At 54.7% G+C, this 247,677-nt stretch overlaps 9 protein-coding genes across 23 annotated transcripts; 6 read left to right on the forward strand and 3 right to left on the reverse strand.

Annotated features, from left to right (window-relative positions):
- Nucleotides 1-1,348: 1,348 nt before the first annotated feature.
- ELL (elongation factor for RNA polymerase II) lies at nucleotides 1,349-75,737 on the forward strand. The gene is made up of 12 exons (XM_080809896.1): nucleotides 1,349-1,504; nucleotides 48,254-48,301; nucleotides 54,749-54,870; nucleotides 55,339-55,502; nucleotides 57,582-57,856; nucleotides 61,300-61,424; nucleotides 65,726-65,822; nucleotides 66,984-67,458; nucleotides 70,995-71,061; nucleotides 71,334-71,505; nucleotides 72,693-72,737; nucleotides 73,364-75,737. Exons 1-12 carry the CDS (start codon nucleotides 1,370-1,372, stop codon nucleotides 73,478-73,480), a joined length of 1,842 nt encoding a protein of 613 aa, XP_080666022.1. The 5' UTR covers nucleotides 1,349-1,369; the 3' UTR covers nucleotides 73,481-75,737.
- A 300-nt stretch (nucleotides 75,738-76,037) lies between these two features.
- ISYNA1 (inositol-3-phosphate synthase 1) lies at nucleotides 76,038-82,435 on the forward strand. 6 transcript variants are annotated; one of them, XM_080824010.1, is made up of 13 exons: nucleotides 76,038-76,330; nucleotides 77,310-77,422; nucleotides 78,363-78,410; nucleotides 79,094-79,222; nucleotides 79,371-79,532; nucleotides 79,844-79,976; nucleotides 80,081-80,274; nucleotides 80,514-80,663; nucleotides 80,747-80,962; nucleotides 81,095-81,259; nucleotides 81,353-81,466; nucleotides 81,540-81,757; nucleotides 81,895-82,435. In XM_080824010.1, the coding sequence occupies exons 1-13, from the start codon at nucleotides 76,156-76,158 to the stop codon at nucleotides 82,094-82,096; spliced, it is 2,019 nt and encodes a 672-aa protein (XP_080680136.1). In that variant the 5' UTR covers nucleotides 76,038-76,155; the 3' UTR covers nucleotides 82,097-82,435. The 6 variants fall into 6 exon arrangements, with proteins under 6 accessions (XP_080680136.1, XP_080680135.1, XP_080680137.1 ...); XM_080824009.1 differs by having other exon boundaries at nucleotides 80,747-81,259; XM_080824011.1 differs by lacking the exon at nucleotides 77,310-77,422 and having other exon boundaries at nucleotides 76,281-76,330; nucleotides 80,747-81,259.
- On the reverse strand, nucleotides 82,415-96,980 carry SSBP4 (single stranded DNA binding protein 4; the record flags this gene model as incomplete). 4 transcript variants are annotated; one of them, XM_080824080.1, is made up of 18 exons in its annotated part: nucleotides 96,602-96,980; nucleotides 90,430-90,502; nucleotides 90,025-90,086; nucleotides 89,850-89,934; nucleotides 86,190-86,279; nucleotides 85,626-85,691; nucleotides 85,341-85,400; nucleotides 85,186-85,255; nucleotides 84,966-85,033; nucleotides 84,812-84,879; nucleotides 84,465-84,510; nucleotides 84,326-84,361; nucleotides 84,162-84,216; nucleotides 84,000-84,070; nucleotides 83,828-83,906; nucleotides 83,381-83,409; nucleotides 83,163-83,270; nucleotides 82,415-82,791 (listed from the first exon to the last, which is right to left on the reverse strand). In XM_080824080.1, exons 1-18 carry the CDS (start codon nucleotides 96,658-96,660, stop codon nucleotides 82,762-82,764), a joined length of 1,155 nt encoding a protein of 384 aa, XP_080680206.1. In that variant the 5' UTR covers nucleotides 96,661-96,980. The 4 variants fall into 4 exon arrangements, with proteins under 4 accessions (XP_080680206.1, XP_080680207.1, XP_080680204.1 ...); XM_080824081.1 differs by lacking the exon at nucleotides 85,626-85,691 and having other exon boundaries at nucleotides 96,602-96,955; XM_080824078.1 differs by lacking the exon at nucleotides 82,415-82,791 and having other exon boundaries at nucleotides 83,061-83,270; nucleotides 96,602-96,918.
- Nucleotides 96,981-108,847: 11,867 nt separating this feature from the next.
- Nucleotides 108,848-112,488, forward strand: LRRC25 (leucine rich repeat containing 25). Its single transcript, XM_080821416.1, has 3 exons — nucleotides 108,848-108,933; nucleotides 109,549-110,345; nucleotides 112,062-112,488. Exons 2-3 carry the CDS (start codon nucleotides 109,561-109,563, stop codon nucleotides 112,195-112,197), a joined length of 921 nt encoding a protein of 306 aa, XP_080677542.1. The 5' UTR covers nucleotides 108,848-108,933; nucleotides 109,549-109,560; the 3' UTR covers nucleotides 112,198-112,488.
- A 3,485-nt stretch (nucleotides 112,489-115,973) lies between these two features.
- GDF15 (growth differentiation factor 15) lies at nucleotides 115,974-118,628 on the reverse strand. Its single transcript, XM_080813324.1, has 2 exons — nucleotides 118,373-118,628; nucleotides 115,974-116,880 (listed from the first exon to the last, which is right to left on the reverse strand). Exons 1-2 carry the CDS (start codon nucleotides 118,614-118,616, stop codon nucleotides 116,237-116,239), a joined length of 888 nt encoding a protein of 295 aa, XP_080669450.1. The 5' UTR covers nucleotides 118,617-118,628; the 3' UTR covers nucleotides 115,974-116,236.
- A 28,207-nt stretch (nucleotides 118,629-146,835) lies between these two features.
- On the reverse strand, nucleotides 146,836-176,022 carry PGPEP1 (pyroglutamyl-peptidase I). 5 transcript variants are annotated; one of them, XR_013966908.1, is made up of 6 exons: nucleotides 175,779-176,022; nucleotides 172,602-172,654; nucleotides 156,977-157,093; nucleotides 153,050-153,282; nucleotides 148,915-149,389; nucleotides 146,836-147,023 (listed from the first exon to the last, which is right to left on the reverse strand). XR_013966908.1 is itself a non-coding variant. In XM_080805044.1 (5 exons), exons 1-5 carry the CDS (start codon nucleotides 174,944-174,946, stop codon nucleotides 149,197-149,199), a joined length of 630 nt encoding a protein of 209 aa, XP_080661170.1. In that variant the 5' UTR covers nucleotides 174,947-175,024; the 3' UTR covers nucleotides 147,072-149,196. The 5 variants fall into 5 exon arrangements, 2 of the variants coding, with proteins under 2 accessions (XP_080661170.1, XP_080661169.1); XR_013966909.1 differs by having other exon boundaries at nucleotides 175,774-176,017; XR_013966910.1 differs by lacking the exon at nucleotides 175,779-176,022 and adding an exon at nucleotides 174,913-175,024.
- Nucleotides 176,023-186,804: 10,782 nt separating this feature from the next.
- On the forward strand, nucleotides 186,805-199,578 carry LSM4 (LSM4 homolog, U6 small nuclear RNA and mRNA degradation associated). Of its 3 annotated transcripts, none has more exons than XM_080812749.1 (6): nucleotides 186,805-186,913; nucleotides 189,583-189,837; nucleotides 191,442-191,483; nucleotides 193,815-193,913; nucleotides 196,902-197,085; nucleotides 198,925-199,578. In XM_080812749.1, the coding sequence occupies exons 2-6, from the start codon at nucleotides 189,766-189,768 to the stop codon at nucleotides 199,014-199,016; spliced, it is 489 nt and encodes a 162-aa protein (XP_080668875.1). In that variant the 5' UTR covers nucleotides 186,805-186,913; nucleotides 189,583-189,765; the 3' UTR covers nucleotides 199,017-199,578. The 3 variants fall into 3 exon arrangements, with proteins under 3 accessions (XP_080668875.1, XP_080668876.1, XP_080668877.1); XM_080812751.1 differs by having other exon boundaries at nucleotides 186,830-186,913; nucleotides 189,583-189,791; XM_080812750.1 differs by lacking the exon at nucleotides 189,583-189,837 and having other exon boundaries at nucleotides 186,814-186,913.
- A 15,934-nt stretch (nucleotides 199,579-215,512) lies between these two features.
- On the forward strand, nucleotides 215,513-217,470 carry JUND (JunD proto-oncogene, AP-1 transcription factor subunit). The gene has a single exon (XM_080820656.1). The coding sequence runs from the start codon at nucleotides 215,716-215,718 to the stop codon at nucleotides 216,757-216,759; it is 1,044 nt and encodes a 347-aa protein (XP_080676782.1). The 5' UTR covers nucleotides 215,513-215,715; the 3' UTR covers nucleotides 216,760-217,470.
- A 7,520-nt stretch (nucleotides 217,471-224,990) lies between these two features.
- Nucleotides 224,991-236,841, forward strand: IQCN (IQ motif containing N; the record flags this gene model as incomplete). Its single annotated transcript, XM_080815471.1, is given in 5 exon segments — nucleotides 224,991-225,091; nucleotides 225,093-229,884; nucleotides 232,092-232,231; nucleotides 232,950-233,043; nucleotides 234,610-236,841. Coding segments are annotated over 5 exon segments (7,359 nt in total).
- Nucleotides 236,842-247,677: the final 10,836 nt, after the last annotated feature.

The following is a 247,677-nucleotide window of genomic DNA, read 5'->3' on the forward strand; positions in this document are numbered from 1 at the left end:
GGAACATAAGCAGGGGGAGTGGGAGAGGGGGAAGCACACTCTCCACAAGCCGGGCTTTATCTCAGGACCCCAGGATCATGACCCCAGCAGAAGGCAGATGCTCGACGACTGAGCTACCCAGGCTTCCCTGAATAATATATTTTATTTATTTTTTGAAAATATTTTTATTTATGGGGCACCTGGGTGGCTCAGTGGGTTAAAGCCTCTGCCTTTGGCTCAGGTCGTGATCCCGGGGTCCTGGAATAGAGCCCTGGGACCGGCTCTCTGCTCGGCAGGGAGCCTGCTTCCCTTCCTCTCTCTCTCTCTCTCTCTCTCTGCGTGCCTCTCTACCTACTTGTGATCTCTGTCTGTCAAATGAATAAATAAAATCTTAAAAAAAAAAAGATTTTTATTTATTTGACAGACAGAGATCACAAGTAGGCAGAGAGGCAGGCAGAGAGAGAGGGGGAAGCAGGCTCCCTGCTGAGCAGAGAGCCTGATGCAGGGCTCCATCCCAGGACCCTGAGATCATGACCTGAGTCGAAGGCAGAGGCTTAACCCACTAAGCCACCCAGGGGTCCCCTGAATAGTATATTTTAAATGGATTTTTGGTATCTTATGGTACCTATGGGAAAGCTGGACAAACACCATGTCTCAGGAACCTTGAGGATATAGAATTTTATTCTATTAAAACTGTACTTTTATCACTAGCAAAATTTACCTCCTCCCCAACATCCTTAATGCCCCAGCAGCCCCGGGTAGGGAATCCCATCTGCTTACCTTAAGGGAAGCTCCGCCAGCCCCACCCAGCGTCCAACGCGCACTAGGTTTGCATAGTCACGCCCATTCACCCAGCCAGTAGCCGGCCCCGCCCCCCACGTGTTTTGCACTGGCTCTGCCCCCTTCGTGTGCTGGCTCTCAACAGAAACCGAGGACGAAAGGCTTGGAGCGATCTCATAAATAATGCATCAGGTCAGCAGGCAGTGGGGCGTGGCTTCGAGCGGTGTCTGGTGGTGCCAGGTTCATGAATTATGCATGATGAGGCGGGGCCTGAAGGTGTGCGCGTGTCGGGGCGGAGTCCGGGCACGGAAGTGGCTCCCTCTGGGGCCTTGAAAGGTGGGGCCGTCCACGCCTCATGAATATACAGCACCTCGGGGCGGTGAATGTGAACTTCGCCAGGCCCATAGGGGGCGCGACCAACTGCATTCATGAATAATGCAACAATCGGCGGGCCGTGCAGAGGTGACCGTGGGCTTCACTAGAGCCACAGGGGGCGTGGTCAGCCGCGTCTCATGAATAATGCAGCGCGTCAGCGGGCGGCGGGGCGGGGCGGGGCTGGCGCGCCGGCGCTGGAACCGGGAAGGGGGGGCGGGGGAGCGATGGTCGCAAGATGGCGGCGCTAAAGGAGGCTCGGAGCTACGGGCTGTCGTGCGGGCGGGTCAGCGACGGCAGCAAGGTGTCCGTGTTCCACGTGAAGCTCACCGACAGTGCCCTGAGGGCCTTCGAGAGCTACCGCTCCAGCCAGGTGAGCGGGGCGGGGCCCGGAGCGACCGTCGGGGACGTCGAGGTGCAGGCCGGCCTCATGCGCCCCTCGCGGAGGCGTCCTGTCCTGGGGGCGCGGGGTCCGGCGTCCGGGGTGCTGCTCGCGGGTCCGTGGACCGACAGGTCGCGGGGTGAGCACCTGTCCGGCTTGGAGCGCGGGGAACCGCGTTCCCTCACGGCTCTGGGAGGTGACACCGGCAGGCGGCCCGGGGCGGCCAAGGGGCCCCGAGCTAGCGCATCTGGTCCGCGGGGGGGGGGGGGCGGCGGTGTTTGCGATTGAGTCGGCACCTGGAGGCGTCCGGAGCCTTCCCGGCTCACCCAGCCTCTGAGCAGGAACTGAGCTATTCACCTGGCTGGCGGGCGGGGGAGGGGGTTGGGGAGGGTTGAGGTTTTTCCGTCCGGGTCCCAGGCAGGGTGGGTCAGTGGGGCCCCGCTGTTGGGACACCTGTGGAGAACCTGTTCCATCTGTGTGGAGAGGCTGAGTCTGCACTTGAGGGGGCTTTAACACCAATGAAGCCCTTGGAATTGGGCTCACTCTTGGTTCGTGGGAAGGGGAGTTTGGGCAGAAACTGACAGCTTGTTTGCAACTCCCCTGCTCCTCGCAGGTGACTCTGTCTCACTGGACATTTTTGGAGAATGGGAGTGTTTTGGTTTGGGGGAGAAGCTGTGCATGTTGGGGTGCTCGCTGGCATGGTCCCTTTCCCAGGCTGGGAGCTCTTAGTGGGCACCTGGGAGGGAGCTCTGGCCACCGCACCTGGCCGCTGACTCTCAAACTTCTCAGGGGCCGATTTGGGTCCATCTGGGGGAAGTTAGAGGCGTTTCACTTCTGCCACCTGGCCCAGGGTGCGTGGGTTGGGGGGAGGCTGCTGTGTACCTTCTTTCAGGCTTGATTTGCGGACACATCTGGGGCCCTGGTCAGAAACCTGCTTCTTCCCGTTTCTGTTTGTCATGGTGCCCTCTTTGTCGGGACAGAAGTTGCAGGTGCCCAGAGTGGTCAGGGCTTGAGGGGAAGTGGTTTGGGAGCCCTTTTCCTTGTTGTTTTAAAGTGGGAACTTTATAGTCATGAAATGGCTGGGGAAGGGTCTGGTGTCCGGCTCAGGGAGGCCATGCTCCCTGTGTGTGTGTATGTGTTTGTGTATACTGGGAATGGGGGGGCTGAGGGCGGGTGAGGAGAGAGACTAACTAGGAAGGAATGTGGCTTTCTTCCTGCCCCAGACTTGTTCAGCACCATTAGCTAAGCCGGGAATTTCTTCTGTTACGTTCCCACCACTTTCCTGGTGCCCACCCTTCCCGAGCTTCTTCCCACTTTTTTGGGGCAGTTTCCTTCCTGTCCTAATATCTTGTATCATAGTTTCCCATTGGTAGAAGAGGTCTTCTTCTTCTTCTTCTTCTTCTTCTTTTTTTTTTTTTTTTTAGAAGAGCGAGTTCTCCCCTTGTCAAAAGGATTCCTCAGGATGAGGCTAAGGTGCCCTTGCAGGTGAGAAGTTGGGGTGGGGGAACAACACACACTGTGTTCAGCTTAAGTCGCCCTTCCTTGTGGAATTCCAGTGTGGAGTCTTTTCCCTAGGCAATTCTGACTTGTCCTGCAGGAAGGCAGGCTTTCCTAGAAACAGCTGGGGGAGAGCTCATGAGTCATGTAAATAAGGTGAACTTGGTACCTGGTCACTTATGAGCCCCACCCTCCCTACCATGCTGCCCTTGCTTGATCTAGTCGTCAGGAAGGCCCGCCTATGTGTCCACCTCATGCTGTCACACGGCTATTTTTAATTTAGGGTGTTGGTTACATCCCCTAACTAAGCTGGATCTTCCTCATGTGAGGGTGAAGGTAACTGCAGACTCTAGCTCATCCCACTGGGAGCCCAGCTGTGGATGTCAGCCAGGAGGGGCTCCCTTGAAGAACTTCTCCAGGCCAGTTGGGGCATCTTGGCCAGCTGGGCTAAACTTTGAGGGTGACCCAATTTGCATTTTTCTCCGAAGCTGATAGGTCATTTAAGTTACTCGGCAGTTTCATATTTAACATTACTTGTTTGGGCATTGTGGTGGACTGAGCTAAAGTCAGGGCAGCTTGGGTGCTTTTGGGTGGTGGGGATGGGAAAAGTGACTTGAAGAACTGGTTTGTGTGACCAGAGAAGTGTATGGGTTAGTAACAAAACCTCTTCCACACAGCCGTCAATAGAGTCTGGAGTTTTCTATCCTGTAGCACTGTGGTTATATGGTTTGCCAATGGCAACTTGTGGAGAGGGTTTTTATTTTTACTTTTAATTGCAAAGAGGCTTTTGCAGATTCAGATGTGGCAGGGGACTGGAGAGGAAGTTCCTGTGAAACTTTCTCTGTGGCCCAAGAGAGCCTGTAATCCTAGCTCTTGGAGGAGCCTGAGTAAAAGTCCTCCATGGTTTCTCTCTCCAGAGTGGTGTGGTGTCTGAGCTGCCTTTGTGCAGACCTGGTGGCCAGCCTGGGATTTGGCAGAAGGTAACATATGCTGCCACCATAGACTTGGACTTCATGCAGTTTCTCTTTGAATTTAAAAAACTCGAGTGAGTCCTGATGTGGCTCTTCCTGTAGATCTCCCTTTTCACTATGATGGGCTACTTTGGGGAGAGAAGAGAGAGGAAGTGTAGACCCATCCTTCCAAGATAGTGTCATGTGCCTGCTCAGAGAAGTGTTCCCTGGCCACTCTGAGGAAGTGTCCCTTTTTGGGGCACCTGCCTCAACCACCTGGGTATTTCATTTTTGGATTTGGTGGGCTCTGTTGCTTAGTGACCTTTTCCTCTCCTGGTTTATAAGCTCCTTGGTGGAGAGGAGCATATTGTTGTTCAGTAAAAACTGAGGGCCCAGGGGAGGGGCTTAAGAAGCCTGAGGATTGTAGCCTAGCAGGGTTTAAATCTTGGTTCTATCTGCTTGAGGCCTCCGGCCACTCCATGGCCCCCTCCCAGTCCCGATCTTCCCCTTTGGAGGGGAGGATCCCAGTGTCCAACCCTCTCCCAGCTCTGGATCCTTCCTGTCCTCAGGATTGTGCACATCACAGTAGCTGACCCCTCTCAGCCCTGAGAGTCCTTCTCTCAGGGCTACAACGTCCCAGTGCCCTATCCTCTTTGAGCTCTGGATTCTTCTCAGGTCTGGGAGGGTCCTACTGCCTGGCCATTTCTGAGCTCTAGATCCTTCTCCTCAAGCCTGTGAGGGTCCCAGTACCCAACCCCTCCCAGCTCCAGATCCTTCTCTCAGGGCTGTGAGGGTGCCAGTGCCTGGCTTCTTTCTGATCTCTGGATCCTTCTCAGGACTATTGAGGGTCCCAGTGCCCTGCCCTGTCTAAGCTCTGGCTCCTTCTTCTCTCAGGGCTGTGGGGATTCTTTTGACACATGTGTGGCCATCAGTGCAGCCCTGACACCTTCCCCTCCCCCTGTGTTCTCAGCATTTGGTGCCTGTACCCAGAGCTGGTTCCCACCTGGAGGTTTGAATAGAGACTGTGACAGACAGGGAGACTGGGCTCCTGCATCTGCCTCGGTTTGATTGAGCACCTGGTTTGTATAGGGCTCCTGCTCAAGTTCAGGACATTCAGTAGTGACCAGGATGGGCCCCTAGCATCATGAGCTGGTATTCTGGAGGCAGGAGACATATTGTGAACAGGGCAGCACAGAAATCGGTACAAAGAACTTGTCAGCAGTCAGCATCAGGAAGGAAATAAAATGGGGTGATGTGATGGTGCGGGGCGGTGTGAAAGGATACTGACTGAGAGAGCTGCTTCTAGGATATGGCCAGAGCTGAGGTCTCCCTGGCGAGGGGTCCTTTGCAGGGGGGGTGGGGGTTCCAGGCATGCTGCCTTCAAGCCTAAAGACCCAAGAGGCTGGGGAGGGTGTTGGGCCATAGAGGGCAGCTGCTGGGGCTCTGTCCTGGGGAGAGGAGATGGAAGAGGCCTGGAGCAACTAGCCCATGACTCTTGCAGAGCTGTGCTAGGGGCTGCTCGCATGCTGCTAAGGGGGCGGCTGTGTGGATGTCATCTCGGGCACTGGTGGCAGGAGGAGCCTTAATTTAGCCTCTGTTCCCCTCCCACAGCGAGGCTCCAGGAGTTAGGCTTGTCTCCCCTTTCTGAGGTGGGGGGTGCACACTGGGTCCTAAGCAGGGCAGCTTCTCACCAGCGCTGCCTGCTTTTCAGACTGGCCATCTTCAGGAATAGCCGGAGCTGCTCCTCTCGGCTGTGGGCCAGGCCCCTCTAAGCCCTTTGTCCAGGCCTCTGTCATCTTGTTAGTGACCTTGGCAAGAAGGCTAGCTTATTGTTTCCCCTATGCACTGGGGGCAGTTGGAGCTCAGAGGGTCCTCATCTACCTGCCCAAGATCACTCAGACTGCCTTCGGTGGCCTGGGCTGCTTCTTGAGTTGGGGGAGATCTTGGGCCACTGGGGTGCAGCTAGGAAAGGGGGTCCCACCATGGTCTCAGGTTCTTGTTAAACAGCAGCGTTCTGGACTCCTGCAAGCACCGGTGACTTGAGTGCAAATTCCTGAGGTTGCTGTAGTTCCTGTACAGTGCCCCCTGCCCCCGAGAAAGCCTAAAGATGGTGATAGCCAACACCTGTGGATCACACCCCACATGCCAGCATGGGCCCGAGCTGCTGCACACACTCACTTATCTTACCCCTGTCTGTCAGCCCTGTGGTGGGGAATGGTTCCCATCTCTCAGGTGAGGAAAGGGGAAGAGACTCTAGGAGGGCATGTCACTGGAAGGAAATTCCCAGCTGGGATGGGACTGAGAACCAGGCATCAGGCTTGAATGCCACATGTGGCTCCAAGCGCTGCCCCCTCTGAAGGGAGGTGGTCCGGTGGGGTGGGCCAGCCGCAGCAGCCAGGCCCACTCATGTTAGGGGCATGGCTTCCTGTCTCCTGCGCCCTGGCTGTAGGGGTTCAGTTTCCGTGTGTGTTTCAGAGTGGGCTCATGGTAGTTCTGGGTGGGGTGAGTCCTTCCTCGAAGGTACCTGTCTTATAGGCGCTATGGGAAGATGTTTGAGTGACCCGGCGTATGGGGAAAGTGATGGACGTTTTTGCAAGGCAGCGAGTGACGCTGTGTGTGATGGGCCAGACCCCGCCTCAACCACTGTGACCCTTGACTAGGCTTCCGGCTTGTGCCACGGTGACTGTGGTGATTGTGTGTAAACAGCAGGCTGCTTGGCGGAAACCCACCCTCTGTTGACTCATCGTCAAGGCCAGAGTTCATCACCCTTGAAGCAGTTTTGACATCATACCCGGATTGTGACATCTCTGGGGAGTCTTTGAAAATAACACTGCTTCTCCTGTTCCGAGTAACTGTGGTTGCAGAGCAGATGTGGGAGATCTGCTTCTGGGGCAGCAGACCTGCTTGATGCAGCCTGGCCAGGCCCACGCCGGCCCTCCCTGCTGTGCCTTGGGGGTTTGGCCTCCTCTGGGTCCTTCATTTTTAGGGCCTTGCTCCCCTGCTCCCTGGCCTGGTGATTTTCCCTTTGGTCTGTGGCGACCATGGCCTGGAGTTGTCTGAGATCTTACTCCTGTGATGTGTGGCCGCTGAACAGTCACCAAGTGCCCAAAGGGACGCCTTTGAGACCAAGTGACCTCTGACCTGTAGGCGCAGTGAGTGATAGACAACTACAATGTGTAGTTTTTTCACTTTACTCTTCAGTAAAAAAGCTGGTGTCCACATGAACCATCTAGAGAGAGACCTCCTGTGCCCACACCAAGTGGCCGCGCCGGAGTCTGATGCTAATTATATTCTCTGGGTCGGTCCCTCCCTGGCCACGTTGTGACGCGGATCTCAGCTGAGTCACCAGGTCAGCGGGGCACATTGGTGACTCCCCGCAGCCATTCTGGGAGGAGTGGACCTCACATGTTTGTGAAGTTCTTGGGGCAACCTAGCTGTTATTTAAAAGTAACACATGTTGAGAAGTTTACTATAAAGGGAGTATAGCTCAGCGTAGAAAACTTGCAAAATACCTGAAAGGAGCCACTTCCTATTCCTATGGGCATGGCCGAGGGGCTGTTGTTGACACCTGGGCGCCTTCCTCTGTCTTGTGTCCGGGCACCTCATCATCACAGTGGTATCCTTGTATTGTGTTAGATCTTACTTCTTCCATGACACCATTTTAACTGTTATTCCATATAATCGTAAGCTTTACGTTTTAGTGACTGCATCTCCTTTGCAGCGTGCACCCTAACGGGTCAGTATTCCTCAAGTCTATGTTCTGGGCACCACACGGCTGCTGGGGATTCCCGTGTGCTTGGAGCCTTGTCTGCTGTCCCGTGCCGAGGGCTGTGCGGAGGCGCCAAAGGGCAGTGAGGGGGATCCCTGCTGTGCCTGTGCATCTGAGCGTACCATGAGGGTGCGTGTGGCTGAGTGGGTACAACTGTATGATGAATTTGAGGCTTGGGAGACATGTGGTCTGGCCCGTGGTGGTGGATGGTCTGGGAGGGGCAGGGCTAGAGGTAGGCGGCCAGGGAAGGAGGCTCTGAGGGCCCGAGCTGGGGTGGCACTGGGGAATGGGCCAGGGAACAGGTGTGAGAAGTGTTTGGGCAGCCACCTGTGGGTAGTTGGGGAGGTGGACATTTCTAACCTTTCCTGATTCTGGCCATGTGGCAGAAACATCTTCATACTCAGCTTCATTGTTGTGCCTGAGCTGGGTTTGTGAGAGTCATGTTATGTGTAGCTTGAGAAGATGTTGACAGTTGCCCCTGGAGTGACCTGGGCTGGAGGAAAGATGAGGGCAGCTGATGGGAGAGCTGCTGCAGGTCTGTGGCAGGTGCCCGTCATTGTCCCCATCGATGTCAAGGAGCCGAGCGGTGGATGTGTATACGCTGCCTCATTGATGCCAGCTCTGGAGCCCACACCTTTCTGGGTTGCTGCTTTTGTGCCCAGACATGAATGTCATGTGGTTCTTTCAAGTGTCCTGAGTGTAATTGGAAGGTGTTTTGAACTGATGTGGCAGCTCTGGAAGCCAGCAGCCTTTTTTTCCCCAGTTCTTAGATTGTGTTCTTTGCTCGGGGGTAGTTGGATGCCAGCTTTCCCTTATTGTGCTGGTGTGACCAGTTTCTGCATAGTGGGTTCTCAGGATACTGGGGGAGCCAAGGCTGGACGGAGGGCAGGTGATATGGTCCAAAGCATTGAGAAAGTTGGGTTGAGGGCCTTGTGACCACTCATCACTTCCCAGCTTTCTCAGATGTGCTGTGGCACAGGTGGCCTTGGATCACCCCATCCTTGAGAAGCTCATGAGCTGCCTTGGATTGAGGACTGGGTTAGTCCTCCACGCCTTCGTGCCGTTGTGGGTGTTCTCACTGTTCTTCGGATGGGGAGACTGATGCTTGACTCAGGACACCCTTCCTGAATGTGTGCCCTTCAAGCGACCCCCCCACTCCTATCGTGGACCATCAGTGGGTGTCAGCTCCTCAGTGTTTGCCTTGCTGTCCCCGTGTCCGTCTTAGACATCTTAGGGAAGGTGTCCTAATAAGGAGGTGCCTCCCTCAAAGGATGCTGAGGACCATGAGTTGGGGTCAGGTAGACTAGCTCTAGCTAGCTCCAGCTGACAGCCTGGAGACCCAGGCTTCCTCCTGAGCTTCAGTTTCCCTGGGTTGAAGCAACACCTAAGATGGTAGTAGGCACCCCAGATCAGAGGGTCCTGCCATCCCATCCCGTCTGGTCGGTCCCTCCCCCCCCACCTCCCCCCTTGTATACATGTGTTACTGTACCATAAGTTTAAAATATCCACTCATTTGTCTCTGTTGTTAAGGGTTTCTTTCTTTATTTATTTTTAAAAAGATTTTATTTATTTATTTGACAGAGATCACAAGTAGGCAGAGAGGCAGGCAGAGAGAGGAAGGAAGCAGGCTCCCCGCCGAGCAGAGAGCCCGATGCGGGGCTCGATCCCAGGACCCTGGGATCATGACCTGAGCCCAAGGCAGAGACTTTAACCCACTGAGCCACCCAGGAGCCCCGGGTTTCTTTTTTAAATAAAGAAATTACTTTCCCCAGATTCTTTTTTTTTTTTTTTGAGATTTTATTTATTTATTTGACAGAGAGATAGAGAAAGAGCATAAGTAGGCAGAGCAGCAGGCAGAGAGAGAGAGAGAAGGCGGCTCCCCACCGAGCAGGGAGCCTGACGTGGGGCTTGATCCCAGGACCCTGGGATCGTGACCTGAGCCGAAGGTAGCCACTTAACTGACTGAGCCACCTGAGTGCCCTGGCTTTCCCCAGATTCTTTAGCAGCTTTTCTGCTAGGAAGCCCAACCCCCCTCTCTGCATGTCCCCCTTCTCTATCCCTCGAGCAGCCTCACTAGGTGGTGGTGATGGAGTGGGCAGTGGGCAGGGGCTATACAGAGCAGAGGAGGAGCAAGGAAGTGCTGGCTGAGTTTCTGACGAGACTTCTGACTTGGCGGCCACTGCTGATGGAGTATGAGGAGTCAGGCCCAGAGCTGTGGATGCCATGGCTCCGTCTTTGCCTTCAGGTTGCATGTGAACTCAGGGCTGTTGGGGAGTCACATAAGGGCAGTCTTGAGGGGCCAAGGCCCCTCTCCACTGGAGAATGCTATTCCTTAGGGACGGGAGGTGGGGGTCTGTTTCCTCCATCGTCTACCCTGGGCAAGTGGAGCCCCAGTGTGTAACGGCTGACTAACAGGGGGCACCCCTTACATTTCCCCATGCTCCTTGGTCTCTTTCTGATACGGGGACAGGTCCACCACAGACCTTGTGTGGACATGTGCATGTGGCATGTGGCCTCGTTCTGTTTATCAGAGTGACTTTGGATTTGGTGGTGGGTTGAGGCAGGCCAGGTGCTGTTCTGGGCCTGGGGGCTTCATGATGGGCAGGCTAAGCAGGCTCCATCCCAAGGTCCTCACATCTCTGGGCGAGGCCCATTAAGAGCATGGTGTTGGTGGTGACCATGGGTGATGACTTCTGGGAGGGAGAAACACAGCCGGCTGTGGGCAGGAGTGGTGCCATGGGAAGTGGGGCAGGCGGAACCATCTGGGAAGAGGCTGAGATTGCCGAAGTCTGCATGAGATTTGAGAGCGTGGCCACAGGAGGGAGGCTGGGGTAGTAGGACAGCTGAAGGGCGTGGGGGTAAGGGGTGCCCAGGCAGGAACTTGGGGTTAATTTCATCATGTAGCTGACTAAGGAGTTGTGACTGCAAGGACCTAAGCGGATATAGACAAGCTCCATCCCCTGTCTAGGCTCACTATGGGGGTACTGACGCAGTGCTGATTTTATTCCACTGCATGGGCAAACATTTTTTCTGGGGGGTTTCATCCTGTGACTGGCCATGGTCAGGAAGGCCTGGGGAATGCTAAGACCAATCAGTAAGTCTTTATTGGAACCTCTTAGAGTCTTTCTTAAACTATTTATTTATTTATTTATTTATTTATTCATTCATTCATTCATGCTCCTTTCCTTCATTTTGTCCCCTTGTAAAGGGAGATTCACGTTTCTTGGAGCCTTTTAAAAAAAAAAACGGTGGTTAGAGGCGCCTGGGTGGTTCAGTGGTTAAGCCTCTGCCTTCTGCTCGGTTATGATCCCAGGGTCTTGGGATGGAGCCCAGCATCTGGCTCTCTGCTCAGCAGGGAGCCTGCTTCCCCCTCTCTCTGCCTGTCTCTCTGCCTACTTTTAATCTTTCTCTCTCTCTCCAAATAAATAAATAAAATCTTAAAAAAAAAAAAACTAGTGAGATACACATAACTTAAAATTACCATCTTAACCGTTTCTTTTTCCTTCTTAACCGGTTTTTTTTTTTTTTTAAGATTTTTATTTATTTCTTTGACAGACAGAGATCACAAGTAGGCAGAGAGGCAGGCAGAGAGAGAGGAGGAAGCAGGCTCCCTGCCGAGCAGAGAGCCCGATGCGGGGCTCGATCCCAGGACCCTGAGATCATGACCTGAGCCGAAGGCAGAGGCTTTAACCCACCGAGCCACCCAGGCACCCCTCTTAACCGTTTTTGAGTGTACCGCTCAGTGGTATGAAGTGTGTGCACAGCCGTCACCGCCATCCCTCCCCAGAGCTTTTCTGTCTTCCCAAACTGAAACTCGGTCCGCATTGAGCCATAACTCCCCCTTCCCTTCCTCAGCCCCTGCTGTCTGCCACTCTGGTTTCTGTCTTTATGAACTTGATAACTTTTGGGATCTCATATAGCTGAGATCATATGGTATTTGTACTTTTAAATTTTTTAAAAGTTTGTTTGTTTGTTTATTTAAGTAATCTTTATACCCGACATGGCGCTTGAACCCATGACCCCAAGATCAAGAGTTGCATGCTCTGAGCCAGACAGGCGCCCTGGTATTTATCTTTTTATGACTGGTTTCTTTCACTGATCATAATGTGTCCAAGGTTCATCTGTGTTGTAGCATGTGTCAGTTTCCTTCTGTTGTAAGGCTGAAGAGTGTTCCATCATATGGGGTATACCACATTTTGTTTATCTGTTTGTCTGTTGATAGGCACTGGATTGTTTCTACCTCTTGGCTGCTGTGAATAATGCTGCTGTGAACCTGGGCATTGAAACATCTGGTCAAGTCCCTGCCTTTTTTTTTCCTCCTAGTTTTATTAAGATATATTTGAGATCTAGCACTGTATAAGGTTAAGGTGTATAGCAAAATAATATGACTGACATATATCATGAGATCATGACCATAACAAGTTTAGTTAACATTTAGAATCTCATGTTGATACAAAAACAGAAAAAAAAAAGTTTGTTTTGTTTTTTTTTTAGAACTCTTAAGATCTGTTTTCTTTCTTTCTTTCTTTCTTTCTCTCCCTTTCTCTTCCTTCCTTTCTTTCTTCTCTCTCTCTTTCTTTCTTTCTAACATTTTATCTATTTATTTGAAAGAGGGAGTGAGCGAGCAGCGAGAGAGAGCATGACCGAGGGGGCTGGGCTGGGTAGGAGCAGAGGGAGAGAGAGAAGCAGATTCCCTGCTGAGCAGGGAGCCCTACACAGGGCTTGATCCCAGGACCGGTGGTCTTGACCTGAGCTGAAGGCAGACACTTAACTGACTGAGCTACCCAGGTGCCCCTAAGATCTACTTTCTCAAGATCTACTCTTCACAGGGCGCCTGGGTGGCTCAGTGGGTTAAGCCTCTGCCTTTGGCTACGGTCATGATCTCGGGGTCCTGGGATTGAGCCCCATATCTGGCTCTCTGCTCAGCAGGGAGCCTGCTCCCCGCTCCCCCTGCCTGCCTCTCTGTCTACTTGTGATCTCTCTCTGTCAAATAAATAAATAAAATCTTAAAAAAAAAAAAGATCTACTCTTCACAACTTTCCTATATATTATATAGCCGTGTTAACTGTAGTCATCATGTTTTGTATTACATCTCTGGTGCTTATTTATCTTATAACTGGAAGTTTGTAGCTTTTGATCCCCTTCCTCCAATTTCCCCTCTCTGCACCCCCTATCTTGGTGACCACAAGTCTGATCTCTTTTTCTGTGGTTTATCTTTTTCTTTTCTTTTTTCGGATTCTTCATATAAGTGAGATCTTACAGTATTTGTCTTTCTCGGTCTGAGAGAGAGAAACTTGAGTCCTTGAGTCCTTGTTTTCAGTTCTTTTGAGTATATATCCAGAAGTTGAGTTGCTAGATCATATGGTAATTCTGTTTACCTTTGAAAAACTGCTAAGCTGTTTTGCACAGTGGATGTCCCATTTCCCATTTTACATTCCCACCAGCAGTGCATGAGGGCTTCCGTTTCTCCAGCCAGCCATCCTCACCAACACTTTTTCTTTTCTGCTTTTTTGTTTTTGTTTTTGTAATAGCGGTACTGATGGGTGTGAAGTGGTCTCCGAGCCTTTAAAGGTACGTGACTCTTCAGTGAGAGTTAAGGTCTGTTAGGGTGCTGACACCTACTGGATCATTGCTGGGCTCAGGAGTCTCGTCTTAGGTGACAGAGAGCTGGACCCCAGTGGGAATCAGGCCATGTCAGCTCTCACACTTGAGATGGGCTTGGGCTAGTTTTAGGTCCTGCCTGAAGGAGGATCTTGATCAGGGTCACCTGGGTGCAGATGCTAGGAAGGGCAAGGAGAGCTGTTACCATGCCCCAGCTCTCCCAGGGGCAGGACTTCTGTGTCCCTTCCTGTCCTCAAACAGGGGCCCTGAGGGTGATGGGCAAGGCTAGGTTCTGCCCTTTAGCACCTGAGGCTGCTGAGCCCTTCCCTGGCCGTAAGTTCAGATGGGGCAGAATTTGTGCTTTGGTGAATTTACCTCTTTGTGTCCTATGTTGAATCACAAGGTGACTGGTGGAAAATGGGCTTTCTTCCAGATAGGAAGTGGCCTGGAGGCCCCTCAGGTTGGGTGCTGCCTTTTGGGGGCGTATTAGACAGGTAGGGAGCTATACCGTTGGCTTGGCCTTGGGCCTGGGGTCTGTGCCGGTGCCCAAGATGGATGGGAAGGAGGAGTGGTTTTTTCCTGACCCTGTGGGCAGATGCAGTCCACTTGTCTCAGGGCCTTTGACTCTGGAGGCCGTGCTCCTTGCCTCTGTCCTGCTTCTGTCTCCCCTTCTCCTGCAGGATGCGCCTGTGTGCCTGGGGCTGCACACTTGCTTTTAGGCCCCATAGGTAAGCATAGGCTGATTAGAGCCCAGCTGAGGGACTGGGCTAAGGCAGCCGTCCCTTCATGCTACTTTTCCTGGTGGTGGTGGTACTGCTGGGACCCAGGGGCCTTTTGGAGCAGCATTGTCTCCTGCCCATTGGCCGGAGGAGGATAAGTGGGCTCAGAGGTTCCCTTTTTTATTTTCCTCTTTTTCTGCACAATGACTTTTTGGAGGAAATTCAGCTTCCTGATATGGCCCTTGTGGTTCTCCCCACATCTGGAGGGGATGATTTAAGGGTCCTATAGCAACACTTACAGTAAGGGGAACGCCCACTGAATGAAGTCAGGACAGCTAGGTTTGTAGTAGCTGGGGTAGAACATGAGCTTAGCATGGCTTTCCCTTTGACAGTGGGTGCCTCCTGCCTGTGACCTCCCTACCATGTTGTTCTCAAGGTCCTGACAGGGATCGTGCACCTTGTCCCCATCCTGGCTGCTCTGTTTCCTCCCTCCCTTCCTTCCTTCCTTCCTAGATTTTATTTATTTGAGAGAATGAACACATGCATGAACAGGGGGGAGGGGCAGAGGGAGAGGGAGGAGAAGTAGATTCCCTGCTGAGCAGGACCCTGGAATCTTGACCTGAGCCAAAGGCAGGGGCTTAACTGACTGAGCCACCCAGGCACTTCTCTTTCTTTTTTTTTTTTTTTTCTCTTCTCTCTTCTCTTTTCTCTTTCCCTCCCTCCCTCCCTCTCTTCTTCTCTCTCTCTTTCTTTCTTTTATTTTTCAACATTCATTTATTTATTTTAGAGAGCGTACATGCACGTGAGTGGAGTTGAGGGGATGGGGGGCAGAGGGGAAGAATCTCCAAGCTGAGCGCGGAGCCTGATGCAGGGCTCTATGCATGGACCCTGAGATCATGACTTGGGCCAAAATCAAGAGTCATCCAACTGAGCCACCCAGGTGCTCAGTTTTCTGGCTACTCTGTTTTCTGTACCGTTAGTGGTAGAGCTTTCTCCATACCATAAGTGGTAGTGTGCCTCCTTCTGTCCTCAAGGAGGCTGAGGTCTGCTGTGCCTGGTGTTGCTGCCGAAGCTGCAAGCCCCTAAAACAAGGGCCTCTGGCATGTTTGCTGCCATGTTAGGGGAGCAGAATTGGATAAGAATGCCTATGAAGTAGACTGTTAGAGCATTCTCTTCTTTCAGTGCCAACCTTAGAATCTAAAACAGGTTGGTAAACCATGACCCAGGAGGCAAATCCAGCCAAGTGTGTTTATATTTTATTGGGACAAAAGCATCGTTTATGGCTGCTTTTGCTGTATGACAGCATCTGAGTCTTTGTGACAGAGATTGTCTAATTCTCAAAACCTGTGGTTGATTCTCTAGCCCTTTACAGACAAAGTTCAAGAGCTGCTGGTGTGGAGTGTTGGGATGGGTGTGTGATATGAGGACTCTTTGTGTTAGTGGAATGTGTTGTCCAGGCCTCACACCCTGGGCTCCTGTGCTGTGACCTGCCACCCTGTGGGTCTTGGCTTCCTGTCACATCTTGGCTGGACTGAGATCTTGGAGCATCCTTTTGGTCTGGCCCCTTCATTTCACTGGTGGGATACCTAGAGTATGCTGGCTGACTTGAGGGCATGTGGTCAGTGTAGATTAAATTGCCTCAAACCCGAGGGTGTCTGCTCTGGGACTGCCTCCCCCCCCCATCCCCCACTCTTGATGCCATGCAGACTCGCAATGCTTCCCATGTGCGAGTCCCTGGGGTTCCCAGGAGCTTTTCTCAGGCACAGCGTCAAGACTGACCGAGCCTTTGGTGGGCCTGACTTTTTATTCTTGATCTGCTAGTGAGCTCTGGAAACACATTCACACATAGCCTGGCAGGAAGAGCCAAGCATGGGTGTCCCTGGTGGAGCTGGAAGGGGAGGCATCTGCCTCTCATTAGAGTCAGGCTCTGGTGGCAGCATCCCCCTCCCTTCCTCTTCTCAGCCTCAGTTCCCTGGGGATACAGTGGGACCAGTGTCATCTTCCAAGGGAGGATTGTGCTCAGTTAGGGGTTCGTTGTTTGTATGGGTGTCTGTCAGATGTGTGCTCCATGGCAGGAGAAACAACCAGATGACAGTGGCTTCAGATGGGTCCCTTGTGTGGAGACTGGGCAGCAGGTGTTTCCTGTTCCCTAGGAGTGAGCTTTCCATGGGCTGCGGGCCTTGGTGAATCTTCCAGAACTTTCTCAGCTCAGGATGAGTATCATCTATAAATGGCTTCTGAATTAGATACCAGTAGCCTGAAAAGCCTGGAGAAGGCCTTCTCAGACAGGCCTCTCTGCCAAGGGGCTGAGGTTTCTGCGTTCTGTCAGCAGAAATGGCATGATTTTGGTGTTCTTTTTCTTTTTTTTCTTTCTTTTTAAAGATTTATTTACTTATTTATTTATTTGAGAGAGAGAGCGAGTGCACATGGTGGGGGCAGAGGGAGAGAGAATCCTGAAGCAGACTTCCCACTGAATGCAGAGCCCATGGGCAGCTTGATCCCGGGTCCCCGAGATCGTGATCTGAGCCAAGATCGAGAGTCGGGCACATAACCTACTGAACCCCTCAGGTGCCCCTGCTGTTCTTATCTTTTGACTTTGTTTCTCTCTTTTCAGAATCAGGTGTGTGTTGAGCTGGTATGGGCTGGGTGGGTGGGGGGGTTACAGTATGGTGGGGAGGATCTGGCGGGGATGTCCCTGTGTGCAGGGAGATGTCTGAGGCAGAGACAGGTTACAGCTAGAAGAGTGTGTTCCTTCCTCCCCTGGTCATACTATTTTTGGTGTTGGACGCTCACAGATGTCTGCTTGTTCCAGCGAAATGTGCTCAGCTCGCAGTGGATCTGGCAAGTGGGATGAGGACAACCAGCACTGTGTTCAGCTTGTCTCTAGCTCGCTTTGGCACTGGGGTGAGGCCTTGCTGGCTCCCTTACCTGTGCACAGGGTCCTGCTGGTTGGGGGCCTTGTGCACAGAGCCTCATGACCCAGTGATCTGTGCCAGTTCCTCCTGACAGGAAGTGGAGCTGTGTCAAGGATTCTGAGACAGGCTTTGGCCTAGAGTGTAGGATTGACGATACTGGCCCTCCCTTCCTTTAGCTCTGCCAGCTAGTGTCTCTGTGAGGAGGGTCCTGTCTTGTCTCTGAATAGATGAAGTTAATGCCGCTACCCCATCCCCCGGGTGAGCCCGGGCTGGGAAAATGTGGCCAGTGGACCAGGTTCGCTGGTGCCCAGGTATGCAGGGCGAGGCTCGCAGGCTGTCAGCAGAAGTTGGGCTGGGCTGATGCTGTTCCAAAAAGATCCGAGGCTTTGGACCCCTTTCTCCTCAGGGGTGGATGCCAACTCCCAGGAGTCTGTACCCCAGAGCAGTGGCTCTAATTAACATTCATTCTCGGATCTTCACATGGCTTCTGCCAATTGCCTCTCCTCTCCTCTTGTCTTGGTCTCTCATGTGTAAATTCACTGAGGCCCGATGCTCTCGGATGATAGGAATCCGTGAGCATGTGATCTGCTAGGCACAGCTCAGCTTTGGGGAGTGGCTGGTCTGAGTGCACGTGGTATTACCTCTGTGCTCCCTCCTTGGGGCTCCTGGTGCTGTTCCTGGGGTTCAGCCAGTCAAGAGCAAGCACCCAGCGTGTTGCATGTGTGGGCGTCCCTCTGCTGCTGTGAAGCTCAGGGGGCGGACAGACTTGTGGGGGGACGTTGCAGGCAGGTCACTGGGGGTTGCAGGATGCAGGGCTCAGGCCGGGGGTGGTGGGACAGGATGCCTCACCTTGGCTGAGCTGGGGCCGGTTCTGAAGCAGCCTGAAGACCCAGGAGGTTGCCACTGCCTGGAGTTCACGTGGGTGTCTGGTGTGCCTAGGCCCAGGTTCCAGCTGTCTGAGCTGCTGTCCCTTGGACAGCTGAGGACCAGGGTAGGGGACAGACTATATTGTTTCCAAACCTTCACAGGTATTGACATGGCTAGGTGGCTGTGAAGTTCAGAGCAGGACACAGGACAGGGAGGAGGAGGGGAGAAGGGGCTGGCTATACAGCAACACCACCCTTTGGGGCTCAGATTACCACCCTGCGGGGTGGGGGTCATTATTATATCGTGTGTCTGTGTCTTCCTTACATGGCATAGCCCCAGCTGTCTAGGAGAATAATTAAGGCCTGCGGTGTCTCAGAAAGTCAGGACTTTGCTCTTGGTTGAAACACTGGATGAAGGGTCTCCTGAGCACAGATGCCGTAGACCCCAGGCCAGCTGGTTCCATGGGTGCTCAAGGCTGCAGGGTCTGTGTGAGTCCCCGGAACCTGTTGATTGGACAGGTTGGTGGCAGGCCTCAGTGGTGGCTATGGAGGGCTTCCCACTGCGGGCACTGTCTCAGGATAGCCCGCAGGGCATGTTAGAGGAGGAGCGGGGACACAGCTCCTGGGCAGACACTGTTGGGCTTTACCCGGGATGTAGCCTGGGTAGCTCTGTTTGTGTCAAGTTGGGCCTAATGTTTTTTGTTACTTTTTAACCTATTGATTAAAGCTGTGGGTGGTGCTGAGCTCACCTTAGGCTTGACACATGGGGTTGGGAGGCCCAGAGGCTGAGCTCTGCAAGCTGGCCAGTTCTGGGGAGAGGAGCATCGCTGTTCTGAAAACCAGGTTCCAGGCTTGAGGGTTGGCTTTTCTTTCTTTCTTTTTTTAAAAGATTTCATTTATCTGTTTGTTGGGGGTGGGGGAGCAAGTGAGCACAAGCAGGGGGAGCTGCAGGCAGAGGAAGAAGCAGGCTTCCTGCTGAGCGAAGAGCCCGATGTAGGACTGGATCCTAGGACCCCAGGACCATGACCTGAGGTGAAGGCAGACACTTAAGCAGCTGAGCCACCCAGGCGTCCCAGGTTTGAGGGTTCTGAAGCCTCTAGCTGCTTCCCCTTGTCTCTGCCCAGTCATAGATGAACATGACAGAAATCAGATGTGCACAGCAGTTTTCTGTAGGAGTCCGGGAGGAATCCTGAAGTCTGCGGAAAATTTAGGGGAAATTCAGAAAAGCAAGCCCCGTGTCATCGTTTTTACTCAGGATGTGTGTTGAGATTTGGGTAACCCAGAGAGTCACAAGATTGAGCTTAAGAAACAGAACAGGAGTGGCATCAGTCCGCCCACACAGGCAGATCGCTTAACAGAGTAGCCGGCCTCCCTGTCCTGTGGCCACTTACGGGGCCGGCCTTCCTTAACCCCTCTGCCACCCTGGCCCACCTGCACGGTGGATGAACATCCCCCTACCCAGGGCCTGAGATGAAGCCATGTGTGCCCATCTTCACACACTGGCCACCTGGTGAGTCATCCCAGACTCTCCAGCCCAGGTGAGGCTGTGGGTGATGAGTGAGTGGGATGTGTACATGTGGGGTCCCACTCAGGCCTGGGCATCTGGCCTCCAATGTATGTCCTTAACCTTGGCGAGACTGCAGCCAGACCCCGGGTACGATCACGAAGCAAGCAAACAGCCCTCTAGCACCTGGCCTTGTGCTGGGCAGTGAGGGTCCCAAGTGAAGAGTGACAGTCTCATGGGCTCTAATCCTGCCTGTGGGCCAGGAGAGCTCCCCGGAGAGAAGATATTTGTCAGGACCTGCAGGAAAAGTGGCGTTCCTGGGCCCTGAGCAGGTGGTGGGGAAGAGCCTATACCCTGAGGAGGCCTGGCCCTCTCCCTTGGGTACCAAGGTCAGGGTGGGAGGGTGGCCAGGACATGCTGCACCACAGGGCACCACATGCTTCTGGGCTTCAAGACATAGTGCACCATGTCCACACCTGGAATGCTCTTCCTCCAGGTCTTCCTGGCCCTCCCCCCGGCCCTTCTATTTCATCTCTGGTCAGAGGGCCTCTCCTCCATGTGCCTTCCAGCACTCAGTGTGTCCCCAGAGATCAGCTTCTGTCATAGCACTCGGGGGTACGGTGAATCATTTGTTACCGCATGAAGGTGTGGGAGGGCCACGTCAGGGGAGGGACACAGGTCCTGTGTGATCTCCTGGCCCAGCTCCCCTCGCACAGTTTGTTCTATTGTTCCAAAGGTGAACATCTTGGTTGGGGTCTGGATACAAGCAGCTCAGCTCCCATGGTGGACCCCTGGCCTGGCGGCTTCTGGTAACTCCTTGGTAGAAGCCTCTCCATGTTCATATGTTTGGTTTTGTTGCTGTTCTCCAGCTCTGCCAGATTGCTTTTCCCAAAAGAAAGCCCTGCCACCTCCTTTTCACTTGCATTATCACGGTTCTCAGCCCAGACTGATGGTGGTCTCTCACAGAGAGCATGTGGGCACCTCTGAAAAGGCCTATGGCAGCTTGGGCCCACAGGGCGGACAGGGTAGTTGGACATGCCCTGAAACGGCTGTTCACAGCATCTTCCTGGTCGTAGGCCTGTGCCTTGGGTGCTACATGTATTTTTACACTTTTCTTTTTGAGCTGAGTTTCCTTTTTACCAAGTAAACCCAGGTGTAAAGTGCTGCTTTATGAAGAAGGAGACAGGAGTTGGGGCAGGGAGTCCCACACTGTGGCCTGGCTCTGTCCAGGAGCTGGTGGCCTGTGGCAAGTTCTTGGCCTTGTGTGGTTGCGGGCAGTGCCTTCCCCTGTGGGGTGCTCTCAGTAGGGAGTGCTCCCTCTTCCTTCCCGTGGAGGTGCCCTGGCCCGCAGCATCAGGGCTGTTTGCTTGGGGTTCCGGCCTGTATGTTCCCAGCAGCCAGGCTCGTGCCTGGCATTGGCAAACCTGGTGAGGCTGCTGAGTGGTTTCCCCAGGCAGGGGCTTTGGATTCTGCATTTATGGTCTCCAAACTTCTTCCCTAACTTAGTTCAGAAGCAGAAAGACAGAGGTCATTGGTTTTCCTCACAGAACACTGACCATGCTGTATTCCCCATATGCTGGCACTTTGAGATGTAACAAGTGGCAAATGTCATCACTGACGTTTGTCTTCCTTCAGAGATCTGGTTTGGGGACCTCCCATGTTTAGGGTACTAGAGCATCCTTGGTGGGGGACATTTACCTTTTCAACTCTAAACATTTGCTCCTAATTTAGCTGGTTGCAGGATTTTCTGTGGTGGTGGGGTTGGTGGTCCTTGTTTGCAGGATTGACTGAAGCCAGCTCTCTCTGCATTCTGGCGGCCCTGCCTGGGGCACTGCCATCACGGTACGACTCAAGGTGAGTGCCTGCTGCTCACCAGAGCTTCCGCCTGGAGCAGAGGCGGCAGTCAGTGCAGACCTGCGCCTCTCTCTCCTCAGGGGCCTGTGCTCCTCGACCCTCTCACCTGAGATGCCTTCCATTCTCTCCTGACTCACTCCTGTCATGCCCATGCCCCATAGAAAGTGCCCTGTCAGCAAAGATAGCTCTGTGGTCACGGCTCCCGGAAGCTTCTCTCTACCCACAGCCACAGGGCCTGTCCTGTGTTCTTGTGGCTCATCACCCCAGGGTGGCTGTGCATGTTCCCTCAGTCCCCTGCTGTCCTGGAGCCCTTGTTCATCTCCAGCTAGACTGAGAGTGTGGGTTCTTTTTGTTTTACTTATAGCAGGGCCCGAACCCACAACCCTGAGATGAAGACCTGAGCCGAAATCAAGAGTCTCACACTTCTTCTTCTTCTTCTTCTTCTTCTTCTTCTTTTTTTTTTAAGATTTTATTTATTTATTTGACAGACAGAGATCACAAGTAGGCAGAGAGAGAGGGAGAAGCAGGCTCCCCGCTGAGTAGAGAGCCCGATACAGGGCTCCATCCCAGGACCCTGAGATCATGACCTGAGCTGAAGGCAGAGGCTTTAACCCACTGAGCCACCCAGGCGCCCCAAGAGTCTGACACTTCTGACTGAGCCACCCAGCTGCCCCGAGAGTGTGGGTTCTTAATGGAGGATATTGAGCCGCAGTGACAGGGGCCACTTCTGGGGCATTCCTATCCCACAGCTCTGGGACATTTGGTGGCCTAACACAGGGCTTCTTCCACCGGTTATAAACCCGTTGTCTCAGCCAGCTGGGTAGCGGTGCCATTCAGTGCCACTGGGGGATGCTTACAGTGGCAGTGAGTGAGTGAATGCAGATCACGTGTCTCCCATGCCCAGAGTACCCTCCCAGGGTGCCTGAGGGCTCTGCTGCTCAGACCCCGCTGTGCTCTCCTTGGCTGCCAGGGGCCTCTCTTTGCCAGTCTCCTCTACAGTGCCTGTGCCCTCTCTGCCTCCCCACCCTCCTACCCATTGAGAGGCACATTCCCAGAGCCCAGGACTCTCCTCAGGACAGAGTGTGCGTGGGAGGGCAGCACACACCAGGCCTTTGCCCATGGATTGGATTGGATTGGACCTTTCTTTTCTGGATCAGTGGCTTCTGACTTCATATTGCTTTTACATGTCCTAACCTGCTCTTGGGCACCAGCCAGGTGTGCCAGCTGTACCTGCGGGAAGTGCTTGGGATTATGTTCCTCACACACATCCTGCCGAGGCCCGTGGGTTCCACCCCGTGACTCCTGTCCATCCTCGTCTGAGCAAGTGGCCCCTGGCCTGAGACGCTAGCCCAGTCTGCTCACACAGACCCAAGGGAGGGCCCTGCTCTGAGCTGTTGACCTGTGGGTTGTGCCTTCTCCGCCCCCTAGCTCCACCATACCTTTCCCACTTCCTCTTGCACACCAGATTATCTGATTCTTCCTAATTTTGTGGTAGTGCTGGGCAAAAATGACTTCTCATGTGTTTTCGACAACTTGCAGCTATCTTTTCAGTCTGTGCTGTGTTCATTGCCATTTCCAGTTGGTTGGTCTGTCTTTTAATGGGGCTTTCTCCAGCACGGGTTGACCCTGGTTCTCTCTGAGTGCTGCCTGCTGCCTGAGAGGGTGAGTTTGGCAGCGTGGCATGTTCCTTCTCCCTGGTGTGACCCACCACGCTCCTCATGGAGCAAGATCCCCTCTCGCTGTGAGCTTTGGCCTCAGGTGGTGGCTGGAAGTGGCAGTTACTTCAAGGCTCTGCTCTGGTGAATTAAATGTGCGCAGTTGGCACCCAGCGGCCTTTTATCATTTCCTTGATCTTGACAGTGGACCCAGCTGGCTGGTGACTTTGAAGCACTCAGGCCATGTTGTCAGGCTCTTTTCCAGGGTCTCAGGTTTGCTTCACCTTATCTCAGTGACATATTAGTGAAAAAACTAAAGTGGCATTTGTGAATTGGAAAATACTAAATTCTGTTTGACTCCTAATGGTTCCCAAAGTCTGTTCATACACATGTCACGTTCAAACTCACAACTGCTGAATCTTGGAAGCAGGGACAGTCAGGGCCACTGTGCTGGGCCATGTGAAGTGCTTCCTGTCCCTGGGGCAGAACAAAGGCTCTGGAGGTCTGGGCACCTGTGCCGTGCTGACGTCTGCAGGGACAAGGGTGCACTGTCAGCTCTGACCACACAGCCACTTCCCTGAAGTTCATGGTCCCTTCTCTGTCCTTTCATCCCTTCCTCCTGCAAGGACATTTCCCATTTCCACCTTTGTCAGAGGAGGTAGTTGGAGGAGGAAGGTGCCAGCAGTCCCTCCTGAGAAGACCACAGTTGGTGTGCAGGATTTCAGATGTCATGATTGGAAGGTTGGCAGGGCTGCTGTTAAATCCATGGCGCCTCCATGGTGAGTTCTTGGCATCACCTAAGGGGGTTTGCTCAGATGTCGAGTGCATGCCAGACTCCTTGTGATGATAACCTACCACATACGTGGTAGACCTGGGGACATGAGCATGGCCGCTAGCCATGTTTTCCTTAAATGAGCGCCTATTATTATTAATTGCTTGTTATTACTTTGCTGAATATTGTTTGAAGTCATTGATGCAGTTTTGGGAAAGGTTATCTGGTTCTTCTGATGGTTCTCTTGGTTTGGGGGCAGGGGCACTCCCTTTGTCAGGGCTTGTCCCATCAACTATCCCTGATGGGGCCTCCTGGGGCACCCGAGAGAAATGATGCAGTGAGGTCACGTGCCTGTTACCTCTTTATTGCGTCTCGGGGTTGAGGGTGTAAACTTGCCAGGTCCTGACTGCAGCCATTGCAAGTCAAGAATGGGACCATTCCCGTTTCACAGATGAGGAAACTGATTAGTGCTGGATGATGACATCCATCATCACCCAAGGTGATGGGTGGCCAGTTAAGGGGTGGTCTCCCTGACTCTGGTGGCCTTGCCCCCTTGCTTGCGTTTCCTGTTTGTTTGTTTTCTCTTCCCCGAAGAACGTTGCAGTGCTTTACTTTGCCGTGCACAGAAACTTGGAAGTGGAAGCTGGAGGTCATGTGTGTGGCGGAGCTGGTGTGTGTTTTTCATCCTTGTTCAGCAGCCTGGTGAGTTCCATCACCAGCCCTGTGAGACCAAGCCAGAGGGATTCAGTTACCTTACTTAGCTCACACAGCTCTTTGTAATTTTACTTTATTTTGTTGTTTAAGATTTTACTGTGTAAGATTTTATTTACTTTTGAGAGAGAGAATGAGCGCACGCTGGGGGAGGGGCAAAGGGAGAGGGGGAAGCAGACTCTCCGCTGAGCAGGGAACCTATTGTGGGCCTTGATCCCAGGATCTGGAATCACAGCTTGAGCCAAAGGCAGACGCTTAACGGACTGAGCCACCCAGGCGCCCCTGTCACACAGCTTTTAAATGGCCCATCCTGAAGCGGAAGTGAATCTTCTGATCTCAGCTTCTGGGCACTGAGACAGAAGTTTTGCTTTCAATTCCCAGTAGCTGTCAGTGGCCTAGTGTGTCATTCCTGTTCTTGAGCCCTTGGTTCCCTGTCCCTACTAGGACTGGTTGATTGATGTGGAAGCTGGGCAGGGGTGCTGCTTGGGTCTAGATCTACTGTAAGGAAGGTATATGACACCTTCAGGCACTGCCTTAGCTTTCAAGGGAGGTCGGGCCCTTTCCCTCCAGCCCTGGGTTGGATTTGAGTGTCCAGGGATGGTGTAGAGGGGGTAGCCTAGGACCAGGATGGTTTTAGTGCCTTTAACTTTGTCATTCCTGCCTGCGTCTGTGAGTTTCATGTTGAGTTCTTTGTAACCCAGGCCCCTGGCTGTGTGACATTTGCTCACTGGCTGGTGTGGTGGGCAGCATGGTGATGGTGTGAAGCCAGACCAGCCTCAGGCCATAAGGGAGGGCCTTAAAAGGCCTCTGGAGTTATCCAGACCTCTGGTCTTGGTCAGTTACAGGTTCCTAGCCTAGAAGTCCAGAAAGGGGTTCGATCGTACTCTGCATCTCACTGCTGATACACGCAGCTGCCAGCGCCAGCGAGACAGTTCCGTTTTCCCTTCCTAAATAGACCTTCCGGCCTCCTCCAGTAGACTCGGCTGGCCTGGAGTCCTGCCAGGTTTTGCTCTCGTGATGGCGCACATCATGAGCTACTCCCAAAATTTAATTTCAGGCCTGAAGTAAAATGATTATCATGACCTTGGGTTGTCTGGGAGGGAGGCAGGAGACCTGATCTTTCCTTCTAGATGTTTCTTGTTATTGATGTGATGTTTGTGTCCTTGGAAGACTTGATACTATAGCCACAGTGAGCCACTGTGCTCCTCCAGTCACTGGGTCTTGCCTCACTGTTCTTATACCCAAACTACGCTTCTAGTAATGTTTTTATTTATTTTTATTTTTTTAAAGATTTTGTTTATTTATTTGAGAGAGAGAATGAGAGAGAGCGAGCATGAGAGGGGGAAGGTCAGGGAGAGAAGCAGACTCCCTGCCGAGCAGGAAGCCAGGTGTGGGGTGCGGGGCTTGATCCCAGGATCGTGGGATCATGACCTGAGCTGAAGGCAGTGACTCAACCAACTGAGCCACCCAGGCGTCCTCTAGTAGTGTGTTTAAAAAGTTGTTCCTTGCATCTGACTTGGTTTTATTTATCTTTGAGAACAGGAAACACTCTGGTGTGGCGTGTAGTCAGGTCTGGTCTGGTGTGGTCCTGTGACAGCTGAGTGGTTGCAGTGGCACCTTACCAAGGCACCCTTGGGGAGGGTCGCTGGTTCTGGAGAGCCGCGTGTGCTCCATTGTACACCTGGGTTGCATAAATGCTCCAGGAACTCCTGCCTCATTTAGAGTTTTGGCCAGCATTGTCTCAGTCAGCACTTGAGCCCTTCCTTCATATTGAGGAGGTTTCTGGATGAAGCAAGGACCCACTCTGCCCACAGGGGCTGGTATGTAGCTCTCCTTCCCTTAGACCACATATCGCATGCTCAGGCATGGCAGTCTCAGCTCTTTGCTGTCACATTCTGTTGTTTGGCATAGGGGTGCCTTTAGGTGTCCGTGTGGGAACCCAGACCTTGTGAGTTGAGTCCTCCTTTCCTTGTTATGGGACACCTCTGTGGCTGTTTTGCCTGCCCTGCTCATTGGGTCACAGGGGTAGGTTAGAGAGGGAAAAATAGGCCACCTTCATGTCATTCTATCCTCCTGAGTGAGCTGTCACGCTCCCATTTAATTGCCTCTGTTTTCCACCCAAAATGAAAGGCCGCAGGCTCTGTGTTTGGGAGAGCCCAGAGTAGACAAAAGTGTCATGCTGCCTGAAGTCCAAGGCAAGCTCCGTGGAGGCGTGGTTTAGGGAGTGTCTTTTCTGGAAGGTGCAAGGCAGAACTCTCCGGCCTGGCCTGGTAGGCAGTTCTGGTGACAGTGGCCCCGTTTTCACACTGGTCTCTCAGTCTCACCGTCTTCTGCCTCTTTCCTCTTTTTTTTTTCCTTAAAGATTTATTTGTGTATTTATTTATTTGACAGAGAGAGATACAGCACGAGAGGGAACACAAGCAGGGGAATGGGAGAGGGAGAAGTGGACTCCCCGCTGAGCAGGGAGCTGGGTGTGGGGTGTGGGGCTTGATCTGGGGACCCTGGGATCATGACCTGAGCTGAAGACAAGTGCTTAAGCGACTGAGCCACCCAGGCGCCCCTGCCTTTTTCCTTTTTAATTTTTCAGACGAATCCCTGGGCTTGTAGAAAAGGTTTGTCTTAATTGGTTTAAGCCCTCATTTTCCTTCTTGGTTGCCCTAGTGGTCTGGTCTCAATGCAGTAGACGGAGGCAGCCGGTGCTTGCTTGCCTCTGCTTGTCCTTTTTGGCTTTAGAAAGCACACTGGATCAGAAGCAGCAGCACGGTGAGATCACTGTGTGGCCTGGCCTGCTCACAGACGTGCTCAGAGTTGTACTTTTCATTTTGGGGGTTGGAGGGGTCTTAGCAGGAGGACTCATGAGGGTGGGGCTGGGGCGCATACTTGTCCTAGCCTTTCCTGGAGTCATCTCAGCCTGGCCAGTGTGTCTTCATGATCCTGTTTTCCAGAAGAGGAAACTAAGGCTTAAGGAAGTTTACCCATTTGCCCAAGGCCCTGAGGATAGGAAGGCAGAGGCCTGGGTGTGTGGCCTGGCCCCTGGACTCAGAGCTCTGCTTTCTGCCCTGAGCTGCCTTCCCCAGCTTCAGCCTGCCTGTTGTCACCTCCGTCCGTTGGTCATTGAAGGGTCTGGAAACACCTTGGGCAGAGAGGGCAAGGGGGCACTCATGCGCTTTAGGCCCTGGAGGCCATGCATAGTTACACTTCATTTGGGTCAGAATGCTGGAGGTTGGTGTCAGAAGCCACCATGCTCACTGCTGAAGGATTGCTGAATTTTTTTTTTAATATTTTATTTATTTATTTGACAGACAGAGATCACAAGTAGGTGGAGAGGCAGGCAGAGAGAGGGGGAAGCAGGCTCCCTGCTGAGCAGAGAGCCCGATGTGGGGCTCGATCCCAGGACCCTGAGATCATGACCTGAGCCAAAGGCAGAGGCTTAACCCACGGAGCCACCCAGGCGCCCCGTGATTGCTAAATTTGTAAGTAGGTCACTGAATTTACAAGATCCCTGGGTTCCCTCTGGTCAGGCCTAGGTGGGGCCCAGAGGTGAAGAGAATGATGTGCTTTCACACTGCAGAGTGCTTGAGTTCGAGCAGGGCGTCCCAGGGCCTGCGTGCTGCTGGAGGTTGAGCTGTGGGCAGTGCACAGGTGCTCTCTGCTGGGGCTGTGTGGAGTTGGAGCAGAAGGGGTAGCCACTCCAGGGAGCACCATCTGTGCCCACCTGGAAACCTGTGGGAGGCTCCCAAGAAGGAAAGGCACAAAAGAGGCCAGGCAAGGGATAGGCAGGGGCTCCCATAGGGCCTGGGGTGGGGGGGTAGGGGGTGGGCGTTCATGTCTAGATGTCCTCTCAGTCATGTGAAGTCTTGCTTGTGTTCATGGTGTAGTTATGGCATTTCTAGTAACTAGAACCAAATCCTCGTGCATTAGTCTATGTGTTTCCTGCTGCACGGAGACTGCTCACCCCACCCCTGTAGGTCCCAGGCAGCACTGGGGATGTCAGTACCCAACAATCCTGGTGTGGATTGGGCTCTTGATGTTTCATGCCTGAGCTAGCGCTTTATGTGGCTCATCTGGTAGGGCCTCACTCGGGCTTTCTGTGGCCAGGAATAAATACTGGTTCAGAAAAAGCAGATTGGTGAGGCTGATTTTTTATTTTTATTTTTTATTTTTTAGTTCCAGTTGACTTTATAAGTACCTTCCTAATGCAGCCCTCCATGGCTGAACCTCAGTTAAGGCAGGTTGTGTCAAGACAGCGAGTCACGGGCAGGGGCCTTGGGCTTTTCTGGACACGGATCCCTCTCAGAGACCCAAAATATGTAGAATTACCAAAGCAATGCGCTATGCAGACAGCAAGTAATGCATTAAGTAGAAATGTGTGACCTAGTAACACATTTACTGTTAATGTGTTAAATGGTGAGATTTAATTGCTGCTACACATATTGTAATTTAGAAATAGCGGTGAGTGAAATGACATTTGAAGGCATCGACACAGCTGTCGTCTGATGTGCTAGAGCATAGCAGAGTTGATGTTCCTCATCCTACTGCACAGTCGACCCCTGACCCATGTGGGGACTAGGGGTGCTGACCCCGCCACACAGTTGCAAATCTGTGTATGACTCTTGACTCCCCCAAAACTTAATAGCCTACTGTTGACAAAAAGCTTTACTGACAACACAGTCAGTTAGCATATGCTTTGTATGTCATATGTATTCTTACAAAGTCAGCTAGAGAAAAGGAAATGTTATCAAGAAAATCACAAGGATGAGGGGTGCCTGCTTGGCTCAGTCGGTTAAGGGTCAGACTCTTTGATTTTGGCTTGGGTCATGATCTCAAGGTGGCAAGATCGAACCCTGTGTCAGGCTGGGTGTGCAGCCTGCTTGAGATTCTCCCTCTCCCCCATTCCTCTCTCCTTCTTTCTTAAAAAAAAAAAAAAAGTCATAAGGAGGAGAAAATATATTTAAGTACTGTTACTATATTTCTCAAAAAACAAACAAACACACACCTGTGTGTAAGTGGACTCTTGTAGTTTAAGCCAGGGTTGTTCAAGGTCAGCTGTGTTTGTAACTAAAAAAAAATTTCAGTTAAATTTCAGTTAGTGGAAATATGTTTTTTTTCTTCCCACTCAAATTCAAGAACACCCCAAGTTCAAGCCATGTCCTGTGGACTTCCTCTGATGCAGTGCCCTTAGAAGCTATCCTGGTGGGGGCCTCTGTAAGCTGCTCTGACAGATGAAGCTTCTAGGTTTCAGTCTTGGAACCAGGGCTCCTTAGAGAGGTAGGAGATGCTACTGCTGTGCTGCCGCAGGCCAGGTGGGGCCCCGAGCTTCTTGTGGTGCCAGGACTTCAGGGAGGACTCAGAGGAGGGCAGAGGTAGGGCCAGAGCCAACACCAAGTGCTCCAGAGCCAGCCTGGGGCAATCTGAGCATCAAGATAATTAAGGACTGTAATGCGCCGGAGGCCTTTACAAAAGGCACTCCTCGAATCTGTCTGTATTAGGGTTCTCCAGAGAAACAGAACCAGTAGAGAGCAAGAGGGGGAGAGACTTATTTTTAAGGAATCAGCTCATGCAGTCGTGGGAGCTGGTAAGTCCAGATTTGCAGGGCAGACTGGCAGGCTGGAGACCCAGGGAAGAGTTAATGGTATATCTTGAGTCTAAAGGCAGTCTGGAGGCAGAATTCTTTCTTTCTCCAGGATATCATGGTCTTTTGGGTCATAAGGCCTTCGACTTATTAGAAGAGGTCTACCCACATTGTGAAGGATAATTTATTCAAAGTCTATTGATTTGAATGTTTTTCCCATCTAAAAAATGTCTTTGCTGTAGCATCTAGACTGGTGTTTGACCAAACAGCTGGATTCTGTGACCTAGCCAGGCTGACACATAAAATGAAGCATCACACTGCCGATGGCAAGCATGGAAATAAATGATCAAGAAGGGAAGGCTCCTGCTTACTGTGGGATGCCGAGGCTGCTAGAGACGGGAACTCGGTTTTCTGGCCGCAGCCCTGAAGCAGTGGATGGCAGGGTGGAACCCAGACTGTGAGTTGGGAGGAGGTATCCTCTCTGAGCTGCGCAGGGAGAAGGTGGACCGAGCAGGGCGGCCCTGCCTGGGCGATCAGTGTTCGCGGCCCCATGAGAGCTGATGGACTCTGTATGCTGAAGGTGGGGTGCCATGGAGGGCCACTGTCACCTCGAGGCCTGCGGCTGGAACACACAGTGAGTTCCACCATGGGTTGCATGAGGCAGACCTGAAATGTACCACACTCTAGTCAAGAAAGGGGGTGCTGTCCCGAATTATCCCCAAACGGCAGTGCCTAAATGTCAAAGAACTGCTAAGAAACTTCCAGATTAAAGCTGGCTTTCAGGGTGGGGTGGCTCAGTGTGGTACTCCCCCTAGAATGATGTGAGGACACCACTGCGCCAGGTGGCAACATGGGAGCTGGACTGTGGTGCGGAATGTCCCGTTAACAGGGAACATAGTGCGGCTGGCAGCTGCCGTGTGGTTGTGGAAGAGTGCCGCCATTTTTGGAAGCATGCCACATGTTCAGGGGTTGTGGTGTGGTGGTGTGACGTGTGGTGGTGTGTGAAGCTTGCTCTCAGGTGATCCAGGAAAGCAAGCATGTGTCCCTGGGTTGGTAGGCATGTTGGGAGGGTGCAGGGAGAAAACCCACATGCTCGTGAGCACAGGGGGGGATACTTAACAGCAGGCCAGCATGGGGTTTAAATGCTTTTGGGTTGCACCCTTGCAGCTTTTCTGTGAGCTTGGTGTTGTTTCTAGATCATGTCTAGGAGAGAGAACTGAACAGTGGAACTTACTCCCTGCCTTGGGAAGCAGCGTGTCTCACCAGACACATGGTGTAGCTGGGGCTGCCTTGGGCCTCTGTCGGCCTGGTGCCAGGCTCTAGGCCCTGGGGCTCTGATGGGACATACTCTCCTCCTAGGCTTCACCTTTGGGTCGGGAGAGACCACGAAAGCACGTCGGTCAGGGAGAAGTCCTCAGCTAGGGTCTGAGTGAGTGTGCCTGGTGGGAAGTCTGAGGAGCCCTCTGTTGAGAAGGCCGGGGGGTGGATCCCAGAACCAGTGCTGTAGATGGGGGTTCCCGTGAGTGCAGGGTTTGGGAACCATAAAGGGGGCCAGTGTGGGCGCTCAGGGCTGCTGGGCAAGATTTGACGGTTGCTTGTACAAGATTGGAGTCCCCATCTTGGGGGTCTGGGAGGAGCGGGGGGAGCTGGCTGGGAGAGAGGTATAGTGCCTCGGGATAAGTGGGTAAGGAGGTCCACTCAGGATGGAGCATGGTGGGGGTGAACCATGTGAGAGGGAGGTGGCCAGCCTGAAGTCCATCGAGGTTTGGACTGCTGTCCCCAGACCTCTCCGTGACAGTGACATTGTCTGATTTTACATACTTTACGAACTCTTCCTCTGAAGCTCCAAGGGCTGTGCTGCAGCTGCTGGAGGAGCTCTGCGTTCGCATCTGTGTGGTTCTTACCTGGATCTGCAGTTTGCTCAGCAGAACTTGAGCTGCCTCCTGGTTTCTGGGCCACATCAGCTTTTGGCAACTACGTGATGCTCATCTTGTCACTCTGATCTGAGATCAGGCACTTTTGTTTTTAGGCAGGTGACAAAACGTTCTGTAAAAAGCCCGTTGACAGTTTCAGACTTCTGGCTCATTCGTCTTGTCAGGGCAAGGCTGTTCCCCAGCAGATGGGTTAAGGAAAGCAGAGCTGCAGAAATGGGGAGCGCCCCGCATAGCTCCAGCTGATGAAGCTGGTTAGCTGGTGTGGGAGGGTAGCAGGCTTGTCCAAAGCAGTGTGACCCCATGAATGTGGAAGGAAGGGCAGTCAGGAGAAAAGACATATCCGAAGTAGCAGCGGGCCTGCTCCCTCCTTATTATTATTTTTAAGAATTTTCTGTTTCTTGGGGCGCCCAGGTGGCTCAGTTGGTTGAGCGTCTGCCTTCGGCTTAGGTCATGGTCTCAGGGTCCTGGATCGAGACCCGCATGGGGCTCTCTGCTCAGCAGGGAGCCTGCTTCCCCCCCACCCCCACCATCTGCCTCTCTGCCTACCTGTGATCTCTGTCTGTCAAATAAATAAAATCTTTAAAAAAAGAAAAGAATTTTCTGTTTCTTTATCTGAGAGAGAGACAAAGTGAGCACAAGCAGGGGGAGGGGCGGAAGGAGAGGGACAAGCAGACTCCCTGCAGAACAGGGAGCCCAACGGGGGATTCAGTCCCAGGACCTTGAGGTCACGACCTGAGCCAAAGTCAGATGCTTAACCAACTGAGCTACCCAGGTGGGCCTGCTCCCTCCTTCCTTGAGGAAGGTCCTGGGTCCAAGTGTGTGCTTGGCTGCTTACTGAGCAGGTGACCTTGAATCAGTTGCCTGGCTTCCCTGAGCCTGTTTCCTTATCTGCCTGAAGCTGACCCTGGAAATGCATGGCCTTGTACACAGGAGGTCCCATGGCCAGGCTCTTGAGGGCCAGGGGGCCCTGGGCACTTGACAGAGCCCATGCTGCTCTCTGGCCTCACCACACAGAAGGCGGGTACCACTGCCCCATGTGCTTTGCAGGATAAGCCCAGTTTGGTGGCACTTTTCACTGGGCAGTGTGCTTCTAGGGATGGCCATCCTTTTGCAGAGTAGCCTGTCGGTGGACCTTGGTGGATGCTTACGTGTGACTTACCCTGAGAATGGGACTGATCCTTTTGTGTTGTGGGAGCCAGGTGGTGGGAGTGGGGCAGTGGCCGCCATGCATAAAGCAGCAGTGTGGGACGAACTTCCCTTAGCTGCTCACCTGCCAGGCGCCCTAAGGGGGAGTGTGGTTGAGGATGCTCACCCCTCAGACGCCCTTCAGCCTGTCTGTCTGCGCTTAGAGGGGCCACACTCCACTCCAGGTGGGTATAGCAGGCAGAGCGCCTTTCTCGGGATAGGTCTGGAGCCCATGCCTGAGATGACAGCTGGATGGGTGGATAGGCTCTGTCCCCCTGGGCTCCACAGCTCCTGAGCCTCCAGAGGCTGAAAGTCCAGGTTATTCCAGAATGGTCCGTTCTGTTTGTCCAGATGACAGCGGATCTTGTTGTCCCAAAGACAACAGTTAGGCCCCCTAGAAGCCAAGCCAGGATCTGAAGGGATCGATCTGTTCTTGGCTCTACTGGTGATGAAAGCTTAGCACCTGGCAGCCGCAGGGGACCTCGTTGAGGAGACAGGGTGACGCTCTGTGGGTATAGGATGCAGGGTGTTGTTTGGTCCTGGAGCCTCCCTGCGGGACCTAACCCAGCCTGGCTTGGGCCAAGTAAGGTTCTGGTTGTTTTTTTTTTTTTTTTTAAAGATTTTTATTTATTTATTTGATAGAGAGATCACAAGTAGGTGGAGAGGCAGGCAGAGAGGCAGGCGGAGAGAGAGGGGGAAGCAGGCTCCCCGCTGAGCAGAGAGCCTGATGCGGGGCTCGATCCCAGGACCCTGGGATCATGACCTGAGCCGAAGGCAGAGGCTTTAACCCACTGAGCCACCCAGGCGCCCCAGGTTCTGGTTCTTAAAAGTAAAAATGCTAAAAAAAAAAAAAATAAATAAATACTGTTTATGGGGCACCTGGGTGGCTCAGTGGGTTAAAGCCCCTGCCTTCGGCTCAGGTCATGATCCCAGAGTTCTGGGATCGAGCCCCGCATCAGGCTCTCTGCTCAGCGGGGGAGCCTGCTTCCTCCTCTCTCTCTGCCTGCCTCTCTGCCTACTTGCGATCTCTATCTGTCAAATAAATAAATTAAATCTTAAAAGTAAAAATGCACGGGGCGCCTGGGTGGCTCAGTGGGTTAAGCCTCTGTCTTCGGCTCAGGTCATGGTCTCAGGGTCCTGGGATCGAGCCCCGCATCGGGCTCTCTGCTCGGCAGGGAGCCTGCTTCCCCAACCCCCCCCCCCCGCCCCCGCCGCCCTCTCTCTGCCTACCTCTCTGCCTACTTGTGATCTCTGTCTGTCAAGTGAATAAATAAAATCTTTTAAAAAAAAGAAAGTAATAATGTATGGATTTCATGCAGCCTGCTTTGTGTCAGACCCAGTGAGGGTGAGAGCTTTCCTGAGACGTGCTGCTGGTAACTAGGGGCCCACATCTAAGCCAGCTGGCTGCTCTGAGCCTGACCCCTGAGCCCTGAGTCTGGCTCCCTGCACAGTACCTGTGTGCTCCTCCAGGAGAAGGAACACTACGGGCCGACGGCAGCCAGGTCTGCTTTCTGAGGCTTCACTGCACCCACCTCATGTGTGTTGGTCACATCTGCTCGCTCTTGTTAGAGAGTAGGTCCAGTTGAACCCTGGGCCCAGTGCCCTCCCTCTGGTGTCAGCAAGAGTGTGTTGCCAGTGACTGAGGGACTCAGAACTGGCATGTGGGTGGGCCCAGAGCCCCAGACAATTTTGACACCTCTTTGAGATGTTTGGAGTGTTCTGGCTTAAAATATTAGAGCTTCTAGAAAAGGAGAGGGTGACCCAGCTCCCTGGGGAGGTTGGCTTCTCCAGACAGTCCCCTAAAGCCTGAGGGATGTCTTTGGAGGTCTTAGAAGGGATTTCCCAGGTGAACCTCGCCCTGCGTTCCAATGTCGAGTCTCTGAACCGGACTTCTGGCAGAAGCAGCCTCCTTGGCGCAGAGGCAGTCCCTGTTCCCAGGGCCCTGGCCGGCGAGTGGCAGGGTCTGCCTGCTCTGCGTTCCTGAGCAGTTGGGATTTACTGCAGTGCGCTGAGAAAGCTGGCGCCCGGTGTTGAGCACGGCCTGGAGCTGACACCCAGGCTTGGAGGCTGGTGTTACCTGGAGGCTTCGCTAGGGCTGGAGGGGTGGAGAGGCTGTGGAATCCCAGCGCGTGCCCAGGAGACAGGGCTGGACCAACATGAGTGCTGAGGCTAGGGAAGGAACCTGCACAGCTCCCTACTTGCAGGTCCTGTTCTGTGACAGGGATGTCGGAGAATGACCTTTCACTAGGCACTGACCAGAGGCCCTGGGGTACCGCTGTGCCCCGAGGGGAAGAGAAGGCTCTGTTTGCAGCCAGGGCTTTTCCTTGTGATTTGGGCCCGCATCTCCAGGGACAAGTTCGTGGTGCTTGGCAGGGGGTGGGCTGTGAGACAGGACACGTGCAGGCTGTGCCTGCTGTGAGATGCAGAGCATCCGGTAGCCCAAATCCCAGGCGGTACCCCCCGGGACTCGGGGACCTAGTCAGGCCCCCAGCTTGCTCCACTATTACTCGATCCTCTCTCAGTTGTCTGGGGAGCGGGGCTGTCATGCCCCCGACCCCTGCCCACGGGGCTCTGGGCAGAGTGAAGGTTGACATTGAGTTCAGTGCCTGGTGTGATGAGTTTCAGTCAAGTTAGGAAAGCCGAAGCAGCCCACCCAGCACTCAGGCTCCTCATGGGGCTGTGTCAGAAGAGCCGTGGTGCCAAGTGCTCCATGTGCTTTCTTGCTCGTTGATCCGGGTTTCCCATGGGTTTTCGTTGGGCTGCTCAGGGACTCTGTGAGAGAAACTAGGGGCCAAGGACACATCTTCCTGAGGTTGGCTCCTGCCTAGACAGAGGAGTCTCAGATCCCAGGAACAGAGCGATGGGCCAGGGACTAGGGCTTCTGTACCTGAGCTTGCTCTGTCCTGGAAGGTGAATGGTAACACAGACAAGACGAGATTTGAGATTTGGCGGTTTGGCCATTCGCCACCGTGGGGACAGAGGGGCCAAGTCTGACGTGCGGACCCGGCCCCTGCGTGGGCTGTACTCAGCTCTGAGGGCTGTGTGCACGGAGGGTGTGCAGCAAGCATCGAGGGAGGGATCGGCTTGATTCCTCTCTTTGAGGAAAGACAGAGGGGAAAGATGAAATAGTAATGAGACATAAGTGTTGAAAAGAGGGCCTGGACCAGGCACGGGTCACACGACTCAGAGAGGTGGCCCTGGCTGGCAGCTCACGATAGCCACACTCCCCCGGGAACGGGCCTGTGACTGTGGGAGCACCTTGTCGTGGGCTGTGTTTTCTGCCCATGGAGCAGGGCCCGGTGGCATAGAAGCACTTCGGTGTGAGGTTTTGTTTAGCGAATGTTTGTCTCATCCCATTACCGTGGCATCATGCAGCTTTCATAAGGAATTTGGATAAATTGTGAAATTGGATTAAGATCAGGTGGGCTGGTGACAGCGTGAGGCAGGCGGGGGCCCCAGGACTGGTCTTCTGTGAGGCTGAGATAAGCTCTGCTTGCGGAGTGGGGACCCCAGCCCTTCCCCCCTGCCCCGTGACCTCCAGCGGCCTTGTCTTCTCCTTGTGCCTCATTTTCCTCACTTGTAACAATGGTTATGGGCTACCTGAGTAGTTGAAGAGGGGTTTTTACGATGGAGGCTGGTCATTATCACAAGTTGTTATGTTCAGTTTGGCTGCAGATTCTGCACTGAGCCTGTGACTAGCAAGTCCATGGAGCACCTGCTCTGGTCAGGGCTCAGATGCAGCCCACCCTCATCTGAGGGGAACATGCGCCAGACCCTGTCTTAAGGGTCCTTCTGCACTTCCTGTGTCCCCGTGTACCCTGTTTTCTGATTCACTTGGTGTCCCCGCTGTAGGGTCACTGCTTTGGGCACTGAGGGGTAATCGTGTTGGCTGACACACAAAGGGACACGGAACCCAGTGGGGGAATGGTCTTGGGTCTTGGCCCTTGTGGCTCCAACCCAACTTGTTGGCAGTACCAGTGTGTAAGCTTGAAGCAGTGAGGGCTGTAGTTCATAGTGAGCAGCAGGTGTGGTGGGAAGACAGCACCCGGCGCACCCACCAGGGTCAGGAGGCTAAGTCCAGATGGTGCCTGAGCAGTCAGCATACAGGGAGCATCCGTGGTCCTGATCCGAGTGCACCAGACATGGGAATCTGAAAGAAATGCTTCCGTGGGGACTCGGGGTTGGAGGGGGCTGGACTCGGAAGTTCCCAGGAGCTTCTTTTCTGGGAAAGAAAGGGAGAGTTGGTAAGAATGGCAATTTAGAGGATTTTCTTAAAATAGAACTATTTGAAGAAAGGAAGGGGGTAGTTGTAACACCAAAGAGCAAGGCCCATAAAAGAAAAAACGGTAAGTGCCACTTCATCAGAATTAAGAACGTCTTCTTGAAGGACACTGTTTTCGGTTATAAGAAAGAAAAGACAAGCTGTGGACTGGGAGAGACTTGCCAAAACTTAACGTGATGAAGCTCTTGTATCCAGAACATATAAAGAATTCTCAAAATGCAATACTAAGAAAATGACCCATTTTTGTTTTTATTTTAATTATTTATTTTAAAGATTTCATTTATTTGAGAGAGGGAGTTAGAGAGAGAGAGCACAAGATGGGGGCAGGTCAGAGGGAGAAGCAGACTCCCCGCTGAGCAGAGAGCCTGATATGGGGCTCAATCCTGGGAGCCTGGGAGCATGACTTGAGCTGAAGGCAGACGTACAACCCATTGAGCCCCCAGGTGCCCTGACCGGTTTGTAAAAATGCGCTACAGCTTTGTGTAACTTTACCATGAAGGTACAAGAATGGCAGATTAGTCCAAGAAAGACGCACCACATTAGTGGTCTGTAAGGAATTGCAAACTGAAGTCCCAGTGAGCTCCCACTTCCCACCTCTGAGAATGGCTAAAATAAAACAGCAGACACTGCCCAGTGCTGGTGTGGACAGGGCGCGGCTGGACCCCCTCACTGCTGGTGGGACGCAGAGTGATGAGGCCATGCTGGGAGGTGGTTTGGCAGCTTCTTGTAAAGTTAAACAGACACTTACAAGAGGACCTTCCAGTTATGCTCTTGGGTAAAAAGAAAACTCATGTCCATACAAAATCCGTATATGAATGTTTATGGCAGCTTCATTCATTCGTCCCCAGAATAGGAGACAAGGCTTGTGTTCTTCAGGCAGCAAATGGATGAACAAACTGGTATACCACAGGAGCTTAACAACAGTGCAAAGGAAGGGACTTTGGAGACAGCAGCACAGATGAATCTTGAAGGCATTCTGCTCAGTTTGTGTGGTCAGCTGGAAAAGGGTCTGATAAATGTCCAGAACTCAACACCTAGAACTTGTGAATGGGACCTTACATGGAAAAAAGGGCTTTGTAGATGGGACTTAAGAATCTTTAGATGGGGAGATCATCCTGGATTATCTGGTTGGGCCCCAAATGTAATCACAAGTGACCCTGCAAGAAAGAGGCAGGAAGGGGCACCTGGGTGGCTCAGTTGGTTAAGCCTCTACCTTCGGCTCAGGTCATGATCCCAGGGTTCTGGGATCAAGCCCCGCATCAGGTTCCCTGCTCAGCGGAGAGCCTGCTGCTCCCCTGCTTGTGCTCTCGCTCTCTCTCTCTCTCTCTCTCTGTCAAATAAATAAATAAAATCTTAAAAAAAAAAAAAGGAAGAAATATGACAAAGAAGAGAAGGTGGTATGACCACATAGGCAGAGGTTGCAGTGATGTGGCCACAAGCTGAGAGATCCCTAGGGGTCCCAAGAGGCTGGAAGAAGTGAGGAAGGTTCACTCCCTAGAACCTCTGGGCAGAGTGCGGCCCTGCCCACACCTGGATTTCAGCCAGGGAATGCTGATTTCAGACTTCTGGCCTCCAGGACTGGGAGAGAATACACTTCTTTTGTTTCCAGCCACCAGGTTTGTGGTGATTTGTTACACTGGCCACAGGAAACTAAGACCGTGTAATTCCATTTATGTAATCGGGAAGAGGCTCAACTGTGGGGACAGAAAACAGATCTGTGATCGCCAGGGACGGGGGGTGGCAGAGGGTTGGAGTACAGGTGGGCACAGGAAATCAGTGGAAAGAAGGTGGCCTTTCTAGTCTGCCTTTCTTTGAGGACCCAAGAGGAGCAAACAGAACACACAGGGGTGGGGGGTGTCTGGGTCACAGTTTCAGGTGATTTGCATCTTTTTTTTTTCCTAGCCCTCAAACTTTTCTAAACCTCGAACAACTCTGTACCTCCATGAATTTAGATAGAAATATGTGCTGTGCTGTCCATTGTGTAGGTCCTGATTTACACCTGGCTCGTGGCCACTTGGAATCTCTTTTCTTGCCTTTTTTTTTTTTTTAAGATTTTATTTATTTATTGACAGAGACAGATGGAACACAAGCAGAGGGAGTGGGAGAAGGAGAAGCAGGCTTCCCGCCAAGCAGGGAGCTCGATCCCAGGACTCTAGGATCTTGACCTGAGCCAAAGGCAGATGCTTAACGACTGAGCCCACCCTCTTTTCTTGCTTTTATGTGCCCCTCCATGTAGGGATCAGTGTGTTGCCATTCTCCCGTCTGTACTTCATGGAAATGGCCCCTCACCGTCCCAGACACTGTCTAAAGTCTGAGTCTGCCAGGAAGTTGCAGGGAGGATTCCTTGAAAGGAGTTTCCCAATTGTTTGTGCTTTACTGGAAAGGGGGGGAACAGTTGCCAGGAGGTCGGCAGCCAGGCCTTTTCTCGGGACTTAACTGCCCCCTTTCCTGGCCACATTCTGCTTAGGAGAGGGTGATGGATTGATCACAGCCCCTGAGAAGTCCTGGTGCACTCCGCTTGTGCTTTGTCAAGACAGACAGTCTTTAAGGAGGAACAGACACGCCTTCTTTTCGGTCCATTTTCCACAGGCACCTCTGTGCCATGGGGGTCAGGCCCTGCAGATTGCCAGGAGCATGTCTCTCCAGGCAGAGCTGACACCTAGCCCAACATGCACTTGGCAGCTGGGAGGGGTGGAGTTCAGTGCTGCTCCCAGGCAGGGCCGGTGGTGGGTGTCGTGGGGCTCCAGGTCAGGCCAGTTCTCACTTGTCCTACCTTTGCCGGCTCTGTCCCCCTTCCCCAGATGATGTGCAGCCTCTGTGCTTGTCTCTCTCACTGGCTTTGCCCCATGTCCATTCTGCGTGGCATGGGAGGTCTCCTACATATGCACTTATTTTAAACCTTTCACATGGGAATGCTAACGTGTGGAGATGACAGAGATGAGAAGAACATTTGGCCCTCTGCCATCACCCAGCCTTGCCCTCTGTGAGAGCCTGGCCCTTCTGGTCACAACTCTTCCCCGCGCCCTCCCCGCCTCTGTTTGTTTAGTTTTGCTGTTGCATTTGTAAAACAATCCCAGGCATCTTTTTGTTTCACACTGTTTTTTTCCAGGACCAAGTTAAATGTTAACAGACACGGCCTGTTTTCAGACTCTGTCTTCCTGCCGCTCTTCGAGCACCTGAGCGCCGGCCCTTGGCGCCCTTGCAGGCTGTGTCCGCTGGGGCTTCACGTGGTGGGATCCACGCGGAGCCACATGTGGTATGCATGTCAAGCCTGGTATTTATAGCACTCCATCCTTCTTCCTTTTGTGCCACCCATCTGTTGAAACCAGGTCATTTGTCCCGTGGACTGTCCCACATTATTGCCCATGTTCTGCTCTGATGATTGCTTTCCCCTTTGTTTTCATCATGGCAGCCTTAGCTCAGGGCTCTGGGCTTGGCACTGCTGATGCTGGGGACTGGGCCTCGCTGGGGTGGGGCTGCTGGGGGCACAGCATCCCGGGCCCTGTTGCACCTGATTCCAGAAGTGCCCTCCTCCCCAGCCAAGGATGTCTCTGGATGTCACCTGTGTCCCCGGGGCACAATCACCCACCTGAGAACCCTGAGCGTAACTCCGTGCCTTACCCAGGGTGCTTCCTGGACTCAGAGGCGGATTTTATAAATTCTGTCCCTTGGCTCTACCCGAGAAGTGTTCTTCTCCATGGGGGACTATAGGGGGATTCTGGTCATGGTGAAGTTCTCACTCGCCCTCTCCCGGTCCTAGTGTGGTGGGGTCTTGGGCAGCACTCTGTGCCCTCTCCCACGGGGCTGTCTGTTCCCTTGCTCTGCCTGCTCCCTTTGTCTTCCTGCCCGCATCAGTACCTTTGGGATGCCTGTGGGAGCTGCTTGGGCCAAAGACCGCAGGCTGTTCTGGGGTGGTGCCTCACTGGCTGCCCCCACCAGGCCTCCTGACTCACGCTGGGCTCTTGGCTGAAGCACAGCACCAGCAGTGACACTTGTCCCACTGAGCTCCTGGTTTCAAACCCCACACATGCCCAGTCGGAGATGGGGTTCTGTTACGAAGGGTCCTGATGGGGCCAGCAGGGGCGGGGCGCGGCCCTCCATGCCTGCTGCAGTCACTGCAGTGACTGGGGTGCTCGGTCCCTGGGGTGGATGTGACCTCTGAGCCTGGGGCGAGAGTGACATAACCCCCTCAAGAAAGTCTGCAGAGACTAGAGGCATCATGTGTAACTTTGCCAGCCTGAAGCGCAGCCCACACAGGCCCCGAGCGTGACGCATGCAGACAGGTAGTACCATGTGCCAGAGACTGTTCTAGAAAGTTACATTACCTGGTGACTTGCTTGTTATAGTCTGGGCAATAACGCAAAAGCTGCCAAGGCAACAGAGAAATGGGCAACACCGTGGCTAGTCTGTTGGACTCTCCTGGCCTTGCCACGTTCACTGCCTTTTGCCTTCTGTCCTGCTGAGGAGGCAAGGTAATAGGGTGACAGGGCTCCCCTAACAAATGGTATGGCCCTGGTCCCATGAGCTGTCGTCCCCTGCAGGGAATAGCCAGCTAGGAGGCTGTGGTCAGCCATGTTAGCATGGTACACCCATGCATTGCCAGGGTATCCCAGCTGCTGGGGGCTGGGCCAGGCCCGGCGGGTCCAGAGGGTGAGCGTGGGTCCCACTGAGAAGGCATCTCTGACAAGAGCTCTGGCTGTTTGCTTCACAGACACTGTTGGTGCCACTCCTTGGGGCAAGTCCATGGGTCCGGGGGAAGGCCTACAGCTGCCACACGGCCACTGACTTCCATTTGCACCATATTACCCAGGGCCGCTGTCCCACCTTCCCTCGGCAGCCCTGCTGCTCCACACCAGCCTCTGCCCGCCCTTGGTCAGGTCTGCTCTCTGGCCGTGTGCGCCGTATCCCTCACTTGATCCTTCGTGTGCAGTCATGGCCATGTGGTGGGGTGACCTGTGTCCAGTTGTCCCGCCCTGCCTGCCATGCTCTGTGGGCCTGGCCTGGGACCTGAGGAACTCAGGAAGTGCCCCTCGAGTGCATAAAGGGCTAGAGGTGCACGGACAGTGTGTCCAGCAGGCAAATGTGCAGAGCCTGGCTGCTCTACTCCCCTAGGGCCATGGTTCAGGGAGGTCAGGGTTAGCTTGTCACTGGGGGAACGCAGCCCTCCAGTTAACCTCGTGCCGCAGGTCATGGTAGCAGGACGCTGGGATGGTTTGTGTCCATCTCCCCACGCCGCCCACCCCGGTCCTTGTGCCCCATTGCCACCCTTTCAGGGCTGCACTTCCAAATCCTGTACTTCGTCACTGTTCATGCCCTCAGTAGCCCATGATCGTCTGTAGAAACGTAACCACGAGACAGTCTTCCATGTTCGTACGCACACTCCCCATGCCCTGGTGCTCTTAAAATAGTGTGCAGATCCACATGTCCATCTGGTGTCACTGTCCCTCCTAAAGGACTTCTGGAACCTTCCTTTGCAGTGCAGCTCTATTGCAGAGATGCTCTCAGCCTTTGTGTGCCTGAACAAGCTTTTGTTCAGCTTCTCCTTCACTGGATGAGGAACGCTGCTGGCATTGGCATTCGCTGTTCTTCCCTTGGTGTTTTACAGATGTCCTTCCCTGGTCTCCAGGCTTGTTTCTGACACTTGGCCTTGTGAGTCTTATCTTTGCTCCTTGGTTCGTAGCATGGCAGTCAGTGGTCAGACGGTTTTGCTTATGGTGTGCTGTGACATGGTTCTTTGTTTCCCTGCTGCCGCTCCTTGGATCTATGGAATTATTGTGTTCCTCACATTTGGGCCATTCTTTCCTAGGATACCACGCTCTCGGGATTCCAGTTACGCATATGTTGGAACTCTTGGTACCACATCCCACAGTTCACTGAGGCTGTGTTCATTTTCCTGTAGACTTCTTTCTGTGTATGATTCATCTTGGATAGTTTCCGGTAGTTTGTCATCAGGTTCATAAACTTTTCTTCCACACTGTCTAATATCAATCCTACCTCGTGAGTTTTTCTTTCCAGATATTTCATTTCTCGGCTCCAGAAGTTCCATGTGGCTCTCTCCTCATACCTCATATTTCTCTTCTCACCACTTCAAGTTTCTTTAAAGCCCTTGAACATTTTTCAAAGGTAGTAGTTGCTCTGAAGTGAAACCCTTGTCTTTCAGTTCCGTTGTCTCCATCCTTTGTGAGTCTGTTTTCATTCGCTGAATTTTCTCCTGGGTTAGCCACATTTTCCTACGGCTTCACACATCTGGAGGTTTTGGTTTCGGATACTGAGTGTTGTGAATTCCATGGGGTTGTGTGGGGATTTCGTTGTCTTGAAGTGCGTTGGTTCTGCTGCTGGCTGCTGGGTTAGCAGTCAGCTGATCCTGCGGAAGCTTGTTTCTGAGATTTTTTTAGTAAAGGGAACTGAGTGAAGTCCTTACTTGAGGGCCAGTTTAGCTCCCTTGCTGAGTGGGGTACAGCGAGGGCTCCCCTGGACTAGCAACACATATGGCACATCTCCTAGGCCGCATCCTCTGGCCCTGGGCCCTGCCTAGGGGGATTGCCCCCAAGCCTTCAAGGGGAGCAGCTCCAGGCTCCGAGTGCAGGCTCCGGGAGAGGCTTCTGCACTGCCCCCTCCTCCGTGGGCCTCTGCCCACACATCCGGCGCCTTCAGCCTCCCCAGCCGGTGATCTGGAAGGTTTCTTAAGGCAGTGAGCTGGGCAGGCAGAGACTGCCACAGGGGCCTACAGCATTTGGGGTTCCCCTGAGCCTGCCTGCCCCACCCTGAACCTGACTCAGAGGGAAGGTTAAGAATTGATGAATTATGCAGCCAGCTTTATTCCAGTAGGTTCTTGGAGGTGATAGGCTTGATGTGTTTGAGTCATTCAAATTAAATATATTTGCTTTATAGTAAATAGCTGAGAACCTTTGTTTAGAAAAATAAAAACCTTACTTTGATCTAAAAACAGATTTCCATTGCAAGTAGCAAACCTCCCCCCACAACAAAACAGTGTGTGCCAAAGGCCACTTGAGTGGATGTTAGAGAAACACAAGTGGCTTTAGTACATTTTAGGACTCTTTAGAGATTTCTCTTTTCTTAAACCTTTTTGTAACAATTTTAATTTTGTTACCCTTCATTGAAATGTTGCTGGGCCTCTGAGCTGGGAGTTTATGGCAGGTGGGGTGGTCACATATCGATGTGCAGGACACTCCAAATCAGATTCCTGCAGCCCCAGGAGAGGAGCCCCAGCTGGGACCTATCGTTCTTCCTGGAAATCTTAAGGTGGGGGGGGGGGAAGGGGGGTGCACAGTGGCAAGCAGGTGCCCCATGTGGAAGAGTCTGCACAAAAGGTTAAGGTAGTCTGCCCTGGGGTGGAGGAGCTGAATCAGGCAGCCTCATTAACCCCGATTACCAAGGGTGGGTCCTGCTGGGCCTGTAAATGTGGCTAGGACTGTGACCAGCTGTCCACTGCTGGGTGGCGTGGCCTGAGAGCCGTTAGAACACATCATGTCATCCAGTGAGTGTGAGGGCACTGGGGGCTGCTTCTCCCTTTGTTCTAATGTCTTAGCAGGTGGGGCCTCTATCCCCCTGCCTGCACAGGGCTGGTGGAACTTAGCTGGGTCTGGTCCTGGTGCCTGTTTTTGTTGGGGGCTATGGACTGGGCCTGTGGGGAGTCACCCAGGTATGTATGTGATAGGATAAGTGAACGGCTCTGCTGTTGACAAAAAGGGCCTGGTTCTCCTGCTGAAGGGAGGAGTCACCATGAGAACCAGGGGCCTGGTTCCGTGACGAAAGGCCGCGTGGGGACATGTACTTGGCATTGTTGGGAAAGCCTGGGCTTTTGGGCCTCTCTGCCAGCTTCTCCAATGGGTAAAGTTACGGCTGTTGGGGAATGAGTGACTGTAGGAAAGGAGTCTTCTAGATAACTTGCTTGACAGCTTCCAAACCAGTTAAATGCTTCACCACATGGCCCACGGGGAGCATGCGGTCCAGGGGGAGGGTGGCCCACCACACCAGCTGGTGGGGGTGCTGGTTGTTGGTGCCCAGGCACTGTTGGGGCTGCCCTGGTGGAGTTCCTTCTGGGGAGATGTGCCCTTTCAGGTTCCTCCCCATTATTACTCTAAATCCAGACTTGCATCATTACCATTGTCATGGCCCCTCTCCCCCAAGCCCCTGGAGCCCACAGGCCTTGCCCTGTGTTGATAGCAGACACACACGGCCCTTGAGTTAGCCCCAGGCTGGCTCACATGGGGGTCTGGGCCTGCAGACCTGGGGGGTCCAAGAAGCAAGCCCCAGGAGCTCTCTGCCACTGTGGCGTCCCGTGTGTCTGCTCTGGGCTTTGTGCCTGCTGTTCCCTCTGCCAGGAGCAGCCTGCCTTCCTGTCCTTGACAATCAGGTAAGGTAGGTAGAGAGTTCCTGAGGCCTGCTTTGCCTTAGCTGTGGTGTTCTTGTGTCTTCTGCTGTTTCCTTCCATCTGCTCTATATTCTGCACTGAAAATGGTTAACAGACTGGAATATCTCCCCCGTGTGTTCAGGAATCCTCTGGGTTCAGGTGATTGCTCAAAGCCCAGGAGTTTGCAGAGAAAGACCCTCTGTGAGCCTGAGGGCAGGTCGCAGCTGTTATGGAGGTGTGCTGAGGGCCAGTGGAACTTACCCATTTTAGGTGTAGAGTCTGTGAGTGTTAACACACTACCCTAGACCTTGCCTCCGCAACCTGCAGCCACTCCCTGCTCCTGCCCGTGGCCCAGGCACTCACTGATCTGTCTCCTTGGTTTTGCCTTTCCTGGACACGTATGTGAGCAGAGTCATACGGTGCAGGGTGTCCTGTGTGGAGGCGTGCATACTTACTAGCCAGTGGCTTTGAGGTTTGTCCATGTGTCCACCCAGAGTTTGTTCCCTTTCCTTCGGGGTAGCATTCTGTTGTTTTCTAGTCCGCCGGTTGGTGGATGCTTGGGTTGTTGCTGCCTTTTGGATCCTACGAGTAATTCTGTGCACATCTGTATATACGTTTTCGTGTAGACCTATATTTTAATTTCTCTTGGGTCTGTCCCTTTGAGTGGAAATGCGGGGTCATATGGTAACTGTGTTTTAACCTTTTTTAGAAACTACCAGACCATTTTCCACAGTGGCTTTGCTGTGTGAGCTCCCATCAGTGTGTTGGGTTTTGTCCTTATTGTTTTAGCCATCCTGATAAGTGCATGGTATCTCCTGTGAAACCTGTGGCTTCTCGTGAGCTCATCGGCCACCTGCAGGTTTTCTTTTTGGTCTCTGTCTTTAACCCAATCCCAAGCAAAGGCCTCTTAAATGTTGTGTCTCCAAGGGCCGAGCCGGGCCAGGGACCCTGCAGGTGCTGTTTCTCATTCTCTGAATGTCAGCACAGGGGGTGGTCCGTAGCTTATAGGATGGACCAGCTGGTCCTGAGCCTGCTTTGGGGAAAGCCTGGCCTCTGTCTTTGAAGCACGGCGACCCTCCGAGGCAGGGGCTGGTTTCCAGTCCTGGAGCCGGATGAGGGGCTGGAGGATGTCCCACGTCTGACAGCCTGGCAGTGAGAGGTGACGTGCTTTGGAAGTGTAGGCTGTGTAGGAAGTGTCGGCTGGTTTCTAGGGTGTCAGATAAGTGCTGGTGCTTGGTGTGGTCTCTCAGTACATTTGGAATTCTGCCCCAAGTTCACTGACAAGCTGCTGCAGATGACAAGAGTCCTTGAGATTTGGCAAAAGAGCGAGCTCTTGGTAAACAAAGTGTGGGTTGGGGGGGAACACATGTGTGGCTTGTGTGGGCCATGCCTGCCTCATACGACCACAGCCCTCAGCTGAGCCCCTAACGGACCCAAGCACGTTGAGAGGCCAACCTGCCCGTTGGTTGGTCCTTCCCGTGATTCTAGAGAGCTGCTTCACCCACCCAGGGCCCGTGGTGGGCCTGACAGTCTGGGTGGGGAGCAGACAAGTAGTCATTTAGGACACCTGGGGTCTAGGAGTGTGGGGACCGGCTGCGGCGGGGGCCTCCTCTCACTGCCAGTCAGGCTGGGATGCAGACCTGAGGGCAGGCTTGGATGGAGATGGGAGGCCCAGCCATCTGGAGGAGGCTGCGGAGGACATTGGGCACAGAAGCAAGGAGGGTTTGGGGGCAGAGGGAGGGGTTTGTGATGCCAAACGAGGGCCACGCCATGGGGTGATAATGTGTTGTACAGAAGGTGGGGCTCGGGCCCAAGATGGGTGAGAAAGAGTTAGGTGCGACCCTCCATCTGGATCCACGTTCTTTCTGAAATTCTAACAGAAGGCCGATCTCTGAATAGCTGAAGCTTAAAGTATTTTGAGTTTTTATGTATATTTTTTCTTGTGACATTTGGAAATTACGCCACCCCAGGCTCAGTGACAAACTGCTCTGAAGCTGTCATGTGGGGGTGAGCAGGCCTTGGGCCCTGTCCTGGGAGCCTTCTGGCCAGCGGTGCTCATCCATCGCGATTCCCGGGGGTGTCTCTGGGGCAGGGCGGTCTGGGCTGATGTTGATCTGGGGGGAACAGTGAGGGGCTGCCCATTGCCTGTGTCTCCATTCTGACCTCTCATCTGCCTGCCCCCGTGCCGTCCAGGAACTCCTACTGAGCCTTCAAAATCCTGCTCCAGAGACCTTTCCTGTAATTTTTAGATGCGTGTGTGTTTTCTTTTGCCTCTTCTGAAAACACTGTCCTTACCCTACTCTTTCTTTTTTTTTTTTAAGATTTTTAATTTTTTTATTTAACAGAGAGATCACAAGTATGCAGAGGCATGCAGGGGTGGGGGGAAGCAGGCTCCCTGCTGAGCAGAGAGCCCGATGCGGGCCTCGATCCCAGAACCCTGAGATCATGCCCTGAGCCAAAGGCAGAGGCTTAACCCACTAAGCCACCCAGGCACCCTACCCTACTCTTTCTATAACGGGGAAGTGAGTCTTGGATTTTGAGATATCTTTATTGACATTTTCCCATTTTGCTTTTTTGCAGGAGTCTGTTTCACTGAGACCATCAATCCGATTTCAAGGAAGTCAAGGGGTGAGTGTCCTTTGTCTTAAGCACATCTGGAATTGTGGCAGTGTGCTCTCTGGCCTGTCATGGCATGCTGGGTGCAGAAACAGGCTGGGCACAGCATTTTGGTCCCATCTCTGTGTGTCAGGGCAGGTGCTGGGCCGAGCTAAGGTCTGCCAGGTTGGTCCCATTGCCGGAGCCACACCAAGAGGCTCTCTGGGATGAATGCAGTTTTTCTGTCCGCAGTCCCTCAGTCTCCCCTTCCTTCCTGTAGCCAGTGCATAGCTGACTCCCAGACCCCCAGGTCTCTCTTTTGATCTCATCTCTGTGCTGATTCAAAACTGAGGTGTCCCAGGGGCCAAGCAGGCCTGGAGCTGTGGCCTCCCCAGGAGCTGGTTTGTTGGTGCACCTGGGACCATGGGTGTCTGATTTTAGTACTGGGCTACTGATGGGGAAGGGGGTTGTTATAGAAACTGAGCACTCCATGTTTTCTGAAACGCATTCATTTCATTCTAAATGACCATCTTACAGAAGAATTGGAGAATAAAAGAAAGGATGAGTTGTCCTCAATCCTTGCCCCCCAAGGCTTGGACATCCCCCACCCCCACCCCCGTATCCCTCACCCACCAAACATGCCTTGGAACATTTCAGGTTTTTTTCTGGTCTTTATTGCAATTCTTTTTTTTTTTTTTTTTAAATCTGAAGTGTTGCTGCAAGTGTCTGAGTCAGTTTCCACCTGACAGCTGGCCGGCTGCCTCCTTATGGAGGAGGTCTGTGGGTTTCACCCCCTGCCAGCATGCTTTAGAGAGACAGGGCCTGTAGAAGGGCCTGTAGAAGATCCGTGTGTCTTTGTGCAGATGCAAAGATACCAGAAGATACATTGTAAGGCATTGGCTCCCACAGTTGTGGGGCCGGTGAGGCTGAAGTCCATCTATGGGGCAGGGAGGAATGGACACTGTGGTATACAGGAGAGCTTCTTTGTCCCTAGGGAAACCTCAGTTTCCTTCTTAAGGCCTTCAGCTGATTGGATGAGGCCCACTCAGGCCATTGAGGGTCATTTTCTTAAAGTCAGCTGATCGTGGATGTCACCACATCTACAGAATACCTCCATCCAGATTAGCGTTCAAGGTGTCACTTGGGGCTGTGGCCTGGCCAGGTACATATGTGAACTGAACTGACCATTATGCCAAGACCTGTCAAGGTCAGCAAGACTCCCTGAAAGGCCCCAGAATCCCTGCTCCCCCCGCAGTGCCTCCTCTGGGACATCCACACCTTTGTTGGGCCCCTTCGGGAGTCTTGTGGCAGCTTTCCCTTTGTCTTCCCTGGGACATTTCCCCAAGGCATAGGTCAGTGTTGGGGGCGGGACTCCCTGGGCTTGCTGCCAGACTAGCCTTCATGGCGCCCTCTGGTGGCCAGTGATCCTGCTGTGCCCTCAGCAGTCAGGGAAAGAAGAGGAAGTGGATCTGTGGAAAGGGCCACTGAGTTCTCTGGCTTATCTAGTGAGCAGCATTTTCTGGTCAGCAAGACACCACACAACCACTCACAGAAGGCACAGAAGCACCACGAGGTACTCTTGGGCCGTGCCTTGTGTTACCGAAATTTCTGTGCAAAGCCTGAGACCACATCCGTTTAACTTGGGGGTCCTCCCCCTCAGATTTAGAATCATGTTTTACCTGCTTTTTCTTCTTTCTGGATTTTTCTCATGTGTTACACAGTTTCTAGAGGGTTCTGAGGGTACAGAGGTCCCGTGCTACAGCTCCAGGCAAGCCAGACCACGATTCTCCGCTAGGAGACTGTTCCCTGTGCAAGCCTGTGTGAGGGCTGGAGGATGCCAAATGGCGAGGAGGAATGCTATTCTTTCCCTACTTGCCATGAGGTGTCGGGCACTAGGTCTGCTATCTGTGTTCTCTTAACCTTGTCCCTCTCCTCCTGGGCATTGATGGGATGCGTCCCCTCCTCCCTGCCAGTTGTGACGGGCCTGGCTTGGTGCTAGGCACATAGCAGGCCACATCCACATAATCACCTTGCTGCGGGAGGACGTAGGGCACCCGGGCTCTCACCTCCCACTTCTGGTCGCTCAGCCGCTTGTGGATAGCTGGGGCTGGAGATGAACCAGTAAGGTAGGCTGGACAGTGGTCAGTGGGGTGGGGCTGGGCAGGCTCATTCATTTTTCATGGTACATGGGCTGAGTCCATGTTGGGCTCCTTGTATGGTGACGGGGACCCTCTTTCCCAGAGCCCCATGAAGCTGACAGACTGAAGATTGAGACCCCATCTGTGGGCTCCTGAGCTCAGGGAGCTTGGCCAATTCTTTTCACCATGCCTCAGCCTCCTTGCCCAGGAGATGGGCTCTCTGCCTCAGGGGTCGTATGTGCGCCATTAAAGAGGCCTTAGGAGAACCAGTGTCCTCCCTGCAGCCCAGAATGAGCTCGCTCAGCCTCTTATGTGCGTCCCCCTCCGTGCACACAGCCAGCATCAGGCTGTAGCATTGGGTGCCGCCTGGGTGGGGGGTGCCGCCCGGGTTGGGGGTGCCACCTGGCCTGGCCACTTCCCTGCCTATGCTTGGAAGCACCATGAGCCCAGCCTGCCCAGGGAGGTGTGCAGCTGGGTCCTGGTGTTGGCCGCTTCCTTGGAGTGACTAATGGCATTTGCCACAGCGTCCAGAGAGCCTGGCCTGCCTGTAGCATGTTGGGCCTCTAGGGTGTCATGTGCCCCAGCAAGATGTTCATCCTTGTTTCATTTGCCGAATACGTGTTTGTGTTTGAATTCTCGGCCTTCTCTTAGACACTGCACTGGCTGACGTGGGCCCCTCTGGTCTCTGGTGGTCACTTCTAAGTCGTTAACCTCTGATAGCTGTGAAAAGTCAGCTCCAGAGGGGAAGAGAAACCTCCACCTGGCCAGTCCCACCCTGAAACTCTTCAGTTGATGAAAAAAGAGAAGTAGGGTCGGCATCCAGGGCTGTGAAGGGTCTTGGCATTTCCCTGCACTGCGCCAGGAGCCTCAGCTGCACTTTCTAGAATGAGGTTTGACAGCACTGGTAAGAGGTGTTTGACCAGTTTTTGTGTGTGTGGCCAGGAGCTGTCTCTGCAGGTAAGAGCACACACAAGATTGAGCCATTAGGTGCCTGCTGCTGCGTCATTTGTAACAGGGGCAATTTGGAAACGGTCTAAAAACTTTCTAAAATGGGGAGTTTCTGGGGAGCCTGGGTGGCTCAGTGGGTTGAACCCTCTGCCTTAGGCTCAGGTCATGGTCCCGGGGTCCTGGGATCGAGCCCCGTGTCGGGCTCTCTGCTCAGCAGGGAGCCTGCTTCCTCCTCTCTCTCTGCCTGCCTCTCTGCCTACTTGTGATCTCTGTCTGTTAAATAAATTAAAAAAAAAAAATTTATAAAATGGGGGGTTTCCGAGTTGGGGGCCAACCATGTGCCAGGGTTGAACAGAGTGCAGGGGCTGTGCGCTCCTTCTCCTGAGCCTCCTGGGTCAGTGAACGCTTGAGGGTGGCTTTTGGAATGCAGGCAGGTGCTTACGGTGCACCCTGGGGCTGGGGTGAGGGACTGCCCCTGGGCAGAAGAGGGTGCTTTGCTCTTGGAAGTCCAGTTCAGCAGTGGTAGTTCTCTTTACCCGGAATATGTTTTATTCTGAAGCTTCCTCTGGAAGTGACAGTAAGTAAGAAAACAAGTGATGTCTACAAACTCCTCTGGACAGAGAGAGAGAAGCTCCTGGTTCGTTGGTGTTTGGGTTCCTGTACATGCCTGTTGCCCTCGTTCTTGCCCAGATGGAATATCAGGTGCTTTCCCCCACCAGTTTTTGCCCCCAAGACTTGCTCTGTCTTTTCACAGACCCCACCTGCACCACAGACGAGGCCCTGCAGACCAGGGCCGGTGGTGGGGGGTGGGGGACCGCAGAGGCAGGCCCTGCTTGGGACAGATTTCAAAGGCAGGAACCTGTGCCCCCTTGCAGACCTCAGAGGCACTCAGGGCCACAAAGGAAGGATAGACCCATTTGCTGCTCCAGGTCTGTGTGCACAGATGCTCGATTAGGTTAATAGTGACCTAACCCAGAGTCCGGGCTGTCGTCAGACACACCCAAACCTGCGTGCTTGGGCCAGCTGAGGGCCACATGGTGTCCCCTGTGGGGCAGCTGAGACTCGGTCTGGAAGGCACCTGGTCCAGCCAAGCAGGGCTGAGTTTTGGGCCACATCCTGGAACTTGTGCCAAGCTCTTCACTGACCCAGAGAAAGCCATGCACTCCTGGGCTGTTCATGCCCCGCTGGCTAATTTCCCTGCCTGGTTCCCGGTGACTGGTAACCAGTAACCATTGTCATTTGGGAGCTTGCAAAGCAGCCTGTTAACCAGGGGATTCCACAGGCCGTGGTAGTGCTGGGAAGGAGCTAGGACTGACAGAACGGGCCATACCAGGCCCCTGGCAAACCTCCCCTCTACTTCCCTCCCTCCCTTACTCAGGTGCTCCCCGCTTTGTCCCAAACGATACCAGAGACCTCATTGTGCATCCTCCCCTGTCATGGGCAGCATCATGTTCTCGTCCATCAGTTTCAAGCCCTGGGTTCCTTATCGTCCTGTGGCTCCAGGAGCTACACAAACCCACTTCTGGGCTCTGTGCTGGGACCCCCCACTTCCAGAATGAATTTTGAAAGTGGGCATACCCACCTGCATGGTAAAGGTTTAGGTGGGGTAAAGGAGTTGGTGTGAAGAGTCCCCCACAGGCCCTACCCAGAGAGAAGCACGGTCACTTTGAGAGTCAGACCTGACCTCCTTCCCTACTCTTAGGGGTGCAGCTCAGTCACTGTCCTGAGCAGACTGAGGTGGAAAATGCCACCTAGGGAGGCCAGATCTCCACCAGAGCCAGGATGGAATAAGGGAGAGGTTCAAGAGTGAGGTGAAGAAGGTGCCCCCCTGCCCCGCCATGGTAGCAGGTGTCTGGCTCCATTGGAAGCTGCTTTTGATTTGCTGACTTGGTGGCGCGTGAGCGTCCTATGGCATTCTGGGCCACTGCGTTGGTGTGCGTCTGGCTCTGGGTGCATCTCCAGCAGTGACCCTTAGCAGCCTGAACCTTGGCCTCTGGGCAGCGTGTTTCCTGCTACTTCTATAAAGGAAAACAGGAGTCACATCCAAGAAGGGATGAGCGGAAGCACAAGGTAGCCCCATGTGTTGGAAAGGAGATCCCATGTGCGGGCAAGACAGGCCCCCACTGCTGGGTCTGGGAGCCACTCTGAGCCAGGCTGGCTCTCACTGTGCATATCCGAACCTCTCCTTGGGGCAGGGACTGACTGTATGCTGGGCAGGTCACTCAGTATTTGGGGACCAACTCTAGGCCAGGTGCATATGCAGGTTCCCTACGGGTGCGTGGACCCTCAGGGTGGAGAGGCAGGGAGGCCATGGAGCGGGGTCAGGAGCAGCATCCCTTCTTACGGCCTGAGCCACTGTGTCCTCAGTGTCAGATAGGCTGAACTGTGACAGTGGAGCAGGGGTGGAATTCAGCTGCGCCGTGTTCAGTCTGGTGCTGATGAAGGGTGTTGGCATGTTCACCTCATTGGAGAGGAAACAGGGTTTGGACATACCGAGGTGGTTTGGCAGCCTGGGGATGAGACCAGAATGTAGCCTGCCTATCTCCTTAACCTCCATTTACCTCTCGTGCCCCCTTGTGTGTTTGCCAGCTGTGATGAGCTCTAGCACCCAAAACCCAGGGATTACTTTATGAGGGGTGACCACTGGGGACAGGGCTCTAGAGGCCCATCCTGCACCCTGAATATGGGCCAGCAACCAGAACATGGGGTCTTCCTACAAGTCGCTCCATAGCCCCTAGGACCTCAACCGAGGGAGGGTTGGTCTGGAATCCTGCAGTGGCCTCTGGGCACAAGGCTGTCCCACCTGTGCTGAGCCCTGCACCTTGGGTGGGACCATTGCTGTCTGTCTGTCTGTCTGCTAGCCAGGCTGGCCATCCCTTCTGCAGAGGCACTGCCCAAAGTGAGGTTTGCATTAACCAAGACATTCATCCTGTGTCACATCTAACCATGTTCCTGCTTTGTTGGGGTGAGTGCTGCCTATTCGTGAGCCCCTCAGGGCCTGCCGGGCTGTGATGGACACTCAGGTGGAGTCTGCATCGCACAGGGGAGCAAGGATTGGGGCATCTTGGCTGCTCCGTGTGCCCTGATGGCTCCCGATGCCCATCTTGTCTCATTTCATCTTCACGCACGTCCCAGGCCAGATCTGCCCCATATGCTGGGCGGGAAGCTGGGTCATGGCCCAGATCAAGGTGGGATCCCTGTCTCTGGGTGTATGTTAAGCACTATGCACTCCTCAGACCGAGATGCCATTGCTGCTTAGAAAGTGCTAGCACATTCTCATTGTGTCAAGTTGTGGGATGGTCTGGGGTCCAGTGGATGGGCCATTCCATGGTTCCCCACCCCCCATGCCCCTGTGTTGTGAACCTCCCAGTGATGTCTCCCGTTCTCTGCACAGCACATCTCCATCCCCCAGCCTGACTGCCCCACAGAGGCACGGACGTTCTCCTTCTACCTCTCCAACATTGGCCGGGACAGCCCCCAGGGCAGCTTCGACTGCATCCAGCAATATGTCTCCAGGTGAGGTCCCACCCGGGCCCAGTGCCCCCTTCTTTTTCTTCTTCTTCTTCTCCTCCTTATTCTTCTTCTTCTTCTTCTTTTACATAAGTTTATTTGTTTAAATAATCTCTACACACAATATGAGCCTTAAACTCAGGACCACGAGATCGAGAGCCGCATGCTCTACAGGCTGAGCCAGCCAGGCTGGCCCGGTGCCTCCTTCCTTTCTCTGACTGAGCCTTGCTGCTTATTTCAGCGTGTCTGGGGCGCGGGTGCAAGTTCTGGCCTGCTGCTGCCCCTGCCCAGGGGCCTGGGTTCCCTTGTTTCTTCCAGATCGAGATGTGCCATGTGGAAACCATGCTGCTCAAGTTAGCCCTGACCCCATTTCCCAACTGAGGGTCATGGGTGGGGGGGGCGGCACAGGCTCCTAGACCTTCTGTCCTTGTCATCCCAGGAGTTCACCTTGGCTCCTGGCCCCTTATCTTACAGCCACGGGGATATTCACCTGGACTGCCTGGGCAGCATCCAGGACAAAATCACAGTGTGTGCCACTGACGACTCCTACCAGAAAGCACGGCAGAGCATGGCACAGGCCGAAGAGGAGACACGGAGCCGTGGGGCCATTGTCATCAAGGCTGGAGGCCGATACCTGGGTGAGGATGAGGCCTGGGACTCCTACCTGTCGGGGGCTCATGCCTGCTGGGCACCTGTGGGGGTGGGGAGCAGGAGAGACTCAGGGCCTGTCCTGGCCAGGAGCTGGAGGTATGGGTTGATAGGTGTGGCCCCAAGCAGGGTGAGCCAGGTCGTTGTTGGATCAAAAATGAAGGTCCCATTACACTGGATGAGTCAGCTGGGGGCTGTGACATCTGTTGATTGCCCAGTTTGGATAAGAGCCCCAAGAATTCTAGGAATTCCAAATCCATGGGCCCCTCTCCCAGGCTCTGGCCTGAGGGATCTCTACCCATCAGAGAGAGAGTGCTCCTTGAGGGCTGCGGTTTGTCCTCCTCTGGCGGTGACCCCTGCCCTCACCTGCCTACCCAACTCCTCCCCAAGACCGACACAGCCAGTGGTAAGGTGCACATGGCGAGATGTACCCTGTGGCAAGAGGCCTGCTGCTGGGTTCGGGCCAGTGAGGGGCTGTCGGGTTGCACCTGGGAAGGAGATGTGTTGACCCCCTGCCGGATGAGAAGCCCCTGGCAGCGCATCATCTGTTTGGAAACAGTTTTGGTGAAGTTGAGACACCCCCAATGGGGAGAGTGTGTTTACTTGTAGGAAGCTTTGTGGCTGCGTTAGGCTTCCCAGCACCTAGGCCCAGACAAATTCATGAGTCATCAGGATTCAAGGCCAGGAGGAAGGGTGTTAGGCCTGAGGGAGACACGAAGTGGCTTACAGCAAATGGCTTTGGGGGCTTTTCTTTTTTAAGAAAAGGTAGGAGGATTTCAAAGACACCCCCCCGCCCCCAAAGGAGCACATGATTTCACTGGCTTGGCGGTGGGATTGACTCTGGACAAAACCCCAGACATCCTTGCAGGAGTCCGTGCCGCCAGTGAACGCTGCATCCAGGAGAATGTGGCTGTGCGTGCTGAGGGAGCCTATGGGATGTGAGCCGCTGCTGGGGACGGAGCCCACCCCCCCCACCCCCCCAGAGCCGCAGCCAGAATCCCAGCATGCTTCCCCTGCCTGCTGTCACCTCGATATGCAAACATGAACGTGCCTACACATCTCCATCAATTTCTGGTCCTTCAGCCTAAAACCGGGACAGAAATGCGGCTTCTTCAGCCACTTAGGATATAGCAAGAGTTTTGCAGTGGTTTCAGTTCTAGCGGAAGCACTTGTCCCCTGGCCTCTGGAGACAGACATGCATGTCCCACTGTGTCAGGCCTCTCCCTGACCCTAAGCCTGACCCTGAGGATTCTGATAGCACTTCTTCCTGTGTTAATTTGACAAATGAGATTTAAGGGATGAGAACAAAAACAAACAACAAAAAAAAAGTCTTCACGGAGAGCTTTCTGGCCCAAGTTCATGAGGCATGCACTGCTCGCCCTTGGCCGTGCATGTTCCTCAGGGGCGGTGCTGCTGTCCAGAGTGGAGTTCACAGTTTCAGAGCAGAGGCCCCTCCGACAGAGCAGAGCTGGAGTCTGTTTGCTCTAGAAGGGGTTGGGGGTCTGGCTGCTGCCCCTGGGACTCTGATCATAGCCATGTCTGCCCAAGAAGTGCCTGATGGGGCTGCAGCCAGGGAGCTGCTCTTACCCTGGCATCTCCAGAGAAGCTACCCAAGTGGCCCGATGTCTTTGTTCAGTCCTCCTTTTTCATAAAAGTGAATGGGGGATCCTGTGGGGCCAGCACAGTGCTGTGATGTGTAGGCTCTGGGGGCACCTGCCTCTGGCCATTCAGGAACCCCACTCTTCTTACTCTCGGCCCCCTCTCCCTGTAGTGGTTGGGCTGCCCGTGATGAAGTCCATTCTGTCTCGTGCAGCTCCCGCTTCTGACGCTAGGGGCCCTGCAAGCCCCTGCTGAGCTGTGTGCGGTCAGCAGGTGGTGCGCTCAGCTGTCCTGGGTCTCCACTGAGCCGCCCAGGCTGGGCCTGGCTCAGACTCCCTTCCCCTGGGGCTGGCGGCCATCGATGGGCATCCTCGCACTCGTTCTGAACTTGGCATCCGCTCCAGGCAGAGGGACACTGAGAGACACCCCCTCACCCCCTCACATCCCTAATGCCTTGGCTCTTGTTGCAGGCAAGAAGGTTCAGTTTCGGAAACCAGCCCCGGGGGCCACGGACGCTGTCCCCTCCCGGAAGCGGGCGACTCCCATCAACCTGGCCAGTGCCATCAAGAAGAGCAATGTTGGTGGCATTAGCGGGGGCAGTGGGGTGTCTCAGAGGCCTTTCCGCGACCGGGTGCTGCACCTCCTGGCGCTGAGGCCCTACCGGAAGGCCGAGCTGTTGCTGCGGCTGCAGAAGGACGGCCTGGCCCAGGCGGACAAGGATGCGCTGGATGGCCTCCTCCAGCAGGTTCGTGCTTGCCCGGGGCCAGGTTGAGGGTCCAGTCAGCCTTGAGTGGCTTCTGCACCGGGTCTGGACACAGGGCGGCTTGGGAAGGGCCCTTCCCGGGGTCTCTTCCAGGAGTCTCAACTTGCCTCAGAGCCTCGGCCTTCTTGGTTAGGACGTGCTTAGGGCTGTCACGGACACGTCCCTGGTCGTGGTGCTTGCTGTCCAGTGGCCCTGAGGTTGGTTAGCGTGAGGTCAGCACCCTAGTCCGCACTGTCTGCGAGCACACAGGCAGCAGGCACAGCACACAGGGTCCTGGACATCAGTTGCCCAGTGACTGTAGAGTCCAGATAAGCCTGGGTAACCGCAGAGCTCAGCCTCCTCAGTCAGGCAGCTTCCCTGCCACTCACCAGCCGTGGCCCTGGGCAAGGGGCTTCACTTGTGGACCCTCCGGCTGCTATGTGCGGCTGCAGCTTGACTGCAGCACCTCGTGCGGGGTGGGAGGCTGAGCGGGGGCGGGGATCGTGATGTCAGCAGATGGAGCCTATTACGGAAGAGTTCAGGCCTTGGAGCAAAAGCTGTAGGCCTGGCTGCTTCCCCTACACCCTTCCCTGTCTCCCAGAGCCCGTGGAGGGAGCTGGAGGACCCCCGGGAAGGTGAACAGTTTGTTCTGGCCTCGCCACGTCAGCTGGACCATGCAGCTGCCTCGGGGCCCTGCCGAGAGGTTCACTTGGCTGGCAGTGGACAGTCCCGTCCTGTGGAGGAGGCACGGCTGAACCTCGAGGGGTTCTGTCCTCCAGCTCACTTGCCTCCCTTACATCCTGCCTCAGATGCTCTGGGCGCAGTGTAAAACTCACATGCTGTGATAGTGAGTAGTTGTGTCTGAAGATGAGCTATGGGGCTCGCTGCCCCTCGTGTCACTGGGACTCTGGCCTCGGGGGTGCCGCTTGCCGGGAAACTGTGGATTTGGCCTCTTTTGTTTTGTTTAAGGGTGCGTGTGAAGGCAGGAGGGAGGTGGCCAGAGGGAGAGAGAATTCTAAGCAGGCTCCATGTCCAGCACGGAGCCCAACACGGGGCTCGATCTCACGACCCTGAGATCATGATGAAATCAGGAGTCAGCTGCCTAACCAACTGAGCCACCCAGGTGCCCCTGGATTTGGCCTCTTGAGCCACTCTCCCCCACCTGGAGGTAGTGCAGGTGAGGACCAAGCTGCGCAGTTCTCCCTCTGAGCATACGAGTTGGCTCAAGGCTTGTTTAGAAGATAGACGTGTGGCTTCGTGGCTCAGAAGTTTTCTTTGGCAGAGGGGCCTATCAAAGCATCCAGAAAGCTCCAGAACCAGGAATGATGTTCTGAGGGGGTTGGTTTCCTTGGAAGGTCACAGGTGTCAGCCTTATCCTTGGGAACTCAAAGGAGGCACAGTGGAGGCCCTTCCCCTGGGCTGGAACTCGGAGAGAATGAGGCAGGGCTGGCAAAATGCCGGGTCTTTAGACGTGAGCCAGCATTGTCCCTGGGTGTGCTGCAGCCGACGCTGCTGGCCGGTCAGGCTGCCATCAGCCCCTACTGTGGCATTCTTGGAAATGGCCCTTGCTCCCATCTTCCTCTCTCGCCCTGTTTGTGCCCAGAATAAAGAAGAAGCACATGAGCCCCTCACATGCAGAATGTGGAACTTGGCTGACCAAGCACACAGTTAACATCTGAGATTTACTCTCTGAGCAACCCTCGAGTGCAGCCAGCAGGCCAGGCTCGGTTTTCGAAGAGCTGGGGATCTGTTGGTACTGACGTCATTCTGCCCGGGGTGCCTGCTTTTCTAACCTCTGAGATGCTGCCGTTGCTCCCAGCCCTTGCCCGGGATCAGAGAGGCCCCGTGCTGGGCTCCAGCTTCTCTGGTTGATTCGGATTCAGCAGCCTTCTGTGGGGCAGCTTATCTGGTGTCTGTGGGCAGAACATCCCACCTTTTCTACTCTCTTTTCTTCTGAATGGCCCCGTCTGCTTTGTGCTTCTGTATTTACTACCCAGCGTGTCCTCCCTGGGGGCTGGGTGCAGTAGCAGGACCCCAGTAGCTTGAGGAAGGGAAAGGTCTCAGGGGATACTGTGGGCTGGTCATTTCCAGCCTCCCCACCAAGGGATCAGGGATTCCAATGAGCAGCACAGATGAAATCACACTCTTCAAAGGCACCTTCTCTCTTCCTTCTGTGAAAACATCTGTCTCCGGTGCTGGCGGGGCCTCAGAGAAGCCTGGAGGCTCATCCTCTGTGGGAGGGAGTGTGGACGGGTGGGTGGCTCTTCTGGGGAGCATTTTAGCAAACTGCATCAAGAGCTGTAAAAATGTTCAGAGCCTTTGACCCACTCATCCCACTTCTGGGAAGCTGGCCGAAGGAAGCCGTCGCCAGCGTGGGAGAACCTGCACACAATGGTGTCTGTTTAAGCTACAGAGAAACTGGAAATGGCATCCAGTGCAGATGCTTAGTGGAATATTACTCAGCCATTAAAAAACGCTCCCTGTGGAAACCCTTGTGACCTGGAGTCCCCTTAGAAGCCCGTGGTAGTGAAAACGGCTGCTGCCACGCCAGCTCCCCAACAGCCGCGCACCATGGGCCCAGCGAGGCCGGCACAGGGGCTCCTGCTTGGGAGCAGGGCCTGAACTTCTTCAAGTGCCCTTAAGGTCGACTTTCTGAGTCCATCTTTGCCATCTTGGTGACAAGCTCGGCCATTGTTAATCAGCCTGAGCAGGGCTAGCTGGCTGCGGGGAAGATGGACTTAGCCTGGCCCCTGAGGGCCCCGGCTCCCCCACCCGCCGCCGTCTCTGCCACAGGAGTGCATGTCCAAGAGGGGGTGTCCGTCTCTTCAGACTGCTCTACTGGAATAACATAAACTGGGAGGCTCATGAACAACAGACGTTTACTCCTTGTGGTTCTGGAGGCTGGGAAGTCTTAAGATCAAGGTGCCAGAAGATTGGGTGATTGCTGAGGACCCCCTTCCCAGATCACAGACTGTCTTCTCATGGTGTTACCACATGGCAGGGGTGGGGAGGGAGGTTCTAGAGTCTCTTTTACAGGGACACTGTTCCCATTCATGAGGGCTCCACCCTGATGACCTGATCACCTTCCAGAGGCTCCACCTCCTAATACCTCATTTTGGGTGCTGAGATTTAACATGAATTTTGGTAAGACGTAAACCTTCAGTCCATAACAGGGGAGGCCGGTGCTGGGGTCCTGGGAGTGTAGATGGCAGCCCCGCCTGCTTTGGAGCCGACGTGTCTTCTAGCAGCTGTAAGACCTGGGTGTCAGGACCTGGTGTTCTGATCCTTTTGCAACCCAAGGCTTGTTGCCCCAGTGTGCAGGGGATTGGGGGAGTGCTGTCCTCTTTCCCCTTGTGTGTCTCTGCCCCCCAGCCTCCATCACCTACTTTCAGTAACTTCTGCCTCTCCTAGGCTTCCGGCAAGGTGATCCTGTCTCTGTCTTACAGGTGGCCAACGTGAATGCCAAGGATGGTACGTGCACGTTGAAGGACTGTGTATATAAGGACGTGCAGAAGGACTGGCCTGGCTACTCGGAAGGGGACCAGCAGCTGTTGAAGCGGATGCTTGTCCGGTAATGCCGCCTCCTGTGCCTGGGCATGTCTCCGCACCCTGGTTCTGGGACAGATGGCATCCTGAGGGTGCTAGGGTGGCCTTGTGTGGTCCCGAAGGTCATAGGGCCCTTGAGCAGGATGGAGGGATCTGTGGAGACTCTCTGGCAGTCTTTCCCACTACTTGGGACACCTCAGGGTCGGGCCAGCACCTGCTGAGTGGAGTGAAGGGTGCAAGTCATGCACCAGAGCCCCAGAGTGCCCACACAGGACGCTTCAGTCCGCTCTGCTTGTTCCACGCTTCCTTTCCCGTCAAGCGCCCTTCCAAAACCTTCGCAGCCCCACAGGCTTGGGCTGCAGGCCGCCTCTTTCTTTAAAAGAACCTCCCAAGAACTTGAAGCAGAGAGAAACAAAGCAAAACAAAACTCCCCACAGGCGTGATTAAGTAGCATTAATTAAACACATTCCCTTTCAGATTAATTGGGACCTGAGGTCAGGAGTGGCCTTGGTGGCTCAGGGGAGGAGTGGTTAAGTAGGTCCCTGCCTGGCTCAGGCGAGCAGTTAATGATTTCCTTCTCTATGATGCCTGGCGGGAGTGCGGGCTGTGAAGCGCCGCTTGGAGCAGGCTGATACACTAATTAGTCTTTAAATGATTTCTCAGGGACTTGAGTTATTTATGTGGTTGTGGGTTTTTTTGTTTTTTTTTTTTAAGTTCAGCTGTTTAAAGCAGTAATTGCATGTAGACTTGGGGCTACTCTAGGTGAACCCAGAGTTCCTCCTCAGCCCTGCAGGGCACTCCTCCCCAAGCCAGTACCTGCTTCCGAACCAGCCTGGGGTCACCATTCCCCATTGTCCAAAGGTCGTGGGGGGCTTGAGGAGCTGTTCTCATCAGAAGACCGCTCCCACCCCCATCCTCTTTCTGGCGTTTCCTGTTGCCGCAGCTAAACACGCCTGGGGTTGGATCTGTCACCTACAGGTGTTTTGATCCATCAGACATTTTTGGACAAAGAGTCTGGTATTGAATTGGTCAAATTTACCCACCCAAGTGCTTTGAGGTGACAAGGCACACATTAGGGACACTGCAAGGCTATTCCTGCCCTCCCTTCAGAGCCTCTTGCTGGGTAGCTGCTGTTCTCAGAACCCGAGGGCCTTGGCCGCACAGAGCACTCCAGAAGGAGCATGGCGGAGAGCAAGTAGCCTTGTTGTGTGTTGGTGTGTAGGTGGGGTCAGTAGGAATCTCGGCTCTGGAGCTTTGTGTCATTCCGGGCTCCTCCCTGTTCCTCCCTGCTCCACTGAGTGAGCTGCCGGGCCTTGTGTGAACCCAGGGCCCTCAGCCTTCACCTGGACAAGCATGGCCAGCGAGGCCAGCACCGGGGCCCCGACTGGGGATCAGCCATGCCAGAAACCGCTTGTTGCCAACAGCACCTGCTGTCCTTGGAAGCTTGGGCCGGTTGGTGTGCAAAGGTCACCGTCGGCATCCTCGATGCCAGCAACCACACTGAAGGTTACCCAGCCACCCGTCTGCACACTTTTTTTCCTTCAGTTTAGGTTTTCCCTCCCTGAAGAAAACCCAATTTATAGTGGTTCTTGAAGCCTCGCAGCAAGAAGGAAAAATAAGGCCTTGGGGTATTTCTGCCGCTGAGGATTGGTATCACCCCAGAAGCTGGGCTGCCTCCTTTTCCTACAGCTTGTTCAAAATCATACCTGACCTAAGTATGTTGATGCTTCCAGGGTCAGCCTGGGCCCCTGAGGCTCGGCTCTACATGGACACCTGCTGCCACCATCATTTTTTTTTTTTTTAAAGATTTATTTAAGGAGAGAGAGTGTGTGCATCTGCCACCATCATTTTGATTCTCCCTCTGTGTTTCTCTTTCCCGTGTGTGGGGCTGCTGGGGCCTGTCCTGTCCCGGGTGTTCCAGGGCACCACGAGGCCTTGGCAGCCGTGCCCAGCCCTGTAGTCACTCTCCTTGTGTCTGTCTTTTGTGCCAAGGCCATACTGTGTTGACTGTTATGACTTTATAGTAGATCTTGAAATCTGGGATTGTGAGGCCTCCAGCCTTGTTCTTCTTTCTCACAATTCAGTGGTGTGAATTACATTCGCAGTGTTGTACAGCTTCTACCTGTACTAGTTCCAGAACACGTGCCCCAAAATAGAACCCCACATGTCAGCAGATACTCCCGTGCCCCTGCCCCTCAGCCCCTGGCAACCACGAATCTTTTGGTCTCTGCGGATTTGCCTATTCTGGATGTTTCCTATCAGTGGGATCTTTGGGACTTTTGGATCTTTGGCCTTTTGTGACTGCCTTCTGTCTGTGTACGGTTAGGGTTCACATAGGCCGTAACATGTATCAGAGCTTCGTTCCTTTACGTGTGCTGCGTGGGTATCTGGTGTGCATGGAGATCCACCACAGTTGTCCATCTGCTCGTCTGCTGATGCACCCTGGGGCCATCTCTGCCTCCCAGCATTGTGGCTGGGGTTCTATGAACATTTGTGTACGAGGATCTGTATGGACGTGGATTCTCCATTCTCTCAAGGGGGAGTGGAGTTGAGGTTTTTGCGAAACTGCCAGACTTTTTTCCACAACAGCTCCCGCTTCAGTGACACACATGGAGGTTTCTAGTTTCCCCCACTTTCTCACCAACACTTGTTCTTTTCCATTCTTGTTTTGTTTTATTCCAGCCCTCCTAGTGGGTGTGAGGTAATATCTCCTTGTGGTTCTGACTTGCATTTTCCTGATGACCAGTCACGCGTACTTGTTAGTGTGCTTACTGGCCATTTGTATATCGTCTTTGGAGAAATTCTATTCAAGTCCTTTGTCTTTCTGGGGATATTGAGGCTGGTGTTTCTATTGTGGATTTAAAGTTTTCATTTGCTTAGAGAGTCTCTCTTTGCTTTCAAATGCTTTCTCTTGTCTCTTTTGGACTCTGACATTTGTTACCTGGAGGCCTCGGTGCAGCCCTTTAAGGCTTTTCTGAGTGGCTCCGTCCCCTCAGGAGGGCTGCCGAGGTTTCTCTGAACCCGCCATGGGCCTCTCTGTTTCCTCAGTCTCCTGAGGCCACACCTCTGTCCATCCCATGGTCTAGGTGTGTCTGGAGTAGCCTGGCCTGCTAGGACACACTGTGGGTTCCTTCCCCACAGCCCCAGAGCAGACCGGGAACAGCCCTGCAGGAGCCCCTTCTGTGAGGTCTCTGAGCCTCTGATCTCCAGGCTGGGGGGGGTGGTATGGCCTAGGGCCCCATTTCCTTGGATCCTGTAAGATAGTCACCGTGTCTGCTTTCAGCGTTAGATCGTGCTGCTCTCTTTTCCCTTCCTCCTTCATGCATTTTCAGTGGGGGCTGGAAAGAGAGCAGATGGAAAGGGTTGCACTTGCTTCTGTGTGGCTGGACAGCAGATGTGAGCCGCCTCGGCCGCGGCCAGTGCTTGCATGCTGCAGGCACTTGCCCTGGGGCTGTCCTTATATTTGGGGCCACCACGGAGGGGACAGCAGCAGAGGCCTGTCACGTGGCCATCGGTCAAGGAGGTCTACTCGGCTCGTCACTACTTGGCAGTGCAGACAGGGTCCCCGTAGCCCCAGACCCCAGCTGGGCATGGAGGGCCTGCGGTCCCACGCACTGCACCGGGCTGGCTGCTGGGCTCCCATGAGACTCGCAGCCTTGGAATATGAGAGGGGATCAGAGAGTGGCCTCAAGCCAGGGTCCCTAGTGGGGCCTCCATCTGCCCTTTGAGTGTCACGGTGTCTTTTCTTGTCCTTAGCTCACTGTTGTGCTCGGGTACTGTAGGCTGGTGACTGCCCCTGTCATCCTTGAGGAGATACTGTCATGTTGGCTCCCAGGAAGGTGGGACCTGAAACCAGGAGTCCTTTCTGTCAGGCTAGGGCATCTCAGTCCCCTGCAGCATCTTCTAAGGTTTCTGCAGTAAGCATTATTAGGATGAATAATTGCTTTTTAAAGGAGGGGCTGGTGCTCGAATGTGCCCAGCTCCCGCAGGGACATAGCACAGAGCTTGAATATCCAGTCAGTTTTACTTGGGTCTCTGGTCTCCACAGTAACGGGTGTCTGGATGAGCGGGTGGCCCACTGAGCCTTCTCTGGGCACACAGGACTCCAGGTGGGCCATCCTCCGGGCTGTGGGTGAGCCTGTTGGGGGGGATGTGTTCGGGCTGCTCTCTGCCCACCATGCCCTTAGGTACCCCATGTACTCGGCCCTGCTCTGGTTCATTGGGACAGCGGGCCCACCCTGAATCACTGGTGTAGGGCACACAGTGTGGCATCAGCGGGAAGGCAGGTTGTGGGGCTGTACAGCTACCCCGCCTCTCCTCCCGTAGGAAGCTGTGTCAGCCGCAGAGTGCCGTTGGCCTGCCTGGAGACCCCGCTGCCGCCAGTCCTCCCAGGGAACATGGAAACTCAGCCTCACCCCCTCAGGTAGGAGCAGTGGGCCAGGCTGGGACAAGGCGCAGTGGTGGTGAGGGAGGAGGGGGGGCGAGGGGCCCGTGGGCCAGGCCTGAGCTGTGTTAGGGCAGCCCATGAGGCCCTTGCTTCAGAGGCAGATGTTTTCTTCGGTGAATGAGCAACTGCCTGGCCTTCCCCAGACTGGGCCCGGGCCCTCGGTGCAGTTCCATCGAATGTTCCTGGGTGTTGTGGCCAAGGGAGGGCAGGCTCCCGGATTGCCCTGAGGCCCGTGCTCTGTGTACAGCAGGCATGGCAGGTGCACTGGCCTCCCAGGGCTGTCATGAAGGTTCCGTAGAATCAAGTGGGCCAGCTGCAGGCGCAGGGCCCTGTGAGCAGTGACCACTGCTGGTTCAGTCAGTAGTCAGGATGGGTGCTCAGGTGTCCCCACCTGTGCGCTCTGGCTCGTGAGTCCCTGACCCTAAGTCCCTTATTTCCCCCCTTCTCTCCTTCGGCCTGGAAGCTCCCAGCACATGTCCAAGGCCCTGAATCCTCCTTGTGGAGAGGTCAGGTCTGTGCCTGCCCTGGCTCTGGGCCAAAGCAGAGGGCTGACAGCCTCCTTACCCTGTTCCCTCTCCCCGATGGTGGGCCTGCCACCTTGCTTTCTCTAGCCATTTCCCAGGGTCTGGGCAATCCATGGTCTGGCCTTGTCTCACATGCCTCAGTGTTCTCACTTGTGGAGTAAGGCTGCGCCCTGCACCATGTCATAGGGTGTCCCTTGGGGATGCAAGTTGTCCTGGGTCTGGTAGGGAGGTGGGGGGAGTCCCAGCCTGCGGGGCTGCTGTGTGTCCTTCAGACTTGGTCCTTTCACCATCCCCATCATCCAGGGATGACGCCGAACACTGCCAAGTTTCAGAGCAGTGTGTGGAGATGGCCCTTCTTGACTGCTCAGCTGGCTAGTTCCATGGATGCTGCCCTTCCTTGGCTCTGTCCTCAGGGTGGGCTGAGCCTAGGTTAGCAAGAGGCTGGTTCTTTTCTGGGTGTGCCCCCTTGTGGCCAGAGTGGGCCTTGCAGTTAGGCCCTAGGTTTCCTAGGGCCTCCTGAGCTCAGGGCCTATTGCTCCCCAGCTACTCCTCAGGAGACATCAGTGGCTCCAGACACAGTCTCCCTTTTAAATTTGTTTCCCTCCCATTGCAGAAACGATCACAGCCTCCTGATTTCACCGACTCCCTGGTCAGCAAGAAAACCAGGATATCACATTTTACCCAGAGAGCTCAGCCTGCCATCAATGGGAAGCTGAGTGCACCCCACGGCCGTGAGGCCCTGCTGCCCACTCCAGGCCCACTAGCTGGCTCAGACGCCCACCTGCCCCCACGGTTGGAGCCCCCGCGGGCCCATGACCCTCTAGCTGACGTCAGCAATGACCTGGGTCACAGTGGCCGGGACTGTGAGCACGGGGAAGTGGCCGCGCCGGCCCCGACTACGTGCCTCAGCTTGCCCCTGCTGACGGACTGTGCCCAGCCCAGCAGGCCCCATGGTGGCTCATCACGCAGCAAATCCAAGAAGAAGTCCAAGAAGCACAAAGACAAGGAGAGAGCAGCTGAGGATAGACACCGGGCCCGGTTGCCAGACCACATGCCCAGCCCCCTAGGAGCCCCACCAGATGCCCCGGGTATGTACCAGGAGGCAGGCCTGGGGTGGGGGACGCTGTAGGAGGACAGTGCCAGGAGCCTGAGCTCTAGCCCACCCCCACCATTGCCCAGAGAGGGACTCTACCACCGCACGAGCCCCATAGTAGCATGCCCTGCACATTCAGCTTCTTTGTGCCCTGTGTTTGGTTGGTTGTTTTTTAGGATTTTATTTATTTATTTGAAAAAAAAGTGAGTGAGAAAGAGAGCATGAGTGGGGCTGGGGGGTTAGAGAAGCAGACTCCCCGCTGAACAGGGAGCCCAATGTGGAACTCGACCCCAGGACCCTGACAGCATGACCTGAGCCGAAGGCAGACACTTAACCAACTGAGCCACCCAGGCGCCCCTGTGCCCAGTGTTCTTTTTTTTTTTTTTTTTAAGATTTTTTGTTTATTCACTAAGGAGAGAGGCAGAGAGAGCACAAGCAGGAGGAGAGGCAGAGAGAGAGGGAGAAACAGATTCCCCGTTGAGCTGGGAGCCCGATGTGGGGCGTGATCTGCAAAACTGGAGATCATGACCTGAGCTAAAGGCAGACACTTAACCACCTGAGCCACCCAGGCGCCCCTGCACCCTGTGTTCTTTTTTTTTTTTTTTAAGATTTTATTTATTTATTTGACAGAGAGAGAGCTCACAAGTAGGCAGAGAGGCAGGCAGAGAGAGGAGGAAGCAGGCTCCCTGCTGAGCAGAGAGCCCGATGCGGGGCTCGATCCCAGGACCCTGGGATCACGACCTGAGCCAAAGGCAGAGCCTTTAACCCACTGAGCCACCCAGGTGCCTGCACCCTGTGTTCTTATGCAAGGTTGTCTGTGAAGGTCCCAGCGGTCTCAGCCTTGCTGTGTTTCAGGCCAGTGGGAGCACAGAGCCTCTGATCTGGGGCCCGTGGGAGGGGACAGTCCACCCAGAGAGGAGCTAGTTCCGGGCTCAGCTCTGGTTGCTGGGAGGTCCCAGACACTGAAAGGGAGCAGGGTGGGGCGGGGGTTCAAGGAAGGCAGTGGGGTATAGGGCCTGGCTGGAGAGGGGCAGCACCTGGACTGCCACAGGCCTCATGTAGCCTGCTGACTGGCAAACATTCAGCACGTGGAGACTGGGTTTGGGAAGCTGTCCATAGAACAGCAGGCAGTAGGAGTCAGAAGGAGGTCACAGAGTGGGAAGTCGAGAGATCTGGGATCACAGCAGCAGGATGAGAGGGGTGTGGGGCCAGCTGGGGCTGTGTGCTGAGCCAGAGAACCTTTGTGGGGCCCAGAGATACTTGAGGAGGTGTATGGACAGGCCAGACTTGGGGTGGGAATAGGGATCTTCACCCTCAGAGCCTGGGCTACCTTGAGTTGCGTAGCCCAGGGCTCCTGAGCGGAACACCCCATGTGGCTGTTAACCTAATGGGCATGGCGTGGCCACAGAGCTGCGCCTGCGGACACTCCCGGCTGTGAAACTTGCTGCTGCTTTCAGATCAATTCCCCCTGAAGGATCCACACAGGAGGCATTCCTGGGGCAAGGGCAGAGCTGCTTTCTCCTGAAGGCTTTTTAATGAGTTATTCGCCTGCTCTCCAGAAAGGCCTTTGCTAGCCTCTCCCTCTGGCTGGAGGGCAGGTGTCGGCAGCAGCCGGGTGGGGAGGCAAGGCCTGGCTCCCCGGAGGTGGTCCTGTCTGGAGAGACAAACCCTGAGCAGGCCCAGCCAGGCAGCACGTCCTGTCCTAAATGGTGGAAGCAAAGCCCTGTGTTCCCCCGGCAGGGCCCGGGGAAGGAGGAGGACATGTGGCGCTCAGCCGGCTTCAGATCCTGTCCAGGGCACATGGGCCTGGGCAGCTTGTCCCCAGGTTAAGGTGGGAAAGTGAGATTTGGAATCAGGCACACCAGGGAGTAGGGGGCCCAAGGAAGAGATAAGGACAACTAAGGTACTAAAAGCAATGCTTTGTCCATCTGAATCTGCATCTCCCAGGCACCTCAAATGTAACAGGAATGGCCAAGCACAGAGGCCTACTGCCCTGTTCCCGGACTCCTTCTGGGACAGTGTGCTCTGCTGGTGGGGGCAGCCACACACGCTGGAACTACCCACCTCCCTTTAACAATGGCATTGTTCTTTGTGCACCATGCCCCTCCCTCAGATGCACTGGAGAAGGTTCCAGGGCAGCACGTGAGGAAGCTTCCTTGCATTTGTGTCTCATGTGGGAGGGACAGCATTGGTTGAACCCACTCCTCTGTAGGGCACCATCTGGGCCCTGCACCACGCTCACCTCTGCCCCAGGCAGACGCAACAGCTCGCACCTGTCCGGCAGATGGCTCTCCTCAGCCACCCCTGTGTGGATGCCAACCTGGACCTGTAGCCCCAGCTTGTGCCCCTCAGGGCTACCTGTCCCCGTGCTACCGGTCCAGCTCTGGGTCCTCTGTCCATCCTCATGCCTGCTCCCCGCTCTTGCTCGGTCCGTGGCCCCCTCCTGCTGCCTTCACATGCCTTCCTGGGCAGGCTGGTATGCTGGGTGGGGAGCCTTCTCCCAGTGGGACCCAGCCCCGGGGAGGCACAGGAGAAGCTGGTAGAAGGGGCAGGAGGCAGCTGCGGGGAGAGTTCCCTCTAGGCCCCAGCCCTGCTGTGGGAACCAGCTCAGCGGGTTTGGTGGGGGCTGAGCCCTGAGGTTTGCCTCAGGCCAGAGCTGGAAGGTGTCTTAAGTGCTAGGAGAATATGACCCTGAGCCTTGGTGTCTCCGTTTGTTCTCTCACCTGGTAAAGATTTCAGAAGGGCTAAATGAGGCTGTGTTGACTGGGCCCACAAATGGCAGAACACTCTGGAAGGCATAACTCACACAAAGCATGTGTGGCAGAAGTATGGCGTAAGCTCTCACGTGTGTGTTCATTGGGCTACAGCCCCGAGAGGTGGGAAACATGCGCTCCCTTCCTTAGTGGGAGTCCCGGGGCACAGGGATTCCTGGGGGGGCCACTGTCTTCTCTAGGGATACACACTGTGTACTGACGACATGTGGCACAGTGACAGAATCTCTTCTACGCTGGGAAGAAAGGCCATTGGAAGGAAGCCCCTGGGAAGGAGGCTACATTGTAGTTCTGGTCAGCTGTGCCCCCAAGCAGTGTGGACAGTCCCATGTCCTGCAGTCCCACCTCGTGGGTGGCCTGGGGTGCAGGCTGGAGCCGGGGCTCTCCCATGCAGCCCTCTGTCTCTGTCCCACCAGGCCAGAGGTGGGCAGGCAGGTTGCTTATCTCTAGAGTGATGGCCTTCTCCACGCAGTTCGCAGAGACAGCGGGGTTGCTGGCTAGCTCAGGCTCTGGCCCTGCGATGAACTTGTACTTGCTTGCAGCTCCTTGCTGAAAACCTGCACATGGCACCATCAGGCTCTCTGCACATCCCATGACTGGTTCGGGGACACACACTATGCTTAGCTGTGGTGCTGCTGGGTCCCGTAAGCCCCCCTAGGTGGCCCCTGATCGGCTCTCTCCCTGCCTCTGCCCACCCGACTCCCCTTCTGCTGCCCCTCTGTGTCCTTCAGAGAACAGACCTTTTGATCTTTCTTTGTAGGTTTGAACGGGACCTGCAGCAGCTCAAGTGTCCCCACATCGACCTCAGAGACGCCGGACTACTTGCTGTGAGCACTTCCCTCGCTGGCCTAGCGCCCTCTCCCCACCCTGCCCTCTGCCCTGCACTGCAGCTGGGCCTCTGGAGGACTCCTGTGCACTTCCCCGGGGGCGGGGGTCTTCCTGGGCCACACAGCCTGTTCTAGGCCCAGGCTCCTCCTGGAGCCGGGAGGTCGCCCGTGACGTTGGTGCCCGGTGGGGCCGGCCATGCAGCCAGGGGCACTCCAGCCTCTCCGCCCGCAGCCCCCTGAGCCCTGCCGGCCCCTCTTTTCCGTCTCCTCAGAAAATACGCCACCATTTCCTCCTCGGAGCAGCGCCAGAGCTACAAGAACGACTTCAACGCAGAATACAGCGAGTACCGAGACCTGCACGCACGCATCGAGCAGATCACACGGCGCTTCACGCAGCTGGACGCCCAGCTCCGGCAGCTGTCCCAGGGCTCCGAGGAGTATGAGGTAGCACCTGGGCCATGGCCCCCTGCCCCCCAGTTCCTTGCTCCCCACCCGTGGTGGGGCGTGCTAGTCCCTGCGCTGTGCACCCCGCCTGGGTAGGGCGGCAGGTTTCTCGTGGGTGCAGCCAAAGCCAAGACTTCCAACCCCACCCGTGGCTCCAGAGCCAGCCACTGCCTCTCCCAGGTCCTCAGGAGGGCCGCTGCGCTCAGCCCGTGTTTCTCCCTGTTCCAGCCTGGCAGGCAGCTGTCCCTAGCTGCTGGTGTGCTTGGTCTGTCTCCCAGGGCTCTGCCATGGGAGTCCACGGGCTCTGGGGCCCGTCTCTACCTCCTGTGCAGTGGTGACACTGGAGACTGGCTCCACAGGCAGGAGATGGCCCCCAGCCTGGGGAGTCTTGTCCAGAGCTCCTGAAACAGTCAGGACCTGTAGGGTTGGGTCCTCTCTGCAGCTCACAGCCCATCTGTGCCCAGAGCCACAGGGCTGGGGCTGGAGAGTCCCTATGGCCCCTCCCCCTCTGCTCAAAGGCACGTGGGCTCCCCAAGCTGACCCATGTTGGGAGCTCCCTGCTGGGAGGAGTGGGGGCAGCGCCGCCCTTGGTCACCAGCCTCCCCTCTTGCCACCTTTCAGAGTCAGTCTGATTAATTGGGGTGTTGGGGTCGTGGGGATCTCTTTGGTTTCCAGAGGAAACAGCTCAGAGTTGGAGAAGTGATGAGGGTTCTGAGGGTCTGGGACAGAGGAGTCCTGGGGTCTTGCTCTTCTTCCTCCTGTAGCCCCCACATGGACGTTCCTCAATATCCCCCTGCACCCCCAGGTGGTGGTGAGACTCTGCTCTTGGCCTTGAACAGTGGGCAGGCCAGCTGAGTGTGAGGGAAGGAGGCCGCCCAGCCTGTTCTTAGCCTCCTCCCTCCCACTGCGTAGGCCATTGTGTTTGTCCCTGAGGCTGGGCCCCTGCCCCTCGCCCGGCATCCTCCCCCACCTCCTGCCCTGCTCATCCTCCCCTCCCGCCCCTCCCACAACCCCAGCCTGGCTCTCTTTACTTTGTCAGCTTCTCTCAGGCCAGCATGAGCCTACTGTCTCAAGGCTGGTGGTGACTCTGCAGGTCACAGGTTATCAGACAAGAGGGGATCGATCGCTCAGTAGGGGTCTCCTGCAGGCGAGAGCATTGTTCGCTTTCTCTTTTGTTTCTCCTCCAGACTACTCGGGGCCAGATTTTGCAGGAATATCGAAAAATCAAAAAGGTAAGTTTCCACCCCTTGTAGGGGGTGGCGTGGGGTCAGATGAAGCTGGCTCAAGGTGAGCCACACTAGGGAAGGGCCTTGGGTAGGCCCGGGTCTCCAGTACTCAGAGCAACTCCTGCCTCCCCCTCCCCCACCATTAACTGCTGAGCAGCTCAGCGCATCCCTTCCCTGGCAGCAAAACACCCTCCAGCATTCCCACTCCTCCGTGGGTGCAGCCCCCAGGCTCTTTCCAGCTCCCCGCAAGGACACAGGAGGAGCTGAAGCTCCCCGCCTCCCTGCAGCAGGAATGCGCCCTCAGGGCTCTCTCAGTTCGCCATGTGTGTGCCCCTGTGCACCAGGCCCCCAGCCCAGGAAGGAGGCTTCCTGACAGTCTTGCCTCTGGCCGCCCTCATCCTGGCAGTGACCCTGTTTCCCAGGATGGGGCTTGGGGAGAGACACCAGCCCAGGGCTCTGGCCTGAGGTAGAGCAAGGGTCCTCGTCCTTGCGTGGTGGGCGCTGGCCTGCAGGCAGGGGGGTGGGAGCCCAGGGCTGCCCATAGGCTGGCACACAAGGCAACACTTGGCCCCGCTGCGCTCTGGGACGCTGGCTGGTGGGGGATGTGGCTCAGGCCTGCCTCTCTCTTGCAGACCAACACGAACTACAGCCAGGAAAAGCACCGCTGCGAGTACCTGCACAGCAAGCTGGCCCACATCAAGAGGCTCATTGCCGAGTACGACCAGCGGCAGCTGCAGGCCTGGCCCTAGCCTGACGCCAGGGCGCCGGAGGTTCTGCGCAGCCTGCTGGGCCAGCTCGCCTTGCTGGGCTGACCCTTCTGGACGGCGGGGGAGTGGGGGGGCTGGGCGGGGGTGGGGGAAGCTACAGAGCGGAAAAAGAGATTTATTTAAAAAAATAAACACAAGGAAGACATGTTCATCTGAGCCAGCAACGCCGGCTTTCAGGGGAACCCCCGCAGACTGCTGCCTTCAGCTCACCGAGGAAGGTGGGGTGGCCACTGTCTCATCCCACGCCCCCAGCCCCCCACATCTCCTGGGGAGCCCCCACCCGGGATGGGCTCTTCAGGAGGCCCACCTCCTCTCCAGCCTGCAGCCCAAGGGGCTTCAGTGTCCCCTCCTGGAAAGACTCCAAGGCCAGCCTGTCTGCCTTTTCTAGTTTTATACAAAGAAAGCCACTTTTAGCTACTACTTAGGAGACTTCCGTCTATTTTTGTATGAGAGAGAAAGCATCTTTTCTAAACCTGTGCCTCCCCTCCTTGGACACCAGGGTCCAGATGCCGCCCTGTGTCCTGCCTGCAGTATTACAGATGCCATCGGAAAGTTCAGAGCTGTTCCTGAGGGCTGGGGACCGGGGAGGGTGGGGCGCAGGGGTTGCTGCCAGCTGGGCTGGCCTCCTGGGCTGGCCTCCTGGGCTGGCCTCCTGGGCTGGTATCTGGCTGTGCTCCTGCCCTGGGCCCTCCTTTCTGCCCTGGCCTCCCCGGCCCTCACGGCGCCGAGGCGAAGACAGGGTCTCTGCTGTACCGGGGTAGAGGCCCGCCCAGGGCTATTTCGAGAACTCCAGCTGGCCCGGAGCAGCTGCCGAGAGCTGCGGGAGCAGAGCGGCTCTCAGCCCACCGGGCCTGCCCTGCTATTTCAGGCCCTCAGCTGTAGGGGGTCACTGGGGCTTTTCTGGGCTACGAGCTCACACTGCAAGAGCAGTGTCGGATTTTATCATGTTCTCAATTTCCCCCTTTGCTGCTGCTTTTCTTTTCGCGCTGAGACCGTGTGGTCTCCATGCTGTTGACCTCGCTCTGTCCCTCAATCCGCTTGTGGGTCTTGGGGTCATCTTAGCAGAGCCACTGCAGGCTTTGCACTCAGGGAGGGGCTGGGGGTCAGGGGGGTCGGGGGACCCCCCGCCGAGAGCAAGCTCAGAAAATGTGCCCTGTCCGCCCACTCTGGGAGCATGGGCTCCATGGACACCATAATTGCTGCTTAGTAGCTGTGCCTAGTCTAGTGTCCCCCAGAGTGTCGGGGGACCATGCGCACACATGCGCCTGTGTGTGCGCGTGTGTGCACGTGTGTGTGTATGTGTGTGTGGGGGGGCGGCCCTGCCAGGTTGCAGTGGGGCCTGAGGCGTGTGTTCACATTCAGGGCCACAGTCCACAGAGCCACCAGGACTAGGGAAGGCAGAGGGAGTGGCTGCAACCTGGAGCCTGGGGCTGGCAAGCTGGTGGGGGCTGGGGATGCTGCCGCCCACAGGAGTGAAGCAAGGAGAGCATGAGCTATCAGCAGGCAGGTCTGTTCTTCTAAGCCATGGGGGAGGTCTCCTGCTGGCTTCCCAAAGAGTGGCGCTGAGTGGAGGCTCCCCCACAGCATGCCCGGCCCACTGGTGCCTTCCTGGGGACCCCTGGGATGCCCAGAGCACCAAGGCAACTGATCCTTCATGTTTCAATAAGTGTTTTGTTTTTCATTTGGGATGGAGTGGGAGGGCTGAGCAGACCCCGGGGACCCCCGAGCTCCACAGATGGCTGTGTTGCGTGCGCGGACTGTACCCAGCCGGACAGGCAGACTTGGGTGAAGGATTATTTAAGGAGGCTGCAGCCGGAGGGCTGACCCAGCCCTCTGCCCTGGGAACCAGTTCAAGGGACTCTAAGTTGAATTTCCTTTTTGTTGTTGGCTTTTTGTTGTTTTTTTTTGTTGTTGTTGTTTTTCTCCTTTTAAGGAATTATGAAGCTAAGAAAAGTTTTGTGCTTTGGGGGATGATGGACAAAAGTTCTAGCTGATTAAATATGGTCTAACTTATTGATACTGTGTTTCTCCCCCCTTTTAATATTGTACTGTGGAGAAAAACTATTTTGAGCCATGGAGTTGGTGTTTACAAGAACTTTTCACTTTTGCCAAAATGTTACGATTGAAAGGCATCTGCGTCTTCAGTTTCCTAATATTTTCTTAAAAGATCTAGTGTCCTTTTTGTACACTAAGCAGGTGAATGCTGATTTTTTCAACCTACAATAAATTTCACTGAACCGAACCCCGCAGCCCCATGTGCCTGGGTGCATTTGTGTCTGTCCTAACCGGGGCCTTCTGGCCCCCTGGGGGGGGGTGGGCTGGGGTCGGGAGGAGACGGGGCACTGGAGCAGCCATGGTGTTGAGCAGGTATGAGGTGGGGGGTAGGGTGGGAGGCAGGGAGGCGGGCAGGTGGAGACTAGCCGAGACTGATGGGCCCTGCTAGTGCGAGGCATGAGGTCAAACTGCCTGGTCATAGGTAGGAAAGGATGAAGATGAGCTATGGGGATAGTGGGGAGCCATGGTGGGTATAGGAGTAGGGCTGTCTCCTCAGGTGTGTACAGGGTAGACCAGGTCCAGCAGGGGCCTTCCAAAGTGCCACAGCCCCCAGGAGCAGTAGGGACACATGGGGCCAGGGGAGTGCCCTTCCTTGGGGGGAAATGACCTGCGGCTGGGGAAAGGGCAGTGATGGCACTGTTTTATTGTTTCTTCCCACCAGGCCGGCTCGCAGGGGCTGCCCCTGTGCCCATGATGGGGATGGGGATGCCAAGGCCCAGTGGGATCCCCCAGGCCCAGAATGCCAGCAGGGATGGCTGTCCTTGTCCCATGCTCCAGGTGAGGAGATGAAAGCAGGGGTCAGGGTCCTGCTTTTGAAGGACGGGCTGGGGGTGGGTGTTTATTTTAGAAAGGAAGAACAGACAAAGAATAATAAGCCTGGGATGAAAGGGGTCCAGGGGTCAGGGGCTCTGGGCCTTAGGCTTCTGGACAGCCCCGCTGGCTCCAGCCTTGGCCCGAGTTCTAAGGTGGCCTGGGAATCCAAGGGGCGCAGGAGACAAGGTCAGGAGGGCCCGTGGGGCAGAGTGTACCCTGCTCCCTGGGCAGCCTGGCCATCCTGTCCTTTCAGGGGATAACATCTCTATCCCCGCGGTCCAGGGTCCAGGGCCAATGTCTGCTTCTTTGAACCCTGTCATGCCTTAGCTTTGCTGTGGCCACGTGCTCCCCAGGTCCTTCACTGGACTCCCCTGCAGCCCCTCAACGCTGCCCAGAGGCATCATGGCCATCACGCCCTGAGTGCGCCTCAGCTGCAGGAGGTGCCCCCAGCACTCTGATCCCATGGCCCCTTCTGTATGCTAGGCTCTGCATGGGCACTGGTACTTGGTGGAGATAGCCCTGCCCCTGCCCTCAGTAGCCTGTGTTATGGTGGGAACACGGATTCCCCAGTCCCTCCCAAGGAGCACATTACCCCCGTGTCACACACCCAAGCAGTCCCTGCAATCACTGTCCAGTGCCCAACTGACTGCTCTGTCCTCGCCCTCCTTCCAGCACCTCCCACAGGCTGCCCAGTGAGTGCTGGGGCTCCCCAGGCCTGGGTCTTGGGGCCTTTCCAGTCTCTGCACATTCCCAGGTCACCTGGCCCTTGGAGGCACAAGCGCCTTCCAGACGGCAGGCACCGACTGGATTTCAGTTCTTGGAGCTGATAGCAGAGCCTGCAGGTTAAGGGCTCAGTTCCATGAGACCGTCCCCTACTCCAGGCACCTGCCACAAGTCTCTGGCCACTGGTTATGAATCAAGTGTTCCCACGGCTCCCTCCTAGGTTTGCTCGAATGGCTCACAGCACTCAGGAGAACACTTCCAGCCGCCAAACAGGAGGCAGATGCTGAAGGCAGGGTGTGGGGAATGGCACTGGGCACCCATGCCCTTCTCCAGGTGTGCCCCCCTCCCACATTTCCTATGTTCGCTCAACCCATGTGGTGTTGGGGTTTTTATGGAGGTTCCATATATGTAGGTATGATGAAATCACCAGCCTTTGGCTGTTGCACTCCATCTCCAGCCAGAAACCAGAGACAAGACTCAAATACTTATTACACAGTATTCCCTGTCCCCAGCCTTGAGGGTGGGCCTTAGTCCCCAGACTGCTGCTCTCCCCATCCCACCTGGCCACCTTTTCACCTGCCCCTAAACCCACTCCCCGCAGGTTTTTGCATGGGCAGTTCTTCATGTATCTTTTTTTTTTTTTTTAAAGATTATTTATTTATTTATTTGACAGAGAGAGATCACAAGTAGGCAGAGAGGCAGGCAGAGAGAGGAGGAAACAGGCTCCCTGCTGAGCAGAGAGCCCGACGCGGGGCTCGATCCCAGGACCCTGGGATCATGACCCGAGCCGAAGGCAGAGGCTTTAACTCACTGAGCCACCCAGGCACCCCTCTTCATGTATCTTGATAAAAGACCTGTCGTGTCTCAAGACCCCTTCCAGCAATCACCTCTCCCAGGCAGCTTGCCCTGCCAGACCCAACTTCCAAGTTGCCTCTAGCTTGGGGTGCCCCAGTTTACTTCCGGCTCCCCCACACTGGAGTCCCTTGAGGTTGAAGCTCGGAGCCCCCAACCCCCAAGGCCAGGCCCTGACCATGTTTCCTGCGAGTGTTCCCAACTATCCACCTTTTGGGTCAGCTCCAGTGGTGGAAACTTTCCAGCCGGAGGAGGCTGCTTGTTTTGGAAAGTTCCTGGGGGAGCCGCCCCCGCCCGCCCGCCGGGTTCCCACGCTCCCTTATCACTGGGTGCTAGGGGGGCGCAGTGCTGTGCGTGCCTCGCTCCTCCCCAGCTGACCTCCTTGGTCCTGTCCCCTCCCCCCTTCCCCTCCTCTCCTCAGGGAACACTGGCCCCTCCAGCCTGGCTCCGCCAAGCCCTCCTGCTACAGGTAGGGAAACTGAGGCCTCGCAGGGCCCCCTACAACACACCGTGTGAGCTGGGTCAGGAGTGCCTGGTGGGTAGTACAGCTCAGGAAAGGGGAGGCGGAGGCGGCCTGGCTGTGGGCTCTAAGCCCCAGCTCAGCCTTTGGCCCTAGCTTCCACAGCAGCAGCTCGGACCCAGATGCCCAGCCCCACCTCCTGCCTGGTGGCTGGGCCTGCCGCTCTCTCGCAGCCCTAATGTTCTCTTTTGTAAAATGAGGAAAAGTGGCCGCGCGCCCTAATTGGCTGTGATGCTAAGCGAATCCACGCGCCCGATGCGGATGGCCGGGGTCTGTAGCCCACGTGGATGTCCCGCCGCACCCTGTGGGGCGGGAACCCAAGGGCAGGGATGGCTCGGGCCTGCGGGGCCTTGAACCCGAGACCTCCGAGTGCTAGGGCGGTCGCGCCCCTCCTCCCCGTGCGCCCCTCCTCCTTGGCGCGGGTGGGGTGAGGGGCGGGGCGTGGGCGGGGCTGCGGCTCTTTTCTCTGGAGTTCGCGCGCCCCGAGCCCTTGCCGACCGCCACTGTCCGAGTTGACTCTGCACCGGTGAGTGCGGCTCCGGGGCGTGGTGCGGGCTCTCTGGGGACCGCGGTCGACTCGGTCTGCTGGCTCTCGTGTCCCCGCTGACCTTCTGCCCACCCTGCGCCCCTAGCTCTCCGCGATGGAGGCCACAGCCGATTTCGTGGTCGAGAGCCCCGACGTGGTCTACGGTCCCGATACCATCGAGGCTCAGTACGAGTACCGGACAGCGTGCGTCAGCCGCGAGGGCAGCGTCCTCAAGGTAGGCAAGGGACCCGGGCTGGAGGGTGGGAGCTGGGGGAACCAGGGAGCCGGGAGGGGACGGGAATTACCCAACGTCGAAGACTCTGCTCCGATAGTGAGGGAGGAAGGGCCTGTGACCGCAGACTCACCGCGCCGCCCGCCCCTAGGTATACCCCACGTCCACGCGCTTCACCTTTCGGACCGCCCGGCAGGTGCCCCGGCTTGGGGTCATGCTCGTCGGCTGGGGCGGGAACAACGGCTCCACGCTCACCGCAGCCGTGCTGGCCAACCGACTGCGCCTCTCCTGGCCCACGCGCACCGGCCGCAAGGTGGGGGGTCGGGTGGGGCTCGGTCCGAAGTCCCTGCAGGAGGGGGAAGGGCCTTTAGGGGGCGGATCTCTACGAAGGAGGCGACCCTCCGGGGACAGAGCCTAAAGGGGACCGAGCCTAAAGTGCCCGCGTGCTGTCCCGGGTGTGTGTGTGGGGTGTCTTCCAAAGGGGGAGCGGCTTCTGCCTTGGCTCGGAGCCCTGAGCTGAGGCGCCCAGAAGAAAGGCGGAGCTTGAGGGTGCTGGGTGGGGCCGTGGGGGCTGGTGGCTCACGCCACGCCCCACCTCACTCCGCCCCGCCTGCCGCCCCCCAGGAGGCCAACTACTACGGCTCGCTGACGCAGGCGGGCACCGTTAGCCTGGGCTTGGACGCCGAGGGCCAGGAGGTGTTCGTGCCCTTCAGCTCACTGCTGCCCATGGTGGCACCCGACGACCTCGTGTTCGACGGTGGGCGGGGCCCTAGGCAGGGGGCTGGGGTGGGAGGCGGGGCCTGGAGGGGTCCACGTTCGGAGTTGGGCTGAGCTTGGGGGTGTGTCGTCCCCCCGCCCCAGGCTGGGACATATCGTCGCTGAATTTGGCTGAAGCTATGCGGCGCGCGCAGGTACTGGATTGGGGGCTGCAGGAGCAACTGTGGCCGCACTTGGAGGCCCTGCGCCCGCGGCCTTCTGTCTACATCCCCGAGTTCATCGCATCTAACCAGAGTGTGCGTGCTGACAACCTCATACTGGGCACGCGCGCACAGCAGGTGTGGCCCCGCCCCAAGCCCTGTATCCCTTGCCACTTGTTGCTCTTGCCTTTTGAGCTTGAGTTACCACCCACCACCCCTCCCCTTCCCACCCCTTCCACGCCCCTCACCCCTTATTGGCCTTTTGTCTCCTCGGTCCCATTCTGAGGTTCCAGACCTCACTTTGTACTTGGGGAACTGAGTAGCCCAGACCTCCCCGGGTCAAGGGGCCTGTACAATCCCTTTCCCTCCCCACCCAGCTTGAGCAGATCCGTAGGGACATCCGTGACTTCCGGTCCAGCGCTGGGCTAGATAAGGTCATCGTGCTGTGGACGGCGAACACTGAGCGCTTCTGTGAAGTTGTCCCAGGCCTCAATGACACCGCTGAGAACCTGCTGCAGACCATCCAGGTGGGTGCATCCAGGGTTGGAGAGAGGGGTCAGGACACGTCCCAAAGGATCCCTCCCTGCTGATTCCCCACCTGTGTCCACAGCTGGGCCTGGAGGTGTCGCCCTCCACTCTCTTCGCTGTGGCTAGCATCTTGGAGGGCTGCGCCTTCCTCAATGGGTCCCCACAGAACACACTGGTGCCCGGGGCGCTTGAGCTCGCCCGGCAACGACGTGTCTTCGTGGGTGGTGACGACTTCAAGTCAGGCCAGACCAAGGTCAAGTCCGTCCTCGTGGACTTTCTTATCGGCTCTGGCCTCAAGGTGCGTGGGCCTGGGGGGTGCATAGCTCAGGAGCGGGAAGGGGCTGGGCTGGACCCCAAGCACCAGGCTTGTGGCCGCGGGGCTTTTGTGCCCTGGGGCCTGCAGCTGCCGCGGGGCCCCTTGTTCCCACAGACCATGTCCATCGTGAGCTACAACCACCTGGGCAACAATGACGGGCAGAACCTGTCGGCGCCACCACAGTTCCGCTCCAAGGAGGTGTCCAAGAGCAGCGTGGTGGACGACATGGTGCAGAGCAACCCGGTGCTCTACGCGCCCGGGGAGGAGCCCGACCACTGCGTGCGTGGGCCGTAGGCCGCTGGGGGACCGGGGGCAGGGGGGAAGCCCCTGGCGAAGCAGGGCAGGGCCCCCGTGACCTGTGCTGTCCCCCAGGTGGTCATCAAGTACGTGCCGTACGTGGGCGACAGCAAGCGCGCACTGGACGAGTACACCTCGGAGCTGATGCTGGGCGGCACCAACACTCTGGTGCTGCACAACACGTGCGAGGTGCGGGGCCCGCCGGGGCGGGAGTGGGGCCGCCTGCCGGCCCCGCCCACCTCCTGACCTGCCGGCCCCGCAGGACTCCCTCTTGGCGGCGCCCATCATGCTCGACCTGGTGCTGCTGACCGAGCTGTGCCAGCGTGTGAGCTTCTGCACGGACGCCGACCCAGAGCCGCAGGGCTTCCACTCGGTGCTGTCGCTGCTCAGCTTCCTGTTCAAGGCGCCACTGGTGCCACCCGGCAGCCCGGTGGTGAACGCGCTCTTCCGCCAGCGCAGCTGCATCGAGAATATCCTCAGGTGGGCCTCGGCTTTGGGGTCCCCATCGGAGGCCCGCACGTCCGCTGGCCGCCTCGGCACGGGGACTGGAGGGCCTGGAGGCTGTGGAGCCCCCGGCCTCAGAGTCCAGCCCCACTCAGTCCTGACCTTTCCCCCAGGGCCTGTGTGGGGCTCCCGCCGCAAAACCACATGCTTCTGGAGCACAAGATGGAGCGCCCCGGCCTCAAGCGAGTGGGGCCTGCGGTAGCCACCTGCCCTGTGCCTTGCAAGAGAGGAGCAGCGCCCACTGCCCCCAATGGCTGTACGGGTGATGCCAATGGGCTCTCACAGGCTGAGGCACCCCAGATGCCCACCACTTAAGGCCATGGCCATCCTTCTCCCCCAAAACTCTTGCCCCACTGCCCCCTCAGGACCCAACCCTTCCAAGACCCCTGAAGACAATAAAGCCAGTACCACTCTCGGCCACAGCATCATCTGTGGGTTCTCAGTGCCTGCGACCTAAACCTAGCCACCCCCCAACTCCAGCCCCATCTCCCATCTTTCTCATGGTAGACTCCTACCTACCCTTCCCAAACTGACACCCCAGCTCTTGAAACTTATAGAACCCTGAGGCCTCTGCCTAACCCCTGATGGGAGGACGTGGCCACAAGCCACAGCGAAGAAATCTGAAGACCAGATACCAAAAACCAAAACCAAGTTACATTTATTGGTGGGGCCCACCCCTGCCGTCCAGGGGAAAGGAGGTCCCCAAGGAGCCCCCGGGGACAAAATAGAAATGGCGAGAAGGGCCTATACAGGAAAGAACGTCTCTGAGGTCCTTGCGTTTTGTTTTGTTTTTTATAAAATGAGAGTCCTTCGTGTGGGGCCTCCCAGGCTGTCCAATCCTTGAACTGGATGGAGTACAGTCGCCCGAGGTGTGACCTCAGACCCTCACCCAGCAGACTGCCCCAGCCCCGGACCTTGGTCCCAGGCAGGGGCACTGGGCAGAAGCCGAGGCCGGCAGTGGGCAAGGGGCTGCTGCCCCATCACACGCTCATGGTCATCCCGGGCGAGTACTGCGGAGAGACGAGGGGGTGGCGCGCGGAGGCGGGCTCAGCTCTGGCCTATGCTGGGACCCGCCCCCCGGGGAGAATGGGGGACGGGGCGGGGCGGAGGAAGGGGAGGAGAGAAGTGGCGATGCGTGGGGAGACCGCCCTGGGGTTGCGGGTCCCAGGATGGGGTGGGGACAGGGGGGAGGGCCGGTGAGATTAGGGCGGGAGTGGGGGAGGGAAAGAGAGGGGAGGGGAAGGATGCCGCGGCCGCCCCCCCACCTGGCCCGCCGCGGTCACGGTCTTGCTCTTGCCCCCCGGCCGCCCCGCCGGGGCCTGCCCGCCAGGCCCCTCCGGCCCGACGCCGCCGCGGGGGGGGAGTCGACGCAGTCGCTTACGCTTTCGCTCGGGAACGGGTGCAGGAAGGTCCCGGCAGCCGCCATCTCGCCGTCGTCCCGCGGGGTGCCCGGGGCGTTGCTCAGGCCCGCCACGGCGCCGGGGGAGCTCTGGGGGCGGCCACGGTCAGCCGGGCCCTGCCCATCGCTCTGACCCAGCCCACATCCCCGCACCCAGGGAGTCCCAGGTCCCGCCCCCACGCAGGAGCGCGGCCCCTCACCTTCGGCAACCCGTCCATATCGCCCGAGCCTGTGGACCGACAGACCGCGGACCGTGGCTCAGATGTGCCTGTGCCAGGCCAGCACCAATCTCCCGCTCTCCCCAGCCCAGGGTCAACTAACCCCTTCCTGAACTTGACGCATGGCCCTACCTCCGTCCCTGGGCCCAACCCGCTGGGACCCCGCTGGGGGTCCCGGATGGAGGGTTCGGACGGGGGCCGGTGATGGCACTCTTGGTTTAGTTGCTGGAACTCCCCACCCCCCCCCCCCCCGCACACCTTCCACCACTTCCCCCCTCGCAGCCCCTGCCAGTGGACTTGGGGCGCAACCGGGATGCCGGCAGAGAAACGAGGGAGAGGGGGCGGGAGCAACCGCCAGGGGGCGCAGAAGGCTCGCGAAGTAGAGGGGGTGGGGAGTGAGGTGTGTGTCTCGTCTCAACGCCCACTCACCCAGGGATCCGTTCACGTGGTGAGGCTCCATCGCACTCATGGCCGCCATGGGGCCCTCCGGACCAGGGCCGAGCGGGAACTGCGGGCGGGGGGCAGCGTGGGACTAGGGCCATCAAATCCCCGGCGGGGCCGCCGCCTGCCTAACACCCACCCTGGAACCCCCCCAACTCACATTAGCCCTGCCGGCGCCTGGCCCAATGGGGTTCATGATAGTGTACATGTTCTCGCTGGAGTTGGTGGAGTCTGGGGAAGATATCAGGGCGTAAGGGGAAGGGCTGCGAGGACTTCTCCAGGAACACACACCCCTCCCTGTACCCCGCCCAGGCTGCAGTACCTCCAGGGCTGGGCATGATGGGTGTTCCAGGGGGCCCACCTCCTCCTGGGGGTCCCTGCACAATGAAGGAGACAGAAGGTGAGAAAGACCCCCCCCCATCTGCCAACCACCACCCTGGCCCCCTGGTTCCAGTGACCCAGCCACTGCGCCACTCAGTCACTCACCGTGTAGCTGCCGGGGGAGGAGGAGGAATAGGGAATCTGGGGAGAAGGGCAGCCATGACAAGTTGCCCCTCTGTACCCCCACACCGCTCACCTGCTCATCCACCCACCACCCTCCCTGGGCTGCCAGCCCGCCTCTCACCGAGTTTCCACTGGGGCTGGCCCAGGGGCCTCGCACTCCAGGGCCCCTAGAAGACACAGTGGGTGGACCCCAGGGTGAGGCCAGGTGGTACACAGCCCCCCACTACACACTTCGTGACCTCCCCCACTCTGCCCCACGGGCCCCCAAACAGGGCCGCAGAGCAACCCATGTTGGCTGAGAGTTGGTACCCAGGGATAGATTCCAGTCAGCCTCCGAATCCCATCCTATCACTCACTGGGGCCTTTGGGCCTCAGTTTCCCCCCAATACAGAGTAAACCACCAGAGCGGTTGTGCAGACTGAGTATGCCCCAGCAGAGTCAGCCCACGAAGCTGGGTGGTGGCCTTACATGTTCATGGTGGGCAGGCCTGGGCCGGCGAGGGAGTTGGGTGGGGGCCGCATGCCACCTCCGTAGCTCTGGGAAGGCAAAAGCATGGTGAGTGCAGGCCAAGATGTCGGGGGAAGCCCCGGAAGTGCACCCTCTCTCCTGGCCCAGCCCTTACCTGGGGTCCAATGCTGGCCATGCCCCGTGGAGGTGTCACTCTCTGCATCGGGCCCAGGCTAGGATGCCCTGGGGGGGAGGGAGGCAGGAGGAAGGGGGCTCAGGCCAGGAATACTCTCCAGTGTGAACATGCACTGGAGGGGGGTGGTTCTGCACCAGGAGACAGCAGGGACAAGGAACTTGGAGCTGAGGGTGGCAGCAGCGGGAGCTTCCCTACTCACCCTGAGCACGCGGGGAGGGTTCCATGGTGCCAGGGAGGAGGGGCTGGGAGCCGGGGAGCCCCACAGGAGGCTGCAGAGGGGGTGTTACAGCACTGAGCGTGGGTACCCCCACGCTGGCCCAACTCCTGCCCCCCCTCCCCTCATCCCTCTCTCACCTGACTCGGCATCCGCAGGGTGGGCCGGGGGCCCCCTGGGAACCGCGGTGACATGAAGGGCTGGAAGAGGTGGGCCGGGGATCAGCACCTCCCACCGCCCGCTCACCCCCCAAAGCTACCCCATTCCTGCAGCCGCCCGGGCCCCCAGCCTGGACAGCCCCCCTCCTCCAGGACCAGCCAGCAAACCAGAGCCAGCCAGTGCCCGGTGCATGAGTGCAGTGGGGCTGGGGGCTCCATCTGCTGGGATGTGCGTGTGCAAAGGGGCGGGGCATCACAGGTCCTTACCTGAACATGAGGCCCCATCATGGGGGCGTTGGGGTTGTGGGGGGGCTGCTGGGAGCCGGGGGGGCCCTAGGAGGACAGAACCAGGTGGGTTGGGAGGAGCGAGGTCCACTGAAGCTTCACTGTTTTCTGTGGCCCTACTGAGCCTGGCCAGGGAGGGTGAGGGGATGCCATGGAGGTGGGAGGGTGGGCCAGCCCAGCGTTCCCCGGAGGGGAAGACGGGGTTTGGAGTGAGGGGCCCTAAGGGAACAGTCACAGGCAAGACCCATGGCTCAGAGAGCCATGCTCTGAGGCCCTTAGCAACCAGGCCCGCACCGGCTAACCTCACAGAGATGCCACCCTCTCCTGCCTTGGGGCCCAGCCCAAACGGTCCCACCCCTGCCCTTGCCACCAAAGCCACCACACAAATACCCACCTCCTGGAAAGCCCCTGACCCACCTGCGGCCGGCCCAGGCCTCTCCCTGTAAGACCCCCCCAACCCCGCCACCACCATCACGGCCCATGCCTTCACCCTCCAACACATGCCCACTCGAGTTGGAGAACAAGGGGCACCGGCCCCGGCTGTACCTGGAAGAAGCCGGGGGCCATGGGGCCTGCTGCCATCGCATCGTTGGGGGCCATGCTCCCCATCACAGGACTGGGGGCTGCTACAGCACTCTGCAGGGGTGAGGAAGACCAGGAGAACTAGCTCTCGTGACTACCTGCTGAGTGCCCCCTCCTATCTGCAAACAGCCCACTCTGCAGAACAAGGAGCCTGGGCCGTGGGATCCTCCACCTCCACCCCGGTGAGGGTGTGAGGACGCCTGGAGGGTTCTCTACATGAAGGAGGAGCCGCTGCCCCTGTCCCCAGCCTGGTTTCAGCTGCCCTGACTCAGGGCTGCTCATTTGTCTTCAAACGTGCCCTGTGGACACAGGCTTTGCCTTTTTGCAGCACCCAAGACACTGGCAGTGGTTGGGGCCCTGCCTGACGCCGCCCACAGCCCAGGGAGGAGGCCAGAGACCTGGGGATCCTGGCTCCTAAGGAGTCAGTCCCAAGCCTGAGGATTCTGGGGGTCTGAAGATGCCAAAGACCCAGGACCCCCGTGGGCACGTGCCTCCCCATCTGGCACGGCTCGCTCTTCCCATCGGAATTTCACCTCAGACTAGTGGGCGCGTCGTCCCTGACTCTAGCCCCAGCCCCACACGCCCCAGGTTCTCCTGGCTGGGAAGACAGACTAGCTGGACTCCCAGCTCTGCCCAAGACACCCAAATAAACAGAAATCAACTGGCAGCTTCAAGGTGAACCTCCCTCCCAGAGGGCTCCGCCAGGGAGCTGTGGGGCAGAGCACTCCCCCCTCCAGTAAGGAGGGGAGGAAGAGCAGGACTACGGGGGGGGGGGGTGTCCAGGCTCCAGACCTCTCTTCAGTTGGAGGAGGGGAGAAGACCGGGTGCTAGACAGGGGAGTTCCCATGTCAGCCAAGGGTGGAGATGCTGGTGGCAGGCCAGAGCTGGCAGGGGGACAGGCTGACAGGCCACTTCCTCTGGTAGGTTCCAAGTCCCAGGCTTGTCTGCCTTTGGGAACAGAGGAGGGAGGAGGGAAATGGAGGCCTAGTCTACAGGGTAGAGGGAACACGTTAAAGGACAGGGAAGGAGGACTCTGCAAGGACTGAGTAAAGATAGTACTTCTGTGGGGGCCCCTCCACTCCTGCCTGTCTGGATCATCTGCACCCACTCCACCCCCAACGGGATCTGAGAGGGAGGGTACGGTCTGCCTGGGGCACAGCTCTTCCCGGGACTGACACAAGCCATCACGTGGGGATGCTCAGGGATTTGTAAAACTGCAGCCACTTCGGCTCAGAGAAGTGAAGCATTTTGCCCACAGTCACACAGCATTTCCTGCTCCACAGAAGCAGGGAGAGGGCCCCTTGGCTGGGTCAGAGCAGGACCCCTGGAGACATGCAGTATTGCAAGCTGCCCCCCCCCACTTCCTGCCCCTTCTCAAAGATCAACCTCCAAAGGTCTCCTACCCAGGTCCCAAGCTGGGGGGGGGGGGGCGGGAGACATGCCTTCCCGGCCTATGGTGACTAAAAACAATCCCAGGACCCACCACCAACCTTTTGAAAGCCCAAGAGACCCTAGGAGTGGGGGGATAAAGCTCTCACACCCTCCAAACTGCCAGGTCCCCCCTGCCTCCACCCATCCCCCCACGGACACACACAGCCTGACAGCTGGAGCGACTACTGTATTCTCCAAGGCGCCTGCCTCAGTGGCCGAAGGAGGCACTTCTGAGCCTTTGGTCTGTCAACTCCCCCCAACCTACCCCACAGAGAGGGTGGGAGAGCAGTCCCACCTTTCAAGCCACAGCAGGCGCCAAAGCATTTCCTGGTCAGGAGGGGGGGGGGGCGGCCGCTCTCTGGGCTGCCAACGAGGTGTGGGGGCAGGGAGAAGATGGGGCACCCCTCACCCACTGCGGCTCCCCAACTCTAGGCCCAGAAAGGTTAATACAGGGCCCACCTTCACTGGCGAGTGGCCTGAGCTAGACGCCCCCACGTCAATCATCCACCCGGAAACGCCCTGGCCCATCCCACGTTGCTATGACGATGGGCTGGGCGCGCTAGCGTTTCCTGGAGACGCCGCAGTCGGCTGCCGGGAGGGGTGAACTGAGCCCCCACTCAGGGGGCCCCGACCGTGCAGGGGAGGCAAGCACGGAACTCCCCCCAGGTTAGAGCAGAGGCCCGGCAGGATGTGCGCCCGCAGCTACAGGGAACCCGTCACCCGGGGCCGGGGCGCTCCCTTCCCCCCCACCACGCCCGCTGTGCCCGCACCATCTCCCCCGACGCACTCCGCTGCCATGGTAACCGTCGCGCTCCCAGAAGCGCGCTCCCGCCGAAGTGGAGAACGCTGTGCTCCGCCTTCCTGCCCTCCCCAGAGGGGCCCTGAGAGGCCGCTAGGGGCGGGGACAGAGGAGAGGCCGCGGTAGGGGTGGGGAGGGAAGGGAGCACCAGCAGGCTGGGAGGGGGCTAGGGCCCGACTGGGAATGAGCGCCCACGCGGAGTCATGCACACACACAGCTCCAGACACCCCTGGAGCCCCATTCTGGCAGAAGAGGGACGGGGAAGGGGGCGGGGGCGGGCGGGACGCATAGGGGCAGTGGAACCCAGTGGGGACCAACAGTGTGACCCGGGCTCCCATGCACATTGTACAACAGGTGCGGAGCGGCTTCCGGACATGATGGTTACCCCTCGCGGACTGCACCCCAGCTCTAGAAAGGCCGTCACTTGCGGGGTGGGGGGAGGAAGCACTTTTTGTGGGGAGGCGGTGCACGACCTTGACCAATTGCAGAGCGATTGGTTGGCGGGATGGGCAACGCCCTGGGAGGCCCGAGAGGGCACAGCAGGGCGGACTGCTCAGGCAGTGAAGCCGGCAGCTGTAGGAGAGTGGGTGCACAAGGGGGGGGGGCGGGTGTAGAAGGGAGAACTCGCCTAGAGCTGCACCGCCCCTAGACGCCAGCTGAGCTGCTGCTTCCCCCTTGAGTGGGCCTGGAGGCCCCAAGCCCTTCCTGCCCAGCCGGAGACTTCTCTGAGAAGCCAGGTGGCCAAGCCCCACAGCCAGGACCAAGAGGATAAAGAAAGGGGCAGCCATCTGCTCCCCATGACGAGATGCCACCAGCCCTTTCATGTTATCCCCCCTCTCCAGATAGGCCTTGGACCCGCACTCTACCTGCACGGAAACTGGGGTCAACAGCCCCAATCACCAAGCAAAGTCATGAAGTGTGCCTGTGCTGGGCCTCTACTGCTGGAGGATGCCCCTGCCCCTTAGCCAAGCCCATTGCCCCAGGGGCTCAAAAAGGCTGGGGTGGGAGGGGCTATGCCATGGTGGGCCCACCGCCCAACACAAACACACCCCCCACCCTGGGCAGATGGGGAGGCAAAGCTCCCTACTCCGGGCTCCCAAGGGATTCAGATGAGGGGGAGGTGAGGTAGGGCTGGAGTCAGGGAGGTGGGGGGGTGCAGTAGGGACCCTCAGGAGCTGGGTGCAATGGAAGGAGCCTCCCCTACCCCGTGAGTGATCCTAGACTGAGGGCATAGGGAAGCCCTAGAAGTGGCCAAGATCCCAGATTAAACCCCAACACCAGACCCACCTGCCCACCCCAGCCAGCCTCAGGCCACGCAGGCCCCCAAAGCCCCAGGCCCTGAAACTGGCCCATGCCCAAGAGCCCTGATCCAGGTCCATGGGGCAGGGACTCACGTAGTCCTGGAAGGCCTTGGCCTCATTCGAGTGCTCACACGCCTCTCTGCGGTCAGGTGCTGCACAGTACAAGTCCCAGAACACGCTGTGGGCGGCAGGGAGGGGGGACGACGATGGTTTCCCTAGGCGTCCCCACCCATTCCCCCTCCGCCCCCCCCACCAGCCCCACACGCACCACCACCAGGAATGCAGGAAGCCTGGGGGCTCGCCCAGCGTAATGTTCTTCTCCCATCGGATCTGCAGGGGAAAAGCAAGATGGTGAGGGGGCCTGCTGCGCAGCCCCGCCTGACCTCTTCCAACGTGAGGCAGCCCCAGCCCAGCCTGGTGCCTGGGGAATGGGGAACCAGCCACCCCAAGCAAGGGTGCAGAGAAGTGGGCATAGATCCTCAGATGGCCAGACAGATGCCCTGATCCCAGCCCACAGGCCTCGACCCCCCCAGCCCTCAGTCCCCAGAGCCAACACAGGAGCAACCCAACCCTACCACTGGAGCCCCAGTGGAAGCGGGTGGAGAGGACGCCAGGGTATGGGTAGTAAGGAAGGACCCCGCCTGGGGGGCTCTGCCTGGCAGGGCTGGCTTACCTCGGACAGAAAGGTCTGGGCTGACTTCTGGGCACCGACGTGCAGCAGGTACTCGTACACATACAGCGCCAACCTGCAGGCAGGGTGCCGACCAGTTCAGGCTCTCCGGAGGCCTGCAGCCGGCCCCACAAGCCCCTCCCCAAGGGTCCCCGGGAGAGGCCTCGGTGAGCCCTTTCGTGACACCATCCTCAGCCTTACTCACTGCCCCTCACTGGTTCCCCAACTGCCCCCGCCATCTCTCCCACCCTGACATGATGCCTTCATCAGGTGCTCAGACCTGCCAGCTCCTACACATCCATCAACACCCAGCTGGCAGGCCCTTCATCTAGGCAGGACTCCTGCAGTCCCCGATCCCTGACTTGCAAGCCACCCATTCTGCTCAGTTCCACATCCCCTTGTGGGCCAAGTCCTGGCCCTGTCCTGCCAGTGTTGAGACCCCAGAACAGCCTTCATCCCAGGACGATCTGGCCAGGAGAAAGGGCTCCTGGACGTCACTCCAGATTCTACCCTGGGTGGGGTCTCCCAGCGGGTACCTGAAGCCATGTGGCCAGGGCTCAACACCTAATTTCCTTCTGGCTTTCTCTGCTATGGAAAGAAAGGTGCCCTCTAACCTGAGGTCTTCCTCCTCCAGATGCCCCCATAACCCCATTTTCTTTCTCAGGTCCAGCGCCCATCTACCCATGGTGGCCATGACCCAGCTCCACCAGCGCCGCAGGGGTAGTGTGGACAAGTGAGGGCAGGTGACGGGCCATGGGGCCGGCGGTGCCACTTGGCTGCCATGGCGCTGCCTTGTGGAAACACAGTACCCAGTACTCCTGTATGGACCAGCCTGGCTGCTACCTGCCCCCAGAACAGGCCATCTTCCGACCAGCAGGGTCCTCCACAGGCCACACAGGAATGCCGGGCCCTCTACACCATCTTCTGAGCCTCCACACCCTTGGCCCTGACACCCCTCCCCCATCAGTCCTCCCCACCAGCAAGCAGAAAAACTTCCTGCCTCCTGGGATCACCCACTTCCCAACCATCCACAGCTCCTGGCCTTTCCCAGTGCTCCCAGGAACCTACTGTCCATCCAGGCCCCACATAGGCTGAGAGGGTAGGGTCTAGATCCAAGACCAGGGGGCTCCCCAAGGGCTGCCCTGAGCCAGAAGCCCTTCCAGGACGCCTCCCCACTCAGTTGGCCACCCTCCCCTGGCTGAGGGCCCCATCCTAAAATAACCCTGCTTTGACTCATGTTCCTGTTCTCTCCCACCTTCCCAGCCAGGCTTCTTGGTCCTCACGTCCCCGCTCCCCATCAGATCACCCCCCACTTCCTCAACTCCCTTCAGACCTTGCGGAGGTCATTCTTGCCATTCTGTCCCAGCCCCGGCTCCCTGCCCGCCCCCACCCCCCACTGCTCCTGCTCTTACCCTGGATCCTCTTCCTTCCTCCACCCGTTTTCATTCATTCAACACTTGCCCAGCACATGTGTGCAGTATACGTTACAGACACCTGAACCCTGGAGGCTACCTGATGAGTTCTGTGGTAGGCGGGAAGGTAGTGCGTGCTAGGGAAGGACAAGAAGCAGATGTTTGAGGGGCTGGGGTGGGTGGACCCAGGGCAAGGTGTGCCCTCCAGCTCCCATCGCACCAGATGAGCTGTGACAGCCACCGACGGGGACAGGGCACAGAGGGGCATGGCTCATGGTGGTCCTGCCGCTCCAAGTGTGGGTCTTCCTCAAGACCGGCTGTTGACTCGGCCACATCATCACACCGCTCTCTCAGCCTCCCCGGCCCCATAGCCCCCAGGTTTAGCTGTCCAACTCACTGCTAGGATTCTCTTCCTTTTTAGAGGCTTCCTGAGCCTTCAAGTGGTCTGCATCTGCTGGCCCGGCGTCCATCAGTGAAGGAACAACGGGCTGAAGCAGAGCCAACCAGCCCAGGCCTGCCCGCCCCCTCCCCCACCCTCCGGGCAAGGAGAGAGGCTGGCGGAGAGATCCAGCCAGCCCCTCACCCATTCTGGGGGTCACTACAGGAAGCAGGAAAGTTTGGGGGTGAGATGCCCAGAGATAAGGGAGCAGGATGGGATGGGGGGATCAAGCCTGGCAGGTGTAGGGATAGGGACAGGGAGACTGCAGTCCTGCCCTTTGGGCGTTCTGGCTCAGAAAGCTTCCTGAAGGCTCCTATCCCATCCACCAAGGACTCAACACCGCCAGCCATCAGGTCCTCCCACACCTCCCTTTTGCCCTCAACTGTTCAGGGGTGGCATGTGACCCAGGATGCAGGACCCCACTCCTGCCTGCTCCCCTCCCCCCTCCACTAGCCCTGCCCCAGCTCAACCCTGGGCCCTAGCTGGGTAGCCTCCTTTCCCGCTTTGATGACATCTTTGTGCAGTTGCCCAAACTTGGGGTTCACGTGACATCTTCAACATGCTTCAACAGTGGGCCATCTTCAACATGCTCCCCACCAGCTTCCTCCTTTTCCACCTCCCCTGTCCCATCTGACTTGGGTAGTTTGGCCTTGACTCAAAAAGATACACGGGTGCATGACTATCCACCCAGCCATCCCCCTGAGATCACTGCACTTACTGAATGTAGGGAAAAAACTTAAGGAAAACACTCTCTCTTCTGCTTTGGAGCCCTCCTCTTGCCTTCTCTACCACACTGGGTCCAGGCCACTACCACCTCTTGCTTGGATTTCAACAGGGCTCCCCCAGGGGCTACTCTCTCCCCAGCCTCTAGAGTCTCCACATACATACACACCCTATAGCACTCCTCCTTCAGTCCCTCCAATGCCCCAGCACACGTACAGTGGCCCCACCCCACCCCAGGGCCTTTGCACAGGGTGTTCCCCCACCCGGGGCACTTCCACCTAGAGACCTATGTGGTTCAAATGTCACCTGGCACAGTCTTCTCTGTCACACCTTACCTCCACCTGCCCCATCCACCCTCCAACCACCTTATTTATCCCCTTCTGACACAGGTCTCTGCTCACTGCCTGCAGCTCCTTCTGAAACAGCTTTGGGAGGGCAGGGACTTGGTCTCTTTAGCTCACGACTGAACTTACAACAGCGCCCGGGGCTTCTTGGGCCCCTAGCTACCCCAGATGAATGAACAAACCAACATGGGGACTCCCTCCTGTGAGGACAGGATTGACACAGGCAGTCTGGTAAGCAGCAGTAAAAGTCAGCTTAGTATTTTGACGTTAAGGATTTGGAGTTTTATCCCCAAAGCAAAGAGAAGCCAGAAAACATTTTAAGTTTGTTGGTTTCTCTTAAGTGTTCGTACTCATTTTTACCAGGATAGAGTCTCAGGGAAGGATTGTGAGCTGTTTTGTTTTGAGGGAAAACTTTTGAAGCCTGGACATTAGACCACGCTGTTTGAGACCCCACGCAGGAGCCTCCCACCTGAGGTGTCCCGTCCGGCCCTGATCTCAGTTGCGGGGAAGGGCCTGGGCTCTGAATCCAAATCCTGGCATTCCCACCCCTAACCAGGTTGGCAAATGACCTGGGGAACAAAGAGCACACTCATGGGAGGGGCTTCTGCTGTAAGAGGACAAGAGGACAGGTGGATGGAAGGAACGAGTGACCTAGAGGATACGCGGGGGGGGGGGTGTCCCTCAGACCCCAAGTGTTCACAGGAAGAAATACACACGGGGTTGCTCAGGTGACAGAATGGGACATTAGAGCCTTGGAGACTACAATGTGGCCCCACCACTGTAATGAGCAAGAACTATGGCAGGGGCTCCTGGATGGCTCAGTGGGTTGACCCTCTGCCTTCGGCTCAGGTCATGATCTCAGGGTCCTGGGATCGAGCCCTGCATAGGGCTCCCCCTTCCCCTCTGCCTGCCTCTCTGCCTGCTTGTGCTCTCTCTGTCAAATAAATACATAAAATCTTAAAAAAAAATAAAGAACTATGGCAGGTAACAGAGGTTCTGAGCACTAATACAGTGTCCTTCTCCTGCTTAAAGCCTCTGGACTTGCTCCTGGGGGCTGGGAGACGCCCTCTACTCAGGGCCTTGTATCACTTCCCAACAGAGGGACGCTCCAGCCCATGCATTTCTTTCCCCAAGCTCCTCCACCCTGCTATCCTCAAGGCCAGGCCTTTGGGTGTCTCCTCACCATCTGCCTGGCGGCCTCCATGCTTGCCCCTTCTCCCAGCCAGTGGCCTGGGTGATGACCCCCCACTCACGAATTCGCCCTCTGTCTTCCTCCTCCTGTTCCTTCCCTCTTCTCAAGCCCTTCCTTGGAAGCTTCCCAGTGTCCCCTGGCTCTGCTTAGCCTCCAGGACTCAGTTCAGGGGTTCCTTTCTCAAGAACCTTTTGCTCATCTGCTCTCCAAACAAGGATGCCCACAGCCACACCTGGAAGCCCAGCAAGAGACAGAGCAAACAAAAGGTGATTCCCTCACCTGCTGGGCTGCGGAACAAACTACCCGTGCTCAGGTACCCCTTCTGAAAACCAATCCCAGCAAAAAACACAAGACACCAACCATGGTTGTCATTTACAGAACTATTTAAACCTACCTGGCAGGACTTCACATTGGCAGAACCTCTGGGGCCACAGGGGGAAGGATATAAAGGGGACTAAGGGGACTTCCACTAACCCTGTGACCTTCGTCCTCTTATTTCAAAAGCCTGGAAACCACGGACCAAATGCAAGTGCTAGTTAGTCCTGGGTGGTAGGTGCCCTCCAGGCTGCCCTTTAGGCTGGGAGAGTTTATTATTGGATTCACCATCCACGCACCCAGCAGGTACTCAGTCCATTTCTGGGGCAGGCTGTCCCAGACCTAGTGCTGAGATGAGAAGCAAGAAGTGAGCCCAAGACAGGGACCCGAGAAGGAAGAAGGGCAGGAGGAGGCAGGACTGCCAGCCCGGAGAAAAACAGCACCACAGAGCTAAGGACCTGAGCAGTGTAAGCTCCCCACACCCCCATTTCACAGAGGAAGAAACAGAGGCCTGGAGACAGGAAGTGGCTCCGCTGGTGGCTGCCTGTGTGGGGTGCGCTCCCTGCAGCCTCTCACCCCTGTCTTTGTGAGAATCCTACAAGCCCGTTGTCCGTATTTCAGAAACCGATGCTCAGAGCAACCAGCCATCCTCTCCAGGGTGCCCTCCCCGCTCCCGCCTTCTGAGAGCTCTCCCGTGCCCCAGACCCAGAGACCTCCCTCAGCAGATCGCTTCCTCTCCAGGGCTCAGGCACCCCCACGGATGAAATATGGGATGTGACCATCTGGTGTTTTCTAAACTTTCTTTAGCAGCAGAACCCTATCTCCAAACCAAGGCTTCGATGGGACCCTCTCGAAGAAATGGACAAGCACAGGACGGGTCTGGCCACCCAGGGGGCTGGAAAACAGGCACGACGGGGCCTTTAGCCCCCGCAGGAGATGTTTTTGCAGCAGATCCCAGAGTCCTCCCACTGTGAGCCGTGTGGCCTCCCCAGGGGACCCACCCAGCCGCCACCGCCGGGCTGGGGCCGCCAGCCCTCACGCCTTCTCCTCGCGCAAGCCCTTCCCGACCTGCAGCGGTCCCCAACTGGTCAGACCCCCACCCCACCCCATCCACGGCCCCGGTAACTTCGCTGGAGACCGGGAGATGCCGCTCCGGGGCGCGACCTCGCGCGCACGCGCGATCGCAAACTAGTGCACCCAAGACTCGACGGTCGGGGAGGTCGCGCGCCCCCTCAAATCCTGCGCCCTCGAGTCTCGCGCGCCCCCGCAATGTCGCAACCCCACCAGCGGGTCGGGTCTCCGCAGCCCTCGGGATTCACGCGCCCCCTCAGATCTCGCGAACCTCGGGGCTTCCCGCGCCCCTTCAACTCTCACGACCTCTCGGCTCTCGTGCACCCCGCCCCCCTCCAAACCTCACAACTCCTGGGGTCCCTCGCGCCCCCCGGAGTCTCACGCGCCCCCTCAAATCTCGCGAACTCTCAAGCACCTCACATGCCTTCGATCCAGCACGCTCCCACATATCTCTCGACCCCTCGAGCCCCTCGGGCCTCGCGCGCCCCTCAAATCTCGCGCCCCTCGGGTCTCGCGCGCCCCCGCAAATCTCGCGACCCCTCGAGCGCGCTCGGGCCCCGCACGCCCTGCCCCCGCGCCCACGTGCCCCGCGCGGTGCCCGCCGGCATTGGGGCCCACGGAAGCTGCGCGACCGCCGAGCCCCGCCCCCGGCTCCCGCGGCCCCGGCCCACCGACTCACTTCTCGCGGGCCTGGCTGTCGGAGGGCACGGCCGAGCCCTTGCCCCCCTTGGCGTACATGCTGCTCGGAGCCGCCGCCGCCGCCGCCGCTGCCGCCGGGGCCCACACCTGTCAGGCGGCACCGCGGGCCGCGCTAGCGGTCGCCATAGCTACCCCGCGCCCCGGGCCTCACCGCCCCGAACCCCGCGCGAGCACCGCGGGCATCGTCCGCGCGGGGGAGCTCCAGACGGCCAAGGCGGCGGCGGCGGCGGCAGCGGCGGCAGCTCCAGCTTCAGCTCCAGCCACGGGTTTTATTTTCTTCCTCTCTTCCCTCAGCGCGGGCTGTTCCGGGAAGCGCGCGCCCCCTCCTCCCGCCGCGCGCGCCCCCGCCTGCCGCCTCCCTGCCGCCCGCGGGCGCCGCTCTTAAAGGGGCGATGGCGGGCGCGCGGATGGGTCCCTCTGTGGGGACCGTGGGCCGGGCGCGCACGCGCAGTGCCCGCCGCGGGAGGGGGGGCGGGTACTCACACGCAGGCACGGGTGGGGACGGCCACCTGGGGACACGCAGCAGGATACAGTCGATCACGGATACACGCACACTCCTCAGATAGGACCAGCCCCCCCAAATTGTACGCCCAGGAACACAGCCACACACAGTTGCAGCTACACCCTCAAAACACCGAACTACACACCTAGATCCACACAGCTCCTGGAACAACCGGTGAGAGTTCCATAAAGTAATAGGCAGTCACAGGGGGTAGCACCCCGCAGAACTACCCCCACGCAGCTTGACAGGGAACGCCACACACACAGCTCACCCAGGGACACATTGTCGGATACACAGAGGTATACACAGTGGCTATCAGAACAACAAAACACACATCACCACTCACATAGACACAGCCACAGAGACACACGGAAGCTGAGCTATGCTGCAGCTTCGGACAAGCTGTGGGAAGAGCCCATGCAGCTACTTACGGTCACCCTGGGCCACACGGTCACCCTGGAGAACACAGTCGCAGCCTACCCGGGGCTCCACGCATAGACCTGGGGTCTCCCAGGGCCATAGATGAGTCAGCGTCACAGTCACATGGCTTGTGGACACACACACATGCAACACAAAGACAACCACACGGGGGGATACCTGGGTCACACCCTGGGAGCCACCCTGCACGGCCCCACAGTCACACCCTCTGTCAATAGTAGCCACTGGGTGATTGTCGACTGGGTCATTTCTTGCTGCCATTTCTCAACTTTAGTGTTGGCTGCTGTAAATGGGGCCCATCCCACCTTTAATTGCCCCTCTGCAGGAGTCAGGAATCCATTCCCCCTCCTGGGGTCCTTCTCCCTCCAGAGGGTGTGAGATGGGGGGGCAGACGCAGAGATAAGGGCCCCCGGGCAAGGGTGCTTGGAAGGGGTGGCCGCCTCTGCCCCGGACCTGCCTGCAACAAGGTTTGGGGAGGCAGACCAGTTGTGATTCCAGGTCTGGATGTCTCTGTGAATACTTCACACGGGTGTTCGTTTTTCCTGTGCCCGACTGCGAGTGTGTATTTGTGTGTGTGTGTGAACATGCAGTTCCTGTGTGAGTGCACATGTGCCTCTTATGCCTGAGGGTTCGCAGGTACCCAGTGAAAGGTTGCTGTCCGGTCTACTGGCCCTGGCTCTGTGGCCAGTGATGGTGTGTCCTTGGTGGTTGTGGGGGCCCGAGTGACGCCGTCAGCTTGCGTTCACAAGTGTGTGTGCATTGCGTGCGTGTGCCTGTGCTTCCGCGCGTGGGTTGATTGCTAGCTCCTTGGGACCTGCGTTGGGTGGTTGTGTGCTAAGTTTCCTGCGTAGTGCGTGTGTGTGTGTGTGTGTGTGTGTGTGTGAGTGTCTTGATGGGAGTACCCCCCTCCCATTGCGAGGTGACCCCCTGTCATACCTCCCTTTTAGAGGCCGCACCCCCCAGTGGAGATCCCCACCCGTTAGGCCTTTTGGCGGCCGGGAAGTCGGGAGACGGTGGGGTTCCAGACAGACGGAGAGGAAGGGAAGGGCCAGGCTGGCCCCAGCCCCGCCTCCATCCCGAGGGGCCTCGGCGGGGGTTGGAGGGGGACGCCAGCCCTTCCCACTTCCTGTCCAGCCGGTCGTCCCCTCCCCCAGCTTCCTCTCCCGCTGCACTCCTGCCCCCCGCCCCATAGCCCGGGGCCGGCTTAGAGGAGGGGCCTGTGCTGCGAGGTCGTGGGGGTGCGGCCGCTAAGCTTCTGTAGGGCCTCCTGCTGGGAGCGTCAGCGTCCCGGACGCCGCGGGTGGACGTGGGCGTCAAGGGGACCCTCATCGGAATACCCGCTCCCAGTACCGCTCTCCAGTGCCTACTTTCAACGAAACGCAGAGATAGGGTGCCTCACCCAAGTCACACGCTCTATTGGTGACAACTGTGACACTCAGGCCCTGCGGACGCTCCTCCTGCCACCCCCTATTTATCTCCCAATGCTCCGTGGCTCCCCAGGATTCTGTGTCCAGCGTGGGTCCCTCGCCCTCTCTGAGCCACGGTTCCTTGAGTCGTTGAATCCAACCTCCCACAAACATTTATTGAGCGTCTGTTGTATGCGGGGCTCTGGGGACCCAGGCAGGACGCGTTGCTACTGCTTGTGGAGCAGAGATTTTGACGGGGAACGCTGACCGTCAAAAGCTGGAGAGTCAGTAGGATAATTTCAGGGAGTACCACATGCTAGGCAGAGGGAGGGGTTCCCGGTGGAGAGGACCAAGCAACGGGCGAGTGGGCCCGGATCCCGGAGCAGGGTGGAGGAGAGGGGAGAGAAGGAGGGAGACGGAGGCGCGAGCTGCGAAGGGGGAGGCGCGGCCGGTTGGAGCGACAAGCGCGGTTCTCATGGCAACGGGGACGGTTCTCCAAACAGCCTCGATGCCGGCGGAAAAGTCCGAGAAGAGCGAGCTCTGGGCCCCACGCGGCGTCAGGGAAGCTGAGCCGCAAGCACACCCAAACAGGGCGCACGCCCAGCAAAAGCCGAACCCACAGAAGAGGCCCCCCCGCCCCCGCCCCCATGCCAGGGAGGAGCATGGGAGGGGAGGAACGTTTTGTTTTGTTTAATAAGGGGAGGGGTGGATCTGAAAGATCTGAAAGCAAAATGTTCAGACTACAGTCACAGAGGTGCAAAGGCCCTGAGGTGGGTGCACGGTTAAGATGTTGGACGCAGAGCGAGGAAGGCAGTGTGGCTGGAGCAGGGGGAAGGGGGAGCCGGATCACTCCCGAGGGGACGGGTTGAGAGTTGTTCCAAGAGCAATAGGGAGCCACGGGAAGGTGTGTAGCCATGAGGGGCTGGACACGCAACAGGATTTTTCAGAAGCTCCGTGGGCCTCCTAGGTAGACTGGAGTGGCATGGAGGAGGCAGGAGGTTGCCTCGGTAAGAGGCCCACGCAGACCGGAGCTCTAGGCCATGGCAGGCCCGGGAATTGATTAAAGGGACCGGGTGGGGACCGCAAGCAGAAAAGGCTAAGCGTCTAGGATGGCTCCCAGACCGGCCATCTCTCCACCAGCTCCCGATCGCCCCCGTGTGGCTGCGCGGGCACTGCAGCCTTGAGCCGATTCTCTCTGCCTCTTGGGATTACCACCGGGCTGGGGGCTGTTCCTGGGGGAGCCTGAAGCTGGCTGTGCTTGTAGGGCTGGAGGGTTGCCTGGAGGGGAGGCTGTCCCTCCCCACTTCGTTCCAGTCCTTCCCACCTCACGGTCTTTGCCCTACCTGTTCCTGCTGCCTGGAGGGCAGTTTGGCTCCAGGCTTGGCCTATTCTAGTTCCTTCTCCGCCCCCCCCCATCCTCTCCCTCCTTCCCCTCTTTCTCCTCCCCTCCCTTCTTGCCTTCCTTGAGCATCTCCCCTGGATCACGGACTCTGCACTCAGCACTGGCCTTGGTTCGATTTGTCACTGTTACGATAAAATGATGCATCATATAATCTGAGGGCGGCCTCCGCATCCCACTGGATTTGTCCTCCCTACGGACCCAGCTCTGGCGGCCGATGAATATGTTGCAGGAGTCGCTCGGAAGTCGGCTTTGGGTTTTCCTAATGATGGTTATTCCTCTCCACTGGAGATGGAAGCAGCGCCCCCAACCTCCCTTCTCATTAAAGTGGCAGGCATGGGGAGGGGCCGGGATCCGGAGGGCGGCTCCGGCAGCCCCGCCCCGGCCCTGCGTGGGAGGCGGGCCACAGCTGGGAGCAGGGTCTGGGCCCTGAGATGTTTCCTCACAGAAGCTGTAATTACGGGTAATTTTCTAACTGCAACACAAAAATTAAAACCCAAACAACACCGGGAAGGGAGAAGCCGCAGCAGCCGGTGAGCGCTAGAGCGGGGGTGGGAGTTCCCGTCCTGGCGGGAGGACCAAGGCCCCCAATCCAGGAATGCTGGGGGAGGGGGAGGCAAAGGCTCCCTCAGATAGGCTAGGCTCCTTGAAGAGGCAGCAACCCCTTGGAGTTTCAGGTTCCTGTACTCCCAAGACGGACTGAAGTCCAGAGGCAGAAGTCCTCGGATGGAGGATGAGCCTGGGTTTGAATCCTGGCTGTGCGGGTCCGCTTGTGAGTCTCTGAGCAGGAGAGGACTGAACTCCCAAGCGTGCAGAGCTGGGAGGAACCCAAGCGAGAGAAGGGACCCAGCAGGACTGGGAGGAGGACCCCCAACCAAACCCACAGCGCTGGCCCCTGCCCCAACACCTGTGTGCATTCACCACAAGGCTTAGCCTGAGCCAGTAAGCTGCCCTGCTTCCAGTACTTTCTGTAGGCTCCGGCGCCCACAAATTAAGTCCCTGCCCCTTCTTCCTGCACTTGAATTCCAGAGCCAAACCAATCATTAGAAATTGGTGTGCTCAGGCCGGGATCAGAGCATCCCTGGGAAATCCATCCTGCAGCCTCATTGGAGAGGCAGCCTATCTTCTCCCCATGCTATAGAATGGGGAAACTGAGCCCCGAGAGGTACTGAGGGAGTCACATGGGTGACCCAGAGGCAGCACTTCACCCACTGTCATGCCTGCCCTGTTTGCTCTGGGAAATTGGAGGCATTTTGTGGAAACCTCAGGCTTGGGGGGAAGGAGAAGGGAAGAGGGGAATGAAGGAGGGGAGAGCCTGTGGCAGCTACAGAGAAAGTTCTGCAGATAAAACTGAGGCTCAGCACAGGGAAGCAACTTGCCTGAAGACACACAGCAAAGAGTGGAGGACCAGGTCCCACGTTGGGGTGCGCTGGCAGCATCCCTCCCTTACCTCCCCTCTCCAGAGCTCCAGTCTCTTCCTGTGGCAGAGGAAAGAGTTTCCATGGCATCCTAAGGTCCCACTCTCTTTCTGGGAGGTAAAGGGGAGGGGTCTTTTCTTCTCCATTTAGGAGTCCCTCAGCTTAATAACAACATTGGGGAATGGATGCTTGCTAAGCACCAGAAATTGGGTATTTTTTGTCCATGATCCTGTTGTATGCATCCAGTTCAACCCCACCCCAGGGCCTTTGCTTGGCTGTTCTCCCTGCCTGGGACACCTTTCCTCCAGTCCTTCCCCATGACCTGCTTCTCTTCCTCCTACAGGCCTCAGCTCTAGCAATGTCTTCTCAGAGAGGCCCTCCAACCTGGGTCACATTGGGTTTTCCTGAAAATGTTGATTTTGCACATTGATTTCATATGTCACCAGTAATCCATGAGGTCTACAAGGGCAGGGAATTTGAATGTTTTGTTCAGTGCTTAGAGCAATGCTTGGCACACAGCAGGAGCTCAATAAACACCTGTTGCTAAATAAATGAATTAAAAATTACCACTGTGTCCTCTGTGCTGGGATCTGAGGCCACCAGTGTCCCCAAGGGTCTCACCCTGATTGTGACACAACTGTCATTACCACCTTCCCATTGTTACTGTCCTTCCTATAGCCAGAGCGGATTCCGGAGGTCCAAAGGGCCAGGCCACTGGCACCTGCAGTCCTGAGTATGGCCACACGAGGGCAGCAGAGACTCACAGCACCCACTCCTAGGGGCAGGACTCGCCCTGATACCCCTTCAGAATAGCTCTTGAGACCTCAAGTTTCAGGCTTGGAATGTTGTCAGCTTCTCTTGACCTTGCCAGTGCCCCCAAGTTGGCTTCCAAAGATATACTTATATTTTTACATGTTGAATTATTTCATAGCAAAAAAGGAGAAAAACACAGAAAAAAACCACCCAGTTCTCCTACCACCCTAAGAAACTTCCCGTTTTGAACTCTGACCTGCATATCTTTTGTCCCCCCCGCCTTTTTTCTCTGCATTTCCCCCCCGCTCTGGGCGATCTTCTTTGATTAACCTTTTCTTTAAAAAAAAAAAAAGATTTATTTATTTATTTGACAGAGAGAGAGATCACAAGTAGGCAGAGAGAGGGGTAAGCAGGCTCCCCGCTGAGCAGAGAGCCCGATGCCTATGCTGGGCTTGATCCCAGGACCCTGGGATTATGACCTGAGCCTAAGGCAGAGGCTTTAACCCACTGAGCCACCCAGGCGCCCCTTGATTAACCTTTTCAAAACTGTGAACCACCCCGTCTTGCTCTCTAATCCCCCCACACTCTCTTTAACTTCTTACTTCCTAACCGCTTTTAAATTTGATAATTTACGGCTCATGGTGCCCTCCCCAGTGGAACGGCAGCTCCTCAAGGTCACGAGTTTTGCTGCATTCAGTAGGCACTCAGTAAATATTTGAGGAAGGAAAGAAATCTTACCAAAAATAACCAAATAAAGCCTAACAAAAAAAGTACCTTCTTAGGCCACAGCTGCAGAGAATCGCTATCATGAACTCAAGTCCAAATCCATGTCTTTGGGAGTGACATGGAGATTCTATTGGGTGCCTTGAAATAGTTTTGCAGAGCACCCCCCCCCCCCAGGTAGATGCAGACAAATGCATCTTGTGTTTGAGCACAGTGTAGCCTCATGGTCAGCCATACAGATTCCGGGCTGACCTTCAGTTGCTGTTGAGCCTTGGGCAAGCTACTCAAACAGGCCATGCCTCAGTTTCCCTATCTGTAAAATGGGGGAAAGGTCTTATCAGTTCCAATGAACTGGTAATGACAGTTCCTATCTCAAGCGGTTATCCTGAAGATTACATCTCTCTTTTTTTAAATTTATTTTTTATTTATTTTAAATCTCTACACCCAACGTGGTGCTCGAACTCATGACCCCAAGATCAAGAGTTGCATCCTCTGGGCACCTGGGTAGCTCCGTCAATTGATTATGCCCTCTGCTCTTCATTTTGGCTCAGGTCATGATCTCAGGGTCCTGGGGTTGGAGCTCCGCGTTGCGATTCCGTGCTCAGAGGGAAGTGTGCATCGGGATTCTCTCTCCCTCTGCCCCCCCCCCCCGCCTGGGGGCAGCAAGCAGGAGCTCTCTCACTCTCTCTAAAATGAATGGATAAATCTTAAAAAAAACAAAACAAACAAACAAAAAACCAAAGTTGAGTGCTCTACCCACTGAGCCAGCCAGATGTCCCAATCACTCCACCTGTCTTAATTTGGGGTCCCTGAGAAGCAGACCCTAAAAACAGAATCGGGGAGCTTAACTGTTTGGGGAGGTCATTCCCCCCGCAGCCCCGGTCGGGGCGCGAGGAGAGAGAGGGAGCCCTGCAGGGGGCGCCAACCAGCACTCCCAGGGACGGGGCTCCCAGGGGGCCCTCCGAGCCACAGCCCAGAGCCCGCCTCGGTGAGGTCCTACCGGAGGTGGTGAGGAGCTGAGGCATTTCTAATCAGCTCGCCTTCCGTCCTGCGGTCGAGGGCTGTCCCCAGGAGAGCCCTGCGGGCCAGCAGCGTGGCCTCCCCCCGCCGGAGCAGTCCCCGGCTAAGCAGCGAACAGTGGACGGTGCTCACTGACCCTGACCGCAGCCATCTCCGTGCCACGTTTTGTTTGCCGCCCCCCCCCCCCCCCCCGCCGCCTGCCCTCTTTCTGCATCGTTAAAAATCCAGCTTTAACCTTCGGAATTTGATGTTGGTGCATCGATGGGCCCTCATGCACCCCTCCCCCTCCTCCATGGGACACTCAGCCTGCGTCTTAAGTCGCACATGTCCCCTGTGCCAGGCGTTCACATCTGCTACTCGGCCCTTCGCAGCCACCCCACGGGGTGGTTTTCACTGTCCGGCTTTTATAGAGGAGGAAGCGGAGGCGGAGAGAGATGAAGGCACCGGTCCTGGGTCACGCTGCGGTGAAGTGGCCAAGCCGACCTTAGGCAGCGTTTGCTGGACGCACCCCTGATCTGCGGTCGCCAAGTCGGCCCACAGCCCAGGTTTGCCCCTAAGTCAGCTCTGCGGCCCCAGCTGAGCCCTGGGTTGTCACACCTGCCCCTGGACCTGATCTGCTGGCTCCAGAGCCTCTGAGACACCTTAAGATCCCCAGGCCTCTAGGCGGCCTCCGCTGCTGGGCTAGGTGGCCTGGCACCCTGCCCTCCACCCTCCCCCAGGTGAGACGGGCCCCTAAGGACAGCCAGACCCCCAGGGGTGCTGGGGAAGGATGTCTGGCATTCAAAGGCTGCACTTTGAACACGTGGGGAATGGAAATGGCAGGACAGCGGCCCCAGAGCTCCAGAGAAGGGGACAAGTGTGAGATGGAGGTGGATAGTGGGGGAGGGCAAACCCTTGACCCCACTTCAGCAACCGAGTCTCCGGCATGCTGGGGGCAGGGCCCAGGCTGAGGCCTCACCCAGCACAGGTAAGTACATGGGGGTCAGAGGGTGTGGGGCAAATATGGCTAAATTGAAGGGGCCATGGATTGGTGGCCCTGGATGTTGGTTATCCCCAGAAACTCTGTCTTTGTCTTTGTGGGAGGTCTCTGTGTTTTCCTGGCTATTTTGGGGGTCTCTGAAGATCTCTAAAGGTCTCCGAGTCCCCTGGTGTCTTGGGGATTCTGAGCTGTTCTAGGTATCTCTGGGGATTTCTGAAGGTCTCTAGGGGTTCGTAAGGACCTCTGGAAGTCTCTGTGCTGAGAGACTGGCCCTTCCTGGCCCTCAGGCTTTGTTTCAGACCCAGGCTCAGGGCATGTCAAGCGGGGAGGAGGCGGAGTATGGAGATGTGCCCTCTGGAAGCTTCTGGTCCCCCTCAGGCAGTGGAGCCCATAGCTGCCCTGCTTCCCATAGCCTGGCCAGGACCTGCTAGGGCAGCAGCAAAAGGAGTCAGGCCCCAGGCTCAGCAGACAGCTGGCATGCTCCGGAACCCAGGACCTGCCTACACGCCGGGAATTTCGAGACCCCCAAATCCCAGGACCTAGGCCTCCCAAACTTCAGACCCCTCTAAGTGTTCTAGACTCCAGGTCCCGCAGGTCCCCCACACCTACCTCCAGAACCCACTATCCCAGGCCCCAAGCCTGCCTCCCTCCGCTCCCCCCCACCCCCATAACCCCTGTGCCCGGCACTTCCTCATTTCCTCATTTCCTCCTCTTCTAAGAGGCCTTAGTGCTGGTTGCTGCCTACTCCACCCAGGGTGTGGGATGTGGGGGACATCCACCCACACCCAGGCCTGAGGCGGGCTGCTGCCCCTCTGTCCCTCTTATCCCAAAAGCCCAAGTGTCTTTATGTGTGCGCTTGTTGGCTGAGTTCAGTGCTGTAATTAAAAAACATAGGGGGTGATGTGCTCCCCGCCATCTGCCTGCTGCTAAGAGGGAAGCATGAATATTCGTTTTTCCAGTTTCATCCAAGGTTTCTTTAGCCAATTGAAATCTAGGAGTTTATTTTTTGGCCTTTTTTTTTTTTTTAAGATTTTATTTATTTGAGATAGAGAAAGAGCCCAGAGGGAAAGTGAAAGGGAGGAACAGATCTACTGGGGCTCCATCCCAAGACCCTGGGATCATGACCTGAGTTGAGGGCAGATGCTTAACCAACTGAAACACCCAGGCATCCCTAAATAAATAAAATCTTTAAAAAATAAATAAATAAAAAAGAATTACCACTTTCCCTGCTTGCTTCTCACTTTTATTTTCCTCCGCATGGCTTCTTCTACCTGTCCCCTATTTTCCCAATAGATCCTGCACGTCACTGGTCTCTCCAACGGCCACAAGAAGCCCACGAGGACAAGGCTTTTTGTCTGTTTTGTTCAGGGCTGTGCCTGGCACACAGTAGGTGCTTCATAAAGGTTTGTGGAAAAAGATGAATGAGCCTTTCCTTATCAGTTCATAGAGCACTATCATTTTGTTTTTATGACTCTGAGACACGCCCCCCCCCAAGATGGATGAGCCGTTTTTCATCTACCCAACCCCTTAGGTTGCTTCCTCCCCCACCCCACCCCCATAACAACAATGTTACAGTGAATCATCTCTTAGCTGTGCTATCTTTTCGACTTCCCTCTTTTTAAATGGTGCAAAAGACACTTAACATAAAATTTACCATTTTAGCCATTTTATAGTGAACAATCCAGTGTTTTGCAAGTACCACCAACATCTAGTTCCAGAACATTTCCATTGTTCCAACTGGAAACCCCGTCCCCAGGAGCGGACCCTCCCCTGGCTCTTCTCCAGCCCCTGGCAACCACTAGTCCCGCTTTCTGTCCTCATGGATTTGCCTGTTCTGGACGTTTCCTATCAATGGAGTCACAGGCTATGTGGTCTTTTGTGTCTGGCTTCTCTCTCTCAGTGTTGTTTTCAAAGTTCACCCATGATGTAGCACGTGTGAGGGCTTCGTCCCTTTCTACGGCTGAGTGACATTACACTGTACGTCCATTCACTGCTGCCCTTGTCGCTTTGGAAACGTCAGGTTATTCAGGAGTGTCCCAGAACTGGGCTGCTGGGTCAGCAGGCACAAGTGTTTGTAACTCTGGTGGCCTGTGTCACTGGGACGGGGCCCCAGATGCTCCTGCAGCAGGGCACGGGGCTGCCACTGTCCCTACAGCCCCTCCAGCACCAAACATTATCACGCTTTCGAAGTTTTACCAATCTAAAGGGGAAAAAACACACAGTACCCCAGAGTCATGCTTTGTAATTTTTCTGTGCGGAGTGTGTACCTTTGGGTGTGTTGGATCAAAGATTTGCAACTTTCTATAAAGTCTCAGTTCAAAACCTTTGGTGAATACCTCTGAGCTCGAAGATGTAGAGGGGCAGAGTTTGAGGAGAGGGGATATCGTGGGGGAGTGGACTTCCACTTCCCACAGTCAGGGAGAAGCCTCTAGCATTTATCCCATTTTACAGATGTGGAAACTGAGGCACAGAGTGGTTCAGGTTGCATTGTGAGCCAGGGTCTGGAATGGATTTGAACTTGGTAGGCCTGATGCCAGGACCCTGGTGAGGCTGAGACCCTCTCCAGGCCCTTAATCTCCTCCTTAATCTACTTTTGTTACTGCCCCTTAGGTCTGACTCAGGTCCCCCTCCTCCTCTGGGACTCTGGCTTCCTCCCCAGATTCCCCATCTCTAGACACCAGGCTCACTCCAGAGGAATCTTACAACACAGTACCCCTCCACTGCTCACACATCTTCCTTGGCTCCCCATGGCCCTGGAAATAACATCCCAGTCCTCAGCCTGGCTTCTGAGGCCAGCATTGCCCACCCCTGCCCACACCACCAGCTCCTCCTCTTAGCCCGTCCACTCCAGCCGCTCCACTCCTAAACACACAGTCCCAGCTGGCCTGTTCTCTCAAGCGGCAGGGGCTTTGTTCCTGTTGTACTTCTGCGTGGAATCTGCCTTGCATTTGTTTCTGTCAGCTACCGTGTGACTCATCCTCCAAGCCCCAGACTCAACAGTCTCCTTCCCCAGGGCACCCTCCTCACAGCCCCCTCCAGCATGGAGGCATCCCTGTACCAGAACAGGAGCTCTGAGTCTGTGGGGGAGGCTAGCAGCTTGGAGAGTCAAAGGCAGGTTTTAGGAATCCTCAGCAAAACCCCACTCACGTGTTGAAGCCCCAATTCTAATGCTTCCTCCTCCAGGAAGCCTTCCAGGACTCTGTCCCTCTCTCGGACCTGATCGACTCCACTGGACAGGGTGTGTCTGGTCTGTGTCTAGCTCTGTCCGCTCCAAGGACTGGGTGCTCCTGCAGAACCTGGCCGTACAGAGGCCTTTTGGAAGTCCAGCCTGGGTGATTGTAGAATGAGCAGAGAATGCATGGGCTGGGCGTCAACTGAGCTGACACCAGGAAGCGAGTTGATGAGGTAGCAGTCGGTTGGTTGGGGTATTAATGGGGGACATTTAGTCACTGGGTTCCAGCAAAAGAGAAGCAGGTCGCCCCTCCCCCTCCCGTGAGAATCCTGGGCCTTAGGCCTTGCAGGGGGGCGGGTCTCAGTGTCCTCATTCTTCCCCTCAGCATTGCACCCGGACACCAGTTCCTCTTCCCTGAGTCGCTGGGTGCAGATCCTGAGGAGAACCCCGGACCACAGCGGATCCGCGGAGGGTGCCGACCATTTTGGGCCCCCACGTCCAGGTGAGCCACCACGCAGCCCCTCCCGCCCCAGATCCTTCCAGCACCGCCGAGGCAAGAGCGTGGCGGTGGGACCAGAACGGACGCCCTAGAACTTGGGTCCGGGAAGGGGCCTCAAGCCAGACTGGAGGGGGTTCCTTACAGCAGCCCCGTCCGACCCCAGCCCGAGACTCCCAGCACCCCGCAGTTCTGCAAGAAACAGCGCGGCCGCCTGCAGGCCGTTTCCGGGGCAACCTCTTATTTTGCATATGGTCCCGTCTTGGCCAATGAGGGCGCCTGAAATATTCGTGATGGGGCGGGGGGGGGGGAAGGGACGACTTAACCCGAAGGGACTCCATTGGGAGAAGGGGAGGGGCTCACTGGGCCGGGATTTCCTGCTTTCCAGCACCGTCAGGCACCAGGATTACGTACCCATTCCCCGGAGGGGGCGACTGAGGGCAGAGGCCAGAGCCAACCAGAGGGGCTCCAAGCGAGGGCCCGCGTTTTGCCATTTCAGAAGCAGCCTAGGCCACTCTGAGATGATAATAATAACAATAAGAATAATGATAAAACACAGGCAGTGAGGGGGAGGTGACCACAGGCTAAGGTCCGGGCCTGGATTCTTGTGTCTCTGCCTAGGTTGTTGCTTGAATGGGGGGCTCCCTGGCGTGGATGCTGTTGTTGCCACTGCTGCTGCAGGATCCAGGCAGCCAAGCATTTTCCTGCAACGTGTCCTCCGGGAACATGGACTGGAACACAGAGTTCAAAGACACATGCCTGAATTTCAGTGGCCAAGGCCTCAGACTGCCCCAGAACCAGTCTCTGCAGGCCGGGAGCCTGCTCCACCTTATCCTGTCTGGGAATGGTCTTCGAGAGCTACCACCACTCTTCTTTAAACTGCTGAGAAACCTGAGTGTCCTGGATGTGACGAACAACCCACTGGACCGCGTGGACGGGGAGCTGGCCCTGCGCTGTACGCTTGACCTGAAGGCTGACTGCAGCTGTGTCCTAGAATCCTGGCACCAGATCCGACAGGACAACTGCTCTGGCTGGCTACCTCTCCAGTGCCGGGACACAGCTACTGGCGGCTGGCACAATGTCTCCTCCTTCCTGGAGGCTGGCTGCCCCCCTGGCCTGTCCTTACCGGTCATCGGGGCACTGGTGGCCGGTGGAAGCCTGCTGCTGGGGCTCACCATTGCTGGCCTAGTGCTGGCCTGGAGACTCTGGGGCCCTGGGAGGATCAGTAACCGGGACCTGGACAAAACAAGGGCTGCTCAGGATGGTTCTCGGTCTGGCTCTGGCAAGCAGCCGAGATACAGTAGCCGGGGCCTCAGCCCTAAGCCCCCAGCAGCTGCCATGCCCAGACCCTCCACCCCCGACTATGAGAACGTGTTCGTGGGCCAGCCAGCTGCCGGGCACCAGTGGGCCGAACATGGGTAAGTGATTCAGATCTGTCTGTAAGACTCTGGAACCAGATGGCCAGGGTTCACATCCTGGTGCCACCTCTTGTAAGCTGTGTGATCTTGGGCCAGTCGATTTACCTCAGGGCCTCTGTTTTCCCGTCTGTAAAATGGGGATAATAACAGCCCCCACCTAATAGAGTTGGGATAAGAATTAAGTGAGTTCCTGTATATGAGACAAGTTTCCTCCTTCGTGACCGGCGGAGTAGGGGCTTTGCAGAAGTAGTCGGTGACCTGGGCTCAGATCCTGTGTGACCCAGGGCTTTCTCTGAGCCTCTCTTTCAGTCTCTGTAAAATGGGGACAGCTCCCCTTTCCACATATCCCTTTGACACTTGAGAGGCTCAGAAAGCTGTGTCCTTCTCTCCCCCACAAAGCCCCGATGCCTCTAGACTTGGCTGGACTTAGATGGATGGGTTCAGCTTTTCCAGGTTGGGTGAGGGAATGAAAGGAATTACTGCAGGAGGCAGCCCCCGCTGGGGTGGAGGCCTGGAGGTGGGAGAGAATGGCGACTCTTCTGTGAATTGGTTTGAGAAGGCAAGACCTGAGAGCTGAGGCTAGAGGGGCCTGGGAGAATCCAGGCAGGAATGGAACAGAGTCATGGATGGGTGTGGGTAGGGGAATCCACAAAGTGGGGAGGCTGGTGGGAAGCTGTGGGTGAGAAATGAGAGAATATGCAAAGCAGATGCAAATAGGACTCAAAGGCAGAAGTGGCCTGTAGGAGGGAGTCGAATACACTCATCTCCCTAAGGCGTCTTGGGCTGTTGATGCACACTTCTGCCTCGATGTCACCAAAGCCTCAGGATCAGTCTCCACCAAAAGCATTGTTTAGAACGGGTTCTGTCATTCTCACCCTACTTGTACCAATGGAGGCTCTGGGAGGCAGGGGAGTGACTGGCCCAAAGTTATAACATGTGTGAAGCAAGTGTGAGTCTGGTTTCTACTCTTATTCTATCTGTGGACAAGCTTTTATGTATTTAGGTTGGTTTTTTCCTGAAATGTGAGTAGCTGGTGGATACCATCTGCCCAACAGAGACTAGAGCTAGAATGTTCTAGATGCAGGAGAGTTGTGGTTTTTCTTTTTCTCTTTTTTGTTTTTTTTTGGGGGGGGGTTAAGAGGATGTTCTTCTCTACTATACACAGTTAGACTGCACTAAGAAGCTACCTCCTCCCATACCAATTCTATGGATTCAGGAACTAAGACTCCAATTTATTTTTGTATCAAGGTCACAAAGTCTTTGTTTTAGAGAATCTAATGAAAACAACTCCCAGCTGAAAGGGCACTGGTTTGGCCCTAGCCACTGTGTCCATGTGTCTGGTGTGACCAGAGCTTCTGATTTTTGGAAAGGAAACTGAAAAGTTAGGGTTAAGATTAAAAAAAAAAAAATTAAACTCTAGACTTTAATGTAAAAAGTGAGCAACAACCTCAACTTTAAGGAAGGAAACAATTAGACCATGGGCTTGAGGTCCTCGGACCAGAGCATTACAAAGCTAAATCCATGGAATCTTCCCTGAATCCCTGGCCCCCACCTCTTTTCCTCAGACAAAGTTGGGAGGCCAGGAGAATACTGCCGTGTGCCTCAGTTTCCTCCTATGTAAGTACTAGGAGGGGACTCAGGTGCCCAGAACTTTCTTCGCCTCTCAAAGCTGACGTGCCTACCCCCTGAGAGCCCCCTCTCCTCCTGTCTCCCCAGGGCTCACCCATCAGAGGACGACTTCTACATGAACTACGAGGGCCCCGACCATGCCTCCCAGCCTGTCTACTGCAACCTGCAGTCGATGCGCAAGACCCCGCTGGATGAGGAGGAGTACGTGATCCCTGGGCGCTGAGCCTCTGATGCCCTGAACTCCAGTCTGCTGCCTTCTACGTGACTTCGGGCATTCTGACTCTCCCCTGGCCTCAGTCTTCCCACCTGAGGAATGGGGACAGGGAAGGACCGTCGCTGAGGCCCCAGGGAGGTTCTTCAGCTCCCTCTCCAGCCCCTGCTCTGCTTCTCAGCTCCCTAAGCTGCTGGAAGGGGAAGAGGAGAGGCTCCGGTATGGCCACAGGAGGGTCAGTTCGTGAACTCTGTCATCACCCTTGGTGTGCAGACCAAGCTTAATAAATGCTGTAGGGCTCACAAAGCTGCTGGGTCAGGGCAAGTGGGTTCTTTGAGGTGGGGATTCCCTAAGCTCCCCAAACCAGATTCTCTGAGAGACTCACGAATTGTTCCCCACTCTTGGTCCGTCCCCTCTGTCCCTTTCAGGCCCTGTTCCCAGCCACTTGGTACCCCGGTTCAGCTCCCAGGGCAGCCCACACCAGCCCCAAGGGATCATTATTACTTATGACTGGGACTGTGCCCCTGCCCTGCTCACACACCCTCTGTGGCTCCCCATTACCCCTCAGGACTTCAGCCTGGTGGTTGAGGCCTGCGTAATTCTGCCCTACTCACCTCACTATCACTACCCTCTTCCATCCTTCTGTCCTTCTGGTCTAGGCCTCCTCATCACCCAGCCCACCTCACTCCTGAAGTTTCCATTTGCCCATGCCATTCCTTTTGCCCAGAATGCCATCCCCTTCCATTTTTCTCACTCTTAAACATCTTAATACAGATGCAGAACCCTGGTCTGAGTGTCAGGAGGCATGGGTCCAAATCTGGACTCTGCCATTAACAGGCCCTTAGTTTCCCCATCTGTACAACAAGGCAATTAGTCGCTGTGGCTGTTTTAGCTTAATAAGCTGAGATGTCTTAACTCATCCTTCAAGGCCAGGTTCAATGCCACTCTACTGAGGCCTTTCTCAGTTCCTCCTCAGGCAGAGTGAATCACTCCCAGAGCTCCGTGTATTTCAAGACTTTTTTCCAAACGTGCCTCAGCTGGGTTTCCTGTCAGGGGCTCCCAGCCTGGCTCCTGCCAACTCTCCAGTCTAGGGAAGACAGCTGGACACAGACACCCTCGGTCCTGAAAGGTTAAGCCTGGGCTGGAGGGAGGGTTGGGGCCAAGAGCTCCAGAGGGAGACAAACGAAAGAGTCTGGAAAAGGCTGTGCGTAAGAAACGTGGAGTGGGCTTTGAAGGATGTGTAAGTGTTTGAGAAGTGGAGAGGACGCGAATACTGGGCAGGGGGACCAGCTTGGTAAGTTGCAACTAGAGATACGAATAGGCACACGGGTATAACAATGTTCAGCAAAGGCAACAGCTGATATTTGGGGAGATGCTTACATGGCGTCCGTTAGCTTTGGGGGACCCTGGGATTGAGCTTAATTTTGAGGCTTTCTTGGGTTCCCCAGCACTTGGGAATGATCTGAGGTGGGAGAGGGAACCTGTAAGGGTCATTAGCTTCCTTGAACCCCTGCATCCCCACCCTAGGTACTGTTCTAATGCCCACTACTGTCCCTGATCATTTGCCTTCTTCACCTCCAGGGTAAATCAGATCCCAGCCCTCCCCAGCTCCCAACCCTTCGCATCTACCCTTGGCTCTTCAAACACACCCACACCCCTCACCACCACTGGTGGATTCTGGCCCCCACCCACCCCACTGGCCCCATCTTCAACAGTTTTGCCTCTGAACACTGAGCTCATTTCCACCCCAGGGCCTTTGCACCTGCTGTTCTGACTTCCACAAATGCCCATTCCCCACCTGTCGCCCGAGTCCCATTCTTCCTCCGGGTCTCAGTTTAGATGTCACCCACCCCCCCCACCATCTACATCACCTCTTCTCCACTCATTAATGCATTCCCTGGGTTGACTCCTCAGCACAATTCCTACCGCAATCCACCACCTTCTTAGTATTTCTCTTTGTATTCACTTGTCTTCCTCACTCAACTGGCTCAGATGGAATGCTTTTGCCTGTCTTGTTCCTCCTGTGTCCTGAGTGCCCAGTCAAAGGCCTGGCACAAAGCTGTCATTTGCTGAATACATTCAGGGGTACTTACAATCATTCAGGTCTGCCTCTGGGTGGCAGCATTCACAGGCTACACACCTCACTGATGGCTGCAAGCAGGTCCCCCAGGCCCCATAACCTTTCCCTTTGGAGATTCTCAGGGTGGACAGGCAGGTGGGTGTGGGGAGGGGACGGACCTGGCACATCTCGGGGATTCCAAGATCCTAAGTAGGAAGACTAGATAAAATGGGAGATGCCATGTGCATGAAAATATTCTTCACAACGTATCTATTTCCTCCTGTTTTTTTTTTTTTTTCTTTTTTAACTGACTGCTTGGAGTTTCTTTTCCACTTCGTGCAGGGCACCCAATTATGGGGTGTCAGGAGAGCATGCATGTGGCTTGGATAGTGAAGAGTGGGGTTCTCTCAACTTCCTTTTTGGTGTTTTGCTGTTTTGATATTTAAAAAAAAAAAAAACCAACTGCTTCTGCTTGCTGCGGCCAGTCTTGTCTAGGGGGAGGGGAGGGGAGGGGAGGAGAGGGGAAGGGCTCTGATGAGCCCAGCGCCTCCTGAGGCCTGATGGCTCGGGGTGGCCACAGGACTGGGGAGGGGAGTTGGCTTTGCCAGGCTGGCCACAGAGCTGCTTCCTCATGGCTTCCAGAACCAAGTCGTAGGTGATTCTGTTTCTGGAGGCCTGGAGAGATCCTGAGGGTTCTGGCGACTCCAACACTGAAGCCATGTATGGGAGAGTGGACTTCCTGAAAAAGAAGCTCGCCCACCAGTGACCCGGGTCAGCTCTGGGGAGACCAGGGTGCTGAGGGATGGCTTCCCCAGGGTACTCTGGGGAACTTCACAGCACTTCTGCGTGAGCTGTTGCTGGAAATGGATCACAGATAGCACTGGTAATGGCCATGGGTGGTGACCAGCGAGCAGCTAGAGGGGATGGCTGCCATGCTGTCGCTTGTGGACTGGTGCAAACCAAGCACAGGCAGAGCCCCATAACTCCCAGCTGTCCTAGCTGCACAGGCGGTGCCCCCCACACCACCCTTGCTCTTTTTAAATGAAAGAATAGAAGTACCATTAACATGGAGGGAGGTGCCCCAAATAGAAGTGATGGGACTCTTCTAGGTTGGAGACAACATCACACACAATATACTTGGGTGCAGATGGACATGACTCTGGGCTGCATATGTTTGGAAAGGTGACTCCAATGCAGAGAGAGACAGAAAGACAGTGAGAGACAGGACCATATAACTACAGAAGCCGGAATACTGAGAGATGAGACATGGAGGGAGACTGACACCCAGAAGGGTCTCAGAAACAGGAACAGAGGAACAAGGAGATAGAGAAGTAGAGACCAAGAGAAGGGTGTCCTTGAGGTGTGCATCGGTGTCATGAGCACCATGTAATTGTCTGACATCCCAGAATGCTCCGCTGTGCATTTGCTGAACGGTCCCACTCAACCCGAGACCAGGTGCCCTGTAAGAACTGAGGCCAGGGAAGAGCGCCTGGGTGGCTCAGTGGATTAAGCTCTGCCTTCAGCTTGGGTCATGGTCTCAGGGTCCTGGGATCAAGCCCCTGATAGGGCTCTCCGCCCAGCGGGAGCCTGCTTCTCCCTCTCTCTCTGTCTACTTGTGCTCTCTCCGTCAAATAAATAAAATCTTAAAAAAAAAAAAAAAAAAGAACTGAGGCCAGGGAGGGGAAGATTCTTCCCAAGGTCACCAGCTTCATCCTGGACACTACGGGGCTCAGGTCAAACACCTTCACTTTTATTACCACAGTTTTAAATAAGTGCACACCGTCAGACTAGCCTTCCCAGCCCTCCAGTCCCCAAGGAGAGCATCCCAATAAATTAATAATAAATACAAACTTATAAATACAAAGGTGTGGGGGGGGTAGACAGCAGAGGTGGGAAATCGGGTATCTCAGGTCCCACAAGCCCATTTGACAGGCAAGGATCTCTGAGGTCGCTTCCATTGCTCACGAGCCGTAAGTGAAAGACCAGCACCGCTCATACGCAGTGGCAGTCCCTGGCTACGAGATCGTCGAAGGGTGTAAGCGACACGCGACCGTCGCTGTCTTTGTGCATGAGCACCACCGGCTCATAGCTGGCGGGCACGCAGCACGGCGCAGGCGCGGCGTCGGGATTAAGGCCGTGCAGGCGCGCCTGCATCTGCGCGTGCGTGTTAGCCGACCGGAACTGGCTTGGGCACGCGCCAATACACATGCGCACGTCTAGCTCGCGAGGCGCCACCACCCATTTGGCCCAACCCAAGTCCTCGAGCGACGCGCGCAGGCTTTGCAGGCGGCAACAGCGCCCCTCCCCGAGGGGGCAATCGTCCCCGGCGTGCGCATGCGCGTCGCGGCGCCCCCTGGCCGCGCTTGGCCGCCAATGCAGCTCAAGCTGGGGACGTGCAGAAGGAAACGTTGCTCGCAATCCGTCCCACCGAGGCGGCAGTCGCAGGCGTAGTGCGGGGGCCCGGGAACCTCCAAGGCTGAGCTGATGTTGCAGCGGCCGAGTCACGTCCCACGAGTTGGGCTCCGTCGGGGACAGCCTGAGCAGCGCCCGATGCAGGCGGGAGGCTGCGGGGAGCCCCTCGGTCAGGTCGGCCCGGGCGATGCGCAGGTGCAGGTGGCCGCCCGGCCCCAGTCGCACTGAGGAAGAGAGGAAAGCCAGTCAACCACGGGCCTACTGTGCTCCAGGCGCGGAGTGCCCTTTTCCTCCCACGCGCCAGGCTACATCCCACCTCAGGGCCTTTGCACAACCTGCTTCCTCTTCCAAGCACACTATTCCCCTGACTCTCAGCATGGCAGGCTACATATCCCTCCAGCCTGCCTAAGATAGGCACTGCCTTATTTTCTTTTATTTCACTGTGTATCATTTAATCTCCCCTCCTGAATCCCCTCAGGGATTTCTGTTTGCCTGGTCACCATCATGTCTGGCATACAGTAGGTATTTAGTAAATACTTGATGAATTAGGGCATCTAGGTGGCTCAGTCGGTTAAGCCTCTGCCTTCAGCTCCCATTGTGATCCCAGGGTCCTCGGATGGAGCCCCATGTCTGGCTCTCTGCTCAGCTGGGGGAGACTGCTTCTCCATCTCCCTCTGCCCCTCCCCACCCCCACTTGTGCTCTCTCTCTTTCTCAAATAAATAAAACTTAAAAAAAAATTGCAGGATTAATGTCTACAGGATATTTAGAAGGACTAAAATCCAAACACTGGTTCTGCCTCTTGTGGCAGTCAAAAACATTTCACTGAAGGCCTACTAAGTGCTGGGGCTAGCTACTTTGTTTTCAACACAGTGCGTCTTGGTTTCCGTAACTGAAAATGAAGGATATCTGGATCCCCAGGATTCTCAGAGCCCTAGGCTGGTGCAGGTGTTGGAGATACTTCGGGGACTAGGGTTTGAGGGCCCTGGATTCACTAGGCTCAGAAAGGACAAGAAGATTACCCGGAGTCTCATAGCTCTAGTAGGATTAGGGTGCAATAGTAGCGCTCCCTTCTGGCCTGACACTCTTCCCCTAACCCCTCCCACTTTCCAGCATAACCCAGATCTCCTTCTGCCCTCTCTTCCTCCTAGATCCTCTGTGGATGGCCAGAGAATATCTCCTCCCTCCCTAAGGCACATGCCACGTGCGACTTTAGCGGTGCCGTGTCAAGGGATTGCGTCAGATCTGGAACAAGTACAGGCACATTCCACCTACCGCTGGGCTGCGCTGCTCTCCTCTGCTCCCCCCCACCTCTTGTCCACTCTGCTGGCTCCCCTGCATCCTCTCTCCTGGATTGTGCGCCCTCCCCCAACCCTCACATCCAAGGATAAGTACCCCCCCACACACGCACACACCCTGCCGCCGGACTTTGTCTCAGGGCATTCCAGGCTCTGTGAGATTTCAGAAGCATCCCTGGCTTCTCTGAGCCTCAGTTTCCCCATCTGCAATCTGTAACATCTCACTTTAGCCAAGCCTCACCTTGTCTCGGCGTAAACCAGGCCACCAGCATCCCGTCAGCCCCAAAGGGAGCTGTTCTTGTCCGTTTCACAGATGGGGAAACTGAGGCTCGGTGGCAAGCCTGGGCCCCTATGACTCAGAACCACTGGTTAGATGATGGTAGCTGCCTAGGGGACAGAGGTCTCCTAGATTTCACTCACGCTTTGGAGTGAGTATCCGGACTGGAGCTGCAAGGACGAGGTCAGAGTTTGAATCGCCCCAGCTTTGGTTCAACCGCAGCCTGGTCTGCAGGTGCTCGTAGTGTTTCCGAAACTCCTGGGCTCTGGAGATGTCCGTGCTGGAGTGTGCGTCTGAGGGTCCCGGAAAGGCCGGGAGGTGCTCCTGGGCCAGAGACAGGGCACCTCCCGAAGGCAGCCACGAGAACATCAGCAGCACCGGCAGCATGGGTGAGGAGTGCGGTGCCCTTGTCCAGCCGTGCCGAGCTAGCTGAGCTCTGAACTGAGACACTGGACGCTGCTGGACTGGCCTTTATAACCCCCGGACTTTGTCCGCCCCCGCCTGCCTGGTCCCTTCCGCCCTGGGTGCAGAGTAAACACTCCGGGGACCATAGTTGGCGGAGTCTTGGGCTGCTTTTCAGGGGGAGGCCCTTATGGGGGGGGTTTCTCCTGGAGAAGCAGGGGTACCCTCTCCCTAGAAGCCTCTCTGAACCTCAGTATCCTCTTCTATGAGATAGGGACTTCCAGCTTGGTGGGCTGGTGGAAAGAATGCTTTTGTCAAAAAAAGACTTATTAGCTACCAACTATGTGCTAAATTCCACAGCAGCATCTTAAGGGGTGGCCTTCTCCCTCACGGGATTTTTGCTCTCCCTTCTTGGTTAAGACCAAAGGCTGAAGATGTTGAAAAACAAAGGAAACAGAGGGGAAAGGGACAGGAAGAGCCAGAAAATACAACCTAAGTCAAGTCAGTCCTCTCCATCCCATCTCCGTTTCTTCATCTGGAAAATGAGAACTGAGACTTTCAAGTTCAAATGAGGTAGAAGGGACAGGGCCAGATACATAGGAGGTATGTAGTTAACTGGGTGTGTTTGCAGTCACTCGTCCTTAGCTGGAACTCCAGCTAAGTTAAGTTAGAACTTAACTTAGGGGAACTCCTACTTGCTCCTCAAAACCCTACTCAAAAAGCCCCTTCTCTGACACTGCCTTCCCAGGCTCAGCTGGGTGCTCCCAACCCTTGTCCTTTCCCCCAGCCCAGCCTTGCCCTCACAGCCCTGGGAATGTCTGTGCTTGGCTCTGTCTGCCCCAGACTGGAGGGAGGCCCTTAGCCAGAGCTGAAGCTACTCTGGGACCCAGTCTCTTGGCTCTGGGCCCAGAGCAGAGCTGGCAGGGAATCGGAGTGCTGGGGTTTAGGTCAGGGAGGGCTGGTGTGTCAGATCCAGACCCCAGATGGTGGACGGCCAAGGGGTGCCCCAGAAAGACCCAGGTCTTCCCCTCAGAGCCTTCTCCAAGGCTCAGGCCCCCTGGCCCCACCCCCTGTGACTGTATCTGGCTTCCTGGCCAGAGAGAAGACGGAAAGCTGTGTGAGACAGATGGAGGGGGTGTGTGAAGTGTGATGGAGTGTGTGCAGGCGAGAGGTGCAAGGATGTGCTGGGGGGCCACACAGCAAGTCCCCCCTGGACGAAGAGGGTCAGGCCTCCCCCAACCCCAGCATGCACCCACTGGGGAGACTCGGGCCCCCCTGAGTCTCAGTCTCAGCCTCTGTGAAGTGGCATCATCGCCCAGCTATGGGTCCCAATCTCCCCCCACTCCTGGCTCCGTGATGCTCCGGGCTTTCAGGTGCTTTGTAAACACACTGGTTCCCGCCCCTGTCACCTCGATCCTGACAGGGGCTGTTGGGAAGGACAGCCTCTTGCCTCACCAGCTTGGCACACACAGTAAGTGCTTAGTAACGGGGGTTGGACCGACCACACAAGGCCCCAGGGCCACTTCACAGCCACACTGCCGTGCCCACTGCAGAGGCCGGGCCCCGAAGGCGAGCCAGAGTACTGAGTAATCTGAACTGGTAGGGACAGGTCAGCAAGGGGCACCAGTGGCTAGACCTGACCTAACCTGGGGATTAGGTGGGGCAAAGGGGGCACTGTCCTAATAGGCATCCTTGCAAGATCGATAGCGGCGAGATGTCAACTTTCTCTAGCCTCTGCCCTCAGACACTGTTAACACACTTTTCCATTACTGAATAAGGGAACCAAACCAAGAGGAGGCAAGGAGGTGCGTAAGGTTGTGGGGGTGAGTCCACGCTGGAGACCTCACATATATCCAGCTCCTGGCTGGTCATCTGTTTCCCCGGCATTTCTAAGCCTGGGAGAGGATTCTGAAGTTCCCTCTGTCTACGACTGTTTTCCCCCCCAAATTTCAAAGCCTTGTGAAGAGTTTTCCCTGATCCAGGTCCCAACAGACTGGACATTTGTCAGCTCCAGAGAAGCTGGCCTGGGTTGATGTTCTGGCCCACTTCTCCCTGGCCGTGACACGCGGGACAAGGGGCATCAACTGGCAGAACCTCAGTTTCCCCGTCTGCAGAACGTGGTAACAGCACTCTGTGTCCGGGTTGTAGGGAGAACACACAGGGAGTGAGAGTGTCTGTACAAGCTGCGTGTCACCCCGATCGTGATTCAGATCCCAGCGCCACCCACTTTGCTGTGTGACCATAGGCAAATTACTCAAACTCTCTGTGCATCAGAACAAAGGCCGTGTGTTGTGAGGAAGGAGAACGTTCAGTACAGAACTCTTACCATTCTTAACTCAGCACACTCATAAGAGCCACCACAGACTGGGCACCAGGTCACATACCAAGGACAGGAATCCCAGGGTTTCTGGGCACCCTCTGTCCACTGCCACTCCCCCTAGGCAGACGCCCCACCCCTAGGCAGACGCCCCTTGGTGGACACTAACCTCTCACAAAGACGCATAAGAAATCACATATTTCAGCTGTTTTATTTGCTTTCTGGGGTGTCATTTGGACATCGCCCACTGAACCCTGGGGTCCTAGTCATGGGGGTTTTGGACAAGGCACTCACAGGAACTCTGGGCGTCAGGAAGAAGTCAACCAGAGGGGCCAGGGGCCAGACCCTCCCTTGGGGACAAAAGACGCAGTCACCTGCAGCAGGAAAGTTTTCTCTGAATGAGAGATTTAGGAGCAGCTAGAAACCCAAGATGTTAAGGGAGCCCCAGAAACACACCAGGTACCTCCAAGGCAGGCCGAAAGCCAACTCTGTTCCCCAAAATCTCCTATAGTGCCCAGGGATATCATCTGCCTTGGGAGCAAAGAGCCCAATTCCAAACCAGCTTTCTCAGGGATTTCCTCAAGACAAAGTATGTGGGCCACGAAAGCCACTTGCTCTGGACCCCACCCCTCAGACACTTGGGTGACTCCAACCCAAGCAGTGGGGAGCCAGGGCCACCTCCCAGAGCCTGGGGTTGCTTCTCTCTTTCCCATCTCATCCCCTTTCTCTGTTCCTCATACGTAGGGGGGGACGCAGGCACTTATGTAGGTCTCTGGGCAGCTGAAGGGATGTTTGGTGAGGAGAGGGAGGAAGAGAAATGGATTTGGGGAAGAAGGAATAGCTAAAGGCTAGACTGGAGTCCCTCGAGATCTGTGAGCCCTCCACCCTCAGCTTGTGACCAGTGAGCCTCAGTTTCCCTGTCTGTAAAAGGAGATAATGGCAGCCCCTCACAGGGTTGGAAGGAGGACTCATAGGCTATGAGTGAGTCAGGGGACAACGTGCACTCAGCATCTGTTAGGAATTAAGTTTCAAGTCAAGGCCATTGGCAAGTGCCCACCTCACCCAAAAGGTTGCCATTCTGACCTGTGGGCTTGTAGTCAAAATGGCAGCATTATGGTCAGGCTACGAGACATATCCCAAATGCTTTTTACCGGGTCTTCCTAGTGGCTCCGGCGCTCCAGGGGCCAGCATGGTACACCCAGGTTGGACAAGGAGCTGACTCCCAGGCTCCCGGCCCTTCAAGGACTGTAGGAATCACAGTGGGCTTGGCGCCACTGGAGACAGTGGGAGTAGGGCCCGGAAAAAGCAGGATCTCTCATGGGCAGGAGAGATGCTAAGCTGGAGGTTTCCTGTGGAGACAGAAAGAGAAACTGGCCACTCGTGGGCCTCCTTATGTGCAGGGCGCAGGGTACCAGGCCACACAGGATACCCAGTTTCCAGATTCCTTGGACCCTCAGGATCCCTAGACAGCTCCCCACCCAGGTCTTGAGGACAACTGTGGAGTGGGCCTGTGGTTTTAGGGCCCTTGGCCTAGTTGCTAGGCTACTCCGTCCGAGAGGACAGAGGTTTACTTGGAAATACACAGTCTGGGCGAGACCAAGGAAGGTTCAGAGCCCTTCCTAGAGCCTGACACTTGCCCCATCCCCAAAATCCTCCCCCCACCCCAGGATCTTAGGTAGCCCAGTTCTCCAGGACACCTTCTTTTTTTTTTTTTTTTCTTTTTTAAAAGATTTTATTTATTTATTTGACAGACAGAGATCACAAGTAGGCAGAGAGGCAGGCAGAGGGGTGGGGGTAAGCAGGCTCCCCGCTGAGCAGAGAGTCCGATATGGGGCTTGATCCCAGGACCCTGGGATCATGACCTGAGCCGAAGGCAGAGGTTTAACCCACTGAGCCACCGAGGTGCCCCTCCAGGGCACCTTCTGCTGGCAACTTCAGCTGCGTTTGGTCCTCGACTGCCTCCAATCTGGAACCAACCTGAGCGGGTTCTGCCCACCTTCCCCCACCCCCACATGCAGATCCCCAGCCAAGGGCAAGAACCATGCCCTCCTGGCGGCGGCCTCTCTGGGTTCCACAGGTGTTGTGTGCTTTCAGGAGAGTCGCTGGCCCCCTGGACCTCTGTTTCCCCATCTGTGATCAGGATATGGTTATGACAATCTCATGGTGGCCGAGCCCCACCCTGTCTGGCCACAGATGAGCCTGCTAGCTCCTTCATCCGGCACGGTGGGGGATGGGATGTTGCTGCCGAGCTCACAACTGGTTCGGCAGTGTGTCTCTAAGACACAGAACCACTGGTTGCATGTGGGGACTGCCCGGAAGGGTCTCTGAGACTTCATCCACACTTCAGGATGCGGCCTGGGTGTGAGTCTTTCAAGTTCTTGGTCAATAGCAGCATCGTCATGGTCGGGGTGTCCTGGAAGTGTTTCGGCAACTTCCGGAATCTGGGGACATGCAGCCTGGATCGCATCTCGGAGGGTCCTGGAAAGGTTGGGAGGTGCTCCTGGGCCAGGGATAGGGCATGGCTCCCATGGTAGCCCCCCGGGCGTCGGCAGCATCAGGGATCAACGTGATGGTGTTGGTTCCCCGCCCGGGCATGGCTGTGCTCCTTGCTCTCTGAGCTGGGACTGACACTGTAGGACAAACTTCACAGTCTGAACTAACCCATCCCAGCCCGCCCAGCATCTCCTGCCTGCCCCTGCGTACAGAGTAAACTTAGTCAAGAGGTCACAGCGGGGCCTGGTTCCAGGGATGTGTTCCTGATGAAGCTGGGGAACCACTTGGAGCCTCAGTATCTTCCTCCATAAAATGAGAACATCGTCTCGGCCTGGTGGACTGGTGGAAAGAATGCTTTTGTCAAAGAAGACTTAGTGCAATGTCACTGTGTGCTAAGTTCCATGGCAGGAGCTTAAGAGCTGGCCTTCTCCCTCATGGGATCCTTGCTCTCCCTTCTTTTCCTGGTTAAGACCAAAGGCTGAAGATGTTGAAAAACTAAGGAAGCAGAGGAGGAAGGGACAGGAAGAGCCAGAAAATACAACCTTAGCCAAGTCAGTCCTCTCCATCCCATCTCCGTTTCTTCATCTGGATGAGAACTGAGACTTTCACCACAGAGAAGTTCAAACGAGGGAGAAGGGACAGGGTCAGGTACATAGGAGGTATATAGTTAACCGGGTGTGTTTGCAGTCACTCGTCCTTAGCTGGAACTCCAGCTAAGTTAAGTTAGAACTTAACTTAGGGGAACTCCTACTTGCTCCTCAAAACCCTACTCAAAAAGCCCCTTCTCTGACACTGCCTTCCCAGGCTCAGCTGGGTGCTCCCAACCCTTGTCCTTTCCCCCAGCCCAGCCTTGCCCTCACAGCCCTGGGAATGTCTGTGCTTGGCTCTGTCTGCCCCAGACTGGAGGGAGGCCCTTAGCCAGAGCTGAAGCTACTCTGGGACCCAGTCTCTTGGCTCTGGGCCCAGAGCAGAGCTGGCAGGGAATCGGAGTGCTGGGGTTTAGGTCAGGGAGGGCTGGTGTGTCAGATCCAGACCCCAGATGGTGGACGGCCAAGGGGTGCCCCAGAAAGACCCAGGTCTTCCCCTCAGAGCCTTCTCCAAAGTTCAGGCCCCCTGGCCCCACCCCCTGTGCCTGTATCTGGCTTCCTGGCCGGAGAGAAGACAGAAAGCTGTGTGAGACAGATGGAGGGGGTGTGTGAAGTGTGATGGAGTGTGTGCAGGCGAGAGGCACAAGGGCGTGGGGGGGGCACACAGCAATTCCCCCCTGGATGAAGAGGGTCAGGCCTCCCTCAACCCCAGCATGCACCCACTGGGGAGACTCGGGCCCCCTGAGTCTCAGTCTCAGCTTCTGTACAGTGAGATTATCACCCAGCTTCAGAAGGGTCCCAAAGTGTCCCGAGGGATACCCCAGCAAGCAGAAGGTGCTTAAACCAGCTCCTGCCACGGCCACTTCCAGCCTGATCGCAGCTGGTTGGGAGGTCAGACCCAGCCTCTTTCCATTCAGACCCAGTGACTTTCTAGAGCTAAGAAAGCCAGGGCCCCGGTGGGGGGGCAAGTGCGGTAGCAAGAATTGTAGGGGGCGATCCCATCAGGTCCCCTCTGGCCATGCAGGCCCTTCTCTGCATCTTGTCGGAAGGCCCTGGTCCCCAGGGACACAGAGGTTGGAGGCCTGGAAAGGTTTCTCAGAAGATATCTCTACTCGCCCCCTAGCTCTCCTGGGAGGCTGTCAGGTGTGAGGCTCCGTGAAAAAGTAACAGACAGCTCAACATTATCAAGTGAACGGTGGAGTGACACGTGACAGTTGTGCCGCTGTCACCTCTGTCTTTTCCAGAACATTCCGACAACCACCCAAGGAGACCTCGTCCCCCTGAGCAGCCACTTCCCCTCCGCCTCCCTCAGCCCCTGGCAAATACCAATCAGCTTTCCGTCTCTCTGGATCTTTCCACTCTGGACATTTCATATTAAATGTGCTGCAGGTTCCAATGTGGTGGGGCAAGGGGTAGGGTTCTGCACGCCAACAATTCTCTAACACTCCAACAATGGGTGTCCTACGATGCCATTTAGTCCTGACACCACCTACCTGGGTCAGATCCCACAGATTCAGGGTTCCGGTCCTAGAAGACTCTCCACTTCAGACGCCCAGAGCTCATCCAAGAGTCCTGGATGCGGTCCCGATAGACTGGCTTTAAACAGAGGTTTCCAGGACCCCCTGTCCTTGGGTTCGGTTGCTTTTCCAGAGCATCTCACAGAGCTCAGGAAACCCATTCATGCACTTACTGATTTATGCAAAGGATGTTAAATAACACAAATCAGTAGCCAGAGGAAGAGACGCATAGGGCAAGGTATGTGCAAGGGGTGCCCTCTCCCCAAATGCCCATTTTGATCAACCTGGAAGCTCTCCAGGGAGCCCCACCCTTTGGGTTTTTATGGAAGCTTCCTCACATAGGCATGGCTGATTAAGTCATTGGTGGCTTCGGCCTACAGCCCCTCTTTCCTCCCCTGAGGTCAGGGTGGGGGTTGGGACTGAAAGTTCAACTCTCCAATCACAGGGTTAGGTGTCTTCCAGAAGTCAAACACAGGAGGAAGATAAAAGACCTCTTTGCAGCCCTTGGGGCACCTGGCTGGCTCATTTGGTAGAGCATTGAACTCTCAATCTCAGGGTCGTGAGTTCAAGCCCTATGTGGGGGGGGGGGATGTGGGCATGGAGCCTACTTAAAACAAAACAATGATACAATTACACTCTGATCATAGGAATTCCAAGAGTCAAAAACCAAACGCATATTTCTTATTATGAGTGACAGTGTCACACGCATATGTGGAATCATACAACAGGCGGTCTTTCATGCCCAGCTTCCTTCACTGAGCAGGACGTTTTCACGGTTCATCCGTGGTCTAGGGTGTGTCAGGGTCTCATTCCTTTTTATGGCTGAGTAATATTCCACCAGACGGACGGACCATGTTGTGTTCATCTCTTCATCCATTGATGGTCATGTGGATTGTTTTCACCTTTTGGTGACTATGAACAGGACTGCTGGGAATGTTCATATGCAAAGATGTGAGGCCATGTTGGGGAAAGGCCCAGAAATGGCATTGTTGGGTCAAATCGTGATTCTGTGTTTAACGTTTCAAGGAGTGGCCGGAGTATTTTCCACAGCCTCTGCCTTTTTCCTTATTTTTTTTTTTCTTTAAGATTTCATTTACTTATTTGACAGAGAGAGAGAGATCACAAGTAGGCAGAGAGGCAGGCAGAGAGAGGGGGGAAGCAGGGTCCCCGCCGAGCAGAGAACCGGACGTGGGGCTCGATCCCAGGACCCCGAGACCATGACCTGAGCCAAAGGCAGAGGTTCAACCCACTGAGCCACCCAGGCACCCCTGTCTTTTTCCTTTTAAACTTTTATTGAGCTACAACTTCCGTAAAAGCAAAAGAAAACCATCTTGGTGTCTGGCTTGGTGGCATTTCACACACAGTAGGCCTGTGGGACCACTTCCCAGATGAGGTTCCAGAACATTCCAGGCCCCAGGAACCCTCTAGGCCCCCTCCCATCACTCTCCCTCTCCCTGGAATAACAGCCAGGCCCACTTCTGTGACTGGGGATGAGTTTGCCCGATTTCCAGCCTGATATCACACAACCAGCCCGAGTGTTCTCTTCACGGCTGGTCGTCTTTCACCCAACGCCATGTCTGAGACACTCGTTCTTTCTCTCCCCTGTGCTCCATCGTTTTCCCTTGCTGTGCCCGTCCAGGAGAGGAGCTGCTGGCTCAGGAACGGGCGTCTGTCACTTTACAAGCAGGACCAGTAATTAATGTATTTCTGGAATTTCCCGATGGAACACAGCGCCATGGAGGGCCTGGGGGATCCCCAGGGACAGGGAAAGGGGGACATAAGCTCCGCGGTGTTTCCGGTTCACCAGACTCTGGAATGCTGACAGCCAGGCCCATCTGGCTCCCTGTTACAACATCATTAGCAGATGACCTCATAGCCAGCCCCGTGGCCAAGCCGGGAGGGGCAGTGGGACGGACTGTGGGCATCTGGCCATCGATGAGCTCAGCAGCCCAGGACCCTGCATTCCTCGCCGGCAGCTTCCGTGGGTCCCCAGGGGCGAGTTCAAGGTGGGAGTGAACAGCATGTAGGCCAGGGGTCAGGCCGTCCCTGCCGCCAGGCTTGGCCCCAAGCCGCCCAGAATATTCCCTCATCACCTACTCTTGGCCATAGTCACCCTCGTCAAACACACACAAGACACAACAGAACACACACCCACTTTTATTGTTTGTTTCTTGTAACAGGAGGCAAACAGTCACGGCGGGAGGTCCGGAAGAGGCAAAAAAAAAAAAAAAAAAAAAAAGCAGGTTATTTAAAAATTTCCTCTGAGCTCACAGAACAAGGGAGAATTGATATCCCATTCTGTGAACGGCCCTCCTGGCCAGCAGGCACCTGTGCCATCTAGAGGGTTCCACAGCCAGCCCTGGGGTCAAATCCTGGCTCAGGCCCCGAGATGCCCGGCAGATCTGGAAGCATTGCTGACCTCTTCCCAAGGTCGGTTTCTCAGTTGTACCCGCTTAGAGAGTAGCACTGAGTAGATGAGGCTTGAGACGAGCTGTAATCCCAATATTTTAGAATTAATAACTATCATGAGGATGGGTGGTTGGGCAGCAATGTCTGCTTTAGCCAGAGTTGGGTTGAGCGAGGCCCAGGCAAGCTTGCTCGGAAAGAATGTCTCCTTCCTTCCAACGAACTATTTATCGTTAAACCCCACCTTCGATGTCCTATCTTCCAACAAGCATTCCCCCTTCTCTCCCCAGGTTCCCTCAAGCTGAGGGGCCTCTCTCTGACACCATCCTGCCCGAACTCCACTTTGGCATGAACAGTATTTTGAGTTCAAAGCAATCAAAACCCAGCGGATTTAGGCAAAGCTCTCTTCCTCTCCCTCAACTGCTTGCTTGTACCAGGAAGAGGGTTTTGTTTTTTTTTTTAAGATTTTATTTATTTATTTGACAGAGAGAGAGACAGCGAGAGAGGGAACACAACCAAGGGGAGTGTGAGAGGGAGAAGCAGGCCTCCCGCCGAGCAGGGAGCCTGACGCCGTGCCCGATCCCAGCACCCCGTGATCTGCACCCCGGGATCTCGACCTGAACCGAAGGCAGATGCTTAACGGCTGAGCCACCCAGATGCCCCTGCCCGGAAGAGGGCTATTTTTAAAAATTCTTTTAATTTGGGCACCTGGGTGGCTCAGCTGGTTGGGCAGCTGCCTTCAGCTCGGGTCATGATCACTGAATCCTGAGATCGAGGCCCGCATCGGGCTCCCAGCTCCACGGGGAGTCTGCTTCTCCCTCTGACCTTCTCCTCGCTCGTGCTCTCTCTCGCTGTCTCTCTCTCAAATAAATAAATAAAATTAGGGGAAAAAATCTTTTTAATTCAATTTAGTTAACATACACTGTATTATTAGTTTCAGGGGTAGAACTTAGTGATTCATCAGTTGCATATAAAACCCAGGGCTCATTCCATCCAGTGGCCTCCTTAGTGCCTATCACCCAGTTCCCCCAGCCCCAGACCCACCTAAGGAAGAGAACTATTGACAGAGATTCCTTTCCACCTAAGAAACTTATCTACATAATAGGGCAATCTTTGTTTTCCAAACATGTCCTCCCACCTTCCTGCTAGTGGTCTTTCTCCCCTTTCCTCCTCAGACCCCTCCCCCTCCCCTGAGTTCATGTCATCATCACGTTGCCTCACCGTCTCTGGCACTCCCATGTCTGTGTGGATTCCCCAGACATATGCACGCTATTAAATTTCTCGGGGCGCCTGGGCCGTTCAGTGGGTTAAAGCCTCTGCCTTCGGCTCACGTCATGATCTCAGGGTCCTGGGATCGAGCCCCCGCATCGGGCTCTCTGCTCAGCGGGGAGCCTGCTTCCCTTCCTCTCTCTCTGCCTGCCTCTCTGCCTACTTGTGATCTCTGTCTGTCAAATAAATAAATAAAATCTTAAAAAAAAAAAAAGAAAGAAAGAAAGAGGCTTCAGGCTGGTTATGAGCTTCTCCACTGATAAGATTCTCTTGCGATTTGGAGCCAGCCTTCTTGTCTGCTACAGAGGGGGACACACTCTTACAAATGGAGACCCTCCTTATAAATGTAAATTTTCCTTACAAAAGAGTCACTTCTATTCTGCTTTTCCAGAGCATTTCCTGTGTCTGCAGTTTCTCAAAACAATCCTTATGCCAAAGAGGCATTTTCCGCCGTGGCATCTCCTGCTACCTCCAGATGGGAATGATACACAAGTACTGTGGGGCATATGATGGGCTTGCAATACTTGGGCATTGTGGGACAAACCCATGCTCAGGAAAAGGAGACTCAAGTTCAAATCCTGATTTTTGTCAGTTCCTGGCTGCGTGATCTTGGGCAGGTGTCTTGACAAATACTGCTTTAACATCTATCACAACCAGGAGGCTCCTTTCAAGTGGTAAGAGAAGGCTCTGGGTATGAAAGGAGTAGAGAAAAAGTAACTCCTACCGGGGGACATGGCCTATGCAAAGGCCCTGAGGTTGGAAACTCTTACACAGACAACCTGGAGGTGACAGCCCCGCTCAGGAACTTGAAAGCAGACCCAGGCCCAAGAGGCCGCTCAATGCAGACGAGCCTGTTTGAAACCCAGGTTTGGCTTCTCCTCAGCTCTGTGAGCAGGTGAGTTCTTCACATCCTAGATTCTTTTTCTTGTCAAGGGTAATTTTCCTCACCTGGAGAGCTTTATTTGTGACTCTTTGGGATCAAGGTAAGATGAAAAATCTGTAAGCATGTAGAGGCACCCCGAAAACTACCCAATTGATGGCGAGGGCTACTTCTTGAGCAAAGTCAGTTTCATTATTTAAAAAAAGGGGGGGGCACCTGGGTGAGTCAGTGGGTTAAAGCCTCTGCCTTCGGCTCACGTCATGATCTCAGGGTCCTGGGATCGAGCCCCGCATCGGGCTCTCTGCTCAGCAGGGAGCCTTCTTCCCTATCTCTCTCTCTGCCTGCCTCTCTGCCTGCTTGCGGTCTCTGTCTGTCAAATAAATAAATAACATCTTAAAAAAAGAGACAAAAAAATTTTTTATTGTGTAAAAGACATACAACATAAAATATATCATTTTAACCATTTTAAAATGTGTAATTCAGTGCATTATAGCACATTCACAGGGTGGTGTAACCACCACATCTGTCTAGTTCCAGAATGTTTCATCACCCCAAAAAGGAAACCCCGTCCCATTCACTGTTACCTTCCCGCCCACTGTCCCTGCCAACCACCAATATACTTTCTGTCCCTATAATTTTTTTTAAATTTTGCCATTTCTTCCTTTCCTTTTTTTTTTTTAAGATTTCAGATATCTCTCTGTCAAGTAAATAAATAAATAAATAAATAAAATACACAAAAGTATCAATCCTAAAATAGCAAACACTCACCTACCTCATACCCAGCTAAAGAAACAGTCCCCCTAAGAGTTACAGCCCCTGTACACCCCCATTATCCATCTCATATGCCCTCCTCTCCAGTCTCAGGGAACTCTCTCTCTGAAAATGGGATTTGATCATCCCCGGGCCTATTTATATACTATTGTATATATATTTTAAGGGGTAGGCTTATTTAAAACTTTACCAGCAAGGGGGGCCTGGCTGGCTCCGTCAGTGGAGCGTGTGACTCTTGATCTCAGGGTTGTGGGTTTGAGCCCCATGTTGTGTGGAGAGATTACTTAAAAATAAAATCTTGAAAAAAAAAAAACCAAAAAAACTTTTATCAGCAAAATGGTAGAGTGGACAGCTCCCAACTTCTCCTCCCCCGACAGGAACATCAAACAAAAACGAACAGAATTCACTTTGTCAGAATCTGGAAAACAGTCAAAAGTTTGCAGCAACTAAGCAAATATTGAAGCAAAAAGGAAGAAAGGAAGGAAGGAAGGAACAAAAGGCAATTCGAAAATGGTAGGAGGGGACCCTGGGTGACTCAGTGGTTGGGTGTCTGCCTTGGGCTCAGGTTGTGATCCCATGGTCTTGGGATCAAGCCCCATGTTGGGCTCCCTGCTCAGCAGGGGTCTGCTTCTCCCTCTCCCACTCCTCTTGCTTCTGTTTCCTCTTTCTCTCTCTCTCTCTGTCAAATAAATAAATAAATAAATAAATAAATAAAATCTTTTAAAAAGAAAAGAAAATGATAGGAAAGCTTTTAAAAAAATGTTTTAAAAAGATTTTGGGGTGCCTGGGTGGCTCAGTGGGTTAAGCCTCTGCCTTCGGCTCAGGTCATGATCTCAGGGCCCTGGGATCGAGCCCTGCATCCGGCTCTCTGCTCAGCAGGGACCCTGCTTCCCCCTCTCTCTCTGCCTGCCTCTCTGCCTACTTGTGATCTCTCTCTCTCTGTGTCAAATAAATAAATAAAATCTTTTTAAAAAAGATTTTTATTTATTTGAGACAGAGAGAGACAGTACAAGCAGGGAGGAGGTCTGAGGGAGAGGAAGAAGCAGACTTCCTGCAGAGTAGGGAGTCTGATGTAGGGCTGGATCCCAGGACCCTGAGATCATGACCCGAGCCAAAAGCAGCCGCTCAGCTGACTGAGCCACCCAGGCTCCCCTGAAAAGGGTAAGAAAGCTTTGTGGCATTTTTACTCGCCCTTGCCAAGAGATGACGCCCTTGCCAAAGATGTTCTTGCCCTCCTCAGCTCAGTAGTGGTTTAACAAAAGCAACCTGTGTTTCTGGTGCTAAACCCTGATCCTGATCCCTGATTCTGGAGAAGGGAGAGCAGATCTTATTCACAAATTATTTCGTAGGTCTGTTCTAACCTACTCAGGGCTTCCTGAAGGACTGACACAGAGCGCTCCTCTCTGAATTGTATTAACTCAGAGCTCAGGCCAGACAAGTGGTGTGCGTTGCTCAAAAACATTGCAAGATGAACTCATAACCTGCAAATATGTAGGATGAAGGATCATGGTCAAAATCAAGTACCTACACAATGTATTTTTTCAATGAAATTCAATTAATTAACATATAATGTATTATTTGTTTCAGGGGTACAGGTCTGTGATTCTTCAGGCTTATATAATACCCAGTGAATACTTGGGTATTCACGAACTAAATAATACAGCCTTCAACAATTTAAAGACAAAAACAAAAACAGCAAGCAAAGAAAGCCAAAGTCGGTGGCATCACAATTCCGGACTTCACGCTCTCTTACAAAGCTGTCATCGTCAAGACAGTATGGCACTGGCACAAAAACAGACACACAGATCAATGGAACAGAATAGAAAGCCCAGAAATAGACCCTCAACTCTATGGTCAACTCATCTTTGACAAAGCAGGAAAGAATGTCCAATGGAAAGAAGTCTTTTCAACAAATGGTGTTGGGAAAATTGGACAGCCACATGCAGAAAAATGAAACTGGACCATTTCCTTACACCACACACGAAAATAGACTCCAAACGGATGAAAGACCTCAATGTGAGACAGGAATCCATCAAAATCCTTGAGGAGAACACAGGCAGCAACCTCTTCGACCTCAGCCGCACCAACTTCTTCCTAGAAACATCGCCAAAGGCAAGGGAAGCAAGGGCAAAAATGAACTATTGGGACTTCGTCAAGATCAGAAGCTTTTGCACAGCAAAGGAAACAGTCAACAAGACCGAAAGAAAACCAACAGAATGGGAGAAGATATTTGCAAACGACATATCAGATAAAAGGCTACTATCCAAAAATCTATAAAGAATTTACCAAACTCAACACACAAAGAACAAATAATCCAGTCAAGAAATGCGCAGAGGACATGAACAGACATTTCTGCAAAGAAGACATCCAGACGGCCAAGAGACACATGAAAAAGTGCTCCACATCACTCGGCATCAGGGAAATACAAATCAAAACCTCAATAGATACCACCTCACACCAGTCAGAATGGCTAAAATTAACAAGTCAGGAAATGACAGATGCTGGTGAGGATGTGGAGAAAGGGGAACCCTCCTAAACTGTTGGTGGGAATGCAAGCTGGTGCAGCCACTCTGGAAAACAGCATGGAGGTTCCCCAAAAAGTTAAAAATAGAGCTACCCTACAACCCAGCAATTGCACTACTGGGTATTTACCCTAAAGATACAAACGTAGTGATCCGAAGGGGCACATGCACCCCAATGTTTATAGCAGCAATGTCCACAATAGCCAAACTATGGAAAAAACCTAGAAGTCTATCAACCGATGAATGGATAAAGAAGACGTGGTATATATACACAATGAAATACTATGCAGTCCTCAAAAGAAATGAAATCTTGCCATTTGTGATGACGTGGATGGAACTAGAGGGTATTATGCTGAGCGAAATAAGTCAATCAGAGAAAGACAATTATCACATGATCTCCCTGATATGAGGAAGTTGAGAGGCAACATGGGGGGCTTGGGGGGTGGGAAAGGCATAAATGAAACAAGATGGGATCAGGAGGGAGACAAACCATAAGAGACTCTTAATCTCACAAAACAAACTGAGGGTTGCCAGTGGGAGGGGGGCTAGGGAGAGGGTGGTTGGGTTATGGACATTGGGGAAGGTATGTGCTATGGTGAGTGCTGTGAAGTGTGTAAACCTGGCAATTCACAGACCTGTACCCCTGGGGCAAATAATACATTATATGTTAATAAAAAAATAAAAAAATTTTAAAAACCCAGCAAACAAGAGGAGAATGTGACTTCTACAGTTACCACATTAGAATGTTCAAACGCCTAGTTCTCAACAAAAAAAATCACAAGGCATAAAAGGAAACGTAAAATTATGGCCCATTCAAAGGAACAGAAGAGGGGCACCTGGGTGGCTTAGTCAGTTAAGCAGCTGACTCTTGACTTCAGCTCAAGTCATGATCTCATGGTCATGAGATCAAGCGCCACGTGGGGCTGTGCACTGGGCATGGAGCCTGCTTAAGAGTCTCTCTCCCGGGGCACCTGGGTGGCTCAGTGGATTAAAGCCTCTGCCTTTGGCTCAAGTCATGATTCCGGGGTCCTGGGATCGAGCCCCGCATCGGGCTCTCTGCTCAGCGGAGAGCCTGCTTCCTCCTCTCTCTCTGCCTGCCTCTCTGCCTGCTTGTGATCTCTGTCTGTGAAATAAATAAAATCTTTAAAAAAAATAAAAAGAAAAAAAGATTTTATTTATTTGAGAGAGAGAGTGAGTGAAAGAGAGAGCAAGAGTGGGGGGAGGGGCAGAAAAAGAGCTGAGCAGGGGGCCTGAAATGAGGCTCGATCCCAGGACCCCAGGATCATAACCCGAGCTAAAGGCAGATGCTTAACCAACTGAGCCACCCAGGCGCCGCTTTCCCCAATAAAATTAACAGTCTGATCAAGAATTCTATATCCAGGGGGGAGGGGGGACGGGAGAGGGTGGTGGGGAAATGGACATTGGGGAGGGTATGTGCTATGATGAGTGCTGTGAAATGTGTAAACCTGGCGATTCACAGACCTGTACCCCTGGGGATAAAAATACATTATATGTTTATTAAAATAAAAAAATAAAAAAAAAGAATTCTATATCCAATAAAACTGTTCTTCAAACATGAGGAAGAAATCAAGACATTCTCAGATAATCAAAAGCTGTGGCGTTTTTGCCATTATGTCTACCCTTCAAGAAAAGCTAAAGGATGGGATGCCTGGGTGGCTCAGTTGGTTGGGCAGCTGCCTTCGGCTCAGGTCATGATCCCAGCGTCCTGGGATCGAGTCCCACATCGGGCTCCTTGCTCGGCAGGGAGCCTGCTTCTCCCTCTGCCTCCGTCTGCCAGTGCTCACTCACTCTCTCTCTCTCTCTCACTCTGACAAATAAATAAAAATAAAATCTTAAAAAAAAAAAAAAGAAAGAAAAGCTAAAGGAGTCCTACAGGTTGAGATAAAAGGGCACTAGACACTAACTCCAACCGTATCTAAATATATATGCATCAAACAACAGAGTTTATAACAAACATTATAAGAGACAAACATTGACAGGACCGAAAGGAAAAACAAATAGTTCTACAAAAGCAGTCGGAGAGGGCGCCAGTGGCTCAGTTGGTTAAATGACTGTCTTTGGCTCAGGTCATGATCCTGGAGTCCCGGGATCGAGTCCCGCTTCGGGCTCTCTGCTCAGAGGGGAGTTGGCTTCTCCCTCTGACCCTCCCCCATCTCATGCTCTCTCTCTCTCTGTATCTCTCTCAATAAATAAAATATTGGAAAAAAAAAAAAGCAGTTGGAGACTCCAGTACCCCACTTTTAATAATGGATAGAACATCTGAACAGAAGATTAAGGACATACAGGGTTGAACAACACTATAAACCAACTAGACTGAAGGGACATCTCTAGAACATTCCATGAAAGAGGAGCAGAACAGACATTCCTAGCAAGTGCACATGAACTATCCTCCAGGATCAGCCATACGCTACAAAAAAGAAAAGTCTCAATAGATCTGAAAAAAATGAAGTTGGGGCGCCTGGGTGGCTCAGTGGGTTAAAGCCTCTGCCTTTGGCTCAGGTCATGATCCCTGGGTCCTGGGATCGAGCCCTCAATTGGGATCCCTGCTCAGTGGGGAGCCTGCTTCCTCCTCTCTCTCTCTCTGCCTGCCTCTCTGCCTACTTGTGATCACTGTCTGTCAAATAAATAAAATCTTAAAAAAAAAAATGAAGTCATACCAACCATGATGGAATGAAACTAGACATTAATAACAGAAGGGAAAACGGAAAGTTTGCAGATATGTAGATATTAAACAACACATTTTTGAAGAAACTGTGGGTCAAAGAAATCACAAAGGAAGTTGGGAAATATCTGGAGACAAGTGAAAACAAAACACAACATATTCAAAGTCATGGGAAGCAGCCAAGGCCGTGTACGTATTCAATTTACAGCTATGAGTGACTATATTGAGAAAGAAGAAAGATCTCAAATGAATAACCTTTAAAAAAAAAAGATTTTATTTATTTATTTGACAGACAGAGGTCACAAGTAGGCAGGGCAGCAGGCAGAGAGAGAGGGGGTGGGAAGCAGGTTCCCTGCGGAGCAGAGAGCCCGATGCGGGGCTCGATCCCAGGACCCCGGGATCATGACCTGAGCCGAAGGCAGAGTGACCTACTGAGTCACCCAGGCGCCCCTCAAATGAATAATCTATCTTTACACTTGGTGGAAGTAGAAAAAGAAGAGTAAATGTAAATCAAAGCTAGTACCAAGAAGGAAATAGTAAGGATGAGAGCAAAGTTAAACAAAGAATAGAGAAAAATGGAATCGCCGGAATCAAGAAAACCAAACGTTGCATCTTGGAAAAGATCAACAGAATCAAGACGTGTTTAGCTAGACTGACAAAGAAAAAAAGAGAGAAGATGCAAATCTTTAAAATAAGAAATGAAAGTGGGGGCACTACTACTGGATCTATAGAAATAAAAAAGATCAGGCGTGCCTGGGTGGCTCAGTGGGTTAAAGCCTCTGCCTTCGGGTCGGGTCATGATCTCAGGGTCCTGGGATCGAGCCCCGCATCGGGCTCTCTGCTCAGCGGGGAGCCTGCTTCTCTGCCCCTCCCCTGGCTCATGCTCTCTCTCTGTCTCTCTCTCTGTCTCTCTCTTAGAAAGGAAGGAAGGAAGAAAGAAAGAAAGAAAAAGAAAGAGAAGAAAATCATAAAGAGGAGAAAATACATTTACAGGCCTGTACCATATTTATAAAAAAAAAAAAAAAATCCATTTGTACAGCCCCATGCAGTCCAACTCCATCTTGTTCCAGCTCAACCATAACACCAATTCTTTCTAATTCTTCCAAGAAATAGAAGAGGAAGCAGCACTTACAATGAACCCAGCACTACCCTGATCATAAAGACGGATAAATATAAGAAAGGAAAATTACAGGGGTACGTGGGTGGCTCAGTCGGTTGAGTGTCTGCCTTGGGCTTGGATCGTGATGCCAGGGTCCTGGGATTAAGTCTCACATCAGCCTCCCTAGAGCCTGCTTCTCTCTTTCCCTCCACCTGCCGCTTCCCCTGCTTGTGCTCTCTCTCTCTCGCTATCAAATTAATAAATAAAATCTTTTAAAAATAAAAAGAAATGAAAATTACAGCCATTGAGAAAAGAAAAAATATATATATATTTGCATGCCCCTGGTTTCCGGCATAGAACTCCTGAAGGCTTTGTAATTTCCTAAGTGATAAAAGCATGAGGAGCATCTTTTGTTATACTATTTGGTCTTTGACCCCGGTTCCTGGCACAGGGCTCCTAAAACCCTTGGAATTTCCTGATAGGAGTGTCTTTTGTTGTAATGAGGCAACTCTGGGTGGGCTCCTGGAGGGGGGCCGGTCACCAGAAAGGCCAAGGCATGATTAGAAGTTTGGAATTTTCAGCCACACCCCCCCCATTCTTCAGAGAGGGGAGAGGGGCTATAAATGTAGTTAATGATTTATTATGCCTACGTGACGAAGCCTCCATAAAAAACCCAAAAGGTTCAGAGAGCTTCCGGGTCAGTGAGCATGTGGAGGTGCTGGGAGAGTGGTGCACACAGAGGATGGAAGCTCCAGGCCTCTTCCCATACACCCTGCCCTACAGATCTCCTCCATCTGGATGTTCATCTGTACCTTTATCGTGTCCTTTCATAACAAACAGGTAAACAGTAAGGAAACTGTTGTCCCGAGTTCTGTGGGCCACTCTAGGAAGTCAACTGAATCCAAAGAAGGGGTCATGGAAACCTCTGATTTATAGCCAGTCCGTTAGGACCACAGCTGACAACCCAGACGTGCCTGGGCATCCGGACGTGCCTGGGCATCAGGACGTGCCTGGGCAGTATTGTAGGACCGAACCCTTTACCTGAAGGATCTGACACTATCTCCAGGTATATAGTGTCAGAATTGAGTTAAGTTGTCAGACCCCCAACTGGTGTCGCAGAGAATTTCTTGTGGTGGTGTTGCAGAAGGGTTGTGATTGTGGTAGTTGGGTACGAGTGAAGGAAAAACACACATGGAGCACGGAGGTTTTTCCTTAAACACAGATCAATAGCCCTTAAGAATAAGAATACAGTTGCAAAACTTCTAAATCAAAAGCTGGCAAACTAAATCCAAAACCGTATCAAAAGGATTACACACCATAACCAAACAGGAGCTCAGGAATGCAAGGATGGTTCAACATAAGAAAATCGATCAATGAAATACTCATGTTAATGGAATAAACAGAAAAAATCACATCATCATCTTAATTGTTGCATTAACCCACTGAGCCACCCAGGTGCCCCTTTAATTGTTGGATTAAAGACATTTGGCAAAATCTAGTATCTTTTTATGATAAAAACTATCCAAAAACTAGGGGCAGAAAGAACTTCTTGCACATCATAAAGGACATTTATGAAAAACCCACAGTTAACTTCATACTTAATGGTGAGAGACTGAAAGCTTTCCCCCTAAGATAAGGAACAAGACAAGACTGTCTACCATCACCATTGCCACTCAGCATCACACTGGAAGTTCTAACCAAAGCAATTAGACAAGAAAAATAAATAAAAGGCATCTAGAGGTGCCTGGGTGGCTTTGTCAGTTAAACATCTGCTTTCCGCTCAGGTCATGATCCCAGAGATCATGGTATCAAGCCCCATGTTGGGCTCCCTGCTCCTTGGGGAACCTGCTTCTCCCTCTCCCTCTGCCTGCCACTCTCCCTGCTTGTGCTCTCTCTCTCTCTCTCTCTGTCAAATAAATAAATAAAATCTTTTAAAAAATCAAAAGCATCTAAATTTGAAAGGAAAAGGTAAAACTACTATTCACAGATGACATGACCCTATTTATAAAAAATCCTAAGGAATCCATGAGAGAGCTAGAACATATTTGCAAATCACATATCTCATGAAGGTTTAATATCCAGAATATACAAAGAACTCTTACAACTCAACAACAAAAAGACAAACGACCCAATTTAAAAATGGGCAAAGGTCTTGAATACATATTTCCCCAAGAAAACTATATAAATGGGCAATTAACACATAACAAGATGCTCAGCAACACCGCACATTAGGAAAATGCAAACGGAAACCACAATGAGATACCACTGCACACTCACTAACGTGGTTATTATCAAAAATAATGTAGGGGCACCTGGGCGGCTCAATGGGTTAAAGCCTCTGCCTTCAGCTCAGGTCATGATCCCGGGGTCCTGGGATAGAGCCCCGCATCGGACTCTCTGCTCAGCGGGAAGCCTGTTTCCCTTCCTCTCTCTCTGCCTGCCTCTCTTCCTACTTGTGATCTCTGTCTGTCAAATATATAAATAAAAATCTTTAAAAAAATTAAAAAAAATAATGTATTGGGGGCGCCTGGGTGGCTCACTGGGTTAAGCCTCTGCCTTCAGCTCAGGTCATGATCCCAGGGTCCTGGGATCAAGCCCCGCATCGGGCTCTCTGCTCAGCAGGGAGCCTGCTTCCTCCTCTCTCTGCCTGCCTCTCTGCCTGCTTGTGATCTGTCAAATAAATAAATAAAATCTTTAAAAAATAATAATAATGTGTCGATGTTGAGAAATTGGAACCTTCTTATACCACTGGTGGGGATGTGAAATGGCACAGCTGCTGTGCATTTTGGTGGTTCTTCAAAACTATAAACATGGAATTATCATATGATCCAGCAATTCTACTTCCGGGTGTATATCCCAAAGAACGGGAAGCAGGGACCGGAACTGAGCGTGTCACCAATGTCCATTGTAGCACTATTCACTACAGCCGAAAGGTGGCAATCGCTGAAGGATCCATCACAGGCTGAATGGATAAACAAAATGTGGTATGTCTAGCTAACGGAGGATTACTTAGCCATAAACAAGAATGAAGTATGGATCCATGATGCAAGGATGAACTTAATTTTTTTGAAGATTTTATTTATTTATTTGAGAGAGAGAGAGAGAGCATGCTTACAAGCAGGGGGAAGGGCAGTGGGAGAGGGAGAAGCAGACTTCCCTCTGAGCAGGGAGCCCGATGCGTTCATCTGCGTTAGGGGTGTCTGGGTGGCTCAGTTGTTAAGCATCTGCCTTCAGCTCGGGTCACGATCCCAGGGTTCTGGGATTGAGCCCTGCCTTGGGCCCTCTGCTCAGAGGGAAGCCTGCTTCTCCCTCTGCTTCTCCCTCTCTCTGCTTGTGTTCCCTCTCTTGCTGAGAGAGATAAATAAAATAAATATAAAATAAAATAGAAAAAAATAAAAACATGCTGAGTGAAATAAGTCAGAGACAGGCAAGTATTATATGGCTACACTAATATGAAATATCTAGCATATGCAAATTCATAGAGACAGAAGAAAGTGGATTAGAGGTTACCTGGGGCTGGAGGAGGAGGGACAGGAATGAGGAATTACTGCTTAACGGTTAAAGAGTTTCCATCTGGGGGTGATGGAAAAGTTTTGGAACTAGATAGAGGTCCGGTATTGTGCATATTCAACCTTGTAAAGGTACTGATGCCACCAAACATTTCTAAGTACACTTAGAAACAGTTAAAACCACAAATGTTGCCTTCTCTATATTCTACCACAATACAAAAATGCAAATTAAAAAGAACACCTTTATAACATTGGTATCACACTGTTTGTTCCCTTTTGCAACCTGCTTCTACTTTCACCCAACATTCTGGTTTGGAAATTATTGCCTGGAAGGCTGCCTCATTCTTTTTCTGGGCTGTATAGTATTCCACGGTTTAAGCATCCCCTGGTGGCTTTCTGGGCTCCAACTCCTCATTATTGTAAACCAGGCGGCTGGGAAGACAGACACGTTGAGTTTTTCTGGGATTCACACCGGCAGCAGAAGGGCCAGGTCGGAGGGTCCCACTGTCCTCAGCAGCACTAGTGTGGGTAAATTACTCTTTAACACGGCCAGACGGATTCCCTCGCCCATTGCCGGTGCACTCCCACGGACCCCTGCCCGTTGTCTCTAGGGCCTGCCTGGGAGCCTCCCTAAGGCGGAGGAGAGGCCTCAGGGTGATTTTCGTTCCCTGATCTTCTGGTTTGCGTCGTCCTGATTTAACCTTCCCTGAATCGGCTGCTCCTGCCAGTACTTCACTGACTACTGTGTCCCCAGATTCTCGTCCACCTGGAACCTCAGATGGTGACTTTTAGGGTCTTTGAGATATAATTACTTACATTAAAATGAGGTCACCCTGGAGGAGCCCGGGCCCTCAGTCCAGAGACTGGGCTCCTTCCAAGAAGGCCATGTGAAAACGGCAGAGATTCGAATGATGGATCCAGAAGCCAGAGGCCATCCAGGAGTGCCGGAAGCCCACAGAAGCCACAAGAGGGGGCTGGGACCAATTCTCCGTCTCAGCCTCCAGCCCTGACCACACTCAGATCTGGGACTTGTGGCCTCCACACCGTAAGAGAATACATTTCTGCTCCTTTAAGCCACCAGTTCCGGGTAACTCTTACGGCCGCCCCATGAAACAATGTCATCCGCCCATCTTAATATCTGGTGGGGGTTTTTTCTCGGGTCTGGGATGTCTTCATATGTTCTGGAAGCTACTCCTTGATCAGTTAAATGCATGGCAGACATCTCTCAGTCCCTGGCTTGTCCTCTCAATTTCTTTATGGATTGTGTGTGTGTGTGTGTGTGTGTGTCCAAAAGTAGGACATCTGTGATCGAGTTTAGTGTATCCCAAACTGCCCAATTATTATTATTATTTTTCCCCCCCTTGGCAAGGGTGGGTTTTCACGTGCCAGTAAGACTGGTGCATGGCTCTCCTCCCTGATGCTTCCAGCCTGACCTCTCCACATTCCGGGCTTGGGCGACCGCCAGCTCCCCCCACCCCCGCTTGCCCCCCACTGAGGCTCTGTGGGGGAGGGGTGCGGAGAGTGGAGTGTGAGTCACCCGGGGCCAAGCTGCCTGGAGCGGAAGTGGTTGGCTCAGCCCCTAGGACCGGCTGTGTGGGTTCCCGGCCGGAGCGACGGGGGCTATGGGCAGAATGAGCGGGGCAGGAAGTGGGTCAGCTGAGGCAGCAGGCTTCTGGGCCCCACGTGTTCTCTGACCGGAATGTTGGACAGGGGTAACCCCAAGAGCCTGCGCTCCCTCCCCCGCCGCACTCCAGCACCCCGGTTTGCACGCATGAGGTTTGCACACGTGAGCTCCTCTATTGGCCCTGCCAACTGCAGTGTGCGCTTATGAAGCACCTGTTTGGTGGCCGGCCCGGTGGGGGGTGGGGAGGGGGTGGGAAGGACGCGGCCGGGGGGGGGGGAGGTGGGGGGAGCGGGGATGTACAAGCCTGCCTGGAGTGGGGGTGGGGTGGGGGTGGGTGTCATCGCCTTCTCTCGGGGAGAACTGAGGCCCGCAGCAGGGCACCCCCCCCCACCCCCGTCTCACCCAACGTCTGAAATCCTTTTCCTTGGCTGGCTAGGGCCCTCTCTGCCCCTCACTGTTCCCACTCTAAACACGGGACTTGGGAAGAGAAAGTATCTAGGGAGTTTCCACATTGTCTCTCTGCCCCTTTTTCAATCTCTCCCTTGCTCTCTCCGCATTTCTGCTTTTCAGTCTCTCATAGTCTCTTTGTCTTCGCCTCCCCTCCTCTCCCATCAGCACCATACAGTGTGTGTGTGGGGGGAGGGATGCCACCTGAGCCTGCCCCTCACCCTTTCCGGGGGACCTGGACATGTCCAGGCAGGTCTGAGACACTCCTTGTAGAAACTGCTGAATGCCTGGTGGCAAATTGCCAGTGCGGAAAGGAGGGGATAGTGAAAGAGGGCGTGGGGGAAGGACTTTGGGATTTCCGGTTCAGTACTTCACCCCCCGCCCCCCATACCTACCCAGGACTTCACACTCAATGTGTTCCAAGATGTTGGGTTTTGTGGTATGCATAGGAGTTCTCCAGGTATAAATGGGGGCAGGGGGTCTTTCAGGCAGAGGGGCCTGATTGGGGTCAGCGGTAAGAAGAAAACGGAGGTTCAAATGCCCAGGAGAGGAGTTTAGCTTTCTCCTGTAAGCGAAAGGGAGCCATGGAGGGTATGAGAGGTGGGGAGGGACCCCCATTAGATCCCCAGGATGGGGTGGACCAATAGGTGAGACTGGTGTCCAAGACCCTCATCCCCAAGTAAGACTAAGAATGTCCAGGCAAGAGCTGAGGGAAACCGGTGAATGGGGCCAAGCAAGGCCTTTCTAAGTCTTTTTTTTTTTTTTAAGATTTTATTTATTTATTTGACAGATAGAGATCACAAGTAGGCAGAGAGGCAGGCAGAGAGAGAGGAGGAAGCAGGCTCACTGATGAGCAGAGAGCCCGATGTGGGGCTCGATCCCTGGGATCATGACCTGAGCCGAAGGCAGAGGCTTTAACCCACGGAGCCACCCAGACGCCCCAAGGCCTTTCTAAGTGTTACCCTCCAATGAACCTGCCCCTATCTGCCTTGGACTGTTCAGTAGCCTGTGCGACGACCCTCATTATTACTGGGGGTCCCTTGCGCTGTACTCCCAGCCTGGAAACTGCTGGATCCCTGATGTGTCCCCAGCCCCAGGAACCAATGCCCAGTAGGCACTTCATAAGTGACCAAGGCAGCCACAGGCTAAGGCAAGGAAAACACAGCGTAGGCAGGTCGACTGGAGAAGGAAGCTGGCCTTCTGGTGTATGTCTTCCGCTCTCGGGAGGCTCCACTGCCTCTCTGCGCCCCCTGCTGGCCTCAGGACGGAACACCGGGCACTCACCCCTTTTCCTACATCCTCCCATGGTTCATTGCACACCAATTACACGCCTGGGGCTTCGCTGGGTGCAAAGGACACTTGCTCTGAGGGTGCAAAGACCCTGTGTCCTCAGGAACTTGGAGGAGGTGCTCCCCTCCCTTGGAACCCACGTTCTCCAAGACAAGTCCTTTTGGTTTCAGAGATCTATTCTTTGTCTTAAAATGTCTTCATCCTGAGGACATACAAAGGGGAATTACCAAATCCTGTTTCCGGTTCAAACTACTTAGCTCCTGAGAAGCTGGAGGGTTCCCTGCCTCTCCGCAACCTGGCCATGACACGTGGGACAAGAGTCTTCACCTGGCAGAGCCTCAGTTCCCTGTCTGTAAAAGGGGGTAATGGCACCTGTCCCTGCCACCCCAGCGTTGTGAGTGGGAACTTGGCACAAGCTGGAGGCCTACACAATTGTGATTTAAATCCCAGCACCCCACCAGCTTGCTGTGTGACTGCAGGCAAGTAACTCAGCCTCTCTGTGCATCAGAACAAAGGCACTGGGTTGTGGGAGGGAGACTGTTCAGTACAGAAATCCTCTCCTCATTCATACAGAAATCTTATCATTCTTAACTCAGTGCAATCATAACATCGGCCTCAGACTGAGTCTCAGGTCATATACCAGCGACAGTGAATCAGGAACCCCATTCCGCCCACTCAGGCCCTCGGGCTGAGGGGGACCCCAGTGGACACTAACCTCTCACAAAGACACACAAGAAATCACATATTTCAACTGTTTTATTTGCTTCCTGGGGTGTCAAGTTTGGGATCTTCCAGAGCCCAGCCCCCAGCAAAGTCATGGCAGACCCTTCCCCAGCCTGGGCTCCCAGAAAGGACAGTTTCAGACAAGGCACTCATAGGGAACTCTGGGGATCAGGGAGAGGCCACCCCGGGGCTCAGGGGACAGGCCCACCTTGGAGGACAGAAAACCCAGTTACCTTAGGTAGGAAAGGCTTTTCCTAAAGAGACATTTAGGATGAGCTAGAAACCTGAGATGTTAAGGGAGCCCCAGAAACATGCCAGGTCCCCCCAGGGTGGGCAGAAAGCCAACTCTGCTTCCCAAGACCCAGATGTGGCTTCCCTGGTCCCTGGGGATGCCACAGGCCTTGGGAGCAGAGAGCCCAATTCCAAACCGGCTCTCTCTGGGATTTGCTAGAAACAAACTGTGCCAGCCTCAGATGTCACTCACCCGAGATCCCCAGCTCTGTAAATGGCTCCGGTGACCCTGGGCTGGGCCCTGGGGGGGGGGGCAGACCCCCCCGCCCCCGCAAGAGCCTGGGGTTGCTTCTCTCTTTCCCAGCTCATCCCCTTTCTCTGTGCCCCATGCTTACTGGAGAGGCAGGCACTTCTGTGGGTCTCAGGGCAGCTGAAAATAAGGCCTGGGGCGGGGCGGGGGAGTGGGAAGGGAGAGAAACGGCCAGGGGAGCTCAGGACTGGACCGCACTTCCCTACTGCTAAAATAGAGATGCTCTCCCTCCTGGCCAGCAGCCCCAGGCCCTTATGAGGCACTTGTGCCTGGGGAAGGGAAATTTCATCTAGGATATAAAACCAAAAGCCCTCTTCGGTCTGCTGTATATGGTGGGATTTGTGGCCTCGGGGAGCCACGTGGGAATGAGTGTCCAGGCTCTGCCCACAGGGACCACCAGCGCCCCACACTGGCTGCAGGCTGCCGAGGAGGCTGGAACCCAAGGAGAAGAATGGGGCTTTGTCCCTGCAAAGGGGACTTTTGGGTTTAAACACTCCAAGGGGTGGAGAGGTCAAAGGTCAACAGTCTAGACAGTGGCAGCAGAAAAGAGGCCAGGGCAGTGGGCGGATTTCCAGGAGCAGCTCCCCTCCCTGGCCCAGTTGCCCCCCCCCACCCCCACCCCAGGGCACACAGGCATGGGAGCGGACACACACACACACACACACACACACCCCAGCTGGCCTGGCTTCCTGGCAGAAACTTCTAAGACAAAAAAAAGGCATCCTAAATCTCCTTTTCCAGGCATCCCCCTGGTCAGGCCCTTTCTGTTCTAGAAGCCACCATGCCAGCCAAGAGCAAGGCGGCTGAAAACGACTTTCCTTGCCAATACCACTGCAATCGGACAATTCCGCAAAGGCCTGGCGCCTCTTGGGAAGCCATGATTTCTGTCCCCCACCTGCTCTTGTCTCTCCCCATGGCCAAGGGACCTTGGCTGTTCCTTGATTGGACCATGTGGCCCAGGTGGCACAAACCCAGTCCACCAACTCAAATTCCTGCTTCTTCCCACCTTTCTTTCCTTCTTACTAACGTCTCCTTACTTCTTTTTCAAGCTACAAGATCACGTCCATACCACTGGCCTTCTTTTTGGTGAGCAAGGGGGAGCTGAAGGGGCTGAGAGAGGAAGAAAGGTATCAGGTGTAGAGGGTCTGACATCATAAAGGACACGTTACCACCAGACACCCAGATGACCATTGCTGCCCCTCTCCCCCAGCCTCGGCAACCCCAACGGGGGGCCAGGGAGAGGCCCCCACTCCGCTTTCTTACAAGATTCCCCCAGCAGCCTTCCCACCACATCCCTCTGCTCATTCTTCTACCCGGAACACCTGCCGCCCAACCATTCGCATCTCTCCCCTCCGCACCCTGCCAAGCCACACCCACTTCACAGACCCATCCCTCCGCCGCGTGCTGTGTGCCCTCCTCCCCCTGAGACTCTGCAAAGAACAAGGGAGCAAGAATGGGCCTAGGTTCTCCCTTCTCACGGGGGGACACTTCAGTCCGAGACCCAACGAATGCACACAGACACAGCATGGAGAGAACAGATGAATTTGCCCAAAAGAAAAAACATTTTTCCAATTTTTAAAGTGGAAAATCAAAGTAAAAAAAAGTTGGCAGTAAGTGGGTGAAGTGTTTAATGGCTGTCTGATTAAATGAGAATGAGCGAAATGCTCTGCGTCGTGGACGAGGACAGGATTCCAGCTTGACTTGATGAGGAAACCTAAAACCGTTGCAGAAACACAAAAATGACACACATACACTCAACAATGATCAGACAATAAGTTATACTTCTAAATTTCTGGATCACATGGTGCTTTAAACAGAGAGGCAAAATGAAGACAAAGGAAAGACGAAAATGTGGAGTTGGGGGATGGTGTGTCTGGGTTCTAGTGGGTACCCAGCTAAGCTGAGGCCACGCTCATCTCCAGGTTCCCCCCCTTTCCCTCCTCATCTTGCCCAAATTTGTTTCCTCCTTCACACCCCTGCAGATCAGACCTTTGGGGAACAGAGCTTGATGAAGCCTAATGTTCTCAATAAGACCTCTGGGGGTACCCTCCCGAGCCCCCCACAGAACGGCCACAATTTCTGCTCACAGAACCCTACACAGCAGATTTCTCAGGAGATGACAATCTCGGACCGGGGATGTAAACCGGGCATTTCTGGCAGAAGGCAGGCTGGCATGGAGGGAGGGGCAGAGTCCCAATCATTTCCACCTGCCAGCCATAGGCCACGCTCACTGCCAAGTGCAGGCCCCGAGTCACCCACCTGGAGCCACTTTCCCCTCCAGAGAAAACCCAGGATCCAGAAAATGCCTTCAACTCGGAAACCCGTCAACCTGGTTCCCAAGTGGCACAGCCGCTCAGCCGAGGCAGGAACTCCCCCGGCCATGAGAACAAGAGGCCAAGAAGGTGAGTGTTTAAGAAAACGAAACAAAACAAGCATCTCATCTGTTTGAGGAAGAACTGCATGCTGGGTAACACTGACATGATTCAACCCACATCAGACTCCAGCACACCTCGAACTTCAGGAAATTATAAAAACCCCATCTTCCCCCCACCCCACCCCCCAAATAGGAGAACACTTCCAAAATGTGTGTTCTCCTCAGTTGGCGTTATGGCTGCTGTTGTCATTCTTTTCCTCTGACAGATATCAAGGTCCCACTGAGTTCAGTGGCCTCCCAGGGGACGTTCCTCTCATCCCTGGTTGCTAAGTTCAAAGTTGCCAGGAAGTGAGATCAAAATTTACTCCTGAGTCCTGGGCCCATCTCCAGAACCATCTACACAGAAGCCCACTGGCCGCTCCACCATCCTCCTGCTCAAACACGCCAGCACACACGGAGACCAGCAAACTCCAGCCCCCGGGGCCCCATTCTGTGCCTCCCCACCCCCCCACCCCCACTTAAGGAGAACAAGAAGCTGGTCCCCAGCACCAAGCCTGCAAAACTCTGGGTCACGTGTGGGGTGGGTTTGCAGCTGCTACAGATTTTTACATATTAAAAAAAAAAAGTCATGTGCAAGGTCAAAATGACAAGGGCTGTTTTCCCACCCCTGCTCCAGAGTCCCCAAGGGTACAGCTCACGGCTCTGGCTCTGGCGTCGAAAGGGTCAGCTCACCTTTTTAACCACCTGGGGCAGCAGCTTCCACCCCCCTCTCCCCCACCTCCCTCCCATGGCCTGGCTAAAGGCCCTGCCGGCCCTGAGGAAAGGGAACTCGATGTCAGCTCCAATACAAAGACGTGGGTCCTGTTTTCAGAGAAAGAGGCAAGACAGGGCTGTATCCCAGGAAAAAGAAAAGACACGTTGCTGTCCACGAAATCCCGCCTTTTAACCAAAGGGAATATAAATTCCTCTGTGCCCAAACTAGCACTATTGTTTTTAAAAAAAGAGAATAAGAAAGAGAAGAAAAAAAAAGCCCCAGCCATATCCCAAGGCAGCCCTTTCTGGGGCCATCCCGACTGTTGGGATGTGGTTCAGGGCAAAGACTCTTCAAGGAGGTTTTAAGTTTGGGAAAAACCAGTCATGGGCGGAGGGAACTCCAGAATCCCTTCATCAGAGACTTAGAAAAGCAGGTGAGCAGGTGGCCCCAGCTGGGGGATCAAGAGCAAAGACCCACCTGACCGGGATTCCCTGCGGAGATCAGAAGCCACCAGCTTCCCAGCTGCTGCGGCTGTGTCCCCAGATGCAAAGGGAAATAGAGAAAAAATTTTTCAGCCGCCTCCTTCCAGGCGACCAGCCCTTTCGCGGAGAAGAAGGGAGAGGAAGTGTGTAAGTCGGAATATTGATCCAAATCAGATCCCCAGCTGATGCGCTGATCCTCCTTGGCCAGGTCCTGGGAGAGCGGACATCCCTCCTGGGGTCTCTAGTAGGACGAGATCTTGGGAGGCCCAAGAGGCTCTCAGTGTTTGTGGCGACAGCTGATTTTGCCTTCTGACTGCTCCAGGACATCCAGCATCTCCTCGATGATGGCCCGCAGCGCCCTGCCTAGCTGGTCTGCGTTGTAGGGCTTGCCCAGGGGAGGCACGTGAACAAAGGCTGAGCGGCCATGACTCTGGTACAGCGAGGTGTAGTAGGTGAAGTCACAGAGGTACCTAAGTTTCAGGGCGTCGGGGACAGGAGGAAGACCAAAACGGGGTCAGAGAGTCAGTAATGGGACAGCCTCCATCCAGATTGGCTGTCAGACCCCCAACCTCGCCAGAAATCTACAAGATGGAATATGCTTGTCCCCCCTACCCTCCCCACCCTGGCTCCCCAGGTTGGCAAAAATGAACAAATCTGGTAACTCCGAGTGCTGGTGTGTATGTGAGGAAGGAGGGAGTGGGATACGGCTAGTTGCCCCAGGGGGAGGATTGGGCAGGCTAGGAATATGGGAAAGGCCTGGGCTGGATGACAGGTTCTTGCTGGTTTGGGAGAATCTACCTTTAGAAGCTGTCTGCAGGAGGGCACAAGACAGATGAAGAAGGTGTTCGCTGCACGACTAAGTATAAAGGCAGAATACGAAGCAACCCGCTGGGGTCTGCATGTCCCTCCTCAAATTCAGTGTTGAAGTCCCAGCTCCCCGTGGGATGCAATTCAGAGGCAAGGTCCTTGGGAAGCGAGAGCCCTCACGAATGGCACGAGTGCCCTTATAAAGGACATCCCAGAGGGCTCTCCTCCTCCTCCTGCCATGTGCGGACACAGCAAGAAGTCAGCAGTCTGCAACCTGGGAGGAGGCCTTCATCAGAACGTGACCAGGCTGGCGCCATGATCTTGAACTTCCCAGCCTCCGAAACTGTAAGCCATCACTCTCGGGTGCTTATAAGCTGCCCGGTCAGTGATGTTTTGTTAGAGCAGAACGAAGGGGCTGGGGCACAACATGACTTGTCCACGGAGAGAGGCGTGGCTTCATAAATGGGAGCAGCCGCACCCAGGAATGAGTACCATGTAGCCGTTTGCAAAGCATGCAGTAGGCCCCGGAGGGGAGCGGAGATTCCGCCAAGACCCGCGTTGGGTGCCCTCGAGCGAAACCGAGGAAGGGGACTCTCAGGAAAAGGCACCTCCTGTCACTTTATCCACAGAAAAGCAAAGCAAACTAGGACAGAACCCTAAAGTAGCACTCCAAGCGGTCCCTAGGCAGCCGACCCTTGAACATGGGTTCGAACTACAAGGATCCATGTCTTCAAGGACTGTTTTCAAGAAATAGAAGACAGTACTGTAAATGTATCTTCTCATGATTTTCTCCTTTAAGTTTTTATTTTAATTCCAGCTCATATATAGTGTTCTATTATTTTTTAAGAGATTTTATTTATTTATTTGAGAGAGGGAGATAATCAGAGAGAGAGAGCATGAGTTGGGGGAGAGGGAGAAGCAAACTCCCCGCTGAGCTGGGAGTCCGACGTGGGACTCGATCCCAAGACCCCGGGATCATGACCTGAACTGAAGGCAGACGCTTAACCCACTGAGCCACCCAGGTGCCCCTACAGTGTTCTATTAGTTTCAGGTGTGTGATATAGTGATTCAACACGTCCATCCATCACCCGCCTCAGCATGAGAAGTCCCCTCCTTCTCCGCTGGTAAACCGCAGCTTGTTCTCTACAACTAACAATCTATTTCTTGATGGGGCGCCCAGGTCATGATCCCAGGGTCCCGAGATCGAGCCCTGCGTGGGGAATCCCTGCTGCGCAGGGAGTCATCTTCTCCCTTTCCCTCTGCCTGCCACTCTACTTGTGCTCTGTGTGTCAAATAAAGAGAGAAAGAAAATGTTTTTTGGTTTCTCTCTCTCTTTTCTCCTTTGCTTGTTTGTTCTGTTTCTTAAATTCCATGCATGACTAAATCACATGGTCTTTATCTTTCTCTGGTTTATTTCACTTAGCATAATAGTCTCTAGCTCTGTGTTGTTGCAAACAGCTGGATTTCATTCTTTTTGATTGCTGAGTAATATTCCTATGTGTGTGTGTCTGTATCTGTATCTCTATACAGATATATCTCACATCTTATCCATTCATCAGCCGATGCATACGTGGGCTGCTTTCATCGCCTTATGATTTTTTTTTTTTTTATTGTAAGCGCTATGCCCAGCGCTGGGCTCAAACTCACAGAGATCAAGAGTTGCACACTGTACTGACTGAGCCGGCCAGGTGCCCCTCCTCATGATTTTCTTAATAACATTTTCTTTTCTCAAGCTGACTTTATTGTAAGAATACAGTACAGAACACGTACAACCAACACAATGTGTCTTAATCAACTGCTTATGTGACCGGTAAGCTTCCGGTCAACAGCGGGCTATTAGTAGCTAAATTTGGGGGGTGGGGAGTCAAATGTTACACAATTTTCAATTACGCACAGGGATGGTCAGCGCTCCTCCCCGCCACGTTGTCCAAGGGTTAGTTGTCTATGGAAAGGTGTAGAAGGTTTTACAATTAAGTCTCAGATCTAATAGAGGGATTGCTAGGGAGAAGGAGAGAAGGCAAAGGAATTTTTCACGATGGGAACATATGAGAAGATATTCTAGAATTATCTGTGCAATTCAGAATTAGTTTTAAAAACAGAATGGTGGCAAATTCGGTTACTCCATTCAGTCTACTGAATCTGCCACCTGCCGCTTTTGGGCTGGAGAAGTATACAGAGTACTTAGAAACGGAGACACTGGTGCTGTCAGGACACAGAACAGAGAGGACTCAACTCGGTCTAGGGGGTTGAGGAGACCGCGCCCCCCCCCCCAAGAAGGCCACCTGTTGGAGCTAAGGCCTGAAAGACGCCTTATCAAAGGGAGATGAGTTCTCAGCAGCGGCCACAGCATGAGCAAAGGCCCTGAGGCTCGAATGAGCGTGCTGTGTTGGAGCAACCAGAGGAGGCTGGTTGGTGGGACTGGCGTGCAGTAGGGGCAGGGAGCGCGAAGGTAGATGATGGGGGAGAGGTGGCAAGGGCCAAACCACACATGCCCTGTGGATGTTGGGGATAGGTTGGGATTTTATTCTAGGACACCATCTGATTTAAATGTATAAAAGACTTGTAAGAGGCTATTTCTTCCTCAAACTGATGTTTACCCTGAACCTCAAGATACGACCTTACTTGGATACAGGGGTCTTGCAGATACAATTAGTCAAGATGACATTATGCCGGACTTGGGTGGGTCCTAAATCCAGGAACTGGGGTCCTCGTAAGCAGGCCACGCGAACACATGCGCGCAGGGAAGAAGGCCATGGGGAGATGGAGGCAGAGACTGGGGTGACACAGCCCCAAGCCAAGGAACCCCCAGTGTTACCAGCAGCCACCAAAAGCTGGGAACAGTCTCCCTCAAAGCCTCCAGAAGGAGTGAACGTTGCCAACAGAAGGATCTGGACTTTGGACTTGGCTTTGGACTTCTAGCCTCCAGAACTAGAAGAGCATGAATCTTGGTTGTCCTAAGCGACCAAGTTGATGGGCTTTGTCATAACAGTCACAGAAAACTACCACAAAAACCAAATGCTTAGAGGGGGAGGACTGTCTGGGCCGGGGCAGAGGGGCAGGAGGACCACCAGGGAGGTGGCTGGGGCAGTGCCCACGCAGCAGACGCCAGGGCTTGGGTGAAGACACACGGGCAGATCCACACATCATGAGTCTTGGAAGCAGAATGAGTGGGACCTCTGCGAGCATGTACTTAGCTCTGAGGCTCATGACTGGTGAGTGTTCAGCCCACAGAGGCCAAAGTCAACACACTTGGCTTGCCCATTGCTAGCCTGGGCCAGTAGATGAGGGAAACCACCACTCACACTCACCCCCATGAGCCCTACCTGCCGGCATCCTGTGAGATGGTCACAGACACGTCCAGGCCCAGCGTAGTGACCCTCTTACAGACAGCGTCCATGTCGATGATGGAGTCAATGCTTTCCGGGCCGTCCTCCACGCAGCACTGGGAGCCGGGGCAGAAGCGACAGTTGTCCAGCCCCTTGTAGCCCTTGTTATGCCCGCACTTCTCCAGTGTGACCGTGGTCGCCATGCCCGACACCCCCACATGCACCACGAGCTGCAGACAGACGGGCAGGGCTTAACCGGGTTTGGCCATGAGACTGTGGGTCCCATCCCCCCCCAACCCCGGGCCAAGATGATGACAGCATCCTCCCCGGGGCTCTGCCCAAGGTCACACTGTTTCTGGCCCCCGGCTGCTGGAAGAGACCATACGGTCACCCCACTGAAAGGTCTGCCCAGGAAACATGCCTGGATGTGCAACATGCCAGGATGTGCAACATGCCAGGATGTTCATTGCAGCTGTGTTACCCCGAGCAAATACCAGAAACCACCTCATTGGCCATCACCAGGGGGCTGGCTAATAAATTAGGAGCTACCAGGTAGCTGTTAACATGCCAAAAGCAGTTCTTTTTTTTTTTTCTTTTTAAGATTTTATTTATTTATTTGAGACAGAGAGGGAGAGAGAAAGAGAGCATGAGTGGTGGGAGGGGGAGAAAGAGGAGGAGAAGCAGACTCCCCACTGAGCAGGGACCGCCCCCCAATGTGGGGCTCGAACCCAGGACCCTGAGATCATGACCTGAGCCGAAGGCAGATGCTTAACGGACTCAGCCTCCCAGGTGCTCCCCAAAAGCAGTTCTGTAAGGAAGGATCTTCAAGACATATTGCCAAAAACCAGAGACAAGGTGTAACCTCCAGGAATCTAACCTATGTTCCAAGAGGTCATAATCTGGGAGTATAGCTAAGTGGTAGAGCATTTGACTGCAAAGAGGTAATAATCTGTCAGTGGTCACTTCAGTGTTTTTTCTAAAAATGAGGAAAAAAACCCCCAAAACACTGGCAGGCTCAATAATGGAAAAACAGGTATATTCATTACTAAAAATTGCCCAGCTGTTACAATGACGTAAGGGAGATAAGTTACTGAGCACTACATCTGAAACTAATGAAGTACTGTACGTTGGCTAATTGAATTTAATTTGAAAAAAAAAAAAAAAAACCAAAAAGAAATAACGTAAGGGAGACTTTTTCATGACCTAGGTAATAAGATGCTCATGATAAAATATTTATAAAAGGCAGAAGACCGCAAAGAATACAGTTGAATTTCAACTATTAATTGTATATATGCTTACACACAGAAAGGGCAATGCATAGGTAAACATTTATGTATGTAGACATTAAAGTAGGGGCTGAGGAGCATTCCAGGTGGCCGTGGCTGGGGGGGCACGTGGCTAGTGGGCACTGAAAAGGTATGAACTGAGTATGAACTGGTATGAACTGAGATGTGACGTCAGTGTGGAACACACACCAGATTTTGGAGGCTGGGCACCTACATACACAAAGGAACATAAGATATCTCCATAATAACTCTTTTAAAGTTGATTATGGTCGAGATTTTTTTTATTTGTATTTTTTAAAAAAGATTTTATTTATTTATTTGACAGACAGAGATCACAAGTAGGCAGAGAGACAGGCAGAGAGAGAGGAGGAAGCAGGCTCCCCGCTGAGCAGGGATTCCCCCAATGTGGGGCTCAAACCCAGGACCCTGAGATCATGACCTGAGCCGAAGGCAGTCGCTTAACGACTGAGCCACCCAGGCGCCCCGACTGAAAATATTATTAAAATTTATTTCACCCATTTATTCTGACATTTTAAAAAGGTTCCTAGTGGGACATTTAAAGGGTCCTAGGGAATGGCCGATAACGTCTAGGGGCCACGCGGGCGCAGAATGGAACTCTCTGGAGTTACAAAGTGCATTCACTGACTGGACGGCCCACACCTGGCGCTCCATAAACAGAAGCGGGGAACGTGAAAACAAAGCAGCAGCTGTAGTATAATGAGCTAAATGGTGACACTCCCCTCATACCAACCCTCCCTCCCTCCCCCCCCAAAAAAAACTGTCCCTGTTCCACTGCCAGGAAACCGTGACCGAGACCTTATTTGGAAAAAGGGGTTTTCACAGACGCAAAAAAGTAAGGGATCACGGGAGAAGACCCCCCTGCATTGTGTGGGTGGGCCCCAAATCCACTGGCACGTGTCCTTCAGAGACGCAGGAAGCAAAGGCAGAGACACGTGGGGAAGTCCGTGTGACCGCAGACGCAGACACGGGAGAGACCCCGCTACAAGCCAAGGAACGTGGAGCCCCCAGAAGCTGGAGGAGACCAGGCGGGCAGGGGTGCCGCTGCTGAGGCCCGGATCGTGGACTTCCGGCCTCCAGAAATGGGAGACCCATTTCTGCTGTTCTAAGTGTCTACGGTGTCTGCTACAGCAGACCCAGGAACCGCGTCCATGCGGACTGCTTTCAACCACGCGTGCGTATGGGCACCCGCGCATGTGAGTGACAGCCGTAACCGTGGTGCCCGGTGACTCACCAGGGCTGACTCTCTACACATGGAAATTTAAAAAAAAAAAAAAAAAAAAAACACGTTCAGGGGCGCCTGGGTGGCTCAGTGGGTTAAAGTCTCTGCCTTTGGCTCAGGTCATGGTCCCGGGGTCCTGGGATCTGGCCCCACATGGGGCTCTCTGTTCAGCGAGGAGCCTGCTTCCCCCTTCTCTCTCTGCCTGCCTCTCTGCTTACCTGTGATCTCTGTCTGTCAAATAAATAAACAAAATCTTTAAAAAGAAACAACAAGTTCATGCTTTAGGGTAATTTTGTTTGTTTGTTTAACTAGAAAGAGGCCAGACGGCATACACAGAGAGGAAAATGCCCACTCACAGAGGCTTCAGGGACATCTCACTAAGCCTCCAGGTCGCCCTCTACAAAGGGACGGATTCCATTTGAGACCCAACAGAAGAGCTCCTGAGGAAGGAGGTTTCCAGGGGCTGACCCTGGAAAATCCGCAAGGGCAGGCTAGCTGGGAAGCTGGGCGGGGCCCCCACAGGCCACCAGTTCCTCAACCATCAGAGAGGCCAGCACCCCCTCAACTTCCCAGGCAGCTTTCACTCCTGACCTCCTAGGGCTCTCCAAGTCCATTGTCTGGGCGGGCCCACATGTATCTGTGGTGGGAGGATGTAGCTCCTGTCTTGTCTCCATTCCACCACATCTGGCAATAGCCAGTTCCCTGCCATTCTCATGCTCCCTTTGTGGAACCCCCAAGTCCCCCTTCTCCTTCCACAAGGTTTGGAGGGAGGTGATGCCACTTCCTGGCCACCAAAGTAGGCATGTGACCAGGCCTCACAAATGAGAGCATTTCTTCCTTCCTCCAACACCCCAGCCATAGTGCTTGGCTCAGGGACTGGCGTGGGACCCAGGTGCACCAGTGAGAATCAACCATGGACTCTGGGAAATTATCAAAAGGAAGGTTGTTCTCCTTAGGCTGAGGGGCTCAGTCGGGAGGGTATCACCCAGCAGCCATCTGTCTTTGCCAAAGCAAAAACGAAGAGCAAAGCAAAGCTGAATGGCCAGGAGGGAATGCTGATAGCACTGGGAGAGTGCCTGGATCAAGCTATACCTGAAGCATACAAATGCTGGCGTTTAAGCTGAGCTAAGGTGTGTTCTGACTGTCACATATAACCAAACATGTAATGACTGAAACTGACTGTCCAGTGGGCCAGAGCCAGGCTCTGGGAGATCCCAAATGTTTGCTCTCCTCCCTGACATCCACGGGTAACCCAGGAAAGTATGGCCCTTTTGGGGGACAAGGCCATGTCATCAGGCACGTGAATGAAGCAGGAACAAAGCCACTAACAAATCATCCATGTGTGGGGTGCCCACCTGCAGGTCCTGATGAGGGAGCACCTGCCTTCGCCCCACTCACCTGTGGGCTGTGCTTCTCCCACAGGGCAGGGATGAGCCTCTGGACCGTCTGATACTCGACGGGAATCTCATACACGTGCAGGTCCACACTGTCACCAAGCCCGAGCTTCTCCAGCTCCTGGAAGGGAGAGGAGATAAGAGTGTTGTGGCATTAGGCAAGGGCTGCAAAGTGAATGAGCTCCCAGGGGATACACTGACCCATACACAGAAACCAGGTGGGGCTCCTGACTCAGTGTGCGGAGTAGAAGGGAAGGTGCAAGCGCTGGCCTGCCCCAAAGCTCCTCCCTCCCCCCACTTCCCCTCCCCCCAATCTCAAACTCTCTCCACATCTCCACGGGCAGCAGCATAACTCTGCAGTCTTCAGAGCTAAGCAGCCCAGTTTGAATGCTGTGTGACCTTGGGCAAATTACTTAACCTCTCAGAGCCTCAGCTTCCTCATCCATAAAATAAGGACAAAAAAGTACTTAATTCACAAGGTAGCTATACGAATTAAATGAACAAGTTCACACGAAGAATTCTAAGCCATGCCTGGCACATAGCAAGTGCTCAACTAATATCGGCTACCATTACCACATTTGTTTTTGCTGTTGTCATTACAGTTTCCTCTTTGTTACACCTGTTAAGAATTATTTATAGGGTGCCTGGGTGGCTCAGTGGGTTAAAGCCTCTGCCTTCGGCTCAGGTCATGATCCCAGGGTCCTGGGATCGAGCCCCGCATCGGGCTCTCTGCTCAGCGGGGAGCCTGCTTCCTCCTCTCTCTCTGCCTGTCTCTCTACCTACTTGTGATCTCTGTCAAATAAATAAATAAAAATCTTTTTTTAAAAAGAGAATTATTTATAGATTTGGTGCTTGCTACATAGCAGGGTCTCAGTATGTGTTTATAGAGGGATCTACCTCCTTAGGGACCCCCTAAGGACCTTGAGCATGAGGTAGCTTAGAAACATCACAAATTGTGCACAAAACTGGGCTACATGTGCCCCTTTCTGGGGGAAATACTGATGCTTTCTTTCCTTGGATTCTCCGTGTGGTCCAGCAAGTGTCCACCTCTTAACTCCCTGCAGGCAGAGCCTAGGACCAGGTCTCCTTCCCCACACGGCCCAAGGCACAGTAGGAACAGTGATCCCTCCACCCCCAGCACCCAGGGGCAGGGAAATGAAGGTTTTTGGCAATGAAGGTTGGGGCTCAGCATGAAACGCTGAGTATTTTTCACAGTAAAATTAATACTCTGAATAACAATTATTGGCAGGATTGTCTCCTTTCATTCTCCAGTCTCGTGCACTGGCTTGAAAACGCTACCGCTGGTGGATGTCATGGGAAGGTTCTACGGATGGGTCCCAGGCAAAGGCTTTTTTGCATGTACTTGGCCTCACTGAATTAATTCACTGCAGGTGAGTTCCCACATTTCCTCAAGTGGCTTCAGGATTTCTTTATCTGGTTGCCTTGACCTTGCTATCCACGCTGTCCCAACGCCATGCTCATTTGACCGCAGTGGCTGGAGAGCAGCCAACACTTGGCAAGGCAGGCACCTCCTCACGGACAGATCATTCCAAACTGCTCCCCCAAGAAAGTGCATCAAGGTCACTTGGAGACAAGGACACCTGGAGGGTAGGTGGTATGAGGTGTATGTGTGGGGAGAGTCTCAAACACCTACACAAGGAACTGGGACCCCATTCTTGTCACAAAGCCCAATGATGTGCATGATCAGAAAGAGCCCAGCCCCCCAGGAAATCTCATGGCCAGACAGATGAGGGCAGGGGGCAGACCTGCCCCCTCCCCAAACACTGGTGTCCGGGTGGGCTGCAGACCGCTGCTGAGGCACCTGGCTAGGAGGCGAGGGGGGTGACATTGTCTGTGAAGTCAATTTCAAGACATTTAAAACACAGGTTAAGAGAAACTTTGTAAATGGTTTCATTTCTCTTACAATGATTTCTCTGTCATTAGTATTTTTACTTTTCACGTTCCCTTCTCATCTAAGCCTCACCTTCCTGGACTGTGCAGTGGGATCAGGGTGGACATTCTTTAAAGGATGCGGCCACCTGGAGATGAAGGGGGCATGGGGGCTTGTCAGTGGAACCCCTGAGAAGGCTTTACATCTGGGATCCCTGTTTCCATTCCCACCGATTCATAAATGCTCACTGGCTTGCTGCGTGCCGTGGGCCTGGAGTGCTGGTTTCAAATGACCACACAAGCACGGACAGACCCTCTTCTGCTCGAGCATTCTTCATAGTAAAGTGAATATTCCGAGTAGTAATGATCAGTAGGGCTGTTTCACAGAACTCCCAGATCTCACTCAGTGATTTGAAAATGCTACCCCGGTGGATATCAGAGAGATCCACGGGTGGGATTTATGGGGTACCTCACGTTTTTTTTAAATGAACATATAATGTCTTATTTGCCCCAGGGGTACAGGTCTGTGAATCATCAGGCTTACACATTTCACAGCACTCACCATAGCACATACCCTCCCCAATGTCCATCACCCAGCCACCCTGTCCCTCCCTCTACGACTCCCCCAGCAACCCTGAGTTTGTTTTGTGAGATTAAGAGTCTCTTATAGTTTGTCTCTCTCCTGATCCCATCTTGTTTCAGTTTTTCCTTCCTTCCCCCCCACAGCCCCCCGCTCTGCCTCTCAAATTCGTCATATCAGAGAGATCATCTGATAATTGTCTTTCTCTGATTGACTTATTTTGCTCAGCATAATACCCTCTAGTTCCATCCACGTTGTTGCAAATGGCAAGATTTTGCTTTTTGATGGCTGCATAGTATTCCACTGTATGTATGTATGTATGTATATATATTTATATATATCTCCAATCTTCTTTATCCGTTCATCTGTTGATGGACATCTAGGTTCTTTCCATAGTTTGGCTATTGTGGACATTGCTGCTATAAACATTTGGATGCACGAGCCCCTTCGGATCACTACATTTGTATCTTTAGGGTAAATACCCAGTAGTGTGATTGCTGGGTTGTAGGGTAGCTCTATTTTCAACTTTTTGAGGAACCTCCATACTGTTTTCCAGAGTGGCTGCACCAGCTTGCATTCCCACCAACAGTGTAGGAGGGTTTGGGGTACCCCAAGTTTTGTTTGGCAAATTGATTTGGAGACCCAAGCCCCATGGTCTCCCACCCCACACTGCCCCCAACCTCTTGCCTCCCAAGGCAGAATCAAAAATCACATCCCACCCTTCCCCAGCTCCCACTCTGTTTTTGCCTCCTGCCACATTCAGAATAAAAATCCTAACTTCCCACCATGGTCCATGAGGCCCTGCGGGAGCAGGACATTGCCAACTTCCTTGCCCTCCTCTCCCTTCATCCCCTCTCCCTGGTTCACCTCCTTCAGCCTCCCCACATAGCCTCCCACACACCAGACTCACATCTGCCTCAGGACCTTTGCACTGGCTGTTCTCGCTGCGTGGAACACTCTTCCCCTCACTTTCCCGTTGGTGGACTCTCTCCTGAGCCTTCATGTCTCAGCCTCCCGAGAAGCACTTCTAGCCCCACAAGGTGGTGTCCTTGCCCCAGGACAGGACATACACAGAGTAGGTGCTCATGAATATTGAACAATTGACCAGCTCAAACGTAGACTAGGCAAAATGTAGACCTAAGTGCCCACTTTCCTCAACTATAAATGTGGGTTTGGACTAGCTGCTACCTTGGACCCTCTCTTTTCTTTTCATCCATTCCTACATTCAAAAGTAGTTCCTGGGTTGCCAGGCTGGCTCAGTCAGAAGGGCATGTGACTCTCGATCTCAAGGTCATGAGTTTGAGCCCCACGCTGGGTGTAGATATTACTTGAACAACCTTTTAAAATAAATTTAAAAAGTAACTCCTCACTATCCACAATAATGAAGAGACAGAGACAGCCCAAGCGCCCATCAGTGGGTAAAAGCATAAATAAATAAAATGCAATCTAGCCACATGATTGAATGTTACTCAGCCAAGAAAAGGAATGGAGCCCTGATTCATGCTCTGATGTGGATGAACCATGAAAACAGTGTACTGAGTGGAAGCAGCCAGATACAAAAGGCCACACAGCGTATGATTTCACGTACATGAAATGCCCAGAACAGCCAAATCCATAGACACAGAAAGTAAACTAGTGGTTGTCAGGGGCTGGAGAAGGCAGGATAGGGAGTGGCTGCTGATGGAGATGGGATTTCCTTTGGGGTGACAGAAATGTTCTGGAACTGGATAGGGGTGGTGGTTGGACAACATTGTGAACGTATTAAATGCCACTGAATTGTTCATTTTAAAACGGTTACTTTGAAAAAAAAAAGCTTACTTTGCTGGTATGTAAATGTCATCTCAGTAAACAAAGAAAAGAGAGAAAAAAGCAGCTCTTAACGGCGCGGATGGTGGAAGGTAGGAGTCATAGCCTCCAGAGCCAGGTGACCACGTTTGTTCTTTCTTCCTATTACTCACTGGCTGGGTGACCTTGGGCAAGTCATTCACCTACTCTGTGCCTCAGTTTTCTCATCTGTAAATGGGATTAACAGCAGTACCCATGTCACAGGGAGGAAAAATAGAACAATATACATAAAAGGCATAGTGTCTAAAAATGGCTCCAAAGATGTTAACTTAAACTATATTTTAAAACATGTATGTGCTTCCTGTAAAAAGAAAAAAATCAAAGAAATTTCTTCTGGCTAAAATGGAGCCCCAGGAATCAGATTTTCATGCCCCTCGCCCCCGGTCTGGAACAACTGGGGAAAAAAATAGACAAAGTGTGTAAAATAATACTTTTCAGACCTTGAAGAGTTAAAGCTGGGGTTCTAGAAAGGGTAAGAAGGCTACAGTTTGCAGAGTGGAGTTCTGGAAAGAAGACAGCTGAGGGGAAGGGTGGGGGAAGAGCTTAATTAATGCAGAGATCTGTTGAGGGTCTGAGAACGAATGGGCATATATAGGTGCGAGACCAGGGACAGAGAGAGCCACTTGAAAGCAGCAGAGGGAAAAACCCTCAGAGTTCACACAGGCTGTAAATACTTGGTGTTCCTCCCAGCCAGAGTGGAAAAACTTCCTAAGGAAGTGGAGAAAAATTAGCCCCAGAATAAAGGACTATTCTGGTCCTGCCTCGCAAAACTTAACAGCAAGGCTGGAAAGGATCATACTATTTCCAGCAACTTAATTGTATCCCAGAACAAAGCTCAAGAACACGCAGAGGAAATTAAAAAGTATCTGGCGGGCCACAAGGTAAAATCCACTAGGTCTGGCATTAAACCGAAACTCACCAGACAAGCAAAGAAGCAGAAAATTACAACCCATAATGAGGAGAAAAATCAATTACTAGAAACACGCCCAGAAACAACAGAGATGCAAGAATTAATTAATATTTAAAGACATTAAAGCAGCATATTGGGGTGCCTGGGTGGCTCAGTGGGTTAAGCCTCTGCCTTCGGCTCAGGTCATGATCTCAGGGTCCTGGGATTGAGCCCCGCATCGGGCTCTCTGCTCAGCAGGGAGCCTGCTTCCTCTTCTCTCTCTGCCTGCCTCTCTGCCTACTTGTGATCTCTGTCTGTCAAATAAATAAATAAAATCTTTTAAAAAAGGCAGCATATTTTAAAAATCCATACAGATCAAGTCTTAAGTTCCCCCAGTCTAGATCTCACCCCCCAGACTTCACCGGTAAGCACTGTAAACAGCACACACCCGTGCAGACCTGAGAAAACACAATGTACATCAACTGTATCCTTCAGCTTGTTTTCTCTACTCAGTCATCTGTTGCAGAGGTCTAGCTAGATTGTTACATGTAGATCTCTTTCCTTCCCTTCTCTCTGGGGCCAAATACGGCATCTGATGCCGTGGATTTAAGTATTTTGCTACACTGGAATAGTTAAGTGGCTTCCAAGTTTCTTCAATTACTGCCATGCCACAGGGAACATCTTGTGTACATTTCTTGCATCTGTGTGTGAGGCATCAATGCTAATAAGAAGTGGCCCTGGGGGGGGGGGGGGTGCCTGGGTGGCTCAGTGGTTTAAGCCGCTGCTTTCAGCTCTGGTCATGATCTCAGGGTCCTGGGATCAAGTCCCACATCGGGCTCTCTGCTCGGCAGGGAGCCTGCTTCCCTCTCTCACTCTCTCTGCCTGCCTCTCTACCTACTTGTGATCTCTCTCTATCAAATAAATAAATTAATTAATTTAAAAAAAAGTGGCCCTGGGATGCCTGGGTGGCTCAGTCAGTTAAGCGTCTGCCTTTGGCTCCCATTATGATCCCAGGGTCCTGGGATCGAGTCCCATGTCCGGCTCTCTGCTCTGTGGGGCCTGCTTCTCCCTCTGCTTCTGCCCCTCTCCCCCTCTCTCTCCCTGTCTCTCATGAGTAAGGAAATAAAAAATCTTTGGGGTAAAAAAAAAAAAAATTGGAGGTATCTGTGTAAACTCCAGGGTTTTGACACAGAAATGGGTACAGGTAAGGGTGTGTGTGTGTGTGAGTGGGTGTGAGTGTTTTCCACCTCTGCCCCCTGACAGAGCTCAAGAGGTAATGATACCCCAGTAGCAGTGAGCACACCCAGCTCCCAGCTCCTGGTTTTTAAATGTTATTACCGAAGACAAAAATGAAGGCTTTATGTCAAAATTGCTAATTTCAAGGCCACAGCTGGGAAAGAACATGGGTGAACCTGGAGTTCCCATAGGACCTGTGAGTTCCCTTCCGAGGCATATGTATATCTAAGAGAAATGAAAGCCTATGTCCACACAAAAACGTGGATGCGAATGTCCACAGCAGCACCGTTCACAACAACCAGAAGGTGGAAAGAGCCCAAATATCCATCAGGGAATGAATGACTAGTCAAAATGCGGTATGTCCATACAATGGAATATTACTCAGCCATAAAAAGGAATGAAGCTTGGACACATACACACTACAGCGTGGACAAGGCTTGAAAACATGACGCTGAGTGAAAGAAGCCGGACATAAAAGACTGCATGTCATATGATTCCACAGAAAATGTCCAGAACCAGCAAATCCATAGAGACAGAAAGTAAATTAGTCATTACCAGGCACGGGGTGGAAAGAAGGAATGGGGAGTGACAGTTAATGGCATGGGGCTTCTTTCTGGAGTGATGAAAATGTTCTGGAATTAGATTAGTGGTGATGGTTGTACAATTTTGTGAATATACTTCTAAAAAAAACCCACAAAATTATTTATTTCAAAAGGGTGAATTTTATGGTATGTGATTATATTTCAATTAGATTATATTTTGGTTTTTATTTACTTTTTTAAAAGATTTTATTCATTCAAGAGAGAAGATGAGACAGAAAGATTCTCAAGCAGACTCGGTGCTGAGCAGGGAGCCTGGTGTGGGGCTCGATGTCACAACCTTGAGGTCACGTCCTGAGCCGAAACCAAGGGTCAATGGCTTAATCCATTGAGCCACCCAGGCACCCCTTTATCTTCTTCTTCTTCTTCTTTTTTTTTTTTAAATGACATGAAGCACCTGATATCCAACACTTAGGTAGAAACCAGAAAAGAAAAAAGAAAGGGATGCCTGATAAATGCAGTGAAGAGCCTGGATGGGCTCATGGAACAGAAGAAGGACTTAGGTGGGAAAAATCCATGAAACCTGAATAAAGTCTAGACTTTAGTTTTAGTAACGGAGCAGCGTCAGGTTCTTCATTTTGCGAAATGTAGTAGCTACGAGAGATGTTAACACCAGGGGAGATCAAGTGAGGCACACACAAGAACTCTTTGTATTCTCTTTGTAACCTTTCCAAATTCCCAAATTCATCTCTAAAATTATTCTGAAATAAAACGGATTTACAAAAAGTGAGCCTAGGACCAAAGAAAGAAAGATGTGCCCAGAAGAAGATGGGAACACAGCAAAAGGACACGGGAGCCAGCCGGAAGGGGCTGCCATGAGCCAAAGTCTGGGACAATTTGAACATCAAAATAGGGACAGTAAGCGACTGTCACATATTGAGGACGGTAAGTATCCATGAGTCTACACGGATACAAATAGACTCCTACAGCAAAGGCCATAAAAAGTGTCAAAGGAAAGATGGAATTAGAGGTGCCTGGGTGGCTCAGTGGTTAAAGCCTCTGCCTTTGGCTCAGGTCATGATCTCAGGGTCTTGGGATCGAGCCCCACATCGGGCTCTCTGCTCGGCAGGGAGCCTGCTTCCCCCTCTCTCTCTGCCTGCTTCTCTGCCTACTTGTGATCTCTGTCAAATAAATAAATAAAATCTTTTAAAAAAAATAAAATATAACAGATGCAGGCAAGACTCAGCAAGAGATGCTAAAAGGAGTGTGGGGAAGTCTAAAGAAGTATTTGTAGGGTACAAAGTATCATATGACAGGATACTTTTCAATTACAAAGCACAAGAAGAGAAAACTACCAGATCTCATCTTTTGTAGCAAGTGATCAAGGGCAACACCACCGTAATACTTCAAACTCCGATGCCTCCTGATACAATGCACCAAGAAAGACACAACATCACTTCTGTGGGATTCCTGCCAAAACCAACAGCCTCAGTGTAATCACGAGGAAACATCAAACCATCCACCCTGAAAGACACGATGAAGGAGCGAGCAGTTCCCAGCAAACCTCGTCATGTGTGACACAAAGACAGACTGAGGAAACTTCCAGATTACAGTGGATTAAAGAGATAAACAACTGAACACAACATATGATAGAATTTTCTTTATCATTAATAAATTAATGATCAAATGATGCATTAGTAATTAATCATTTATTAATAATTAATTAAGTATTCGTGACTCAGTAATAAATATTAAATAGGTGTTGGTAAAATCTGAAGAAGACCTGTAGATTCTAGAATTGTATCTATGTTAAATGAGTCTGATTTTAATCCCTGTGCTGAGCCTGTGTTTTAGGAAAAACACAATGAATTATTTAGGGAGACAAGGGGTATCATGTCTGTGGGGCGTCTGGTTGGCTCAGTCGTTGGGCGTCTGCCTTCGGCTCAGGTCCTGCCCCCAGCATCCTGGGATAGAGCCCCATGTTGGACTGCCTGCTCAGTGGGGAGCCTGCTTCTCCCTCTCCCTCTGCCCCTGCTTGTGTTCCCTCTCACGCTGTGTCTCTGTCAAATAAATAAATAAATAAAATCTTTAATGTAAAAAAAGGGGGGGTATTAAGTCTGCAATTGACCTTTAAGTGATTCAGAACAGGGGCGCCTGGCTGGCTCAGATGGTTAAGCCTCTGCCTTCAGCTCAGGTCATGGTCCCAGGGTTCTAGGATGGAGCCCCACATCTGGCTCTTTGCTCAGCAGGAAGCCTGCTTCTTCCTCACTCTCTGCCTGCAGCTCCCTTTGCTTGTGCTCTCTCTTCTTCTCTCTCACTGTCAAATATATAAAATCTTAAAAAAAAAAAAAAAGAAAGAAAGAAAGAAAAAAGAAATAAATGACTCAGAACAGGGGTGCCTGACTGGCTTGGTGGGTGGAGCATGTGGGTCTTGATCTTAGGGTCATGAGTTCTTAGGGTCAGAGCCCCACACTGGGTGTAGAGACTGCATAAATAAATAAACCTAAATAGATAGATAAATGAATGAATGAATGAATGAATGAATGACTCGGAACAGGGCAATTCCTCAAACAATTAAACATTATTATAATATGATCCAGCAATTCCATTTCTGGGTGTATATTCCCAAGAATTGAAAGCAGCCTCTTGGGGCGCCTGGGTGGCTCAGGGGGTTAAAGCCTCTGCCTTCGACTCAGGTCATGATCCCAGGCTCCCGGGATCGAGCCCCGCATCGGGCCCTCTGCTCAGCGGGGAGCCTGCTTCCTCCTCTCTCTCTGCCTGCCTCTCTGCCTACTTGTGACCTCTGTCTGTCCAATAAATAAACAAAATCTTCAAAAAAAAAAAAAGAAAGCAGCCTCTTAAAGAAATATTTGTATGCCCACGTTCGCAGCAGTGCTCGTTACTATAGCTAAGATATGGAAGCCACGCAGGTGTCTATCAGTGGATGCACGGGGATAAGCAAAAAGTGGTATAGCCACATGGTGGCATATTATTCAATCTTAAAAAAGGAAAAAACTTCTGACTGAGGCTACATCGTGGATGAACCTTGAGGACATTACGCTGCCTGAAATGAGCCAGTCGCAAAAGGACAAACACTGTATGGTTCCACTGATAGGAGTCCTGAGAGTTGCCAAATTCATTACCAACAGAACACAGAAGGGAGGGGCTGGGGCTGAGGGAGGGCAACGGGGAAGTCCACGTTTAATGGGGTCCGAGCTTAAGTGTGGGAAGACGCGAAAGTTCTAGAGAGAGATCGTGGTGACGGTTGCACACCAGTGTGAATGTGTTTAATGCTGCCGAACTGTACACTTAAAGATGATTAAGATGGTAAATGTTATGTTATATATATTTTACCACAACAAAATAAGATGACTTGGAAGTCAAAAAAATTTTTTTTTACATTATACTTATCTATCTACCTCATTTATCCTTAGAGAAAGAGCAAATGTAATACAATGCTAACATTTGAGGAAATCTGGTTACGGAAGGACTACTTCTCTGCCCTCTTCTTATAACTGGTCAAAATTGTTCTTTCAGTGGAATGAGAAGAAAGACAGTTGCTTCTTCTGCCCCCAGGGCTGGGAGAGCCTCCAGCAAAGACTTTTATCTTGGTATGAGGTCAATAATCTGTCTATCCTGACCTGCTCTCACCACGACTCCACTCTTTCTGACTCTCCCCCCCCACCCCACTGCCCCCACAACTCCAATTCTACCCCCCCACCCCACCCTTTTATTTTCCTGTGGCCCTGGCAGACTTTTCTGGCAAGTGAAAATATGTTAAAAAGCCAAGAATTAAAAGAATCCATCTCCTGGACTTACACTGAGGACTTCAACAGATCACCTTTACTTGTTTGGGTCCAGCTGGGGAGCTGTCCCCAGCTAAGCCTGCTGTCCATGGACCAGGCCACCCACAAGCCCAGGCACTGTACTCCGTGAAACCACCTCCGTGCACAGGGGGACTCAGGATGCTAACTCGATCAGTGACCAACCCAAAACACCTCTGGGGCACGGTAACCACACACACCCCCACCCCAGGTCACTATGACATGTGATGTGCTGGGGCGCCTGGGTGGCTCAGTCCTTAAGCGTCTGCCTCCGGCTCAGGTCATGATCCCAGGGTCCTGGGATCGAGCCCCGCATTGGGCTCTCTGCTCAGCGGGGAGGCTGCTTCTCCCTCTGTCTGCCGCTCCCCCTGCTTGTGCTCACTCTCTCTCTCTGTCAATAAATAAATAAAATCTTAAGAAAAAAAAAAAAAAGACATGTGATATGCCAAGGCTGGATGCCTGGCTTGGAACAGCAAACCCTCCCATGGATCCTCTCTGCCTCGCAGAATGGGCAGTCCAATGGCGCTGAGCCACCTCACTTGCCCGGAGTGACTTAACAGCTGTCCCCACTGGGTGATATTTCTTTGAGCATTAGTGGGATGGCCACACGCCCACATCAGTTCTCGGTAGTAGGAAATGAGCTGACATCACCAGGAGATCACAGACTGAGTCACCTTCTTTTTCCAACTTTTTTTTTTTTTTTTTTAAGTAGGCTCCATGCCTCATTTGGGGCTTGAATTCCCGACTCTGAGATCCTTGAATTCCCGACTCTGAGATCAAGAGTCACGTGTCCTACTGACAAGGCTAGCCAGGTGCCCTGTGAGTCACCTTCTTATCCTAAACTTTGCTCCTCACATCCTCTGGGTCCTCAGCTATGCTCTCCTCACCAGGGGAAAAAAATCTAAACTAAGAAAACTGCCACCGGGGCGCTTGGGTGGCTCAGTGGGTTAAAGCTTCTGCCTTCAGCTCAGGTCATGATCCTGGGGTCCTGGGATCGAGCCCCACATCGGGCTCTCTGCTCAGCGGGGAGCCTGCTTCCCTTTCTCTCTGCCTGCCTCTCTGCCTACTTGTGATCTCTGTCTGTCAAATAAATAAATAAAATCTTAAAAAAAAAAAAACAAACTGCCACCATAGGGGCACCTGGGTGGTTCCATGAGTCAAGCATCTGCCTTCCGCTCAGGTCATGATCCCAGGGGCTCCCTGCTCAGCGGGGAGTGTGTTTCCCCCTCTCCTCCCCACTCGTGCTCTTTCTTGCTTTCTCTGTTACTCTCTCTCTCTCTCAAATAAATAAATTAAAATCTTAAGAAAAAAACAAAATGAAACAGCCTCCAAAAATATACACCAGCACTACCCACCCCGCGCTACCTCCCGCCCACAGCATCCCCACAGTGAGGCAAACCACCTGTTCATCAAACACCCGGAGAGGAGCGTCCCTGTTCATTACGGAAGCCCCCCCAGTGCCAATGGGAGCAGGAGTAGGGGGTAAGTACGGAAAAGAGCCAGCTGCCCCTCCCACCCCACTGCTAAGCAAGTAGCAGCCCACACCTGGGGGGACACAGACCCCATGCCTGCCTGTTCACTGGCAGCTTGAGACCAGTCAAACTCATCTAAGATGACTGAGGTCTGGAGAGCAGGTGCCTCCCAGGCAGGGTGGGGAATGCTGGGGAAGCGGGGGTGGGAGGGAACATTCCAGGTTGATGGAATCGTTCACTATCCTCATTGAAGCAGAAGGGACGTGGATAGAAATACTCTTCCCCGCAGTGACAGGGGTACGGAGACCTGTCAGTATGACTTTATGCAAATTGCTTCCCAATTTTAAACCATGCAACGGAGGGGAAGGAGCAAGCTACAAAAGTTCGGGGGGAGTTATCAGAAGCGGGTGGTCCGTAATCTAGCTGAACTCTTGCCTCTGGACACTTTCTGATCCAAGAGAGCTGGGCAGTTCTGTGGGAGGAGGTGAGTGGCAGCATCCCCCCAGTCCCACGACACTGCAGCGAGCGCACTGCAGTGAGCACAGCCGCCCCGCACACACATGGTGAAAGGAACAGGGCTCACGCGCCCCCAGACGGCGCATTGTCTACACCCCAGTCTACCTGACAAGACCCCGCCGCGAGGCCACATCTGACCGATTCCCTTGACCCCACAACAAAGACCCCCTTTGTTCCCTGGTTAATATCCTTAGCAGGTCTGTCTAGACTCACTGTGGCAGTAATTGTCCTGTGATGTCACCAGGACCTGTGACCCAGCTCCTCCTCGCTGTGCTTGGGCAGGGAACACTCCGGACAGCCAAACAAGGGGGTCCCGGCCCTTGACACCCACCTGAGCCTCCTAGGAAGAGAGAGACCTGCCGCCAGCGTCCCACATCCACCACCCTAGACCTAGAGGAAGACAGGACACTCCAAAAACGAAGTCTGTCCTGTGTGAGGTGCGGGGTGCCCTCTGTCTGCACACTCCCAACCTCCCCAATGTAGCTGGGGGGAGACCATTCATTCTGCACTAGAGCACAAGTTCACACAAAGTGTGAAGAAGGAAGGTGAGATGAGAGAGAGACCAAGGAGGCGAGAGGGCCAGGGGAGAGAGGAGACAGTGACAGACAGAGACACAGAGAGATGGACGGAGAGAGAGATGGAGACATAAAGGGAGAGAGACACGAAAAGAGAGAAACAGAGACCCACAGAAAGACCAAATGAAACTGAAAGACGGAGACACAAGGGGAGAGAGACAGAGAGATGGAGAGTGCTACGGAGACATAAGAGGAGAGAGGGAGAGACCGGAGAAGGCTCAGAGAGACAGAGACAGAAAGACAGATAGAGAGGGGGAGAAAAAAGAGAAGTTAGTTAGTGGGTCCCTGAGAGAGGAGGCGTTCCTTCTACAGGGGACAGCTTGGGCTTCTGAAAAATCCATGGGGACAGGAAGTTAACTGCTGCTCACTCTGGGAAACAAAACTCCCATCTTCAGCTTGAGGCGATCACCACGAACTGCCGCCTGATCTCACGTCTGGATCCCACCAAGAACACTCCAAGCCATTATTTTCCTGAGGGACAGATTGGACCCATCCAACTGGATGCCTTTTCATGCGCAAGTCTGTTTCATCCAGGTCAACTAAAACACACCAAGGGCAGCTCCCAGCATCCCCACAGACAGATCCCACATACACTGTGCTTTGCGGAAGGCGACGGACCCAAGCACAACTCCGCTGACACCAAGTTCTAGAACAGGTGACACCCACGCGGCAGGAAAAAAAAAAAAAGTCAGCAGAGATGTTTGCACCCGGGGGGAATAGCTAAGAAGGGCCACAAGGAGCTTCTGTGATGAGAAAGGGGCTAGGAATGTTCTAGATCTTGATCCAGACGCGGGTAGCACGGAGGTGCACATGCGTGAAATTTCATGGAGTTACACGAGGCAATCACTCAGCGTATGTATGCGCAACTCTAGCTTTTGGTTTTGGTTTTGGTTTTAAGGGGAACAATCACATCTTGGGAAAGTTGGTGTCTTTTTTTTTTTTTAAATCCATGGAATGGTAGAGAATCCTCTCTTCTTGTTTCACAGACTTGAGGTAGAAAATGGAAAGTCTTCCAGAGGCAAGGTCTGGCACGATGGGCAACCAAAATATCAGGGGCATTTCCCTTCCAGCAGCAGAATGAAAAAGCTGCCATCCTCCACCATCCGCATCCCAAAGCTCAGAGGGATTTCCAAAGATTGTTTAATTGATTTTTCTCCTATTTAGATGCAGATCATAGTGTCTGGGGCCCAGGAATTCAGACACACGGCTTTGTGTCCACTCAGCCCCGTGAAGGCTCCTGTCTGAAACTCGCACAAAGCCAGACACACAACGTCTTCAGAAACACGCTGTTTCCTTTTTGTCTGGGGCTCCAGGGAGAGGGTACAACGAACAGGGCCTGGGACACGCTCCCATCTGCAGGGTCCTGGGGACCCTGTCCCTCTGTCCTGCTCACAAAGTGGGGTGAAATGTTTTTTTAATAAAAAAAGAAAAGTGGCCAAGATTTTGAGGTCTCTACTCGGGGTGATATAAAAGGTGGGGGGGGGCAAAACTAGGGGTGGACACATGGAGGTTTCAACTTGGATTTTTCTCCAAATTCAGGGCTCTGGCGTGAAAAGCAGGGGATGCTTTAAATCAAGCAGCTAATGGGCTAGGATTAACATGAGTTTGGCTCCGGTCTCTGCAGACCTGATTTATATAAGAAGAAAACGGTTCTCTCTTTCTCTCTCCCCATTGTTCCCGTCTGTCTCTCCAAATGCCCCATCTGACAAAGAAAGTAGAAGGCTTGCAGGCTGACAACCTGCTCAGGACAGTGGGAAAGACACTCCCTACCCCCTAATCTGCAGCCTTCTCCTCCCACAACTGCTGGGAGGCAACAGTGAGGGTCATTATACCTTCTCTACAAGGCTAATAAATCCCCCCAACATCCCTGCCTGGTCCCCCCAAACCTGGCTGGGGCAGGGGACACTTTTGAGTCACTGCCACTCCAGTTTCCTGACTGTGATCTCAGATCTTCCTGACTGTGTGATCTCAGATAACTCCCCGGGGGGCCTCAGTTGCCTAATCAGGAATGTGGGCACAAGAATGAGCACACCCAACCATGCAAAGGTTGTGAGGGAAATTCAGAGTGTTTCGTACACAACAAGCCAAAAAATGTAGTTATACTGGTCACCATCCGGAAAGGTGTGGATATCAGACTTAAATGTTTTGCAGGAAGCTTCAAGGGACCCGTTCTCTTCGTAGGTTCCTTCCTCTCTTTGGTGCCATATATTTCCACGGGGAGCCCAGCCCTGAGTCTGATTCCTACCCTCCAGATCCGAGTTACCTGGACTGCAATCCAGCTGGCGTTCACGGTGTGTTCTCCAAAAGGGCCAAATCCTGGAAGAGCAAACAGAAGAAGCTGCGTATCACCACCCAGTGACCTCTTGTAGCCTGCCCACGCGGTTTGCGTTGCTGCCTCCACCCAGCAGAAAGGAACAGGGAACTTGGGCAGCAGCTGCCACCAGGGCCAATGTCAGGGGCCTGGTCCTGCGATCTGGGGCACACCCAGGGCCCTTCAGAGAGCCCCCCCATTTCTCGCTCTTAATGGCTTTTATTTTTTTATTTTTTTTTAAAGATTTTATTTATTTATTTGACAGAGAGGGAGAGATCACAAGTAGGCAGGGCAGCAGGCAGAGAGAGGGAAAAGCAGGCTCCCCACCAAGCAGAGAGCCCGATGCGGGGCTCAATCCCAGGACCCTGAGATCATGACCTGAGCCGAAGGCAGAGGCTTAACCCACTGAGCCACCCAGGCGCCCCTCTTAACTGCTTTTAACTGTCCTTTCTTATCTTCCCCTTTGCCCAACCCTCGTGCCTACCAAGGGGCCAGTGGCCTCCTGTTGCCCCAGAAAGGGCTGGCCTTTTTCCCCCTCTCGATTTTTTCCACTATCCCTGATCCCCATCTATAATTATTTTACCACCGTCTTTGTGCAGGGCCTCTGTGCTCCGTGAATCACCACCAAGTGAGGAATGGCCCTTAAGGGATACATGTGGGTGTCTCCCAGGCCAGGCTGTCCAGACAATCTCCTGTCACCCTCTTCCCTGCTTGCTCGAACTCCAAGTCCCACTTACAAACTGAGGGAGTGGTCTAAGGATGCGCTAAGGGTTCTGCCTGCACCGTGGCCTTCAGCCTCCTTGAGTCCCCTTCCAGGCAAGGCTGTTTCCTGGACCCCTTTTACAGGAGCAGGACTAAGACACAGAAAGGTGAAAACCACTGCCCAGGGACACAGACCAAGAAGGCAGAAGAGCTGGGATTCAAAACCAGGCCCATGAGAGTTCACAACTCTTCTCTTCTAATCACCCTGTCCCCCTGCCTAGAAAGGAACATCTCCAAGAGAGGGTGCCCTGGAACTGGGGGTCACTCCAGCTGTACTGAGGGTCCCAGGTGGTGTCATGGCCTTGGGAGGGATGCTGTGCTTGGAAGAGCAGAGCCTCCCCCGCAGTGGGGGCAGGACCTCTCCACCCCTTCTCTTCTCCTGCATAGACTAAGTATGAGTCCCAGCTCCGCCACCTACAAACAGGGTGACCTCTGTAAGCCTCAGTTTCCTCTGTGCAAAACGGAGATGGTACAGATGTAATGAATTCATGCAAGGAAAATGCCCAGTCCGGTGGCTGCCGTCAGAGCCCAGCACTAGAGGAACAGATAACCAGATACAGGAGGGCTGGGGAGGAGGGGGGGGTGGTGGCAGCAACTCTCCCTGCAATTACACACACCTGTTAAGTGAGTGCTTTCTTCCACCTTTCTGGAATTCCAGGATCAGCCTCAGCCTCCCCAGGCCAGAAAACACTTGTGTGAAGCTTAGCTGGATCTCCCACTCTGACCCCTCTAGACAGCAGGTGAATATGACCGCCCCCCCCCCCTCCAACCAGAGGCCAGCGGAAGTTGACGTTCACGTGGCCCTGAGGCGGAGTCTTCCCCGAGGAGGAACAGTTAGTTTCGGGGAATTAGTGACAGCAGGCACGGGCTCACCCATAAACAGCTCGGGGCGGGGCGTGGGGGGGTGGAGATTTTTGACCCACACGGTCCTGGGGACAACAGGGAGAGCAGCTGGCCACCCGAGGTTCCCCGACCTCCACCTGTTCTTGCCTTGGGAGAACAGCCCCCCCCCCCCCGTTATCACAGGGCTGGGGGAGCAGTGGCTGGCAGGAGGTTCATTTGTCACTGGGGCACTTCCTGCCCGCAAATCGGCCTTTGTCCCCTGGGGCCGTGGGTGGGACAGAACCGACCTCGGGAGGGGCAGGGTGAAGTCCAGTCCTGCCCACCGGCTGGTCAGACGGAACAGACAGGTGCCCAGAGGACCACTGCCCTCACCCGGGGAAAGAAGGACGCCAGAGGGGCCTATTCTGCGCGGGGCACTTGGCTGGACCCTCACACCCCTGCTTGCCCCGACCCCTGACAGTGGGGCCAGAGGGGCGCCCCTTCTCCACTTTCTACGTGTTGCGCGGACCAAGCTGGGCGATGACATCTTCCAAACCTGGGACGACTTCTAGCACCTGCCCCTCCCGGGCCACCGCGCCCCTACCAACCCCACCGGCTCTTGAGCCGCCCAACCCGCCCCTGCCCGCGGTTGCTGTCGCCGCGGCCGCCATCAGCGTACCCGTCACCACCACCGCCTTCCTGGGCTGCTCCATGGCGGGCTCGGGCGCCGCCTCTGACCCGCTCCTGTCGGGACTGGCAAGTCGGCCGCCGCAGCCGCCGGGACCCCGCGCCGCCCCGCCCCCGGGCCCGCCCCCGGCCCCGGCCCTGGCCCCGCCCCCGGCCTGGCCGCTCGGCGTGCGCGCCCCGCGGCCCGAGGCGGAGCGTGCGCGCCCCGACTCCGACACGCGCCCTAGGAGCGCCGGACCCCGCACCTTTCCCAAGTTCGGTTACCCCCTTGTAAGATGGGGGCAGTTCGTTTCGTACGATGTGGCCGCTTGAACTCACTTGAGTCAGGCGCTGCGACGTGCGCGTCATTTTATTCCGCGTGTTCACTGAGCGCCGCTGTCCGCCCACTCCTGGGAATTATCTGGCTCCCTCCCCCGCCACCTCCCGTAAGACTCGGTTATTAACTTCGTTCTGCAGAGAAAGAACCTGAAGCATGGTTCTAAGGGCTGCTCGTCTAGAGCCTCCTGGAGTCAGAGAAGTGGCATGCATGTGGACCCGGAGGTTTAAAGGGGAACGGAATAAAGTGAAAACCCAACACCACAGTAAGATGTTGCCGGAGGTCCTCTGCAGGCTCCCAAGTTGCAAAGAAGGAGGCTGATGTGGATCCACAGACCTCGGCCTCCCCTCTCTCCATCTCCCCAACACTCAATTCACTTCTAGCCCCAACAGTACTTCAAGGGCCTGGCTGGGTCCCACCCCAGGGCCTTTGCACTTCCTGTTGCTTATGCCGGGAGCATGCCCTGCAGGTTATCTCGCTGCTTCTCTTTCTTCAAAGGTCAGCGGAACTTCACCTCTTCCTAGGGGTTCTACTTACCCTACCTGGCTGAGATCTCCCACCATACTTCTCATCCTCTGTGAACAGATCATCTCCTTTCCTTATTTCATCCTGTTCGTCACAGTGATCACACTCCATTATAGACACTGCTTTTCTGGTTCGTTTCCCATTTCTTCTGACATAGAGATTAGGACTTCCAGAGCAAGGCTGTGTCTCCATTACAGCCATGTCAGTGCACCCAATATGTGCCTGGCATACAGTAAGTCACCCACTAACGTTGATCAGATATCTCCAAAACAGCCAGAAAAATAAGGCTGAGTTTCTGGCCACGTCATCTGAAAACAGGGCTAGACCTTGGACTTGGGTCACTGACATCTCATTCCAAGCAGCCTTGGCCCCGGATTAGCTAGGATGCCAACTCAAGAGCCATCTGCCTCTGGCCCTGGTCTCGGAATACCCAGGGCAGAGTTCAGTGGGCTGGCCTGGAGCCCTGGTCTGCGAGCACAGAACAGAGGTCACATACTCGGTGGCTATTTTGGTCTCTGGCAGCTTCAGGTAGAATTCAGAAACTCTGAGAGCCGGCCTGAACCAGCTGTGGGAGCAAGACCCAAGCCAAGTGGGAGAAGAGAACAGAACAAAAATCTCAGCAAGGATCAGGTTTCATAACTCCAACATGTAATAAGTGTCTGCACATGTTCCTGAAGCCAAGGTTGTGGAGGGAGGGAAGCCACATCGTTTTCCCTTATCCCACCATACAAAAGGGAGGAAACCTATATAACATCCAGAGTGAGTGCTGATGGGGAGAAACTGAGTCGTACACTACCGCTGAGACTGGATGGGAGAAAGGCTCAGATACACGGGTAGCCCACACCATACTTGGGCCCTGTCTGAGCATGTCACTCGGGTTTTCTTTCTTAATTTCACAAACCCCTTCAAGGGAAGACTGTTCTGATCCCATTTTTCAAGTATGGAAACTGAGGCCCAGAGCAGCTCAGTCACTTGTCCCAGGATCACATGTGGGAGGGACAGGGATTTGGAGCAGGAGTAAATAGGCCTGTCCTTAGGGAGGACAAGCAGCCCCCAAAATATCCTGGCTGGTGCTTCCGAGGTCTGCACTCCAGGATCTGCTTTGCAACAGAGGCAGGATAGGTGAAGGGTCAGGGAGAGATAGAGCGCACCTTAAAAAATTAAAAAAAAAAAAAAAAAAGGCAAGGTGGGGGTAGGGGGGCGCCTGGGTGGCTCAGTTGGTTAAGTGCCTGACCCTTGATTTCAGTTCGGGTCATGATCTCATGGGCCCAGGATCGAGCCCCACTTAGAACTCCATGTTCAGCGGGAAATCTGCTTGAGGGCTCTCTCTCTTCCTCTCTCTTTGCCCAGCCCCTTGCTCACGTGCACTCTCTGTCTTTCTCAAATAAATAAGTCTTGAAAAAAACCAAGATGGTTATATTGGAAAGCCAAGTGCAATAAAGGGCTTCTACTACATGGAAAAGCTTGGCAGTTCCTCAAGTTCAACATACTTACCTGAGGACCAGCAATTCCACTCCTAGGCATAAACCCCAAATAATTGCAAAGAGGTTTTCAAACAAATACTTGTACGTGAGTGTTCATGACAACACTTAATTGTCAAAAGGTCAGTACAGGGGCACCTGGGTGGCTCAGTGGCTTAAGCCTCTGCCTTCGGCTCAGGTCATGATCTCAGGGTCCTGGGATCGAGCCCCGCATCAGGCCCTCTGCTCAGTGGGGAGCCTGCTTCTCCCTCTCTCTCTGCCTGCCTCTCTGCCTCCTTGTGATCTCTCTCTCTGTCCAATAAATAAATAAAATCTTAAAAAAAAAAGTTCAGTACAAACAAACAAACATCCATCAACAGGTGAATGGGGAAAAAATTGGTCTATCCAGGAATGGAATGTTACTCAGTTATACAAAGGGAGGTTTTGTTTTGTTTTTTTTTTTTTTTTTTGATACATGCATGGATGAACCTTGAAAACATCATGCCTAGTGATGGAAGCCAGTTACAAAAGGCCACAGGGTGTAAGATTCCACTTACATGAATCTTCCAGAACAGGGAAGTCCGTAGAAACAGAAGGGAGGTTAATGGTCGCCAGGGGCTGGGGAAGGAGGGCAGGGAGTGACCGTTCACGGGGATGGTGTTTGCTTTTAGGTGATGAAAATGTTCCAGAACTAGATAGAGGTGATGGTTCACAACACGGTGGATGTATTTAATGCCAATGAATTGTACACTTTAAAATGGTTTCATGGGGCGCCTGGGTGGCTCAGTGGGTTAAGCCTCTGTCTTCGGCTCAGGTCATGATCTCAGGGTCCTGGATCAAGCCACGCATTGGGTTCTCTGCTTGGCAGGGGGCCTGCTTCCTCCTCTCTCTCTGCCTACTTGTGATCTCTCTCCTTGTCAAATAAATAAATAAAATCTTAAAAAAAAAAAAGAAAAGAAAAAAGAAAATTGGTTAAGCGTTAAGTTTTATGTTATGTGAATTTTATAGAAAGAAAGAGGAAAGGAAGGAAGGAGGGAAAGAAAGAGAGAAAGAAAGAAAGAGAGAGAGACAGAGAAAGAAAGGAAAGGAAAAGAAAGGAAAGGAAAGGGAAGGGGAGGGGAGGGCAGGAAAGGGAAGGAGGGGCTCCTGACTGGCTCAGTGGGTAGAGTGTGGAACTCTTGATCTTGGGGTCCTAAGCTGAAGCCCCAAGTTTGGTGTAGTTTTACTTTAAAAATAAATAAATAAATAAATAAATAAATAAATAAATAAATAAATAAATAAATAAAATATTTAAAAAGAAAAAGGAAAGCCAGTGTGGAAGCATTTGTGGAATGAAAAGCAAATGTAAAGTTAGAAAGACACACACAAATGTGTTTGCGAACGCAGAAAATATCTCGGGATATTTTCAAGAAATTGATAAGACTTTCCCGGAGAGAACCAGGATAGGGGAGGTGTGACAGTGGGGGCAGCAGAGGAACCCTGCCAACGCTTCTTGCACGCGGTACATACACCCACTACAGGTGTCCGCTGCTGTCTGAAAGTAGAGCGTTTCTGTGAACCCTATAGTAAGCAGAGATGGCAAGGAAGCAGTCACCACTCGTTTACATGGGAAACATTTTGAACATTCCCAGACACCACTCCCTCCCCCCCCCACCCACCCCCACCCCCGCCAAAATAACCTTTCTCAGGCTTTTCCGGTACCTGACGACACATCCTGTTAACAGATACACAAAATCAGTTAAAACGCAGATGCTCACAGTCACAGTTCAGTGCTCTGGTGGCTTGATGCCGGGATGCTGAGTGCAGTTCTCAGAGAAGGACCTAGGCTGCCTCTATCAGGACTTGCTGAACAATGAGCTCTGAAGGCTATCTTCACCGTTCACCCTTTTCCTTAGAGCCAAAGTCCCTTCCGATGTTTTCCGGTTAGGGAAAACAGGTACTAATGTGTAGGTATTCTGTAAAAGCAAGTGGCTTAACGTGAACTTTCAAAAACTTGGGTATACCTGTGCTCAGAAATAAATACAATTCAGAAACTTTTGCTTTTAAAAAATGCCACCAGGGAAGCCTGGGTGGCTCAGTAGGTTAAGCCTCTGCCTTCAGCTCAGGTCCTGATTCCAGGGTCCTGGGATCGAGCCCTGCGTCAGGCTCCCTGCTCCACGGAGAGCCTGCTTCTCCCTCTCCCTCCGCTGCTTCCCTGGGTTGTGCTCTCTCGCTCTCTCTGTCAAATAAATAAATAAATTCTTTTTTTTTTTTTTTAAATGCCAGTAGACTTTTGGTGATATTTTTAGGGGCAAAGGGAGAAAGAGAAACTTAAGCAGATTCCATGCCCAGCGCAGACCCTGATGCCAGGCTCGATCTCACAACCCTGAGATCATGACCTGAGCCAAAAATCAAGAGTCAGATACTTAACTGACTGAGACACCCAGGTGCCCCGGTGTTTTTTTCTTTAATTGTGGTAAAATACACGTAAAATTTGTCATTTTTAAGTGTACCATTCAGTAGTGTGAAAAGTACACTCACGTTGTCATGCGACTAATCTTCAGAACATTTTTCATCTTGTAAAATGAAAACTGTGTCCCCATTAAACAGTAATTCCCCATTCCCTCTCCTCCAGCCCAGGCACCCACCATTCTACCTGACTACCTTAGGGACCTCATGTAAGTAGAATCATGCAATCTTTGTCTTTTTGTGACTGGCTTATTTCAGTTAGCAGCTTAAGGAGGTGTTAAGGTTCATCCACATTTTAGCATGGGTCAGAATTTCCTTCCTGTTTAAGGCTGATAATAAACCCTTGCATAGATATACCACATTTAGTTTACCCACTCATCCAGTCTTGGACACTTGGGTAGCTTCTCCCTTTTGGCCATTATGAATAGAGCTTCTAAGAACATGGGTGTACAAATATCTCTTCAAGACCCTGCTTTCAATTCTTTTGGTCGCTTAGCTTTTATAAGTTCTTATTATGAAATAGCTTAATAAGACTAATACAAAGTTGGGAAAATAGCATTTCCTTGAACCCTTAACTCAGCTTCCCCCAGTGAACTGGTCTATCTTACTAAACTTTTGTCAAACCAGAAATTGACATTGGTACAATGTAACTGGCTCAGGAACCACACCTAATTTCCCAGAGTTGCTGGAAGAAAAAAACAATTTCATTTGTAAATAATTGTTTCTTTTAAAATGTTTATGCAAGGGGGTGCCTGCGTGGCTCAGTGGTTTAAGCCTTTGACTTTGGCTCAGGTCATGGTCTCAGGGTCTTGGGATCGAGCCCCACATCGGGCTCTCTGCTCAGCAGGGAGCCTGCTTCCTCCTCTCTCTTTCTGCCTGCCTCTCTGCCTACTTGTGATCTCTCTGTCAAATAAATAAATTAAATCTTTAAAAAAACTAAAAAAAAAAAAAAGTTTATGCAAGGGGTGCTTGCATAAGCTCAGTCAGTTAGTTAAACGTGGCCTTTAGCTCAGGTGGTGATTCCAGGGTACTGGGGTGAGCCTCATGTCAGGCTCCCTGCTTAGCAGGGAACCTGCTTCTCCCTCTCCCCCTCCCCCCACTAATGTCCTCTCTTGCTCTCTCTTGAATAAATAAATAAAATATTTTAAAAAACAAATAGAAGGGGCGCCTGGGTGGCTCAGTCCATAACCATCTGCCTTCGGCTCTGGGATCAAGCCCCGCATTGGGCTCCCTGCTTGACAGGGAGCCTGCTTCTCCCTGTCCCATTCCCCTGCTTGTGTTACCTCTCTCGATGTCTCTCCCTCTGTCAAATAAATAAATAAGGGACGCCTGAGTGGCTCAGTTGGTTAAGGGTCTGCCTTCAGCTCAGGTCATGATTCTAGTCTCCTGGGATCGCATCCCACATTGAGCTCCTTGCTCGGCAGGGAACCTGCTTCTCTCTCTGCCTGCCGCTCCCCCTGCTGTGCTCTCTCTCTCTCTCTCTGACAAATAAGTAAATAAAATCTTTAAATTAAATAAATAAATAAAATGTTTATGCGATTTTCTTAGGGAGAGAATGGAAGACAGCAAGTGTGGTGGTTAGAGCCAGTTGGCTTGAGTTCAAATGCATGCCCTCAGATGAGCTACTTTCCCATTCCAAGCCTCAGTTTCCTCTTCTGTAAAATGGGGATTATAGATTGCAGGGTGGGGGGTACCCAGAGAGTACTGGGAAGCAAGGTAAAATCTAAAATAGGAATATTAGCATGGATAGCAATGTGGTCATACAGAATAGAGCATCTTTTTTTTTTAATAGAATGAAATTTGTATCTTTCCTTGCTGTTCATAACCTTAGCAGTTTTTTTTTTAATTTTATTTATTTGGTGGGGCACCTGGGTGGCTCAGTGGGTTAAAGTCTCTGCCTTCGGCTCAGGTCATGATCCCAGAGTTCTGGGATCGAGCCCCACATCGGGCTCTCTGCTTAGCGGGGAGCCTGCTTCCTCCTCTCTCTCTGCCTGCCTCTCTGCCTACTTGCGATCTCTATCTGTCAAATAAATAAATAAAATCTTTAAAAAAATAAATTTTATTTATTTGGGAGAGAGAAAGAGCTCCCAAACGGGGGGGGGGGGGAGGGAGGAGACTCCCAACAGAGCAGGGAGCCCAACACAGGGCTCGAACCCAGGACCCTGAGATCATGACCTAAGCCGAAGGCAGACGCTTAGCTGACTGAGCCACCCAGGTGCCCCCTGCTTTTTTTAACTAGACTCCATGCTGGGCTTGGAGGCTTGAACTCAAAACCCCAAGATCAAGCCTGAGCTAAGATCAAGAGTCAGCTGCTTAACTGAGTGGGCCACCCAGGAACCCCATGACTTTAGCAGTCTTGAGGAAGCCTGGCCAGGTGTCCTGCGGGATGCCCCCGATCTGGGTCTGTTTGATGTTCTTGTGATTGGAATGGGGCTGTGGGTGCTTGGGGAAGACCACAGAGGTGAGATGCCCCTTTTATCTCACCGTATGAAGGGTTCCTGACGTCCTCCCAATTTATCACAATGGCGTAATCTGGATCCCTTGGTGCAGGTGGTGTATGAGTTTCCTGTGGCTTCTGTAACAAATGACCACAGACTTGGTGGCTTAAAACAACACAAATTCATTCTCTCAGAGTTCAGGAGGCCAGAAGTACAACATCAACGTGTCATCAGGGCCATATTCCCTCTGGAGGCTCCAGGGAGGAACCTTCTTTATATCTTCCAGGTTCTGTGGGTTCCTTAGCTTAAGTTTACATGGTTCCAACCCCTTGCCTCTGTTTTCTCTGTGTCTCAAATCTCCCCCTGTGTTTCTCTTAGAAGGACATCAGTCATTTAGTTTTATTTCCAGCCTAAACCCCAGACAACCTCATTGCAGGATCCTTAACTTAAATCTGAAAAGACTCTTTTTCCAAATAAGGTCCCATTCACGGGTGCTGGAGCTAGGACAGAGGCACGTCTTTAGGGACCTGCCACTCAGCCCAGTACGTGTGGTAACTATCACAAATCTCCACTATCAAGTCACTATTTCCCCCCTTTCTCTACTCTATTCTTTGAAAGTGAGTCACTGGGCCCAGCCCACCCTTAGTGATGGTGGTGAGGTTGCATATAATTTTTAATGAATGGAAAATATTCTGTCTAGTGGGTGAACCGTAGCTTACTCAACAAGTCCACTGCTGTGTTTTCTGTTCTTTTACAATTGGCAACATTGCTGCAAGGCCTTGGCATAGAATGTTTCCCTTCATTTGCAAGACCTCCTTAGTATAAAATTTCAGAAATGGCTTACTGAGTTGAAGGGCATGACACTTTTATGGACTTTGAGACTTAATTGGCAGATCATGCCAATGTTTTCCCCCACTTAAAAAGAGATATATACGTCTACCAGTTTCACCACAATTTTGACAACATTGGGTCTTACACACACATGCACACACACACACACACACACCCTTTTTAGTGGAGATTAGGGTGTTTTTGTTAATTTGATAGGTACATTGACCTTCACTCTTGAGGTTTCTGCTGTCATAAATACAATTTAAAGTGGATTAATAAAATAGCACTACTGGTTCAAGGGATAAGGTAAGATGTGGATTTATGAAACATCAGGTACGGCTGGATCTAGGATTAAACAGGGCCAAGATTCTGAAGAGACAGTATCTGTATCTGACTTACATTACTCCAGCTCTACAGTTTCAGAACCGGCCCAGGGAACCTCTCTGACTGGTTGAGTCTGGGTCGTGTGTCCATGATGAGAGGAGGGAAAGAACTAGGCTAACAGCCACAAACTGGCCTATGCAAACTCTCATATTTGTAGCACTGTTGCTACAAGTCAGAGTTGAGAAGGCTTAAGCGTACAGGCAAGCAATGACAATGTGGCACAAACCAGGTAGTGACGAAAATCAGTGCAAGCTACTCAGGTTCGACGGATAAGAGAAGGAATGATTAGATTTGGGGGGTAGTCATTGAAGTGTTGTCAGAGCAGCTATGCATTAGTGCACATTATGCCGATTGCCAGGGACAGAGTCCACACTCCAAAAGAATTAATAAAGGACAACTTCCTGGGCTCATGTAAGTGGAAAGGCATGCCTACAGCTTCAGGTATAGCTGGATCCGGGGGCTCACACCATGCCTCCTTTCCACAAAGTGGCTGTAATATATGCTGGATTCACCCCGCAGAAAGCTTCATCCAGAAAATCAGTCGGAGGCTTTCACTGCCTCAGTTCTAACAACCTCTTCAGAGAGCCTTCTTCTACCGCCTCAGTACCCCTCCCAAGGGGGACCTGGCTGCCTTTGGTTAGTCACAGGCTCGCCCTTTAACCAATCACTAGGGCAGGGGGGGGGATGGAGAACTCAACCCCTATGTTGAAAGGACTGACAAAAACTGCAGTGACCGCAGTCTGCCACACGGGGTCACCCAAGCAGAGATTTCAAGGATGAATAGGAGTTTGCTAGCTCAGCGAAAGGAGAAAGACGGCGCATAGAGAAGTCAAGAAAAGTCAGAAAGGTGTGTACCAGCACATGATGTTCTTCCTACTTCCACCACCATGTGCATGCTGAGACAGTTCACTGTACCCCAGTTTCTGTTGTTTATAAACTAAGCTTCGCTGGTCCTTCCAATCCTTCTAACCCAGCTGGCATCACTATCACTATTTAGCCACCTACCAGGGTCCTGCACACATCCCAGATCTCACCAGCACCCCTAAGAGCAACCCGAAGCCAATGATAGATGGAACTTGAATAAATATCCCAGCTGCCCTGGCCAGCTTTTATGCTGTCTCCATGAGGTCTCCAGTTGCCTACTGTGTTGCCTACTCATTGGTTCCTCCTGCAGGGATCCTTCCCTCCCTTTCTCAGGTCTCCACCTCCAGTGGGGGCTTCTTGAGGTCACCCTCTGAATACTCTGTGCCCTTGAGTCTTCATTTTGGGGTTGGTTTCTGGGGGCAGGAAGACCCCAAACTAAGATATGAAGGACAACGGCCCGTTCAGGCCTACTGGGTGCTTGGCACTTTGTGGGTTCCACTTTTTTTTTTTTTTTAAATGTGGGTTCCACATTTGATCAATTCACACAGTAACCCTGGTTGGTAGAGATGATTCTTCCTGTTTTTAGGGAGGAGGAAAGGGAGAAACATGCCTGAGTCACTCAGCTCATTTATAGCAGAGCTGGGCATCCAGACCGCCCTCTCTTCACTAGATCCTGGAGGGGAAATATCAGTGCCTAAAACCTTTCTGGTGGGAGGCAGCTGTGGCCTATGGGTTCCCATCTTCTTCTGCTCAGGTCTCTGAGGCCTGATGCAGGGGAATCTTTTTTTTTTTTTTTTAAAGATTTTATTTATTTATTTGACACAGAGAGAGAGATCACAAGTAGGCAGAGAGGCAGGCAGAGACAGAGAGAGGGGGAAGCAGGCTCCCCGCTGAGCAGGGAGCCTGATGCGGGACTCTATCCCGGGACCCTGGGATCATGACCTGAGCTGAAGGCAGAGGCTTTAACCCACTGAGCCACCCAGGCGCCCCGCAGGGGAATCTTTTATTGAGAAGGTGAGCATGAAGGCCTCCCCAAGCCTGCTCCAAGAAGCACAGGGTTTTTTCAGCTGAAGAACTTGGCGCTGGTCTTGGTAAGGAAGGCTCTCTGGGCACCTCGGTGGCTCAGTCAGTTAACCGTCTGCCGTTGGCTCTGGTCATGATCCCAGGATCCTGGAATTGAGCCTCACATTAGGCTCCCTGAGCAGTGGAGAGTCTGCTTCTCTGCCTTCCCTGCTTGTGCACGTGCACTCTCTCTCTCTCTCGCTTTCTCTCTCTTAAATAAATAAAATCTTAAAAAAAAAAAAAAAGAAAGGAGGAAGAAAGAGGGAGGGAAAGAAAGAAAGGCTCTCAAGCCAATGCTGACACCTGGGAGACCTGGAGGATAGCCACTGGTGGAGGGCACCTATTGCTTATTTAGGGGCTTGAAGGTCAAGGCAAAGGAAGGAACCCTTGATGGTCATCCAGTTGTTAATTACTTGATGTAATGGGTTGAGTAGTGTCCCCTAAAAAGATATGTTCTAATATAACATAGGTAAGCTTTAACCCCCATATCTGTGACTAGGACCTTTTTTGAAATAAAAGCTTTGCAAATGTAATTAAGGATCTCAAGATGATTCTATCCTGGATTTAGGGTGGACATAATAAGATACTGTCCTTATAACAAAGTGAAACAAAGACTTGAGATAGGGAGACACACAAAGAAAACCATGTGAAGACAGTGGCAGAGATTTATGTTTCTGGGAGACAAAGAACTGTGAGGACTGCTGACAGCCACCAGAAGCTAGGAGAGACATAGGGGACACATTGTCCCTCAGAACCCTCAGAAGAAACCAACCCTGGTGATACCTTGATTTTAGACTCATGAATCAAGTTATATTGTTTTAAGCCACCCAGTTTGTGGTAATTTGTTATAGCAGTCCAGGGAAACGAATACATTTGCCTATTTAGTTTGCTTACCATCTGTCTCCCCACTGGGCTCCTAAATCCCAGGAGGGCCCGTTTTGTCTGGTTTACTCCGTTTCCAGGAACAGGCACATACCAGGTCCTCAATAACTATTGCACGCCTGGGTCCTAAGTGCTCCGTTTGTGCTAGACGCTATTCTAAATGATTTTACCTGGCTTAACTCATTTCATCCTCACTACACCCTAGGACAGACACTGTCATTAAACCAATTTTACAGAGGGGCAAACCGAGGCTCAGAGCGGCACAGTCAGGATTTCAACCTACCAAAAGGCATGCCCTGGATAAGGATCAACTACAATAATGAAAATCAGAAGTGTGGGAGCCTTAAGGGAGGCATTAGACACAACGCAATAACCACGGAGCCTCAATGCCTTCCTTTGCAAATTGTAGCAATATCCGGCTTTGCCCACAGCGTGGAGCCCAGGAGAGCTGCGAGATTTTCACCTGCGCATGCGTCTTTACCCACAAGTCCTCTAGGGCATGCCCACTGGCTCCGCCCCCGCTTTTCAGCATTCACGTCGACACTTTACGGCCCTTTCTCTTATCCCTCCAGCGAGAACACAGCCAACCCTGCCCGTCGTGTCTAGTTGATCCCTCCCTACTCCGCGTGGATTGGTTGCTCTTCCCTCGAGCCCTGCGCTGACTGGCTCGTGTCGCTGCCACTTCATTTCAGCCTAAGTGGCGCGCGGCAGGGCGGCCACCGGCGGACGCGTGAGCGGCGGCAGCGGAAGTGGTCGGTGAGCCCGCTCCCCGCCGACAACATGGTGAGGGCAGGGAGGAGGCGAGGTCTCTCCGGGAGGCGGGGAACGCGGCCGCCGGGGACCCTCGCGGCGGGCGCTGAGGCAGGGGCGACACGGAGCTAGCATGCAGTCAGGGCCTCGGTTCTGCCCCCTGGCATGAGACGGGCGTATTGAGGCCGGAGAGGGCATGGAGGTCTCCCAGCGCATCCAGCCTGTTAGTCCCAGAGGACTTAGAATCGGACGAACGTGTAATCATGTGTTAGCCTAGCTGCTGTCTTTCCACTTTGCAAATGGGGAGCTGAGGCTTGAGAGAGGGGACCTGCCAAAGGGTCCGGTGAATGCCGCAGAATGAGTTCGGACAGGGGAGTGGCTCCGAGTGTATCCGTAGCAGTCTAACTTCATATTATTGGAAAGGGGCCGATCTGAGTTCTCAAATTAAACCAGTTTGAGAATTTCAAGCCTTGCAAGGCACTTTAGAATGTTAGCACAGTCTTCTCTGCTTCTCATTCTGAGGCTGAAAAAGCAGACCTAGAGAGGGGGTTTGGCTTCTCCCTGGATCACACTGGATGTAGTTTCAGGAGAAGGGGTAGCATTTTGAGCCAGGAGTGGACTAACTGCATCCTTCCAGTTCAGTGAAGGAGAAATTGAGGCCCTGACGGGAGCCCTTTCCAGAACCATGCTGCTCTCCAATCTCGAAAGTTCTAGGTTTAGGTCAGAGAGTGCCTCTGCCTTCAGCGTTTGGACAGGGAGTTGCGTCTGGCTGACTCAGTCGGTAGAGCCTGGAACTCTTGATCTCAACGTAGTGAGTTCAAGCCCCACGTTGGGCCTGGAGCTTACTTAAGAAAAGTATGGAAGGGAAACAGGACTACACAAATTCAGAGCCACGCCTTGTAGGAGAGGTGCAGGAGAGTGCCTGGCCCATCAGCTCCAGAGTCACTCTGAAGGTCACTAACATATTTTTCGGAGCTGAAGGTTAGTGGAGATTCGTCCTAAATACTGCTGGCTGGCGCAGGAAATGAGAGAGGGAGTGGGTTCCTCTGTGCTGGAGGGGAGTTGGCCTGAGGGGATGGGCGGAACTGGAAGCTTCCGCCTTAAGCTCCTTGGAGACTGGACCTGTTATTTTATCTCTGATACAGTTCTGGAGCCTAGAACAGAGCTTGTGCAAAGAACAGACTCTGTCAGCCTGAAGAATGGCCAGGAAGGGGCAAGGCATGGTACATTCCCAGTTCCCCAAGGTCATGATGGTGTCGGAAATAGGGGTCTGAGGGTGTGTGTGGAGAGAAGATGGGTCTCCCTAACATCTTCTTGAATTGGGAGCCTCAGGAAGCCACGTGGTCTAGTCTTAGATTGGTCTAGATCTAACAACCAGACCCCAGACATTCTGAAAAAGCCCAGAGGAAAGGCTGCTCTTTCCTGAAGCTTTTGATTTTCCCAACTCCAGATGGCCCTGTCTCCTCCTGAACAGTGTTCTAGCCAGTCCCATCTCAGCACCTTCAAGAACTTCTTCCCCACCAAGTTTTTTTAAGTTCTTGGGGATCTTCCTTCCCCTTCCTCTTTCCTTTGTCTCCAGCAGTTTGGGGATGACGATCTGGAAAATGGCAAGATGTGGATGTTGCTCCAGACTGTTGCAGCCTTGGAGGACTGTCCCTCCCAAAACCACCTCTCCCCCTCTGAGCCTCTCCTTTTTTATTTGATTTGATAGCCAGCACAAGCACGGAGAGTGGCAGGCAAAGGCAGAGGGAGAAGCAGACTCCCTGCTGAGCAAGGACCCCCCCCCCGCCCCCACACACACACTTGGGGCTTGATCCCAAGGCCCTGGGATCATGGGCTGAAGGCAGATGCTCGACTGACTGAGCAATCTGGGCACCCCTGAGCCTCTCCTTTTCTTATCTGTGGGTTGGGGCAGGTTTCCCACCCACACCAGGTGCCTCCCTGTGCATTTTCTTGTGTATTTGTTCAGCAAATATTTAGTGAGTCCCTCTTGAGTGCGTGGCCCCTGAACTCGGCACTGGACAGAGTCCACACCCTTTTGAGTTTTCCAGTCTGGCGGGGGAGACATAATAAACAAGATAATTAGAGACTGGCAGTGTCCTATAATGGAAGCAGCAGGGGGTGGCCCAGGTGGAAATCTCAACCCCTAGATGAGGTTATTATGAGGGCCTGGCCAATTGAGTTAAGAGGTGAGGTGACCTGTGAGTAGCTACCAGCCTGGGGAAGGACAGCCCAGGGCGAGGGAGCTGCGGGAACAAAGGTCAGAAGGCAGGCTTGGGCGTGGCTAGTGAGAAACAGAAGGGGCTACTTCCTGGAGCTGGCTTGGCCTTGTGACTCTGTTGGGGGAGTGTTGGGAGCAGGTGTGGGTCACTTCTGTGTCTTAGACGTCCTTTCAGCTGTTTTGTGAATAGGGCACTGCCAGTGACAATCAAGGAAGCCATGGGTTCTCCAGGGCTGTGCTGCCAGTAGTTGGGACAAGGGAGAGGCCAGCACGGGCACAGGAGCTGCACACACCATAAGAGGACTCCTGGGGGGCCCCTGCTGACAGGCTTCAGCTTAATTTCGTGGGCTTTCTCAGGATCTTGCTGTGGTGTCCCTGGGAAGGTCCCTCCCACTCTGGCCATTGGTCCCTTGTCTAGAGGGGCCTTGGCGATACTTCTCTGCGGCTCAGTGCTGAATCCGTCCTCATTCTCGCCTTCCAGGCCTTGTCCTGTCCCCTCTCAGGTGATCTGGAAGAAAGACCCGTGTGTGTCATCGCCCTGGTCCACATTCCTGTCTTGGACACAAGAAAACAGTCTTGCTCAGGAAAGCCTGAGGCTTCGCCACAGTAAAAGGCGACTGAGGCTCACGGCCCCAGTGTGTGAGTGGGAGCCTCCTGGTTTTCCATGGCTCTCTGCTCCCAGGCACCCAGGTACCATCGCACAGATGAACTCCAGATGAGAGGGCTGGAGCCTCAGGTTGGTTAGGCCGGGGGCCCCAGCCTGCATGCTGGTCCTCCTTTAAGCAGCCACCCCTTCTCCACGTGCCCCTTCTTCCTTTTTACCAGGAAGCCAGTGCAGGAAGTGGGCATGGGCCTGGCTTCCTGCAGCCACTGGACCTCCCCTAGGCAGCTCTTCTCAGGAAAGGCTGTGGGATGTGGGAATCCCCCTCGAGCCTTTCCATGGCAGCTGTCCTGTGGGGGTTGAGGGCCATTTCTGGACTCCATTTCCCCCCACCTAGAGAAGCAGCCGCCCTGCGTTGGGAGTGTGAGGGCAGGCTGAGACTCCCCTGCAGCGAGCTTCTGGGGGGAAGGCTGACTGAGAATTCCAAAGCTGGGGCAAGGCGTGGTGAAGCTCCCGTCTTCCCCGAGGCAGTGAGTGTCTCATCTGTGGGACCCTCAGACCAGAACCTTCATTTGACCTTGCTGGATGGGCTGTCATTGGATCCTGGACCTAAGCAGTACCACCCGAGTCGTCCTCCTTGAGGCTGAGAGGCAGGCCCCAGTGTTGTATGGGTTGTGATTTGTGTTCCCAAAATGAAAAGAGCTGATTTTTTAGTATCTTGAAAGCTGACTTTATGTGGGTGAGTTTTAAAAAATTGCATCTCTTATATGCCATCACATTTGTAGTAATGACAGATTTTTCCCCCCACCGGAATGTTTTTTTCTCCTTTTCTGAAGAATTCTCTCTGAAAACCCACCTCAAATGTAGTCACCATAGATCAAGGTTGATACTCCACTGCCTGGCAGAATCACTCGGTCCAGTCGGGGCTTCCCTTTGAGGTGTGGGCTTGGCATGACCTGATTTCCAGCCAATGGGGTTCTCTTTACTGACTCTGTAGTGCCAGGCGAGTTCCTCAGTCTCTTCAGCCTCGGTATCCCCATCTGTAAAGTAGGTGTGACAGTAACTGTATATGAGGATGAAAATGAAAGCTGCATCTTTAAAAAAAAAAAAAAGATTTTATTTATATGAGAGAGAGAGGGCCTGTGCATTTGGCGGGGGGAGCGGGGAGCAAGGGATATGCAGACTCCCCACTGAGCGCAGAGCCTGACACGGGGCTCAATGCCAGTACCCCAAGATCACCACCTGAGCTGGAGTCAGATGCTTATCCTACTGAGCCACCCAGGCGTTCCAAAAGAGCTACATGTGTTAATGTGGGTGCATCTCAGGGACATCAGTCGAACAAAAAAGGCAGGCAGGAGAAGGACCCGTGTGCTATGGCACTAACCAGCATGGCAGGCTAGGCCCTCTCCTGTCAAGGGTGTGGATATAGGTAACACGAGTTATAAGGAAATGCCCAGAACGGGCAGCACCAAGACCAGATGACTGCTGCCTCTTAGATTGGGCATGGGGGAGTGTTCCAGGCTTTACGTCCTAAACTGGGAGGCAGGTGTGTGTCCTGGGGCTGGGCCGAGTTAGGAGCGTGCATTTTCTGTCAGGGGGTTAGGGCTGTGTGCCCCTGTATCTCCCCCGCACAGCGATGAGCTGGCAGATTGGTGAGATTGGAGTCCTAGCCCCTCCCCGGGGGGCCGTGGCCCCTCAGTGCTGATCAGACAAGTTACAGGCCCCTGTTTGCCTTACAGCTTCCCTTGTCACTGCTGAAGACGGCTCAGAATCATCCCATGGTGAGTACATGCCTGTCAAGGGCAACGAGTTTCAGCGGGGACCAGCCTCAGCACAGGACAGGGACACTAGGCCAAGGGTGAGGGGCCTCCAGCCAAACCTGCGTCCTGCCTGCCCACAAAACAGCCGCTTGTCCTCTTCTCCCTCCTACGCGTGTCAGGACTTGTTTTTAGTTCTGCTTATAAAAGTAATACGTACTTATTAAAAACGTTAAACACTAGAGGTGCGTAGAAACTAGAAGCTCGTCATTACTCTTGCCAGCAAATTAACCATATCTTTGATATATGCTCATTCCGGCTTTTTTTTTTTTTTTTTTTTTTTTTTAAAGTAAGCTCTGTGCCCAACATGGGGCTCGAACTCACAGAGCCAGGATCAAGAGTTGCATGTTTCACCAACTGAGCCAGCTAGGTGCCTTGCACATCCAGGCTTAACATACATTTAGAAACAGGAATGTGAGAGGGCACCTGGGTGCCTCAGTTGTTAAGCATCTGCCTTTGGCTCAGGTTATGGTCCCAGGGTCCTGGGATCAAACCCCACATCAGGCTCCCTGCTCAGCGGGAAGCCTGCTTCTCCCTCTGCCTCTGCCCCTGCTTGTGTTTCCTCTCTCGCTGTTTCTCTCTCTGTCGAATAAATAAATAAAATCTTTAAAAAATAAATAAAATTTTAAAAATAAAGAGACACGAATGTGATTTTTTATTTTTTTTATTTTTATTTTTTTTTAAATTTATTTATTTGTTAGAGCGAGCGAGCACAGGCAGAGTGGTAGGCAGAGGCAGAGGGAGAAGCAGGCTCCCCGCCGAGCAAGGAGCCCGATGTGGGACTCGATCCCAGGACGCTGGGATCATGACCCGAGCCGAAGGCAGCCGCTTAACCAACTGAGCCACCCAGGAGTCCCTCGAATGTGATTTTTTAAAAACACAAATGGGATCACGTAACACGTTATTCCCTAAATGACTTTTGCCGTTAATGATAACAGTTTTTTTCCTTCTTCTGAAGTTCTTATTTATTCTTTTATTTAAGGCATCTCTGCACCCAGCATGGGGCTTGAATTCATGATCCCGAGATCAAGAGACAGACACATGCTCTTCCCACCGAGCCCACCAGGCGCCTTTACAGTTCAGCCTTTTAACATGTACAACTCAGGAGTATTTAGTACATTCATAGCGTCATAAACCACCACTTCAATGTAGTTCCAGAACATTCCATCACCCCAGAAGGAAACCCCATCCCCTTTCCCCAGTCCCTGGCAACCACTAATCTGCTTTTTGTCCGTGGATTTGCCTGTCCTAAACATTGCCTGTAAATGGGATCGTACAGTGTGTGGCCTTTTGTGTGTGGCTTCTTCAGCTCTGCGTGTTTTTCGAGATTCAGCCACATTGTCTCATGTGTCAGGGCTTCCTTCCTGATGGCCTTGGCCATGTGGTACCATACTGTGTGGACATACTACATTTTGTGTCTCCACTTGTCTGCTGGTGATGGACATTTGGGTGGTTTTTACTTCCTGTCTGAATATTTTGGTTGCCATGAACATTTGTGCACACATTTTTTTTTAATTTTATTTTTCATTTATTTGAGAGAGAAAAAGAGCACACAAGCGGCAGGAGGGGCAGAGGGAGAAGCAGACTCACTGCTAAGCCAAGAGCCCAACATGGGGCTCAGTCCCTGGACCCCAGGATCATGACCTGAGCCCAAGGCAGATGCTTAACCAACTGAGCCCTCCAGGCGTCCTTTGTGCGCACATTTTTGCATGGATGTTTGCCTTTATTTCTCTTGGGGAGATACTTGAGTCGATTCTTTCTCAAGTCTCAGCGGAGCTTCAGATGGTGGGCTACCTTGGTGTTTTCCCAGAACACATTAGAATAGATGAGTAACTCTTGGACTGAAAAGGTGTTTCCGGACCACCAAGGCTTGTACACGTGCTGTCAGAGAACACCTGCCCCCAGGCCCCTGTCTGGACTGACTAAGATGTGTCCCCCTGGCTGTTCTGAGTCAGCGGCCACTGTTCCTCTAAACTTGCTCTTTCCTTTAAAGTTTTATAGAGGATTTTTTTGTGGGTTTTTTGCTTTTTTGTTTGCCCAAAAAAATCTGGTTTCATCATAGAAGACTGCAGTGCCCAGCAAAATGTAGAGGATGCCAAACATGTCACCCGTAAGATGGGCCACTGGGGGCAGTAGAGGAGGAGGGGACAGTACTAGGCACCATGTGCTGTGGCCACCCGGTCCCCCAAGGTCCCGTGTCTGGATGAGGCCCAGGTGGTAGTCACCTAGCACTTAGGGGTAGGACTGCCCTTCCCTTGGGGCCCATGGCTGACTTGGGGTTCATTTCTCTTGCAGTTGGTGGAACTAAAAAACGGGGAGACATACAACGGGCACCTGGTGAGCTGTGATAACTGGATGAACATTAACCTTCGAGAGGTGATCTGTACATCCAGGGTAAGTGCCCTGTACCTACCGCCTGAGGGCCCTCTGACCCACCAGGTCAAGCAGGGCCAGGCTGGCATAGGGACTGCGGGTGTTATGGCCTCCAAGTGCCAACTCTCAGCATCCTCCGTGGAGTGAAGGCCCCTCCCTGCCCTTGTGGGTGGAGTGGGGAGGGGCATAGCTCAGCCAGGTCTTCCTACCACGGCGAGGCTTACAGAATGGGTGGGGCTTAGGAGGGGCGGGACCTGAGGGACTGGGCGGGGTGGGGGGGCAGAAGGGCAGGGTTCCAAGTCCCTCTAGTGCCCTGGACTTTGCACCTATGGGGATGCTGCCCCATCCCCCCACTGCTGCTGCCAGTCCTAAACAAGAAGGTCTTAGGCGGGGGGGGGGGGGGGGGGGGGGCACTTCTGGTTACAAATCCCTAGTGTGCAGGTAGGGGTGGCCTCTAAGACAGGCCTGACCTTGCTTGTCAGCCCCTGCTGCCTTTGGTCCTGGCTGTGGACATCACCAGCCAACCAGGCCAGGGTGGTGTGGCCGTGGGATATCCAGGCCACCAGGGGGCGAGGGCAGCCCTGTGGCCCTGTGGCCCTGTGGCCCAGGAGACTTGTTTACCTCTGGAGGCTTGAAACCAGGAAGTGTAGGGCCAGGAACACCACCTGGTGGGCCAGGGCTGGGGAACAGTTCTCTAGGGTCACAGGCCTTCCAAACCCTCAGAGCAATGAGGACGATGACCGTGGCGAAGGCAGGGCGCCCCACTGTGCACCTGTGCTGTGGTGGGCTGGGGCTTGCCTCCTGCCTTGATTCCAGTCTCCAACCGCCTGTTGGCGACAGCCCCCTATATTACAAGGGAGGAAAGTGCACGCGGGCCCAGCCAAGATGGGGCTGTCTTGAGCTCATGGGCAGGTGCCCCTGAGGCTTGCCATACCAGAGTACAGCAGAGCCCTAGGCAGCTCATCTCGCCCCTGGTCGGTCCTCCTGGATGGCCCACATCCAGCAGGCAGACTGGTAAGTGTGACTGTCTCCCCTCTCCTGTGAGGCTCTGTGCCCTGCATCTTGTGATGTATATTATGCGAGGTCTTCCACTAGAAACTTCCTCCTGGTTTGCCTGCTGCACTTGTGGCAGCAGGGGTCTGGGCAGCTCCAGTGTGACTGTAGCAGCCATTGCTGTAGTGCATAGCTGAGCGCGGGGCCAGTAAGTCTGTGTCCCCCTCTGGGACCTGGAAGCAACCATGGGTTCGCAGAGCAAGGTCGGCCGACCTCCGTAGCCAGCAGAGACTGGACATGTGGCTCCTCCTGGGTAGTCCCCCCTCTGACCTGCTGGTTGCAAGGAGAGGCTGGTGTGAGGTTCAGTGTCACTTGGGCTGTCCAGCGTCCTCCCCTGTAAACGGGGTAGCAGCCCATCCCCAGGGCAGCAGCCTGGGCAGGACGCAGACACGCAGGACTGAGAAAGCCCTGGAGAGCCAGGATTGGTTGGAGAGTGGTTAGCTCAGGTTGCTTGGCTCTTGCCATGGAACACAGAGTAAGCTCTGGTTCCTGCAGGGGGTGTGCTGGGCCCAGCTCGTCCTCGGCTAAGGGAGCGCCAAGCCCTGAGCTTGCATGGAATCATTATGTTTCTGTCAGGCTGTAAGTTTGCATCCCTGAGGACTTGGGCCCTTGCCTACCCTTCCTGGGAAAGGAGTGCTTGAGACCTCATGGGGTTCCAGTGTAGGTTGGGGGCTTATGTACATTCCTGGTAAGAGTTGGCCTTTGAGCTTTTCCCTTTGTCCTATTGAGTGTCTCTGCTGCGCCAGACCAGCCTGAGCCAGGCACTGGTGACGAGTGTCATGCTTGAGGACTCTGGGCCTTTCAGGGTGGCTAGGAACAAGACCTATTGGGGGTCAGAGTTAGCTACACACAGAAAAGTGAGAACAGCATGTGCAACGTGCTGGGGGCAAGACGCCCACTGTATGTGTTCCAGAAATTTCCATCTGGAAAGCACGTCATTGAGAGCTGAGCGAGGGCAGCCAGGGTGGGGCTGGATCTTAGGCCCTCGGGAGCCACACTGAGGAGTTTGGACTTTGTCCTTGGGCCAAGGGGGCCCTGATTGGGTCCTAAGCAGGGAAATGTCTTGGTCTGATTTCTAGGGATGTGGGGAGCGGAGAGGGCTGCCAAGACTTCTGGCTCAGGGCACCAGGGGTGGGGCTGGAGAACTAATCTGAACGAAGAAGCCCCGGGCTCCTGCCCAAGGGCAGCAGGAGGGGCTGTGGGGGAAGGCCTTGTGCTGGTCACAGGGTACATGGTGGTGGGGGCTGGGGGGGGGAGGCAATTGACGTCCTAGGACCTTCAGGGTTGGCGTTGCTCCAGAATCTGTGACTTTGCAAGCCTCCTAATCTCTCAGGCCTTAATTAGCTCCCCTGAAAACTGGCATCATTGGTCACTGCCCCTGACCAGCCGTGGGCTCACCTCCCCACCTGCCTCCCACCCTCTTCACTGGTCACACACAGTCTCTATCCCACTTACCTGTGTCCCACACCCACCTCAGAGTCCATCAGGAGATAAGTGGATGAATGAATGAGTCAGGGCACATAGAGAGGGTTCCAGAAGGTAGGTTCCAAAGACCCGGGGCAGGAGGTTGGAGGAGCTGGGCTGTGGCTGGGCTGTGGCAGTGCCTGGTGCGAAGGTCCGCAGCCTTTTCTCGGCTTTGGGCTGTAGGTAACAAACCCCATCCCGCACTGGAGGACAGGCTGAGGATGAGGAAGCTACCTGATGTGATTCTCTGCCCCTTCCTGGGTAACAGGGGACCATGAGTCTGGAGAGAGTCCCCTGGAAGACAGCTCCCCCATGCCCACGTCAAGTCTGGGACTGAGAACTGTGCAGGGGGGATGCCAGGCACAGGCAGGCTAGGACGATGACCCAGGTGGGAACGAGGGCACGAGAGCACAAATGCACCCTGGTCCTTGGCGCCCACTCTGCAAGGACCTCCCCCCACCCCCGATTGGAGACTCACCCCCTCTCACACAGGACGGGGACAAGTTTTGGCGGATGCCGGAGTGCTATATCCGCGGCAGCACCATCAAGTACCTACGCATCCCTGACGAGATCATTGACATGGTCAAGGAGGAGGTGGTGGCCAAGGGCCGCGGTCGCGGTGGCCTGCAGCAGCAGAAGCAGCAGAAGGGCCGAGGCATGGGGGGCGCTGGGAGAGGTAGGTCCTTCTCTCCCCTCCTCTCCCTCCTCCCACCCCCACCTCCCACCCAGCAGGCTAGGCCGCAGAGTCTGCCCAGGCCTTGCCGCTGAAGGGTGACTGCAGCACGTGGCAGCCATCCCGTCCCAGTGTTGACATTCCTGGGTGGTGCCGTCATGGTGCCACAGGCCTGGCTCTGAGCCCCCTCCGCAGAGCTGGGGGTTATGACTCACGGGCCTCCTCTGGTGCGGGGCGGCCCATGCTGCTGTTCGCCACCTGCCTCGGACCCCGCAGCCCCAGCCTGGGAAGCCTGGTGTAGTCCCGACGGGCAGTGCTGACCCCCCCCACCGCCCTGGGCCCTGGTGCCCAGCAGCAGCCCTCCATGCTCCTGAAGCCTGGCTCTGGCCCAGCAGACAGACACAGTGCCCGTGCAGACCTGGGGCTTGAGCCCTCACCCAATGGCCGCCTGTGTCTCCTGGCAGGTGCTCTGGGCACAGTGTGCCACCTCCCTGGCTCGTTGACCCTCCACAGGGAGAGTCTGGTTGGTTCCCGCCTCACCAAGGCTGCTGGCGGGGATCCTGGCTCAGGGCCTGGCACGAGCCCCTTCCCTGCTGTCACTCCTTTTCACAAGGCCAAGTTCATGCCTTTTTGATAAACTCCCCTCACCCTACCCGCCCCTGCCCCTCGCCACTGAGACTATAAATCTGGCATAAACTTGAGTTTGTTGTGTAGACAGCTGGGGATTGAGCCTAGAGGCCATCTGCAGACCCTCCCTCCCCCCACACCCCCCTCCTCTTGGAGAGCCCTGGCTTTGTCTCTTCCATCTGGAGGGGCCTTCCGTGTGCCAGGCCCAGGCTCCCCCCTGGGGGCTCACAGGCAGGGCCAGGAAGGATACAAGAGCCGGCCCTGAGCTGAGGCTCACGTGACAGCCAGGAGTGAGACAGAGGGAGGGGTCAGGAGGCCACAGCAGGTGGGGAGGTTGCCAAGAACTAGGGGCGAGCAGGGCCCTTTCCATATCTAAGGGCCAGGCTCTTCATGCTGGAGGCCACCACTGTTGAGTGAGCTGCCCAGAGGAGCAGGGAGGGAGGGAGGAGTGATGGCTTGGGCCACTCTGAAGAGAGACCATGGGGCCCTCGGCAGCGGGTGGAAATCTCACCCTGTGTGGCAGAGCTGCCCTTGGCAAAGCTGGGCTTGCCCCGGGGATGGTGAGGGCAGGCAGGGATGGGCCTCCCTCCCTGTGGGATCCACATCATGTTTGTGGTAGAAGGGCGACTGTGTGCACCTTTCTGTGTCCCCATGCCGCCCTGGTCCTCCTAGGACCTCCTGGGCTGGGCTGTGTTCTGTCCCTGATTACTCAGCCTCCGACACAGCTCCTACCTTGGGCTCCACGTATCTTAGAAGCACAGCTCCATCACTGGCTGGCCGAGGTTAGAAGGCAGGGAGTTCCCCTGTCCCCACTCCTGGGCCGGACACACACAATCTCCCAGTTGTTTCTCTGTGGATGTGGACAGTGCTGGAGAAAGAGGGAAACCTGGGTCCTTAGAACTGGGGGCCTGTGGCTGGCCCCCTGGGCTCAGTCCTGCCCCTATTCTGCCTCGTGCTCTCTTCTTCCGGGAAACCATCTGGCTTTGTCCTTCTGATGACTGCCCCCTACCCTGGCCCCACTCCCTGTCCCAGGAAGCCTGCCCCAAGCCCTAGTGTGACTTAGAGCTGACCTCTTTCCTCCCTGGCATCCCTCGTAGCCCTTCGGAGCTGGTCTTGTCCCTTGTCAACACTGAGAACTTTCTGGAGCACCACCCCCACGTTCTCAGCTGGGCTTCCAAACCCAGCTCTGCTACAGCCCCCTCCTCTGTCTCACAGGTGTGTTTGGTGGCCGGGGCCGCGGTGGCATCCCAGGCACAGGCAGAGGTCAGCCGGAAAAGAAGCCAGGCAGACAGGCGGGCAAACAGTGAGCCGCCCTCCGTTCCCCAGAGACTGAGCTGCCACACTGCTCGCCAAGGCTGTGTTTCTACTCTCTGATTCACAAGTGTGTTCAGAACAAAAAGAAGCAGGTGTTGGGGAAGAGCCCCCCTCTCCGCCTGTCATTCTGTGATCCTTTTTACGTAGAGTATCCCCCGCCTTTTTTTTTAAGCCAGCAGTTTTGCAGTTGGATGTGTTCGGTGTGTTTGGTTTTTCTGAAGCCGCAGCTGACTTGATTCCTGGAAGATTCTGTGTTTAATGTGTCTTTAAAGCCCTCGCTCTTGTTTTAAGGGCGGGCACTTTCCAAGCAGGCTTGTTTTGCATTTTGAGTTGGATCCTCGTGTGGTGAGCAGACCGGAGGTTTTTATTTTAAGCTCTTTGCACTGAGATTGACAGCCTTGGGAGCTCCCTGAAACACGGACCTCAGGATTGCCTTTTGAAAACAAACACATATGAACGTATGCCACAGAACATTGTGGACATTGCTGGGCCCTGCCCCTTTGCCTCCTCTCTCCCTGTTTGTGTTACAAAAATAAAAACACATAAAACTACAAACTGCAAATTCCTAATTCCTTTTGAATCACTGGGCACATCTAAAGTGTGGTATCCTCAGGAAATCACAGCCCAGTAAGGGAAGTTTCCTTTCGAGGGTTGCTGTCTGTCTCGCCAAGGGGAAGTATTTCAACAGGACACTGGTTCCGTGTCCCTTGATGTCCTTTTAAGAACTATGAGGCTTTTGTCTGGGCAGTGGGAGTGGCCCTCCTGCACTAGGTTTGCCTGTAACCCCTGCCCCTTTGTGGGGGGCGGGGGAGAGAAGGCCCCAGCAGGAGCCAGTGCAGTACCCCTGCAGCCCCTCCTTGTGACCAGTGTCCTGCCTGCCATCCCTGCTTTGTAAGCACCATTCACACCAGAGTTCACTGAGAAGCGGTGACAAGCAGCTGCCTCAAGGAATGTGCTGGGAAGGCTCTTGCCGCCGCCTCTCCGAGTTGGGGCACCGCCTGTCCACACCATGATGATTTGCGTGGGATGTTGAGCCAGCACTTTTGCAAAATGTTTCTGTGACATTGTCCACGGACTGATTTTCCTCTTTTGTTATAAGTGAGGGGAACTGCAGGATGGACGGGTGCGGGGAGGCGAGATGGGGCGCCAGCTGGTTCCTGTGGGAGCGGATTCTAATTGTCACTGTGTTGAGACCTGTTCTGAGGGGTGATCAGAATAAAAGGTGTTGCCGGAGAACTCCATTGTTGGAGCTGCCAAGCGCTAGCCGGGCGGTCTTACAGATACCCACATTTAAGACTCAGACAGCCTCAAGAATGCGCTCTGCCCCTGGGCACCTCTCGGGGGACCTGCTGCAGCCAGAAGGCTTGACTAGAGTCAGAGCGGCTCCCTGGCACAGGCTGGAGACAGGGCATGGGGTTTGAGTGGGACCTGGGAGCGTCTGAGAAGCCCCAGGCCTGGAGAAATACCCTCTCAGAGATGCGGGCTCAGCCCGGGGATGGATTGAGGGCCTGGGGGCGACAGGAGGGGCAGGAGCTAGAAGGGAGGGACCGGCAGTGGCGGCGGCGGCGGCGAGGAGGGAGCTAACCGGGTCCTCAGCGGGGCCCTGGACTCAACGGCCCGTAAAAGCCTCTGGGGCCCTGGTCTGACGAGGCTCTGATAAAAGCCGGGGTCAGGTGTCCAGCCCGTCGGCAGCGAACGACCAGCCCTGGGGAGGCCCCGCCCCTTCCTGCTTCGGGCGGTTCGGGTTTTCCTCCCGGCTCCGCTCTGCTGGGAGATCGCCCCCGTCCTCCCGCCTTTCGCAGGCAGGGCCTTGGGCCCCCGCGGCGCCCTCCCTCCCTCCCTCCTTCGCCACCGCTCCGCGCTGGGGCTCAGCTCCGGCCCCCTGAGCCTGCGTGCGTAATCGCGGCTTCCCGCGTGTGTCGCCAGACACGCCAGCCGGCCCTGACCTTTCAGCCAGGCAGCCCAGGCTGGCGGCCCAGTCCCCTCCTCGCCTGGCGGTGACGTGAGCCGCCTCGCTGGCCCCTGCCTCCCAGGTGCGGTGGGCTTCCGGAAGGTTCTGTCCCTCTGAGCCGGCTGTTCGGACAGCCCTGTTTTTCAGTCTTCTTCCTGGTTGGTTTCGAGAAACGAGCCCCAGCCCCCTCAACAAGAAAAGAAACCAAAATCGCCCGTCTAGTTCCTAGACACTGGGCCTCGATCTTTCCACCCTTCTCATGGTTGTGGACTGGGGTCTGAGCCCTCATCAGCTGACTGGTGCATGACTCGGGGGTGCAGGATGGCTTAAACGTAGGTGGTTCCCTGGAACCAGCAACCAGAGACCTCCTACCACGGAAGTTTGCTCCAGTTCCCCTCCGAGCAGAGGTGTGACTTTGCCTGGGGCCCAAGCTCAGCGGGGCCAGCCAGGACAGCCCCAGCCCACTCTTGCCTGACCTGGGACCAAGAGCCCTTTTGGAGACCCAGATGCAGCCGGCAAGCAGCCCCACTTGGCGGCAGTGGGAGGGCCTCTGGCTTGCCATCCTGCGTCATCCCTTCCTGCGCACATGTCCTCGGATTCCTCCTCTGCTGGGCCTCACCTGCTGCTCCCGGAGCCGCTCTGCTGGGAAGCCCTGTACCCACTGCGTCCACGTGGGCATGATGGCAGGTGTCCTCCCCACCCATCCATCTGGACCCCAGGGCCCAGCCTCTCCCAGTATCAGCAACATGTGTATCTTCAGTGCCTCAGTGCATGACCTGGTGTCCTCTGCTGTCCCTCTGAGGACAAAGGGCCACTTGGCCAGGAAGGGGTATAGGAGGTGGCTTGATGTCCACTCAGACCACCTCTATGGGAGAAGCCACCCACTACAATGGAGCAGAGGGCTGGCCTCGAGGCGAAGGACCCCGGGGCCGCAACCCCATTCCAGGGGCTGGAGGCTCAGCATGACTTAGGCAAAGAGCCCCCGCCCAGTGGCCCTTACCTTCCACAAGGTAAGCTAGCAACGAACAAGCCCAGTGCATCAATGTGGAGAAAAAGCAAGAGTGGCAGAAAGAGGGGGGTCAGGGCAGGCCAGAGGGTGACTGACATTTGAGAAAAGGGCTTGAGGAAGGCAAGGGAGGCAGCCATCTAGGAGAAGAGCATTTCAGATGAAGGGAACAGCCTGTGCAAGGGCCAAGGCCCTACACAGAGTGGTGACAGGAACAAAGGTTGGGAGGCGGGTAGGAAAGGGGCAGGTGCAGGCCCTGAGCAAGATGGGAAGCACAGAAGGTTCTGGAACAGATTAAGACAAGGGTGGAAGCTGCAAGATCAGGAGGAGGTGGGGCTGGGGGCTCAGCCTAGGGTAGAGGTCAAAGAGGTGGTGAAAGAAGAGGCAGGGGTGCCTTGAGGGCCTGGGCAGGAAGCCCAGGATGCTATGGATGGGAGCTTTCCAGAGTGGAAGGGGAGGCCTTGCAGAGCGGGGCATGTTCAGACCAACTCCCAAGGTCAAGAAGTCACAGTCTGTGGGAAGAGAGCAGGAAACAGGTGGAGGGAACAGCAAGTGAAAAGCCCCCGAGCTTCTGTGGCCTGCTCAGGTTGGGCAGAGATGAGGTCAGGAGTCATCAGACCCAACATGATCCGAACAACAGCCTCGTGTGTGCCTGGCAGCTCCTACACTCGGGCACAGAGTGGGTGAGCCACCTGGCCAGGGTCACACAGCTTCAGAGGCCTCCTCAGAGCTCCTTCCTCTGTTGCCTCCTTGAACTTAAAGGATCCATTTACCTTCTCTGAGTTCAGTTGTGTCAGGTGTAGAATCAGGAGACAGGAATCGTGGGGTGGGGGCAGGTGAGGTTGGCACTGGTTTGAAAGTTTATTCCCCTGTTGACGGACAAGGTTCGAGACACACAAAGTGCCCGGCAAGTTTTACCCCATTGTGCCTCAGTTTTCTTGCTGGTCAGAGGGGGCAGTAGCAGCCTCCACTTCATAGGGGTTGTTGGGAAGATTACTTGGGGTGGGGGAGGCTGGGTATACAGCAAGTGCTTCATACATACTTGCACACCCCTAAGAGCACTGCTTCATTCTTTGTTGATCACCTGTAGAGGGGCTGAAACCTCTCCCAGGAATCTCTCAATCTCTATCACTCTTGAGCTCAGCCTGAGCCACTCGCTCATTGTCTAGGAGGCTCTGGGCGACGGTGCCACGGGCTTGGCCTGCCCTATGGTCAGTGGCTGGGCCACTGTCCTCCATGCCCCAGAGGCCAGCCCTGGATGCCTAGCCCCGGCTGGTGAGCGGTCCCCTTGCAGGCTACTAGTGCTGCCCTAAGAGCCCCCTGCCAGTCTGGGTCCAGCCACCCGGCAGTGACTCACCCTTGCCCGCCCCGCCTCCACTGGAACCAGGCACTGAAATAGTCACCCTGCTCACCCTCGGGAGTGGCCGTGGAAATATTTTAGAGCTGCATTCAGCGCCTAAAAATACTCGGTGTGTCCTCCTGCGTCTTCCCCTCCCTCATTCCCTTCTCTGTTCCTTTGAAAACTGTCCCTGTAAGCACCCCGAGGGCCTTCCACCCCGTGTCCCTCTAGCATGTTGAGTGTCCCTGGCAAGCAGGGCTCGGTGCTGTCCCCAAATGCCCAAGTGCGTGTGGATGAATGGTGAGGTGGCCTCCCTCCTCCCTCCCTCGCACCCTCCCTGTCACCATGGAGAGACTCAGACACGGTTTCCCCCAGAACCTTCTGGAAAGGCTATCTTTTCCAAAAACCCCCAGAAGACTCAGTTCCTGGGGCACAGTGATGCTGTCCAGGGAGATCTTCATTACTCAGCAATTTTCCTTAAAAATTTTTTTTTAAATGTCTCTTGCTCTTTGTGTTCACGAGGCGGCTGGAAACAGAACAGGGCCCCCAGCTGGACAGAATCCATTGCCTCTCCTGCCCACTTGCTGCCGAACCCCACTAGCTTGTAGGGCTTTTTCCCTCTCTGAGGGAGTGCAGACTGACCCTCCAAGCCACTCAAATGTCCTCAACATCATCTCTAAGCACCAAACACCTTGACCTTTCCTGTGATTGGAGGGGTCGGGGTGGGGGGAGCAAATGGAATCAGACTGCTGCTCAGCCCACCCAGGATCTGATCCAGCTTTTCAGTTACCTGAAGCCTTCAGCTCGATGGAGCAGCAGGTGCAAATGCCCGGGGGCAGGTGCATGCTGGCATCTTGAAGACACAGTAAGCTGATCGTTTTTGACTAAAGAGCACATTTCATTCAGATTGTCCTCAGGTTTACCCACCGTGCTTTCTTTTTTTTTTTTTTTTTAAGATTTTATTTATTTATTTGACAGTGAGAGAGGGATCACAAGCAGGCAGAGAGGCAGGCAGAGAGAGGGGGGAAGCAGGTTCCCTGCTGAGCAGAGAGCCTGATGCGGCGCTCGATCCCAGGACCCTGAGATCATGACCTGAGCTGAAGGCAGAGGCTTAACCCACTGAGCCAACCAGGCGCCCCTGCAACGTGCTTTTTATAAAATTATTATTGTGGTAAGATCTACTGACACAAAATTCACCATTTTATTTATTTTTATTTTAAAAAGATTTTATTTATTTATTTGACACAGAGAGAGAGACAGCAAGAGAGGTAACACAAGCAGGCGGAGTGAGAGAGAGAGAAGCAGGCTTCCCATTGAGCAGGGAGCCCAACAGGGGGCTCGATCCCAGGACCCTAGGATCATGACCAGAGCCGAAGGCAGATGCTTAACCACTGAGCCACCCAGGTGCCCCAAAATTCACCATTTTATTTATTTATTTTTAAAGATTTTATTTATTTATTTGACAGACAAAGATCACACAAGCAGTCAGAGAGGCAGGCAGAGAGAGGAGGAAGCAGGCTCCCCGCTGAGCAGAGAGCCAGATGTGGGACTCGATCCCGGGACCCTGGGACCATGACCTGAGCCAAAGGCAGAGGCTTTAACCCACTGAGCCACCCAGGTGCCCCCCAAATTCACCATTTTAAAGTGAACACTCCAGTGACGTTTGATACCTTACAGTGTTGTGAAACCAGCACTTCTGTTTAGTTCCAGAACATTTTCAGTGCCCCAGAAAGAAACCCTGTTCCCCATGACCAGTCACCCTCCACCCTCTCCCTGAGACCCTGAGCAACCATGAATTGGCTTTCTGTCTCTATGAGTTTGCCTGCTCTGGACATTTCACATACATGGGATCCTACAACAGGTGGTCTTGGGTCTGGCTTCTTTCCCTTGGTGTGATATTTTCAAGGTTCATCCACGTAGTAGAGTGTGTCAGAGTTTTATATGGCTCTGTACTGTTATGGCTGAGTATTATTCCACTATACAGCCAGACCACATTTTATCCTTCATCAACTCGTGGACATTTGGACTCCTTCCTTCCCTCCCTCCCATCCTTCCTCTCTCCCTCCCTCCTTCTCTTTCTTTCTTTTTAAAGAGATTTTATTTATTTATTTATTTGGCAGAGAGATACACAGCGAGAGACAGAACACAGCGAGAGACAGAACACAACCGGGGCAGAGGGAGAGGGAGAAGCAGGCTTCCTGCTGAGCAGGGAGCCAGGATGCGGGCTCGATCCCAGGACCCTGGGATCATGACCTGAGTCGAAGTCAGAGGCTTAATGACTGAGCCAGCTGGGCGCCCCTGGACTATTTCTAAGAACGTGTTTGTTGAGCACTTACTCTGTGCCAGGTACATTTCTGAGGGCTTAATTCCTACCCCCAACCCCCTCTGTAAAAGCCTTATTATGAACACCATTCCCATCTGCCCATTTCACAGTGGGCGAAATGAAGGCAGAGATAGGCTAAGTTAGGACACTAAAGGAGCCGCGGGCCATCTCAGGTCTTTACACTCTGGAGATGGGGCTAGAGACAGATAATAAGGAAACCAAAAAATAAACAAGATAAATGGAGGTGAAAACCTTAAGGGTTTTCCAGATAGGGAGAGCAACATGTGCAAAGCCCCTGAGGTGGGAATGAGCTGATGTGTTAGTGGAAAAACACAGAGGCTCACGTGCCTGGAAGTGACAAACGAGGGGAAGAGAGGAAGGAGGCTACACAGTGGCTTTGGGGCCGGGGGTAGAGGTGGGGAAGGGTCTGGGCTGTACTCAGAGATGGAGACAGACACTGAAATAGATACTGGGAGCAGGAGGGAGAGAAGGGACCTCAAGTTCTCAAGGTCGGGACTCAAGGGGCCTCAGAGGCCTTGTCCTCCTCTGTATCCCTCCAGTCCAGATTCTTCACGGATACCCTGACTGCTGGAGCAAGGGACAACTGTCCTGTGCTGAGAGCAAGGTGGGTGCACAGTGGATGCTCCATGAATAATGGATGAATGGGTAAACGGAGGGATGGACAGATTAGTGGGTGGGTGGGTGGATGGATGGATGGATGGATGAACCTATAAACAGATGAATGGGAAGATGGGTGTCCTGAAGGTGGGTGGGAGACGTGGCACCCAGCACCCAGGTAAGTGTGATAAAAGAGCATCTCCCCCCTTCCAACAGGTGATTGGGTGGGTGGGGGTGGGTGAAGGAATTCATCCAGCCGCCCTGGGGTCTCACCCACCCCTCTCCAGTTTCAGAAGAGGTCCCCCAGAGTGGAGGCTGCAGGGTGGGTGTTGGGTGGGGTGCCAGGAGCACAGGGGCGGGCTGGCGGGGGCTAGATGCTGCTACCTGCCTCTGCCTCTGAGTCAGCGTTGCCATGACAACGCAGGCCCTGCCGGATGCTCCTCCCGGCACATCCCCCGTCACCGCAGCCACCGTCATGCCTCCTCCAAGGCGGCAGGTGCAGAGGGGCAGAGGGGGCTGCATTTTCCCCCAGGCTCAAGGACCGTGCTGCCCACCTTCCCCCATTCCCCCCAGCCCTGTCTCTTAAGCCAGCCCCCTCCTTGCAGAGGAGCCCGGGGCTGAGTGAGGGGCCCAGTGGGATTGGAGAACTACCTGAGGGAGGGGCTCTGGGTGCTGTCTGGAAGGGGTCCCCCCCCAGAATGTCTCAGGAAGTGGGTACTGCTTGTGAAGGAACATCACAGGCCAATGTCAAGGGAGTCTGGACAATAGGACAGGCAGAGCTAGAGCGTAACGGGGAGCCACAGAGGGCAGGCCAGCAGGGCACCCACAGAGGGCAGAAGACAGGGCCCTGTGACTCTGGGCAGCCCCGAGGCTCCCAAGACTCTGCTGTGCCCTTTGGAACATGGGCACTGGTGGGGAGACTGAGGCAGGGAGGGTAGTTCACAGGGTCCTCCTGGGCTGGCAAGTAGTCCAACTCCTGCCCCCACCCCAGCTGCTGTTGGCCTGGGTGCCCCTGGGCTCCTCCTGCTCTTACCTTCCCCCCATGCCCCTTCACCTCACCCCACTCTGGGCCTCCTCCTTGATTCTCAGCCGCACATCTTGCGTTCCTAGCTTGGGGCCTTAGCTCGTGCTATTCTGGCTCTCAGGAATCTACCCTTCCTGGTGCCCACTTTGTCTGCGGGTGTCGCTCGCCCTCTGCTCATCACCCCCTCCCCCCAGATTCCTTCATAGCTCCTGCCAGGGCTTGACGTTAGAATACCTATTTCTCCAGTGGTTCCCACCCAAGAATGTTGGGTGCCTCTCAGATGTTCAGTTGGCCCAGCCCCACCATGGCAGTGGTCAGTGTGTGGAGGGAAGGGGGAGCCAGGCGGGGTTAAGGGCTGTGTCTGGGTCCTCTCCACCTGACTCCACCTGACCCAGAGCTATAGATAGGCACGGGATGGGGATTGGGGTGACCTACAGCTGGCGCCTGGGCCTCGAATTACCCGTCCATCAAATGGGTTGTCCCAGGGCCCCGAGTCAGGGGCGGAGAGGAGCTGAGCGGCCTTGGCGCTTCCCTACCTCAGCTCCGGGAAGCCCTCCAGGGCCCGACGGGAAGGGGTTAACTGGGAGCCGCCCCCTCCCCCAGCTCTGCATTTAATTAGCGGCCCCGCAGGGGCGCGGAGCTGGGCCAGTGTGGGGGATGGGAGAGAGAAGGGGGACTAGGGAATCGGGGAAAGTGGAGGGGTTAGACACGGAGGGAGAGGGACGAGAGAGGGCGGAGGTAGGGAGGACAAAAGGAGGATCCGGAGCCAGCTGTGGATTCGAATCCCGTCTCGCTAGTGTCCCCCGACTCGTACCTCTCTCCTCTAGGCTGTCTCCCCCGCCCCTCGGCATGGGAATCCCCTCCCACCCCACCCCACCGCTTCCCGAAGGCCGAGCAGTGAGCCGGCAGTTAATGTCAGCTTTCCTTCATTGGTCCGTTTGAGGAAACTGAGGCCCACAAAGATGGAGTGACTTGCCAGGGCACAGCTCTGGGACGGCCCAGCGCTTAACTGGTAGGTTTTGTAGGGATTTGTCTACGTGCCGGGAAAAACAAAACAGAACAAAACAAAACACACAACACCAGTTCGTCTGACCCTGGGGCTATCACGGCGACGTAGGCGAACACAAAAAGAAAGGGAGAGGGCGACGGTGTGGGACCGAAGCGGCCTGAGCCTGAGGGCCGGGGACCTGGAGTCCTGGGGCCCAGCTTCGGTCTCGGCTAGGCCACTCGCCTCTCCGTGCCTCAGTTTCCCCTCTGCCCGCGTCAGGACAGCTGGGGGGCGGTCTCTGCCCACCACCACACCCACGACTTCCAGCGCTGCGTGGGGCACCGGCCGGGTGCTCGAATCTACGTGGCCCCGCCTCGCCTTGACGTCGGCGCTGACGCCACCCGCCTCCCTCGCCACCGGGTCTGGCCGCAGCGCGGGGTTAACTCCGCGGCTGCGGCTGGCGGCGCCGAGGCCCTCCAGATCCTCCCCCCACCCCCGCCGGAGGAGGGGCCAGGCTCGGGGGAAAGACGGGGGGCAGGTCCTGGGCAGGCCCAGCCGCCTGACGAGGCGGGAGGTCCCGACCAGCCTCCAGGGTTTGGCCTGCGCCGTTCCCTCCGCGTGGAATGCGCCTCCCGCCCCGGTCCAAGTCCATGTTTACAGCGACGTCTCTCCCTCCGGCCGGGCCCTGACCCCTCCGGGCCTGGGAGTGTCCTTATCGGGTTTGGTCTCCTTGGGCTTGGGGCGGAGTCCTCTCACCCAGCAACCCATTGTTTCAGGGTCGAGTTTCTTCCCCGCACTTTTCAGATGAGAACCATGGAAACCCAGAGAACTTAGAGAGCTCACCCAACGAGGGTCCGCACCGCCCTGCCGAGCCCCAGCTTTTGGGGCTCCCAGCCCCCACTCCTGTCGGCACCCCAATCCTTGCGGCGGGGGAGGGGACCCTGCAGGCCCCGCCCTGCCCCAGGGGAAGTGAGAATGGGGGGCCCTCCCCCGCACCCTCACCACTTCCTCCCGGGGAGAGGCGGTGGCGAAGGAAGGGGGGAAGCTGGCGGGCGAAGGAGTTCACGGTGGCGGCCTCAGGTTCCGAGTGTTGTGGGGCGGAGGGAGTGTCTTTGGCTCCCCACGCCCAGGAGACACAAGGCTGGTGTTTCTGTGTCTCGCGTGCCGGGAGGCCCCCCAAACTTGCTCTTAACTTGGAGCCCCTTCCTAATCGACTGGGAGTCTGCCCGCTCCTCCACGCTCCGGAGGCCCCGCCACCACCGCTTTCCTGCCCTTGTCTGCTGCCTGCCTCGCCCGCGTTCAATCTACTCCCCACCTGGGGCCCCGGCTCCTCTACTCGGCCCTCTGGCCTGCAGCTCACGGTGAGCGAGCGAGGCCACCTGTATTCCAGTCTGCCCTCTGAAAATGGGCATGGAGCCACGCTTGCTCAGAGCCTGTCTGTCCCTCTGAAAACCGTGGACAGATGTCCCTCTTAGCAGTGGTGGCGTGGGGCTATTAAGAAAAAATGTGGGGAGTGGGTTTCCCATCTTGGGGGCATGGATGCATCCTCTCATCCATTAATTAGCTCATCCATTCATTACTTCGCCAAATCATCCATTAACACCATTCACGCATTAATTCCTTTACTTAATTCATACTTACTGATTCACACATTTTCTCCTCCCCAATCCCTGGGCAGCCTGGGCAGGACGTCAGGGGCCCACAGCTCATTGCAGAAGGCTGTCAGGGGCCACAGGACCATGGGTGGGGACACCCCCAAGGTCTTGAGGAGGAAGCGGGAGCTTCTACTTAACTGAACCAACCCAAAGTCTCCCCAGAGAGGCCCTGTGGGGGTTCCCCGCCCCAAGGAGCTGCTACCTGGCGCCACCACCATCATTTGTCCCAGCAAATGGGTCAGTAAACTTGAAGGCCCTGGAAGGATGCTATGGGATGCAGGCAAACCCCATGTGTTGTAGGTGCTCACCGCCAAGGCTTGGCACATTACTGAGCACCTACTGTGTGCTGAGGCCCTTAGGGACAAAAACACCAAGTGGATCCCTGTGGCCCCTTCTTGGCTTGGCTTGGGGCTTCCCTGCCTTCAATGCTTTCTGGATATTTGGACATCCCAGAGCATCCCTGAGGAAGGAATTCCTGGGTTTTGCTCTCATTTCATCGTTTTTCAGTTTCTTTCTATTTATGGCAAGAGAAACTGGTTTTCCATTCTTGGTGGTGACATGGAAGTTTCCCTTTTGAAATATATTTGCTGAAGTAAAAACAGAAAAGGGGGTCGACCTAAAGGAGAAATAGTGACATCAGCCTAAAGCGTACTTCTTCATTTATGGTGGGTATTTCCTGTCTCCTACTGGAGTATCAGCTCAGGGGGTGATGAGGGATGGTGGAAAACCCTGGCCCAGCACACAGGGCAGGGCACACAGTAGGTGCTCCGTAGAGGGTGGTGAACAGCTGAATGATGGTGCTGGAGGTTGGCTCAAAGATAAGCAAAACCAAAGCAAATCAGTTTCTCAAGTTGGTTTAGCAAAGTCGAGCTCACCACCCTCCCACCCCCAAACCTTCAGGTTTCCCCACGTCTGTCTGGGAAAGGGCCTAACGCGGGCCTGGGTATACAGCAGATGTACTAAATGTTCGCTGGATGAGCGCAGGAATCTTGCCCATCCTGGGGGTGGGGGAAGAAGGTAGTGGTGTGAAAAGTTGTTTTCTTCTTTGCCCCGGCGCCCTTCCGGGCTCACTGTGGCCGGTCGATCAACGAACACGGGGCTGGGCTGGGCCGGGCCGCTCATCCGGGCCTGCGGGAGGCTGGGGACACTGCAGCCTCCGGGTGCAGTCAACAGGGCCACCGGTCGTAAAGCAGGCTGTCAGTCTGGTTCCATCCGGGCTGAAAGGAGCTGACGAAGCGTTAGTTTCCTCGTCGGTAAAATGGTCTCGTGAGACTGGAAAGCGCCAGTGCCGGCCCGGAGGACTGGGTGTGGGTCCCCTCCCCGCGGCCCGCCAAGCACCTGCACAGGACGGGGGAGGTGACTGTGGTTCCTGCTCCCGGCGAGGGCGGAAGCGGAGCAGGAGGGGAGGGGAGGGGCCACCGCTTTGGCCGGTAACCCGATCCTCAGGAATGCGCGGAGGCCAGACGCGCCCCCCGGCCCCAAGACTGCACCCCTTCCCCGGCCCCCTCGCGGGGTCCCGCCACCCGCGGATGGTCCCCGCAAGCCCCACCTCTACCAGCCCATGGGTCCTAAGCGCCGGAGGATGTTCCCCATGAGCCCTACGCAGACCCGCGGGGTCCGGAGCGATCCCCGCAAACCTCCCCCTTGAGAGGTTCCGCCGCTTCACCCCCTTCTGCTTCCTGCTTAACTCCTTTTTTTTTTTTTTTTCTCTTTCTTTGGGGCTTTGCGTTTTATCAAGTAGGTTTGAGGTCCCTGGGTCTTCAAATAAAGACTAAACATTAAACCGAGTTGCAGTTTGCTTTAAACAAGAAGCGTAACCTCAATGCTCGATCAAAAGACGGGGGCGGGAGGGCAGGCCCCAGAGCAGAGCGGAGGAGATTCAAACCTCGCCTGGGGCGGGGGGTAGTTTCAGCTTTCCTTCCCAACCCAGGATAGGGGTTGGGGACCGGGCTGAGTTTTCGCTGGGCCTGTACTGTGCGACCCCCCCGGGGCAGGTCCCACACCCTCCCTGGACTGCTCTGGAAAGTGAGATAATGTCGTGGAGCCGCTGGGAGAGTAAGGGTGGAAAAATCAGGGTGTAGGCTGAGCCCTGTGACCGATTTCTCCCTCAATCCCATCTTCCAGGGCCACTGCCACTACACTGGACATATACTACCCAGGGTCCCCTGGAAGCCTGCTTTCCTTCTCTCTGTCTGGCTTCCCGGGCTCACCCAATCCAGCCCCACAGGCTGTCTCCATCAAAGGGGCCAGCTGGTGTCCGCCCCAGGGCTTTTGCACTGGCTGTTCCCACTGTCTGGGATGTTTGGCCTTCAAATTATCTCCAGCTCTTGGGGCGCCTGGGTGGCTCAGTGGGTTAAAGCCTCTGCCTTCGGCTCGGGTCATGATCCCAGGGTCCTGGGATCGAGCCCCACATCGGGCTCTCTGCTCAGCAGGGAGACTGCTTCCCTTCCTCTCTCTCTCTGCCCACCTCTCTGCCTACTTGTGATCTCTGCCTGTCAAATAAATAAATAAAATCTTTTAAAAAAAAATTATCTCCAGCTCCTCCTTCATTCAGCATCACCTCTGGGGCACCCCACCCCAATTACCCAACTCTAAAACATACCCCCCAAACCACAGAAGGGACACCATTCTCCTTGAAATTGGGTTTTGAAGGTTCCTCCTTCAGAGCCTGTGCCGGGAAGGTGAGGGTCTTTGTGTCATTCCCGTGTGTCCCCATCACTTGGCTCACAGTAGGAGCTCAGATAGTGTACAGGGAATGAATGAATGAGAGAATGGGAGTTATCCCTGATTCACTGTGTATGATTGGTTGGTGGATTTAGCTAGGCTCCCCTTGACCTGCCTGACTAGGTAGGGACAGGGTTGGTCCAAATGGAGGAGCAGATCTAAGGTGTCCAAATGGAGGAGCAGATCTAAGGTGTCCCAGAGTGCTCCCTGGATAGGAGGAAGGAGAAGGCAGGGAAAATTATCGGGTCAGAGGGAACAGCAAGTGCACAGCAGTGGAGACTGAAGGAGCCAAGCCTTGAAAAGTAGCACTGGCAGAGTCTGTCCAGGGCCTCTCCCCATACCTAGGCAGGTCCTCTCTATCCAGCCTCAAGGACCCTTCCCTCCCCCACCTGGGGTAGACAGAGCCCGACAAAGATGGTGGGCAGGCTTAGCCAGATGGTGGGGGGGTCACTTAGGGGATTCCTGGGGCGTCAGGTTAGGGAAGGCTTCTTGGAGGAGGAGACATTGGGTTTTGAAGCATGAGTAGGAATTTACCTGGAGGGTAAGGAAGGGCACTCCAGCTAAGGGAATTCCAGACCAAACAACCATACACAATTAAGGCTGGCTTAATAATAATAATAATAATATTAATAGGGGCGCCTGGGTGGCTCAGTGGGTTAAGCCTCTGCCTTCGGCTCAGGTTATGATCCCAGGGTCCTAGGATCAAGTCCTGCATCGGGGTCTCTCCTCAGCAGGCAGCCTGTTTCCCCTCTCTCTCTACCTGCCTCTCTGCCTACTTGTGATCTCTGTCAAATAAATAAATAAAGTCTTTAAAAAAATAATAATAATGGAAAATACTTATAGAAAACATGGAGTTTTTACTATTTTTTCCAAATCCAATGCAAATCACAATACTCAAGGCACCTGGCTGGGTTCGTCAGTAGAGCATGCAGACTCTCGAATCTCAGGGTCCAGAGGTCCAGCCCCAGGATGGGGGTAGAGTTTACTTAATGAAAAAAAAAAAAAAAAATCACAAGACTCCATGAGGTGGGTGAGATTATTCACTCCCATTTTCATGAGGAGGAAAACTTGAGTCAGAGAGACCTTGGACTCCCGGTGCCTCCATTTCCCAAGGCTTGTTTGCTGGTCATTCTTTCAGCTCAGGCAGGTTCTGCCCATAGTTTACCAGACCATTCACCCACTTGTCAAGGTTAAGGCCCAAGGTCAGGGTGGAGGCTCCCTAAGCCACCCACTCACGTCCTGCCTTGGGGAGAAGCATGGCCCCATTTCCTCCAATCTAGCCCCATTGCATAGGCCTAGAGAGGGGGGTCTCAGAGCAGAGTTAGCAACAGGCTAACTCTCTCATCAGGGGTCCCTTTGCTCAGGCTGGGACCCAAGAGGTCAGGTCTGGAGGACACAGAGACCACAGCAACCAGACCAGGCAGCGTTCTCCTTTAACAATGAACCAGGTACTCTACCAGATGTTGGAGACCCAGCAGGTTCAGGATAGACAAGGTCCTTGCCCTCCGGGAACTTTTGGTCACCCTGTCATTCTGAACGCTTCCAAGGCTCTAATGGAAATAAGGTGAGTGGGAGGGGCCTCTCCAAGGATACAAGTTTTCCCTGGGGAAGGGAGTGTCACACAGAGGGTATAGCTTATGCAAAGGCCCTGAGGCATCAGTGGGCTGAGAAGCCAAGGCTCAGAGAAGGTGAAAGGTTAGAGGGAAGTCAGTGGAAGAAGGGTCCTTAGCCTCCACTATCTGGCTGAGAAATTGTCTCTGAGCGTGGTGGGAGGCAGGGAGGTCTTGTGTGAAGGAGCTGTCAGCCAGACCCAGGTGTCCCAAGAATTCCTAGGGAGTGTTGGGACAGGTTGTTACCTCCCTCCTCCCTCATATTCCATCTCCAGCCAGCCTTTAGGGAGTTCCACTGAACGCTGACAATAACCAAACAGTATTAAATAGTTAACAATTACCAGCTGGGATTCCGGCCTTAACAACAGGGAAGGGGAGGGACGCTAAGGAGGAAACTGGGGAGGCCGGTAGTCAACCACCCTCACCTCAAGACCCACAGCAGGCCCTGTCAGATGCAGAGTAAAAAATACAGGCGGCCGCCCAGGAGCAGGAGGCCAGAGTTCTACCAGGTGAGTAAGAGGTCTGGCCGGGTCGCACCTTGCTGAGCCTCGGTTTCCTGTCTGTAAAGTCAGGAAGTCGGACTCCGTACTTTTTAGACTCCTCAGTGAGAAGTATCAGGCTCAAAGCGTTTCCAGCAACTTCTGGCAGCTCTCCTTTTCCCTCCCTCGTCTTTCTGGGGCAAACACATCACCGCAGATTTAGGGGTGAGGGTGAGACAGAGGCAGATCTGGCCAAAACGCCCAGGGAGCCACCGGGATCAGCCCCCTAAGGCCTTCTGCCGCCAGCCCCTATAGAGCCAGGATGGAGGAACTCTAAGGAAGGCACTTGTAGGCGTACTGGAGCGGGAGGGGCCTTGGAGTTATTTATCCATCCAGGCCCCATCCCCCGCCGGTCCCCGGAGGCCGGCACCGCCCCCGCCCCCGCCCAGCCGGGGCCCCACGCGCGGATACGGGGCGGGGCTTGGGGACCGGCAGGCGGCTGGTGGCCGGGCTCATCACGCCACCCGGGACGTGCCTTGGCGGGAGGCAGCACTGGGGGCATTGGTCGTACACTGCGCTCCCGGGGCGGGGTAACCGGGTCTGGGTGCGGGACCCGCCCCCATGACGTCAACCCACAAGGCAGCGCGCTGTTGTGCGGTTTACCGTGCGTCACCGGGGCAACGGCAGCCAGGGGAGGGCGGTCGCGGCTTAGCCCCGCCCCATCATGCAAATGAGCGACGTCACCTACGCCCAATGGCGAGCGGGGGCAGTGAGCTCATCGCGCTGGGCCGAGGCTATAAGAGGGCGCGCGAAGTGCGCGGCGCAGGAGCCGCCGCCAGTGGAGGGCCGGGCGCAGCGGCCTCGGCCGGGGCGGGCGCAGGGCCGAGCGGACGGGGGGGCGCAGGCCCCCCGGGCGGCCGCGGCCACTCCCCCCTCCCCCCCCACCCCGGGCCGGCGCGGCGGGGGAGGCGGAGGATGGAAACACCCTTCTACGGCGATGAGGCGCTGAGCGGCCTGGGCGGCGGCGTCAGTAGCAGTGGCGGCGGTGGTAGCTTCGCGTCCCCGGGTCGCCTGTTCCCCGGGGCGCCCCCGACGGCGGCGACTGGCAGCATGATGAAGAAAGACGCGCTGACGCTGAGCCTGAGCGAGCAGGTGGCGGCGGCGCTCAAGCCTACGGCCGCGCCGCCCCCGGCCCCCCTGCGCACCGACGGCGCCCCAGGCACGGCGCCCCCCGACGGCCTGCTCGCGTCGCCCGACCTGGGGCTGCTCAAGCTCGCCTCGCCCGAGCTCGAGCGCCTCATCATCCAGTCCAACGGGCTGGTCACCACCACGCCGACGAGCACTCAGTTCCTCTACCCCAAGGTGGCGGCCAGCGAGGAGCAGGAGTTTGCCGAGGGCTTCGTCAAGGCCCTGGAGGACTTGCACAAGCAGAACCAGCTGGGCACGGGCGCGGCCTCCGCTGCTGCGGCCGCCGGGGGACCCTCGAGCACGGCTGCGGGCACCGCGCCTCCTGGCGAACTGGCCCCGGCGGCAGCCACGCCCGAGGCGCCCGTCTACGCGAACCTGAGCAGCTACGCGGGCGGTACAGGGGGCTCGGGGGGTGCTGCGACGGTCGCCTTCACCGCCGAGCCTGTACCCTTCCCTCCACCGCCGCCCCCAGGCGCGCTGGGGCCGCCCCGCCTGACCGCGCTCAAGGATGAGCCGCAGACGGTGCCCGACGTGCCGAGCTTCGGCGAGAGCCCGCCGTTGTCGCCCATCGACATGGACACGCAGGAGCGCATTAAGGCGGAGCGCAAGCGGCTGCGCAACCGCATCGCTGCCTCTAAGTGCCGCAAGCGCAAGCTGGAGCGCATCTCGCGCCTCGAGGAGAAAGTGAAGACGCTCAAGAGCCAGAACACGGAGCTGGCGTCCACGGCGAGTTTGCTGCGGGAGCAGGTGGCGCAGCTCAAGCAGAAGGTCCTCAGCCACGTCAACAGCGGCTGCCAGCTGCTGCCCCAGCACCAGGTGTCCGCGTACTGAGCCCGCGCGCGGGGCGCATGCGCGGCCCCCCTCCCGGGGAGGCGGGCTCGAGTGGGGGGTGGACGTGGGCGCCCCGGACTCGGAGAGGGCGCGGCCCCGGGGACACCCCCCCACACCCCGAGGGTGCCAGGATTCCGAGAGGGCGCGGTCCCTGAGGACCCCCCGAGGGTGCCCAGGACTCGAAGAGGGCGCCTCGGACTCGACAAGCTGGACCCCCTGCTCCTGGGGGCAAGCGCATGACCCCCCCCGCCCTCGCGCTGCCTCTGTTCCCCGAGCGCGGCCACCCAGTGTTGCACAAACCCGCGCGCCCCGGCAGCCCTTTTGTACACACCGCCGCAGAAGGGGGCTCCGAGGGGGCGCAGCCTCAAACCCTGCCTTTCCTTTTACTTTTTTTTTTTTTTTTTGCCTTTGGAAGAGAGAAGAACAGAGTGTTCGATTCTGCCCTATTTATGTTTCTACTTGGGAACAAACGTTGGTTGTGTGTGTGTGTTTTTTCTTGTGTTGGTTTTTTAAAGAAATGGGAAGAAGAAAAAAAAAACAATCTCCCTTCCCTTTCCTCGCTCTTGCTCACCCCCCCTTCCGTCCTTCCGACATCCCTTCTCCCGCCCTTTTTGTTCTGTTGTTTTGTTTTGTTTTGCTACGAGTCCACATTCCTGTTTGTAATCCTTGGTTCGCCCGGTTTTCTGTTTTCAGTAAAGTCTCGTTACGCCAGCTCGGCTCTCTGCCTCCTTCTTCCCCCGCCGGGGCCTGATGGGCTGGGCAGGGCCTGGCTCACACGCTCCCCTCCCCCCTCCCTGGCCTCCTTGCCCCTCCTCCCTCTGCCTGTGCTCGGAGGAGGAGAGCCGGAGTACGGGAGGGGCCCCGAACATCTGGCGCTCAAGGAGCGCCATCTAGGCGCTCCCGGGTTTGGGGCCCACCGATGTCCAGGTTAGGTGAGGGATACTAGGATCTCCAACCAGCGTTTGGAACTAGCGAGCCCACGGGTGTCCCCTTTAGGACAGACAGACTACAAGATGGAAAAAGGACGGCCCGGCCCCAGGCGGGTAGGAAAAGGCAGAAACTTGAACCTCTGGGCATCACTTAACCCTGTCTAAAATGGGCAGAACAGTTGTAAGCTTGCCGCAGAAAGTTGGAGGATTAACAGTTTGTTCCAGAGCAGCGCTTGGCCTACAGTTGGTGCTCAGCGTAAGCTTCTATTACTGTCAGGCAGATGGGGGATGCTGAGTCTCAGGACCAGAGGAATGTGGCCCAGGTGGGGTCCCACTGGAGCAGTCTTCCTCCAGTAGGGGTGGTGTAGCTATGCTCCGTAGATTCCTTCCCTAGGCACTCCCTGAAGACCTCTCCCTTCCCAACATCCTAGTCTCCTATTTTGAGGAAACTCCTGTTCAGAGAGGTTGAGTGATCAGAGGTCACAGAGCCTGAAATTTTTAGGAGTTTGCAGGAATCTTTGGACCTTAGGCTGTTCACCTCCAGAGCCTTGACCGCTGGGCTGCCTTCATCCCCTGCCTTCCCTGACCCTTGCAGTTTTGTGGGCAAGAGACCCCAGGCCTTGGGTCTCTGTCTCACTTGGTGCCAGGAGGGACCTAAGCATCGGTGGTCAAGGACACAGGGCAAGTCGAGCCGGTGCGCATGTGTTGAGCACCAGCTGTATACCCAGCCCTGTTAAGGAAGGCAGGTGAATTGTGCCTGTTTTACAGATGGGGGAACAGAGGTGCAAAGAAGGAACAGCACATGCCCGTCGTCCCTCCTGCCATTGAAAGGGTGGGGCCTCGCCACCTACCTGTTTCCTCTTCCTCCTGAACACCCTGGCTGCCTACTTTTCAAGGCTTCGAGAGCTGCTTTGGGGTTTGGTTTTTGACAGCGTGACCTCACCTTGCACCGCCCTCACACTGACGTTTTGGGAGGGACCCAGCAGTGCCAGGCTGAAGCCGAGGTGAGGGTGTCTTGACAGGAGACCACGAACCAGGCTTTGGGACCACAGCTTCAGTCTTCAGAAGTCTGAGTCTCAGCTTGGGTGCCAATTGGCCACCGTGTAACCTCAACCCAGCCCTCTCCCCTCTCCCCCCTCTACCTCCTATGCTACGAAATGGGTAGGTTCATGTCCAGGTAACAACATCTCCCATATCAGTTTGGTGAATGAATACTAATGATACTGAAGGGCTCTCCGTGCACCCCCAACCCACAGAGAAGGGGAGAGGCCCAGGAGGTCGGAAGATCTGCATCAGGCCCCCCAAACCGTTTTATTCATAATCCTGATGCCAAATGTGTTGTGGGGGGATGATTTCCCCACACTCACCGGTTCTGAATTCTAGACATCACCCAGGTGTCCTATAATTCAGTTATGACACTACCTGAAGTTAGCACAGACCCTACAGGTGGGGGGTTCTTAGTCCCACAATACCACCCCCACATCACCCCCACTTCAATGCCATTTGGAAGTCTCCGGCTGCCACCTGGATTTTGGAACACTAAGCCCTAAACCAAGGATTTCCCCAACCCCCATGCCAGTCTTGATAATTTGCTAGAATCACTCACAGAAACTAGGAAAGTGTTTTATTTACTATTACTGGTTTACTTATTTACTTTCAAGATTTAATTAATTTATTTATTTGAGACAGCGAAAGAGAGCATGAGTGGTGGGGAGGGGCAGAGGGAGAGGGAGAAGCAGTCTGCCCACTGAGCAGAGAGCCCGATGGGGATCTGAGCTGAAGGCAGACACTTAACCAACTGAGCCACCCAGGTGCCCGTATTACTGGCTTATAAAGACTACAACTCAGGAACAGTCAGGTGGAGGAGACACAGAGGGAGGGCAAGGTACAGTGGAAGGGGCATTGGACTTCCATGCCCCGTCTGGGTGGGCCACGCTAACTGTCCATGTTTTCATCAACTGAGAAGCTCTCCGACCCTAGCTGGTTTCATTCCACTGGCCTTTGGTGATTGGTTCCATCTCCAGCCCCTCTTCTCACTCAGGAGGTCTGGGAGGTGTGGCTGAAACCTCCAACCCTCTAATGCCTCTGTCTTTCTGGGGACCAGCCCCTATCCTGAAGCTATCTGCTAGTCCCCAGCCACCACTCATAAGTATAGAAAAGATATTTACCAGGGCGCCTGGGTGGCTCAGGTGGTTAGGCATCCAGCCGGGTTTCGGCTCAGGTCATGATCTCAGGGCTGGGAGATGGAACCCCACACTGGGCTCCGCACTCAGAGTTTGCTTGGTGGTCTCTCTCCCTCTCCCCCTGTCCCTCCCACTTGTGCTAACTCTCACATGCGCTTCCTCTCAAATAAATCAATCTTCAGAAAAAGAAAAAGAAAAAAAAAAGAAAAAGACCAGGAGACTTGGGTCTAAGTAGAGGCCTTATGTTTTCACTAGCATGTGACATGGGGCTTTTTGGAAACCACAGATCTGACTCCCTACTTGAAACCTTTATGGAAAAAAGTCCTTGAGTGCATCTGGCCCTGGAAAGATCATTGTCGCTCCAGGCACCTCCTTACCCGAACTCTACTTCCTTCCCCTTTGGCCTCAGGGCCTTTGCATGGCTACAACCCTGATAACACTTCTCTCAACTACCCAGCTGATCTTCCCTCAAACTCAGGTGCTTTTGCTCTCCGGGTCCCCAGTAACCCCCAGGCTGGGCCTTATTGTGTTCCCAGAGCACCCGTGATTCCATCATTATTGCCCTGACCCACTCTGGATTTGTGTTTAGCTCAAGGAGGGCATGGATGGGAGCTGTCCTGGTCGTTGCTGAAACCAAGGACGTAAGTCCTGTCCAACTGTCATGTCTCTGATTTTGTCCAGAGCTACAGCCACAGCGTGGAGAAGATGAGGGGATCTCTGCCAAGTGAGGCTGGGTGTCTCTGCTTGCCGGCCTCTTGCTCTGGTGCCTCCCAGTGGCTCCCCAGGGAAGCGAGGCTGAGGCTGCGGGCCAGGCGGTGTGGCTTTGGCAGGACCCTGCTGAACTGAGGCCAAGAAGTGTGTCAGCTCCAGCCTGGCCAGCAGTGATTCATATCAGGCATCAGCCCAGCCCCAGGAGGTGGATGGGAATGGTGGCCTCACTTTCCCCTTAAGGACTGTGGCTCAGAGTTGATACCTACTGTTGCCAGGCCCATATGGGGATCCCAAGGGACTTTGGGCCCAGCCCCACCCTAAGGAGCCCCCATCCTCAGGGCCAGACACAGATACCCGCCTGGACTTTTAGGATGCGAATCAGAGTGCCTCTTTTGCTCTGGACCCTCTCGTGGCTCCCCCAGGGCCTTCTCGATAAAACCCACACCTTTTTTTTTTTTTTTTTTTTTAGATTTTTATTTCTTTATTTGACACAGAGAAAACACAGCAGGGGGAGTGGCAGGCAGAGGGAGAGGGAGAAGTAGGCTCACCATGTAGGGGGCCCGATGTGGGGCTCGATCCCAGGACCCTGGGATCATGACCTGAGCCCAAGGCAGGTGCTTAACGACGGAGCCACCCAGGAGCCACAAAACCCAAGCTCTTGGGACCTCTCTGAGGTCCCACCTATTCAGTACTCTGCCTCCTGGCCCTCTTGTCCCTTGCCTCCAACCACACCAGCCTCCACATTCCCTAATCGTGCCCAACTTCCTCTCACCTTGGGCCCTTTGCCCGTGCTGTGTCCTCCGCCCGGGATGTCCCTCCCCCAGCTCTCCTAGGACTCTCCTTCTCCTCCTATGGAACTCGGCCCGTCTACCCCTTCTTTGATTCCTGCCTAACCATTTCACACCCCCAAATTATTTGAGTTGTGTGTGTCCCCAGGCCCAGATCAGGTCCCCCTACCAAGTTAGGTGTTCATAGGCACCCGGCAGGTTCAGTCAGCAGAGCACGTGACTCTGCATCGCGCAGCTGTAAGTTCGAGCCCCACGTTGAGCATAGAGATTACTTAAAAGAAAAATCTTTAAAAAAAGACAAAAACAAAAAGTGAGGTGTTCAACAAATACCTCGAGACACATGTAGGGGAAGAACTTGGGGCCCCCCTCTCTGCTCAGAGCCCTAATTTTCCGTTCAGGACAGGCAGGTCGTAGGAAGCAACCGCCACGACCGTCAGCGCTGATCTAGGCCCTGCCCCCACGTTGGGTCAGCCTTCTAGAACCCCCTTCCCCCAGGAGCTGATAGGGATTGGCTGGAATTTGGCTGTGAGTCACAAAGCCATTGTGGCACCAGGGCCCCAAGGCTGGCCATTTGGGCTGGTGGGTTCAGCTTCAGGGGCAGGTGAGTGGGGCTGGTGGAGGGTTTGGTGGGGGGCACTTGGATACTGGGTGGTTCTCCTCTGGCCCCCAGCATCCTCAGAGCCCCCTTGGGCCCTCCAGGCCACTTCAAGGAGTGGGTCAGCTTCTCAGCCCCTCAGAGCAGGGGCATTTGGGGCTCCCCAAAACCTGATGGTGGGTTTGTCCATCTGGGATCCCAGCCTGGGGAGCCTAGGATGTTTCCTTGGGAGGCTGGGAAAGTGGTCTTAGCTTGTGTGACAAGGAAACTGAGACTCAGAGGGCTTTACTCAAAATTGCCAAGCCAGCCACTCGGCTCACATGTCTGGGGGCCCCTATTCCTTTTTCCTGTCCCCCTGTAATCACATTCCTCTCACTATGCTGTCTGTTCGCTCATTCTGGTTGAATTCGTTGAAAGGGCTGAATCATGTGGTTGGTGAAACCGCAGAGTCTGGGATAGGCCACTTCAGATCCTGAAGCTGTTCTCTCTAAGATCTGAAGCTTGAATGGTACTCATCCATCCATCCATCCATCCATTCATCTGTCCACTCATCTGTCTATCCATCCATCCATCCATCCATCCATCCACTCATTCATCCACCTATGCATCTACCAATAAACATCTATTGAACGTCTATTGTGTGTACTGTTCTAGGCACTGGAGATTCAACAACAAACAAAAGAGACAGACATCCCTACCCATGTCCTGTCATAGTTCAATGCGGGAGACAAATCAGAAATAACTTAAAGAAGTAAGAAATAGGGGCATCTGAGTGGCTCAGTGGGTTAAAGCCTCTGCCTTCAGCTCAGGTCATGATCCCAGGGTCCTGGGATCAAGTCCCGCATAGGACTTTCTGCTCAGCAGGGAGCCTGCTTCCTCCTCTCTCTCTGCCTGCTGCTCTGCCTACTTGTGATCTCTGTCTGTCAAATAAATAAACAAAATCTTTAAAAAAAAAAAGTAAGAAATATGATATGTGGCTTCTCTGGGCCTCAGGTTCCTCTTCTGTGAAATGGGGACAATGACTGCCTACCTCCGGGAGAACCAGCCTCAGGCCCATTTGCTGTTATGATTCAATTCACACTGATGCTTGTTCTGAATGAGCCCAGCCCATTTGGGGTTTGGGGTGAAGACGAGGTAGGGCAGGACATTTAGGCCGTCACGTAGGTGAAGCTAGAACGCTTATCGTGAAAGGGGGCAGCACGTGGGTCTTTGAAAACAAATCTGTTTTGATCATCTTTGTCTTGAAGTGTTTATTATCACATCAGTCACTGACGTGGTTGAATTTAGATCTTCCGTCAGTGGGCATTTGGATGGTTTCTGGTTTGGGGTGAGTACCAACACTTATACCTCTTGAATGTAAATATCAGGGTGGAATTAACAAGTTGCCTCCAAGATAGTGACAATTTCCCCAGCTGGTCATGATGTGTCCACTTTTCAATTTTAACCATTTTTGTGGATCTGGACACCATTTCTAATGGCTGGATAGCAGAACACTGTATGAATGTTCTGTTCAATTTAAGCCACTGTGCATTTGAGTTGTTTTCAGTTTTTACTCTTCATAAGCAGTACAGTAATGAACATCTTTGAACAGCCTCCTTTAAGCGCTTATAACTGGTCCCCTAGCAATCACCTTTTTGGTTATCTCTAGTTGTTTTGCTTTTACATACAAAAGAACACAAGTGTAAACTTCTTTGTTCATTCACCTTGGTGGACTTTAACAGTTTTTAGTTTTTGTTTTGAGATGTTTGGTTTTTTTGGTCCTTGTTTTTGTTTGTCTCTTAACGTCTCTTCTCCCATTGGTCTTGAGGACAGAGCCAGCCAAGGGCAGTGTTGCTGCATGTTGCATGGGATGAAGGGCTGAATGAAGGCTGCTTCCTCTTGCAAGCTGGCCTCTGAGATTGTACCTTCTCCTCCTGCTCCTCCTCCAACTCTATGGCCCTCCAAGGTATGAAGATGTCTGGGAAAGGAATCGGCTGTTTCAGCCAGAAAGGGGGTGGGGGTGGGGCTTCGGCCCAAAAAGCATGTTATGCTCCCGGTGACATAGCAGGGCTGTTTGGCAGTACCCCAGTTCCCTCTGAACCAAGGTGCTTCTAGAAACCACAGTCACTCCCTCATTCTTCTACCCATCCATCTGCCAGTGATGTACCCGTCGTCTGTCAGTCCTCCACCATCCATGCACTGATCATCCAGCACGCGTCAATCATTCATTGATCTCTACACCAATTCCTTCAGCTCTCTCCATTCACATACTCCTTTAGCGACTCAGATCTCATCCGTCCTCTACGCACTCGTCTGTCCATCCATCCATTCCTCCCTCCTATTCATCCATCCACTCATTCATTCATCAATCCATCTGTCCATCCGTCTGTGTGTCTATTTCCTTACTCATTGATCTGCTCATCAATTCATTCATCAACCCCATCTACCTACTTATTCTTCCACACAGCCCTTTAACCATCTTTCCAACCCATCTACCATTCATTTATCCAGATTTATCCATTCACTATCTAGTCATTCATCCGTCTATCCACCCAGCTCGGCCACACATTAATGAAGTTAGCCGCCCACCCAGCATGCACCTGTTCCCAGCCCAGAACCAGGCCCTATGATTGAGATGGGGACAAAGAAATGACTCAGACCTGGTTCCTGCCCTCTAGGAAATCACAGTAAATGGGGGAGAGGCACACAGCGTGCACACACACACACACACAAATAGGAAATTTCCCAAATAGTGGGATCAGTGCTATATTCACAGTACGCGCCAGATACAAAGGGAATTCAAAAAGAAGGTGGTTGGCCGTTCAGCTGAGAAGGCGCACTGTGGCCAGCGTCGAAGTGGCCACAGGATCATGAGGGAGACATAGGTGCCGAAGGCCACCTGGACAGGTGGCTGGGAGGGGGCAGGGCCTGTAAAGGTGAGGAGGAAGATTGCGAGGCATCAGGAACAAGGAGCTGTAGGTCCCCGGAGTGCTTGCTCCAGCCAGGAGCCCTCTCGTCTGTATGATCCCCCTCTTTGTCCCCCTCCATGCCACGCCCTGCAGACAGAGCTGACTCACCCAGGAACCAAGATAATGCAGGAAGCAGCACAGCTACCGTCGTCACCCAATGGGCAGAGCCTCTACCAGCCCCAGTCTGTCTCCAGTCTCCAAGACAAAGCAGGGACACTGAGTCCGCAGCCTCAGCATGAGCCAGTTGCATCCAGGGAGACCCTTCTGCAACAGCATGACAAGGATGTGACAGTGCCTCGTCACATCCCACGTCTGCGGGCTGTGGTTGAGAGCCAGGCCTTCAAGAATGTGCTGGTGGACGAGATGGACATGATGCTGTCCCGGGCAGCCACCCTCATCCAAGCCAACTGGAGGGGCTACCAGCTCCGGCAGAAGCTGATCTCCCAGATGAAGGCAGCAAAGGCCATCCAGGAGGCCTGGCGACGCTTCAACACCAGGCGGCTCCTCCGTTCTGGCAAGCCCGTGGAAAAGAAAGTGAGTGTGGATGAGGGTGACATCCCTTACCATGCCCCCCAGCAGGTGCGGTTCCAGCCTCCAGGAGAGGCCAAGCCTCCCGTGGCCCAGCCCGTCATGGTGAGCAAGGAGACCCAGTTCCCTTCCTCCGACAGCCTGGACACCTGCACCCACCAGCTGGCCCTACTCCAGGCCCAGGGTGCTCCCCAGCCTGGCATGCAGGCGCCTGGCTCCACTGGGGGCCCCGGCGTTACCTTCCTGCCCCACCAGACCATTGCCATCAGACTGCCATGTCCGGTGAATCTAGATGCAAAGTGCCACCCGTGCCTGATGACGAGAACCGTCAGAAATGCTTGCCTTGTCCATGTAGAAGGGGACATGGTGAAGACCAAGCAAATAACCGCCAGAGCCAACAAGGCAGGAGCCCCGGGGCCGGCCCCATGTGGGAGGTATGCCCAGGCAGTTCACGGGTCCCTCAAGACCCAGACCCAGGGCCACGTGGAGACAGAGGTCCTCAAAGCCCCACCCCAGACAGGCCCAGCCCTTGTGATAAACAAGACCACGCCCCAGATGTATCCGGCGACCACGATGACCAAGACCCCGCCCCAGCCATGTGTGGCGCCCACGGTGACAATAGCCAAGACCCCACCCCAGGTATACCCAGCGGCCCGGATGACCAAGACCCCAACCCAGATGAACCCAGCGGCTGCCATGACCAAGACCCCACCCCAGCCGTATCCTGCTGTTGCGATGCCCAAAAGCCCACTCCAGTCGTGCCTGGCGGCCATGATGAGCAAGACCCTGCCGCCGCCGTGCTCCGCGCCCGCGGTAACGATAACCAAGGCTCCACCCCAGACTTACCCGGTGTCCCCAATGGCCAAGAGCCCACCCCAGACGTGCCCGGTGGCTGCGATAGCCAAGGCTTCACCCCAGACGTCCCAGCCAGCCACCATGACCAAGACCCCACTTCAGTCTGGCCTGGGGGGCGTGGCGAACAAGACCCCACCCCAGCCATGCCCAGTAGCCCCGATGTCCAAGACCCCCACCCAGATGCGACCCACAGCCTCAATGACCAACGCTTCACCCCAGACACGACCGGCAGCCATGATGGCCAAGATCTCACCACAGATATGCCTTTTGGCCTCTATGATCAAGCCCCCAACTCAGACACGGCCCATGGCCGCCATGGGCAAAGCTCCACCGCAGACGTGCCCAGTGCCCGCCATGGCCAAGACTCCAGCCCAGATGCGCCCGGCAGCCCCGATGACCAAGACCCCGCTGCAGATATGTCCGGCCGCTGCCATGGCGAAGACTCCATCTCAGATGCTTCCGGGGGCCTCCACGACCAAGACCCCTCCCCAGACGCGTCTGGCAGCCATGGTCACCAAAACCCCAGCCCAATTTCGCTCCATGGCCGCCGTCCTCAAGACCCTGTGCCTGCCACCTTCAGCAGCCGGAAATCTGAAGTCGTCACCTCCGGCAACTGCGGCAGCTGGGATTCCCAACGCCTCATCCCACACGTGTCTGAACGGACTGAAGGCCAAGGCTGTGGTGAACGCCAAGCAGACCGCTGGGATGGTCCGGGTCTCTTCTCACTCCTACCTGGCTGAGGGAAAGGTCAAATACTTTAACGCACCACATCTGGGGGCTGGGGCCCCCAGGGCTCCAGCCAGGCCTCCTTTGGAAGCTGAAAGAATGAAGGCCTTTTCCCAGAAGCAGGTGAAAATGGAAACAGTGTCCAGTTCCAGTGTGGCCATTGAAATGTCCCGGGCTTCCCCCTGGGTGAAAATGGCTGAGGACAGGAACAAGCCCTCGTCACAGACGCGCCCGAGGGCAGACGTTGTGAAGGTTCAGTCCCAGGTGTACATGCCCATGGAAACGGCCGTGGTCCTGCCCCGGGCACAGCTGGCCCCGTGTCCGGCCAAGGTCCCGCCCCAGACACATCTGGAGACCTGTCTGGCCAAAGGGCTGCCCCAGGAGCAGCAGGCCACCTGTGCGACCACAGCCTCCTCCCAGGGGCAGCTGTTGGCCGAACTGACTGCAGCTCTGCCCCAGGCGCACCCGGGCACGTGTCTGTCCAAGGCCCTGTCCCAGGCCCATCCGCCCGCCAAGCTGACCAAGACCCCGTCCTTTGCACATCTGGGCACGTGTCTGACCAAGGCGCAGTCCCAGGCGCATCTGGCCGGCAGAGTGATAAAGGTCCAGTCCCAAGCACATCTGCCCACCGAGCTGACCAAGGCGCAGTCCCAGGCCCAGCTGGTCACAGAAACAGCCAAGCGCCTCTACACAGCCCAGCACTCGGCTGAGCTCAGCGGCAAGACCCAGTCGCAGCCGCTCCTGGCGGGGTTCAAGGTCTCCACTCAGCCCTGCAAACATACTGGTGCCCTTGGCACTCTGTCCCGAGCCAAGACAGAGGACAGACTGACCCAGATCCAGCCCCACAGCTATGTGCAGGGCAAAAGCACCCAGGGCCCAAGCCAGGGGCCCTGTGAGACCCAGAGCATGCTGGTGCCTCTGGTGGCCTCTGCTGGACACCCCACCTGTAACATTGAATCCTGGGGTGACAGTGGGGCCACCCGGGCCCAGTCACCAATGCCCGGCCCAGCCACACCCTGTCCAGAAGAGCTGGCTGCCTCCCAGCTCGCCTCCCTGTGCGCTGAGCTGGCCGCCGAGCTGGGATCCCAGGAGGACCTCCGCACCCTGTTGGCCAAAGCCCTCTCCCAGGGGCAAGTGAGGGCAGCCCTGAACCAGGCCCTGTCCAAGAAAGTCCTGGGCTCCACGATGGCCAAGGCCCTGCCCCAGGGCAAGCTGGGAACGGCGCTGATGAAAGTGCTCTCCTGGGGCGAGCTGGGCCTTGCGCTGTCCCGAACCCTCTCCCCTGGTGAGCTGCGGGCAGAACTCACCAAGGCCAACCAGGGTAAGCTGGCGGATGTGCTCAGCAAAGCGCTGACGGAGGAGGAGTGGGCCGCTCTGAGCCAGGCCCTGTGTCAGGGGGAGCTGGGTGCTGTCCTCAGCCAGTCTTTGTCTCAGGCAGCCCTGAGGACTGGTGTCGTCCTCCCCAAGGCCGCCCCGAAAACAGCAGGAAGCAGGATGACTGTGACTCCGGCCCCCGTGGAGGTGGACTGCAGGGGGAACCCAGCGGCCGCATGGGGGTCCGCCCTAGGCCCCGTGAGACCACAGCCCAGCAAGGTCAGGGTTCCCCAGGACCGGGCCCGGGAGGGCTTCTTCACAGGCTGGCCTGCCGGCTTCTTGGAAGAGATGGGGGATGGGGCCATGCTCGGGGGGTCACCCTGCTCGCCGGTGGTCTCTGTGGGTGCCTCCTTGGCCAGTAGAGTGATCTCTGCCATTCGTCAGCATCCCCTGATCGCTGCCCTGGACCCCAGCAGGGGTGGCTCCTCAGACCCACATCTGAACACTGCGGTCAGTGAGGAAAACGTGTGCCTGCCCCCAGGGGCCAGTGAATTAGCATCAGATCTCAACCCCATGGAGAGTGACACGGGCCCCAGCTTACCCAAGCCACCCCACCTGCAGCCGCCCCCCAGTCTGTGGCAGCCGCTTATTGCCAATGGTGTGGGCCCAAGCACCAGCCAGCAGTCGGTGGCGGCTGGCGGCACAGCCCCGAGCTCCCATAGTCCACATGCGGTCAGCAGGGTGGCCCCACGTCCATGGGCCTCATCAGGGGAGGGCCGGGCGGCCTCAGGTGCTCGTGTGGGGGCGGCGGGTAGGGGGAGCGCCGCACACTCCCACCAGTGTGCTGCTGCCTATGGGGGATCTGTTTGTTGGTGTCAGTACCCCAGGGTCAACAAGGTGCCCTCCAGCATGTACCGAGCTTCTACCAAAGCTCCACGACAGCCATCCATGCTCCAAGAGGAGACCATGCAGAAAACTCAGTCCCCAAATCACAAACGGGCCTCCGTAGACACTAGGGAGAGGACCAACAAAGCCACCCCAGGTGCACTGAGGGGTGCCAGTGGGAGCAAAGTGTCCCTAAGCCAACCCCAGGCCCCCAAGACCGGTGACATAACGCTGGGTCTCTTGCCTAACTCCATGGCTCCTGGTCATCGCTGGGCGCTCAAGACTCAGGCGGAGGCCAGCATGTTCCCAGCCTCCCCAGGGAACAGGTCGGCAAGCACCCTTTCCCGCACAGCCATCCCCAGGCAGGAGAAGACTCGAACCCTGGGTGCCAGTGCCCGGGCGCACTGTGCTCCGGAGCAAGGGACTGGCCATATACTCAATGAACTGGCCAGTTTGGCCCAGAGTCCAGACAATGACGTGGCTGAAAGCCTCTCCCAGGGCTCCACAGACTATGGCCCAAATGTGAGTAATTCCCAGAGTTCGCTGCCTAGCGGCAGCTCACTCAGCCCCTCCACTATGTCTGTGGCCAGTCTGACGGCCGTGGACCTGGTGGAGGAGGAGTCCTGGGAGGCCAGCTTCGACACCCTCCTCTCTGGCGAGGCTGTGGGGAGTCCCCAGGGGCCTAGAGACAGGGAAAAAACCAAGAGAGGAGGCCGGGGACGTACATCTCCAAACCTCTACCCCCAGCCCTCCGCAGGCTCAGAGCTGATACCCATTCTGCACCATAGTTCAGTGTCTGGCCGCATGACCTTGAGTGTCCACTGGGGCTCAGATGATCAGGAGGAGAGGGATGTGTCCTCAGGCCAAAGCTCCATGGGTCTGACGGAAACGTTGCCCCAGAAATCTTACAGGACGGGACTGACCAGAAGTTTGTCCTTGGATAATGTGGTCCCCACCATGTATCAGGAGCCATCTGTGGCCTCCAGGCTGACCTCAAGCCTATCCCAGCCATTGGTAGTCAGTAAGGTGCCCCCAAACCTAGGCCAGCCATCTGTGGTCAGTAAGGTCACCACCAGCCCATCTGAATTATTGATGGCTAGTAAGGTCATCCCCAGCCTAACTGAGCCATCTGTGTGTAGTACGGTGAATCTCGGCCTGGACCAGAAATCTTGGACTAGTCGGATGAACCCCAGCCTCGCCCAGTCATATATGACCGGTGGGGTAGCCACAAACCTAGTCCAGCCATCTGTGATCGGTGAGGTAGCTTCCAGCCTAGCCCAGCCATCAGGGAGCCATGGGTTAGCCCCCAACCTAGCCCAGACATCTATGACCAGTGCGTTAGCCCCCAGCCTAACCCAGCCACCTGTGACTGATAGGGTAGCTCCCAGTCTAGCCCAGGCATCTGTGACCAGTGCGGTGGCTCCCATCCTAGCATGGGGATCTGTGACCGGTGGGGTGGCCTCCAGCCTAGCCCAGGCATCTCTGACTGGTGTGGTGGCCCCCAGCCTAGCACGAGCATCTGTGACCAGTGGGGTGGCTCCCAGCCTAGCACGGGCATCTGTGACCGGTGCAGTTGTCTCCAGCCTATCCAGGCCATCTGTGACAGGTGGGGTGGCCCCCAGCCTAGCCCAGGCATCTCTGACTGGTGTGGTGGCCCCCAGCCTAGCCCGGCCATCTGTGACAGGTGGGGTGGCCCCCAGCCTAACCCGGCTCTCTATGACCAGTGGGGTGGTTCCTAGCCTAGCCCGGCCATCAGGGACCAGTGGGGTGGCCCCCAGCCTACCCCAGGCATCTATGACTGGTGCGGTGGCCCCTAGCCTAGCCTGGCTATCTATGACCAGTGGGGTGGCCCCCAGCCTAGCACGGGCATCTGTGACCAGTGGGGTGGCCTCCAACCTAGCCCAGGCATCTGTGACCCGTGTGGTGGCCCCCAGCCTAGCCCAGGCATCTATGACCAGTGGGGTGTCCCCTAGCCCAGCCCAGCCACCTGTGACCAGTGTGGTGGCCCCCAGCCTAGCTCAGGCGTCTATGACCAGTGGGGTGGTCCCCAGCCTAGCCCGGCCATCCGTGACCAGTAGGGTGGCCCCCAGCCAAGCCCAGGCATCTATGACTGGTGGGGTGGCCCCCAGCCAAGCCCAGGCATCTATGACTGGTGGGGTGGCCCCCAGCTTAGCCCAGGCATCTGTGACTGGTGGGGTGGCCCCCAGCCTAGCCCGGGCATCTGGGACCGGTGGGGTGTCCCCCAGCCTAGCCCAGGCATCTGTGACCGGTTGGGTGGCCCCCAGCCTAGCCCAGGCATCTGTGACCGGTGGGGTATCCCCCAGCCTAGCCCAGGCATCTATGACTGGTGGGGTGGCCCCTAGCTTAGCCTGGCCATCAGTGACCAGTGTGGTGTCCCCCAGCCTAGCCCAGGCATCTGTGACAAGTGGGGTGGCCCCCAGGCTAGCCCAGGCATCTGTGACCAGTGGGGTGTCCCCCAGCCTAGCCCAGGCATCTATGACTGGTGGGGTGGCCCCAAGCCTAGCCCAGGTATCTGTGACTGGTGGGGTGGCCCCTAGCTTAGCCCAGCCATCAGTGACCAGTGTGGTGTCCCCCAGCCTAGCCCAGGCATCTGTGACAAGTGGGGTGGCCCCCAGGCTAGCCCAGGCATCTGTGACTGGTGGGGTGTCCCCCAGCCTAGCCCAGGCATCTGTGACTGGTGGGGTGGCCCCTAGCTTAGCCCGGCCATCAGTGACCAGTGTGGTGTCCCCCAGCCTAGCCCAGGCATCTGGGACCAGTGGGGTGTCCCCCAGCTTAGTCCAGGCATCTGTGACTGGTGGGGTGGCCCCCAGCTTAGCCCGGCCATCAGTGACCAGTGTGGTGTCCCCCAGCCTAGCCCAGGCATCTGTGACCGCTGGGATATCCCCCAGCCTAGCCCAGGCATCTATGACTGGTGGGGTGGCCCCAAGCCTAGCCCAGGCATCTGGGACCAGTGGGGTGTCCCCCAGGCTAGACCAGGCATCTATGACCGGTGGGGTGGCCCCTATCTTAGCCCGGCAATCAGTGACCAGTGTGGTGTCCCCCAGCCTAGCCCAGGCATCTGGGACCGGTGGGGTGTCCCCCAGCCTAGCCCAGGCATCTATGACCGGTGGGGTGGCCCCTAGCTTAGCCTGGCCATCAGTGACCAGTGTGGTGTCCCCCAGCCTAGCCCAGGCATCTGGGACCGGTGTGGTGGCCCCCAGCCTAGCCCAGGCATCTGGGACCGGTGGGGTGGCCCCCAGCCTAGCCCAGGCATCTGGGACCGGTGGGGTGTCCCCCAGCCTAGCCCAGCCATCTATGACCGGTTGGGTGGTTCCCAGCCTAGCCCAGGCATCTCTGACTGGTGGGGTGGTCCCCAACCTAGCCCAGGCATCTATGACCGGTGGGGTGGTCCCCAGGCTAGCCCAGACATCTGTGACTGGTGGGGTGTCCCCCAGCCTAGCCCAGGCATCTGTGACCGGTGGGGTGGCCCCCAGCCTAGCCCAGGCATCTATGACTGGTGGGGTGGCCCCCAGCCTAGCCCGACCATCCGTGTCCAGTGGGGTAACGCCCAGCCTAGCTAAGCCATGTGTGGCCGATGCGATGACCCCCAGCTTAACTAAGCCATCTATGACTGATGGGGAGGGTCCCACTGTAGTGCAGCCATCAGTGGCTGGTGGGGTGACCCCCAGCCTAGCCCAAGCACCAGTGGCCTGTATGGTGGCTCCCAGCCTAGCCCCACCATCAGTGGCTTGTGTGGTGGTCTCCAGCCTAGGCCCGCCCTTTGTGGCCAATCGGGGGCCCCTCAGCCTCTTCCAGCCATCGGTAATTGCTGGTACCAGTTGTGCAGCTGGTCAATCAGGTTGGGCCCCTAAGGTGGGTTCAAATCTACCGTCAAGGGTGAGTGCAGTGGCCCCCAGTCCGGGTCATCCGTCATTGGTCACTGAAGTCCCTTTGAGTTCATCATATTCTTATGCCACTAGCAGCACGGGCCGAGACCTGAGCCAGTCACCCGTGGCCACCAGCATGGCCCCCTGTCAGGATCCCGTAATGGTTGATGGGGTAGCCTCGAACCCCCAGGCCCATGAGTTCAGCCAGGTGTCACTGACATTTCATCAGCCACTCGGAGTCAGCAGGGGGCACCCAAGCGTCACTGAACATTCTGCTCTCCCTCTCTCAGCCCCAAATCTCTTCCAGGCATCTGGGGCTAGTGGCGAGGACTCTTGTCTAGACCAGGGAACCAATCCATGTCCTGGGGCTCTGTTCCGGGGTGTGGCTACAGGCATCGGTCCGGGCACTATGGCTGCTGGCATGTTCCCAAATATGTCTCGAGGGACCCTGGCTGCTGGTATGTTTCTGAGTATGTCTCCAGGGTCTCTGTCTCCGGGCATGACAGGGAGTGTGTGCCAGAGAAGTGTGGCGACTGGTATGGGCCCAAACCAGTTTCAGGGGGCCAGTGGCGTGGATCCCCATGCATCTCCGGCCTCTGGGGAAGGTGCCCCTTTGATTCATGAGCAAGCCTCAGAGGTGGACCCTGGTTTCTCTCGGGCTTCAGTGCCCAACAGACTGGGTACGAGGCCAATCAAGTTTTCTCAGGCCGACGCAGGCCCCAGCATGTCTCAGGTCAATGTTGATCTTCCAATATCTTTGAACCAGCAGCATCCTTCTGTGACCACAATCGTGGCACCCGGTTTTGAACAAGCAAATGATTTCAGTCAGGAGCCCATAGTGGACACAGCTAGTGGCCTGGTGCCAGGTTCTGTACCCACTAGGGTGACCACAGCCATGGCCCCAGGTACTGTGGCCACTGGTGTGGTCCCCAGCCTTGCCCCAGGGTCTGTGACCAGGGGCGTGGGCCAGAGCCTGCCTCCAGGGTCTGTGATCAGTGGTGTGCCTCCCCACCTTCCACCCGGTTTTGTGGTCGGTGGTGTGCCTCAGAACCTTCCTGAAGGGTCTGTGATCTATGGTATCAGCCATAGCCTTCCCCCAGGATCTGTGATCAGCGGCATGGGCCAGGGTCTTCCTCCAGATCCCGTGGCCAGTGCTGTGGCCCAGAACTTTCCTCCAGGTTCTGTGGCTAGTGGGGTGCACCCTAGTCTGATCGCAACATCTGGGGCTGGTGGGAAGGGACAAAGCTTTGTAAGACCCTCATTTAATTTCACTGTTCCAAGCCTGATCTCGGGTTCAGTGGCGGGTGGGATGGTCCCAGTTGTGTCTCCCAGGCCTGTGACCTCTAGTGTGGTTCCAGCCATAGATTCTGGGGAACTGAATCAGGGCCTGATTCTGGAGTCCACGGATAATGTAGTTGGCCTGCCGTCCACAGTGGGAAATGTGGCCCAGAGCCTTCCTCAGGGGTCCATGTTGATCGGGATCACTCCCCGTCCTTACCAGGGAGCCCCGGCTAGGGAAGGGTCTACAGCCCCCTTCCAGAGATCCCATGTCACTGGCCTAGCTCAGCTGCATCCCCAGGCCTTGGAAGCTGGCGGCACAACCAGGAGAGTACACCGGGCGCCCACAGTTCTACAAAGGGCCACCCAGTTGAGCCACGCTCTTGAGATGATGTCATTTGAGACCACAGATGACCAGGTCATGAGGAAGCCAGAGGACCTGAGCCAGGCTGCGTCCCAGGTGTCCGTATCCAGTGCGGAGTCCATGGTCCTTGACGCAACCCCATGGATGCCCCAGTATCCGCTGTCAGCTGACGTCAGCCACAGCCACAGCCAGCAATTCTTTCCCGATGGCCAAAGGCTGTTGTTGGAAGTGGTTCCCAGCCAGACCAAGTCTCTGACCAGTGGCATGGCTCCTGTCCCGCCCCAGTCCCTGAGTTTTGCCAAGCCCTTGATGGCTGGGAGCACCACCCCAACTCTGCCGCCGAGGTCAGCAACCAGCTGGAGGGCTCCCAGTTCCCACTTTGTGACTGCTAGCACAGCTTCCAGCGCGCACATAGAGTCTGTCAAGGCTGTTGGGGCCCCCTTGGCTCGACGGGCATCGGTGGCTCGCATTGTGCCCCAGAGCCCCTCGGTGTCTCCCGTGGTGCCCCAGGGCCATCCCCACAAGATGGGGGCTTCTCCCATAGCCTCAGCGTCCCCCAGGCTGGCCCAAAGCCGTTCAAGGGCCTCCAGTGTTCACCCAGGGTCTGTAGTGGGGGTGGGGACCCCAAGCACTTCCCAGAAGTCAGGGACCACCTACAAGGCCTCTCATGTGCTGTGTCCACCCACAGCTGGTGGGGTGGGATCTGGTGGCATCCAGGTAGATGCGGTCCCCAGGGCCCTCAAGAAGCCAGCACCTGGGGACCTGGCTCAGAGCAGCCACAAATCTCTTGGCTCTAGAAAATCCTATAGGTCCGTGCATGGTTATCTTGTCTCAGACATGCTAGACAGTAATGTTGCCAGGGTGGTGCCCTTGTACGACGTGCAGGAGCAGGTCCCCAGGTCCTCGCAGGAGAGTCCCGGGCATGCCGAGAGCACCCCACCGGCCGTGACACCTATCATCCACACCACGGCTATGGCTCCCAATGTGGCTGCCCCTAGGCTGCACCCGGGGTTTCGGAGGGTGTCTCTGGGCTATGAGTCTTCACCTGACGGTTCCCGGAGGCCCCTTTTTACCCCGGAGTCAACGCCGGGCTCCTGGGATTTCCAGAGCGCCGTGGTTCCCGCAGGCTGTCGGAGGGTGTCCCTGACTCCCACTGTACTCCAGGGCCCTGTGGACGCTGGCATAGCTGGTGGCCAAGCTCGGAACTCTGCCGCCGTCTCCAGTGGAGCGGCCAGGCCCATGACCAGCGCCGTGGCCCCTGGCGGCGCGTCGGATCTGGCCAGGGCTTCGGGGCCCTGGGACACCGTGGGCAGAGAGGCAGCGGTGGACCCCAGACAGTCGGGGGAACAGGTGGCGTCACTGCAGGCTGTGGAGAAGGTCATCACCCGCGCCGTGGTCACCATCCAGGCGTGCGCCCGCGGCTACCTGGTGCGCCGAACCATCAGGGTGTGGCACCAGTGGGCTGTCATCATCCAGGCCGCCTGGCGCGGCTACTGTGTGCGGCGGGACTTGGCCCGGCTCTCTCAAGCGGCTACCACCATCCAGGCCATGTGGCGAGGCTTCCGCACCCGCCGGATAGAGACCCAGCTGCGGTTGCTCCCCCGTGTGTGGACCAAGGCGGACGGCAGGACCAAGTCCACATCGGACCACCGCTGTTTCCAGTCCTGCCAGCCGCACGTCTGTCCCTTCTGCCAGTCCCTGAGCCCCCAGCTGGGGAGCCCACCCAGCGTGGTGATGCTCGTGGGCTCCAGCCCCCGCACGTGCCACATGTGCGGCCACACCCTGCCCACTCGGGTAGTACATGGCATGGGTCGGGGCTCCAGGGTCCAGGCCGGCATGCCATGGGGCTGCGACACCCCAATGGCCTCCCGGAGCCCCCAAGAGTCCCGTCAGAATAAGGCAGCCACGGCCATCCAGTCAGCCTGGAGGGGCTTTGCCGTGCGTCGCCAGCTAAGGCAGCAGCAGATGGCCGCGAGGATGCTTCAGGCCAACTGGCGCGGCCACCACACCCGGGTCTCCCTCACTCCAGATGCACTCTTGGGAGCAGCAGCGTGGGACAACCCAGAGGACATGCAGTGGCCGGGCGTCTAGGACATTGGCTAACTGGTGGGCGGCAGGGGGGATACCCGGGGAGGGGCAGTGTGGCTCTCTGGGTCTAACGAATAAAACCCTCCACAGCCTGGGTCTTGGTCCAACTGTGCTCATGGGGGTATCTTGGGCCTGGTTTGGGGAGCGTGGGGTGGAATTTGGGAGGGTCTGGAACAGCCTGGATGGGAGCCTCCAACCAGGCACTTGATATGGGGTCTGTGGCTGGGATGGGGACCCTAAGCCCTTTTCCAGAGATCAGGGCCGAACGTGGGACCCCACCTAGGTTGCTGTCTCTATCCACCGCTAGTAGGGTCCTGTCAGTTCCAGATGGAAGCTGTCCCCAGCACATTCCAAAAGCCAGTGTCTGGGGACCTGGCCTGGCATGGCTACCATGAGTTCGTCAGCCCTGGAAAATCCTACCGGTGCATGCCTTGTTCAGGAAATGCTAGGGGGTTCCAGCCACTTCCTCATTTGGGAGGTGTACCCTGCCTTTCTCTCTCACTGCCCACCACCCCCCTCTGATCTAGGGGAGATCAAGGCAGACACAGATATACCCAGCCTGTAGGGGCAGGAACGGGGCAGAGAGGGAGGGAGGGAGAGGAGGGTAGCCTGGGGAGAGGAAGGGGAGAAGGGGGGGGGGAAGAAATGGGTGGCGGCATGGGTTTGGGACAGCTGTGGAGGGGGCCACAGAATGGAGGGGAAGGGGAACTGGGGGTGGCAGGAGTGTCTTGAGGGAAGAGGGAGAGTTTGAGGGTTTTCAGAGTCATGGTCTAGGTGAGGTTTTTAGGAAAGGTGGGGGGTTCCAGGTGGAGAGGGTGGCAGGAGAAGGCATCAGGGGCACCAAGGTGAGCACTAAGTAGCAGTGCTCCCCGCCCTCGCTTCCCCGCCCCCAGGGCCTGAGTCTGGAGGCCCCACCAGGGCGCAGTCCCGCTAGCCGCCAGCAGGGTGTGACTGCACCTGTGCCTGCAGGTGTGGACTGCAGGCACCTGGCCGCACACCTGTGCACAGCCCGCCTTCAGCCCTCCCTGTCCCAGAATGGCAGCCTCCCAGCTGCCCCCGCCACTTCTGCTGCTGGCTCTGGTGCTGCTGTCCGGGAATTTCTCCTCACTGCTGCATGTAAAGGTAAGAACAGGTCAGGAGGAGGCCTGGCTTCCAGGAAGCTGGATCGGGGCACGTGGCTGAGCTCCACACCTGGCTTCTGGACCTCCCTCAGGCCATACTGGTCAGCCTGCCCCTCCTCTCGTCTTCCCTGCCCCCCCCCCCCAGACCTGGAGGCCGCTCCTCTCAGAAGCAAGGTGGGGCACTGGTGACAAGAGCTGGAGCACCACCACACCTGTAGCCCCCAACCCCAGCCCTGAGACTGCCAGTTCTGCCATCCCAGTGGGAGCTGGACCAGCCAGAGGCTAGAAGGGCCTCCATACCCAGTCCGAGGTTTTGTTTCAAACTTCAGTTTCTTGTAGCCCACCGCCACAGGGAGAGGAATGAGGACCCCGCGGCCCTGGTGGAGTGGGGGCGGGGGGGCCAAGGGCTCACTTCCTGGTCACTTATGCTATTTATGGCTCCCAGGAGACATTCTTGGCACCTGACTTAATTTCCGTTTGCCGCCCTGTAAGACAGTTCCCAGACTGCAGAAGAGTTGAACTTGGATCCTTCTCCCCGAGTTCTCCGTCTCCCACCAAGTCATTGCTCTCTCTGAGCCCATCCCCCAGCCCCAAACCTGGTTGGGGGCCACCATGCATGGGACCCCTCCTGCAGGCAAGAGCTGTGTTCCAAAGACCCCGCACTTACCCTCTTCGAGGAGCTCGGGGAAACAGACTTAGGCAAGACGAGTCCCCCAGCTGTGCCAGCGCCAGATTGGAACCCACTGACTTGGCTCTCGCCAGCCTCCTGGTCTAGGACTCTCAGGGCAAAGCAAACTCCCAGTACAGTGCATGGAAAGGACTCCACTTCACCTTCTGGTCAAGTCTCCTGCAGCCCATAAGCACCTGCCTACTGGCATCCCGCAGAGATGGTTTCCCCTGCACCCCCGCCTCCTCTCTCAAGGCCCACTACTATTCTTCAGTTCACTTTAAAAGTTTGGCTCCCCGAGGGTCCTGGGTTGGCTGGGGGTCCACCGTGGCCCTGAGTCGTCTTCTGATTTCAACAGAAATTCCTCAGTGATGGGAAGCAGTTTGGGGAGGCTGGCCTCTTTGTCCCTGACTCCTCAGGGGTCCTTAGGGGCCCTCTTCCCACCTTCCCAGTCACCTGGGGCCAGACTCCCTACCCTCCTGAGCCTCCGTTCCCCACCTGAAAAATGAAAATGACGTCAGGCCAGTGCACAACGCCTCTTCGAGACTTCCCTGGTCATCCCCACAGAGCCTGGGAGACCCTGGGAGACCGGACAGAGAAATGGGGTGGGGTGGGGCGTTGTCGGTGCATACACCCAGCTCCCTCCTGGGGCGAGCCCTGGATGTTACTTCCTCATTTTCACTACCTGGGGTTAGGCAAGAGGGGCAGCAGAGTTTTGCCCAGGCCAGAGTGGATGGGGTGGGGCAGGGAGCGGTTGACGAACAAACTGGCAAACTGTTAAAGAACCCAGGAGCCCAGAACTGGGAAGTCACTGTGGGAGGTGGCCCACAAAACCTTCACCCACCCTGTCTAGCTCTGGGGCTCAGTGCCTGGGGGGAGGGGTAGGAGCCAGGGAGCGGCTGGAACAAAGCAGGGTAGATTTCCAGAGACCCAATCCACTGATTCTTCCTTCCCAGAGCCCAGGACTCCGAGCCAGGCCCTTATTTAAAGCTCTGAGTTTAGCCCTGGGGACCTTCCAAGTACCTAGCAAAGAAAATTAGGGGCTGATTCTCCCCGGGAGCTCGGAACTGGATCTGTACAGCTGAGCGTCACTGGGCACCCATGGGGCACCAGACCTGTGTGAGCGCTCAGAGGCTCTGACTTACTGTGATGTCCATTTTACAGACAAACAGAGTCCCCAAAGGTTTAAAAGAGTTCCCCGGGGCAGTTGCGGCTGACTGGCTCAGTTGGTGGAGGTTGGGAATCTTGATCTCAGGGTCATGCATTCAAGCCCCACATGGAGGGTAGAGTTTGCTGAATTGGAAAAAAGAAAGAAAGAAAAAGAGAAAGAAAGAAAGAGCTCCCCAGCATGCTGCCTGGGTTCAGAGGGCCTCTAGATCCCTAAAGCAAGGTTGGGGGCTGGGAGGATCTGACCTGGCCTGGAACGCTGGCGGTGGGACTTCAGACAGGGTGCCTTGCTTTCCCACTGAGCACTCACGGTGGTGCACTAAATTTTCCCCGTCTTGCTGAGCAGCAGGTGTTTACTATCTGGGATAATAAGGAAATTGACATCCAGAGAGACGCTAGGGCTGGGGCCTCCCCCCTCATCCCTAACCATCCCCTCCCCTCCAGGTCAGTGGCATTTTCCTTCCAAGTGTTATTTTTTGGGGGGGGGGCCCTTGGAGAGCAGGATAGAGAAGCCAGCTTCTGCGCTACAGCCCCCCCCGCCCAAGTTCAGTGGAAAACTCCACCAACCACTTCAGTCCCCTGAGTTCAGAGACAGGCTCTACCATCCACCCCAGAACCCTGAGTTTAGAGGCAGGCTTATTAAAACACAAAATCCAATGGAGTAAATTTGAAGATCTAAATGGCTTTATTCAATGATTCACAAATTGGGCAGGGGCCCATCTTAGCAGATAGAAAGGAGCTCCGAGGAGCTGAACAAAATGGAAGCCTTTTATAGGCAGAAGGGGGAAGGCAAAGGAAGTTTCTAGCAAACAGTGGATTGTTTCAAGCAGGTGTACCTTCCTAGTGGGGAAAGTGGAGGAGAGGGAGTCTATCAGGCAGATTATCTCCCAAATCCTGACCGGGTCATTCCAGATTGCCCGGGTAGAGGTCACACTTCAGTGAGAGGGGTGGACACTGTAATTAGATCAGGTAGTAAGTCTTGGTTTGCTGATGTGGGGCTTAGCACAAGGGACTCCATTTTGAACCTGTTTCTTTTTTAACAGACTCAACTGACCAGAGCCCATAGGTCAGGGGAAAACTTCTCGAACCCCCACAACTCTTTAAATTCAGAGACACCGACCTTCACCCAACCCAACCCCAGCCCCAACTCCACAAATTCAGGGCTGGCGTCCACCTTCTCACAACCCACTCACCAGAGTCCTGTCTCCCTGGGTTCAGAGCTTACCCCTACCTCCCACTCCAGCCCCCCAAGTTCCTCCACCCTGACTCTGCCTTGGAGCTCCACTTCTCCCAGCCCCAAAACAGAGCCCTCCTCCATGCCTTCAGCCACCAGTGATGAGACCTCTGTGACCACCGGCCTTGGTGAGTACCAAGAGGTTTGGGGGTTGGAGAAATGGTTGGGAGGTACCAGGCTGCAGTTCTGGGATTGGCCACTAGGGAGAGACACAGACCTGAGAATATGTGGAGAAGGGCTTCTCCCCAGTCTCTACCAGGTCTCATCTAAGCCCTTCAGCCATTCTTCCTTCCATGCACATTTATTAAGCACCTAGTGTGTATCACCAGGTACTGTGAGAGATAGCTTTGTCAGAAGACAGATTATAAGTAAATTATGTATTTGTTTATAAAAGAACAAAATAAACAGGATAAGGGGCCAGAATGCCAATATAAGTGGATTGGATTTAAAAAAAATTTTTTTTTAAACCTTTATTTACTAAGTAATCTCTACCTGCACGTGGGGCTTGAACTCACAACCCCGAGATCAAGAGCTGCATGGTAGGACTGACTTTTTTTTTTTTTAAAGATGTTTATTTGTCGGGAGAGAGAGAAAGAGCACAAGTAGAGGGAGAAGCAGGCTCCCTGCTGAGCAAGGAGCCTGATGCAGGACTCGATCCCAGGACCCTGGGTTCATGACCTGAGCCAAAGGCAGATGCTTCACTGACTGAGCCACCCGGGCACCCCTAGGATTGAAATTTTTAAAGAATGGTCAGCAAATGTCTCAGTTTGAAGGAGGTCAAGGAGGGAGTCACATAGGTATCTAGCAGGAGAGCAGTCCAGGCACAGCCCGCCAAAAGGTCCTGAGGTTAGACTGTGCCTGGTAAATCTGGGGGAGGGCGAAGTGGCTGGAATGGGTGGGTGGGATGGATGAGTGGGTTACGAGTGGATGGGGGGCAGCCAGGGTAAAGTAGTTGCAGAGTGTGACCACACAGGGCCCCAGGGGTTCAGTAGAAGTCAAATATTGTTAGGGAGTTTAGAAAAATCTGACCTTCCAAATAATACGTCATCTCCAAAATGTTCAAAGAACAGTGTGAGCACAAGTCACAGGATGCAAACCGCCTTCCCGAGTGTCAATTTTTACGTGTATCCTCAGAGCATTTCTGCATTTGGAAATAGAATTCTAGATTCGAATTTTCTCACTTTGCAAGAACCCCCACGAGTGGCCAGTGAGGGCAACGAAAACACAGAGAACTGAACGAATTCCTTACAGCCGGAGGATATTCGCAAGGGAAAGGACAAAGCTGCTTAAAAAAAAAAAAAAAAGAAAGAAAGAAAGAAATTCACAGCGCCAGCAAGAGGGGAAGGCGAGCGCAGCTTCCTGGGAAAGGACTCAAAAAAGCTCCGGGCCCTGGTGGGTGTTTCAGCCTTGGGAGGGTTGGGGTCCACTGCTGACTCAGGCCTCCTCCCTTCAGCTCCAGGTGACTCTGGGGCCCCCGAGTTGCACAGGAACCCAGGCGTGGTGGTGGCTGTGTGTCTGCTGGTGTCTGTTTTGCTCATCGGGTCTGTGCTGCTGGCTGTGAAGTGCCTCCACCAGGGTGTGTCTGAGTTCTAGAAGCTGGATGACGTCTCCACGATGAGGTGGGGGCTGGGCTGGAGGGATCACCTTCCCAAGTTCCTGCTGTAAACCCTGCTTGTGCCTGAATGTCTTGTGTGTGTCCCTCCTCCAGGGAGCTGTGAACCGAATGTCATCTTCGGCGCATTCCCCACCAGAGTGATCTCCATGGGGCTGAGAGAGAAGGGGGCTTGGATGGGGCAGGAGCACCTGTGGAGGGGCTATGCTTGCCAGAATAAAGCCTGTACCGTTCCTCTGTGGCCTCCCGAGTCATGGGCTCTTGTGACAAATGTTTCTGGGTGTCTACTTTGTGCTGGCGTCATAGTGGGGACCATTTCTCCACCCTCATGGGGCCCACAGTCTCAAAGGTGGGGATGGACAATAGCCAGGGGATCAAATGACATCATTTCGGATGGCATGGAGGGTCGTGGAGTCACAGATTGGGGCTGTGGCCGAATCCCAAGGGCCCACGTGTCCAGGTTTTCTGAGAGGGCAGGGAGGTCTCTCTGGGAAGGTGATATTTGAACCAAGACCTGAAAGGTGGGAAGGAGCCACCCTGGAGAAAGCTAGGAGGGTGTCCCAGGAAGCAGGCACAGCAAGTGTAAAGGACCTGTGGTAGGAAGAACTTGAGATGTTTGGGAAACAACAAATAAATGAGTGGAGTCAGAGTAGGGTGAGCGATTGGTGACTGTGGGGGGCTGCACTGACCGTGGGAAAGAGTGTGGGTTTTAGCTCAAACATCAAAGGGTAGTGTCCAGCCAGCAAATTCCACAATCTAGTAGATCTTCCTTCAAGTGTTCAGGAGGGCAAATCAGCAGGGGGAGAAGGCAGTCCAGGAGGCAGGGAAAGCACCAGAAGCATACAGAGAACAGGGAGTCAAAATGGCTCCCCCACCTTGTCTCAGTCCTGTTTCCCAGGGTCTGAGCCCGGGTCCCCCACCTTCTTCCCTCTCATCGCATAGGAATGAAAATAGTGCAGGGAGGGGCAGGCCTTTGCCTGGGGACCTTTGGTGGGTTAGCGGGTTCTTCCTGCTTCCCACCCACCCTGTCCCCCCGGAACCTTCCAGGCTTCTCCAGCGGAGTGGGACGTGGAGGCTCCAGGCTGTGCCTTGGCCAGGACTCTGGCCTGGAACCCCCTTCAAAGCTGGGTTTACCCTTCCGTGAAATGGGTGGTGACAGAGGTGGGGGATCAAGGTCACACAGCACATGGGGATGAAGCCTGTTGGGTGGGGGTGGGGGAGGTCATGCTCTAATGATTTTCGGGGGCAGAGGGATGGCGGGGCCTCCCGGGCAGGCAGCCATTCCAGTGAAACATTAACTTTTAGTAGCTCCCAAGGGGTCAGAGCCACATAGCCCCTTTCCTCCAGTCACAGGATGCCCCCCCATGCCCCCCACCCCCATGTGGTTCCAATCGAGGCTGTTTGTGAGGACTGCATTGACCAGAGAGGGTCATCTATCTGCCTAGGGTGGCACAGCGTGGGGACCAACTTTCCTGGAGCCTCCAGGGACCCCAGACGGCCACCCCTGAACTCCTGAGGCCACACCTCATGGGCTGTCCTATGAAGCACCTGTCCCAGACCCTGAGCTGGTAAAATCTTTCCATTCTTACCTCAAATCTGCACCTCCCTCTGTCTCCCTCTCTTTTTGTGTCTCTCCATGTCTCTCCCTTTCTCTCTCTTTCTCTTTGGCTCTTCGTGTTTCCACCTCTCTCTCTTACAAGCACAGGGAACATTTAAACTTAACACCCACCCCGTCCCTCCTCCCTCACATACACACTCCGTCACACTCCCTGCCGCTCTCCCACCCATGTAGGGGACACGTTCCCACCCTCCCCATCACTCTGAACTAGGGGTGCTATGTGGGTGTGTCCTGTCCGAGCCTGGCACTCAGGTAGTTAAGGGGCTCCGCGGGGTGGGGGGGGGCGGCTGGGGGGGGACTTTGGGCCACCCACTTGGGCAGGTCCAGTCCTCCCCTCCTCCACTCCCAGGGAGGTCACGGGACTCAGACCGGACTCAGCCGTGGCAGGGAGTGCCAGGCCTGCCTGAGCCCAGCAGATCTTGTATGAGTTGGGGGCAGGGGAGGAGGTTCTGAGGCAGTGGGCTGGGGTCCCCGAATCCACTGGGAGCTGGGCTGGAAGGTGAATGGAGTCCCCGAAGGGGCCCAGGGCCAGGGGATTTCTTCCTGAAGGTCCTGATGCTCCAAGGCTACGGACCCTGGCATGGAGGGGGCAGGAGGCTTGGGGAGGGTGCGTAGGCTCCGGAGTCTTCTGCCCCCCTGGGTGGAGCCCCTGCAGAGCTCTGGTGGCTGTCCCACAGCGGTGCCTGTGGTATGGCCCAGGCTCTCTTGATTGAGCATCTGTGGGCACCGGGAGAAGGTACAGGGTGTGGGATGAGATCCTTGTCTAGGGGGAGTCTCACGGGAGTACAGCTGGCTCCCAGGGCCTGACAGGTCTCACATCTGTCCCCACGGGCTCAGAGATGCCTTCAGCATGCGGCGCAGTGGGACAGCCCTCTCCTTCCTGCTAAGCGAGGTGAGTGGGGGTGGGGCTGGGCTGTCCAGGCCATGGGGGTGGGGCTCACAGTACCTCTCCTAGGGGAAACATCCAGAGCTGTCTGGGGACCTATTTACAGACAGGGAAACTGAGTCCCAGAAATGTTACTGGGAGTCTGGGACTCAATCCCACTCCACTGTCCAGCCCAGGGCTGTAGCCTCAGCTTTTAGGGGTGGGAGGGGGCAGCGGAGGAGGAGGGAGCAGCAGGGACCCTTTGGGGTCTGGATGCAAGGTTTTGATGGCCCAATGAGAGGAGGTCTGGAGGCCCCCAGTCCAGGGAGTGCATGAGGTCACACCTTTGGGGCAGAGCCAATGACCTCATTCTGGGGAACCGAGATAGTGAGCAGAGAACCCAGCAGGAGTTGACTTTAATTGGAGCCCAGGCTGGTCACCAATGCCGGAGTGACTGATAACCCCTCTGGGGCCCTGTTTGCTCCTATAAAGAAAAGGGGCTAACATTGTGTGTGTTGAGGGAGGGCGGGATGTGCTGGTACCCTGTAGCCAGCAAGGTCCCACATGCATTGGTTGACTCATTGATCCACACCCCAGCTGTCTATGCGAGGAGAATAAGGATGAGGGTAGTCCCTGTTTACAGATGAGGAAACTGAGGCACAGAGAGGCTAACCCGCCCTCAAAGTGAGGGGCCAACGGAGATTTGAGCCTGGGCCTTCAGGACCCTTGTCTGTGCTCTGAACCCCACTGCTGAGCTCCCCCCACTGCTTCAACCACCCAAGATCCTTCCTGTTCCTCCTCTTTTTTTTTTTTTTAAGATTTTATTCATTTATTTGACAGAGAGAGAGTGCAAGCAGGCAGAGAGGCAGGCAGAGGGAGAGGGAGAAGCAGGCTCCCTGCTGAGCTAGAGCCCAATATGGGGCTCAATCCCAGGACCATGGGATCATGACCTGAGCCGAAAGCATATGCCTAACTGAGCCACCCAGGTGCCCCCCGTTCCTCCTTTTTAACATGGTGTGTTGCAAGGCCCTGGTCAGGCAGCCCTGATGAGCGCTGGCAGCCAGCTCCTTCTCTGAGCCATAACTTCTTCCTCTGTAAAGTGGGGACCCCTTAGAGCTCCCCCAAACACTCAATTTACAGCATCAGTCATTCCACTTGTACATGGAACTCCCACTGAGTTTGGGGCCCAGCTTTGGGCATGGGGGCCATGGAGGCTCATAGGCTGGGGTGACAGATGTTCAACTAAGGAAAAGGATAAAATCTGGGGTTGGGTGAGTGGGAATGGGGCTGCCCAGGCTGGGCAGGAAGGTGACATTTAAAGATTTTTTTTTTTTTTTTTTTGACAGAGATCACAAGTAGGCAGAGAGGCAGGCAGAGAGAGAGGGGGAAGCAGGCTCCCCGCTGAGCAGAGAGCCCAACGCAGGACTTGATCCCAGGACCCTGAGATCATGACCTGAGCCTAAACGAAGCCAGAGGCTTTAACCCACTGAGCCACCCAGGTGCCCCAGAAGGTGACTTTTAAAAGAGTAGATGAAAACAGGCAGCCAGTTAGGGGGAAGAGCTGGGGGAAGGGCTTTCCCTGTAGAGGGCACAGTTCCTGCAAAGGCCCTGAGGCAGGTATAGGTGGGGCTGGGGCTGGGGAGGTGGAGCTAGGGAAGATGGAGGAAGGTGAGAGGCAGCTGTGGGCGGGGACTGGGCAGTAAGGATTTGTCTTAGAGGCTGGACTTGGGGTCGAAACCAGGGCTAGCACACATGGAGATCTTGGGGACAGGCAAGATGGACAAATCAAAAAGCAGCTGCTCAGTATCCCTCCAAGCCCTTCCCCTTCCTCCCCTCCTGCCCCCACGCCCACCCCTGGGCTTTCTGTCCCCACTCCAACCTCTCAACGGGGAAAGCAATCAGTCTGGAGTGGCAGATTGATTAATGCTGCTGCTCCGGGGGGGGGGCGGGGGACCCTCCCCTCTCCCGCCTGCAAACTAAGTGCCCCATCCTTACCCCAGCCTCAGTCCAGATGGGGGAGGGTCGGTCAACTGCTCCCCACAGGGCCTATCTTGTCTGTTTCACCCTAAAACCAGCCTGGCCCCCACAAGCCCAGACCCAAACATCCAGCTGCCTCTGCTGGCTCTCTTGGGGGTCACATGATGATTAAACCAAGCCCTAATTTTTTAAAAAGATTTTATTTATTTGTGGGGAGAGGGATAGAGGAAGAGGGAGAATCAGGCTTCCCACTGAGCCGGGAGCCCAATGTGGCTCCCAGGACTCTGGGGTGCCTAGGTGGCTCAGTTGGTTAAGCGTCTGCTTTTGGCTCAGGTCATGATCCCAGGGTCCTGGGATCAAGCCCCATGTCAGGCTCCTTGCTCAGCGGGGAGTCTGCTTCTCCCTCTCCCTCTGCCTGCTGCTCCACCTGCTTGTGCTCTCTCTCTCTGTGTCAAACACATAAATAAAATTTATTAAAGAAAAACAAGGGGCGCCTGGGTTGCTCAGTGGGTTAAGCCTCTGCCTTTGGCTCAGGTCATGATCTCAGGGTCCTGGGATCGAGCCCCATATCAGGCTCT

Source organism: Martes martes, assembly GCF_963455335.1.
Source record: "Martes martes genome assembly, chromosome: 1".
Taxonomy (NCBI): domain Eukaryota; kingdom Metazoa; phylum Chordata; class Mammalia; order Carnivora; family Mustelidae; genus Martes; species Martes martes.

Bases quoted from the DNA above. Each gene is read 5' to 3' on its own strand.
- GDF15 (XM_080813324.1), bottom strand. From the start codon at position 118,616: ATGCTGCCGGTGCTGCTGATGTTCTCGTGGCTGCCTTCGGGAGGTGCC. The intron at 116,881-118,372 runs GTGAGTGAAATC...TCTCTTCCTCAG, and splicing joins CCGGATACTCACTCCAAAGC to TGCGACTGGGGCCGGGCGGC.
- LRRC25 (XM_080821416.1), top strand. From the start codon at position 109,561: ATGGGGGGCTCCCTGGCGTGGATGCTGTTGTTGCCACTGCTGCTGCAG. The intron at 110,346-112,061 runs GTAAGTGATTCA...CTGTCTCCCCAG, and splicing joins CACCAGTGGGCCGAACATGG to GGCTCACCCATCAGAGGACG.
- LSM4 (XM_080812749.1), top strand. From the start codon at position 189,766: ATGGCTCTCTGCTCCCAGGCACCCAGGTACCATCGCACAGATGAACTC. The intron at 191,484-193,814 runs GTGAGTACATGC...TTTCTCTTGCAG, and splicing joins CGGCTCAGAATCATCCCATG to TTGGTGGAACTAAAAAACGG. The intron at 193,914-196,901 runs GTAAGTGCCCTG...CCTCTCACACAG, and splicing joins AGGTGATCTGTACATCCAGG to GACGGGGACAAGTTTTGGCG.
- ISYNA1 (XM_080824009.1), top strand. From the start codon at position 76,156: ATGACCTGCGGCTGGGGAAAGGGCAGTGATGGCACTGTTTTATTGTTT. The intron at 77,423-78,362 runs GTGTGCCCCCCT...TCCTCTCCTCAG, and splicing joins GCACCCATGCCCTTCTCCAG to GGAACACTGGCCCCTCCAGC. The intron at 79,533-79,843 runs GTGGGGGGTCGG...GCCGCCCCCCAG, and splicing joins CCACGCGCACCGGCCGCAAG to GAGGCCAACTACTACGGCTC.
- JUND (XM_080820656.1), top strand. From the start codon at position 215,716: ATGGAAACACCCTTCTACGGCGATGAGGCGCTGAGCGGCCTGGGCGGC.
- PGPEP1 (XM_080805043.1), bottom strand. From the start codon at position 175,962: ATGGCTGTAATGGAGACACAGCCTTGCTCTGGAAGTCCTAATCTCTAT. The intron at 153,283-156,976 runs GTGAGTGGGGCG...GTCTGTCTGCAG, and splicing joins GGGAGAAGCACAGCCCACAG to CTCGTGGTGCATGTGGGGGT. The intron at 149,390-153,049 runs GTAGGGCTCATG...CCTGAAACTTAG, and splicing joins ATCTCACAGGATGCCGGCAG to GTACCTCTGTGACTTCACCT.
- ELL (XM_080809896.1), top strand. From the start codon at position 1,370: ATGGCGGCGCTAAAGGAGGCTCGGAGCTACGGGCTGTCGTGCGGGCGG. The intron at 67,459-70,994 runs GTATGTACCAGG...CTTTCTTTGTAG, and splicing joins AGCCCCACCAGATGCCCCGG to GTTTGAACGGGACCTGCAGC. The intron at 71,062-71,333 runs GTGAGCACTTCC...CCGTCTCCTCAG, and splicing joins GAGACGCCGGACTACTTGCT to AAAATACGCCACCATTTCCT.